Consider the following 219,121-nt stretch of genomic DNA (forward strand, 5'->3'; position numbering starts at 1 on the left):
CTATCCACCCATCAGTTGACTGACACTTAGATTATTCCCAGGCTGTGGCTGTTCTTTTCAGAAAAGACAAAACTACAGTCACAGAAGCCAGATTAATGGTTCTCAGAGGTTAGGGTTTGATGAAGAGGATTGCCTGCAGAAGATTCTTCAGGGTTATTGAACAGATGGTGCTAGTGGTACAGAACCTGCCGGCCAATGCAGGAGATGTAAGAACATAGCTTTGATCTCTGGGTGGGGAAGATCACCCGGAGGAGGAAATGGCAACCCACTGCAGCATTCTTGCCTGGAGAGTCCCATCGACCCAGGAGCCTGGCAGCCTACAGTCCATAGTGTCGCACAGAGGCAGACACGGCTGAATGCACAGCAGTCTATATTTTGACTAGACGACTCTTATGCAACTGTATACATTGGTCAAAAATTCTTGAACTTTGTGCTTAAAAAGTGTGAGCTTATTGTATGTAAGTACCTGAGTAAAATCAGATTTTATTTTTCAGATGTCAAAAATACACTTCTTTGTTTTATTACTTCCATTTAACTTAAAACAATATGTAACGTAAAAGTAATCTATTTTTACGGGAATAACTGTAAATACCAAATATCACATTTAAAAATGAACAAGGCATTTTTCTGTCAACCGTGAGTACTAAACTTTTTATACAAATTTGCTATCAACCCCTTGAATATTGCATTTTGAGTTTTGTTTTTTAATTTCATGTTTGTGAAATACTCCATTAAAATAATTATTTTTAAAGTGATTCTGAAAGAATTTTATTTTATTCTATATATTTTCATAATTAACAAAAGATCTTAGACTTAATTATTCTTGATGGATTTAAAAGATTGATGTCTCATAAGACATTAGTGTAAACCTAAATTTCCTTCTCAATATTAGACTTGGGCTGTATAATTTATCATTTGCATCTTAGCATGAGGATAAGGCCACTTCTCCACAAGAGAATTGACTGTGTAATATTTGCTCATAATTATTTAATTAAAAAATGATGTCTGACATATACAGACTACTATATATAAAATAGATGATTAATAAGGACCTATCATATAAGACAGGGAACTCTACTCCATACTCTGTTACAACCTATATGGGAAAAAAAAAAAAAACTAGAAAAAGTGAATATCTTTAACTGATTCACTTTGCAATGCATCTGATATATTGCACATTATATATCAACTATTCTGCTATAAAATTTGTTTTAAAATATAAAATAAGTCTGAGATTTGTTCAAGATTCTCATATTTGCATGTAATGATCCACATATAATATATATTGTCTCATTTTTAGCTTAGAAAATCATAACTTTTCACTGAAACTGAAAAATTGATTTGGTTCTTGCTGTCCAGGTTACTTCCTTAGACTCAGTCTTCATTATTTTTTCCACATTTGCACCTTGTATGTAATCCTTTTTCCCCTGGTGTTTTACATTGCAGACTTACAAAATATGTCTAGATTTTCCTCTCTAGTACTTATTTATGGTGCCGGACCATAGTCTATTCTCTAGTACCTCAAGTGATGGTGCTTTCACTTAACTTCATCTCCTAGAGGTACATATTTATAAATACATATTTTCTCACTCTGTGTTTTCCAAAAATATTAGCTGTCTTAGTACAATTGAGAAAAGACTAAAAGAAACTGTAATAAATTGTATTTATAACTGGCCTTCTGAAATACTGGGGCATTTGTAAAACAATTCCACTGTTTTACCTCCGAGCCCTGCACACCAGATTCATGCAAAATAAGTTAGACTTCACAGCTCTTTTTAGACTTCCTTAAAAACAAACCTTCAAATATGCTTAGTCAAAGCCATCACAGCTTGGAAATTAATACTCCTTACTCAGTGTAAGCATATTAATTTGGATGACTATGAACAAGTTTAAATCTCCTATTCCCTAGCTTACCTTCAATAACCAGGATTACACTGATAAAAGATATGATGCTTTTCTTATCTTTATAGAAGATTTAACCAAAACCACTAATTATGTATGTGTGTGTGTGTGTGTGTGTGTGTGTTTTACACAAGGGGCTAAATAACTATAAAAAAGAATGAATTTTTGCCATTTTATACAACATGATTGGACTTGGAAGGTATTATTCTTTGTGAAATTTGTCATACAGAAAAATACAAGTACCATATGATATCACTTAGATGTGGAATTAAAAAAAAATTAATTGAAAGAGACACGTGAACCTCAATGTTCATCACAGCACTGTTTATAATAGCCAGACATGGAAGCAACCTATATGCCCATCAGCAGATGAATGGATAAGAAAGCTGTTGTACATATACACAATGGAGTATTACTCAGCCATTAAAAAGAATACATTTGAATCAGTTCTAGTGAGGTGGATGAAACTGGAGCTGATTATACAGAGTGAAGTAAGCCAGAAAGAAAAACACCAATAGAGTATATTAATGCATATATATGGAATTTAGAAAGATGGTAACAATAACCCTGTGTATGAGACAGCAAAAGAGACACTGATGTATAGAACAGTCTTTTGGACTCTGTGGAAGAGGTAGAGGGTGGGATGATTTGGAAGAATGGCATTGAAACATGTATAATACCATATTATGAAATGAACCACCAGTCCAGGTTCAATGCAGGATACAGGATGCTTGGGGCTGGTGTACTGGGATGACCCAGAGGGATGGGATGGGGAGGGAGGTGGGAGGGGGGTTCAGGATGGGGAACACATGTACACCTGTGACGGATTCATGTTGATGTATGGCAAAACCAATACAATGTTGTAAAGTAATTAGCCTCCAATTAAAATAAATACATTTATATTTTTAAAAAAATTTAAAAAAAAAATGAATGAATATAACAAAACAGCAACAGACTCACAGATACAGATAATGAGCAAGTGGTTGCCAGTGGGGAAAAGGAAGCAGGGAAGGACAATAGGTGTATTTGATTAAGAGGTATTATGTATAAAATAAAGAATCTCCAAGGACATACCATAAACACAGGAAGCATAATCAACATTTTACAATAACTCTAAATACAGTATAATCTTTAAAAATTGTGGATCTCTGTGTTATACAACTGAAACTTGTAAATCAACTATATGTCAACTCCAAATTATTTAAAAACAAATTATTTTAAAGATTTGCTAAAACTTTTTAGGTGAAAGTTAATTATGAACAGAGTCTGTAAATTAACACTCATCTTTACAAAGAATGACAATAAATGCAGAAAAATGATAGAACTGATCTTTAAAAATCACCATTTTCTAGACAACAGTGAAATAACTGTTTGCAGCCTTGGGTCACAAATAGATTCTACGATTAGCTGAAAAATTTGGAGAAATAATATCTACAAAAATGTTAATATTTACAGCAAAGATAACTTGTCAACTGTAACAATTTCATTTAAGGGTGAGAAAACCACCAATTTGTTTTCAGCAATTCAATTGTTACCAGCAATTCAGATTTAAATCAATTAGCACCAATGGTGATGGCCATGCTTCTTAGACTAAGAAGGTCACTTAACTTGATGCAGTACAAAGTAAGATATCACCTTAAATATTGTAGCTTGATTGTTTGAATCTATTTTAATAATAACATTTTTATGATATTTAGAAATTTAAAATGTTTATAGTTAACTGATTTAAGCTTAATATGCTGTTTAAAATGTGTGAACATAAAAATCACCTTTCGGACTGCTGGTGAATGTTTCTAAAATGCTCTGTACCAGCAAAATCAGGAAAATGTTACTAGACCTGGATCATTACCAAATTGGTCTCTAAAGCTCCTATTGTGTCACTTTGCGTGTTTATTTTAGAAAATATTTTGAGGTTCAAAGTTGATATAAACTGAAGACAGAAAAATTCAGGATTTCATGTAAATAAAAAGAAGTGAAACACCTTTTACACTGTTGAATCTGTGAATTCAACTCTAGCTATACTAAATTGTTTCTTATATTTCTTGCCAATATTTTTCTATAAAACGTTATTCAGTGTTTAAAGCAGAGTGTCTTTGTGTGTGTGTATATATTTAATGTTGAAGTTTTAATCATATATGCCGTGTTATTGTAGTTACACAATATCATTCTTATTGTTCTTTATTTGAATTATGTGTACTTTGACAAGCATCTTGTAAAATATTATGAGATCCAACCACTCCAGCCTAAAGGAAATCAGTCCTGAATGTTCGTTGGGAGGACTGATGCTGAAGCTGAAACTCCAATATATTGGCCACCTGATGTGAAGAGCTGACTCTTTTGAAAAGACCCTGATGCAGGGTAAGATTGAAGGAGGGAGGAGAAGGGGATGACAGAGGATGAGATGGTTGGATGGCATCACTGACTCAATGGACATGAGTTTGAGTTAGCTCCGGGAGTTGGAGCATGGACAGGGAGGCCTGGAGTGCTGCAGTGCATGGGGTCGCAAAGAGTCGGACACGACTGTGTGACTGAAGTGAACTGAAAATATTATGTATTTCATCATTTTTGGTGTATTCATCTATTGATAGATGAGCAAAAGTAAGATAAACTACATACATTTAATTCCTGACATAAGTATGACATAGTTTGCTTTTATAGGTTTGTTAAATGATATTATCAATATTTTGAATGTTTTCCATTTCTTTCCACACTTTTATCCTATGTCTTCTAAAACAGAGTTTCAGAAACCCTCAGAAGTAATGGAGAAAGCTTTAAGAAAGTTAGGAAACTGATGGATAGAAGGAGGCATGAAAGTGATTGAATCTAATTTCTTGCCGTAAATGTTTCATGAACAGGACACATAACATTTTGATTTGCCAAGTTTAATGAGGTACTTTTAAGAAGTGATTCATTGGACCCATCTCTCAATTACATTGTCCCCATAATATTTAACACAATCTGATTTATGATTCAAGATGTGTTAAAAAATACTTGATAAAAGAAACAGAATTGAATTAATAAGGAAAAATCTGAATACATGTACATATTTCAGTTTTATAACTGCATTTAGTCAAGGATTTATCCACACTGAGGATACACCACCTTTCCTTCCCGACAAGTTGTTCGAAATGTATGTTTTGGTGTCAGTTGACGATAACCATATTGACACATAAATTCAATAGTATCCTCTGTTTTAGAGTAAAGTTTTTTATCGTATTTCCATCTTAACTGTATGTGATGTTTTCTCATTGTTTCTTCTGAAATTAGACAGGCCTCTAAAATTAAAGAAAATAAACATAAACCTTTGAGTAATATGCAAATACACAGATTTTCAGGGTTTCAAGAACTTTGGTCCAAAAATTCTTCCTCAAACCTTTTCCAAACCAATACACTGAAAATGTATAATGTAAGTTTCAACATATTTAAAAAGTTAATGTTATAAGAATGAGATACTTTGTTTAGTATAACCATTAAATGTTATAAGATTCATAATGTCAGTTATCATATGAAGAGCTTTCATAAAGGAGCCATTGTTGCTTGAACATGAAATTTTCTAACTATATTTCTATGTACAGATATTAATCTTTGGTGTTCAAGCATTAACTGGTTGTTATTTAATCCATAAAAACTCTATTATAAACAGTTAAACGTTATACTGTGTACAAGAATTATCCCAGGATCCGAGAAGTTTAAAGCATGTACCTAAGCATTTTGGTGGTTGTGACCACTTTCCATTCTGACATATTACTTTTCTGTTTCCCTGAAGTTCATAGTAGGTCTGACACCGGTACTCAACAATCATTCCTGGAGGATATACTGATTGCAGGAGTGAGGTAATTTCTCCATTGTCTATTGGTGGAGGAGGCCCACATTTTCCTTGAGAGACTAAAAAATAATAGTTTTTGCTTTATTCAAAGACAGCTCCTACAGTTTTAAACAAATAAAATAAAAATGCAACCAAATATGTCATATCAAAACTTAAGATTTCTGATGACAGAAATGATTTATAGAAAGAATTTTAATCAGAAATACACATTTTAAGGCCTTATTTTACCACCATGGAAGCACATATAGTACGTTAACAAATATGTCTGCTTTGCAGTGTCCTGATGTTCAAACATGTTTTTTTTTTTTTTTTTTTTCAGAGTATATGCTGGAAAGATGGATAGCTAAAAAAAAAAAAAAAAAAAAAAACTACTGTGATATACAACATGTTGCAGTGTCTGTGAAAGAAATTTTGGCTTCCATTTTTGGATAAGATGAGGTAAAAAAATGTGTGCTTATAGCATCTGTTAGTATTCCTTCTGCCAAATGAAGGTCCTGAACATAATATAAAAACCAACACAGGAGACTGTGAAACAAGTAGTTAGTCAATCTGCTTAGGGGCCTTTGGATTCAAAGAGTTACACTGAAGAGAGTCCTTGGGGTTTTCATTTTGCCTTCTATGTACTGTGAATGGGCCACTGAGACAGCAACTCAGAAATAATACAAGTTCAGAAAGAAAAAAAGTCTCAGGAAGCAGTTGATCTTTTTAAGAAAAGGCCCAGAAAAGAGTAGCCTAGCAAGATACAGTTTTCACAATATTGAATTAGTCTAGAAATACTACACGAAGTGTGCACACTAAGTTTTTGTGTGCACCAGGACCCAGAGACCCCACAGAGACTAAGCCAGAATTGTGTCTGAGTGTCTCCTGCAGAAGTATGGGTGAGCAGTGCACTGCTACAGGGGCAGGGGCTCTGGGTGCAGTAGACCTGGGTATTGCATTAGCCCTCTTGGAGGAGGCTGCAATTAACTCCACCACAGAGCCACCAGAACCTAACCAGGACTGCAGAAACAGACCCTTAGAGGGCATAAAAAAATCCTTGTGCACAAAAGAACCCAGGAGAAAGAGGCAGGGACTCTACAAGAGACTGACCTAGACTTGCCCGTCAGTGTTTAGGAGTCTTCAGCAGAGACATGGGTTAGAGGTGGCCTGCTGCAGGTTTGGGGGCATTGAGTGTGGCAGTGCATGCATAAGACCTTTTGAAGGAGGTCACCAGTATCTTCCTTATCTCCACCATTGTTTGGCCACAGATCAAAAAACAGGGAGGGAACACGACCCCATCCATCAACAGAAAATTGAACTAAAGATTTACTGAGCATGGCCCCTTCCATTAGACCAAGACCCAGTTTCACCCTGAGACAGTCTCTCTCATAAGGAAGCTTCCATAAACCTCTTATCCTCATCCATCAGAGGGAAGACAGAATGAAAACCACAGTCACAGAAAACTAACCAATCTGATCACATGGACAACAGCCTTGTAGAACTCCATGAAACTCTAAGCCATGCTGTATAGGGCCTTCAAGTTGGATGTGTCATGGCGGAGGATTCTCACAAAATGTGGGCCACTGGAGAAGGGAATGGCAAACCACTTCAGAATTCTTGCCTTGAGATCCCCATGAACAGCATGAAAAGGCAAAAAGATAGAACACTGAAAGATGAACTCCTCAGGTGCGGTGGTGCTCAAAATGCAGGAGATAAGTGGAGAAATAATTCCAGAAAGAATGAAGAGATGAAGAAAAAGCAAAAACAACATCTAATTGTGGATGTGACTGGTGATGGAAGTAAAGTCTAATGCTGTAAGGAGCACTATTGCATAGGGACCTGGAATGTTAGGTCCATGAATCAAGGTAAATTGGAAGTGGTCAAACAGGAGATGGCAAGAATGAACATCGGCATTTTAAAAATCAGCAAACTAAAATGGACTTGAATGGGTGACTTTGACTCAGATGACTGGTATATCTACCAGTGATCTGGTAGAATCTGGTAGAATGTGAGCAAGAATCTCTAAGAAGAAATGGAGTATCCATGATAGTCAACAAAACAGTCTGAAATCAGTGCTTGCATGCAATCTCAAAAATGACAGAATGATTGCTGTTCATTTCCAAGCCAAACAATTAACAAGCACAGTAATCCAGGTCTATGCCCTGAACAGTAATGTTGAAGAAGCTGAAGTGGAATGGTTTTCTGAAGACATACAAGGACTTCTAGAACTAACAAGCAAAACGATGTCATTTTCATTATATTGGACTGGAATGCAAAAGTGGGAGGTCAAGATATCTGGACTAACAGGCAATTTTGGCATTAAGAGTACAAAATGAAGCAGGGAAAAGAGTAGGAGAGTTTTGCCAAGAGAACACACTGGTCATAGCAAACACCCTCTTCCAACAACACAAGTGAAAACTCTACACATGGACATCACCAAATATCCATGGAAAACTCTACACATGGACAATACCAAAATCAGATTGATTATATTCTTTGCAGCCAAAGGTGGAGAAGCTCTATACAGTCAGCAAAAACAAGACTGGGACCTGACTGTGGCTCAGATCATGAACTTCTTGTTGCCAAATTCATACTCAAATTGAAGAAAGATGTGAAAACCACTAGACATTCAGGCATGACCTAAATCAAATCCCTTACAATTAGAGTGGAGGAGACAAATAGATTCAAGGGATTTGATAAGACAGAATTCCTGAACAACAATGGACAGTTGCTCCTGACTTTGTACAGGAGGAAGGGATCAAAATCATCCCCCAAAAAAAGAAACGTAAAAAAGGCAAAATGGTTGCCTCAAGAGGCCTTACAAATAGCTGAGAAAAGAAGAGATGCTAAAGGCAAAGGAGAAAAGGAAAGATAAAATGATTTGAATGCAGTGTTCCAAAGAATAGCAAGGAGAGATAAGAAAGCCTTCCTCAGTGATCAGTGCAAAGAAATAGGGGAAAACAATAGAATGGGAAAGACTGGAGATCTCTTCAAGAAAATTACAGATACCAAGGGCATTTCATGCAACAATGGGCACTATAAAGGACAAAAATGGTATGGACCTAACAGAAGTAGAAGATATTAAGAAGAGGTGGCAAGAATACACAGAACTATATAAAAAAGATCTTCATGACCCAGATAACCACAAAGGTATGATCACTCACCTAGAGCCAGACATCCTAAAATACAAAGTCAAGTAGGCCTTAAGAAGCATCACTGTGAACAAAGCTAGTGGATGTGATGGTATTCCAGTTGAGCTATTTCAAATCCTAAAGATGATGCTCTTTAAGTGCTGCACTCAATATGCCAGAAAATTCAGCAGTGAACAAAGGTCTGAAAAATGTCAATGTTCATTCCAATCCCAAAGAAAGGCAATCTCAAAGAATGTTCCAACTACCGTACAATTGCATTCATCTCACACACTAGTAAAGTAATGCTCAAACTTCTCCAAGCTAGGCTTCAACAGCACGTGACCCATGAAATTCCTGTGTTCAAACTGGATTCAGAAAAGGCAGAGAAACCAGAGATCAAATTGCAAACATCCGTTGGATCATCATAAAAGCAAGAGAGTTCCACAAAAAAATCCACTTCTGTTTTATTGACTACACCAAAATCTTTTGCTGTGTGGATCACAACAAACTGTGGAAATTAAATAGATGGTAACACCTGACCTGCCTCTTGAGAAATCTGTATGCATGTCAAGAAGCCACAGTTAGAATCAGACATGGAAGAAAAACTGGTTCCAAATCAGGAAAGGAGCACATCAAGTCTGTATACTGTCACCTGCTTACTTAACTTCTATGCAGAGTACATCATGCAAAATTCCAAGCTGGATGAAGCACAAGGTGGAATCAGTATTGTCAGGAGAAATATCAACAAGCTCAAATATGCAGATGACACCACCCTTATGGCAGAAAATGAAGAAGAACTAAAGAGCCTCTTAGTGAAAGTGAAAGAGGAGAGTGGAAAAGTTAGCTTAAAAATCAACATTCAGAGAACTAAGGTCATGGCATCTGGTCCCATCACTTCAGAGAAAACAGATGGTGAAGCAATGGAAACTGTGAGAGACTTTATTTTGGGGCTCCAAAATCATTGCAGATGGTGACTGCAGCCATGAAATTAAAAGACACTTGCTCCTTAGAAAAATGTTATGACCTACCTAGACAGCATATCAAAAAGCAGAGACATTACTTTGCCAACAAATTCCACCTAGTGAAAGCTATGATTTTTTCAGTCATCATGTATGGATGTGAGATTTGGACTATAAAGAAAGATGAGGACCAAAAAATTGATGCTTTTGAATTGTGGTTTTGGAGAAGACTCTTGAGAATCCCTTGGACTGCAAGGAGATCAAACCAGTCAATCCTAAAGGAGATCAGTCCTGAATATTTATTGGAAGAACTGATGATGAAGCCGAAGCTCCAATACTTTGGCCAGCAGATGAAAAGAACTGACTCTTTGGAGAAAACCCTGATGCTGGGAAAATTGAAGGTGGAAGGGTAAGGGGATAACAGAGGATGAGGTGGTAGGATGGCATCACTGACTTGATGGATGTGAGGTTAGTTAAGCTTTGGGAGTTGGTGATGGATGGGAAATCCTGGTGTACTGCAGTCCATGGAGTTGCAAAGAGTCAGACATGACTGTGTGACTGAACTGGAATGCTTTAGTCTAGAAACACATGATGGCAGAAACCTCAGCCCAATCCTTTCCATGCCTTGATCTACAGGGTCCAAGTAAGCAGCTCACATTTCCACCCACATAATGAGTGAACTCTTGAGAGTCCCTTGGACTGCAAGGAGGTCCAACCAGTCCATTCCTAAAGGAGATCAGTCCTGGGCGTTCATTGGAAGGACTTATGTTGAAGCTGAAACTCCAATACTTTGGCCACCTCATGTGAAGAGTTGACTCACTGGAAAAGACCCTGATGCTGGGAGAGATTAGGCGCAAGAGGAGAAGGGGACGACAGAGAATGAGATGGCTGGATGGCATCACCAACTCGATGGACATGAGTTTGAGTGAACTCCCCTAATTGGTGATGGACAGGGAGGCCTGGCATGCTGCAATTCGTGAGGTCGCAAAGAGTCAGACACGACTGGGTGACTGAATTGAACTGAACTGAAAGAGTGAACAAGAAACCTCTGCCATTTCTCCTGGTGCCAGAGGAGGCCAGGTGGGAACCTTGGACTTGCAACCTACATGGCAGTAATGAAAGCCCGATTAATGAAGGAGTCCAATAACATCCTTAGTCTCAAGATATAAAAGCTCAAGTGTCTGAATACAGTTGAAAATCATTTATCAGACCAAAGACCAGGTAAACCTCAAAAGAGAAAAAGCAATCAAGAGAAGACAACACTGAGATGACACAGATATTGAAATCATTGGATGATAGTTTTTAAAAATCTAGTCCAATTGGTAGAACTAGAAAATAGATTATTAAAAAACTACATGGATTGACAATATATTGCAGATGGCAGAATGATCAATAAGTTTGAATATTAACTAACCTTGAAAATAAACTGGAAAGAAAATGGACATAGCTTCAAAGACCCGTGGTAAGATAGCAAAGAAGGTTGAACATGAAGTTGAAAAAAAATAATGGCTGACTTCCCTATGCATTCATTTTCTGATGGTCTAAATGGAAAGTAAATCCAAAAGAATGGGCATATGTGTATATGCGTAGCTGATTCACTTTGATGTACAGTGAAACTAACACTATATTGTATAGGAAATACACTCCAAAAAATGTTTTTTTAAATAATGGCTAATAATTTCTCAAATCAGTTATATGACTTAGCAAGTAACCAAAAACAGCAACTACATGCTAAAACTGCTCAGTGAATTCCAAATGGGATGGAGCCAAAGAAGTTAATGTCAAGATACATCATAATCAGTTCCTGTTGTGTTGTTCAGTCGCTTAAGTGTTTCTGACTCTTTGGAACCCCATGGATTGTAGAAAGACTGGCTTCCTGGTCCTTCATTAATTACCGGAGTTTGCTCACAGTCATGTCCATTCTGTCAATCATGCCTTCCTACCATCTCATCGCTGATATCCCTTCTCTTTCTGTACTTAATCTTTTCCAATGAGTCAGCTCTTCTCATTAGGTGGCCAAAATACTGGACTTCAGCTTCAGCATCAGTCCTTCCAATGAATATTCAGGACTGATTTCTTTCAGGATTGACTGGTTTGATCTCCTTGCAGTCTAAGGGACTCTCAAGAGTCTTCTCCAGCACCACAGATCAAAAAATCAATTCTTTGGTACTCAGCCTTCTTTGTGCTCAAACATTCACATCCATACATTACTGCTTGAAAAACCATAACTTTGACAATATGAACCTTTGTTGGTAAAGTGATGTCTCTGCTTCTTACCATGCTGTCAAGGTTTTCATAGCTTTTCTTCCAAGAAGTCTTTTAATTTCACGGCTGCAGTCAGCATCCACAGTGATTGTGAAGCTGAAAAGAATGAAGTCACTGTTTCTATTTCCACCCATTTTTGACATATAGTGATGGAACCCAATACCATGATCTTCATTTTTTGAATGTGGTTTTAAGCTAGCTTTTTCAATCTCCACTTTCAGCAATATCAAGAGGCTCTTTAGTTCCTCTTTGCTTTCTGCCATTAGTGTGATGTAATCTGTGTATCTGAGGTTATTGGTATTTTTCCTGGCAATCTTGATTCCAGCTTGTGCTTCTTCCAGCCTGGTATCTTGTGTGAAGTTAAAGTAGCAGGTGACAATATAGCCTTGACATACTCCTTTCCAAATTTTGAACCAGTTTGTTGTTCCATTCCGGTTCTAACTGTTGCTTCTTGACCTGCATACAGGTTTCTCAGGAGGCAGGTAAGGTGATCAAGTATTCTCATCTCCGTAAGAATTTTCCACAGTTTGTTGTGATCCACACAGTCAAAGACTTTAGTGTAGTCAATGAAGCAGTGTTTCTTCAATTCCTTTGCATTTTCTATGATCCAACAGATGTTGTCAATTTAATTTCTAGCTCTGCTGTCTTTCTAAATTTAGCTTGTACATCTCGAAGTTCTCAATTCACAAGTTGTTGAAATTTAGCTTGAATATTTTGAGTATTACCTTGCTAGCATGTGAAATGAGCCCAATTGTGTTGTGGTAGTACGAACATTCTTTGGCGTTGCCCTTCTAGAGACTGGGATAAAAACTCACCTTTTCCAGTTGTATAGCCACTGCTGAGTTTTCCAGATTTGCTGGCATATTAAATGTAGTACTTTCACAGCATCATCTTTTAGGATTTGAACTAGCTCAGCTGGAATCCCATCATCTCCACTAGCTTTGTTTGTAGTGATGCCCACTTGATTTTACACTCTAGGATTTCTGGCTCCAGGTGACTTGTGGTTATCTGGGTCATTAAGTCCTTTTCTGTACAGTTCTTCTGTATATTCTTGCCACCTCTTCTTAATACCTTCTTCTTCTCTTAGGGGCATACTGTTTCTGCCCTTTACTGTGCCCATGATTACATGAAATGTTCCCTTGCTCTCTCTAATTTTCTTGAAGACATCTCTAGTCTTCCCCATTGTATTGCTTTCCTCTATTTTTTTGCATTGCTCACTTAACAAGGCTTTCATATCTCTCCTTGCTATCCTTTGGATTGTGCATTCAGATGGGTATATTTTCCCTTTTGTCCTTTGCACTTTGCTTCTCTTCTTTATTCATCTCTTTGTAAGGCCTTCTCAGAAAGCCATTTTGCATTGTTGCATTTCTGCTTCTTAGGGATGGTTTTGCTCACTGCCTCCTGTACAAAGTTACAAACCTCCATCCATAGTTCTTCAGGCACTCTCACAGATCTAATCCCTTGAATATTTTTATCCTTTCTGCTATATAATCATAAAAGACCTGAATGGCCTAGTGGTTTTCCCTGCTTTCTTCAATTCAAGTCTGAATTTCGCAATAAGAACCTCATGATCTGAGCCACAGTCAGCTTCCAATCTTGGTGTTGCCAACTGTATAGAGCTTATCTATCTTTGACTGCAAAGAATATAATCATTCTGATTTCGGTACTGAACATCTCGTGATGTCCATATGTAGAATTGGCTCTTGTGTTTTTGAAGAGGGTGTTTGCTATGATCCATGTCTTCTCTTGTCAAAACTCTTTTAGCCTTTCCCCTGCTTCATTTTGTACTCCAAGGCCAAACTTGCCTGTTACTCCAGGTATCTTTTTATTCCTACCTTGCATTCCAGTTCCCTGTATGAAAAGCAGATTGTTCTTTTTATTTTGATGTTTTGATCTAGAATGTAATATAAGTCTTCATAGAACCAGTCAACCATATATTTTGACATTAGTGGGTGGGGCTTAGACTGGGATTACTCTGATTGTAAGTGACTTGCCTTGGAAATGAATGGAGATAATTTTGTCGTTTTGAGAATGCACCCAAGTACTGCATTTCAGACTGTTTTGTTGGCTGTGAGGGCTACTCCATTTCTCCTAAGGAATTCTTTCCCATAGTAGTAGATATAATGGTCATCTGAATTAAATTTGCCCATTCCGGTCCCTTTCAATTCACTGATTCATAAGTCTTGATGTCATAATGAGTAATAAATATATATATATATATAAAATATTTATTATTATATAATATTTATATATTAATATAAATATATAATATTTATCTATAATATATTGTATAATATATATTATATTATATTTTTATATATTATATTATATTTATATATATTATATATTATATATATTTATATATAAATATATATATATTTGTGTGTGTGTCTAGAGCTTTGTAGTATAGTCTGAAGTCAGGGAGTGTCATTCCTCCAGCTCCATTTTTCTTTCTCAAGATTGCTTTGTCTATTCTTGGCCTTTTGTGTCTCCATTCAAATTTTAAGTTTTTTTTTTTTTTTTTCTAGTTCTGTGAAAAATTGCCATTGGTAAATACATACAGATTGCATTGAATCTGTAGACTGCTTTTGGTAGTATAGTCATTTTGACAATATTCATTTTTCTAATCAAAGATAATGGTATATCCTTCTATCTGTTTTTGTCTTCATTTTCTTTCATTAGTATACTACAGTTTCAGATTACAGATCTTCTGTTTCCTTAGGTTTATTCTCCAAAGAAGACATTCCGATGGGCAAAACGTCCATGAAAAGATGTTCATATCACTAATTATTAGAGAGATTCAAATCAAAACTACAGCATGATATCCCTTAACATGAGTCAAAAGAGCTATGCTGGTGAGTATATGGAAAGAAGATAACACTCCTACACTGTTAGTTGATACAGCCACTATGGAGACAAGTATTTACACTCCTTAAAGAAAACTAAAAATAGAGCTACCATATGACCCTGCAATCTTGCCCCAGGCATGGATCTGGTGAAAAACTTGGTCTATGAGGAAACACACACCCTAATGTTCATTGCAGCACTGTTTACAATAGTCATAATATGGAAAACCTAAATGTCCATCAAGAGAGAAATGGGTAAAGAAGATGTGGTACAAATATACAATGGAATATTACTCATCCACTAAAAGAATGAAATAACCAACACAGTATTCTTCACAGAGCTAGAACAAATAATTTCACAATTTGTATGGAAATACAAAAAACCTCGAATAGCCAAAGCGATCTTGAGAAAGAAGAATGGAACTGGAGGAATCAACCTGCCTGACTTCAGGCTCTACTACAAAGCCACAGTTATCAAGACAGTATGGTACTGGCACAAAGACAGAAATATAGATCAATGGAATAAAATAGAAAGCCCAGAGATAAATCCACGTACATATGGACACCTTATCTTTGACAAAGGAGGCAAGAATATACAATGGATTAAAGACAATCTCTTTAACAAGTGGTGCTTGGACAACTGGTCAACCAGTTGTAAAAGAATGAAACTAGACCACTTTCTAACACCATACACAAAAATAAACTCAAAATGGATTAAAGATCTAAACGTAAGACCAGAAACTATAAAAATCCTAGAGGAGAACATAGGCAAAACACTCTCTGACATACATCACAGCAGGATCCTCTATGACCCACCTCCCAGAATATTGGAAATAAAATCAAAAATAAACAAATGGGACCTAATTAACCTTAAAAGCTTCTGCACATCAAAGGAAACTATTAGCAAGGTGAAAAGACAGCCTTCAGAATGGGAGAAAATAATAGCAAATGAAGCAACTGACAAACAACTAATCTCAAAAATATACAAGCAACTCTTACAGCTCAACTCCAGAAAAATAAATGACCCAATCAAAAAATGGGCCAAAGAACTAAATAGACATTTCTCCAAAGAAGACATACAGATGGCTAACAAACACATGAAAAGATGCTCAACATCACTCATTATCAAAGAAATGCAAATCAAAACCACTATGAGGTACCATTTCACGCCAGTCAGAATGGCTGCGATCCAAAAGTCTACAAATAATAAATGCTGGAGAGGGTGTGGAGAAAAGGGAACCCTCTTACACTGTTGGTGGGAATGCAAACTAGTACAGCCACTATGGAGACCAGTGTGGAGATTCCTTAAAACACTGGAAATAGAACTGCCTTATGATCCAGCAATCCCACTGCTGGGCATACACACTGAGGAAACCAGAAGGGAAAGAGGCACATGTACCCCAATGTTCATCGCAGCACTGTTTATAATAGCCAGGACATGGAAGCAACCTAGATGTCCATCAGCAGATGAATGGATAAGAAAGCAGTGGTACATATACACAATGGAGTATTACTCAGCCATTAAAAAGAATACATTTGAATCAGTTCTAATGAGGTGGATGAAACTGGAGCCTATTATACAGAGTGAAGTAAGCCAGAAGGAAAAACATAAATACAGTATACTAACGCATATATATGGAATTTAGAAAGATGGTAACAATAACCCAGTGTACGAGACAGCAAAAGAGACACTGATGTATAGAACAGTCTTATGGACTCTGTGGGAGAGGGAGAGGGTGGGAAGATTTGGGAGAATGGCATTGAAACATGTAAAATATCATGTAAGAAACGAGTTGCCAGTCCAGGTTCGATGCACGATACTGGATGCTTGGGGCTAGTGCACTGGAACGACCCAGAGGGATGGTATGGGGAGGGAGGAGGGAGGAGGGTTCAGGATGGGGAACACATGTATACCTGTGGCAGATTCATTTTGATATTTGGCAAAACTAATACTATTATGTAAAGTTTAAAAATAAAATAAAATTTTAAAAAAAAGAATGAAATAATGTCATTTGCAAAAATATGGATGGACCTAGAGAGTGTTATACTGAGTGAAGTTAGAGAAGGAGAAAAATTGTAAGACATCCCCTATATGAATCTTAAAAGAAATTTTGCAGACAACTTATTTTTGGAAAAGAAACAGACTCACAGACTTAGAGAAGGAATTTATGGTTGCCAGGGGGAATGATGGGAGAAGAGACAGGGAATTTGGGTGGACATGAACACACTGCTATTTTTTAAGTGGATGACAAATAAGGACCTACTGTATAGCACAGGGAACTCTGTGGAGTGTAATGTGGCAGATTTGATAGGAAGGGAGTTTGAGTGAAAATGGTCACATGCATATGTGTGGCTGAGTCCCTTCACTGTTTACCTGAAGTTAGCACAACAGTATTAATCAGCTATATGCCAATACTAAATCAAAAGTTAAACAAGATACATCATGTTCAAATTCCTGAAACTTACAGAAAAAAATCTCATAAGCAGCTTGATAGACATGCAATACTAATTTGGGATAAATATTATGCAATACATATTTGGAAAAAAGGATTCAAGCATCGGTGGAAATCTCATCAATGAGCATAGAGTCAGAGAGAAATGAGAACATTTTCCCAAAGCTGGATGAAAATAATTGTCAACTCCAAATTCTTGTAAACTATCTTGTAAACTATCCTTTTGAATTAAAGAGAGAAAGAAAAAATTTCCCAAACAAAGCAAAACTGATAGAATTTGTCTCCAGCAGAACTATACTTAAGAACTTTTCAAAAGAAAGCAAAATAGAAAAAGAATTGAGATTTTAGAATGGAGTTTTTTCTTCCTTTTTTTTTTAAAGAAAGGGAAAATATAATAAGAATATGATTTCCCTGTTGATTTTATTTTAGTTGTGCAAAATTGTCATCTGATATGGTGCTCAATGTATATAGAGAGGATACTACAGACATTTATGTTAAAAATATGGAGAGAACCAATAAATCTAAATGGAATTAAGCATTCAACAGTTCATCTGAGGTGGTAAAATGTCAGCAACAGTGGGGAGTGGTAAACTACCTCCTGCTGCTGCTAAGTCACTTCAGTCGAATTCGACTCTGTGCGACCCCAAAGATGGCAGCCCACCAGGCTCCCCTGTCCCTGGGATTTTCCAGGCAAGAGTACTGGAGTGGGGTGCCATTGCCTTCTCTGGATAAACTACCTATGTGTATCTTAATACCTAGAGAGACTAAGAAAACCATGCAAAGACATATACTCAAAAACAATGCAGATCCAAGTCAAATTATTTTATAACGTTCAAAAATCCACAAGGAAGTCAAGAAAAGAAAAACTTTGAGAATTGAAGGAAACACACAAAAAACAAATAAGAAAATGGCAGACTGTTCTTAATAAGTCACTCTAAATATAAATGGTCCTAAATACATCAATTAAAAACCTGAAAATGCCAGGGTAGACACCTAAACAAGACTCAGCTGTATGTTGTCTAAAAAAAAAAGTCGCTTTAAACACGAAAACATGTTCAAGTGGAGATTGCAAAAATTACACACCTGGCAAAAGTTAACATGCGTCTGCCTACAATGCAGGACACCCGGGTTCGATCCCTGGGTTGGAAAGATCCCCTGGAGAAGGAAATTGCAACCCACTCCAGTATTCTTGCCTGGAAAATCCCATGGATGGAGGAGCTTGTTTGGCTATTGTCCATGGGGTCGCAAAGAGTCGGACACAACTGAGCGACTTCACTATCACTAATGTACATGGAACAACAGACTAGTTTCAAATAGGAAAAGGCTGTATAGTATCACCCTGCTTATTTAACTTCTATGCAGAGTACATCATGAGAAATGCTGGGCTGGAAGAAGCACAAGCTGGAATCAAGATTGCCGGGAGAAACATCAATCACCTCAGATATGCAGATGACACCACCCTTATGGCAGAAAGTGAAGAGGAACTAAAGAGCCTCTTGATGAAAGTGAAAGAGGAGAGTGAAAAAGTTGGCTTAAAGCTCAACACTCAGAAAACAAAGAAAATGGCATCTGGTCCCATCACTTCATGGGAAATAGATGGGGAAACAGGGGAAACAGTGTCAGACTTTATTTTGGGGGGGGCTCCAAAATCACTGCAGATAGTGACTGCAGCCATGAAATTAAAAGATGCTTACTCCTTGGAAGGAAAGTTATGACCAACCTAGATAGTATATTGAAAAGCAGAGATATTACTTTGCCAACAAAGGTCCATCTAGTCAAGGCTATGGTTTTTCCAGTGGTCATGTATGGATGTGAAAGTTGGACTGTGAAGAAAGCTGAGTGCCAAAGAATTGATGCTTTTGAACTGTGGTGTTGGAGAAGACTCTTGAGAGTCCCTTGGACTGCAAGGAGATCCAGCCAGTCCATCCTAAAGGAGATCAGTCCTGGGTGTTCATTGGAAGGACTGATGCTGAAGCTGAAACTTCAATATTTTGGCCACCTCATGTGAAGAGTTGGCTCATTGGAAAAGACCATGCCTCCTGGGGCATCTCATTAAGAGGATGAGATGGCTGGATGGCATCACTGACTCGATGGACATGAGTTTGAGTGAACTCCGGGAGTTGGTGATGGACAGGGAGGCCTTGTGTGCTGTGATTCATGGGGTCCCAAAGAGTTGGACAGGACTGAGTGACTGAACTGAACTGAACTGAACTGAATGTACTTCTTGGTTTGGATTCCCATCCTGTCTGATCTCTAAACACTGAAGTGTCCCAGTACCAAGTTCAGACTTTTTATTTTTATGTGTACACTCATTTCCTGAATGAGTTCAGCTAGTTATTGTTCAGTCACCAAGTCATGTCTAACACTTTGTGACCCCACGGACTGCTCATGCCAGGTTTCCATGTCCCTGACCTCCTCTGGAGTTGCCTAAGTTCATGTCCATTGAATTGTGATGTCACCCAAACATCTCATCTTCTGTCACCCTCTTCTCTGTCTTCCTTCAACCTTCCAATGAATCAGCTATTCACATCAAGCTTAGCTGAGGATTTTGAACATAACCTTACTAGCATGGGAGATGACTGCATTTGTCTTTTGATCTGAACATTTTTAGTACTGCCCTTCTTGGGAATTGTAAGGATTGACCTTTTCCACTCCTGTGACTACTCCTGGGTTTCCAAAATTTGCTGATGTAATGAGTGTAGTACTTTTGTAGCATCATCCTGTAGGATTTTAAATAGCTCTGCTGGAGCTCAGCTAGTAACCTACCTTTAAATATCACCCATAGGTACAGCTGCCCACATCTATGTCAGATTTTGTGATCAGGCCCCAGCTGCTTATTCCATGTCTCAAAGCGGAATTTCTTGGGCTGTTAAATGTAACTATGGTACCTTTTACACACTTATATTCAGAAAACAACTGACTATCTTAATGTTTTAAGACAGGAAATGTCCCATGATTCCAACTGCTCAAATCTGGTCAACAATGTCATACAATAAACATGTTAGATTACATATTCAGACCACAAAAGAACTGGATTTTCAGCATCATTTTTTTTTTTTTGCAACTAAAAATTATTCCAGAAAGGCTACTTTATCCTAATTTTGATTCAATATATCTTATTATATTCCCTAAATTGGGTGGACAGGGTGAGTAAGATATTCTACCTTTGCACTGAGGTGGTTTTCTCCAAGTTCCATTTAAACATATGACATCTATCTCCCCAAAAAGGTCATAATTCCCAATGCATTCATAACATGCTCTCTCACCACTTTGATATCTAGACTTTTGATTGTGTATAATAGCATTTTCCACTTGAGGTGGATTCACACAGGAAACATCTGAATAGAAAGGGAAAAAAGTCTCTCTTATATAATGATTATCATGAACAGCAAGGAGGAAATAGAATGTCAAATACATTCCATGGTTTTTTCAACAGTTCATCTGTCATGGAAGACTGCTAATTGTCATCAGTTTATATGTAAGGTTAAGGGAAAGGAAATAAAGTGATATTTTTCAGCATGAATTAAACTTCTGTATCTTAAATCTCTCCCCTATACCTCATTAGAAAAGTGATACACAATTTTTAGGGCACTGAAGAAAAAGAGTTTTGCTGGAAATCATGAGAGTTTTACTTCTTCTTTTCCAATCTGGATTCCTTTATTTCCTTTTCTTCTCTGAGTATTGTGGATAAAACTTCCAAAACTGGGGAGGAGCCAAGATGGCGGAGGAGTAGGACGGGGAGAACACTTTCTCCCCTACAAATTCATCAAAAGAGCATTTAAACGTCGAGTAAATTCCACAAAACAACTTCTGAATGCCGGCAGAGGACATCAGGCACCCAGAAAAGCAACCCAACTCTTCGAAAGGAGGTAGGAGAAAATATTAAAAACAAAAAAAAAGAGACAAAAGAGGGAGGGTCGGAGTTCCGTCCCGGGAAGGGAATCTTAAAAAGAGAGAAGTTTCCAAACATCAGGAAACCTTCTCACTGCCGAATCTGTGCCGAGCTTTGGAAGCACAGAGGGCAACATAACAGGGAGAAAAAATAAATAAACAATTTAAAACTCGCAGATTGCGAGCCCTACAGTAACTCCCCCAGCAGAGAAGCAGCGCAGACGCCTGCATCCGCCATTAGCAAACCCGGGCTGGGCAGGGAGGCGCGGCGTGGGCTGCATCGCTGAGAGTAAGAATCTGGCCTGAATACCCTGAGCGCTATCTGAGCGAAATAATTTGGGCTAGCAAACCAGACTGTGGGATACCTACCACGCGAAAAGCCAGCCCTAACCTAAGACCGCCAGGCCCGCGCACGGAACAAAGGACTGAACAGAGATAGCCGGCTGCAGACCTTCCCCCTCCGGTGACAGGCAGCCAGAGCCGGAAGGGGGCAATCGCAGCCCCAGAGAGACATTATCTATAAAATTGTAAGCAGGCTTCTTTGCTAACTAAAACTTCTTGGGGGTCTGGACGGTCAACATCTGCCTGAGAAGGTGCGCCGGTTTTACATCCAGATAACCGAGTGGCGGGGAGGCGATAAGTCACAGCATTGGCGCTCGCCTGGGAAGAGCAAATTGGCGCTCGGACCTGGGAAGAGCACAAAACGCAGGCCCAACTGAGTCTGCGCCTCTGAGGACTACCCGAGTGCCTGAACCTGAGTGGCTTGGACCTGGGAGGTGCATGCAGCCCAGGGCCAGCCTCGGATTGTTCCCGGCGGAACAACCTAGAGTCCGAGCAGTGTGGACAGGGAGGCTACACGCGCCGTGAGCAGGGGCAGACCCAGGGTGGCTGAGGCACTGCGAGCCCACGCCAGTGTTATTTGTTTGCAGCATCCCTCCCTCCCTCCCCACAGCGCGACTGAACAAGTAAGCCTAAAAAAAAAAAAAAAAAGTGTCCTCCACCGTGCCCTTTGAGTCAGGGCGGAAAACAGATACTGAAGAGACTAGCAAACAGAAGAAGATATAACAGAGGGAAACGCCTTGGAAGCTACAGGCAATAGATCAAAACCCTGTGGTTACTACGGACTACATAGGAAGGGGCCTATAGATCTTGAGAAATATAAATCTGACCAAGGAACTAGCCAAAAATGAACTGAACCCACAACACCCAAAAAAAAAAAACAAACAAACAAAAAAGTCCTAGATATATTTTTATTATTTTTACGATCATTCTTTTTTTTTTTTAATTAAAAAAAAAAATTTTTAAGTCCTCTATTGTTCCTTTAATTTTCACTTTTATAACCTATTACTTTGCAAAAAAAAAAAAAAAAAAAAGACCCTATTTTTTTTCTTCTTCAGCAAACTTCATATATATATATTTTATAATTTTTTGACCTTGTTTTTTTTGTTTGTTTGTTTTTGTTTTTTTCTTCTTTTCTTTAACATTGTATTTTTGAAATCCCAAACTCTACTCTAGATTTTTAATTTTCGCTTTTTGGTATATGTTATCAATTTTGTACCTATAGTTTTTTTTTATATAATTTCTGTGACTTTTTTTTTCTTTTTCTTCTTCTCTGTTTCTTTCTCTTCTTCTTTTATATAACATTGTATATCTGAAATTCCAAACTTTACTCTAGATTTTTAATTTATGCTTTTTGGTATTTGATATCAATTTTGTACCTGTATTTTCTTTATAATTTTTGTGACATTGTTCGTATTTGTTTGTTTGTTTTCTCTCTTTATTTTTCTTCTTCTTCTTCTTTTTTTTTTTTTTTAACATTGTATTTTTGAAATTCCAAACTCTACTCTAGATTTTTAATTTTTGCTTTCTGGTATTAGTTATCAATTTTGTACCTGTACTTTCTTTATAATTTTCGCGACCTTGTTTGTTTTCGTTTGTTCGTTCTTTCTCTCTTTCTTTTCCTTCTTCTTTTCTTTAACATCGTATTTTTGAAATTCCAAACTCTACTCTAGATTTTTAATTTTTGCTTTTATGTATTTGTTACCAATTTTGTACCTTTAAGGACCCAATCTTCAGGACCCATTTTTCACTAGGGAGTGAGATTACTGGCTTGACTGCTCTCTCTCCCTTTGGACCCTCCTTTTTCTCCACCAGGTCGCCTGTGTCTCCTCCCTAACCCCTCTCTACTCTACCCAACTCTGTGAATTTCTGTGTGTTCCAGACGGTGGAGAACACTTAGGGAACTGATTACTGGCTGGATCTGTCTCCCTCCTTTTCATTCCCCCCTTTTATCCTTCTGGCCACCTCTGTTACCTTCCTCCTTCTTCTCTTCTCTGTATAACCCCGTGAACATCTCTGAGTGGTCCAGTTGTGGAGTGCACATAAGGAAGTGACTACTGGCTAGCCCACTCTCTCCACTATTGATTCACCTCATCTCATTTGGGTCACCACTAACTCCCTCCTCCCTCTTCTCTTCTCCATGTAACCCCGTGAACCTCTCTGAGTGACCCTCACTGTAGAGAAACTTATCATCTTTAATGTAGATGTTTTATCAATGGTGCTGTATAGAAGGAGAAGTTTTGAAACTACTGTAAAAATAAGACCGATAATCGGAAGCAGGAGACTTAAGTCCAAACCCTGACTCCAGGGAACTCCTGACTCCAAGGAACATTCATTCACAGGAGCTCATCAAATGCCTCCATACCGACACTGAAACCAAGCACCACACAAGGGCCAATAAGTTCCAGGGCAAGACATACCAAGCAAATTCTCCAGCAACAAAGGAACACAGCCCTGAGCTTCAAGATACAGGCTGCCCAAAGTCACCCCAAAACTATAGACATCTCATAACTCATTACTGGACATTTCATTGCACTCCAGAGAGAAGAAATACAGCTCCACCCACCAGAACACCGACACAAGCTTCCCTAACCAGGAAACCTTGACAAGCCACCTGTACAAACCCACACACAGCGAGGAAACACCACAATAAAGAGAACTCCACAAACTGCCAGAATACAGAAAGGACACCCCAAACTCAGCAATTTAAACAAGATGAAGAGACAGAGGAATACTCAGCAGATAAAGGAACAGGATAAATGCCCACCAAACCAAACAAAAGAGGAAGAGATAGGGAATCTACCTGATAAAGAATTCCGAATAATGATAGTGAAATTGATCCAAAATCTTGAAACTAAAATGGAATCACAGATAAATAGCCTGGAGACAAGGATTGAGAAGATGCAAGAAAGGTTTAACAAGGACCTAGAAGAAATAAAAAAGAGTCAATATATAATGAATAATGCAATAAGTGAAATTAAAAACACTCTGGAGGCAACAAATAGTAGAATAACAGAGGCAGAAGACAGGATTAGTGAATTAGAAGATAGAATGGTAGAAATAAATGAATCAGAGAGGATAAAAGAAAAACGAATTAAAAGAAATGAGGACAATCTCAGAGACCTCCAGGACAATATTAAACGCTACAACATTCGAATCATAGGGGTTCCAGAAGAAGAAGACAAAAAGAAAGACCATGAGAAAATACTTGAGGAGATAATAGTGGAAAACTTCCCTAAAATGGGGAAGGAAATAATCACCCAAGTCCAAGAAACCCAGAGAGTACCAAACAGGATAAACCCAAGACGAAACACCCCAAGACACATATTAATCAAATTGACAAAGATCAAACACAAAGAACAAATATTAAAAGCAGCAAGGGAAAAACAACAAATAACACACAAGGGAATTCCCATAAGGATAACAGCTGATCTTTCAATAGAAAAACTCTTCAAGCCAGGAGGGAATGGCAAGACATACTTAAAATGATGAAAGAAAATAACCTACAGCCCAGATTATTGTACCCAGCAAGGATCTCATTCAAGTATGAAGGAGAAATCAAAAGCTTTTCAGACAAGCAAAAGCTGAGAGAATTCTGCACCACCAAACCAGCTCTCCAACAAATACTAAAGGATATTCTCTAGACAGGAAACACAAAAACGGTGTATAAACTCGAACCCAAAACAATAAAGTAAATGGCAACGGGAACATACTTATCAGTAATTACCTTAAACGTAAATGGGTTGAATGCCCCAACCAAAAGACAAAGACTGGCTGAATGGATACAAAAACAAGACCCCTACATATGTTGTCTACAAGAGACCCACCTCAAAACAGGGGACACATACAGACTGAAAGTGAAGGGCTGGAAAAAGATTTTCCATGCAAATAGGGACCAAAAGAAAGCAGGAGTAGCAATACTCATATCAGATAAAATAGACTTTAAAACAAAGGCTGTGAAAAGAGACAAAGAAGGTCACTACATAATGATCAAAGGATCAATCCAAGAAGAAGATATAACAATTATAAATATATATGCACCCAACACGGGAGCACCACAGTACGTAAGACAACTGCTAACAAGTATGAAAGGAGAAATTAACAATAACACAATAATAGTGGGAGACCTTAATACCCCACTTACACCTATGGATAGATCAACTAAACAGAAAATTAACAAGGAAACACAAACTTTAAACGATACAATAGACCAGTTAGACCTAATTGATATCTATAGGTCATTTCATCCCAAAACAATGAATTTCACCTTTTTCTCAAGCGCACATGGAACCTTCTCCAGGATAGATCACATCCTGGGCCATAAAGCTAGCCTTGGTAAATTCAAAAAGATAGAAATCATTCCAAGCATTTTTTCTGACCACAATGCAGTAAGATTAGATCTCAATTACAGGAGAAAAACTATTAAAAATTCCAACATATGGAGGCTGAACAACACGCTGCTGAATAACCAACAAATCACAGAAGAAATCAAAAAAGAAATCAAAATTTGCATAGAAACGAATGAAAATGAAAACACAACAACCCAAAACCTGTGGGACACGGTAAAAGCAGTCCTAAGGGGAAAGTTCATAGCAATACAGGCACACCTCAAGAAACAAGAAAAAAGTCAAATAAATAACCTAACTCTACACCTAAAGCAACTAGAAAAGGAAGAAATGAAGAACCCCAGGGTTAGTAGAAGGAAAGAAATCTTAAAAATTAGAGCAGAAATAAATGCAAAAGAAACAAAAGAGACCATAGCAAAAATCAACAAAACCAAAAGCTGGTTCTTTGAAAGGATAAATAAAATTGACAAACCATTAGCCAGACTCATCAAGAAACAAAGGGAGAAAAATCAAATCAACAAAATTAGAAACGAAAATGGAGAGATCACAACAGACAACACAGAAATACAAAGGATCATAAGAGACTACTATCAACAATTATATGCCAATAAAATGGACAACGTGGAAGAAATGGACAAATTCTTAGAAAAGTACAACTTTCCAAAACTGGACCAGGAAGAAATAGAAAATCTTAACAGACCCATCACAAGCATGGAAATTGAAACTGTAATCAAAAATCTTCCAGCAAACAAAAGCCCCGGTCCAGACGGCTTCACAGCTGAATTCTACCAAAAATTTAGAGAAGAGCTAACACCTATCCTGCTCAAACTCTTCCAGAAAATTGCAGAGGAAGGTAAACTTCCAAACTCATTCTATGAGGCCACCATCACCCTAATACCAAAACCTGACAAAGATCCCACAAAAAAAGAAAACTACAGGCCAATATCACTGATGAACATAGATGCAAAAATCCTTAACAAAATTCTAGCAATCAGAATCCAACAACACATTAAAAAGATCATACACCATGATCAAGTGGGCTTTATCCCAGGGATGCAAGGATTCTTCAATATCCGCAAATCAGTCAATGTAATACACCACATTAACAAATTGAAAAATAAAAACCATATGATTATCTCAATAGATGCAGAGAAAGCCTTTGACAAAATTCAACATCCATTTATGATAAAAACTCTCCAGAAAGCAGGAATAGAAGGAACATACCTCAACATAATAAAAGCTATATATGACAAACCCACTGCAAACATTATCCTCAATGGTGAAAAATTGAAAGCATTTCCTCTAAAGTCAGGAACAAGACAAGGGTGCCCACTTTCACCATTACTATTCAACATAGTTTTGGAAGTTTTGGCCACAGCAATCAGAGCAGAAAAAGAAATCAAAAGAATCCAAATTGGAAAAGAAGAAGTAAAACTCTCACTATTTGCAGATGACATGATCCTCTACATAGAAAACCCTAAAGAGTCCACCAGAAAATTACTAGAAATAATCAATGACTACAGTAAAGTTGCAGGATATAAAATCAACACACAGAAATCCCTTGCATTCCTATACACTAATAATGAGAAAACAGAAAGAGAAATTAAGGAAACAATTCCATTCACCATTGCAACAGAAAGAATAAAATACTTAGGAATATATCTACCTAAAGAAACTAAAGACCTATATATAGAAAACTATAAAACACTGGTGAAAGAAATCAAAGAGGACACTAATAGATGGAGAAATATACCATGTTCATGGATTGGAAGAATCAATATAGTGAAAATGAGTATACTACCCAAAGCAATTTATAGATTCAACGCAATCCCTATCAAGCTACCAACAGTATTCTTCACAGAGCTAGAACAAATAATTTCACAATTTGTATGGAAATACAAAAAACCTCGAATAGCCAAAGCGATCTTGAGAAAGAAGACTGGAACTGGAGGAATCAACCTACCTGACTTCAGGCTCTACTACAAAGCCACAGTTATCAAGACAGTATGGTACTGGCACAAAGACAGAAATATTGATCAATGGAATAAAATAGAAAGCCCAGAGATAAATCCACGCACATATGGACACCTTATCTTCGACAAAGGAGGCAAGAATATACAATGGATTAAAGACAATCTCTTTAACAAGTGGTGCTGGGAAATCTGGTCAACCACTTGTAAAAGAATGAAACTGGACCACTTTCTAACACCATACACAAAAATAAACTCAAAATGGATTAAAGATCTCAACGTAAGACCAGGAACTATAAAACTCCTAGAGGAGAACATAGGCAAAACACTCTCCGACATACATCACAGCAGGATCCTCTATGACCCACCTCCCAGAATATTGGAAATAAAAACAAAAATAAACAAATGGGACCTAATTAACCTTAAAAGCTTCTGCACATCAAAGGAAACTATTAGCAAGGTGAAAAGACAGCCTTCAGAATGGGAGAAAATAATAGCAAATGAAGCAACCGACAAACAACTAATCTCAAAAATATACAAGCAACTCCTACAGCTCAACTCCAGAAAAATAAACGACCCAATCAAAAAATGGGCCAAAGAACTAAATAGACATTTCTCCAAAAAAGACATACAGATGGCTAACAAACACATGAAAAGATGCTCAACATCACTCATTATCAAAGAAATGCAAATCAAAACCACTATGAGGTACCATTTCACACCAGTCAGAATGGCTGCGATCCAAAAGTCTACAAATAATAAGTGCTGGAGAGGGTGTGGAGAAAAGGGAACCCTCTTACACTGTTGGTGGGAATGCAAACTAGTACAGCCACTATGGAGAACAGTGTGGAGATTCCTTAAAAAACTGGAAATAGAACTGCCTTATGATCCAGCAACCCCACTGCTGGGCATACACACTGAGGAAACCAGAAGGGAAAGAGACACGTGTACCCCAATGTTCATCGCAGCACTGTTTATAATAGCCAAGACATGGAAGCAACCTAGATGTCCATCAGCAGATGAATGGATAAGAAAGCAGTGGTACATATACACAATGGAGTATTACTCAGCCATTAAAAAGAATACATTTGAATCAGTTCTAATGAGGTGGATGAAACTGGAGCCTATTATACAGAGTGAAGTAAGCCAGAAGGAAAAACATAAATACAGTATTCTAATGCATATATATGGAATTTAGAAAGATGGTAACAATAACCCTGTGTACGAGACAGCAAAAGAGACACTGATGTATAGAACAGTCTTATGGACTCTGTGGGAGAGGGAGAGGGTGGGAAGATTTGGGAGAATGACATTGTAACATGTAAAATATCATGTAAGAAACGAGTTGCCAGTCCAGGTTCGATCCACGATACTGGATGCTTGGGGCTAGTGCACTGGGACGACCCAGAGGGATGGTATGGGGAGGGAGGAGGGAGGAGGGTTCAGGATGGGGAACACATGTATACCTGTGGTGGATTCATTTTGATATTTGTCAAAACTAATACAATTATGTAAAGTTTAAAAATAAAATAAAATTAAAAAAAAAAAAAAACTTCCAAAACTATGTTGAATAGGAGTGGTGAGCATGAACACCCTTGTCCTGTTCTTCACTTTAGGGGAAATGATTTCAATTTTTTGCCACTGAGGATAATGTTTGCTGTGGGTTTATCATATATGGTTTTTATTAGGTTGAGGTATGTTCCTTCTATGCCTTCTTTCCGTAGGGTTTTTATCATAAATGGATGCTGAGCTTTGTTAAAGGCTTTCTCTGCATCTTTTGAGATAATCATATGGGTTTTTTCCCTCCAATTTGCTAATGTGGTATATGACATTGATTGATTTGTGAATATTGAGGAATCCTTGCATCCCTGAGAAAAAGCCCACTTGATCATGATGTATGATCTTTTTAATATGTTGTTGGATTCTGTTTGCTAGAATTTTGTTAAGGATTTTTGCATCTATGTTCATCAGTGATATTGGCCTTTAGTGTTCTTTTTCTGTGGCATCTTTGTCTGGTTTTGGAATTAGGGTGATGTTGGCCTCACAGAAGGAGTTTGGGAGTTTACCTTCCCTGATATTTTCAGGGAAGGGTTTGAGTAGGATAGGTGTTGAAAATAAAAGTGAAAGTGAAGTTGTTTAGGCGTGTCCGACTCTGTGTGACACCATGGGCTGTAGCTTACCAGGCTTCTCTGACTGTGGGATTTTCCAGGCAAGACTACTGGAGTGGGTTGCCATTTCCTTGTCCAAGGGGTCTTCCCTACCCAGGGATTGAACGCAGGTCTACCACATTGAAGGCAGATGCTTTACCCTCTGACCACCAGGGAAGGATAGGTGTTCACTTCAGTTCAGTCATTCAGTAGTGTCCAACTCTTTGCGAACCCATGAATCGCAGCACGCCAGGCCTCCCTGTCCATCACCAACTCCCGAAGTTCACCCAGACTCACGTCCATCGAGTCAGTGATGCCATCCAGCCATCTCATCCTCTGTCGTCCCCTTCTCCTCCTGCCCCCAATCCCTCCCAGCATCAGAGTCTTTTCCAATGAGTCAACTCTTCGCATGAGGTGGCCAAAGTACTGGAGATTCAGCTTTAGCATCATTTCTTCCAAAGAAATCCCAGGGCTGATCTCCTTTAGAATGGACTGGTTGAATCTCCTTGCAGTACAAGAGACTCTCAAGAGTCTTCTCCAACACTGTAGTTTAAAAGCATCAGTTCTTCAGCGCTCAGCCTTCTTCACAGTCCAACTCTCACATCCATACATGACCACAGGAAAAACCATAGCCTTGACTAGATGAACTTTTGTTGGCAAAGTAATGTCTCTGCTTTTGAATATGCTATCTAGGTTGGTCACAACTTTCCTTTCAAGGAGTAAACGTCTTTTAATTTCATGGCTGCAGTCACCATCTGTAGTGATTTTGGAGCCCAGAAAAATAAAGTCTGACACTGTTTCTACTGTTTCCCCATCTATTTCCCATGAAGTGATGGGACCGGATGCCATGATCTTCGTTTTCTGAATGTTGAGCTTTAAGCCAACTTTTCCCCTCTCCACTTTCACTTTCATCAGGAGGCTTTTTAGTTCCTCTTCACTTTCTGCCATAAGGGTGGTGTCATCTGCATATCTGAGGTTATTGATATTTCTCCTGGGAATCTTTATTCCAGTTTGTGTTTCTTCCAGTCCAGTGTTTCTCATGATGTACTCTGCATAGAAGTTAAATAAGCAGGGTGACAATATACAGCCTTGACATACTCCTTTTCCTATTTGGAACCAGTCTGTTGTTCCATGTCCAGTTCTAACTCTTGCTTCCTGACCTGCATACAAATTTCTCAAGAGGCAGTTCAGGTGGTCTGCTTTTCCCATCTCTTTCAGAATTTTCCACAGTTTATTGTGATCCACATAGTCAAAGGCTTTGGCATAGTCAATAAAGCAGAAATAGATGTTTTTCTGGAACTCTCTTGCTTTTTCCATGATCCAGCGGATGTTGGCAATTTGATCTCTGGTTCCTCTGCCTTTTCTAAAACCAGCTTGAACTTCAGGAAGTTCACGGTTCACATATTGCTGAAGCCTGGCTTGGAGAATTTTGAGCATTACTTTACTAGCGTGTGAGATGAGTGCAATTGTGCGGTAGTTTGAGCATTCTTTGGCATTGCCTTTCTTTGGGATTGGAATGAAAACTGACCTTTTCCAGTCCTGTGGCCACTGATGAGTTTTCCAAATTTGCTGGCATATTGAGTGCAGCACTTTCACAGCATCATCTTTCAGAATTTGAAAGAGCTCAACTGGAATTCCATCACCTCTACTAACTTTGTTTGTAGTGATGCTTTCTAAGGCCCACTTGACTTCACATTCCAGGATGTCTGGCTCTAGGTCAGTGATCACACCATCGTGATTATCTGGGTCGTGAAGATCTTTTTTGTACAGTTCTTCTGTGTATTCTTGCCATCTCTTCTTAATATCTTCTGCTTCTGTTAGGTCCATACCATTTCTGTCCTTTATCAAGCCCATCTTTGCATGAAATGTTCCCTTGGTATCTCTAATTTTCTTGAAGAGATCTCTAGTCTTTCCCATTCTGTTGTTTTCTGTATTTCTTTGCACTGATAGCTGAGGAAGGCTTTCTTATTTTTTCTTGCTATTCTTTGGAACTCCGCATTCAGATGCTTATATCTTTCCTTTGCTCCTTTGCTTTTCGCTTCTCTTTTCACAGCTATTTGTAAGTCCTCCCCAGACAGCCATTTTGCTTTTTTTGCATTTCTTTTCCATGAGGATGGTCTTGATCCCTGTCTCCTGTACAATGTCACGAACCTCAGTCCATAGTTCATAAGGCACTCTATCTATCAGATCTAGGCCCTTCAATCTATTTCTCACTTCCACTGTATAATCATAAGGGATTTGATTTAGGTCATACCTGAATGGTCTAGTGGATATGTGTTAGCTCATCTCTAAATTTTTGATAAATTCATCTATGAAGCTGTCTGGTCCTGGGCTTTTGTTTGTTGGAAAATTTTTTATTCCAGTTTCTATTTCCATGCTTGTGATGGGTCTGTTAAGATTTTCTCTTTCTTCCTGGTTCAATTTTGAAAGGTTATACTTTTCTAAGAATTCATCCATTTCTTCCAAGTTGTCCATTTTATTGGCATATATTTGATGATAGTAGTCTCTTATGATCCTGTGTATTTCTGTGTTGCCTGCTCTGATTTCTCCATTTTCATTTCTAATTTTATTGATTTGATTCTTCTCCCTTTTTTTCTTGATGAGTCTAGCTAATGGTTTGTCTATTTTATTTATCTTCTCAAAGAAGCAGCTTTTAGTTTTGTTGATTTTTGCTATAGTCTTCTTTGTTTCTTCTTCATTTATTTCTGCCCTAATTTTTATGATTTCCTTCCTTATACTAACCCTGGGGTTCTTCTTTTTCTATTTGCTTTAGGTATAAAGTTAGGTTATTTATTTTTCTTTTGTTTCTTGAGGTAATCTTGTAAAGCTATGAACCTTCCTCTTAGTACTCTTTTTACTGATTCCCATATGTCTTTGGTTGCTGTGTTTTCATTTTCATTTGTTTCTATGCATATTTTGATTTCTTTTTTGATTTCTTCCATTAGTTTATTGGTTATTAGGAATAGTGTTACTTAACTTCCAATATGTTTGTATTTTTAATAGTTTCTTTTTCCTGTAGTTGACATCTAATCTTACCACATTGTGATCAGAAAAGTTCTCTGAAAGGATATCAGTTTTTTTTTTTTTGAATTTACCAAGGCTAGATTTATGACCCAGGATGTGATGTATCCTGGAGAATGGCCCTTGTGCACTTGAGAAAGGTGAAATGCACTGTTTGGGGGTGAAATGTCCTATAGATATCATTTAGGTCTAATTGGTTCATTGTATCATTTAAAGATTGTGTTGCCTTGCTAATTTTCTCTTTGGATGACATGTCCATATGTGTGAGTGGGGTATTAAAATCTCCCACTATTATTGTGTTATTGTTCATTTCTCCTTTCATATTGTTAGCATTTGCCTTACATATTGAGATACTCCTATGTTGGGTGCATAACTGTTATATCTTATTTTTGGATTGATACTTTGATCATTAGGTAGTATCTTTCTTTGTCCCTTTTCATGGCCTTTATTTCAAAGTCTATTTTATCTGATATGAGTATTGCTACTCCTGCTTTCTTTTGGTCTCCATTTGCATGAAATATCTTTTTCCAGCCCTTCACTTTCAGTCTGTATGTGTCCCTTGTTTTGAGGTGGGTCTCTTTTAGACAGCATATATAGGGGTCTTGTTTTTGTATCCATTCAGCCAGTCTTTGTCTTTTGGTTGGGGCATTCAACCCATTTACATTTAAGATAATTATTGATAAGTATGATCCCATTGCTGTTTACTTTAGAACAACAACATTATTAATTTTTTTTTCTATTAAATGATAATGTGTCCTGGTATGGACCTCTTCAGGTTCATCTCTCTTTGGGACTGTCTGACTTCTAGACCTGAATGTCTCTTTCCTTCCCCAGGTTAGAAAAGTTTAGCTATTATTTCTTCAAATAAGTCTCTGTCTCTCTCTATTTTAGATCCCTATAATGAGAATGGTACTGATGTTGTCCCAGATGTCTGTTAACCTATCCTCATTTTATAAATAGTTTTAATTTTTTTCTTTCTTTTTCCTATGCTGTTTGGGAAGTTTCCACTACCCTGCCTTCCAGATCTCTGATCCATTCTTCTGAATCCTCTAATCTATTATTGATTTTCTCTACTGTATTTTTTTTTATTTTGTAACTTTACAGTATTGTATTGGTTTTGCCATGTATCCTTCAGCACTGTTTAGTCCTTCTTTATGTTTTCTTATTCTTAAAAATGTGTTTTCATCCATTCTTCTATACAGTCCACTGAACATCTTTATGGTCATTACCTTGAATGCTTTATTGGGTAGATTGCTTATGTTAACTTTATTTAGTGACTTTTCTGAGATTTGTCTTATTTCTTCATTTGGAATGCATTTCTCTGTCTCCTAATTTTACCTAACTCTGTGTTTATTTCTAAGAGTTAAGTATATTCCTGATCTTAGAGAAGTGGTCTTATGCAGAAATCTATGGGGCCCAACAGAATGCTCCCCTCTGTAGGATGTGTGCAGGAGATCTAGATGATATAGGGGTGCCCTTCTGTCGTGCCAATGCCAACTACTCTGGGTGCACTGGTAGACAAGGTTCCCACCTCCTCCCCAGGTGGCTGACAGACTGTGCCTCATGTGGTGGCTGCCAGCCCACTCATATGCAGGATGAAGTATTGATAGAGCTGGCTTCAGGGCCTAAGTGTACTTGAGCTGGTGATATCACACCCAAGAGCAAGGTGAGATACCAGTGTAGCAGCTGTGGAGCCCAGTGGAGTCTGGGGTTGGTGCTGTCATGCTGCTGAGTTGTTAAGCCTCTGGTGCTAGTAAGCTATGTATGTGTGTGTTAGGGAGAACTCAAAAGTTGTACTTGTCTCTCATGATGGCTGGAACCAGTATCTATGATCCCAATTGTCTCCTATCTCTCTAGAAGTTTCACAAAGATAAACAAATTAGTCTAACCCAAGCCTCTTTCCCATTGATGCTTCTTTACTGGGACACAGAGTATATGAGATTTTGTATGCCTTTAAAGAACAGAAGAAACTCTGTTTCCTAAAGACCTCTGGCTTTCTTGTGCACAAGTTACTCTGGACTTCTAAGTCAGAATTTCTGGGGGCTTATTTTTCAGGACCGTGACTCCCAGGCTGGGCAGCCCAGTTGTCCCTTCATTCTTGTCCTTTTGATCATTAGAAATAAAATTTGCATAAACATAAATTTTACCTGTTATTTGCACAGTAGCCCAAGGAGTTTGTCTGTGTTTCACATCAGAAGTGAAAGAGTGTTCATCAGTTCATAAACTGAAACTGAGATTTACTGTTTCAAGGTAAATTGGAAGAGACAGAGAGGACTTCATTTTGCTGATCCATATTTAAAAAAAAAAAAACTTATGCATGCACTACTTACCAGTACAACGTGGGATTGACTGCCATCTCCCATCCTTGCACACAATTTCTTCTGCATCTTGAATTAAATAATTTTCTTTACATAGAATTGATATTTTTTCTCCATCCTGATATTTCACTGTAGTTGTCATATCTCGAGCATTGGGAATCTGAGGTGGAGGTGGGCATGGTTGTATTTGTGCTTCTGAAAATGTTAAAATAAGATTTCTTGATTAAAAAGCATAAGTTCAAATATTAAAGGAAAATTTTTCAATAAACAGAAAGCTCTAATGATATATCATAAATGATCAAATAATATGATACTCTCTAATTATACTCTTAAGCTTGTTTAGCACTTCAGTATATCACATTTGGTTCATTGTTTCATGGTCTTAGTTTCTTCCTTTTATTCTTCCTGTGCTTAATGTTGCATGATTTATGTAAAATAGATTTTATTTTTTTCTCACCTTTAGGATGCCCTAATTGAATTGTTCACTCAGTTATAGGTACCGAGGAAAAACTGTTATCAAGGTCTCTCTCTCTCTCTCTTTTTTTTTTTTTTTAGCAGATATTCATGATTAGATATTTTGGAATTGGAATGAAGCCCTCACAAATTTTTCTACCATGGGAGTTGATTAGCCAGATGAGAAACTACATTTAGTTAATAACCTATTAATTTGATGCTGATTCTTGAACAAGGTAAGAGTTAGATAGGTTCACTGGGATTTAGAGTGTATGTTTACAGGTCAGTACTCTCCTGGAGGTACAATTCACTAGCTTACCTGCACTGTTAAACGATATATACACTGATGAATGCACCTTCTTTAACGGATTAGCAAGCCTGGCTTTTTCTATGTGACCAGAGGGTATAAAAGATCCCTCTGTAAACTGTGTCTGAGTCCATCAAATAAAGATACCTCAAATATCCAATTCATAATCTGAAGACAAAGCCTGTTCTGCTCAACTGAGGGAAGACTACATGAATACACCTGGAAGAATTTGTAGCCCTCTTTGATTCCTAGTCAAGGCTATGGTTTTTCCTGTGGTCATGTATGGATGTGAGAGTCGGACTGTGAAGAAGGCTGAGCACCAAAGAATTGATGCTTTTGAACTGTGGTGTTGGAGAAGACTCTTGAGAGTCTCTTGGACTGCAAGGAGATCCAACCAGTCCATTCTGAAGGAGATCATCCCTGGGATTTCTTTGGAAGGAATGATGCTAATACTGAAACTCTAGTACTTTGGCCACCTCATGAGAAGAGTTGACTCATTGGAAAAGACTCTGATGCTGGGAGGGATTGGGGGCAGGAGGAGAAGGGGACGACAGAGGATGAGATGGCTGGATGGCATCACTGACTCAATGGACGTGAGTCTGGGTGAACTCCAGGAGTTGGTGATGGACAGGGAGGCCTGGCATGCTGCGATTCATGTGGCCACAAAGAGTTGGACATGATTGAGCGACTGAACTGAACTGAACTGATGACTCCTTGGTTTTGCTTTCTCCTGTCATACTTCATTTCTATTTCATTAGAAACACTATGCAAATATAGGCTGGAAACTCATAAATCCTTTCAGGGAGCCAATATTTTGTATTAAATTCAGGGAAATATTTGACTGAAAACACTTTATTCATCATTAGTAATATCATCAGATTTTCTATTTTGATCTAAGTCAATGGGAGTATTTTTTGTGCCATGTTGTGCTTAGTCACTCAGTAATGTCAGACTCTTTGCGACTTTATGGACTATAATCTGCCAGACTCCTCTGCCCATGGGGATTCTGGATTCTCCAGGCAAGAATACTGGAGTGGGTTGCCTTGCCCTCCTCCAGTGGATCTTCCCAACACAGGAATCGAACCGAGGTCTCCTGCAACTCAGGTGGACTCTTTATCATCAGAGCCACCAGGGAAGACTTGGAATAGTTTATGTTTCATCAAAAATATTTCTCTTATTTCTGTTTTAACTATTTTGACATTTTTATCAATGTATATTCAATAATTTATTTTCTTTTATGTCTGATGTTTAAACATTTTTGTCCTAATAATTTTAATTTGTTAAAAGTCATGCAAAAGTTAGTCTATACACATTTCCCCATAAACTGAATATTTTGCAAATCAGCTATTTATACTTTTTATCTTATTATAAAAATTGACATTTTAATTTTAGTTTTTCTTTCCCTCTATGTTCTTTGGATGTATGTTCTTTTCTAGATTCTAGATTGTACTACCTATTACTTAAGTCCCTTTTTTTAGTAAAGCAAGTTTTAATCTATACATATCTTTGTTTTTTGCTGTATACCATAGATTGCAAAGTATATAGTTTTCATTTTACTTAATTTAACATATTTTCTGTAATTAAATAACAGAAAAAAATTGTTTTTAATTTTCCAGTGTTGTGATGTGGGTGAATAAGTTGTTTAGCTAGCTTTCTTTTAATTTACAATTGCTTTTAATTTACAGAGAATAATTTGATGACACATTACATGAAATTGATTAGGAATTCTTTTATCACACGAAAAAAATCAGGTGTTTTAAATTATCTATATTTCAACAAATTAGTGTTTACTTCCAGAGAAGGCATATTATGAAAACTATGAAGACCTATTTTATAAATATTAAAAAAGTAATTCACAAGGACTAAGCCATTATAAATATATAATGTATCTAAAAATATATCAGAATACATGAAGTAAGGATGGGCAGAACTGAAGGAAGAAATAGACAAATCCACACCCCTTGTTAGCAATTCTGAGATGGATTTGCTACTCTGATGGATAAAACAACTAGAAAAAGCTATTTTAAGACATAGATACATTTTAGAACACTATGAACAATGCTAACCTGATCTAGAAACTAGAATATGCATATACTTTATATGAAATGGAAACATCACAAAGATAGACAATATCATGTGCAACAAGAAAGAATAAAATTCAAAAATTAAAAATTTACAGAGTGTGTTCTATGACAAGTGAATTAGATTAGAAATCAATAAGAATAAATTATCCATGTAATCACCAATGATAATCATCAAATTGTGTACAGTAAATATATGCAGCTCTCTAGATAACAATCATACCACAGTATTACTGTTAATGGAGAATGAATTATTTAGAAAAACATAAATATGGGGGAATTAAACAACACATTTCTAAACAACTGTTACATAAAGAAGCCACTAGGAATATTAGAAAATATTTCACATACAGTTAATTGAAAATAAAATTGATACATATTTATACATTTTTGAGGCACAGGTAAAGCAATACTTAGAAGTGAAAAAAGATAGTTTTACAGGTTTAGATTTAAAACGCATGATGGTTTGAATCAATGTTTTCATTTTTTATCTTAAAAAATGAGAGAGTAAAATTAAAATGAAGAGATCAGAAAAAAAAGAAAATTAAGTCCACAAGAGAGAAAAAACTGAGAAAGATTAATTGAAAAGAGAAAACAGAAAATTAAGAAAGTTAAAAATCATGAATATTAACAAGATAAAAAATAGACAAGAGAGGAAATGGAAGAAACTAAGTGTGTTTAAAATGTTAATTTGTATGGGGACGGAGGAGGGAGGAGGGTTCAGGATGGGGAACACAGGTATACCTGTGGCGGATTCATTTCGATATTTGCAAAACTAATACAATATTGTAAAGTTTAAAAATAAAATAAAATTAAAAAAAATAAAATATAAAGAAAAAAAAGAAAATGATAATTTTGAAAAACAAAACTCTATTCACAAAATAAAGGAGGGAAACAACTCTCAATACCAAAAATGAAAGAGGTGAGATTACCAAATATACTATATATTAAAAGAAAAATAGAATGCTAAGTGACTATTAGAAATGAATTTACATCAATCAATTTCATAAGTTAGGTAAAATAGAGATATTTCTTGAAAAATGCAACTTTTACACAGTGATAAGACAATGTAGAAAATGTGAATAGCATACTCCCTATTAAAGAAATTGAATTCTTTATCAAGGGAATTTTTTGAAGTAGCAAACTGGATAACAGATCTCACGTGTGCTTAGTCGTGTCCAACTCTCTGCAACCCTATGGACTGCAGCCTGCCAGGCTTCTCTGTCCATGGGATTCTCCAGGCAAGAATACTGGAGTGGGTAGCCATTCCCTTCTCCAGGAAATCTTCCCTACTCAGGGATTGAACCCATGTCTCCTGAATTGCAGGCAGATTTTTTACTGTCTGAGCCCCCAGGGGAGCCTATTTGTATGTCTGGAAAAACTGAAGCAGAAATAAATAGAGACATACCATGTTTATGAATTCAAAATTCGATATGGTAAAGAAGCCAATTGTCCACAATTTGTTTCTCATTACAAAGTCATCCTGTTCGATATACAATCCAATATTTTATCAAAATTTGTAAGTCTCCCCTGAAATTTCTATGTTCAAAACCAAAATAACTAAAGTAATTTTGAGTGAGAGGAACATACTTGGAGACTATTATCAGACTTTCAGCCTGCTAAAAAGCTAGTTACAAGGTAATTGGCAGCAGTGAAGATAGTTAAGTGACTAAATATGAAGTTCAGAAATAAATCAACACTTTCATAGTTAACTGATTTTTCACTTCAACAGCTTTGCCACACATATTCTTAAAATAATTGACAATCCATCCATAAAACATCAACATCTACTTTATGCAATCCTCAAATGTTAACATGAGACAGGTAACATACTTAACTATACTCACATAAAATTATAAAGTTTCTAGAAGAAACTGTAGAACATATGTACTTCACTACTTGTAAATGTTACTTGTTTCCTAAAGATGCAGGTGTGTAGCAAGCTTTTTTAATTTTATGTTTGCTATTAATTTGTTCTCCAAGCCAGGCTTCAGCAATACATGAACTGTGAACTTCCTGATGTTCAAGCTGGTTTTAGAAAGGGCAGAGGAACCAGAGATCAAATTGCCAACATCTGCTGGATCATGGAAAAAGCAAGAGAGTTCCAGAAAAACATCTATTTCTGCTTTATTGACTATGCCAAAGCCTTTGACTGTGTGGATCACAATAAACTGTGGAAAATTCTGAAAGAGATGGGGATACCAGACCACCTGACCTGCCTCTTGAGAAATTTGTATGCAGGTCAGGAAGCAACAGTTAGAACTGGACATGGAACAACAGACTGGTTCCAAATAGGAAAAGGAGTTCATCAGGCTGTATATTGTCACCCTGTTTATTTAACTTCTATGCAGAGTACATCAAGAGAAACGCTGGACTGGAAGAAACACAAGCTGGAATCAAGATTGCAGGGAGAAATATCAATAACCTCAGATATGCAGGTGACACCACCCTTATGGCAGAAAGTGAAGAGGAACTCAAAAGCCTCTTGATGAAAGTGAAAGTGGAGAGTGGAAAAGTTGGCTTAAGGCTCAACATTCAGAAAACGAAGGTCATGGCATCTGGTCCCACCACTTCATGGGAAATAGATGGGGAAACAGTGGAAACAGTGTCAGACCTTATTTTTCTGGGCTCCAAAATCACTACAGATGGTGACTGCAGCCATGAAATTAAAAGACGCTACTCCTTGGAAGGAAAGTTATGACCAACCTAGATAGCATATTCAAAAGCAGAGGCATTACTTTGCCATCAAAGGTTTGTCTAGTCAAGGCTATGTTTTTTCCTGTGGTCATGTATGGATGTGAGAGTTGGACTGTGAAGAAGGCTGAGCACCAAAGAATTGATGCTTTTAAACTGTGGTGTTGGAGAAGACTTTTGAGAGTCCCTTGGACTGCAAGGACATCCAACCAGTCCATCTGAAGGAGATCATCCCTGGGATTTCTTTGGAAGAAATGATGCTAAAGCTGAAACTCCAGTACTTTGGCCTCCTCATGCAAAGAGTTGACTCATTGGAAAAGACTTTGATGCTGGGAGGGATTGGGGGCAAGAGGAGAAGGGGACGACAGAGGATGAGATGGCTGGATGGCATCACTGACTCGATGGATGTGAGTCTGGGTGAACTCTGGGAGTTGGTGATGGACAGGGAGGCCTGGCGTGCTGCGATTCATGGGGTTGCAAAGAGTTGGACATGATTGAGCGATTGATCTTATCTGATCTGATTAATTTAGAATAATTTATAAACTTGAATTCCTTGAAATTTGTTGGGAATTCTTTCATCATATGAAATATTAAATTGTTTTAATTTAATTATATTTAATAAGCTAATATAGATTTCCAAACAAGGTGCATGACAAAAAGTAAGAAATATTTTATAATTATAGATAAGTTAATTCACAAGGGCCAACAATCATAGATATATAATGTATAATATACAACACTGTGCTTAGCCACTCGGTCATGTCTCACTCTTTGTGATCCCATGGTCTGCAACCTGCCAGGCTCCTCTGTCCTTGGGGCTTCTCCAGGCAAGAATACTGGAGTGGTTTGCCTCCATGGAATCTTCACAACACAGGGATTGAACCCAGGTCCCTCCCTCCGCCCCCCACAAGCAGATTGTAGACTGATCTACCAGGGAAACTCAAGAATCCTGGAGTGGGCAGCCTAACTCTTCTCTAGGGGATATTCCTGATCTAGAAATTGAACTGGGGTCTTCTGCATGGCAGGCACATTCTTTACCAGCTCAACTATCAGGGAAGCCCATAATATACAATGTACATTATGTATCAGCATGGCAGTTATTTAGAAGCTTGTTGTTAATTCCCAAATAGTTATGCTTTTTGAAATAATTTATTCTCCATTAATACAGCTTTATTGTTATATGATTTTTATATAGGGATCTCTATAAAAGGTTGAATTATGAGGTTGAATATTAGACAGTAGATCTCATTTTCTATTGATTTGAAGCTTCTTTCTAGATATTCTAGGCTTGTAGAAATTGGTAAACATATTGAGGATAGGGAGTCAAGATAGGGAGCCAAGATAGGGAGAAGATAGGGAGTCGGAGCAGAGAAACACAGATGTTAAAAGTGGAAAACTGAAATGAACCTATTCAATTGGAATTCATCATGTAAACATGACTCAAGACTTTTCATGATAGTTAAACAGAGAAATAGATGACTAGATAGATACATAAATATATATAGATAGATAGATACATAGATTGATACATATAGATACATTGATAAATACATAATAGTTCAGCATAAGCATAAGTACATTTATGTGTAATACACAAAATCAGAAGCAATGCTTTTTCCTGTAAAAATGAGCACACCTACTGCCCATATGTTAATTTAAAGTTACAAAGTCTCTGAGTGGTTTGCCACATAGCTGACTAAGGTACATTATACAATTAATATTTAGACACAGTATTTTGATTAGCTTCTAAATTACCTTGCAGATGTAAAATATTTGGAATGATAAATAGATAAATTTCCTTGAAGGACACAAAGATACTACTTTTACAAGTTAGAGAGAAATAGAATACATTTTTAAAAACATTATGCACAAGAGATTACCTTCTTTGCAGTCTACTTTAGGATCCCATTTTCCATTTATACAGATTGAGTGTTTGTGTTCTGATTTTCCTTGACATTGGTAACTTTTGTTGGTGCTATGGTCATATTCAATCCTACGTGCTGGTTTTCCCTCAGGTGGAAATAATGTTGACCATTTACACTTCCTAAGTTCATCTGTTGCTATAAAATGAAAACATTCTCTTGAAAAGACTACTTCTAAAGAACCAAATAGCCAATAACAAAAAATAGCTTATTTTGTCAATAAAATAATGATGTTACAATTTCTGCCTACAAATTCCACCAGCCAAGTTTTTGCTGATCAAATTGCATGAGATGAAAAATTATACATGAGCCTGAGTCTTGCATCCAGTTTTTGAAGTTTCAGAGAAAATACCCATCCTAAAGATTTCTGCCTTTTTGACTGGAATACTTTCTGATGATCTACATAGCGAATAGCTATCACATGAATAAATTTGGTCCCAAACTTGAAATCTGTGCAAATGTTCATATAATTTGCTTGTTGACCTTAAGCATCTCTACATTATTTTTAATTCACAATCTTAAAACAATAAAATAAAAACAATTTTCTGTGGACAAAGCATACAAAGTTGCTACTTTATATACATTTTTTTCAAGAAATAATATGAAACATAATAAGAAAACTACATCCAAGTTGTTTTGTATAGAATCTTAACTTTTAAGCAAATCTTTTACCTGACACCAAAAATAAACAAACACTTGAAATAAGAAGATGGGTACTTAAAGTTACAACCTATCTTGTATATAAACTTGGAGTCTTTGAGCCACTATGTTATGTATCAGATCATTATAATGCAATATAGAACCATGATAGCAATTTTTTGCTAGCTCCAGCATAAGTTAAATATGGACTAAAAAAAAAGCTTCATATATATATATATATATATATATATATATATATACCTATTTCATAAATTCAATGAAGGTGGAAGTTCTTTTAGAATTTGACAAAATATCCGTATAGGGCTTTGGCAGTATATGTTAATGATTTGTTAATGATAAAGGTTAAGTAAAATGAATAAAATAAGGAAAAGTCAAGTAGGTAGTCAAAGAAAAGTGATGATTTCAAAATGAAACTCTGAAAAAATAAAATAACAAGCTGAATTGAAAATACACTAAAGGCTTGAGAATTAGACTTGTTTTTAAGTTTTGTTCAGGGTGTTGAGGGACATAAAACCAGTAGTATTCTTCAAGGAATGGTGGACAAAGGAAGATGTATACTCAAAAGGAGAAATAGTGGCTGCGGGTCTCATCCTATGATGGACTGATTTCTGGAAGGAAAGCAGACTTATTTTATTAGGAGAAAATAAGCATAGTAGGAAGAATGACAAGCTAGATTAGACAGAGTTACAAAATAAACCTCGAGAGAAGAAAACTGGAATAAGGTCTATTATAGCAAAGGGGGACTACATTAAACTGAATACAGGTAGAGGATTAACCTTTGCAAGGAAAACTCTGAGGTCAGAAGAGTAATAATTGAAGCAAACATTTTGGCATTAGGTAGAATGAAAAGTCAAATGAGGTGAGGTCATTTGAGGAGATAGAAGAGGACAAAGATGAGGTTTGGTCTTGAAGAACTGGCAATACCTAGGACAGGAATGTCTTCATGAAAATGCAGGGATTAATAAGCAAAAAATTACTATTTAACTAAATAAACTCCCACTGAATGTCTCCCATCTGTCAACTGGTCTTTTGAGTATGGGTCTTTCGACATACTGTCGGCAAAGAAAACAGCTATCGGTCCCTGCCCTCGTTCAGGGCCTGAGCCAAAGCCCTGCCTTCTTCTTGGAATAATTAATGACTAGAAATATCTGAGTCAATAGGCCTGGACATGCAGGGCTCTCTTTGAATGCAGAGCCCAGGAAAACTCCAGGAAAAAGTCTATTGCAAGAGAAAATGAAAGAAGGCAGCTAACATCGATTCTCCTGGTCAGTCATCAAAGACTTGGTCATCCAAAAGTCAGGATGAGTCTCTTACAGGGAAATGTGTCAGGGCAGGTTCCTGGCCCCACCCCAAGTGCCTCCCAGGACAGAGTTACCTACTAACAGGGAGGGCTGGAGCCCACCTTCCCCAGCACAGTAAATTCTCTTTGCAGAATTTGAAACAGATAGAGAAATTATAGTTAGAAGCTTGAGAATGGCAAGATTCCTACAGAAATGTATCAAATGGGTATTTTCCTCAACTATATTTCCTGGTTTCAAATGTTCTAAAAGAAAGAGTATCATATAAAAGCAAAAATGGCATTTCTGCAATGATAGTTGTATTTTCCTGGTAACTAGTACTCCCATTTTAATCACATGAGTATCTATCAGTAAGATTTAGCTTCACACTTGTCAAGATAAACAATGTTAAAATCAGGACAGAAAGATACATAAAATTCTATTGCTAGTTTATATTTTTCCTCTTTAGACACATATTGGACTATAAAAATCAAATGTTTGGGATCATTATAATTTAAGATCTGACATTTTCAAGGATAATTCTAAATTTCAACACAATGGCTGCAAATACTAAAGGTCAATTTGAGATGTGTATTCTGACCAATGCACTGAGGAGGCTGGGTCCACTCTCCACTAATACACGTGATAAATCTGGGTCCAATCATTGTAAATGCTTCTCTGCAACTGAACTCTACTGAGTCTCCATGGTGATAAGGAGGGACAGAAGGCTTGATATCAGCGTGATCAAGGTCAGGTATATCTCCACAGGTACGCTTCTCCTCTGAAAATGCACAAAAATATATTCGTCTTTAAAATATTATTTAAATGTGTATATGAATACAAATAAGAGTAATGATTTACCTTGAAAACATTACTATTTTTAATACATTACCAATACACACAGGTAAAGCTGTCCATTCTCCATCAACACACTGAATTTTATGAGAACCCTTCATCAGAAATCTGGGGTTGCAAGCATATTCCACGACCTCATTGTGTGCATATTCTTCTTTGTGTAATTTTTTCCCTTTCCCATTAAGAAGTTGAGGAGGTGGAGCACACGATTTTACTTTCCTTGCTGTAGAAATATTGCATAAATTATGGTTACATTGTGTCTTATAACTGAAAAATCCAGCTAATGCAGAAATTTATTTCTCTAAATGATCTTTTATTTGTTACATAATTTATTTTAGAATTCTTAAACAATGAAAAAAGAATAGTGTTTACTGATTCTGTTACTCATCTTGTACTAACATATTGAAGTCTATGTATGCTCAGAAAGCATGTTCACTATCCAGACATGCTAAATAAATGTGCAAACCAGTAACTCAATCTGGGTGTATAAATTATAGCAATATTTTATTCCACAGAAACACTATGAAAACTTTTTGAAAAAAAATATCACTTGAGAGAAGGATTTGAACACTTTAACTTTGATTCACATGATTTGATACATGTGACTGAATTGACTTTACGTTACTTGAACACTCTTTAGACATACTTGTGGACACTAGATGTAAAGCCCACCGTATATAAACTCTCTAATATTAATGGTGAAATTGCGGGAAAAAAGGAAAACTTAGAAGAAATCCTGCCAGTGTCAGGTTCCTCATGCATTTCTGTGGATTCTCCACCACATATTTCAAGAAGCACCTGGAGGTTAATTTCTTAAAGAAGGAAAACTGAGGTATCTACTACCCAGCATATGTCCTTGGTGGGTATGCTGCTGCTAAGTCACTTCAGTCATGTCCGACTCTGTGCGACCCCATAGACAGCAGCCCACCAGGCTTTTCTGTCCCCAGGATTATTCAGGCAGAATACTGGAGTGGGTTGCCATTTCCTTCTCCACCTTGGTGGGTATATCTCTGCCTTAATGCATTAGACTATATAGATGCACTGGAAGTGCACAGAAAATTAAGGGAGGGAAATAAAAAGGTTGATATCTGAAATCCCAACTCTTGCTCCAACAACTGTCAGATAAATATTTACCTTTACACGTTGGAAGTTTAGGGGACCATCCAAATTGGTAACACTGAACTGAATCTGCTCCAACCATAATACGGCCTTGACTGCAGGAGAACTTCAGCACATCTCCAACTTTATATGTTTCTTTCCTGGGATAAGCATTTAAGTATGGATCCATTTCGGGAATACTGCATTCTCTTTCTATCAAAAAAGATAAGTAATTGACTGAGAATATTTAACCATTGCAAAATAAATATTATTTGTGTCACATAAAACGAGGTGCTGGATACTGCATACACAGAACACACATTAATGCTCTTCCTTGAAAAACATTATGTTAGGTTTTATACACCCTCTGCATTCATCTGGGATTTTGAGAAATATTAAGGTATTGAGCAGTGACATATATGCCTGATTATTTATTAGTAAAGTCAACTTGTTAATACTGGATCTGATTTTATCACTGACATTTACAAAATATAATGCTACTTTTTTGGTGTCAAAATGTAGAAATATCTTACAGAATTTTAAAAAAAGGCACAATTTTAAAATTGAATACAAATGAAAAAATGATATTATAAAAAACATAACTGGGAAACTAGAACACACAAGAGAGACATTTCTCTTGTATTTGAGTTACAGGCACATTAAAAATCACTTAATTTTATCTACAAGTGTAGAAATCAAACTGAAACATGAAACAAAATGAGTAAACATGTTCAAGGTCACATAGGCATATTCTAGGTGTCTTGACATTCTAGGTATATGACAACACAAACATCTAATCTTATTGTACCTATAAATGAGCTTAACTATTAATATATGTTTAATTATTCTGATTCATTTTAAAAATGTTTAAACTTATCATTGAAAATGTGCAAAATCTATGAAATTTGTAACATTGCTGTGTGGGGATTAGTCGCTCAGTTGTGTCTGACCCTTTGTGACCCCATGGAGTATAGCTGGCCAGGTTCCTCTGTCCATGGAATTCTCTGGGCAAGAATACTAGAGTGGGTAATCATTCCCTTCTCTAGGGGATCTTCCTAACCAAGGGATCAAACCCAGGTCTCCCTCATAGTAGGCAGATTCTTTACCATCTGAGCCATCAGGGATTGCTACATATTATCAAAAATTGCATTATTCTTTATTTGGAATCTTCCTATTGCTAAATCATTTATAAACTTCTCAATTGGAATTTAAGAACTAGAATCTCACCAAAAAGAAGGATCATACTATCTAAAATTTTCAAACATTATCATAAAATTGTATATAAGCTAACTAGTTTTAAAAGTAATGCCCCCTCCCCTCAAAATCAATAACTTTGTTTCTGCTTTTGTTTTAATGTTGAGATTTGTAGCTTAGATGAGAGGTTACTATTGATGAGAACTATTGGGATTCCTTTCCTAAAATTCTATTCCAAACTTCCACATAGCAATACTTCTAATTTATGTGACTTTGTTTACATATTTTATGCTTATCTTATGTAAAATTCCTATTTTATCATACTGTGTTAAATACTGGTTTAACAACAACAAAAAGATCTTGTTATTAGGCTTTTTCCATCTGTTGTCTTCACATAGAGTGACTGTAAGAAAGACATGATCATCTTAAAAGCCTTTCCCTTTACTTAGAATTGTTAGTAGCTCAGTCGTGTCCATCTCTATGTGATCCCTTGGACTGCAGCTCGCCAAAATTCCATGGACTTCTTCAGGCAAAAATATTGCAGTGGGTTGCCATTCCCTTCTCTAAGGGATCTTCCCGACCCAGGGATCCAATCCAGGTCTCCCACAATGCAAGTGGATATTTTACTGTCAGCTGGCTCAGAAATTTTGAAAGTGAAAGTGTAGTCTCTCAGGTATGTCTCTTTTTGACCCCATGGACTAGAGCCCACCAGACTTCTCTTTCTGTGGAATTCTTCAGGAAAGAATACTGCAGAGGGTTGCCATTCCCTTCTCCAAGGGATCTTCCTGACCCAGGGATTGAACTCAAGTCTCCTGCATTGCAGGCAGATTCTTGACCATCTGATCTTTTTAAATAAGCCAATTGCTTTGCTGCCATGGCTGCTGCAAAGGCGTGTGCCTCTGCTGACGAATGGTTTCCAGGTTCTCTTTGCATAGACGTCTTCCTACATAAAGTTGATCTGCAGTCCTTCCTACTTTCTAAGCACTTGGATTCTTTTGTTCTTAGAATACACTTATTGGAACAATATAATAGAAATATTTTTACTTTTTGGTTCATTATTTGCCTTAATTCATCTTTTTTTTTTTTTCTCATACTGGCATGAAAACTCTTGAAAGACATTCCACTGTCCCCCACTGTATTCTTCACAATTACTCTTAGGCCACTTCTGGCACATATTAGGTGCTTGCTGACAGCCTGAAAGTGAAATTACCTGGGCTCTGAAAACTGTTGAACAAGCCTGGCCTGTTCCTCTAACAAGCTTCCCCTGTGTGTCTACCTGAAATCTCTATCCTGAACCTCTTGTTCTCTGTCACAACCAAGCCTTTTCAAAGAGTTATGTCCACATGCTGTATTGCATTTCTTACTAATAATTTATTTAGCAGGTTTTAAGTAGGTCTTTCCCTATCTACTCCATCTGAAACTGTATCTCTCACAATTAATGTTGGCACCACATTTTTAGTCTTTTTTTTTTTTTTGCCCGCCCTGCGCCCGCGCTGCTCGCGCACCCCGCCGCACTGACAGCGGTGCGAGCCCAGCAGCCGCGAGTCCTTCCCCACATTTTTAGTCTTTTAACCTGGCTTATTAACTGAATTAGAAGTATTAATTAGTGTAACTATTCTAATGTAATTAGTTTACAATTTCTTTGACTAAACTGTATGGCAGGTATCATGACAAGTGTATATGAATAATTTATTTTAATAACTAAAAGATCTTTTGAAATATTAGAACATTTATAAATATTAAATCATTTTACAGATTCAGAGGAGTGAACAAAGCTTCAAATACGTTGTTGCCCTTAGATTCATATTTAGCAAATGGTGGAATTGGATATAGAACCATTTCAAGCTGATTCCATAGAAATTACTATTAGTCAATTTATTATCCCTTGTTCTTAAATCATTTTCTTCTTTCCAATCTATGCAACATTTATTCTTACATTTTTCCTCCTTAATTCTCTGGGTCCTTCTTTCTTTCTGTCCACTTCGCCATCTATTCTTCTTCTGTCAGACACCTCAGTGTTGGAAACTTCAGGACTCAGTCTTGAGCTTTCTTCTATTTTCATTCTACATTCTTTTCTAATCTGATGTCATTATTTAGAGAGTGATAATCTCATGTGTATATCTCCTGTTTAAACCTATGCATTCAACACTACAGTTGATGTATCCAATGTTTATGGTCCCCATTGGCCCAACCACAATGTGTTCAGGTCAAAGTTGTGATGCTCTTGCAAGAGTGTTCTTTCTCCTGCCAGTACCATGTATAAAGTCATTTCCATTTGCTTACTTGTGTATGAGAAAATGGTATTCAAAACATGAGTCCCTTCAACTTTTGCTCTTTCTGACAACCAACATTTAGCAACGTTATGTGCATTTATTACCAGGAAAATATATCCCAAATCTATTCTCTGCCCTGAAACACTTCAGCCAAGAATTTATCTAATCCCCACACTTTTTCACCCCACATGGTTTTTTGAATCTTCTCTTGTCCATCATAAGCACAGCATGCAGAAAAATCCACAAACGGCCTTCAAAAATCCAAATAAAATTATATAATTCCTTTTCTTAAAATTCCCTATGGCTTTTCATGAATCATAAAATCAATCAATGTTAATATGCCTTGAAATAACCCAGCTCATCTTTCCTTTGCCTCATATCAGCTTCAGCTCATAAAATCCTCTCTCATTCAGAAGAATCTGCCCACCTTCATATTTTCCAAATATTACTTTGCTGCCAAAGTTTGCACATAACTCTTCCCTTGACTTGGGACACTCAACATCCACTCAGCTTACCAGAGACTGAAGCCCTATTTCTAAACCTGGAAAAAACACATCTCATTGGCAAAATAAAAGAGATCCATGTCATTGCCCTCAGAACTTGTCAAAGTCAGAAAATAAAAAGCACCTGTCAAAACCTGCAGAAGTTAACATTCAAGGTAGGAGGTATAAGCAGAAACTTACGAGCAAATACTTGAACAGGTTGCAAGACCCTGTCATTTTGGTATTGAGTGAGTCGTTGGACTTTAAAACTTCCCCTCCTTCCAGTTTACATTAAAGTAGAAGGAAGCATGATTCCTTAAAGATGATTCTAGATCAGTGTAATTTGGTAAAAATAAAACACTTCTGACAATTACTGTTAAATTTTGCTTATCTTCAAGGAAAGAACATCTGGAAAAGAGCGCTTACCATAGCATGCAGCTTTATCAGACCAGCCGTCTTGACTACATACTATGGAGCCTGTGGTGCGTCCATCTCGGTTCTCATACCCATCAAGACATTCGTAGTCCAGTCTGTCGTTCAGTCTGAACCACGTGCCATCACTTTTGACTCTGGCCTTCTCAAATACTGGCCTGTCACAGGATTCTAAGGGATAATGGGATTGTGATTTCATTTCTAATATTATTTAGTGGGCAATTTGATTGAGTTTCATCTCAAGGGAAAAGGGCTTCACCAATTAGTACGTACTAATCATAAAAAATTAGCCAACCATGCCAGTGATATATCACTGTCCTGAAATAATTACTCAAAGTGAAAACAAGTGTATTTCTATGCAACTTTTTTCTCAACACTTAAGGTTCCTGAATTATTTACTTTATGAACATGTTCCTCAGTTGCTGTACTTATGCATTTTTTCCCAAAGCTAGTATTAAAATAAATGCCAAATTAATTAGCAGTTGTGACATATTTGCCAGGGAAAACTTCATTGAAAAAAAGTAATTTTCAAAAGGCAAGTTATTTTTTTAAAGATGCTATAAAGTTTTTAAAATTCACATGCTGATTTTCCTTTTCCAACTATATTTCTAATGGTTGTATATTCTTTTATACTTATCAAGATTCAATACACACATAATTCTATTATTTATAGCTATTTACAAGAAAATATGTTAACAAACAATCTGTTTTCACTAACACCATAGACTGATGTTAATAGTTTAAATAATTTGCTTCAAATTTCATAATATGTTAAAGCAAAATTATACTAGTAACATATAATAATAGAGACATTTTTCATAAAAAGAGTGTTATAATGGAAAAGTGTCATATATTAAAATAAAATAAGTTTGATATGTGCAACTTTTTTCATTTTGAGGGTGTAGTGCCTGTAGTACTATAGACACTGGAAAAATAAAATGAAAACAGTAGAAAGGGATATTATAAATACCCACTTCACTTAAAGTGAGTATGTAAAATATCACTTCAAAAATATCACTGTGTAGCTTTGGGATGAATAAGACAAACTCATTAATTTTTCTTAGAAAATCTTCATAAACATCTATGTATTGCTACAAGAAAAACCTTCAGCACAGCAGAATTTGGTCCTGTCTAGAAGTGTTTCTCTGTCTCCACTAACTGGATGTTTATGACAATTTCCTAAAAGAGAATTTTTCACAAGGATATCTATCCTAGTGACTCAAACATATGAATTATATATCGTATTATTTGAAGTTTATGCACCATGGCCTCACATCTTTGCTTAAAAACATAACTTTTAGGCTTAGGAGCAGAGACTCTGGCTTAAGAGTCTCCTAAAATAAAAGCAGAGGCAATCAGCATAAAGGTCTCAGCTGAAAATAAATGAATTTATCCCGGAAGAGAGGTAAGGCTCTTAGCAAAATTAGATTTTAGTCACAGGATGTTTTAAAGTGACAAAACGTTGAACTAAAAGGTACAATGATTTTCTACTCCACTGATAATTTTTTAAAAAAGATACATTTTTCAAAGCTTTGTAATTGATCTTTTCAAATACATCCATGGAACCACAAAACCCTTCATATGACCCTACCCCATCAAAAAAAAAAAAAAAAAAAAGAAAGAAAGAAAGAAAGAAAAAGGAAAAAAGAACAAAGTTAAAGAATACTTCTGTATAGTTATCATCAGGATAAACAATACTAAGATAATGAATTACTTACTAATGCATACAGGTTGAGCTGACCATCCATTTTGCAGACATGTAATTAACCCTGATGTCTTACCATCTGCTGTTACATATCCTGGTTTACACTTATATTCTGTTTGTTTATTTAGGGGATACATAAAGGTAGATTCAGACAAAAATCCATTCTCAATCCTTATATTGGATTTTGAACATGTTTCTAAAAGGGAGAAAACATAAAGAAAAGGTAAGCATATATTTGATACACATTTCATAAGGACCAAAATAAGATAATGATACAAAAAAGGGGGGTCATTTATGACTATAAACCAAGAAAACTTCTAATCATTTAAGGTCCTGTGTAAGAGAAAAGAAAAAAAAAAAAACAACTATGAATTTCCAAAGATATTAAACTAAAACACTTGATTTCTATTTTCTAGAACAAAGCAAGATTTAAAATACTCCAAATCCCTTATAGGAAATTATTAGAAATCTGTCTAAAGGATCTGGAATCCCACAGCATGTCAGAAATCTTTTAGCAATGGGTTTCCTTTCCTGGGACTTGTTGAAAGTATTGTCTAGTCTGGATCTCTTACACAACCCAGAACACAGATCAGGTGACGATCACAGAATCTTCCACCATAGTGACCCCAGCCTTTGTCTCTGAGAAGTTGAAATGCTGTCATCAAAACTGAGTGCTTAAAGCCATATCAGTACATGGAGTTCAATGAAGATGACAAAGATCAATACATCCATTCATTTTACTAAGGACAAAATATTGATCCTTCAAACCATGAATAACTAAACTTGGAAAAGTACAATTCTGTCACCTACTAGACATCTTCATAGAATTCAGCTAATTTATTTTAGTACTTGATGGATAAAGAAGAAATCAAAAGAGAAAACTGAATATTTTGAATTGAATGAAAATAAAACCATAATAAGTAAAGTTTTATATGATTTATGGGATGACACAAAAGTGTGCTGAGGGGAATTTTAAAATTACATAGCAATAATAGTAATGATAAAGACTGAAAATCAGTAATTGTTTTTCCATAAAACTAAAAATAGAAAAGCAAACAAGCCCAACACATATAATTTGGAAATACTGCAGTGATATTAGTAAGAGAGTGGAATAGGCCACCTTGATCTCTCCTTCCCTCCACAGACACACTGAATTAACAACTATGTGTATATCAGCTCCTTCGATTCAAAATAGAAACAGTAGATGAGAAGTTCTGCATTCACAGCAAGTGAGAAAATGCCAAAATCCTAAGTGGCAGGGAAAACTAAGACACATTCCTGCAATAAAATCCATGCAGCAGATACATACAATTTGAAGGGAACACTCAATTTCCAGCTTCTCCTGGAGGAGCAAAGAGTTTGATCCACAATCTAGGTCTCTGATTTTGCAAATGCTAGTCCAGTGTCCCACTCCAGCACTCTTGCCTGGCAAATCCCATGGACGGAGGGGCCTGGTAGGCTGCAGTCCATGGGGTCGCTAGAGTTGGACACAACTAAGCGACTTCACTTTCACTCTTCACTTTCATGCATTGGAGAAGGAAATGGCAACCCACTCCAGTGTTCTTGCCTGGAGAATCCCAGGGATGGGGGAGCCTGGTGGGCTGCTGTCTCTGGGGTCGCACAGAGTCGGACACGACTAAAGCGACTTAGCAGCAGCAGCAGTCCAGGGTCCAGCTTCCAATTTACCTGCCTCTGGGAGGCCTAGGATTTCCAATCTCCTGGGATTACAGAAATGAAGTGGCAGTTATGAATCTGTACCAGCACTTTTCACAGGTCTTCCCCTAGCTTAATGAAGAGTAAGCAACTCCCAGTTTCTCCATGGATGGAGTCAGATGGCACATCTGGACCTTCATCTTTTCCAGTTCTGCCTGAGCAATTGGCTTCTAACTAACCTGTCCCTGAGAGCTGATGAAACCCAAAGTTTGCATTTGTGCCTGGGGACTACAGAGAACTAAATCATGGTGCAGAAGGCACAGGGTTTGAACTAGCATGCAGGCATTTGCCACAGCTCCTTTCCCCAAGTCAGTGAGTGCAGAGTGAGTGAGGTGATAAACTCCAATTGCCTGTTCCACCAAGTATTTTGACTTGTAGATCACTGCATACTCTCGACTCCTGGAGGAGGCTGACTACAAACACAGAAGTTTGGATGAGCAGAGAGGTTAAAGAGGTAAGCAAAATTCTGGCCAGGCTGATTGAAAAGGCTGAATTCTGGAAAGGTTCTACTTCTGAGGCCAATCTGTAAAGACTAGGACAAGTGGATGTTTAGTCTAATGCACAGATATCAACACAGAGAATCAAGAAAAATGATCAACTGAGAAGTATGTTCAAATGAGAAGAACAAGATATCCATTGCTTTTTATCCCAGCCCAACAACAGAAATTTGACAACCACCCACAGCAATCCTGACTTGGAGTGAGGTGTGGGCTCTATATCATACACTGAGATCCATGATGGCGGAAGAGTAGGTGCACGTGGAGTACATCTCTCTCCATGGATACATCAGGAATATACCTCCAGACACAGAAGATCTTGCAGAACACCAGCTGAGAACCTGACCACTGGAAAAGAATGTATAGAACCAGGCAACACTCAGCAGGACAAAGGAAGGAGGGCAAAAAAAGAAGAGAGTGAGTAGAAGTGGATCTGCATCCGGGATTGGGAACTGAAGCAGGGACAGAGCTGCACAGGAGGGCAAATATTTGCGACAGAGCTGGAGCACTAAGACTGTTGGAAAGTGAAGCAGCTGACCAGTGAGAGTCTGAATGGAATGAGGATCACACAGACTATCTTTGCCACAGCTGTAGATACACCAGACAGGGATGCAAGTCCCGTAGAAAGGGCTTAAGGTTGGAGCTGGAACATAGAGATTGGAAAGCAATCCCATGGCAAGGTCTACTGTTGACTGAAGGGAGATGGTGTGAAGGAACCTGAGAGAGGAGAGCGCAGTGGGAGTTGCTTATGAAGGAAAGCCAGCTAACCTGGAGGCAGCGTGATACTGCTGAGTAACACACAGAGAATGGAGCCATCTCTATAGCCTTTCTCTGCACATATCAGCACCAGACAGCTGAAACAACACAGAGAGGGTGGCCCTTTAAGGACCTGACGTGCAAAGCAACAAAGAAGGACCCCAGCCAGGGTGATCTTTAAGTCCTGATGTGATGAACAACAGACAATGACCCCAAGTGGGGGGTCTGTAAGCGCCTGAAGGGGTCAAGCAACAGAGAAGGACCAGCCAAAGAGGCTCTCTGATGGCCAGATGCCAGAAGCTAGGAAACGACTCTAATAGGACTATCGCTTTCTGCAGCTGAGACAGTTGGTTTCCCTGCACTCTTGGCACTGACAGGGTTCCCATAATTCAAGCAGCTGTGTCACCTCCATGCTCAATCCTCACTGTGCAGAGCTTTCAGAAGCTAGAAAAAATCCCTAATAGTCACATACCTCCTGTGACAGTAGCCACAGCTATGTATCCGGCGTTGCTATGGTCTCCATTATCCAAGCTCCTGTGTCACTCCCTAGCTCAATCCCACAAGGACAGAGCAACCAGAGGCTACAAAAACCCTAACTGCACCATATTTCCTGCTGTCCTACCCAGTGGCTCCCCTTAATACCTGGTACTTCCAGGGCTCCTGCAATCCAAACAACTGCACCACCTCCACATTCGGTCCTCCCTGGGGCACACCCAAGTCCTCCAGGGGAACCTCAGGAGTAAACTCCTGTGGACGACTCACATGCAAAGGTGGAGATAAAACCACAAGTGAAATCCAGGGGCAGGTGTCTAAGGAATAGAACCAAACATTCCCACCAGTGGTACAAGCTGAAGATTGAATCCACATGATCACCTGGAAGACTTTGTATCTATGGAATATATAAACGACAGTGAGAGTTCCTGCAAAAGAAAACACACTAGCACTGGAAGACATAGACATGAGAGCAAGAACATGAAAGAGTAGGACCAGATTAGAGTCTGGGCTGTGGCCACAACAGGTAAGAGACCAGCCCAGACTGGAGGGCATCCTAGGGAGGTGAGGTGGACTGTGACTCACATTGAGGAAAAGGATGCTGACAGCTGATCCAAGAAAAATATTTATTATTCTTAAATTTTAATTTATTCAGTAGTTGCTACTGGGTTTTTAAATTTTTATTTGTTTTTTTTGCTCTCTGTTGTTGTAGCTGTTGATTTTAATACTACAATTAAATCTATTTACACTTTTGAGAAAAAATTTTAACCACACATTTAATTTCCTTTAAATACTTCTGCCTGAAGCAGGGACAGAGCTGCACAGGAGGGCAAATATTTGCGACAGAGCTGAAGCACTGAGACTGTTGGAAAGTGAAGCAGCTGACCAGTGAGAGTCTGAATGGAATGAGGATCACACAGACTATCTTTGCCACAGCTGTAGATACACCAGACAGGGATGCAAGTCCCCTAGAAAGGGCTTTTGTGGTTTTGAGGGTTGTTTTCCTCTTTAATTTTAAAGCTAATTTTCAAAGCTTTAAAACAATATATATTATCACTATTTTTCCACATATATTCTTTTGCTTGCTTTTCTTATTTTTTTTCCTCTGTTGTTGTTTTTCTTTAATATATGTAAAACTTCCTTATCTACCTCTATTTAAATTTGCTTCTCTAGCTTTTCTTTATTTTTTTCCTTTTCTCGCTTTTCCTCATTATGTTTATTAGTCTGTTTTGCTTTAGTTGTTTTATTCCCCTGTTGACATATGGCTTTGTTTTTGTTTTCCAGTTTATGCTTTTAGTCAGATTTGTTAATAACTAGTTGATATCATTCTTACTTTCCTTTGCTCACTGGATCAATCTCTTCTACTTTTATTTTTTTTTTTTCACTATTTTGGTTTTGTTTATGTGTGTATATGTGTGTGTATGTTTCCCATTTTTTTGTTAGTACTTTCCTGATTTTGTATCTGCCATTTGTCTGAGATTTGTAGTTCGTTTCTTGTTTTAGTGTGTTTGTTTTATCCCCTTTAATGCCATTACAAACCACCTGTGGTATCTCACTTCCCTGGCCAGAGATCAGGCCCAGAGCCTTTGCAGTGGGAGCACTGACAGACTCTAGACTGCCATAAAACTCCTAAGCCCAGGGAGTATTTATTAGTGAGAACTCCCATAAAGGCCTCCGCTTGTCTACACCTGGCATGACCCAACTGCCAGCAGCACCCAGTGTAGGATGCCACACCCAAAAAACAAAAAGATAAAAATACAAACCCAGTCATCAGTAAACAGGATTGCCACCTCATACAGCCCTGCCCATCAGAGGGAAACAAACAAACAAACAAACAAAGAACTTACCTCCTTTCACCAGAGTACAAACAAAAGTCACACCCAAAAGAAGCCTACACAAACCACTGGCACAACCTTACACAGCAAGGGCAGAAACTAAAAGGAAGAAGGAATTCGACCTGAAAGCCTGAGAAAAGGAGACATCAAATGCAATAATGAAAAAAAGAAAAGGTAAAAAAATATTGCTCAAATGAAGGAACAAACTAGAAGCACACAAGACCAAAAAAAAAAAAAAAAACCCTAAGAGGAAATAGTTCAAATACCTGCAAAAAAATTCAGAATAATGATGGTCAAGATGTTCCAAAACCTTGAAAATAGAATGTATAAAATACCAAGAAGCAATCAACAAAATTAACACAATTACCAAGGATATAGAAGAAATAAAGAATAAACAAACAAAGATGAATAACACAATTACTGAAATTAAAAATACTCTAGAAGGAAATGATAATAGATTAACTGAAGCAGAAGAATGGAACAGTGAGCTGGAAGATAGAATGGTTGAAATAGTTGCTGATGAGCAGAGTAAAGGAAAAAGAATGAAAATAATTGAGGAGAGCTTCAGAGACCTCTGGGACAGTATTAAACACACCAACATTTGAGTTATAGAGGTCCCAGAGGAAGAAGAGAAAAAGAAAGGCACTGAGAATTTTTTTGAAGATACTATAATTGAAAACCTTCCCAGCATAGGAAAGGAAATAGTCAATCAAGTTCAAGAAGCACAGAGAGTCCAATACAGGATTAATCCAAGCAGAAACACGTCAAGACACATACTAACCAACAGAGATTAAACACAAGGAAAGAATATTAAAAGCAGCAAGGGAAAAGCAGCAAGTAACACACAAGGGAAAAGCCATTCAATTAACTGCTGATGTTTCAGCAGAAATCCTGCAGGCCAGAAAGGAATGGCAGGATATATTTAAAGTACTGAAAGGGGGAAATCTACAAGCGAGATTGCTTTACCTGGCAAGGATTTCATTCAAAATTGATGGAAAATTAAAACCTTTACAGACAAACAGTAGTTAAGAGAATTTAGCACCACCAAACTAGCTTTACAACATATATTAAAGAGACATATAGGCAATAAGCATAAGACAAAGGAAAGACCTACAAAATAAAACAAAACAATTAAGAAAATGCTAAGTGGGGGCGGTCTTAAGATGGAGGAGAAATAGGACGGGGAGATCACTTTTACCCCACAAATTCATCAAAAGGTCATTTGAATGCTGAGCAACTTCCCCAAAACAACTTCTGAACACTGGCAGAAAGGCACCCAGAAAGGTAGCCCATTCTCTTCCAAAGGAGGTAGGACAAAATATAAAAGCCAAAAAGAGAGACAAAAGAGTTAGGGACAGAGACCCGTCCTGGGGAGGGAGTCGTGAAAGGGGAGAAGTTTCCAAACACTAGGAAACCCTCTTACCAGTGGGTCTGTGGGAAGTTTTGGAATCTCAGAGGGCAACATAAAGTGAAAGAAAGAAAGAAAGAAAGAAAGAAAGTGAAGTCGCTCAGTTGTGTCTGCCTCTTTGCTACCCTATGAATTGTAGCCTACCAGGGTCCTCTGTCCATGGGATTTTCCAGGCAAGAATATTGGAGTGGGTTGTCATTTCCTTCTCCAGGGGATCTTCCTTACCCAGGGATTGAACCCAGGTCTCCCACAGTGCGGCCAGATGCTTTAACCACTGAGCCACCAGGAAGAGGGCAACACAACAGGGAGGGGAAACACACACACACACACACACACACACACACACACACACACACACACACACACACAGAATATGTGCCTTAACCAAAACTCCAAGAGGAGAAATAGCTCAGATGCTCATGTCTGCCACCAGCAAGTGGGGGAGGCACCGTTGCATTGCTTAGGGTTAAGGGCCAGTCCTGAATGCCCTGAGTACAATCTGAGGGAGCTAACGTGAAATAGCAACCCAAACTGTGGGACAGACAGAGAGAGGGAAAAAAAGAGAGAGAGAGAGAAAGAAAAGCTCTAACCTAAGCCACATCCTGGCCCGCTCACAGAACAAAGGATTGAGCGAATGCCAAAGGAGAGCTCCAGGCTGCTGACTGGCTCCTCGCCCCCACCGGAGGCAGAGAGACAGGCAGGCGACAGCCAGAGCTGGAAGGCGAGGGGCAACTTTGGCCCCAGAGATGGCATCCTCCACCAACCTGGGAATAGGCTCCCATTTGCTAACCATGTCTTCCTGGGATATTGGACAGTTGACATCTGCCAGGAGGGTTGCAACCTGAGATCAGCTCCCCAGAGGAGACACACGACACAGCTGAGACGGTGCTCTGGTGGCGCATCCAGTAAACTGAGCGAGTGGGACCAGAGAGGTGATAAGACTCACTGCACAACCGGGATAGTGTGCTTGCCAAGACCTGGTTGCCTGAGCTCCTCGGACCTGGGAAGGGCAAAAAACGCAGGCCCAGCCAAGTCTATGCCTTTGTGGAGAGCCTGAACCTGAGCAGCTTAGACCTGGGAAGTGCATGCAACATAGGGCCCGCTTTGGAAAGTTCCCCTCAAAGCAACCTGGACTCTGAGCAGTGTAGACAGGGAAAGCACAGCCACCATGAGCTAGGTAAACCCAGTGTGGTCCATACACTGTGAGCACTCCCCACACATGCCAGTGATATTTGTTTGCAGTATTCCTCCCTCCCCACAGCACGACTGAACAAGTGAGCCTAAATAAGTGACCACCTTCACTCCCTTGCGTCAGGGTGGAAATTAGACACTGAAGAGACTTGCAAACAGAAGAAGCCAAAACAAACAAGTAACAGGGAACTGCTCTCAAAGTGACAGGCACAACAGATTGAAACCCTGTAGTTAGCATTGACTAAGCACTGGAGGGGGCCTATAGACCTTGAAAAGAAGTATAAGTTGGAACAAGGAACTATCTGAAACTGAACTGACCCCATACTGCCCTCAACTGCTCCAGAGAAATTCCTAGATATATTTTTAATGTTATCATTTGTTTTAAAATTTTTAGTTCTATATTACACCTTTAATTTTCATTTTTATAATGTACTGTTACCTTGCAAAAAAAGACCTTATTTTTTAAAGCAAATTTCACATATGTATTTTTTATAATTTGTGATTGGTTTTGTATTTTTAATGTTGTATTTCTTCAGAGTCTAAATTTTTAATTTGGACTACTACTACTGCTACTCTACTCTAAATTTTTAATCTTTGATTTTTGGTATCTGTTATCAATTGTGTACCTTTAAGAATCTAATCTTCAGTACCCATTTTTACTTAGGGGTATGATTACTGGTTTGATTGCTCTCTTCCCTTTTAACTCTCCGTATTGTCCCCCAGGTCACCTCTATCTCCTCCCTCCCCAGTGCTTCTCTACTTAACTCTGAATCTCTCTGGGTGTTCCAGGCTGTGGAGAACACTTAGGGAACTGATTACTGGCTAGATTGGTCTCTCCCCTTTTGACTGCCCCTCTTCTCCTCGTGGTCACCTCTATCTCTCTTCTCCCTCTTCTCTTCTCTATTTAATTTTGTGAAACTCTCTGGGTGTTCCAGACTGTGGACAGCACATAAGGAATTGATTATTGGCTAGACTGCTCTCTCCCCTTTTGATTCCCCTCTTCACCTATCTTCCTCCTCCCTCTTCTCTTCTCCATGTAACTCTGTGAACCTTTCTGGGTGTCCCCCACTGTGGAGATTCTTTTCACCATTTATCTAGATGTTTTATCAGCAGTGCTGTATGGATGGAGAAATCTTGAGGCTACTGTAAGATTAAGACTAAAAGCCAGAGGTAAGAGGCTTAAATCCAAAACTTGAGAACACCAGAGAACTCCTGATTCCAGGGAACATTAATCGACAAGAGCACATCCAAAACCCTGCATATCTACACTGAAACACAGTTTCACCCAAGAGCCAACAAGTTCCAGAGCAAGACATATCATGCTAATTCTCCAGCAACACAGGAACATAGCCCTGAGCTTCAATATACAGGCTGTCCAAAGGCACACCAAACCCATAGACACCTAAAAACTCACTACGTGGCACTTAACTGCACTCAGAGAGAAGAGATCCAGCTCCACCCACAAGAACATGAACGCAAGCTTCCATAACCAGGAAACCTTGACAAGCCACACATCCAACCACACCTGCAGGGTGCAACCTCCACAATAAAGAGGAATGACAAACTTCCAGCATACAGAAAGGCCACCCCAAAAAGAACAATCTAAACAAAATGAAAAGGCAGAGAAATATTCATCCAGTAAAGGAGCATGATAAATGCCCAAAAAATCATACAAAAGAGGTGGAGATAGGGAGTCTATCTCGAAAAGAATTCAGAATAATGATAGTAAAGATGATCCAAAATCTTGAAAACAAAATGGAGTTACAGATAAATAGACCAGAAACGAGGATTGAGAAGATGCAAGAATGTTTAACAAGGACCTAGAAGAGATAAAAAAGAGTCAGTCAATAATGAATAATGCAATAAATAAGATCAAAAGAACTCTGCAGGGAACCAACAATAGAATAACTGAAGCAGCAGATAAGATAAGTGAGGTGAAAATAAATGGTGGAAATAAATGAAGCCGAGAGGAAAAAAGAAAAAAGAATTAAAAGAAATGAGGACAACATCACAGATCTCTGGGACAATGTTAAACACCCCAACATTTGAATCATAGGAGTCCCAGAAGAAGACAAAAAGGAAGGCCATGAGAAAATACTTGAGGAGATAATACTTGAAAACTTCCCTAAAATATGGAAGGAAATAGCCACCCAAGTCCAAGAAAGCCAGAGGGTCCAAAACAGGATAAACCCAAAGTGAAACACCCCAAGACACATATTAAACAAATTAATGAAGATCAAACACAAAGAGAAAATGTTAAAAGCAACAAGGGAAAACCAACAAATAACACACAGGGGATTCCCATAAGAATAACAGCTGATGTTTCTACAGAAATTCTTCAGGCCAGAAGGGATTGGCAGGACGTACTTAAAGTGATGAAAGAGAAAAACCTACAACCTACATTACTATACCCAGTAAGAATCTCATTCAAATATGCAGAGGAAATGAAAAGCTTTACAGACAAGCAAAAGCTGAGAGAATTCAGCATCACCAAACCAGCTCTTCAACAAATGATAAAGGAACTTCTCTAGACAGGAAACACAGAAAAGGTTTATAAGTAAGAAAGTGTTAGTCACTCAGTCATGCCCTACTCTTTGCGACTCCATGGACGGCAGCCCACCAGGCTCCTCTGTCCATGAAATTTCCCAGGTAAGGATACTGGAGTGGGTTGTCATTTCCTTCTCCAGGGGACCTTCCCAAACCAGGGATCAAACCCAGGTCTCCTGCACTGCAGCCAGATTCTTTCCTGACTAAGCTACAAAGGAAGCTATAAAGGTTTATAAACTTGAATCCCGAACAACAAAATAAATGGCAACCGGATCACACTTAACAATAATTACCTGAAATGGGTTGAATGCCCCAACCAAAAGACAAAGACTGGCTGAATGGATAAAAAAACAAGACCCCTATATATGCTGTTTACAAGGGACCCACCTCAAAACAAGGGACACATACAGACTGAAAGTAGAGTGCTGGAAAAATATATTTCAAGCAAATGCAGACCAAAAAGAGCAGGAGTAGCAATACTCATATCAAATAAGATAGATTTTGAAGTAAAGGCCATGAAAAATGACAAAGAAGGACGTGGTCAAAGGATCAATCCAAGAAGAAGATATAACAATTATAAATATATGTGCACCCAACATAGGCAGACCACAATATGTAAGGCAAATGCTAACAATTGTGAAAGGGGAAATTAACAGTAACACAATAATAGTGGGAGACTTTAATATCCCACTCACACCTATGGTTAGATCAACTAAAGAGAAAATTAGCAAGGAAACACAAATCATAAATGATACAATGGACTAGTTAGACCTATGAACATCTATATGACATTTCACCCCCAAACAATGCATTTCATCTTTTCTCAAGAGCACGTGGAACTTTCTACAGGATAGATCACATACTGGGCCATAAATCTAGCCTTGGTAAATTCAAAAAATTGAAATCATTCCAAGCATCTTTTCTGATCCCAATGCAGTAAGCTTAGATGTCAACTTCAGGGGAAAAAAAAAAAAAAAAAAAACTATTAAAAATATAAATATATGGAGGCTAAACAACATGCTTCTGAATAACCAACAAATCATGGAAGAAGTAAAAAAAGAAGTCAAAATATGCATAGAAATGAATGAAAATGAAAACATGACAACACAAAACCTAAGGGATTCAGTAAAAGCAGTGCTAAGAGGAAGGTTCATAGCATTACAAGCCTACCTCAAGAAACAAGAGAAAAATCCAATGAATAACCTAACTGTATACCTAAAGCAACTAGAAAAAGAAGAAATGAAGAACCCCAGGGTTAGTAGAAGGAAATAACTCATAAAAATTAGGGCAGAAGTAATTAAAAAAGAAACAAAGGAGACTGCAGCAAAAATCAACAAAACTAAAAGCTGGTTCTTTGAGAAGATAAATAAAATAGAAAAACCATTAGCCAGACTCGTCAAGAAACAAAGGGAGGAGAATCAAATCAGTAATATTAGAAGTGAAAATGGAGAAATCACAACAGACAACACAGAAATACTAAGGATCAGAAGAGATTACTATCAGCAACTTTATGACACTAAAATGGACCACTTGAAAGAAATGGATGAATTCTTAAAAAAGTCTAACCTTCCAAAACTGAACCAGGAATGAAGATAAAATCTTAACAGACCCATCACAAGCATGGGAACGAAACTGTAATCAGTAATCTTCCAGTAAACAAAAGACCCAGGACCAGATGGCTTCACAGCCGAATTCTACCAAAAATTTAGAGAAGACCTAACACCTATCCTACTCAAACTCTTCCAGAAAATTGCAGAGGAAGGTAAATTGCCACTCATTCTATGAGGCCACCATCACCCTAATACCAAAACCAGACAAAGATGCCACAAAAAATGAAAACTACAGACCAATATCACTGATGAACATAGATGCAAAAATCCTTAAAAAATTCTAGGAAATAAAATCAAACCACATATTAAAAAAATCATACATCATGACCAAGTGGGCTTTATCCCAGGGATGCAAGGATTCTTCAATTTTCACGAATCAATCAAGGTGATACATCACATTAACAAATTAAAAGATAAAAACCATATGATTATCTCAATATATGCAGAGAAATCTTTGGACAAAATTCAACATCAATTTATGATAAAAAAAAAACCTCCAGAAGCTAGGCATAGAAGGAACATAACTCAGAATAATAAAGGCCATATATGATAAACCCACAGCAAACATTACCCTCAATGGTGAAAATTGAAAGTATTTTCCCTAAAGTCAGGAAGAAGAGAAAGGTGCCCACTCTCATTACTATATTCAACATAATTTTGGAGGTTTTAGCCACAGAAATCAGAAGAGAAAACAGAAATAAATGGAGTCCAGATCGGGAAAAAGTAGTAAAACTCTCAGTGTTTGCAGATGACATGATCCTCTACATAGAAAACCCTAAAGAGTCTACCAGAAAATTACTAGAGCTAGTCAATGAATATAGTAAAGTTGAAGGATATAAAATTAACACACAGAAATCCCTTGCATTCCTATACACTAACGATGAGAAAACAGAAAGTGAAATTAAGGAAACAATTCCATTCACTAGTGCAATGAAAAGAATAAAATAGGAATAAATCTTCCTAAAGAGACAAAAGACCTGTATATAGAAAACTATAAAACATTGATGAAAAACTCAAAGAACACAAATAGATGTAGAAATATACCATGTTCATGGATCAGAAGTATCAATATAATATATTGATATACTACAGTATATCAATATAGTAGTATACAAAATGTAGTATACAAAATGAGTATACTACAAAAAGCAATCTATCAATTCAATGCAATTCCTATCAAGCTACTAATGGCATTTTTCAGAGAACTAGAATAAATAAACTCACAATTTGTATGGAAATACAAAAAAATCTCGAATAGCCAAAGCAATCTCGAGAAATAAGAATGGAACTGGAGGAATCAACCTACCTGGCTTCAGACTATATTACAAAGCTACAGTCAATAAGACAGCATGGTACTGGCACAATGCCAAAAATATAGATCAATGGAACAAGATAGAAAGCCCAGAGATAAACCCACACACCTATGGAAACCTTATCATTCACAAAGGAGGCAAGAATATACAATGGAGAAAAGACAATCTCTTTAACAAGTGGTGCTGGGAAAACTGGTTGACCACTTGTAAAAGAATGAAACCAGAACACTTTCTAACACCATACACAAAAATAAACTCAAAATGGATTAAATATCTAAATGTAAGACCAGAAACTATAAAACTCCTAGAGGAAAACATGGGCAAAACACACTCTGGCATAAATCACAGCAAGATCCCCTATGACTCACCTCCCAGAGTAATGGAAATAGAAGCAAACATAAACAAATGGGACCTAATTAAACTTAAAAGCTTTTGCATAACAAAGGAAACTATGCTGCTTCTACTGTTAAGTCACTTCAGTCGTGTCCGACTCTGTGTGACCCCATAGACGACAGCCCACCAGGCTCCCTTGTCCCTGGGATTCTCCAGGCAAAAACACTGGAATGGGTTGCCATTTCCTTCTCCAATGCACGAAAGTGAAAAGTGAAAAGTGAAAGTGAAGTCGCTCAGTTGTATCTGACTCTTAGCGACCCCATGGACTGCAGCCTACCAGGCTCCTCTGTCCATAGGGTTTTCTAGGCAAGAGTACTGGAGTGGGGTGCCATTGCCTTCTTCAAGGAAACTATAAGTAAGGTGAAAAGACAGCCTTCAGAATGGGGGAACATAATAGCAAACGAAGCAACTGACAAGGAATTATTCTCCAAACTATACAACCAGCTCATGAAGATCAATTTACAGAAAAATAAATGACCCAATCACAAAATGGGCCAAAGAACTAAATAGACATTTCTCCAAAAAGACATACAGATGGCTAAAAAACACATGAAAAGATGTTCAACATTACTCAATATCAGAGAAATGCAAATTAAAATCACAATGAGGTACCATCTCATGCTGGTCAGAAAGGCTGCTATCAAAAAGTCTACAAACAGTAAATGCTGGAGAATATGGAAAAAAAGGAACCTTCTTACACTGTTTGTGGAAATATAAACTAGTACAGCCACTATGGAGAACCATGTAGAGATTCCTTAAAAAACTGGAAATGGAACTGCCATATGATCCAGCAATCCCACTGCTGGTCATACACACTGAAGAATCCAGAATTGAAAAAAACACGTGTACCCCAATGTTCATCATAGCACTATTTGCAATAGCTAAGACATGAAAGCAACATAGATGCCCATTGGCAAATTAATGGATAAGAAAGCTGTGATACGTATACACAATGGAATACTACTCAGCGATTAAAAATGCATTTGAATCAGTTCTAATGAGGTGGATGAAAATAGAGCCTATTATACAGAGTGATGGAGAAGGCAATGACATCCCACTCCAGTTGCCTGGAAAATCCCATGGACGGAGGAGCCTGGTAGGCTTCAGTCCATGGGGTCACTAAGTCGGACACGACTGAGTGACTTCATTTTCACTTTACACTTTCCTGCATTGGAGAAGGAAATGGCAACCCACTCCAGTGTTCTTGCCTGGAGAATCCCAGGGACGGGGGAGCCTGGTGGGCTGCCATCTCTGGGGTCACACAGAGTCGGACATGACTGAAGCAACTTAGCAGCAGCAGCATACAGAGTGAAGTAAGTCAGAAAGAAAACACCAGTACAGTATATTAAGGCATATATATGGAATTTAGAAAGATGTTAATGATGACCCTATATGTGAGACAGTGAAAGAGACAGGATGTAAACAACAGATTTTGAACTCTGTAGGAGAATCAAGGGTGCAATGATTTAAGAGAATAGCATTGAAACATGTATATTATAATATGTGAAAAAGATTGCCAGTCCAGGTTCGATGCATGAGACAAGGGGCTCAGGGCCAGTGCACTGGGCTGACTTTGATGGATTGAATGGGGAGGGAGGTGGGATGGGAGACACATGTACACCCATGGCTGATTCATGTCAACATATGGCAAAAACCACTACAATATTGTCAATTAATTAGCCTCCAATTAAAATAAATTAATTAATTTAAAAAATGCTATAGGAACATACACCATTATATTATATTATAATAGTGAAATGTTAATAGTAATATATAAATAATTACTTTAAATGTAAATGGATTAAACTCTCCAACCAAAAGATAGATTGGGTGAATGGATAGACAACAAGACCCATATATAGGCTGTCTACAAGAGACCCACTTCAGACCTAGAAACACATACAGACTGAAAGTAAAAGGATGGAAAACATATTCCATGCACATGGAAATCAAAAGGAATTGGAGTGGCAATTCTCATTTCTGACAAAATTGACTTTAAAATAAGAAGGGACATTACATAATGATCAAGGGATCAATCCCAAAAGAAGACAAAATTCTAAACATCTATGCACCCAGCACAGAAGCACCTCAGTACATAAGGCAAATACTAACAAACGTAAAAAGGGAAATTGACAGCAACACAATCACGGTAAGGGATGTTAACACCCCAGTTACACCAATGGGCAGATCATCAAAACAGAAAATTAATAAGGACCAAACCCAGGTCTCCCACATTGCAGGCAGACGCTTTAACCTCTGAGCCACCAGGAAAGATCTCAATAAGGAAACACAAACCTTAAATGAATCATTAGACCAAAGGGACTTAATTGATATATTCAGCATTTTCCACACAATTCCAAAAGAACACACTTTCTTCTCAAGTGTGCTTGGAACATTTTCCAGGATAGACTATATTGGGGCCAAAAATCAAACCTCAGTAAATTATTAAAAATTGAAATTCTATGAAGCATTTTTCTATGACCACAATACTATGAGACTAGATATCAATTACAGTAAAAAACACAAACACTTGGAGATTAAACAATATGCTTTTACATAATGAACAGGTAAGTGAAGAAATCAAAAGGGAAATCAAAGAATTCTTGAAACAAATGACAATGAAAACATGACAACTCAAAACCTATGGGATGCAACAAAACAGTTCTAAGAGGGAAGTTTATAGCAAAAAAAAAGAAAAGAAAAACATCAAATAGACAACCTAACTTTACACCTAAAACAACTGGATAAAGAAGGACATAAAAATAAAAAAAACCCAAAGTTAGTAGAAGGAAAGAAATCCTACAGATCAGATCAGAAATAAATGAAGAAGAAGTGAAGGAACATCAGTAAAGATTAATAAAACTGAAAGGTACTTCTTTGAGAAGATAAACAAAATTGTCAATTAGTAAAATCCATCAAGAAAAAATGGGAGAATAATCAAAGCAACAAAATTAGGAATGAGAAAGGAGAGGGTAACAGACAACACAGAAATACAAAGGATCATAAGGGGCTACTATGAGCAAGTATATGCTAATAAAACGGACAACCTGAAAGAAATGGATGTATTCTTAGAAAAGTGCAATCTACCAAGACTGAACCAGGAAGAAATAGAAATTATTAACAAGCCAATTACATGCACTGAAATTGAAAATGTGATTTTAAAAACTCCCAAAAAACTGAAGCACAAGGACAGATAGTTTCACAGGTGAATTCTCTCAAACATTTAGAGAAGAGCTAATGCCTATTCTTATCAAACTCTTTCAAAAACCTGCAGAGGAAGGAACACTTCCAAACTCATTCTACAAAGCCATCATCACCCTAATACCAAAACCAGACAAAGACAACACGAAAAAGAAAAGTACAGGCCAATATCATTGATGAAAATAGATGGAAAAATCCTCAACAAAACTCTAGCAAACAGAATTCAAAAATACATTAAAAAGATAGCACACTATGATCAAGTTGGGTTAATCCCAAGGATGCAAGCATTCTTCAATATACTTGTGTATATCCATCAATGTGATATACCATATTAACAAATTGCAAGATAAAACCATATGGTCATCTCAATAGAGGCAGAAAAAGCTTTTGAAAAATTTCAGTACCCATTTATGATAAATACTCTTCAAAAAATGAGCAAAGAAGTAACCTACCTCAACATAATAAAGGCCATATATGAGAAACCCAGAGCAAACATTATTCTCAAAGGTGAAAAACTGAAAGCATTCCCTGTGAGATGAGGAAAAGAAAAGGGTGCCCACACTCACCACAATTAGTCAACATTGTTTGGAAGCCCTAGCTACAGCAGAGAAGAAAAAGAAATAAAAGGAATCCAGATTGGAAAAGAAGAAGCAAAACTCTCATTGTTTGCAGACAGACGATACTATACATAGAAAACCCTAAAGATATCTTCAGAAAATTACTAGAGGTAATCAGTGAATTTAGCAAACTGACAGCATACAAAATGAATACACAGAAATCACTTGCATTCCTCTCTACTAACAATGAAACATCAGAAAGAGAAATTAAGGTATCTTAATTTACCATTGCACCAAAAAGAATCAAATGCCTAGGGAAAAAACCTAAGGAGACATAAGAGCTGTATACAGAAAAGTACAAGATGTTGAGGAAAGAAATCAAAGACAACATAAATAGATGGAGAGATATTCCATGTTCCTGGGTTAGAAGAATCAACATTATGAAAATGACTATACTACCAAATATAATCTGCAGATTCAATGCAATCTGTATCAAAATGCCAATGTTATTTTTCACAGAACTAGAAGAAAAAGTCACAATTCATATGGAAGCACAAAAGACCTGAATAGCCAAAGCAATCTTGAGAAAGAAAAATAGAACTAGAGGAATCAACCTTCTTGACTTCAGACTGACTACAAAGCTATAGTTATCCAGACAGTATGGTACTGGCAGAACAACAGAAATATAGGCCAATGGAACAAGATAGAAAGCCCAGAGATTAACCCATACACCTATGAAAAACTTATGTTTGACAAAGGAGGCAAGAATATACCATGGGGCAAATAGAGTGCTTTCATAAGTGCTGCTGGGAAAACTTGACAGCTACATGGAAAAGAATGAAATTAGACTACTTTCTAACACCATACACAAAGATAAACTCAAAATGGATGGAAAACACAGGCAGAACACCCTATGTCATAAATCATAGCAAGATCCTCTATGACCCACCTCCTAGAGTAGTGGAATAAAAACAAAGATAATCAAGTGGGACATAGTTAAACTTAAAACCTTCTCCACAGCAAAGGAAACTATGAATAAGGTGAAAAGACAATGCTCAGAAAGAGAAAAAAATAATAGCAAATGAAACAACTGACAAAGGATTAATTTCCAAAAGATATAAGCAGCTCATACAAATCAATACCAGAAAAACAAATAATCCAATCAAAAAATGGGAAAAAGACCTAAACAGACATTTGTCTAAAGACCTAAAATGGTGAATAAACACATAAATATATTTCAATATCACTATTAGAGAAATGCAAATCAAAACTACAATGAGATATCACTTCACACCAGTCAGGATGACCATCGTCAAAAAGTCTACAAACAATAAATGCTGGAGAAGGTGTGGAGAAAAGGGAACACTCTTGCACTGTTAGTGGGAATGTAAATTGATATAGCCACTCTAAAGAACAAAATGGAGAGTACTTACAAAGCCAGGAGTAAAATCACTATATGACCCACCAATCCCACTCCTAGGTATATACCCTGAGGAAACCAAAATTGAAAAAGACACATGTACCCCAATGTTCACTGCAGTTCCATTTACAACATCTAGGACATGGAAGCAACATAGATGTCCACAGATTAATAGATAAAGAAGCTGTGCTACATATATACAGTGGGATATTACTCAGTCATAAAAAGGAATGCACTTGAGTCAGTCCTAAAGAGGTGGATGAACATAGAGCCTAGTATACAGAGTGAAGTAAGTCAGAAAGAGAAAAGCAAATACCGTATACTAACACATATACATGAAATCTAGAAATATTGTACTGATAACCTATTTGCACAGCAGCAATAGAGACACAGACACTGAGAACAGACTTATGGACACGGCTGGCAGGGAGGAAGTAGAGGGTGGGATGTATGGAGAGGGTTAGCATGCAAACTTAAACTACCATATGTAAAATAGACAGTCAATGGGAATTTGCTGTATGACTCAGGGAACTCAAACCAGAGCTCAGTAACAACCTAGAAGGGTGGGATGGGCAGGAAGCTGGGAGGGATATTCATGTGGGAGGGCACATGGGTAAATCTATGGCTGATTCTTGTTGATTTTTGGTAGAACCCAACATAATACTATAAAGTAAGTATACTTCTATTAAAAATAAATAAATATAAAATAAACAACCATCCACCCCTGAAATTCCATATGCCAATGGACCCAGGAGGAGGCTCGCTCATGCATGCATGAGGTAAAAGGCAGACAGATCTCTGTCTTGACTGTGATGCCTACAGTGGCTCATGAACCATCACAATTCCCTCTCAGCTGCACTCCAGGAGTCCTGGAAAGCCTATCTTAAAAATTCATGCATGGAGCTAAGTCCTTCTGTGAAACTCCAGGTATTGACAAGAGGACCTCTGTCTGCTTCATTCACATCCTGTGGCCAGATCCCTGTGGTTACAACTGACTCAGAGGGAAGAGCAACCTTTGACAGACCACCAGTGAGCTTGCACTGAAATTTGGCTTAAATCGGTGGCCCAGAACAGGAACACAAGATTAGTAGCACTGAAACATGGATAATACCATATTTGAAGCAGATCGCCAGTCCACGTTCGATGCATGAGACAGGGTGCTCAGGGCTGGTGCACTGAAATATCCCTGAGGGATGGGATGCGGAGGGAGGTGGTAGGGGGGTTCAGGATGGGGAACACATGTATGCCCATGGCTGATTAATGTCATTGTATGGCAAGAACCACTACAATATTGTAAAGTAATTAGCCTCCATTTAAAATAAAAAAAAATTTAAAGTAAAAAAAAATTAAAAAAAGATGTAGTGCTACTTTGGGGAAAACAAAGGACAGGCTGTCAGTACCATTTCTGGTGCGCTAATTTATCTAGACAAGACATAGAAGCACAGAAATTCTGACAAAACAGGGATGAGAAGTGTCAGCAGGTGCCACTATAGAAGATCTGAAATAGTTGCGGAGTCTCTAGCAGGGTTGAAGGAAGTTGTCTCTCACCCAAAGTAGACTGGAACTTTAATTAGAAAAACAGCACCACAAAACTTCAAGGAACATGAACTCAAAGTATCATGACAGCAACAAAGTATAAAAATCTTCAGTATTCATATCCAGTTGGCGATGTGTGATTTATCCAGTGAAGAATTCAAGATAGCCACTTTAAATAACTTGGTGTGTTATAGAAAATACAGTAAGATACTTGAACAAAAGCAGGAAAACAATAAACAATGGACAAAACAAGCAGTTTAATAAAAATATACAGATCATAAAAAAACAGAAACTCTGGTGCTGAAGGTTCCAGGATGAAATGAAATAATTCATTAAACAGCATCAACCACAGAGTCAAAAAGGTAGAAGAATCTGTCAGATAGATGATATATCAAAGTTATCCTGTCCAGGGAGATTAAAAACAAAATTTAAAACAAAATTAAAAACAAAATAATGTAAAAGAACAAAGAAAGGCTACATGATCTATGCTACATTGAAAACAGAACTGATTTGCAAATTATTGAAGTTCCAGGAGCAGAAAAGGAGGTGAGGCAAAAAATATATTTAAGGAGTAATGTCTGAGAACTCCCCAAATCAAAGATCATATTTGAATATCTAAGTTCAGGAAGCTTACAGGTGACCAAATCAACTTAAAAAATCCTCTACAACACGCATTTATAATAAAGTTGCAAAAATCAAAGAAAAATAGAGAAGCCTTCAAGCAGCATGAAGAAAAAACAAACAAGCTAACAAAACAAAAACTTAGAAATTTACTAAGGAGCCTTCATTTGGATCTTAGCAAATCTCTCAGCAGAAGCCTACTAGGCCAGGAGAAAGTGGGATGATATATTCCAAGTGTTGAAAGAAAAAACTGCCAAAGAAGAATACTTGAAAATATCATTCAGAAAAGAAAAGAATATAAAGATTTCACCAGACCAACAAATATTGAGGAAACAGAACACAATTAGACCTTCCTTGAAGAAGGCATGACAACTCACTCCAATACTCTTGCTTGGAGAACCCCATGTAGGGAGGAGCCTGGCGGGACCAGTCTGCCCACAGGGTCCCAAAGAGTCAGACACAGCTGAGGTAACTGAGTAGGCACACAGAGCTTCATTACTGAAACATTAAAAGGAATTATTGAAGATTAAGTAAAAGAATGCTAATTCATTCCATGAAAATACCTAGTACACTGGTAAACTTAAGTGCACATTCACATTCAGAACACTGCAGTACCTTGATATGGAATGTTAAACACTTAACTATTTAAGAGTTAAAGTACAGGAATATAAAAATTACTATATCTACAATTATTTTTTAATTAAGTACTCACTATAAAAAGAGGTAAATCATGACATCAAAAAGATAAAATGGAGAAGGGTAAAAAGAAGGAGATTTAATATGTGGTTGATGTTCATATATTGTCAGCATAAAATACACTGCTCTCTCTGTAAGGTGTTTTATGTAAATTCTTGCTTTACATAAAGCAAGAATCCATACTAGATTCACAAATGGTAAAAAAAAAAAGTTTATTAAATGCATACTACTATAACAAAAATCATGAATTCAAAGAGGCAAGCCATCAGAGGAAGGAAATAATTAGGAAACTACAAAACATCCTGTAAAATAAAAAAGATAATATTAATACATCCTTATCTATCAATAATTACTCTAAATATAAAGGATTGCATGTTTGCATGCTAAGTCACTACAGTTGTGTCTGACTATTTGAGACTCAATGGACTGTAGCCGTCCAGGCTCCTCTGTCCATGGGATTTCCCAGGCAAGAATACTGGAGTGGGTTGCCATTTCCTTCTCCACTGTTTTCTTCTATCTCAATGAAATTCTTAAGCAATTACTTTGAGTTACTTATCAGACAAATCGTCCATATCTGTTATTTGGGGTCAGTAACTGAAAAAATATTGTGTTTCTTTGTTAACATTTTAGTCCTTTGATGTCTGTGTCCCTTGAAGTCTCAGGTTGCTGTGTTTGCATTTAAAGAAGCAGTCACTCCCTCCAGTTTTTACAGACTGACCTGGGGAGGGAAGTACACTGTCACATTGATAGGGATTTTGAGATTTTTCAGACATTTTTTAAGGAGACACCTGTCCCATGTACTCAATTCCTCCTAGGAGAGAATTCTGAAGCTCATATGCATCTATCAACGCAGCAAAGACAGTCTCTGTGCTGACAGTTTCCTGACTGCTTCCCTGGGGCAATGCCAAATGCTTACATTCCTGTGCTTTCTCACAGACCCATGGGGACAGATTGGCTTCTAGATCTACCACAGGCCATCTGCAAAGGTCTAGATGCAACCATGGGGACTTAGACAGGGAGCTGGACCTGGGGAGGGGATGTGGATGAGATGAGGGTCCCAGGGGTGCGCAGAACCACAAGCACGGTGTCTGCAATGGTTTGGGGCTCCCTGGTGGGATCTCCACATGGTCAGTAGGACCCATGTTCCTTGAAGAATTCTAGCCTTGGATGCTGTGCTCCTGGCCTCTCCCCATCCCAGCCATGCAGGTGACCCCAGTGTCCTGGATAAGGGAAGAGAGAAGTGTGATGGAAGATGAGGACGCCGCCCTTGCTCACACGCTCTTATTTTCCCCACAGGTAAAATCCTGTGCTGAGGGGTCTGTCTTGGCACTAAGCAGGGCCACTTCAGGGGCAGTATGAGGCTATGTCTCTAACCCCCTGTGAGGTGTCCAGCCTTGAATCTTAGTGCCCTAGCAGCATGCTGTCATGTCTCTGCTAGACTCCTGGACCCCACAAAGATACCATCGTTATCCACAAATGATGGTCAAAGTCTGTGTTTATATCAGGAGAGACAGTGAGACTCCTGCCATTTTTCTGACCTCACTCTGTTATTACAGGTTTCTTCTTTTCCTCTTTTCTTGACTACTGTCTATCAATAGGTACATATATTTTGTTATATACTTATCAAGAAGTCTATAGGTACACTCATAGACATTTGTAAACAATAAAATTAAATAGGTCCTTTGGCAAAACAAGAATCTGATATAAACTTTTGAAGTGGATAATACAGCTGAGTCTTAGAAAATTATGAACACATGGGATTTCAGCCCAGTTTACTCACTGACACGGATGCATCTGGGAGGAGGAGACCAGCCACTCTCTGTGCAGGTCATTGTGTTCTGATCATTTTGAAGACTGTAGCCTTCATAGCAGCGAACTCTTACAGTTTCACCCTGTAAATATTTTTCTTCAGGATGTGGGGTATGTCCATTTTCCAAATAATTGAAAATACATTGTCCTTAGGATCATAAAATTAATATGAAAGAAATACAACATAAATTTGGGAAAATAGTACATTAAAGATTAACCTTATAGAATTTACATAAGAATACATTAGTATTAAAATTTAACATGCAACAATAAAAATGGAAGCTAGTACCACATTTCTGAAAAATGAAAAAGATAACATTCCATATTATTTGTCTTTAGTTTTATGAGTAAAATATGTATAAATGATGCACATATTCTTGTAAAGTCTCTGTATCTCTCACAGGATTTACATGAAAAGTTTCTAGTAAAGGGAAGTTCTATTGGATTTTTTGCTCATAGAATTCATCCCTTGGCCTTACTGTTGTTACATAACACTTAACTGTACTCACTTGTCAACTTTGTCTCTTCACTCTTTCAAAGATTATGCATATAAACTTAAAGAGGTTTACTTACTGAGGCATGGTTCTTCTGGAGACCATCCTTCTGCTGTGCAAGTCAGGTGGTCCCAGGAACGTTGTGAAGGAGGCACAAAATAATGATCACAGTTATAGACAAACTGTTGATTTACACGTGCTGGAAAGTATCCTCTGTATGAATAATATAGCCGTCCATGTTTTATTACTGGATAATTACAAGGTTTCCCTTGGAATAACAAAAGTAGAAATAATGTTTTATCTCACTATACAATTTGAATTAATATTTCATCTATGAATTATATCCTTGTTCAGTTAATTACACTCATTGCATTATGGTTTCTAGGAAAAAAAAAAGTTACAGAAAATTCAGATGATTGAAGTATGCAAGGAACTCTTTGCTAATGAAGAGAATGGATGTATGGATAAAAAGGAGCCCAAAGGTAGAGGGATGAATTGGAAGATTGAGCTTGACATGCATACACTATTGTGTAAAAAATAGATAACTAATGAAAAGAACTTATGTTTAAAAATAAAATGACAAGTTTTTTCAAGGTTGTCAACATTTCCATTTCTTTCTGAAAATAATTCTAAATGTATCAGCATTACACTGGAATTTAAAACTGTATTCCACATTTTGTAAAAGGAAAATGTATCTGGTACCCAAGCTGGATTTTTTAAAGCCTTAAACTAACAGTGATGTTAATGATCTTCAATATGTCTATTAAGCTGTAATCACAATACAGTCAACTGAACATATTTAAAATGAGATTTGAACCTGCAAAAATCACCATGTGTAAAAGTATAAAAATAACCATTGTTCTCCAGATTTTCCTCATATTACAAGTAAGACTCTCCTAAACATTCTAGAATTATAATCTAGCTTTTCTGTGACATTTTCTATTCACATTTTCATGAGCATATTCACATGGCCCCATAAACTACATACCTTTTTGCACTGTGAAACTCAGCTGACATAGAAAAGTATTTATTTTGTTTTCCTCTTTTAGGTGAATATCTGATAATTTTTCCACTAATGTATTCTTATGGTTATCTCACAGTGTAGACTATTTTAACCAGTCAATTAGATCAGAATACACACAAGGAAAGTAGATAGTTATATTTAGGAGGAAGGCTGAGTGTTTATATCTGTTTCAACTTACCCTGTCCGTGAGCAGTGTAAAACCACGAGGTGAGAAGGACATTGATTAGCAACAACATGTTAGATATTCACAATGGTACATTCACACAAATACTCCAGTTGCACTGTTTAGGGTTCAAAATCTGTTCCATGTGCAGTTATCAAGTGTGACTGAATTTAAATGCATTACAATGAACCTAGTTAATTAGTGCCATTGTGTACATATCAAAGTTCAAAGTTTCAAGATGTCCCCAACTTGTTTCTGTTGGTAGTTTCACAATAAGTTATTGTATTCATCACCTGACATCTATGTGCACAACTCTCTGTGGCTAATATGGACTGGTTCCAAAGCCATATATCAGATACTAATGTTCAATAATGTATTTCTAGAGAGTAGGTGAAGTTTTCCCCAGCCATTTGGGTCATTCGTATTTTCATGGGCTTAAGGAAGTGAATAGATTTTTTTGTAATTATATTAGATCTTAAAAACAATCACACAAGTTATAGAACAATCACGTTACTTACATGCTATTTATGTGTGAGTTTTATGATTATCAATTTTCCCAATTTTGTTGACATATAATTGACATAAAGCACTGAATAAGTTTCAGGTGTATGGCCTAATGATGTAATTTTAATATATCATAAAATGATTACAACAATAAGGTTTGTGAATATCCTTCATCTCATATAGATATAAAATTAAAGAAAAAAATGTGATGAGAACTCAGGACTTACTCTCCTATTAACTTTCATACATAAGATACAGCAGAATTAAATCATATTAATCATGTTGTACACTACATCCTTAGTATTAACCTATCTCACAGCTGGAAGTAGATACCTTTTGACTGGCTTCATCCAGTTCCCCTATCTCCAGCCCTAGCCTCTGATAACCACAAATCAGATCTCTTTTTCAAAGTATTTTTTTGCTCAATTGGCCTACAACATTGTGTTACTTTCCACTGCACAGTATAGTAATTCCATGTTTCTGTCCATTTCAAAGTAATTGCCACAGTAAGTCTAGTTACCATCTATCAAGATTTTAAAAATTGCAGTTATTGCCTATATGTTCCACTTGAATATTTCATGTTTATGACTCATCTATTTTGCACCTGGAAGTTTATCCCATTATCCTCTCCCTCACCAGAGGATCTAGAGTGCATGTCCACAAAAAGACACATAGAGAGAACTGTTCCTTGAAGCTTTATTCATAAATGGCAAAAATGCACATTGGTCCCATGAACATTCAGAGAATGGATAAAACATTTGTAGCAGTTTCATACAATATATTAATATTCACTAATTTAGAAAACAAAATGAAGTACTGCTATAGACCACAGTTTGGGATAATCTCACAGCTCTCCTAAAGATGAACATTGGTGCATAAAGATGAACAATGCTGCGATGAACATTGGAGTACACGTGTCTCTTTCAATTCTGATTTCCTTGGTGTGTATGCCCAGCAGTGGGATTGCTGGGTCATATAGCAGTTCTAGTTCCAGTTCCAGTATTTTAAGGAATCTCCATACTGTTCTCCATAGTGCTTGTACTAGTTTGCATTCCCACCAAGAGTGTAAGAGGGTTCCTTTTTTTCCACACCCTCTCCAGCATTTATTGCTTGTAGACTTTTGATAGCAGCCATTCTGACTGGCATGAAATGGTACCTCATTGTGGTTTTGATTTGCATTTCTCTGATAATGAGTGATGTTGAGAATCTTTTCATGTGTTTGTTAGCTATCTGTATGTCTTCTTTGGAGAAATGTCTGTTTAGTTCTTTGGTCCATTTTTTGATTGGGTGGTTTATTTTTCTGGAATTGAGCTGCAGGAATTGCTTGTATTTTGGAGATTAATTCTATGTCAGTTGCTTTGTTTGCTATTAGTTTCTCCCATTCTGAAGGCTGTCTTTTCACCTTGCTTAGAGTTTCCTTTCTTGTGCAGAAGCTTTTAAGTTTAATTAGGTCCCATTTGTTTATTTTTGCTTTTATTTACAATATTCTGGGAGGCGGGTCACAGAAAATCCTGCTGTGATTTATGTCAGAGAGTGTTTTGCCCATGTTTTCCTCTAGGAGTGTTATAGTTTCTGGTCTTATATTTATATTTTTAATCCATTTTGAGTTTATTTTTGTGTATGGTGTTAGAAAGTGTTCTAGTTTCAGTGGTTAACTAGTATTCCCATCACCACTTATTAAAGAGATTGTCTTTTCTCCATTGTATATTCTTGCCTCCTTTGTCAAAGATAAGGTGTCCATAGGTGCATGGATTTATCTCTGGGCTTTCTATTTTGTTCCATTGATCTATATTTCTGTCTTTGTGCCAGTACCATACTGTCTTGAACACTGTGGCTTTGTAGTAGAGCCTGAAGTCAGGCAGGTTGATTCCTCCAGTTCCATTCTTCTTTCTCAAGATTGCTTTGGCTATTTGAGGTTTTTTGTATTTCCATACAAATTGTGAAATTATTTGTTCTAGCTCTGTGAAAAATACCATTGTTAGCTTGATAAGGATTGCATTGAATCTATAGATTGCTTTGTGTAGTATATTCATTTTCACTATATTGATTCCTCTGATCCATGAACATGTATATTTTTCCATCTATTAGTGTCCTCTGATTTTTTTTTCACCAGTGTTTTATAGTATTCTCTATATAGGTCTTTTGTTTCTTTAGGTAGATATATTCCTAAGTATTTTATTGTTTCATTGCAATGGTGAATGGAATTGTTTCGTTAATTTCTCTTTCTATTTTCTCATTATTAGTGTACAGGAATGCAAGGGATTTCTGTGTGTTGATTTTATATCCTGCAACTTTACCATATTCATTGATTAGCTCTAGTAATTTTTTGGTGGAGTTTTTAGGGTTTTCTGTGTAGAGGATCATGTCATCTGCAAACAGTGAGAGTTTTACTTCTTCTTTTCCAATTTGGATTCCTTTTATTTCTTTTTCTGCTCTGATTGCTGTGGCCAAAACTATGTTGAATAGTAGTAGTGAGAATGGGCACTCTTGTCTTGTTCCTGACTTTAGGGGAAATGCTTTCAATTTTTCACCATTGAAGATAATCTTTGCTGAGGGTTTGTCATATATAGCTTTTATTATGTTGAGCTGTGTTCCTTCTATTCCTGCTTTCTGGAGGGTTTTTATCATGAATAGATTTGAATTCTGTCAAAGGCTTTCTCTGCATCTATTAGATAATCATATGAGTTTTATTTTTCAATTTGTTAATGTGGTGTATTACATTCATTGATTTGTGGATATTGAAGAATCCTTGCATCCCTGGGATAAAGCCCACTTGGTCGTCTTTTTAATATGTTGTTGGATTCTGATTGCTAGAATTTTGTTAAGGATTTTTGCATCTATGTTTATCAGTGATATTGGCCTGTAGTTTTCTTTTTTTGTAGCATCTTTGTCAGGTTTTGGTATTAGGGTGATGGTGGCCTCATAGAATGAGTTTGGAAGTTTATCTTCCTCTGCAATTTTCTGGAAGAGTTTGTGTAGGATAGGTGTTAGCTCTTCTCTAAATTTTTGGTAGAATTCAGATGTGAATCTGTCTGGACCTGGGCTTTTGTTTGTTGGAAGATTTCTGATTACAGTTTCAACTTCCATGCTTGTGATGTGTCTGTTAGATTTTCTATTTCTTCCTGGTTCCGTTTTGGAAAGTTGTACTTTTCTAAGAATTTGTCCATTTCTTCCACGTTGTCCATTTTATTGGCATATAATTGCTGATAGTAGTCTCTTATGATCCTTTGTATTTCTGTGTTGTCTTTTGTGATCTCCCCATTTGCATTTCTAATTTTGTTGATTTGATTTTTCTCCCTTTGTTTCTTGATGAGTCTGGCTAATGGATTGTCAATTTAATTTATCCTCTCAAAGAACCAGCTTTTGGCTTTGTTGATTTTTGCTATGGTCTCTTTTGTTTCTTTTGCATTTATTTCTGCCCTAATTTTTAAGATTTCTTTCCTTCTACTAACCCTGGGGTTCTTAATTTCTTCCTTTTCTAGCTACTTTAGGTGTAGAGTTAGGTTATTTATTTGATATTCTTCTTGTTTCTTGAGGTATGCCTGTAGTGCTATGAACCTTCCCCTTAGGACTGCTTTTACAGTGTTCCACAGGTTTTGGGTTGTTGTGTTTTCATTTTCATTCGTTTCTATGCATACTTTGATTTCTTTTTTGATTTCTTCTGTGATTTGTTGGTTATCCAGAAGTGTGTTGTTCAGCTTCCATATGTTGGAATTTTTAATAGCTTTTCTCCTATAATTGAGATCTAATCTTACTGCATTGTGGTCAGAAAAGATGAGTGGGATGATTTCAATTTTTTTGAATTTACCAAGGCTAGATTTATGGCCCAGGGTGTGATCTATCCTGGAGAAGGTTCCATGTGTGCTTGAGAAAAAGGTGAAATTCATTGTTTTGGGGTGAAATGTCTTATAGATATTAATTAGGTCTAACTGGTCTATTGTATCATTTAAAGTTTGTGTTTCCTTGTTAATTTTCTGTTTAGTTGATCTATCCATAGGTGTGAGTGGGGTATTAAAGTCTCCCACTATTATTGTGTTATTGTTAGTTTCCCCTTTTATATTTGATAGCATTTGTCTTACATATTGTGGTGCTCCTATGTTGGGTGCATATATATTTATAATTGTTATATCTCCTTCTTGGATTGATCCTTTGATCATTATATAATGTCCTTTTTTGTCTCTTTTCACAGCCTTTGATTTAAAGTCTGTTTTATCTGATATGAGTATTGCTACTCCTGCTTTCTTTTGGTCTCTATTTGCATGGAATATATTTTTCCAGCCCTTCACTTTCAGTCTGTATGTGTCCCTTGTTTTGAGGTGGGTCTCTTGTAGACAACATACCTACATAGGGGTCTTGTTTTTGTATCCATTCAGCCTGTCTTTATCTTTTGGTTGGGCATTCAACTAATTTACATATAAGGTAATTGTTGATAAATATGATCCTGTTGCCATTACTTTATTATTTTGTGTTCGAGTTTAATACACCCTTTCTGTGTTTGCTGTCTAGAGAAGATCCTTTAGCATTTGTTGGAGAGCTGATTTGGTGGTGCTGAATTCTCTCAGCTTTTGCTTGTCTGTAAAGCTTTTGATTTCTCCTTCATATTTGAATGAGATCCTTGCTGGGTACAGTAATCTGAGCTGTAGGTTATTTTCTTTCATCACTTTAAGTATGTCCTGCATTTCCTCCCAGCCTGAAGGGTTTCTATTGAAAGATCAGCTGTTATCCTGATGGGAATCCCCTTGTGTGTTATTTTGTGTGTTATTTTCCTTGCTACTTTTAATATTTGTTCTTTGTGTTTGATCTTTGTTAATTTGATTAATATGTGTCTTGGGGTGTTTTGCCTTGGGTTTATCCTGTTTGGGACTCTCTGGGTTTCTTGGACTTGGTGATTATTTCTTTCCCCATTTTAATGAAGTTTTCAACTGTTATCTCCTCTAGTATTTTCTCATGGTCTTTCTTTTTGTCTTCTTCTTCTGGGACTCCTATGATTCAAATGTTGGGGCATTTAACATTGTCCAAGAGGTCTCTGAGATTGTCCTCATTTTTTTTTTAAATTCATTTTTCTTTTTTCCTCTCTATTTTATTTATTTCTACCATTCTATCTTCTACCTCACTTATTCTATCTTCTGCTTCTCTTATTCTATTGTTGGTTCCCTCCAGAGTGTTTTTGATCTCATTTATTGCATTATTTATTATATGTTGACTCTTTTTTATTTCTTCTAGATCCTTGTTAAACCTTTCTTGCATCTTCTCAATCCTTGTCTCCAAGCTATTTATCTGTAATTCCATTTTGTTTTCAAGATTTTGGATCATTTTCACTATCATTTATTTGGAATTTTTTTATCAGGTAGATTCCCTATCTTTTCCTCTTTTTTTTTGGTTTGGTGGGCATATTTCCTGTTCCTTTACCTGCTGGGTATTTCTCTGCCACTTCATCTTGTTTATATTGCTGTGTTCAGGGTGGCCTTTCTGTATTCTAGCAGTTTGTGAAGTTCTCTTTATTGTGGAGTTTCCTCGCTGTGGGTGGGGTTGGATTGGTGGCTTGTCAAGGTTTCCTGGTTAGGGAAGCTTGTGTTGGTTTTCTGGTGGGTGGACCTGGACTTCTTCTCTCTGGAGTGCAATGAAGTGTCCAGTAGTGGGTTATGAGATGTCAGTGCATTTGGAGTGACTTTGGGCAGCCTGTATATTGAAGCTCAGGGCTATGTTCCTGTGTTGCTAGAGAATTTGCATGGTATGTCTTGCTCTGGAACTTGTTGACCCTTGGGTGGTGCTTGGTTTCAGTGTAGCTATGGAGGCATTTGATGAGCTCCTATTGATTAATGTTCCCTGGAGTCCCTGGTATTCTCAGGATTTGGACTTAAGCCTTCTGCCTCTGGTTTTCAGTCTTATTCTTACAGTAGCCTCAAGACTTCTCCATCTATACAGTGCCAATGATAAAACATCTAGGTTAATGACGAAAAGTTTATCCACAGTGAGGGACACATGTCACTTCCAGGGAAGTTCACTGGGATGACACAGATGGATGGGATAGGGAGGGAGGGGGGAGAGGGGTTCAGGTTGGGGAACACATGTACACCCATGATGGATTCATGTCAAAGTATGACAAAACCACTACAATATTGTAAAGTAATTAGCCTCCAGTTAAAATAAATAAATTTATGTTAAAAAAATAAAAGGTGATTAAGGAAAAAAAAATAAATAAAATGAAGATTCCTTTGTTCTCTTTCTATAGACTGCATTCCAAACTTACTGAGTCACTTTATTTATATATGGTGACATTATTACCTCTTTTAATTTAGTCACAACTCCACACAGGTGTCTTGTACTTTAAAAAATGGAATGATTTTTCTTTAAAACCATAAGGGCCAAGAGGAAAATGTAGTTAGAAATTTACAAGTTTATTTATAAAAATCAAGCTAGAAAGCACAATGAAGCAATCCTCAGTGCAGTAGTCACCTTTAGAGTCTGTTGAAATTATAAATTCGTTTTTCTAAACCTGATTATATATCTGCCTTTTTTTCAGCCAGCAATGAAACAGTCCATGTCACTTACCTTTTGCGGTTAACCTAAACTTCATTTCCAAATGGCCAGAAATTAGAGGGATCTCACACTTAGTAGGTTTCTGCTGTCTTCTATTAACCTTTATTGGAAAATGGAATAGTGGAAAGGAGAATCCTCAGAGAATCTTCTGTATCCAAATATAGTTTCCTATCCACATCATGTAGCAATAGACAGTGACCATTTGGTGGCTGACTTCAATGTCCCCAGCCTGTGTTCATATCTGTCTTTGTGCCTGATAGTTTAATGACATAAAAGGCCTAAATTACAAATAGTTATATTTTCCAGGAAAGGGAAATATCCATTTTCTGGTGAAAAGCCCTTATGCTGTTAAGTCACTTCAGTCGTGTCCGACTCTGTGCAACCCTATAGACAGCAGCCCATTAAGCTCCTCTGTCCCTGGGATTCTCCAGGCAAGAATACTGGAGTGGGTTGCCATTTCCTTCTCCGATGCATGAAAGTAAAAAGTGAAAGTGAAGTCGTTCTGTCGTGTCCGACTCTTAGCGACCCCATGGACTGCAGCTTACCAGGCTCCTCTGTCCATGGATTTTCCAGGCAAGAGTACTGGAGTGGGGTGCCACTGCCTTCTCCAAAAAGCCCTTCTATTATGACCTAAACCTTGCACTTTGGCAGAGTAAGAAATTGTAAGCCTGGAAAAAGAATGTTATTAGTGATTGAACATCTTAACAAATGCAGACAAACTAATAATCAATACAACCTGGTTAAAATACTTGGTTAAAAAATTGATTAATACTTGTTTAATACTTGGTTTAAAAAAATATAAGAAATCAAATTTTTGCAAAGACAAATAGAAAATTTATTTGTGCAAGCAAATTATAATGATTGATACAATACACTGCCAATATGTTACCATCTGAAAAAAACTTGCAACAATTTTCGTGTTTGTGATATTGTGATTTTCAATAAAATAGACATAGTTGGTCTTTGTCCCCATTTTGGGAATAGAACTCTAGAAACTTTTGAAATTTCCTATATGTCTTTTGTTATGTTAATACAGTGACTTTTGGAAATCCTTTAAGGATGGAAGCTAGTTGCCCAGGGAACCAACCATGTGATTAGATGGTTGAAACAACAATCCTACCCTCCTGATGTCCAGTGAAGGGCAAGGAAATGGAGGTTCCATCAGTTAGCAATGGTGAATGAATAAATACTTTATGCCCATGTAGTGGTGCCTGAGTTCTGATAATCTCCAGCACTGATAGCTTCGAGGAACTGGGAGAGTGAACCCTGGAAGAGCATGGAAGCCCTGCACATAGTAGGTTCCTGCTGTCTTCTATTAACTTCTATCAAACCTTGCCTTAGGCCTCCCTTCCATCTGGCTGGTCATGAGTTAATCTATTTAGTTTCTGTTGAGTTCCATGGGCCACACTAGCAAAGTAACTGAACCTGAAGACAAAGTTGTATATATAGCTTTTATTATGTTGAGGTATGTTCCTTCTATTCCTGCTTTCTGGAAAGTTTTTATCATAAATGGATGTTGAATTTTATCAAAGGCTTTCTCTGCATCTATTGAGATAATCATATGGCTTTTATTTTTCAATTTGTTAGTGTGGTGTATTACATTGATTGATTTGCAGATATTGAAGAATGAAGTGGGAGGGGGGTTCAGGATGGGGAACATGTGTACACCCATGGCGGATGCATGTTGATGTATGGCAAAACCAATACAATATTGTAAAGTAAAAAAAAAAAAAATAATAATAATAATAAAATAAAAACAAAAAGAGTCTACCTTGACACTAAAAAAAAAAAAAAAAGTTGTAGCTACCTCCAATATTAATGATTAGACCAGAAGTGCAGGGTCACATGGATTTGTCATCAGCTTCTGAAGTGGGGAGGGCAGCATGTTTGTGGGACTGAGCTCTTAACCTCTGGGATCTGAAGCTGTTTCAGGTAGATGGTATTAGTGTGTACTAAATTGTAGGATACTCAGTTTGTGTTGGAGAATTGCTTGGAGGTATGGAAAAAAAACCCATATACATCATCATAGAAAAGATCATCAAACTACTTGAATAGCATATTTCAGTTGAGATAACAAATAGACTTGTCCTCAGTGGGAATAAACTTACAGTTAGGTGCAGTAACTGAAAATGTTCAATTTTACAAACTCATCTTTGCACAGTTTCAATTAAGCTTCTTGTCTTCCCTCCCACTGTTTCCTTCATATGTTGTTGTTGTTGTTGTTCAGTCAACTCAGTCTTGCAGCATACCAGGCCTCGCTGTCCTTCCTGTATACCATTTACTAACCTAACACCTGTAGCTTGGTCATAACTTTCTTTCCAATGGGTAAGCGTGTTATAATTTCATGGAGCTGCAGTCACCTAGACAGTGTACTGAAAGAGACATCACATGCCTGACAAAGCCCCATTCAGTCAAAGCTATGTTTTTTTCCAGTAGTCATGTATGGATCTGAGAGTTGCACCATAAAGAAAGTTGAGCACTGAGGAAATGATGCTTTTGAATTGCAGTGCTGAAGAAGACTCTTGAAAGTCTTTGAAGTGTAAGATCAAACCAGTCAATCCTAAAGGAAATCAATCCTGAATATTCACTGGAAGGACTGATGCCAAAGCTGAAGCTCCAGTACTCTGGCCACCTGATGCAAAGAGCTGACTCATTGGAAAAGACCCTGATGCTGAGAAAGATTGAAGGCAAAAGGAGAAGGGGATGGCAGAGGACAAGATGGGTTAGATAGCATCATTGGCTCAATGGACAGGAAAGACTTCAGGTGACAATAGAGGACAGAGGAGCCTGGCGTCCTACAGTCCATGGGGGTCACAGAGTCAGACACTGGTTAGTGATTGATCAACAGCAAACCTGACACCTGACCTTGTATGAGTAACTGAACTGTGTCACTTCTTAATGTTTTAGGAGAGAAATTTCTGCTCCTATTCTTTTTTAAAAAATATTTATTTGTTTTAATTGATTCATGATAGCGTTACAGTATTGGTTTCAATCTGTCATACATCAACATGAGTTAACCAGAGGTGTACATACGAATCTCCCTACCACCTCTCACCCATTCCCACCCCATCTAGGTTATTACAGAACCCTGGTTGAGTTCCCTGAGTGATACAACAAATTCCCATTGGCTATTGTTTACATATATTGGTGTATATGCATCCATGCTGCTGTCTCCATTCATCTCACCCTCTCCCTCTTCTCCCCCACCCTTGTCCATAAGACTGTTCTCTATGTCTGCATCGCCACTGCTGCTCTGTGAACAGGTTCATCAGTACCATGCTTCTGCTGCTGCTAAGTCGTTTCAGTCGTGTCTGACTCTGTGCGACCCCATAGATGTCAGCCCACCAGGCTCCTCCGTCCCTGGTATTCTCCAGGCAAGAATACTAGAGTAGGTTGCCATTTCCTTCTCCAATGTATCAAAGTGAAAAGTGAAAGTGAAGTCGCTCAGTCGTGTCTGACTCTTCACGACTCCATGGACTACAGCCTACCAGGCTCCTCCGTCCATGGGATTTTCCAGGCAAGAGTGCTGGAGTTGGGTGCCATTGCTTCTCAGATCATGCTTCTAGATTCCTTATAAGTACAATAATATATGATATATGTTTTTTTCTCTTTCTGATGTACTTCACTCTGTATAATAAGCTCTAGGTTCATCCACCTCATCAGAACTGACTTAAATGCATTCCTGTTTATGACTGAGTAGTTTTCCATTTTATATATGTACCATAGCTTCTTTGTCTATTAAACTAGGTTTTTTGCATGCATTGGCTATTGTAAATAGTGCTACAATGAATACTAGGGTACAGGTGTCTTTTTCAGTTTTGAGTTCTTCAGGGTATATGCCTAGAAGTGGTGTTGCTAGGTCATAGGGTGGTTTTATTCTTAATGTTCTTTTAAGGAATGTCCATACTATCTTCCATAGTGGCTGTATCAATTTACATTCCCACCAGAAGTGCAGAAGGGTTCCCTTTCTCCAGACCCTCTTCAACACTTGTTGTCTGTGAATTTTTTGATTATGTCCATTTGGTCTGGTGTGAGGTGACATCTCATAGTAGTTTTGATTAGCATGTCTCTAAAGTGATGTTGTGCATCTCTTCATGGGTTTATTAGCCATCTGTAGGTCTTCTTTGGAGAAATGTCTGTTTAGGTCTTTTGCCCACTTTCTGATGGGCTTGTTTGTTTTTCTAGTATTGAGTTGTATGAGCTGCTTGCATATTTTGAAAATTATTACTTTATCAATTGTTTCATTTGCTATTGTTTTGTTGCATCCTGAGGATTGTCTTTTCACTTTGTTTATAGTTTCCTTTGCTGTGAAAAAGCTTATAAGTTTAATTAGATCACACATTTATTTTTTGTTTTATTTCATTTATTTTAGATGGTGAGTCATAAAAGATCATGCTATGGTTTATGCCATACAGTGTTCTGCCTATCTGTTCTTCTAAGGATTTTATAGTGTCTGATTTAGTTTTTAATCCATTTTGTGTTTACCTTCAGGTATGGTGTTATGAAGTGTTCTAAATTCATTCCTCTGCACATAGTTATCCAGTTCTTCCAGCATCAGTTATTGGAGAGACCACATTTTTGCCATTGTATATTCTTGCCTCCTTTTTCAGAGATAAGGTGCCCATGGATGTGTGGGTTTATCTCTCAGCTTTATATCTTGTTCCATTGGTCTATACTTCTGTTTTTGTGCCATGATCTCTGGATGACTATAGCTTTGTAATATAGTCTCAAATCAGGTGAGTTGATTCCTCCAGCTCTATTCTTCTTTCTTAAAATTACTTTGGCTATTTGGGGTCTTCTGTGTCTCCATAGAATTTGTGAATTTTTTTGTTCTAGATATGTGAAAAATGCCATTGGTAATTTGATATTGCTTTCTATCTTTAGATTGTTTTTGGTAGTGCAGTCGTTTTCACCATATTGACTCTTCCAATCCAGGAGCATGGAATATCCCTCCATCTCTTTATGTCATCTTTCATTTCTTTCATCCGTGTCTCATAATTTTCTGTATATAGTTCTTTTCTCTCCATAGTTAGGCTTATTCCTAGGTATATTATTCATTTTGTTGCAATGGTAAATGGGACTGATACCTTAATTTCTTTTTCTGATTTTTCTTTGTTATTCTATAGGTATACTAGTGATTTCTGTGTATTAACTTTATAATCTGTGACTTTACTAAATTCACTGATAATTTCTAGTAATTTTTTTAAATTTTATTTTATTTTATTTTTTTAAATTTTATTTTATTTTTAAACTTTACAATATTGTATTAGTTTTGCCAAATATCGAAATGAATCCACCACAGGTATAACTGTGTTCCCCATCCTGAACCCTCCTCCCTCCTCCCTCCCCATACCCTCCCTCTGGGTCGTCCCAGTGCACCAGCCCCAAGCATCCAGTATTGTGCATTGAACCTGGACTGGCGACTCTTTTCATACATGATATTATACATGGTTCAATGCCATTCTCCCAAATCTCCCCACCCTATCCCTCTCCCACAGAGTCCATAAGACTGATCTATGGTATCTTTATGCTTTTCTACGTAGAGTATCATGTCATCTGCAAATAGTGAGAGTTTTACTTCTTCCTTTCCAATCTGGATTTCTTTTATTTCTATCTCTTCTCTGATTGCTGTAGCTAGGATTTCCAAAGCTATTTTAAATATTAGTTGCATGACTGGGCACCCTGTTCTTGTTTCTGAGCTTAGAGGTAATGCTCTAAGTTTCTCACCATTGAGAATATTTGCTGTGGGTTTGTTGTATATGCCCTTTATCATGTTAAGGTAGCTTCCTGCTATACCTATCTTTTTGGAGAGGTTTTTTTAAATCATAAATTGGTGCTGAATTTTGTTGAAAGCTTTTTCTGCATCTATTGAAATTATCATCTTGTTTTAGCTTTCAATTTGTTAACATGGTGAATTATATTAATTGACTTGAGCATATCCAAGAATCCTTGAACCCTGGAAGAAACTCACCTGACATGGTGTATGATGTTTTTATTGTGTTCTTGAATTCTGTTTGTTATACTTTTTTGGAGGATTTTTGCACCTATATTCATCACTGATATTGGCCTTTATCTTTTTTTGTAATATCATTGTCTGATTTTGGCATCAGTGTGATTGTGGCCTTGTAGAATGCATTTGGAAGTGTTTTCCTCTGCAAATTTTAAGAAGTGTTTTAGAAGTATAGGTATTAGCTCTTGTCTAACTTACATGCAGAGCACATCATGAGAAATGCTGGGCTGAAAGAAGCACAAGCTGGAATCAAGATTGCCGGGAGAAATATCAATCACCTCAGATATGCAGATGACACCATCCTTGTGGCAGAAAGTGAAGAGGAACTAAAAAGCCTCTTGATGAAAGTGAAAGTGAAGAGTGAAAAAGTTGCCTTAAAGCTCAACATTCAGAAAACGAAGATCATGGCATTCAGTCCCATAACTTCATGAGAAATAGATGGGGAAACAGTGGAAATAGTTTTATTTTTCTGGGCTCCAAAATGACTGCAGCCATGAAACTAAAAGACGCTTACTTCTTGGAAGGAAAGTTATGACCAACCTAGATAGCATGTTCAAAAGCAGAGACATTACTTTGCCAACGAAGGTCTGTCTAGTCAAGGCTATTGTTTTTCCTGTGGTCATGTATGGATGTGAGAGTTGGACTGTGAAGAAGGCTGAGCGCCGAAGAATTGATGCTTTTGAACTGTGGTGTTGGAGAAGACTCTTGAGAGTCCCTTGGACTGCAAGGACATCCAAGCAGTTCATTCTGAAGGAGATCAGCCCTGGGATTTCTTTGGAAGGAATGATGCTAAAGCTGAAACTCCAGTACTTTGGTCACCTCATACGAAGAGTTGACTCATTGGCAAAGACTCTGATGCTGGGAGGGATTGGGGGCAAGAGGAGAAGGGGACAGCAGAGGATGAGACGGCTGGATGGCATCACTGACTCGATGGACGTGAGTCTGAGTGAACTCCGGGAGTTGGTGATGGACAGAGAGGCCTGGCATGATTGGATTCATAGGGTCGCAAAAAGTTGGACACGACTGAGCGACTGAACTGAACTGAACTGAACTGAAAGTCTCTTAAATTTTACTTTTCTGTAAAGCTTTTGATTTCTCCATCAATTTTGAATGAGATCCTTACTAGATAGAATAGGCTTGATTGTAGATTTTTTTTTTCTGTTAGTATTTTAAATATTTCCTGACATTACCTTCTGACTTGCAGAGTTTCTGCTGAAAGATCTGCTGTTACTTGTATGGGCTTTCCCTTGTATGTTATTTGTTTCTTTGCCCTTGATGCCTTTAATATTCTGTCTTTATCTTTGTGCTTTTGATCTTTGTGTTTAGTATCTGTTAGCTCGATTAGTATTTGTCTCAACATCTTTCTCCTGGGGTTTATCCTATATTAGACTCTGTGTTTCTTGGACTTGATTGACTTTTTCCTCTCCCATATTGAGGAAGTTTTCAACTATAATCTCCTCAAAAATATTCTCAGTGCCTTTATTTTTCCGTTCTTCTTCTGAGGTCCCTATAACTCAAGCATTGGTGAGTTTAATACTGTCATAGGTGTCTTCTCATTCTTTTTTCTTTATTTTTCTCTTCAGCAGTTATTTCTGCCATTCTGTCTTCTAGCTCACTCATCTGTTCTTCTGCCTCAGTTACTCTACTATTGGTTCCTTCTAGAGTATTTTTAATTCAGTATTGTGTCATTCATTTCTCTTTGTTATTTATTCTTTATTTCTTCTATGTACTTGGATTGCATTAATTGTGTTGTTTCTGGCATATTCTACATCCTATTTTTGAGGCTTTGGAACATCTTTACTATCATTATTCTGAATTATTTTTCAGGTAGTTTGCTGATTTCCTCCTTGTTTATTTGGTCTTGTGCGTTTCTACCTTGTTTCTTCATTTGTCCTATATTTCTGTGTCTTTTCTGTTTTTTTTTTTTTTTTTCTCTAACGTACTGCATTTGAAGTCTCCTTTCCCAGACTTTAGGGATGTATCCCTTCTTCCTTTTGGTTTTTGCTCTCAGTGGGAAAGGTTGTTTCAGTGGTTTGTGTTGATTTCTTGTTGGCGTAACTTAAGCCTGCATTGTAGAGGAGGAAGTGAGTTGTTTTACTGTTTATGTTTTTTTTCCTGATGGAGAAGGCTGTGTGAGGCAGTATAATTTGGAGTGTCTGTGGGAATCTTGTGGCTGATATTGTTTTTGTGCTTTTGTCTTGCCACTTGACTGGGTAAGATATCCTGTAGAGTATGCTGTTGGCAGCCCAGTGATACCAGACTCTGTTTACAGTTCTAGGCCTTCGTAGATTTTATCAGTAATTAATTTCCATGGGTGTGTGTGTGTGCAGTTAGGAGTTCTCTAGCAGTCTTGGATCTTGGACTCAGTGCTCCCACCTCAGTGGTTCAGTCTCAGGCACAATTTCCAATCCTGAAATTCTGCATCTCTTCTTTTCACTTTTTATGTCTTATCTTTTGTCCCACCTCATTCCAGTGAGCTTAACTTGCCACCCTGGAGGCCTGGGGTCTTCTGCTGTCTCTTAGAGGCTGCTTTGTAAGCGTTGTTCAATATCTTGATGAGTTTTTGGTGTATTTGTGGGGAAGCTGGACACCTCCCTGTTTTACTCCTCCACCATTTTTTTCTGCTTCTTTCATGTATTGCTGTGTTATATAAAATTGTGTAGAATTCTATATAAAATATCCTATGCATTTAAGAAGTAGCATAACATTTTTGAAAATGGCACAGTATTAAGAGACAGACTAATAAGAATTTAAGTTTTGTCATAACAATGGGATAGATGTGAGGTCTTCAGTGATATACTATGAGTTGTGTGGCTTCCATCTCATCTGTGAAATATCTACAAACATATACTCAGTATATGAGCTTCCTTTCTGTGGTCTTCCCTAATAGCTCATTAGTAAAGAATCTGCTTGCAATTCAGGAGATCCAGGTTTAGCTCGTGTGTTGTGAAGATGTCCTGAAGAAGGAAATGACAACCCACTCCAGTACTCTTGCCTGGAGAATCCCATGGACAGAAGAGCTTGGCATTCTACAGTCCATAGAGTCACAAGAATCAGACATGGCTTAGCAATTAAACCACCACCATACCCAGTAATAAGGCCTTTCGTGAAGATTGCACATATTAATTATACAATATTTTGAAATGTAGTATAGATAAGCATAAGATCAGATCAGATCAGATCAGATCATTCGCTGAGTGGTGTCTGACTCTTTGCGACCCCATGAATCACAGCACGCCAGACCTCCCTGTCCATCACCAACTCCTGGAGTTCACTCAGACTCACGTCCGCCGAGTCAGTGATGTCATCCAGCCATCTCATTCTCTGTCATCCCTTCTCCTCTTGCCCCCAATCCCTCCCAGCATCAGAGTTTATCCAGTGAGTCAACACTTCGCATGAGGTGGCCAAAGTACTGGAGTTTCAGCTTTAGCATCATTCCTTCCAAAGAAATCCCAGGGCTGATCTCCTTCAGATGGACTGGTTGGATCTCCTTGCAGTCCAAGGGATTCCCAAGAGTCTTCTCCAACACCACAGTTCAAAAGCATCAATTCTTTGGTGCTCAGCCTTCTTCACAGTCCAACTCTCACATCCATACATGACCACAGGAAAAACCATAGCCTTGACTAGACGAGCCTTTTTTGGCAAAGTAATGTCTCTGCTTTTGAATATGCTACCTAGGTTGGTCATAACTTTCCTTCCAAAGAGTAAGCGTCTTTTAGTTTCATGGCTGCAGTCACCATCTGCAGTGATTTTGGAGCCCAGAAAAATAAAGTCTGACACTGTTTCCACTGTTTCCCCATCTATTTCCCATGAAGAGATGGGACCAGATGTCATGATCTTCATTTTCTGAATGCTGAGATTTAAGCCAACTTTTTCAGTCTCCACTTTCACTTTCATCAAGAGGCTTTTGAGTTCCTCTTCACTTTCTGCCATAAGGGTGGTGTCATCTGCATATCTGAGGTTATTGATATTTCTCCCTGTAATTTTGATTCCAGCTTGTGCTTCTTCCAGTCCAGCGTTTGTCATGATGTACTCTGCATATAAGTTAAATAAGCAGGGTGACAATATACAGCCTTGACTTACTCCTTTTCCTATCTGGAACCAGTCTGTTGTTCCATGTCTAGTTCTAACTGTTGCTTCCTGACCTACATTCAGATTTCTCAAGAAGCAGATCAGGTGGTCTGGTATTCCCATCTCTTTCAGAATTTTCCACAGTTTATTGTGATCCACACAGTCAAAGGCTTTGGCATAGTCAATAAAGCAGAAATAGATGTTTTTCTGGAACTCTCTTGCTTTTTCCATGATCCAGCGGATGTTGGCAATTTCATCTCTGGTTCCTCTGCCTTTTCTAAAACCAATGCCAAAATCAGATTGATTGTATTCTTTGCAGCCAAAGATGGAGAAGCTCTATATAGTCAGCAAAAACAAGACCAGGAGCTGACTGTGGCTCAGACCATGAACTCCTTATTGCCAAATTCAGACTTAAATTGAAGAAAGTAGGGGAAACCACTAGACCATTCAGGTATAACCTAAATCAAATCCCTTATGATTATACAGTGGAAGTGAGAAATAGATTTAAGGGTCTAGATCTGATTGACAGATTGCCTGATGAACTATGGAATGAGGTTGGTGACATTGTACAGGAGACAGGGATCAAGACCATCCCCATGGAAAAGAAATGCAAAAAAGCAAAATGGCTGTCTGGGGAGGCCTGACAAATAGCTCTGAAAAGAAGAGAAGTGAAAAGCAAAGGGGAAAAGGAAAGATATAAGCATCTGAATGCAGTGTTCCAAAGAATAACAATAAGAAATAAGAAAGCCTTCTTCAGCAATCAATGCAAAGAAATAGAGGAAAACAACAGAATGGGAAAGGCTAGAGATCTCTTCAAGAAAATCAGAGATACCAAAGGAACATTTCATGCAAAGATGGGCTTGATAAAGGACAGAAATTGTATGGACCTAACAGAAGCAGACAATATTAAGAAGAGATGGCAAGAATACACAGAAGAACTGTACAGAAAAGATCTTCACGACCCAGATAATCACGATGGTGTGATCACTGACCTAGAGACAGACATCCTGGAATTTGAAGTCAAGTGGGCCTTAGAGAGGATCACTATGAACAAAGCTAGTGGAGGTAATAGAATTCCAGTTGAGCTATTCCAATCCTGAAAGATGATGCTGTGAAAGTGCTGCACTCAGTATGCCAGCAAATTTGGAAAACTCAGCAGTGGCCACAGGACTGGAAAAGGTCAGTTTTCATTCCAATCCCAAAGAAAGACAATGTCAAAGAATGCTCAAACTACCGCACAATTACAGTCATCTCACATGCTAGTAAAGTAATGCTCAAAATTCTCCAAGCCAGGCTTCAGCAATATGTGAACCGTGGACTTCCTGATGTTCAAGCTGGTTTTAGATAAGTTTCGGTTGTTACTAAAACTTAGTTTTTCTTAATTTGATATCTTCTTAGGCAATTATCTTACCACTAAACATTCTTGGTTATAAAAACTTCAAGGGAGGCTAGAAACGTCATCCTTACTAGCAAGTCATATCTCCAATTACAAACTGCGATTTCCTAACACTAAAATAAAGAAGAATATAGTGGGGAATGGATTATGAAATCACACACATAATTCTACAAATTACTTCATTAGAAAACGAACTCTGTGTTTTAAAGCAGTTTTGGGTTCATAGCAAATGTGAGCAGAAAATACAAAGTTCCCAAACTCCCCACCATACACACACACACACACACACACACACACACATCAGACTCAGATCTGTTTTAAGGATCTGGCTCATGTAATTGTGAAGACTGGTAGGTCTGAAACCTGCAGGGTAGGTGGCAGCCTGGAAAATTCAGAAAGGGTGTGTGTTGCAGTTTTTCCTTTGGAAACCTTGAGAGGCAGCGTTCCTTTATCCTGGAAGGAGCTCAGTGTTTTCTCTTAAAACTTTCAACAGAATGGATGAAGTACACCCATGTTATGAATGGTAATTTACTTTATTCAAAGTCTGATTAAATGTTAATCATATCTTTAAGATGCCTTCAGAGAAACAGCCAAACTTATTTGACCAAGCTACTGAGTACTATAACCAGGCCAAGTTGATACAAAATTACCACCTACAAAATATCCAAGGTGAACTTGGATATTTAGTTCAGGAGATTTCCAACACAATTATGAAAGATTCATCTAATTTCTTCTCTCTGCTTCCATAAAATACATGAAATGAGTTGTAAATGGAAGAATGAATCATCAGTCATTAAGAAGTCATTAAGAAGGAGATAATTTGAAATTTCTCAGTGGAGCTAGTGGTAAAGAACCTGCATGAGAGTCCAGGAGACTTAAAAGATGGGCATTTGATTCCTGGGTTGAGAAAATCACCTGGGGAAGGAAACCACAACCCACTCCAGTATTGTAGCTTAGAGAAGTCAATGGACAGAGGGCTTGGTCAGGCTACAGTCCGTGGGGTCACAGAGAGGCGGACACAACTGAAGTACTTAGCATGGCACAGCACAAGACAGAAATAGATGCTGTTATCTGAGGATGATCTGTGTTTTATCCACATGGCTGAGAACTTATACATATTAAAGCACAAGAGACTGACAAGGTGTTTGAGAACTTTGTACTAGCAGAAATGCGTTCAGCATGGACTGAAAGGGACAGGCATCATACACATAAAGGAAGAATGCCTCCAAAGATAGAACTCTGATAACAGGGCTTCTTTCAGCTGAGAAAGTAGGCTCACTTCTCTGGTGGGTTGAAAAGTTGGGGCTGTCCTCCATGGTTTTTTTTTTTTTTTTCCATAGGGAAGTGCTCTCTCAATTGGAATCTAATGAGATTTCTCCTCATGGGTTTTGAGTTTAAGACTTGAGACTCATTTTTCTTTCTCTTTCTCCATTTTTGAATGGTAACGTCTATTCTATGTATGTATTAATGTTGTACTTTGGAAGCACATTCCTTGTTTTCTGGTTCATAGGGTCACACACAAATAGGAATTTTGCCCAAGGATGGACAAGAAACTGCATCTCATCCATAACTTATTTACAAGACACAATAAAATTTGGGCCTTAGAGTGGATGCTGAAAAGGGTGAAACTTTGGGAGATGTTGGGATTGGGTGAATATATTTGACACTTGAGAAACACAGGAAGCTGAGAGGCTGCAATGTGCACTGTTATGTGTCAAACAGTGTCCTCAAAAGAGTTTTTCGAATCCATGCAGCCAAGACCTAAAAGTCTTACTTTATTTGGAATTAGGTGTCTAACAGATGTAATCAAGTTAAGATGTGATCATTTTGGTGGGCTTCAATGAAATATGATTGATGTCTTTTAAGAAGAAAAAAATACAAGTAAAGACAAATACACCTAGAGAAAATATTCTGTGACCAGAGAAGCAGCAGTTAGACTACTGCAGCTGCAAGCCAGAAACCAACAAGGACTGATGGCCACTCCCAGAAGCTACAAAGAAGCAAAGAATATTGTACTCATTCTCAGAGAGAACATGGAATTAAGAAGAACAGATCAAAACAAAAGGAAGCAAGTGCTATTGTTAGTGTTCCAGGGGCCCCAATTCCATGTATAAGTGTTCCGTGCCAAAGACCTCCTCTAATCCTAATCACCATCCAAAGGTTCTACCTAAATTCTATCACTTAAGAAAGTTTGATTTCAAAATGCAGATTCTGGAGGACTCACTCCATCTTCTTTCCAAAGATAATAGCTCTTCAAAAAAAAGTTAACTGCAGTTCTCTATATGTGTATTGATATATTTACTGTGCTGTCGTGTGTTACCTGAATTCAAGTCATGAATCGGTTAGATTTGTACTTAATGAAGATTTCAAATGTATATCTGAAGATTATACATTTGGAGATTTCAAATGATGATATACTAATATTGGAAACTGAAGAAAAATCTCAGTAATTTAACTTCTAGTACTGAAACATATGACTCTCAGAGTTGGCTGATAAGAACAAACGTCTATCCACCTACCAATTGAGTGCTACTTAGATTATTCCCAGGTTGTGGCTGTTCTTTTCAGAAAAGGCAAAAGTACAGTCACAGAAGCCACATTAATGGTTCTCAGAGGTTAGGATTTGATGAAGAGGATTGCCTGCATAAGATTCTTCGGGGTTATTGAACAGATGGTGCTAGTGGTATAGAACCTGCCGGCCAGTGCAAGAGATGTAAGAGCATAGGTTTGATCTCTGGGTGGGGAAGATCACCCAGAGGCGGAAATGGCAACCCACTGCAGTATTCTTGCCTGGAGAGTCCCATCGACCCAGGAACCTGGCAGCCTACACTCCATAGGGTCCCACAGAGTCAGACACAGCTGAATGAACAGCAGCCTATATTTTGACTAGATGACTCTTATGCACCTGTATTAATTGGTCAAAATTTCTTGAACTGTGTGCTTAAAGAGTGTAAGCTTATTGTATGTAAGTACCTGAGTAAAATCAGATTTTATTTTTCAATTTTTTTCTTTTGATGGCATAATTTATTTATTTTTAAATTAATTATTATTATTTTTTTTTTTACTTTACCAAATTGTATTTGTTTTGCCATACATCAACATGCATCTGCCACGGGTGTACACATGTTCCCCATCCTGAACCCCCCTCCCACCTCCCTCCCCATACCATCCCTCTGGGACATCCCAGTACACCATTCCCAAGCTTTCTGTATCCTGCATTGAACCTGAACTGGCGATTCATTTATCTGATATTATACATGTTTTAATGCCATTCTCCCAAATCATCCCCACCCTCCCTCTCCCACAGAGTCCAAAAGATTGTTCTATACATCTGTGCCTCTTTTGCTGTCTCGCATACAATGTTGTTGTTACCATCTTTATAAATTCCATTTATATATATATATATATATATATATATATATATATATAGATATAGATATAGATATAGATATAGATATAGATATAGATATAGATATACGTTAGTATACTGTATTGATGTTTTTCTTTCTGGCTTACTTCACTCTGTATAATAGGCTCCAGTTTCATCCACCTCATTAGAACTGATTTAAATGTATTCTTTTTAATGGCTGAGTAATACTCCATTGTGTATATGTACCACAGCTTTCTCATCCATTCATCTGATGATGGACATCTAGGTTGCTTCCATGTCCTGGCTATTATAAACAGTGCTGCGAGACAGCAAAAGAGACACTGATGTATGGAACAGTCTTTTGGACTCTGTGGAAGAGGGAGAGGGTGGGATGACTTGGGAGAATGGTACTGCAACATGTATAATATCATATATGAAACGAGTTGCCATTCCAGGTTCGATGCATGAGACTGGATGCTTGGGGCTGGTGCACTGGGACGACCCAGAGGGATAGTACGGGGAGGGAGGAGGGAGGAGGGTTCAGGATAGGGAACACGTGTATACCTGTGGCAGATTCATTTTGATATATGGCAAAACCAATACAATATTGTAAAGCTAAAAAATAAAATTAAATAATAAAAAAATAAATATAAAGACTTTAAAATGATCAAGACATTTTTCTGTCAACTTGTGTACTACACTTTTTATACAAATTTGATATCAATCCCTTGAACATTGTATTGTGAGTTTTGTTTTTTAATTTCATGTTTGTGAATTCCTCCATTAAAAATAATTACTTTTAAGAGTGATTCTGAAACCATTTTATTTTATTCAATATATTTTCATAATTAATAAAAGATTTTAATATTAATTATCCTTGATGGATTTAAAAGATTGAATTCTCATAAGGGATTAGTGTAAACCTAAATTTCCTTCTTGATATTAGACTTGGGCTGTATAATTTATCATTTGCATCTTACTATATGGATAAGGCCACTTCTCCCCAAGATAATTGACTGTGTGTAGGATCTGTTGATAATTCTTTAATTAAAAAAGAGTTTGACAACTATATATATATATATATGTAGTAGTCAAACAAGAAGTTTGACTACTATATGTAAAATAGATGATTGTTAAGGACATACCATAGAGAAGGCAATGGCACCCCACTCCAGTACTCTTGCCTGGAAAATCCCGTGGACTGAGGAACCTGGTAGGCTGCAGTCCATGGGGTCGCTGAGAGTCGGACACGACTGAGCGACTTACCTTTCACTTTTCACTTTCATGCATTGGAGAAGGAAATGGCAACCCACTCCAGTATTCTTGCCTGGAGAATCCCAGGGACAGGGGAACCTGGTGGGCTGCCGTCTATGGGGTCACACAGAGTCGGACACGACTGAAGTGACAGCAGCAGCAGCAGCAAGGACATACCATATAAGGCAGGGAACTTTATTCCATACTCTGTTACAGCCTATATGAGAAAAGAATCTAAAAAATGTGTATATCTTTAACTGAGTCACTTTGCAATGCATCTGATATTACACATTATAAATCAACTGTGCTCCAATAAAATTGGTTTTTAAAATTAAAAAAAAAGTCTGAGATATGTTCACAATACTCACATTTGCATGTAATGATCCACATAGTTTAGTTTAGAAAATCATAATCTTTATGATTATGATCATAAAGAAAATCACAACCTTTCACTGAAACTGAAAAAATAATTTGTGTTCTTACTGTCCAGGTTACTTCCTTAGACTCACTCTTTATTATTTTTTTCCAGACTTGCATCTTGTATGTAATCCTTTTTCCCCTTGTGTTTCACATTGCAGACTTACAAAATATGTCTAGATTCTCCTCTCTAGTACTTACTTAAGGTGCCAGATCATAGTCTATTTTCTACTACCTCAAGTGATGATCCTTTCATTTAATTTCATCTCCTAGAGGTACATATTTATAAATATATATGTATTTTAACCCTGTGTTTTCCAAAAATATTGGATATCTTAGTACAATTAAGAAGAAACTAAAAAAATTGTAACAAATTTTATTTATAACTGGCCTTCTGAAATACTGGGATAACTGTAAAACAATTCCACTGTTTTACATCCCACCCCTGCACACCAGAATTATACAAAATAAACTAGGCTTCACAGCTCTTTTTCAATTTCCTTAAAAACAAAACCTTCAAATATGCTTAGCCAAAGGCCATTACAGCTTGAAAATTAATACTTCTTATGCAGTGTAAGCATATAAATTTGGATGAATATGACTCAAATTTAAATCTCCTATACCCTCAGTTCAGTTCAGTAGCTCAGTCGTGTCCGACTTTTTGCAACCCCATGAATCACAGCACACCAGGCCTCGCTGTCCATCAGTATCTCCTGGAGTTCACTGAGACTCACCTCCATCAAGTCAGTGATGCCATCCAGCCATCTCATCCTCTGTTTTCCCCTTCTCCTCCTGCCCCCAATCCCTCCCAGCATCAGAGTCTTTGCCAATGAGTCAACTCTTCGCATGAGGTGGCCAAAGTACTGGAGTTTCAGCTTTAGCATCATTCCTTCCAAAGAACACCCAGGGCTGATCTCCTTCAGATGGACTGGTTGGATCTCCTTGCAGTCCAAGGGATTCCCAAGAGTCTTCTCCAACACCACAGTTCAAAAGCATCAATTCTTCGGTGCTCAGCCTTCTTCACAGTCCAACTCTCACATCCATACATGACCACAGGAAAAACCATAGCCTTGACTAGACGGACCTTTGTTGGCAAAGTAATGTCTCTGCTTTTGAATATGCTACCTAGGTTGGTCATAACTTTCCTTCCAAGGAGTAAGCGTCTTTTAATTTCATGGCTGCAGTCACCATCTGCAGTGATTTTGGAGCCCCCAAAATAAAGTCTGACACTGTTTCCACTGTTTGTCCATCTATTTCCCATGAAGTGATGGGACCAGATGCCATGATCTTAGTTTTCTGAATGTTGAAATTTAAGCCAACTTTTTCACTCTCCTCTTTCACTTTCATCAAGAGACTTTTTAGTTCCTCTTCACTTTCTGCCATAAGGGAGGTGTCATCTGCATATCTGAAGTGATTGATATTTCTCCAGGCAATCTTGATTCCAGATTGTGCTCCTTCCAGCCCAGCGTTTCTCATGATGTACTCTGCATAAAAGTTAAATAAGCAGGGTGACAATATACAGCCTTGATGTACTCTTTTCCTATTTGGAACCAGTCTTTTGTTCCATGTCCAGTTAATAACCAAGATTACACTGATAAAAGATATGATGCTTTTCTTATCTTTATAGTAGATTTAACCAAAACCACTAATTATGTGTGTGTATGTATGTATGTATGTATGTGTATATATATATATATATATATATATATATATATATATATATATGTATTTACACAAGGGGCCAAGTAACTATAAAAAAGAATGAATTTTTGCCATTTTACACAACATGAATGGACTTGGAAGGTATTATTCTCTGTGAAATTTGTCATACAGAGAAATACAAGTACCATATGATATCACTTATATGTGGAATTAAAAAAAAATTAAAAATGAATGAATATAACAAAACAGCAACAGATTCAAAGATACAGATAATGAGCAAGTGTTTGCCATTGGAGACAGGGAAGCAGGGAGGGACAAGATAGGTGTATTTGATTAAGAGGTATTAAGTATAAAATAAAGAATCCCCAAGGACATACCATACAACACAGGAAGCATAACCAACATTTTACAATAACTCTAAATATAGTATAATCTTTAAAAATTATGGATCTCTGTGTTATACTCCTGAAACTTGTAAATCAACTATATGTCAACTACAAATTATTTAAAAACAAATTATTTTAAAGATTTGCTAAAACTTTTTAGGTGAAAGTTGATTATGAACAGAGTCTGTAAATTAACAGTCATCTTTACACAAAATGACTGTAAATTCAAAAAAAATGATAGAACTGATCTTTAAAAATCACCATTTTCTAGACAACAGTGAAATAACTGTTTGCAGCCTCGAGTCATAAATAGATTTTACAACCATTAGTTGAAAACTTTGGAGAAATAATATCTACAAAAATGTTAACATTTACAGCAAAGATAACTTGTCAACTGTAACCATTTCATTTCAGGGTGAGAAAACCAGCTGTTACTAGCAATTCAGATTTCGATCAATTAGCACCAATGGTGATGGCCATGATTCTTAGACTAAGAAGGTCACTTGACTTCATGCAGTACAAAGTAATAAGATATCACCTTAAATATTTTGGCTTCATTAATTATATCTGTTTTAATAATAAAATTTTTATAATATTTAGAAATTTAAAATGTTTATAGTTAACTGATTTAAGCTTAATATGCTGTTTAAAATGTATGAACATAAAAATCATTTTCAGACTGGAGGTGAATGTTTCTAAAATGCTCTGTACCAGCAAAATCAGGAAAACATTACTAGACCCGGAGTTCATTACCAAATTGATCTCTGAAGCTCCTCTTGTGTCACTTTGCATATTTATTTTAGAAAATATTTTGAGGTTCAATATTGATATACACTGAAGACAGAAAAATTCAAGAATTCATGTAAGTAAAAAGAAGTGAAACAACTTTTACACCTATTATCTGTGAATTCAACTCTAGATATACTAAATAGTTTCTTACGTTTCTTGCCAATATTTTTCTGTAAAAAGTTATTCAGTGTTTAAAGCAGAGTGTCTTTATGTATGTGTGTATATTTAATGTTGAATTTTTTAATCACTTATATGCTGTGCTATAGTAGTAATGCAATGTGATTCTCATTGTTCTTTATTTGAATTATTATATGTACTTTGATAAGCATATTGTAAAATATTAAGAAATCCAACCAGTCCAGCCTAAAGGAAATCTGTCCTGAAACTCCAATATATTGGCCACCTATGTGAAGAGCTGACTCCTTTGAAAAGACCTTGATGCAGGGAAGGAGGTTGGAAAGATTGAAGGAGGGAGGAGAAGGGGACGACAGAAGATGAGATGGTTGGATAGCATCACTGATGCAATGGACATGAGTTTGAGTAAACTCCGGGAGTTGCTGATGGACAGGGAGGCCTGGAGTGCTGCAGTGCATGGGGTTGCAGAGTTGGACATGACCGAGTGACTGAACAAAATATTATCTTTCTCATCATTTAAGGTTTATTCATCTATTGATAGATGAGCAAAAGTAAGATAAACTACTTATATTTAATTGCTGACATAAGTATGACATAGTTTGCTTTTATATGTTTGTTAAGTGATATTATCAATATTTTGATTTTTTTTCCATTTCTTTCCACACTTTTATCCCATGTCTTCTAAAACAGAGTTTCAGAAACCCTCAGAAGTAATGGAGAAAGCTTTAAGAAGGTTAGGAAACTGATGGATGGAAGGAGGCATGGAAGTGATTGAATCTAATTTCTTGCTATAAATGTTTCATGAACAGGACACATAACATTTTGATTTGCCAAGTTTAATGAGATACTTTTAAGAAGTGATTCATTGGGCCCATCTCTCAGTTACATTGTCCCCATAATATTTAACACAAATCTGATTTATGATTCAAGATGAGTTAAAAAATACTTTATAAAAGAAACAGAATTGAATTAATAAGGAAAAATCTGAATACATGTACATATTTCAGTTTTACAACTGCATTTGGTCAAGGTTTTATCCACATCGAGGATACACCACCTTTCCTTCCTGACAAGTTGTTTGAAATGCATGATGTGGTGTCAGTCGATGATAACCATACTGACACATAAATTCAATATTATCCTCTGTCTTAGAGTAAAGTTTTGTATCGTGTTTCCATTTTAACTGTATGTGATTTTTTTTTCATTATTTCTTCTGAAATTACACATGCCTCTAAAGTTAAAGAAAATAAACATAAACCTGTGAGTAATATGCAAATACATTCAACAGAATTTCAGGGTTTCAAGAACTTTGGTCCAAAAATTCTTCCACAAACTTTTTCCAAACCAATACACTGAAAATGTATAATGTAAATTTCATCATTTTGAAAAAATTAATGTTATAAGAATGAGATACTTTGTTTAGTGTAATCATTAAATGTTATAAGATTCATAATGTCATTTATCGTATGAAGAGCTTTCATAAAGGAGCCGTTGTTGCTTGAACATGACATTTTCTAACTTTATTTCTATATACAGATATTAATCCTTGGCGTGCAAGCATTACCTGGTTGTTATTTAATTCAGAAAACCTCTATCATAGACAGTTAAACATTATGCTGTGTACAAGGATTATCCCAGGATCCAAGAGAAGTTTAAAGCATTTACCTAAGCATTTTGGTGGTTGTGACCACTCTCCATTCTGACATACTATGTTTCTGTTTCCCCAAAGCACATAGTAGGCCTGACAGTGGTACTCAATACTCATTCCTGGAGGATATGCCGATTGCAAGAGTGAGGTAATATCTCCATTGTCTATTGGTGGAGGAGGCCCACATTTTCCTTGAGAGAGTAAAAAATAATGGTGTTTGCTTTATTGAAAGACAACTCCTACAGTTTTAAACAAATAAAAGGAAAATCAGCCAGATATGTCATATCAAAACTTATAATTTTGAAAGACAGAAATGATTTATAGAAGGAATTTTAATCACTTAATCAGAAATACACATTTTAAGACCTTATTTTACCACTATGGAAGCACATATTGCACTTTAACAAATATGTCTGCTTTGCAGTGTCCTGATGTTCAAACATGTTTTCTTTCAGAGTATATGCTGGAAAGATGGATAGCTAAGATTAAAAAACAAAAAAACAACCTTTTACCCTTTTATACAACATGCTGCAGTGTCTGAAAGCAAATTTTGCTTCCATTTCTGGACAAGATGAGTTAAAAATATTTTTGCTTATAGCATCTGCTAAGTATTCCTTGTGCTAAATAAAGGTCCTGAACATATTATAAAAACCAACACTGTGAAACAAGTAGTAAGTCAGTCTGCTTAGGGACCTTGGGATTCAAAGAGTTACACTGAAGAGAGTCTTCGGGGTTTTCATTTTGCCTACTATGTACCCTGAATGGGCCACTGAGACAGCAACCCAGAAATAATACAAATTCAGAAAGAAAAAATGTCTCATGAAGCAGTTGATCTCTTTAAGAAAAGGCCCAGAAAAGAGTAGCCTAGCAAGATACAAACAGTTTTCACAATACTGACTTAATCTAGAAATACTAAACTAAATGTGCACACCAAGTCCTTGTGTGCACCAAGACCCAGAGACCCCACAGGGACTAAGCCCGAATTGTGTCTGAGTGTCTCTGGCAGAAGTATGGGTGAGCAGTGCACTGCTACAGGGGCAGGGGCTCTGGGTGCAGTAGACCTGGGTATTGCATAAGCCCTCTTGGAGGAGGCTACAATTAACCCCACCACAGAGCCGCCAGAACTTACACAGCACTGCAGAAACAGACTCTCAGAGGGCACAAACAAAACCTTGTGCACAAAAGAACCCAGGAGAAAAAAGCAGTGACCCCACAAGAGACAGACCCAGACTTGTCTGTCAGTGTCCAGGAGTCTTCAGCAGAGGCATGGGTTAGCGGTGGCCTGCTGCAGGTTTGGAGGCATTGAGTGCGGCAGTGCATGCATAAGACCTTTTGAAGGAGGTCACCAGTATCTTCCTTATTTCCTTGGTTTTTTTGGCCAAAGTAAAAAAAAAGGGCAGGAACACAACCCCGCCCATGAAGAGAAAATTGAACTAAAGATTTACTGAGCATGTCGCCTTCCATCAGACCAAGACCCAGTTTAACCCTTAGTCAGTCTCTCTCATCAGGAAGCTTCCATAAGCCTCTTATCCTCATCCATCAGAAAGAAGACTGAGTGAAAACCACAATCACGGAAAACTAACCAATCTTATCACATGGACAACAGGCTTGTAGTACTCCATGAAACTCTGAACGTGACGTATAGGGCCTTCAAGTTGGATGGGTCATGGCAGAGGATTCTGACAAAATGTGGTCCACTGGAGCGGCAGAGCAGAGCGGAGCTGCGAGGTGCCAGCGCAGAGCAGACGGGTCCGCGGGCGCAAGGCGGAGCGTGGGTGGCCAGGAAAGCTCTAGGGCAGACGGCGGCGGCGCGAGCGCTCTGTCCGGTTTAAAAAAAAAAAAAAGAAAAAAAAAATGTGGTCCACTGGAGAAGGGAATGGCAAACCACTTCAGTATACTTACCTTGAGAACCCCATGAACAGTATGAAAAGGCAAAAGGATAAGACACTAAAAGATGAACTCAGGTGGGGAGGTGCCCAATATGTGGAAGATCAGTGGAGAAATAATTCCAGAAAGAATGAAGAGATGAAGAAAAATAACAACATCCAATTGTGGGTGTTACTGGTGATGGATGTAAAGTCTGATGCTGTAAAGAGCACTATTGCATAGGGACCTAGAATGTTAGGTCCATGAATCAAGGCAAATTGGAAGTGGTCAAACAGGAGATGGCAAGAATGAACATCAGCATTTTAAAAATCAGCAAACTTAAATGTACTTGAATTGCTGAATTTGACTCAGATGACCAGTATATCTACTACTGTGAGCAAGAATCCCTAAGAAGAATTGGAGTAGTCATGATAGTCAAGAAAACAGTCTGAAATGCAGTGCTTGCATGCAATCTCAAAAATGAAAGAATGATTGCTGTTCATTTCCAAGCCAAACCATTGACAAGCACAGTAATCCAGGTGTATGTCCTCAACAGTAATGCTGAAGAAGCTGAAGTGGAATAGTTTTCTGAAGACATACAAGGACTTCTGGAACTAACAAGCAAAAAGATGTCCTTTTCATTATAGGGGACTGGAATGCAAAAGTGGGAGGTCCAGAGATATCTGGACTAACAGGCAAGTTTGGTGTTAGAGTACAAAATGAAGCACGGCAAACAGTAACAGAATTTTGCCAAGAGAACACACTGGTCATAGCAAAAACCCTCTTCCAACAGCACAAGTGAAAACTCTACACATGGACATCACCAAATGGTCAATACCAAAATCAGATTGAAAATATCCTTTGCAGCCAAAGATGGAGAAGCTCTATACAGTCAGCAAAAACAAAACTGGGAGCTAACTGTGGCTCAGATCATGAACTCTATGTTGCCAAATTCATACTTAAATTGAAAAAAGACGTGAAAACCACTAGACCATTCAGGCATGACCTAAATCAAATCCCTTACAATTACAGTGGAAGAGACAAATAGATTCAAGGGAATATATAAGACAGAATGCCTGTACAACTATGAAGAGTGGTTCCTGACTTTGTACAGGAGGAAGGGATCAAAATCATCTCCTGTGAAAAAAAAAAAAAAACATAAAAAGGCAAAATGGTTGCCTCAAGAGGTCTTACAAATATCTGAGAAAAGAACAGATGTCAAAGGCAAAGGAGAAAAGGAAAGATAAAACTATTTGAATTCAGTATTCCAAAGAATAGCAAGGAGAAATGGGAAAGCTTTCCTCAGTGATCAGTGCAAAGAAATAGAGGAAGACAATAGAATGGGAAAGGCTGGAGATCTCTTCAAGAAAATTATAGATACCAAGGATATTTCATGCAACGATGGGCACTAGAAAGGACAAAAATGGTATGGACCTAGTGGAAGTAGAAGATATTAAGAAGAGGTGGCAAGAATACACAGAAGAACTATACAAAAAAGAGCTTCATGACCCAGATAACCACAAAGGTGTGATCACTCACCTAGAGCCAGACATCTTAAAATACAAAGTCAAGTAGGCCTTAAAAAGCATGACTGTGAACAAAGCTAGTGAAGGTGATGGTATTTCAGTTGAGCTATTTCAAATCCTAAAAGATGATGCTCTTTAAGTGCTGCACTCAATATGCCAGAAAATTCAGCAGGGAACAAAGGTCTGCAAAATGTCAATGTTCATTCCAATCCCAAAGAAAGGCAATCCCAAAGAATGTTCCAACTACTGTACAATTGCATTCATCTCACACGCTGGTAAAGTAATGCTCAAACTTCTCCACGCTAGGCTTCAACAGCATGTGACCCATGAAATTCCTGATGTTCAAACTGGTTCAGAAAAGGCAGAGAAACCAGAGATGAAATTGCCAACATCCACTGGATCATCAGAAAAGCAAGAGAGTTCCAAAAAAAAAAAAAAAATCCGCTTCTGTTTTGACTACACCAAAGCCTTTGACTGTGTGGATCACAACGTACTGTGGAAATTAAATAGATGGTAACACCTGACCTGCCTCTTGAGAAATCTGTATGCAGGTAAAGAAGCCACAGTTAGAATCAGACATAGAAGAAAAACTGGTCCCAAATCAGGAAAGGAATACATCAAATATGTATACTGTCACCTGCTTACTTAACTTATATGCAGAGTACATCATGCAAAATTCCAAGCTGGATGAACCACAAGCTGGAATCAATATTGTCAGGAGAAATATCAACAACCTCAGAAATGCAGATGGCATCACCCTTATGGCAGAAAGTGAAGAAGAACTAAAGAGTCTCCTAATGAAAGTGAAAGAGGAGAGTGGAAAAGTTAGCTTAAAAATCAACATTCATAGAACTAAGGACATGGCATCCGGTCCCATCACGTCAGAGCAAACAGGTGGTGAAACAATGGAAACAGTGACAGACTTTATTTTGGGGCTCCAAAATCACTGCATATGGTAGACACTTGCTCCTTAGAAAAAAGGTATGACCTACCTAGACAGCATATCAAAAAGCAGAGAAATTACTTTGCCAACAAAATTCCACCTAGTGAAAGCTAAGATTTTTTCAGTCATCATGTATGCATATGACAGTTGGATTTTCAAGAAAGCTGAGCACCGAAAAATTGATGCTTTTGAACTGTGGTGTTGGAGAAGAAACTTGAGAGTCCCTTGGAATGCAAGGAGATCAAACCAGTCAATCCTAAAGGAAATAAGTCCCAAATATTCATTGGAAGGACTGATGATGAAGCTGAAGCTCCAATACTTTGGCCAGCAGATGAAAAGAACTGACTCTTTGGAGAAAACCCTGATGCTGGGAAAGATTGAAGGTGGAAAGATAAGGGGATAACAGAGGATGAGATGGTAGGATGGCATCACTGACTTGATGGACATGAGGTTAGTTATGCTCTGGGAGTTGGTGATGGATGGGAAAGCCTGGTGTGCTGCAGTCCATGGAGTTTCAAAGAGTCAGACACGACTAAGCAACTGAACTGGACTGATTTAGTCTAGAAACACACAATGGCAGAAACCTCAGACCAGTCCTTTCCATGCCTTGATCTACAGGGTCCAAGTAAGCAGCCTACATTTCCACTCACATAATGAGTGAACTCTTGAGACTCCCTTGGACTGCAAGGAGGTCCAACCAGTCCATCCTAAAGGAGATCAGTTCTGGGTGTTCATTGGAAGGACTGATGTTGAAGCTGAAACTCCAATACTTTGGCCACCTCATGTGAAGAGCTGACTCATTGGGAAAGACCCTGAGCTGGGAGGGACTAGGAGCAGGAGGAGAAGTGGACGACAGAGAATGAGATGGCTGAATGGCATCACTGAGTCAATGGACATGAGTTTGAGTGAACTCCAGAAGTTGGTGAAGGACAGGGAGGCCTGGTGTGCTGCAATTCATGGGGTCGCAAAGAGTTGGACATGACTGAGTGACTGAACTGAACTGAACTGAAGGAATGAACAAGAAACTTCTACCCTTTCTCCTGGTGTCAGAGGAGGCCAGGTGGGAACCTTGGGCTTGGACCCTACATGGCGGTAATGGAGGCCTGATTAATGAAGAAGTCCAATAATATCCTTAGTCTCAAGATATAAAAGCTCAAGTGTCTGAATACAGTTGGAAATCATTTATCAGACCAAAGACCAGGTAAACCTCAAAAGAGAAAAAGGAATCAACAGAAGACAACACTGAGATGACACAGATATTGAAATCATTGGATGATGGTTTTTAAAAATCTAGTCCAATTGGTAGAACTAAAAATAGATTATTAGAAAACCACATGGTTCGACAATATATTGCAGATGGCAGAAGGATCAATATGCTTGAATATTAATTAACTTGGAAAATAGACTGAGAGAAAATGGACACAGTTTCAAGGACCTGTGGGAAGATAGCAAAGAAGGTTGAACATGAAGTTGAAAATAAAGAATAAGAGATAAAAAATAATAATAATAATAATGGCTGATTTCCCTATGCCATCATTTTCTGATGGCTTAAATGTAAAGGAAATCCAAAAGAATGGGGATATATGTATATGTTTAGCTGATTCACTTTGATGTACAGTGAAACTAACACTATATTATATAGGAAATACACTCCAAAAATTTTTTTTTAAATAATGGCTGATAATTTCTCAAATAGGGCATATGACTTAGTGACTAACCAAAAACAACAACTACATACTAAAACTGCTCAGTGAAATCCAAATGAGATAGAGCCAAATAACTTAATGTCAAGATACATCATAATCAGTTCCTATTGTGTTGTTCAGTCGCTCAATTGTTTTTGACTCTTTGCAACCCCATGGATTGTAGAAATCCCAGCTTCCCTGTCCTTCATTAACTCCCGGAGTTTGCTCCAAGTCGTGTCCATTCTGTCGATCATGCCATCCAACCATCTCATTGCTGATGTCCCTTCTCTTCCTGCGCTTAATCTTTTCCAATATCAGGTTCTTTTTCCAATGAGTCAGCTCTTCTCATCAGGTGGCCAAAATACTGGAACTTCAGCTTCAGCATCAGTCCTTCCAATGAATATTCAGGACTGATTTCTTTTAGGATTGACTGGCTTGATCTCCTTGAAGGATAAGGGACTCACAAGAGTCTTCTCCAGCACCACAGATCAAAAAATCAGTTCTTTGGTACTCAGCCTTCATTGTGGTCAAACATTCACATCCATACATTACTGCTTGAAAAACCATAACTTTGACAACATGAACGTTTGTTGGTAAAGTGATGTCTCTGCTTCTTAACATGCTGTCAAGGTTTTCACAGCTTTTCTTCCAAGCAGTCTTTTAATTTCATGGCTGCAGTCAGCATCCACAGTGACTGTGAAGCTGAAAAGAATGAAGTCTGTCACTGTTTCCATTTTCCCCCATTTTTGACATACAGTGATGGAACCTGATACTATGATCTTTGTTTTTTGAATGTGGTTTTAAGCTGCTTTTTCAATCTCCTCGTTCACCATTATCAAGAGGCTCTTTAGTTCCTCTTTGCTTTCTGCCATTAGTGTGATGTCATCTGTGTATCTGAGGTTATCGGTATTTTTCCTGGCAATCTTGATTCCAGCTTGTGCTTCTTCCAGCCTGGTATTTTGTATGATGTTAAATTAGCAGGGTGACAATATATAGCCTTGACATACTCCTTTCCCAATTTTGAACCAGTTTGTTGTTCCATTCCAGTTTTTATTGTTGCTTCTTGACCTGCATACAGGTTTCTCAGGAGGCAGGTAAGGTGGTCAAGTATTCCCATCTCTGTAAGAATTTTCCACAGTTTGCTGTGATCCACACAATCAAAGAGTTTAGTGTAGTCAATGAAGCAGAGTGTTTCTTCAATTCCTTTGCTTTTTCTATGATCCAACGGATGTTGTCAATTTAATATCTAGTTCTGCCGTCTTTCGAAATATAGCTTGTACATCTCGAAGTTCTCAGTTCACATGTTTTTGAAATTCAGCTGAAAGGATTTTGAGTATTACCTTGCTAGCATGTGAAATGAATCCAGTTGTGTTGTGCTAGTATGACTATTTTTTGGCATTTCCCTTCTAGATACTGGGATAAAAACTCACCTTTTCCAGTTCTATGGCCACTGCTGAGTTTTCCAAATTTCCAAATTTTATTTCCAAATAAAATTTCCATATTAAGTGCAGTACTTCCACAGAATCATCTTTAGCATTTGAACTAGCTCAGCTGGAATCCCATCACCTCCACAACTTTGTTTGTAGTGATGCCCACTTGACTTCACACTCCAGGATTTCTGGCTCCAGGTGAGTGACAACACCATCATGGTTATCTGGGTCATTAAGTCCTTTTCTGTACAGTTCTTCTGTATATTCTTGCCACCTCTTCTTAATACCTTCTGCTTCTCTTAGGGGCATACTGTTTCTGCCCTTTACTGTGCCCATCACTACATGAAATGTTCCCTTGCTCCCTCTAATTTTCTTGAAGTCATCTCTAGTCTTCCCCATTGTATTGCTTTCCTCTATTATTTTGCATTGGTCACCTAACAAGGCTTTCTTATCCCTCCTTGCTATTTTTTGGATTCTGCATTCAGATGGGTATATTTTCCCTTTTGTCCTTTGCACTTTGCATCTCTTCTTTTTTCACCTCTTTGCAGGCCTTCTCAGAAAGCCATTTTGCATTGTTGCATTTCTGCTTCTTGGAGATGGTTTTGCTCACTGCATCCTGTACAAAGTTACAAACTTCCATCCACAGTTCTTCAGGCACTCTCTCAGATCTAATCCCTTGAATCTTTTTATGTCTTCTGCTATATAATCATAAACGAACTGAATGGCCTAGTGATTTTCCCTGCTTTCTTCAAGTCTGAATTTCACAAAAAGGACCTCATGATCTGAGCCACACTCAGCTTCCAGTCTTAGTTTTGCCAACTGTATAGAGCTTCTCTATCTTTGACTGCAAATAATATAATCATTCTGATTTTGGTGCTGACCATCTCATGATGTCCATGTGTAGAAATGTCTCTTGTGTTTTTGAAGAGGGTATTTCCTATGACCCATATCTTCTCTTGTCAAGACTCTTTTAGCCTTTCCCCTGCTTCATTTCATACTCCAAGGCCAAACTTGCCTGTTACTCCAGGTATCCATTTATTCCTACCTTTGCATTCCAGTTCCCTGTATGAAAAGCAGATTTTTTTGTTTTGATGTTTTGACCTAGAATGTAATATAAGTCTTCATAGAACCAGTCAACTTCATATACTTTGACATTAGTGGGTGGGCATAGACTTGGATTATTGTGATTTTAAGTGACTTGCCTTGGAAATGAATGGAGATAAGTTTGTCATTTTTGAAAATGAACCCAAGTACTCCATTTCAGACTCCTCTGTTGGCTGTGTGGGCTACTCCATTTCTCCTAAGGAATTCTTGCCCATAGTTCTAACAGTTAGAACCAGAATGGAACAACAACTGGTTCAAAATTGGGAAAGGAATATGTTAAGGCTGTATATTGTCACCCTACTAATTTAACATCATACAAAATTCCAGACTGGAATTATATTTGAATTTGAATTAAATTTGCCCATTCCTGTCCATTTCAATTAACTGATTCATAAGTCCTGATGTCATAATGAGTACCCTATTTTTTTTTTTTTTTTTATGTCTAGAGCTTTGTAGTATAGTCTGAAGCCAGGGAGTGTCATTCCTCCAGCTCCATTTTTCTTTCTCAAGATTGCTTTGTCTATTTTTGGCCTTTTGTGTCTCCATTCAAATTGTAAGTTTCTTTTTTTTTTTTTCTAGTTCTGTGACAAATTGCCATTGATAATTACGTACAGATTGCATTGAATCTGTAGATTGTTTTTGATATTACAGTCATTTTGACAATATTGATTTTCTAATCAAAGATAATGGTATATCCTTCCATCTGTTTTTGTCTTCAATTTCTTTCATTAGTGTACTACAGTTTCAGATTACAGATCTTCTGTCTCCTTAGGTTTATTCTCCAAAGAAGACACGCAGATGGGCAAGACACCCATGAAAAGATGCTCATATCACTAATTATTAGAGAGATTCAAATCAAAACTACAGCATGATATTCCTTAACATGAGTCAAAAGAACTATGCTGGCGAGTATGTGGAGAGAAGGTAACCCTCCTACACTGTTAGTTGATACAGCCACTATGGAGACAAGTATTTACACTCCTTTGAAACTAAAAACAGAGCTACCATATAACCCTGCAATCTTGTCCCAGGCATGGATCTGGTGAAAAACTTGGTCTAAGAGGAAACACACACCCTAATGTTCATTGCAGCCCTGTTTACAATAGTCATGATATGGAATCAACCTAAATGTCCATCAACAGAGAAATGGGTAAAGAAGATGTGGTACATATGTACAATGGAATATTACTCATCCACTAAAAGAATGAAATAATGTCATTTGCAAAAATATGGATGGACCTAGAGAGTGTTATACTGAGTGAAGTTAGACAGAGAAGGAGAAAAATTCTAAGACGTCCCCTATATATGGAATCTTAAAAGAAATTTTGCAAACAGACTTATCTGTGGAAAAGAAACAGACTCACAGACTTAGAGAAGGAATTTATGGTTGCCAGGGGGAATGATGGAAGAAGAGACAGGGAATTTGGGTGGACATGAACACACTGCTATTTTTTAAGTGGATGACAAATAAGGACCTACTGTATAGCACAGGGAACTCTGTGGAGTGTAATGTGGCAGATTTGATAGGAAGGGAGTTTGAGTGAGAATGGTCACATGCATATGTGTGGCTGAGTCCCTTCGCTATTTACCTGAAGTTAGCACAACAGTGTTAATCGGCTATATGCCAATACTAAATCAAAAGTTAAACAAGATACATCATGTTCAAGTTCCTGAAACTTAGAGAAAAAAAAATCTCATAAACAGCTAGATAGATATGCAATACTTATTAGGGATAAATATTATGCAATACATATTTGGAAAAAAGGATTCAAGCATTGGTGGAAATCTCATCGATGAGCATAGAGCCAGAAAGAAGTGAGAACATTTTTCCAAAGCTGGATGAAAATAATTGTCAACTCCAAATTCTTGTAAACTATCCTTTTGAATTAAAGGGAGAAAGAAAGAATTTCCCGAACAAAGCAAAACTGAGAGAATTTGTCTCCAGCAGAACTATGCTTAAGAACTTTTCAAAAGCAAAATAGAAAAAGAATTGAGATTTTAGAATGGAGTTTTAGTTTTTTTTTTTTTTTTTTAAAGAAAGGGTAAATATAATAAGAGTGTGATTTCCCTGTTGATTTAATTACAGTTGTGCAAAATTGTCATCTGATATGGTGCTCAATGTATATAGAGAGGATACTACAGACATTTATATTAAAAATATGGAGAGAACCAATAAATCTAAATGGAAGTAAGCATTCCACATTTCATCTGAGGTGGTAAAATGTCAGCAACAGTAGGGAGTGAATAACTACCTGCTGCTGCTGCTAAGTCACTTCAGTCGTATCCAACTCTGTGTGACCCCATAGATGGCAGCCCACAAGGCTCCCCTGTCCCTGGGATTTTCCAGGCCAAGAGTACTGGAGTGGGGTGCCATTGCCTTCTCTGTATAAACCACCTAAGTGTATCTTAATACCTAGAGAGACAAAGAAAACCGTGCAAAGACGTATACTCAAAAACAATGTAGATCCAAGTCAAATTATTTTATAATGTTCAAAAATCCACAAGGAAGTCAAGAAAAGAAAAACGTTGAGAAATGACGGAAACAAACACAGAACAAATAAGAAAATGGCAGACTGTCCTTAATAGTTAATAAGTCACTCTAAATATAAATGGTCTTAAACACATCAATTAAAAACCTGAAAATGCCAGGGTAGACACCTAAACAAGACTCGACTGTATGTTGTATATAAAAAAAAAAAAGTCGCTTCAAACATGAAAACATGTTCAAGTGGAGATTGCAAAAATTACACACCAGGCAAAAGTTAACTAGAAAAATTAGAAGTGGCCAATGTACATGGAACAACAGATTGGTTCCAAATAGGAAAAGGAGTACATCAAGGTTGGATATTGTCACCCTGCTTATTTAACTTATATGCAGAGCACGTCATGAGAAATGCTGGGCTGGAAGAAGCACAAGCTGGAATCAAGATTGCCTGGAGAAATATCAATCACCTCAGATATGCAGATGACACCTCCCTTGTGGCAGAAAGTGAAGAGGAACTAAAAAGCCCCTAGATGAAAGTGAAAGAGGAGAGTGAAAAAGTTGGCTTAAAGCTCAACATTCAGAAAACTAAGATCATGGCATCTGGTCGCATCACTTCATGGCAAATAGATGGGGAAACAGTGGAAACAGTGTCAGACTTTATTTTTTTGGGCTCCAAAATAACTGCAGTTGGTGACTGCAGCCGTGAAATTAAAAGACGTTTGCTCCTTGGAAGGAAAGTTGTGACCAACCTAGATAGTATATTGAAAAGCAGAGACATTACTTTGCCAACAAAGGTCCATCTAGTCAAGGCTATGGTTTTTCCAGTGGTCATGTATGGATGTGAGAGTGGGACTGTGAAGAAGGCTGAGTGCTGAAGAATTGATGCTTTGGAAGTGCATTGTTGGAGAAGACTCCTGAGAGTCCCTTGGACTGCAACGAATTCCAACCAGTCCATCCTAAAGGAGATCAGTCCTGGGTGTTCATTGGAAGGACTGATGCTGAAGCTGAAATTCCAATATTTTGGCCACCTCATGTGAAGGGTTGACTCATTGGAAAAGGCCCTGATGCTGGGAGGGGTTGGGGGCAGGAGAAGGGAACGACAGAGGATGAGATGGCTGGATGGCATCACTGACTCGATGGACATGAGTTTGAGTGAACTCTGGGAGTTGGTGATGGACAGGGAGGCCTGGCGTGCTGTGATTCATGGGATCACAGAGTTGGACACGACTGAGTGACTGAACTGAACTGAACTGAATGTACTTCTTGGTTTGGATTCCCATCCTATATGATCTCTAAACACTGAAGTGTCCCAGTACCAAGTTCAGACTCTTTATTTTTATGTGTACACTCATTTTCTGAATGAGTTCAGCTAGTTATTCCTCAGTCATCAAGTCGTGTCTAACACTTTGTGACCACACAGACTGCTCATGCCAGGTTTCCAGGTCCCTGACATCTCCCAGAGTTCCCTAAGTTCATGTCCATTGAATCGGTGATGTCACCCAAACATCTCATCTTCTGTCACCCTCTTCTCTGTCTGCCTTCAACCTTCAGATGAATCAGCTATTCACATCAAGCTTAGCTTGAGGATCTTGAACATAACCTTACTAGCATGGGAGATGACTGCAATTGTCTGGTGATTTGCACATTTTTTAGTACTGCACTTCTTGGGAATTGGTGAGGTTTGACCTTTTCCACTCCTGTGACTACTGCTGGGTTTCCAAATTTGCTGACGTAATGAGTGTAGCACTTTTGTAGCATCATCCTGTAGGATTTTAAATAGCTCTGCTGGAACTCAGCTAGTAATCTACCTTTAAATATCATCCATAGGTACAGCTGCCCACATCTATGTCAGATTTTGTGATCAGGCCCCAGCTGCTTATTCCATGTCTCAAAGCGGAATTTATTGGGCTGTTACATGTAACTATGGTATATTTTACACACTTACCTTCAGAAAACAACTGACTATCTCAATGTTTTAAGACAGGAAATGTCCCATGATTCCAACTGCTCAAATCTGGTCAACACTGTCATACAATAAACATGTTAGATTACATATTCAGACCACAAAAGAACTGGATTTTCAGCACCATTTTTTTGCAACTAAAAATTATTCCAGAAAGGCTACTTCATCCTAATTTTGATTCAATATATTTTGTTCTTATTATATTATCTAAATTGTGTGGACAGGGTGAGTAAGATACTCTACCTTTGCACTGAGATGGTTTTGTCCAAGTTCCATTTAAACATACGACATCTATCTCCCCCAAAAGTCATAATTCCCAGTGCATTCCAAACGTGCTCTCTCACCACTTTGATATATAGACTTCTGATTTTGTATAACAGCATTTTCCACTTGAGGTGGATTCACACAGGAAATATCTGAATAGAAAGGTAAAAAAAGTATCTCTAGTATAATGATTATCATGAACAGCAAGGAGGAAATAGAATGTCAAATATATTCCATGGTCCTTTCAATTCAACAGTTAATCTGTCATGAAAGACATAATCTGTCATCAGTTTATATATGTATAAATATATAAACTGCAGCTGGAGTGCCAGGGGTCTTGAGGGGGTTTGGCGAACCCTCCAGCTGGAACCTTCTGGAACTCTCTCTTGAGGCAATCGTCTCGAACATGTGGAATAGTGGGTTTGAAAGCTATAGCACCTGCTCTTTTGGGGGATCCGGTGGCTACACACAGTCCCCTGGGGGCTTTGGATCTCCAACAGCTTCCCAGGCCAAAAAGAAATCCAGACCTCGAGCTCAGCACATTGTACCCTGTACCATATCTCAGCTGCTTTCTGCTGCTCTGGTTGATGAAGTATTCAGAATTGGAAATGTTGAGATTTCACAGGTCAGTATTGTGGGGATTATCAGAAATGCAGAGAAGGGTGCAACCAACATTGTTTACAAGATAGATGACATGACAGCTGCACCCACTGATATTCGCCAGTGGGTTGACACAGATGATGCCAGCGGTGAAAACACTGTGGTCCCTCCAGAAACATATGTGAAAGTCATCTGAGATCTTTCCAGAACAAGAAAAGCCTGGCAGCCTTTAAGATCATGCCCCTGGAGGATATGAATGAGTTCACCACACATATTCTGGAAGTAGTCAATGCACACATGATGCTGAGCAAGTCGAACAGTCAGCCTTCAGCAGGGAGAGCACCTATCAGCAATCCAGGAATGGGTGAAGCTGGGAACTTCAGTGGGAATAACTTCATACCAGCAAATGGCCTCATGTACCAGGTGCTGAATTTGATCAAGTCTTGCCCAAGAACTGAAGGGTTGAACTTTCAGGATCTCAAGAACTGACTCCAGCACATGTCCGTAGCCTCAATCAAGCTAGTTGTGGATTTTCTAAGGAACGAGGAACACATCTATTCCACCGTGGATGATGATCATTTTAAATCCACAGACGTAGAATAACTGGATCTAATTGGGTCCACAAGATATTTTCCAGTTGGACCTTTTTTTGCAGCCTCTTGTCTCCAGCTGTGCATATAATTGGCGAGTTAACTTCTAGGAAGTAAACTTAGTCTATAAAAGATCTCAACTGACATCCTTTTGAAACTTACTACCACTCTTCTGTGTTTTTGATGGACTTCCCTGGTAGCTCAGACAGTGAAGCGTCTGCCTACAATGCGGAGGACCCGGGCTGGATCCCTGGGTCAGGAAGATCCCCTGGAGGAGGAAACGGCAACCCACTCCAGTATTCATGCCTGGAAAACCCCATGGACCGAGGAGCCTGGTGTGCTACAATCCATGGGGTTGCAAAGAGTCAGACACGACTGACAGACTTCTGTGTGTGTGTTTGTGTGTGTGTGTATGTAAGGGAAAGGAAATAAAGCAATATTTTTCAGCATGAATTAAACTTCTGTATCTTAAATATCTCCCCTATACTACACTAGAAAAGTGATACTCAATTTTTAGGTCACTGAAGAAAAAGAGTTTTCCTGGAAATCTTTTTGAGGTTAGTAAAATAAAAATTATAAAGTATATAAATTCAAAATGAATTTTAAACCATAAGCAAAACATAATAAAAATATCATTTGACATCAAGATTTGGTTTATATATATCCTGTTTATGAGATATAACTTTAGGGCCTTTCAGAAAATAAACACAGTAGGTTCTTCTTTAGAGCCTTAATCAATAATTAACACACTTTGAAGAATACTATAGTTGCAAGGAAAAGATGATTAAATATTTGAACAGAAGATCTGGAAAAATAATAGAAAAATAAAGTGTAAATTTACAAAACTATACTTTAATGATATTTTGGGGCAAATGCTAAGGACATCACCATCAATGATGAGCATTCCTCAGTGTGATTCAGGGGATGCAGAGGCTGTAACTACAAGAGGCTGTAGCCATGGGTCCTAAACTGAAATATACACAGAATTCCTTGGGAATCATCAAGACATTGTCAGAGTTGCAGCCCCAGAGGTTTTGATTCAACAAGTCTGAGTAAGCCTGTGAATCTGCTTCCATATCTAACAGTTTACAGAATGTGCTGAGAATGCTCTGCCAGGACTGTGCTTTGAGAACTATTGGGCTGCAAAACCAAACACTGGGAACACAAGTCCATTCCTTTTTATGTTCAGGCACAAACTGCTTTTGACCTGGCCTAACAGTAATCTATGTCCATTTAATGATAGTGGAGGCAATTTTCTACATTATATTATTTCAGATACTTATATAAATTTAAAAATTTACCAAAGTACCTCTGCATACTGGCCTTCCTATCCATTTGGTCTTAATACACTGTATAGTATTAGATCCATCCAACTGATAATATGATAGACACTTAAAAGCCACTTGTTCTCCTGACCCATAGAAATCCTTCTCCTGATCTATGAGTACAGCATCCTCAAAGATGGGAAAGTTAACACAATTTGTGCCTGAAAGAGAAAAGATTATGCATTTGTTCAGTACATCTTTAAAGATGCATAACGACCACTGATTATATTCCAGAGAATAAATAGCTACATATCAAATTCTACAGCATTTCTCTTATACCTTGAGACAAATGTCAGAAATATTGATTTAGTCACATTGACTGTCTCTCTATTATCAAAAATACAACATGGGAATGGTGACATTCTAAGAGGTAGAGCTGCATACTTCTCAAATTTAAGTTATCTTCTCCCATGACAGCCCACCTAAATTATGAATGTTTCTATTTTTGCTTTTATCAAAATATGTTACCTTGCATTATGTTAAGTGCCTTAGAAAATTGCATATTACAAAGAAATGATTGGCAAATTAACAGCAAATTAAGTAGTGTTAAGAGCAGAGTTCAACCATGGTACAGGAACAGAGACCAGAAATCTGAGATGTATATCAGAGGATGTTCAAACTCAAACTGCACCCAAGATGATGTGAAACAGATAGTTTAGTGTTATCAAATCACCAACCTCCATTGGATCACAGAAAAGGCAAGGAAATTCCAGAAAAACATCTACTTCTTCTTCATTGACTACGCTAAAGCCCTTGATTGTGTGGATCACAACAAACTGTGGAAAATTCTTGAAGAGATGGGAATACCAGACCACCTTGCCTTCCTCCTGAGAAAACTATGCAGGTGAAGAAGTAACAGTTAGATCTGTACATGGACAATTGACTGGCTGAAAATTGGGAAAAGAGTATTTCAAGGGTGTATATTGTCATCCTGCCTATTTAACTTATATGCAGAGTACATCATGCAAAATGCCTGGTGGAATGAAGCATCAAGATTGCCAGGAGAAATACCAATAACCTCAGCTATGCCTCAGATGACACCACCTTAATGGCAGAAAGTAAAGAAGAACTAAAGGGCCTCTTGGTGAAGGTGGAATAAGAGACTGAAAAAGCTGACTTAAAACTCAACATTCAAAAAATGGAGATCATGTCATCTAGTCCCAACACTTTATGGAAAATAATGCAGAAAAAATGGAAACAGTGACAGAATTTGTTTTCTTGGGCTCTAAAATCACTGTGAATGGTCACTGCAGCCATGAAACTAAAAGACACTTGCTCCTTGGAAGAGAAGCTATGACAAACCTCGACAGCATATTAAAAAGGAGAGACATCACTTTACCTACAAAGGTCCACCTAGCCAAAGCTATGACTTCCAGTAGTCATGTATGATTTGAAAGTTGGACAATAAAGAAGAGTCAGGCTGAGTGCCAAATAATTGATACTTTTGAACTATGGTACTGGAGAAGACTATTGAGAGTACCTTGGACTGCAAGATCAAAGCAGTCAATCCTAAAAGAAATTGACCCTGAATATTCATTCGAAGGACTGATACTGAAGCTGAAGCTCCAATACTTTGTTTACCTGATACAAAGAGCTGGCTTATTGGAAAAGACCCTGATGCTGGGAAAGATTGAGGGAAGGAGGAGAAGGGGACAGCAAACAATGAGATGGTTGAACGTCATCACCAATTCAATGGACATTAGTTTAAGCAAACACCAGGAGACAGTGAAGGACAGGGATGCCTGGCTTGCTACAGTCCATAGGGTCACAAAGAGTCATAAATGACTGAATGATGGAACTACAACAGCAAATCAAACTTTTATTATTTCTAGGGTTATTAATTCTCTACCAGAATTCAGAACTTTTCATAGATATCTTGTTATATTCTAGAATTACTGCTTAATTTCATATTTGGGCCATTTATGCTTTGAATTAAAAGATATTTGTCAGCTTTAGAATAAAAGGAAAAACATTATACTTATGCAATCTTGTGGACGAGATCATTCCCCTCCTAAACATCTTATAGGTGCAGGTCCATCAGTTCCAAACCCTTCATCACAGTTGTAAGTAACTTCTTCTCCATATTGGTAACTTTCTTGTGAGATACAACACCATTCTGAATATAAGGTGGAAGTCCACAAGGAAGTCCTGGGAAGAAATGAAAGAATGATTTCATGTTTTGCTAACTTTGAAATTTAGTTTGATGTACTGGTCAACATACTTGGTAGTTTTACTTGAAAATAATAAATCATTATACAGGAACTTCTATGACATGGGAGGAAAGTGCACAAATTTTTCTTAAAATTACCATTCTGGTGTGTGTCCACTTGAGCAAGAACTTGAAACTGAAATTACCAATATGTGAAAGAAACCATCAGTGCTTCTCTAACCAATCATGAGTAATAAAAGAAAAACACATTGAGACTCCACACATAATCTTAGGAAAAGTACTATATATTGCAAGAAATTAAAAGAGACATTTTAAGGAAGACATATGACATTTTTTGGAAACTTAAATAGATAGAAATATAAAAAGGTTTACTAATATAAATAGTTGTTTAATTTTATTGCACATCCAGTGTTAATACAAAATAATTGCCAGGTTGAAAAGTGATTCTCTATAGAACTAATGAAATTATTAATAACAAAAATGATTAATTTTATATGTCAACTTTGATTTAATGTATAAATATATAGCTCTATACAGTCAGCAAAAACAGGACCAGGAGCTGACTGTGGCTCAGACCATGAACTCCTTATTGCCAAATTCAGACTTAAATTAAAGAAAGTAGGGAAAACCACTAGACCATTCAGGTATGACCTAAATCAAATACCTTATGATTATACAGTGGAAGTGAGAAATGGATTTAAGGGCCTAGATCTGATAGATAGAGTGCCTGATGAGCTATGGAATGAGTTTCGTGACATTATACAGGAGACAGGGATCAAGAACATCCCCATGGAAAAGAAATGCAAAAAAGCAAAATGGCTGTCTGGAAAGGCCTTATAAATAGCTGTGAAAAGAAGAGAAGCGAAAAGCAAAGGAAAGATATAAACATCTGAATGCAGAGTTCCAAAGAATAGCAAGAAGAGATAAGAAAGCCTTCTTCAGCGATCAATGCAAAGAAAAAGAGGAAAACAACAGAAGGGGAAAGACTAGAGATCGCTTCAAGAAAATTTCATGCAAAGATGGGCTCAATAAAGGACAGAAATGGTATGGACCTAACAGAAGCAGACAATATTAAGAAGAGATGGCAAGAATACACAGAAGAACTGTACAAAAAAAATCTTCATGAGCCAGATAATCACGATGGTGTGATCACTGACCTAGAGCCAGACATCCTGGAATGTGACGTCAAGTGGGCCTTAGAAAGCATCACTATGAACAAAGCTAGTGGAGGTGGTAGAATTCCAGTTGAGCTATTCCAAATCCTGAAAGATGATTCTGTGAAAATGCTGCACTCAATATGCCAGCAAATTTGGAAAACTCAGCAGTGGCCACAGGACTGGAAAAGGTCAGTTTTCATTCCAATCCCAAAGAAAGGCAATGCCAAAGAATGCTCAAACTACCGCACAATTGCACTCATCTCACACACTAGTAAAGTAATGCTCAAAATTCTCCAAGCCAGGCTTCAGCAATATGTGAACCGTGAACTTCCTGATGTTCAAGCTGGTTTTAGAAAAGGCAGAGGAACCAGAGATCAAATTGCCAACATCCACTGGATCATGGAAAAAGCAAGAGAGTTCCAGAAAAACATCTATTTCTGCTTTATTGACTATGCCAAAGTCTTTGACTGTGTGGATCACAATAAACTGTGGAAAATTCTGAAAGAGATGGGAATACCAGACCACCTGATCTGCCTCTTGAGAAATCTGTATGCAGGTCAGGAAGCAACAGTTAGAACTGGACGTGGAACAATAGACTGGTTCCAAATAGGATAAGGAGTACGTCAAGCTGTATATTGTCACCCTGCTTATTTAACTTATATGCAGAGTACATCATGAGAAATGCTGAACTGGAAGAAACACAAGCTGGAATCAAGATTGCCGGGAGAAATATCAATAACCTCATATATGCAGATGACACCACCCTCATGGCAGAAAGTGAAGAGGAAATCAAAAGCCTCTTGATGAAAGTGAAAGTGCAGAGTGAAAAAGTTGGCTTAAAGCTCAACATTCAGAAAACGAAGATCATGGAATCCAGTCCCATCACTTCATGACAAATAGATGGGGAAACAGTGGAAACAGGGTCAGACTTTATTTTTTTGGGCTCCAAAGTCACTGCAGATGGTGACTGCAGCCATGAAATTAAAAGACGCTTACTCCGGGGAGGAGCCAAGATGGCGGAGGAGTAGGACGGGGAGAACAGTTTCTCCCCCACAAATTCATCAAAAGAGCATTTAAACGTCGAGTAAATTCCACAAAACAACTTCTGAATGCCGGCAGAGGACATCAGGCACCCAGAAAAGCAATCCAACTCTTCGAAAGGAGGTAGGAAAAAATATAAAAGACAAAAAAAGAGACAAAAGAGGGAGGGACGGAGTTCCGTCCCGGGAAGGGAGTCTTAAAAAGAGAGAAGTTTCCAAACACCAGGAAACCTTGTCACTGCCAAATCTGTGCCGAGCTTTGGAAGCACAGAGGGCAACATAACAGGAAGAAAAAAATAAATAAACAATTAAAACTCGAAGATTGCGAGTCCTAGGGTAACTCCCTCAGCGGAGAAGCAGCGCAGACGCCTGCACGCGCCATTAGCAAGCGGGGGCTGGGTAGGGAGGCGCAGCGCGGGCTGCACCGCTTAGAGTAAGAATCTGGCCTGAATACCCTGAGCACTATCTGAGCGAAATAATTTGGGCTAGCAAACCAGACTGTGGGATATCTACCACGTGAAAAGCCAGCCCTAACCTAAGACCGCCAGGCCCGCGCACGGAACAAAGAATTGAACAGAGATAGCCGGCTGCAGACCTTCCCCCTCCGGTGACAGGCAGCCAGAGCCAGAAGGGGGCAATCGCAGCCCCAGAGAGACATTATCTATAAAACTGTAAGCAGGCTTCTTTGCTAACTAAACTTTTTGGGGGTCTGGACAGTTAACATCTGCCTGAGAAGGTGCGCCGGTTTTACACTTTTACACCCAGATAACCGAGTGGCGGGGAGGCGATAAGTCGCAGCATTGGCGCTCGCCAAACACCTCATCACTTGAGCTGCTCGGACCTGGGAAGAGCACAAAACTCAGGCCCAACTGAGTCTGCGCCTCTAAGGACTGCCCGAGTGCCTGAACCTGAGCGGCTTGGACCTGGGAGGTACATGCAACCCAGGGCCAGCCTCGGATTGTTCCCAGCAGAACAACCTAGAGCCCGAGCAGTGTGGGCAGGGAGGCTACACGCGCCGTGAGCGGGGGCAGACCCAGTGTGGCTGAGGCACTGCGAGCGCACGCCAGTGTTATTTGTTTGCAGCATCCCTCCCTCCCTCCCCACAGCGCGACTGAACAAAGAGAAGAAATACAGCTCCACCCATCAGAACACCGACACAAGCTTCCCTAACCAGGAAACCTTGACAAGCCACCTGTACAAACCCACACACAGCGAGGAAAAGCCACAATAAAGAGAACTCCACAAACTGCCAGAATACAGAAAGGACACCCCAAACTCAGCAATTTAAACAAGATGAAGAGACAGAGGAATAGCCAGCAGATAAAGGATCAGGATAAATGCCCAACAAACCAAACAAAAGAGGAAGAGATAGGGAATCTACCTGATAAAGAATTCCGAATAATGATAGTGAAATTGATCCAAAATCTTGAAATTAAAATGGAATCACAGATAAATAGCTTGGAGACAAGGATTGAGAAGATGCAAGAAAGGTTTAACAAGGACCTAGAAGAAATAAAAAAGAGTCAATATATAATGAATAATGCAATAAATGAAATTAAAAACACTCTGGAGGCAACAAATAGTAGAATAACAGAGGCAGAAGATAGGATTAGCGAATTAGAAGATAGAATGGTAGAAATAAATGAATCAGAGAGAATAAAAGAAAAACGAATTAAAAGAAATGAGGACAATCTCAGAGACCTCCAGGACAATATTAAATGCAACAACATTCGAATCATAGGGGTTCCAGAAGAAGAAGACAAAAAGAAAGACCATGAGAAAATACTTGAGGAGATAATAGTTGAAAACTTCCCTAAACTGGGGAAGGAAATAATCACCCAAGTCCAAGAAACCCAGAGAATCCCAAACAGGATAAACCCAAGGTGAAACACCCCAAGACACATATTAATCAAATTAACAAAGATCAAACACAAAGAACAAATATTAAAAGCAGCAAGGGAAAAACAACAAATAACACACAAGGGAATTCCCATAAGGATAACAGCTGATCTTTCAATAGAAACTCTTCAAGCCAGGAGGGAATGGCAAGACATACTTAAAATGATGAAAGAAAATAACCTACAGCCCAGATTATTGTACCCAGCAAGAATTTCATTCAAGTATGAAGGAGAAATCAAAAGCTTCTCAGACAAGCAAAAGCTGAGAGAATTCTGCATCACCAAACCAACTCTCCAACAAATACTAAAGGATATTCTCTAGACAGGAAACACAAAAATGGTGTATAAATTCGAACCCCAAACAATAAAGTAAATGGCAACGGGATCATACTTATCAGTAATTACCTTAAACGTAAATGGGTTGAATGCCCCAACCAAAAGACAAAGACTGGCTGAATGGATACAAAAACAAGACCCCTACATATGTTGTCTACAGGAGACCCACCTCAAAACAGGGGACACATACAGACTGAAAGTGAAGGGCTGGAAAAAGATTTTCCATGCAAATAGGGACCAAAAGAAAGCAGGAGTAGCAATACTCATATCAGATGAAATAGACTTTAAAACAAAGGCTGTGAAAAGAGACAAAGAAGGTCACTACATAATGATCAAAGGATCAATCCAAGAAGAAGATATAACAATTATAAATATATATGCAGCCAACACGGGAGCGCCACAGTATGTAAGACAAATGCTAACAAGTATGAAAGGAGAAATTAACAATAACACAATAATAGTGGGAGACTTTAATACCCCACTCACACCTATGGATAGATCAACAAAACAGAAAATTAACAAGGAAACACAAACTTTAAATGATACAATAGACCAGTTAGACCTAATTGATATCTATAGGACATTTCATCCCAAAACAATGAATTTCACCTTTTTCTCAAGCGCACATGGAACCTTCTCCAGGATAGATCACATCCTGGGCCATAAAGCTAGCCTTGGTAAATTCAAAAAATAGAAATCATTCCAAGCATCTTTTCTGACCACAATGCAGTAAGATTAGATCTCAATTACAGGAGAAAAACTATTAAAAATTCCAACATATGGAGGATGAACAACACCCTGCTGAATAACCAACAAATCACAGAAGAAATCAAAAAAGAAACCAAAATTTGCATAGAAACGAATGAAAATGAAAACACAACAACCCAAAACCTGTGGGACACAGTAAAAGCAGTCCTAAGGGGAAAGTTCATAGCAATACAGGCACACCTCAAGAAACAAGAAAAAAGTCAAATAAATAACCTAACTCTACACCTAAAGCAACTAGAAAAGGAAGAAATGAAGAACCCCAGGGTGAGTAGAAGGAAAGAAATCTTAAAAATTAGGGCAGAAATAAATGCAAAAGAAACAAAAGAGACCATAGCAAAAATCAACAAAGCCAAAAGCTGGTTCTTTGAAAGGATAAATAAAATTGATAAACCATTAGCCAGACTCATCAAGAAACAAAGGGAGAAAAATCAAATCAATAAAATTAGAAACGAAAATGGAGAGATCACAACAGACAACACAGAAATACAAAGGATCATAAGAGACTATTATCAACAATTATATGCCAATAAAATGGACAACGAGGAAGAAATGGACAAATTCTTAGAAAAGTACAACTTTCCAAAACTCGACCAGGAAGAAATAGAAAACCTTAACAGACCCATCACAAGCACGGAAATTGAAACTGTAATCAAAAATCTTCCAGCAAACAAAAGCCCAGGTCCAGACGGCTTCACAGCTGAATTCTACCAAAAATTTAGAGAAGAGCTAACACCTATCCTGCTCAAACTCTTCCAGAAAATTGCAGAGGAAGGTAAACTTCCAAACTCATTCTATGAGGCCACCATCACCCTAATACCAAAACCTGACAAAGATCCCACAAAAAAAGAAAACTACAGGCCAATATCACTGATGAATATAGATGCAAAAATCCTAAACAAAATTCTAGCAATCAGAATCCAACAACACATTAAAAAGATCATACACCATGACCAAGTGGGCTTTATCCCAGGGATGCAAGGATTCTTCAATATCCACAAATCAATCAATGTAATACAGCACATTAACAAATTGAAAAATAAAAACCATATGATTATCTCAATAGATGCAGAGAAAGCCTTTGACAAAATTCAACACCCATTTATGATAAAAACTCTCCAGAAAGCAGGAATAGAAGGAACATACCTCAACATAATAAAAGCTATATATGACAAACCCACAGCAAACATTATCCTCAATGGTGAAAAATTGAAAGCATTTCCTCTAAAGTCAGGAAGAAGACAAGGGTGCCCACTTTCACCATTACTATTCAACATAGTTTTGGAAGTTTTGGCCACAGCAATCAGAGCAGAAAAAGAAATAAAAGGAATCCAAATTGGAAAAGAAGAAGTAAAACTCTCACTATTTGCAGATGACATGATCCTCTACCTAGAAAACCCTAAAGACTCCACCAGAAAATTACTAGAACTAATCAATGATTATAGTAAATTTGCAGGATATAAAATCAACACACAGAAATCCCTTGCATTCCTATACACTAATAATGAGAAAACAGAAAGAGAAATTAAGGAAACAATTCCATTCACCATTGCCACGAAAAGAATAAAATACTTAGGAATATATCTACCTAAAGAAACTAAAGACCTATATATAGAAAACTATAAAACACTGGTGAAAGAAATCAAAGAGGACACTAATAGATGGAGAAATATACCATGTTCATGGATTGGAAGAATCAATATAGTGAAAATGAGTATACTACCCAAAGCAATTTATCGATTCAATGCAATCTCTATCAAGCTACCAACAGTATTCTTCACAGAGCTAGAACAAATAATTTCACAATTTGTATGGAAATACAAAAAACCTCGAATAGCCAAAGCGATCTTGAGAAAGAAAAATGGAACTGGAGGAATCAACCTACCTGACTTCAGGCTCTACTACAAAGCCACAGTTATCAAGACAGTATGGTACTGCCACAAAGACAGAAATATAGATCAATGGAACAAAATAGAAAGCCCAGAGATAAATCCACGCACATATGGACACCTTATCTTTGACAAAGGAGGCAAGAATATACAATGGATTAAAGACAATCTCTTTAACAAGTGGTGCTGGGAAATCTGGTTAACCACTTGTGAAAGAATGAAACTAGAACACTTTCTAACACCATATACAAAAATAAACTCAAAATGGATTAAAGATCTCAACGTAAGACCAGAAACTATAAAACTCCTAGAGGAGAACATAGGCAAAACACTCTCTGACATACATCACAGCAGGATCCTCTATGACCCACCTCCCAGAATATTGGAAATAAAAGCAAAAATAAACAAATGGGACCTAATTAAACTTAAAAGCTTCTGCACATCAAAGGAAACTATTAGCAAGGTGAAAAGACAGCCTTCAGAATGGGAGAAAATAATAGCAAATGAAGCAACTGACAAACAACTAATCTCAAAAATATACAAGCAACTCCTACAGCTCAACTCCAGAAAAATAAATGACCCAATCAAAAAATGGGCCAAAGAACTAAATAGACATTTCTCCAAAGAAGACATACAGATGGCTAACAAACACATGAAAAGATGCTCAACATCACTCATTATCAAAGAAATGCAAATCAAAACCACTATGAGGTTCCATTTCACGCCAGTCAGAATGGCTGTGATCCAAAAGTCTACAAGCAATAAATGCTGGAGAGGGTGTGGAGAAAAGGGAACCCTCTTACACTGTTGGTGGGAATGCAAACTAGTACAGCCACTATGGAGAACAGTGTGGAGATTCCTTAAAAAACTGGAAATAGAACTGCCTTATGATCCAGCAATCCCACTGCTGGGCATACACACTGAGGAAACCAGAAGGGAAAGAGACACGTGTACCCCAATGTTCATCGCAGCACTGTTTATAATAGCCAGGACATGGAAGCAACCTAGATGTCCATCAGCAGATGAATGGATAAGAAAGCAGTGGTACATATACACAATGGAGTATTACTCAGCCATTAAAAAGAATACATTTGAATCAGTTCTAATGAGGTGGATGAAACTGGAGCCTATTATACAGAGTGAAGTAAGCCAGAAGGAAAAACACCAATACAGTATACTAACGCATATATATGGAATTTAGAAAGATGGTAACGATAACCCTGTATACGAGACAGCAAAAGAGACACTGATGTATAGAAGAGGCTTATGGGCTCTGTGGGAGAGGGAGAGGGTGGGAAGATTTGGGAGAATGGCATTGAAACATGTGAAATGTCATGTATGAAACGAGATGCCAGTCCAGGTTCAATGCACGATGCTGGATGCTTGGGGCTGGTGCACTGGGACGACCCAGAGGGATGGTATGGGGAGGGAGGAGGGAGGAGGGTTCAGGATGGGGAACACATGAGAAATAAAGGAATAAAAAATTTAAAAAAGAAAAAAAAAAAAAAGACGCTTACTCCTTGGAAGGAAAGTTATGACCAACCTAGGTAGCATATTCAAAAGCAGAGATATTACTTTGCCAACACAGGTTCGTCTAGTCAAGGCTATGGTTTTTCCTGTGGTCATGTATGGATGTGAGAGTTGGACTGTGAAGAAGGCTGAGCACTGAAGAATTGATGCTTTTGAACTGTGGTGTTGGAGAAGACTCTTGAGAGTCCCTTGGACTGCAAGGAATTCCAACCAGTCCATTCTAAAGGAGATCAGCCCTGGGATTTCTTTGGAGGGAATGATGCTAAAGCTGAAACTCCAGTACTTTGGCCACCTCATGGGAAGAGTTGACTCCTTGGAAAAGACTCTGATGCTGGGAGGGATTGGGAGCAAGAGGAGAAGGGGACAACAGAGGATGAGATGACTGGATGGCATCACTGACTCGATGGACATGAGTCTGAGTGAACTCTGGGAGTTGGTGATGGACAGGGAGGCCTGGCGTTCTGCAGTTCATGGGGTTGCAAAGAGTTGGACACGACTGAGTGACTGATCTGATCTGATCAGATATACATTTTATTTTAATACATAAATGATGTATAAATAGATAAGTTACTTGATGTATTTAGAAATCTAAAGGATCAAGTCTCATGACTTTGATGACAATTGATTAGTTTTAATGAATGATACTGAAAATAGATTTTGGTTTGCCTAGTGTCCTCCACTACACACTGAGGTGGAGAGCTCCACTTTCCCATTTGGCATATTATCACATTATTTTCAGATATCTCGAAGCCTTCTTCACATATATAACTTAACTTCGTCCCATGTGCATACAGCCTTTGTTCGTGTATTTCTCTCCTTTCTTTTGCAGAGCTAGATGAGTTAATTGTTCCATGGTGTATTTGAGGTGGTTGAGAACCTCCAATTTTTTCTATATGAAGTACAGAGATCAAAGAGTAAAGTACAAATATAATCTTTATTTTTTATATTTAAATTTATTTATTTTAATTAGAGGCTAATTACTTTACAATATTGTATTGGTTTTGCCATACATCAACATGAATCTGCCACGAGTGTACACGTGTTCCCAATCCTGAACCCCCCTCCCACCTCCCTCCCCAAAATATAATCTTTAAATTAAAAAAATTTTTTTGAAAATCTTTTAAATATAATCAAATATTACTTTGGATTTTAAAATAAGAAAAAAAAAAAAAGAAAAGAATACTCAGAACAATTTACAGAATTTAAAAACTGACAGATATTTGAAACTTGCAAGCTATTTGTCTACATAAACATTATGCTGCTACTACTTGTTCAATATGCCCCTTCATCCTTTTTTAAATGAATTTTTTATTGAAATGTTGGATGTATAACAGTATGTTAGCTCCATATGGGCTACAAAATGATTTTACTTTTACATACATTATAAAATGACTAGCAGTATGTCTAGTAAAAATAGTTCCTAACAAATTTATTACAATATTATTGACCATATTTTGTATGCTGTATATTATATCCCCCTGGCCTCCTTATTACATAACTGGAGTTTGTACTCCAAAATCCCCGGTAACTACTTTGCCAACCCCCTCCTCCTTTCTTGCAAGAACCACTAATTTTCTGTATCTGTATGAGCCTGTTTTCCTTTTATTTTGTTTTGTTTTTAGATTCCACAAATAAGTGAAATCACATGGCATTTGTCTTTTTCTATCTGACCTATATCTCTTAGAGTAAATACATCCTAGACACATCCATGTTGTTGCAAATGGAAACGTTTCATACTTCATGGCTCGGTCATAGTTCATATCATGTGTATGTATAAAACACCTTCTTTATCTACTTATATATCAGTTGATTCTTTATGTGGCTTCCAAGTCTTGGTTATTGTGTGTAATGCTGCAGTGAACATTGGAGTGCATAATCTTTTTAGATTAGTGTTTTTGGTTCCTATGAATAAATATCCAGTAGTGGATTAACTGGATCATATGAGAGTCTTATTTTTAATTTTTAAAGGAAATTACACATTCTTTTCCATAGCAACTCTGCCAGTTTACAATCCCACCAACAGTGCACAAAGATTCCCTTTCCTCCACATCTGTGATAACACTTGATATTGTCCTTTTCATGGTAGCCATTATGACAGGTGTGAAGGGACATCACACTATGGTTGCAGTATGTTTTTCCTGGATACAGTAGTCTTGGCGGCAAGTTCTTTCCTTTCATTACTTTGTATATGTTGTGCCAATCCATTGTGACCTAAAAAATATTCTTCAGAAGCTGTTGATACTTGTTAGGGTCTCCTTGTAGGTAACTACTGCCTTTTCTCTTGAAGGAGAAGAGAGTAACAGAGGATGATATGGTTGGGTGACATCACCATTTCAATGGACATGAACTTGGGCAAACTCAAGGAGATGGTGAGAGACAGGAAAGCCTGGCATGGGGTCGCAAAGAGTTGGACACGACTTGGCAACTGAACAATTTTCTTTTACTTAATTTTTTATTTTAATTGAGGGCTAATTATTTTACAATATTGTGGTGGCTTTTGCCATACATTGACATGAATCAGCCACAGGTATACCCCCATCCCGAACCCCCCTCCCACCTCCCTCCCTATTCCACCCCTCTGGGTTGTCCCAGTGCACCAGCTTTGAGTACCCTGTTTCATGCATCGAACTTGGACTGGTGATCTATTTCACAAATGGTAATATACATGTTTCAATGCTATTCTCTCAAATCATCCCCCCTTGCATTCTCCCACAGAGTCAAAAAGTCTGTTCTTTACATCTGTGTCTCTTTTGCTGTCTTGCGTATAGGGTCATCATGACCATCTTTCTAAATTCCATATATATGCATTAATATACTGTATTGGTGTTTTTCTTTCTGACTTATATCACTCTATAATGGGCTCCAGTTTCATACACCTCATTAGAACTGATTCCAATGCAATCTTTTTAATAGCTGTTATATTCCTGTTGTGCATATGTATCAGAACTTTCTTATCCATTCGTCTGCTGATGGACATCTAGGTTGGTTCCATGTCTTAGCTATTGTAAACAGTGTTACGATGAACACTGGGGTACATGTGTCTCTTTTAATTCTGTTTTCTTCAACGGGTATGCCTAGCAGTGGGATTGCTGGGTCATATGGCAGATCTGTTTTCAGTTTTTTTTAAGGAATCTCCACATTGTTACCCATAGTGGTTGTAGTAGTTTGCATTCCCACCAACAGTGTAAGAGGGTTCCCTTTTCTCCACACCTTCTCCTGCATTAGACTTTTAGATAGCAGGCATTCTGACTGGCAGGAGATGGTACCTCACTGTGGTTTTGATTTGCATTTCTCTGACAATGAGTGATGCTGAGCATTTTTCCATGTGTTTGTTAGCCATCTGTATGTCTTCTTTGGAGAAATTTCTGCTTAGTGCTTTGGCCCATTTTTGGATTGGGTCGTTTGTTTTTCTGGTATTGAGCTGCATGAGTTGTTTATATGATTTTGAGATTAGTTCTTTGTCAGTCGCTTTGTTTGCTATTATTTTCTCCCACTCTGAAGGCAGTCTTTTCACCTTGCTTAGAGTTTTCTTCATTGTGCAAAAGCTGTTAAGTTTAATTAGGTCTCATTTGTTTATTTTTGCTTTTATATCCATTACTCTGTGAGGTGAGTCATAGAGGATCTTGCTGTGATTTATGTCAAGAGTGTTTTGCCTATGTTTTCCTTGAAGAGTTTTATAGTTTCTGATCTTACGTTTAGATTTAAATCCATTTTGAGTTTACTTTTATGTATGGTGTTGGAAGGTGTTCTAGTTTCCTTATTTTACAGATGGTTGACTACTTTTCCCAGCACCATTTGTTAAAGAGATTGTGTTTACTCCATTGTATATTTTTGCTTCCTTTGTCAAAAGATAAGGTGTCCACAGGTTTATGGATTTATCTCTGGGATTTCTATTTTGTTCCATTGATCTGTATTTCTGGCTTTGTACCAGTACAATACTACCTTGATGACTGCAGCTTTGTAGTATAGTCTGAAGTCAGGCAGGTTGATTCCTCCAGTGCCATTCTTATTTCTCAAGATTGCTTTGGCTATTAGAGGTTTTTTGTATTTACATAAAATTGTGAAATTATTTGTTCTAGTTCTGTGAAAAAATGTCATTGCACTGAATCTATAGATTGCTTTGAGTAGTATATTCATTTTCAGTATATTGATTCTTCTGATCCATCAACACAGTATGTTTCTCCATCTTTTTGTGTCATTTTTGATTTCCTTCATCAGTGTTTTATAGCTTTCCATGTATAGGTCTTTTGTTTCTTTAGGTAGATTTATTCCTAAGTATTTTATTCATTTCATCACAGTGATGAATGTGATTCTTTCCATAAATTCTGTTTTCTCATTGTTAGTGAATAGGAATACAAGGGATTTCTGTGTATTAATTTTATATCCTGCAAACTTACTATATTCATTGATTAGCTCTAGTAATTTTCTCATGGTGTCTTTAGGGTTTTCTATGTAGAGAATCATGTCATCTGCAAACCATAAGAGTTTTACTTCTTCTTTTCCAATCTGGATTCCTTTATTTCCTTTTCTTCTCTGAGTGTTGTGGATAAAACTTCCAAAACTATGTTAAATAGTAGTGATGAGCATGAGCACCCTTGTCCTGTTCCTCACTTTAGGGGAAATGATGTCAATTTTTTGCCACTGAGGATAGTGTTTGCTGTGGGTTTATCATATATGGCTCTTATTATGTTGAGGTATGTTCCTTCTATGCCTTCCTTCTGTAGTTTATTATTATTATTATTATAAATGGATGTTGAGTTTTATTAAAGGCTTTCTCTGCATCTTTTGAGATAATCATATGGGTTTTTTCCCTTCAATTTGTTAATGTAGTGTATAACATTGATTGATTTGTAAATATTGAGGAATCCTTGCATCCTTGAGATAAAGCCCACTTGGTCATGATGTGTGATCTTTTTATTATGTTGTTGGATTCTGCTTGTTAGAATTTTGTTAAGGATTTTTGCATCTATGTTCATCAGTGATATTGGCCTTTAGTGTTCTTTTTCTGTGGCATCTTTGGTTTTGGAATTAGGGTGATGTTGGCCTCATAGAATGAGTTTGGGACTTTACCTTCCTCTGATACTTTCTGGAAGGGTTTGAGTAGGTAGGTGTTGAAAAGAAAAGTGAAAGTGAAGTTGTTCAGTCGTGTCCGACTCTTTGCGACCCCATGGACTGTAGCCTACCAGGCTTCTCCGTCTGTGGGATTTTCTAGACAAGAGTATTGGAGTGGGTTGCCGTTTCCTTCTCCAAGGGATCTTCCCTACCCAGGGATTGAACGTGGGTCTACCACATTCAGGCAGATGCTTTACCCTCTGAGCCACCAGGGAAGGATAGGTGTTAGCTTGTCTCTAAATTTTTGATAAATTCACCTATGAAGCCATTTGGTTCTGGGCATTTGTTTGTTGGAAACTGATTCCAGTTTCTATTTCCATGCTTGTGATGGGCCTATTAAGATTTTCTCTTTCTCCCTGGTTCAGTTCAGGAAGGTTATACTTTTCTTGGAATTCGTCCATTTCTTCCAAGTTATCCATTTTATTGGTACATAGTTGCTGATAGTAGTCTCTTATGATCCTTTGTATTTTTGTGTTGTCTGTTGTGATTTCTCCATTTTCATTTCTAATTTTACTGATTTGATTCTTCCCCCTTTTTTTTCTTTATGAGTCTGGCTAATGGTTTGTCTATTTTATTTATCTTCTCAAAGAAGCAGCTTTTAGTTTTGTTGATTTTTGCTATAGTCTCCTTTGTTTCTCTTTCATTTATTTCTGCCCTAATTTTTATGATTTCCTTCCTTATACTAACCATGGGGTTCTTCTTTTTCTAGTTGTTATAGGTGTACATTTAGCTTATTTTATTTTTCTCTTGTTTCTTGAGATAAGCTTGTAAAGCTATGAACCTCCCTCTTAGCACTCTTTTTACTGATTCCCATATGTTTTCAGTTGTGTATTCACTTTCATTTGTTTCTATGCATATTTTGATTTCCTTTTTGATTTCTTCCATTATTTGTTGGTTATTAAGGATCGTGTTACTTAACCTCCATGTGCTTGTATTTTTAATAGTTTCTTTTTCCTACAGTTGACATCTAATCTTACCACACTGTGATCAGAAAATATCTTTGAAAGGATTTCAATTTTTTTTCTTTGTATTTCCAAGACTAGATTTGTAGCCCAGGATGTGATCTATCCTGGAGAATGGTCCTTGTGCACTTGAGAAAAAGGTGAAATGCACTGTTTGGGGGTGAAATGTCCTATAGATATCAATTAAGTCTGACTAGTCCATTGTATCATTTAAAGTTTGTGTTTCCTTGCTAATTTTCTCTTTGGTTGACATTTCCATATGTGTGAGTGGGGTATTAAAATCTCTCACTATTATTGTGTTACTGTTCATTTCTCCTTTCATACTTGTTAGAATTTGCCATATGTATTGAGCTGCTCCTATGTTGGGTGCATATATATTTATAATTGTTATATCATCTTTTTGGATTGATCCTTTGATCATTAGGTAGTGTCTTTCTTTGTCCCTTTTCATGGCCTTTATTTCAAAGTCTATTTTATCTGATATGAGTATTGGACTCCTGCTTTCTTTTGGTCTCCATTTGCATGAAATATCTTTTTCCAGCCCTTCACTTTCAGTCTGTATGTGTCCCCTGTTTTGAGGTGGGTCTCTTTTAGACAGCATATATAGGGGTCTTGTTTTTGTATCCATTCAGCCAGTCTTTGTCTTTTGGTTGGGGCATTCAACCCACTTACATTTAAGGTAATTTTTTTTTTTTAACAATTAAAATGTGTGTTTTTATTTCATATATATTACACTCAATAAACATTTCTTTTTTTTTTTCTTCACATACTTTCCATTCATACTTTATTATTTTTTTTCTTTAATAGAAAATTATTTAATTAGTATACATGTGTTCCCCATCCTGAACCCTCCTCCCTCCTCCCTCCCCACACCATCCCTCTGGGTCGTCCCAGTGCACCAGCCCCAAGCATCCAGCATCGTGCATTGAACCTGGACTGGCATCTCGTTTCATACATGACGTTTCACATGTTTCAATACCATTCTCCCAAATCTTCCCACCCTCTCCCTCTCCCACAGAGTCCATAAGACTGTTCTATACATCAGTGTCTCTTTTGCTGTCTCGTATACAGGGTTATCGTTACCATCTTTCTAAATTCCATAAATATGCGTTAGTATACTGTATTGGTGTTTTTCCTTCTGGCTTACTTCACTCTGTATAATAGGCTCCAGTTTCATCCACCTCATTAGAACTGATTCAAATGTATTCTTTTTAATGGCTGAGTAATACTCCATTGTGTATATGTACCACTGCTTTCTCATCCATTCATCTGCTGATGGACATCTAGGTTGCTTCCATGTCCTGGCTATTATAAACAGTGCTGCGATGAACATTGGGGTACACGTGTCTCTTTCCCTTCTGGTTTCCTCAGTGTGTATGCCCAGCAGTGGGATTGCTGGATCATAAGGCAGTTCTATTTCCAGTTTTTTAAGGAATCTCCACACCGTTCTCCATAGTGGCTGTACTAGTTTGCATTCCCACCAACAGTGTATGATCCCATTGTCATTTACTTTGGAACAACAACATTATTATTATTTTTTCTATTAAATGATAATGTGTCCTGGTATGGACCTCTTCAGGTTCATCTCTCTTTGGGACTGTCTGACTTCTAGACCTGAATGTCTCTTCCCTTCCCCAGGTTAGAAAAGTTTAACTATTATTTCTTTGAATAAGCCTGTCTCTCTCTATTTTATAACCCCATAATGAGAATGGCACTGATGTTGTCCCAGATGTATGTTAACCTGTCCTCATTTTTTAATCGTTTCTTCTTTTTCTTATGCTATTTGGGAAGTTTCCTCTACCCTGTCTCCCAGATCTCTGATCCATTTTTCTGAATACTCTAATCTACTATTGACTTTCTCTAGTGTATTTTTTATTTCAGCTGTTGTATCCTTCAGCACTGCTTAGTCCTCTTTATATTTTCTTATTCTTAAAATTCTGTTTTTATCCATTCTTCTCTATAGTCTACTGAACATCTTTATGGTCATTACCTTGAATGCTTTATTCGGTAGATTGCTTATCTTAACTTTGTTTAGTGATTTTCTGAGATTTTGTCTTATTCCTTCATTTGGAATGTATTTCTCTGTCTCCTGATTTTACCTAACTCTGTGTTTATTTCTAAGAGTTAGGTGTATTCCTGATCTTAGAGAAGTGGTTTTATGCAGAAGCCTATGGGGCCCAACAAAATGGTCCCCTCTGTAGGATCTGTGCAGCAGATCTAGATGATATAGGGGTGCCCTTCTGTTGTGTCAATGCCAACTACTCCGGGTGCACTGGTAGGCAAGGATCCCACCTCCTCCCCAGGTGGCTGACAGACTGTGCCTCATGTGGTGGCTGCCAGCCCACTTATAGGCAGGATGAAGTGTTGATGGAACTGGCTTCAGGGCCTAAAAGTACTTGAGCTGGTGATATCACACCCAAGAGCAGGGTGAGATTCAGTGTAGCAGCTGTGGAGCCCAGTGGAGTCTGGGATTGGTGCTGTCATGCCGGTGAGTTGTTAAGCCTCTGGTGCTAGTAAGCTATGTATATGTGTGTTAGGGAGAACTCTAAAGTGATACTTGTCTCTCATGATGGCTGGCACCAGTATCTATGATCCCAATTGTCTCCTATCTCTCTAGAAGTTTCCCAAAGATAAGCAAATTAGTCTAACCCAAGCTTCTTTCCCATTGATACCTCTTCACTGGGACACACAGCATGTGAGATTTTGTATGCCTTTAAAGATCAGAAGCTCTATTTCCTAAAGCCCTCTGGCTTTCTTGTGCACAAGTTACTCTGGACTTCTAAGTCAGAATTTCTGGGGGCTTATTTTTCAGGACCATGACTCCTAGGTTGGGCAGCCCAGTTGTCCTTTTTGATCATTAGGAATAAAATTTGCATAAACATAAAATTTACCTGTTATTTGCACAGTAGCCCAAGGAGTTTGCGTTTCACAACAGAAGTGAAAGAGTGTTCATCAGTTCATAAACTGAAACTGTGATTTATTGTTTTAAGATAAATTGGAAAAAAAAAAAAAGATAAATTGGAAGAGACAGAGAGGACTTCATCTTACTGATCCATACAAAGATTGTGTGCATGCTCAGTCACTTAGTCATGTCCAACTCTTTGTGACCCAGTAAACTCTAGCCCACCAGGTTCCTCTCTCCATGAAATTTCCCAGGCAAGAACACTGGAGTGGGTTGCCACCCTCCTCCCAAGGGGATCTTCCCCATCCAGGGATCCAACCTGTGTCTTCTATATCTCTTGCATTTCAAGAGGTTTAGTTACCCTTGAGCCACTATGGAAGGATACAAAGTTTAGAGTATTAATCTTCTTTAAAGAATATTTTAAACAAACTTATGCTTGCACTACTTACCAGTGCAATGTGGGATTGACTGCCATCTCCCATCCTTGCACACAATTTCTTCTGCATCTTGAATTAAATAATTTTCTTTACATAGAATTGATATTTTTCTCCATCCTGATATTTCACTGTAGTTGTCATATCTCGAGCATTGGCTGGGCATGGTTGTATTTGTGCTTCTGAAAATATTAAAATTAGATTTCTTGATTAAAAAGCATAAGTTTAAATATTAAAGGAAATTTTTTCAATAAACAGAAAGCTCTAATGATATATCATAAATGATCAAATAATAATGATACTCTGTAATTATACTGTTAAGCTTGTTTAGCACTTCAGTATATCACATTTGGTTCATAGTCTTGTGGTCTTTCTTGTAGTTTCTTCCTTTTATTCTTCCTGTGCTCAATCTTGCATGATTTATCTAAAATGGATTTTATTTTTTTCTAACCTTTAGGATGCCCTAATTGAATTGCTCACTCAGTTATAGGTACTGAGGTAAAGCTGTTATCAGGGTCTTCTTCTTTTTTTTTTTTTTTTTAGCAGATATTCATGATCAGATTTATTGGAATTGGATTGAAGCCCACACAAATTTTTGTACCATGGGAGTTGATTAGCCAGACGATAAACTACATTTAGTTATGCTATGCTATGCGAAGTCAAAAAGTCGTGTCCGACTCTGTGTGACCCCATAGACGGTAGCCTACCAGGCTCCCCCATCCCTGGGATTCTCCAGGCAAGAACACTGGAGTGGGTTGCCATTTCCTTCTCCAGTGCATGAAAGTGAAAAGTCAAAGTGAAGTCGCTTAGTCATGTCCGACTCTTAGTGACCCCATGGACTGCAGCCTCCCAGGCTCCTCCATCCATGGGATTTTCCAGGCAAGAGTACTGGAGTGGGGTGCCATTGCCTTCTCCGACATTTGGTTAATAACCTATTAATTTGATGCTGATTCTTGAACAAGGTAAGAGTTAGATAGGTTCACTGGGATATAGAGTGTATTGTTTACAGGTCAGTACTCTCCTGGAGGTACAATTCACTAGCTTGCCTGCACTGTTAAAAAGATATATACACTAATGAATGCACCTTTAACAGATTAGAAAACCTGGATTTTTGTATGTGACCAGAGGGTATAGAAGATCCCTCTGTAAACTGTGTCTGAGTCCATCAAATAGGGATACCTCAAATATCCAATTCATAATCTGAAGACAAAGCCTGTTCTGCTCAACTGAGGGAAGACTGCGTGAATACACCTGGAAGAATTTGGAGCCTTTTATGACTCCTTGGTTTTGTTTTATCCTGTCATACTTCATTTCTATTTCATTAGAAACACTATGCAAGTATAAGCTGGAAACACATAAATCCTTTCAGGGAGCCAACATTTTGTATTAAATTCAGGGAAATATTTGACTGAATACACTTTATTCATCATTAGTAATATCAGATTTTCTATTCTGATCTAAGTCAATAGGAGTATTTTGTGTGCTGTTTTGTGCTTAGTCACTCAGTCATGTCAGACTCTCTGTGGTCCCATGGAGTATAATCTGCCAGGCTCCTCTGTCAATGGGGATTCTGGACTCTCCAGGCAAGAATGCTGGAGTGGGTTGCCTTGCCCTCCTGCAGTGGACCTTCCCAACACAGGAATCAAACCGAGGTCTCCTGCAACTCAGGTGGACTCTTTACCATCAGAACCACCAGGAAAGACTTGGAATAGTTTATGTTTCATCAAAAATATTTCTCTTATTTCTGTCTTAACTATTTTGACATTTTTATCAACGTATATTCAAGAATTTATTTTCTTTTGTCTGATGTTTAAATATTTTTGTTCTAATAATCTTAATTTGTTAAAAGTCTTGCAAAAGTTAGTCTATATACTACATTTCCCCATAAACTGAATATTTTGCAAATCATCTATTTATACTTTTTAGCTTATTATAAAAATTGACATTTTAATTTTAGTTTTTCTTTCCTTCTATGTTCTTTGGATGTACTGTTCTTTTCTAGATGCTAGATTGTACTACCTATTACTTAAGTCCCTTTTTTTTTGTAAAGCAAGTTTTCATCTATACATATATTTGTTTTTTACTGTTTACAATAGATTCCAAAGTATACAGTTTTCATTTTACTTACTTTAACATACTTCCTGTCAGTAAATCACGGATATATTTTTTGTTTTGTTTTAATTTTCCAGTTTTGTGATATGGGTGAATAAGTTGTTTGGCTAGCTTTTCTTTAGTTTACAATTTCTTTTGATTTATAGAGCATTATTTGAGGACACATTACATGAAATTGATTAGGAATTCTTTTATCACATGAAAATAATCAGGTGTTTTAAATTAATTATCTATATTTCAATAAATTAATGTGGACTTCCAGAGAAGGCATATAATTAAAATTATGAAGACCTATTTTATAAATATTAAAAAGGTAATTCACAAGGACTAAGCCATTACAAATATATAATCTACCTAAGAATATATCGGAATACATGAAGCAAAGACCGGCAGAACTGAAAGAAGAAATAGACAAATCCACACCCCTTGTTGGCAATCCTGAGAGCCTTCCTACTCTGATGGATAGAACAAATAGAAAAAGCTATTTTAAGACATAGGTATATTTTTAGAACACTATGAACAATGTTAACCTGGTATAGAAACTAGAATATGCATACAGTTTATATAAAAAGGAAACATCACAAAAATAGACAATATACTGCACAACAAAGAAAGAATAAAATTCAAAATATTAAAAATTTACAGAGTGTGTTCTATGACAAGGGAATTAGATTAGAAATCAATAAGAATAAATTATCTATGCAATCACCAGTGATAATCATCAAATTGTGTACAGTAAATATATGCAGCTCTCTAGATAAAAATCATACCACAGTATTACTGTTATGGAGAATGAATCATTTAGAAAATCATAAATATGTGAGAATTAAACAACACATTTCTAAATAATGTTACATCAAAGAAGCCACTAGGAATATTAGAAAATATTTCACATACAGTTAATTGAAAATAAAATTGATACATATGTATAAATTTTTGAGGCATAGGTAAAGCAATGCTTAGAAGTCAAAAAATGTAGTTTTACACAGGTAAACCTGCCTCTTGAGAAACCTGTATGCAGGTCAAGAAACAACAGTTAGAACTGAACATGGAACAACAGACTGGTTCCAAATAGGAAAAGGAGTACGTCAAGCTGTATATTGTCACCCTGCTTATTTAACTTATATGCAGAGTACATCATGAGAAATGCTGAGCTGGAAGAAGCACAAGCTGGAATCAAGATTGCCAGGAGAAATATCAATCACCTCAGATATGCAGATGACACCACCCTTATGGCAGAAAGTGAAGAGGAACTAAAAAGCCTCTTGATGAAAGTGAAAGTGGAGGGTGAAAAACTTGGCTTAAAGCTCAACATTCAGAAAACGAAGATCATGGCATCCGGTCCCATCACTTCATGGGAAATAGATGGGGAAACAGTGGAAACAGTGTCAGACTTTATTTTGGGGGGCTCCAAAATCACTGCAGATGGTGACTGCAGCCATGAAATTAAAAGATGCTTACTCCTTGGAAGAAAAGTTATGACCACCCTAGATAGCATATTCAAAAGCAGAGACATTACTTTGCCAGCAAAGGTGCATTTAGTCAAGGCTATGTTTCTTCCAGTGGTCATGTATGGATGTGAGAGTTGGACTGTGAAGAAGGCTGAGCGCCGAAGAATTGATGCTTTTGAACTGTGGTGTTGGAGAAGACTCTTGAGAGTCCTTTGGACTGAAAGCAGATCCAACCAGTCCATTCTGAAGGAGATGAGCCCGGGGTGTTCTTTGGAAGGGATGATGCTAAAGCTGAAACTCCAATACTTTGGCCACCTCATGCGAAGAGTTGACTCATTGGAAAAGACTCTGATGCTGGGAGGGATTGGGGACAGGAGGAAAAGGGGACGACAGAGGATGAGATGGCTGGATGGCATCACCGACTCAGTGGACGAGAATTTGAGTGAACTCCAGGAGATGGTAATGGACAGGGAGGCCTGGCGTGCTGCAGTTCATGGGGTCGCAAAGAGTAGGACATGACTGAGCGACTGAACTGAACTGACACAGGTAAAGCAATACTTAGAAGAAAAAAAAAGGTAGTTTTACAGGTTTAGATTTTAAAAGCAGGATGGTTTTATTCAATGTTTTCACGTTCATCTTAAAAAATGAGTGAGCAAAATTAAAATGAAGCGATCAGGAAAAAGGAAAATTAAGTCCACAAGAGAGAAAAAATTGAGAAAGATTAATAGAAAAGAGAAAACAGAAAATTAAGAAAGTTAAAAATCATGAATATTAACAAGATAAAAACTAGACAAGAGAGGAAATGGAAGAAACTGTGTTAAAAATGTTAATTTGAAAATGATAATTTTGAAAAATAAAACTCTATTCACAAAATAAAGGAGGGAAACAACTCTCAATACCAAAAATGAAAGAGGTGATATTACCAAGTATACTATATGATTAATGTTAAGTGACTCTTAGGAATGGTTTTACATCAATTTCATAAGTTAGGTAAAATAGAGATATTTCTTGAAAAATGCAAGTCACACAGTGATAAGACAATGTAGTAAATGTGAATAGCATACTCCCTATTAAAGAAATTGAATTCTTCATCAGGGGAATTTTTCGAAGAAGAAAACTGCATATCAGGTCTCTCGTGTGCTCAGTCGTGTCCAACTCTCTGCAACCCTATGGACTGCAGCCTGCCAGGCTTCTCTGTCCATGGGATTCTCCAGGCAAGAATACTGGAGTGGGTAGCCATTCCCTTCTCCAGGATATCTTCCCTACTCAGGGATTGAACCTGGGTCTCCTGAATTGCAGGCAGATTTTTGACTGTCTGAGCCCCCAGGGGAGTCTATTTGTACGTCAGGAAATATTGAAGCAGAAATAAATAGAGGCATACCATATTTATGAATTCAAAATTCAATATGGTAAAGAAGTCAATTCTCCACAATTCATTTCTTATTACAAAGTCATCCCGTTCGATATACAACCCAATATTTCATCAAAATTTGTAAGTTTCTCCTGAAATTTCTATGTTCAAAACAAAAATAACTAAAGTAATTTTGAGTGAGAGGAACATACTTGGAGACTATTATCAGCCTTTCAGCCTGCTAAAAAGCTAGTTACAAAGGTAATTTGGCAGCAGTGAAGATAGTTAAGTGACTAAATAGAAAGTTCAGAAATAAATCAACACTTTCATAATTAACTGATTTTTCACTTCAATGGCTTTTCCACACATATTCTTAAAATAATTGACAATCCATCCATAAAAAATCAACTCCTACTTTATGCAATCCTCAAATGTTAACATGAGACAGATAACATACTTAAATATATTCACATAAAATTATAGTTTCTAGGAGAAACTGTAGAACATATGTATTTCACTACCTGTAAATGTTACTTGTTTCCTTAAAGATGTAGTTGTGTAGCAAGCTTTTTTAAAATTATATTTGCTATTAATTTAGAATAATTTATAAACATGAATTCCTTGAAATTTGTTGGGAATTCTTTCATCATATGAAATAATAAATTGTTGTAATTTAACTATATTTAATGAGCTAATATAGATTTCCAGACAAGATGCATGACAAAAATTAAGAAATATTTTATAATTATAAAAAAGTTAAATCACAAGGACCAAGCAATCATAAATATATAATGATTAGTATAAAACACTAGCCACTAGCTTAGCCACTCAGTCATGTCCCACTCTTTGTGATCCCATCGTCTGCAACCTGCCAGGCTCCTCTGTCCTTTGGGCTTCTCCAGGCAAGAATACTGGAGTGGGTTGCCTCCATTGGATCCTCACAACACAGGGATTGAACTCAGGTCCCCCCCACTGCAAGCAGATTGTAGACTGATCTACCAGGGAAACTCAAGAATCCTAGAGTGGGCAGCCTAACTCCTCTCTAGGGGATATTCCTGATCTCGAAATTGAACTTGGGTCTCCTGCATGGCAGGCAGATTCTTTACCAGCTCAACTACCAGGGAAGCCCATAATATACAATGTACATTATATATCGGCATGGCAGTTATTTAGAAGCTTGTTGTTTAATTCCCAAATAGTTACGCTTTTCTAAATAATTTATTCTCCATTGATATAGCTTTATTGTTGTATGATTTTTATATAGGGATTTCTATAAAAGGATGAATTATGAGGTTGAATATTAGACAGTAGATCTGGTTTTCTATTGATTTGAAGCTTCTTTCTAGATATTCTAGGCTTGTAGAAATTGGTGAAAATATTGCAGATAGGGAGTCAAAATGTCATAGTGTCGGAGAAGAGAAACACAGATATGAAAAGTGGAAAATTGAAATGAATCTATTCTATTGGAATTCATCATGTAAACATGACTCAAGATTTTTCAAGATAGTTAAACAAATAGACAAATTGATGACTATATATATATATATAAATAGATCATAGATTGATACATGCAGATACATTGATAAATACATAATAGTTCAGCATAAGCATAAGTACATTTATGTGTAATACACAAAATCAGAAGCAGTGATTTTCCAGTAGAAATGAGCACACCTAATGCCCAGATGTTAATTTAATGTCACAAAGTCTCTGGGTGGTTTCTCACATAGCTGACTAAGGCACATTATACAATTAATATTTAGACACAGTATTTTGATTAGCTTCTAAATTACCTTGCAGATGGAAAATATTTGGAATGATGAATAGATAAATTTCCTTGAAGGACACAAAGATACTACTTTTACAAGTTAGAGAGAAATACAATACATTTTTTTTTTTAAAACATTATGGACAAGAGATTACCTTCTTTGCAGGCTACTTTAGGATCCCATTCTCCATTTATACAGATTGAGTGTTTGCGTTCTGATTTTCCTCGACATTGGTAACTTTTGTTGGTGCTATGGTCATATTCAATCGTATGTGCTCGTTTTCCCTCAGGTGGAAATAATTTTGACCCTTTACACTTCTTAAGTTCATCTGCTGCTATAAAATGAAAACAGGAGCCAAGATGGCGGAGGAGTAGGACGGGGAGAACACTTTCTCCCACACAAATTCATCAAAAGAGCATTTAAACATCGAGTAAATTCCACAAAACAACTTATTAACCTTAAAAGCTTCTGCACATCAAAGGAAACTATTAGCAGGGTGAAAAGACAGCCTTCAGAATGGGAGAAAATAATAGCAAATGAAGCAACAGACAAACAACTAATCTCAAAAATATACAAGCAACTCCTACAGCTCAACTCCAGAAAAATAAACGACCCAATCAAAAAATGGGCCAAAGAACTAAATAGACATTTCTCCAAAGAAGACATACAGATGGCTAACAAACACATGAAAAGATGCTCAACATCACTCATTATCAGAGAAATGCAAATCAAAACCACTATGAGGTACCATTTCACACCAGTCAGAATGGCTGCGATCCAAAAGTCTACAAATAATAAATGCTGGAGAGGGTGTGGAGAAAAGGGAACCCTCTTACACTGTTGGTGGGAATGCAAACTAGTACAGCCACTATGGAGAACAGTGTGGAGATTCCTTAAAAAACTGGAAATAGAACTGCCTTATGATCCAGCAACCCCACTGCTGGGCATACACACTGAGGAAACCAGAAGGGAAAGAGACATGTGTACCCCAATGTTCATCGCAGCACTGTTTATAATAGCCAGGACATGGAAGCAACCTAGATGTCCATCAGCAGATGAATGGATAAGAAAGCAGTGGTACATATACACAATGGAGTACTACTCAGCCATTAAAAAGAATACATTTGAATCAGTTCTAATGAGGTGGATGAAACTGGAGCCTATTATACAGAGTGAAGTAAGCCAGAAGGAAAAACATAAATACAGTATACTAATGCATGTATATGGAATTTAGAAAGATGGTAACAATAACCTGGTGTACGAGACAGCAAAAGAGACACTGATGTATAGAACAGTCTTATGGACTCTGTGGGAGAGGGAGAGGGTGGGAAGATTTGGCAAAGTGACATTGAAACATGTAGAATATCATGTAAGAAACGAGTTGCCAGTCCAGGTTCGATGCGCGATACTGGATGCTTGGGGCTGGTGCACTGGGACGACCCAGAGGGATGCTGTGGGGAGGGAGGAGGGAGGAGGGTTCAGGATGGGGAACACATGTATGCCTGTGGCGGATTCATTTTGATATTTGGCAAAACTAATACAATTATGTAAAGTTTAAAAATAAAATAAAATTTAAAAGAAAAAAAATAAAATAAAATGAAAACATTCTCTTGAAAAGACCAATTCTAAAGAACCAAATAGCTAATAACAAAAAATTGCTATGGAGTCAATAAAATAATGATGTTAGAATTTTTGCCTACAAATTCCACCAGCCAAGTTCTTGCTGATCAAATTGCATGAGATGAAAAATTATACATGAGCCTGAGTCTTGCATCCAGTTTTTGAAATTTCAGAGAAAATACCCATCCTAAAGATTTCTGCCTTTTTGACTGAAATACTTTTTGATGATCTACATAGTAAATAGCTATCACATGAATAAATTTGGTCCCAAACTTGAAATCTGTGCAAATGTTCATATAATTTGCTTGTTGACCTTAAGCATCTCTGCATTATTTTTAATTCACAATCTTAAAACAATAAAATAAAAACAATTTTCTGTGGACAAAGCATACCAAGTTGCTACTTTATATATGTTTTTTCAAGAAATGTAATGAAACATAATAAGAAAACTACGCCAAGGGGTTTTGTATAGAATCTTAACTTTTAAGCAAATCTTTTACCTGACACCGAAAATAAACAAATACTTGAAATGAGAATATGAGTACTTAAAGTTACAACCTATCTTGTATATACACTTAGAGTCTTTGAGCCACTATGTTATGTATCAGATCATTATATAATGCAATATAAAGCCATGATAACAATTTTTTCTAGCTCCAGGATAAGTTAAATATGGACTAAAAAAGCTATATGTATATATTTCATAAATTCAATGCAGGTAGAAGTTCTTTTTGAATTTGACAAAATATCCATATAGGTCTTTGGCAGTATATGTTAATGATTTGTTAATCATAAAGCTTAAGTGAAATGAATAAAATAAGGAAAAGTCAAGTAGATAGTCAAAGAAAAGTGATGATTTCAAAATGAAACTCTGAAAAAATAAAATAACAAGCTGAACTGAATGACATTAAAACATGTATAATATCATATAAGAAACAAATCGCCAGTCTAGGTTCAATGCAGAATATAGGAAGCCTGGGGCTGGTGCACTGGGATGACCCAGAGGAATGGTATGGGGAGGGAGGTGGGAGTGGGGTTCAGGATGGAGAACATGTGTACACCCGTGGTGGATACATGTTGATGTATGGCAAAACCAATACAATATTGTAAAGTAAAATAATAATAATAATAAAATAAATAAAGTTACTCTAATTTAAAAAAAAAAAAAAAAAACACTAAAGGCTTGAGAATTAGCACTGTTTTTAAGTTTTGTTCAGGGTGTTGAGGGACATAAAACCAGTAGTATTCTTCAAGGAATGGTGGCTATAGGAAGATGTATACTCAAAAGTAGAAATAGTGGCTGCGGGCCTCATCCTATGATGGACTGGTTTCTGGAAGGAAAGCAGACTTATTTTATTAGGAGAAAATAAGCAAGTAGGAAGAATGACAAGCTAGATTAGACAGAGTTACAAAATAAACCTTGAGAGAAGAAAACTGGAATAAGGTCTATTATAGCAAAGGGGGACTACATTAAACTGAATACAGGTGGAGGATTAACCTTAGCAAGGAAAACTCTGAGGTCAGAAGAGTAATAATTGAAGCAAACATTTTGGCATACCTAGGACAGGAATCTGTTCATAAAAATATGGGGATTAATAAGTTAAAAAAAATTACTATATAACTAAATAAACTCCTACTGAATGTCTCCCATCTGTCAACTGGTCTTTTGAAATGGGTCTTTCGACATACTGTCAGCAAAGAAAACAGCTATCAGTCCCTGCCTTCACTCAGGGGCTAAGCCTAAGCCCTACCTTCTTCTTGGAATAATTAATGGCTAAACATATAATGATTTAATAGGCCTGAACATCCAGGACTCTCTTTGAATGCAGAGCCCAGGAAAACTCCAGGAAAAAGTCTATTCCAAGAGAAAATGAAAGAAGGCAGCTAACATTGATTCTCTTGGTTAGTAATCAAAGACTTGGTCATCCAAAAGTCAGGATGAGTCTCTTACAGGGAAAAGTGTCAGGGCAGGTTCCTGGCCCCACCCCAAGTGCCTCCCATGACAGAGTTACCTACTAACAGGGAGGGCTTGAGCCCACCCTCCCCAACACAGTAAATTCTCTTTGCAGAATTTGAAACAGGTAGAGAAATTATCATTGTTAGAAGCTTGAGAGAGGCAAGACTCCTACCCAAATGTATCAAATGGGTATTTTCCTCAACTATAATTCCTGGTTTCAAATGTTCTAAAAGAAAGAGTATCATATAAAAGCAAAAACGGCATTTCTGCAATGATAGTTGTATTTTTCAGGTAACTAGTACTCCCATTTTAATCACGTGAGTATCTATCAGTAAGATTTGGCTTCACACTTGTCATCCCCTGGTGGCTCAGAGGTTAAAGTGTCTGCCTACAATGCTGGAGACGTGGGTTCTATCCCTGGGTTGGGAAGATCCCCTGGAGAAGGAAATGGCAACCCAGTCCAGTATTCTTGCCTGGAGAATCCCATGGACAGAAGAGCCTGGTGGGCTACAGTCCACGGGGTCACAAAGAGTCAGGCAAGACTGAGCGACCTTACTTGTCAAGATAAACAATGTTAATATTAGGACAGAAAGATGCATAAAATTCTATTGCTAGTTTATATTTTTCCTCTTTAGACACATATTGGACTATAAAAATCAAATGTTTGGGATCATTATAATTTAAGATCTGACATTTTTCAAGGATAACTCTAAATTTCAACAGTATGGCTGCAAATACTAAAGGTCAATTTGAGATGTGTATTCTGACCAATGCACTGAGGAGGCTGGGTCCACTCTCCACTAATACACGTGATAAATCTGGGTCCAATGATTGTAAATGCTTCTCTGCAACTGAACTCTACTGAGTCTCCATGGTGATAGGGAGGGACAAAAGGCTTGATATCGCCGTGATCAAGGTCAGGTATATCTCCACATGTACGCTCCTCCTCTGAAAATGCACAAAAACATGTTCTTCTTTAAAATATTATTTAAATGTGTATATGAATACAAATAAGAGTAATGATTTACCTTGAAATATTGCTATTTTTAAATATATTACCAATACACACAGGTAAAGCTGTCCATTCTCCATCAACACACTGAATTTTATGAGAACCCTTCATCAGAAATCTGGGGTTGCAAGCATATTCCATGACCTCATTGTGTGCATATTCTTCTTTGTGCATTTCTTTTCCTTTCCCATTGAGAAGTTGAGGAGGATGAGCACATGATTTTACTTTCCCTACTGTAGAAATATTGCATAAATTATGGTTACATTGTCTGTCTTATAACTGAAAAATCCAGCTAATGCAGAAACTTATTTCACTGAATGATCTTTTATTTGTTATATAATTTATTTTAGCATTCTTAAACAATGAAAAAAGAATAGTGTTTACAGCAGACTCGTGTTTACTAATTCTGTTACTCTTCTTGAACTAGCATATTGCAGTCTATGTATGCTCATAAAGCATGTTCATAATCCAGACATGCTAAATAAATATGCAAACCAGATACTCAATCTGGGTGTATAAATTATAGCAATACTTTTATTCCACAGAAACACTATGAAAACTTTTTGAAAAAATATCATTTGAGAAAATCATTTGAACAGTTTAACTTTGATTCATATGATTTGATATGTGTGACTGAATTATACATGTGACTTTAAGTTACTTGAACACTGAATACATGTGACTTTAAGTTACTGAATACATGTGACTTTAAGTTACTTGAACACTCTTTAGACATACTTGTGGACACTAGATGTAAAGTCTACAGTATATAAACTATCCAATATTAATGGTGGAATTGCAGGAAAAGGAAAACTAAGAAGAAATCCTGCCAGTGTCAGGTTCCTCATGCATTTCTGTGGATTCTCCACTACATATTTCAAGAAGCACCTGGAGGTTAATTTCTTAAAGAAGGAAAACTGAGGTATCTACTACCCAGCACATATCCTTGGTGGGTATGCTGCTGCTAAGTCGCTTCAGTCACGTCCGACTCTGTGCAACCCCATAGACAGCAGCCCACCCGGCTTCTCTGTCCCAAGGATTATCCAGGCAAGAATACTGAAGTGGGTTGCCATTTCCTTCTCCACCTGGGTGGGTATATCTCTGCCTTAATGCATTAGATTACAGATGCACTGGAAGTGGACAGAAAATTAAGGGAGGGAAATAAAAAGGTTGGTATCTGAAATCCCAACACCTGCTCCAGTAACTGTCAGATAAATATTTACCTTTACACGTTGGAAGTTTAGGGGACCATCCAAAGTGGTAGCACTGAACTGAATCTGCTCCAAGCATAATATGGCCCTGACTGCAGGAGAATTTCAGCACATCTCCAACTTTAAATGTTTCTTTCCTGGGATAAACATTTCAGTATGTATCCATTTCAGGAATACTGCATTCTCTTTCTATCAAAAAAGATAAATAATTGAGTGAGAATATTTAACCATTGCAAAATAAATATTATTTGTGTCATATAAAATGAGGTGCTGGGTACTGCATACACAGAGGACACACATTAATGCACATTAATGCTCTTCCTTGAAAAACATTACATGTTAGGTTTTATACCCCCTCTGCACTCATCTGGGATTTTGAGAAATATTAAGGTATTGAGCAGCAACATATATACCTGATAATTTATTTGTAAAGTCAACTTGTTAATACTGGATCTGATTTTATCACTGACATTTACAAAATATAATGCTACTATTGGGTCTCAAAATGTATAACTATTCTCTCAGAATAAAAAAAAAAAGACACAATTTTAAAATTGAATACAAATGAAAAAATGGTATTATAAAAAATGTAACTGGAAAACTAGAACACACAAGAGAGACATTTCTCTTGTATTTGAGTTACAGGTACATTAAAAATCACTTCAATTTATCCTCAAGTGTAGTAATCAAACAAAAACATGAAACAAAATGAGTAAACAAGTTCAAGGTCACATAGGCATATTCTAGGTGTCTTGATTATGTATATGACAACACAAACATTTAATCTTATTGTATGTATAAATGATATTAACTATTAATATATGTTTAATTATTCTGATTCACTTTAAAAATGTGTAAACTTATCATTGAAAATATGTAAAATCTATGAAATTTCTGACATTGCTGTGTGTGGATTAGTCACTCAGTTGTGTCTGACCCTATGTGACCCCATGGAGTATAGCTGGCCATGATCCTCTGTCCTTGGAATTCTCAGGCAAGAATACTGAAGGGAGTAATTCATTCCTTTCTCTAGGGGATCTTCCTAATCCAGGGATCAAACCCAGGTCTCTTGCACTGCAGGCAGTTTCTTTACATCTGAGCCCCCACAGATTGCTACATATTATAGAAAAATTGCATTATTCTTATTTGAATCTTCCTATTTGTCAATATGCATCACTATGAACAAAAAGCATCACTATGAACAAAGCTAGTGGAGGTAATAGAATTCCAGTTGAATCCTGAAAGATGATGCTGTGAAAGTGCTGCACTCAATATGTCAGTAAATTTGGAAAACTCAGCAGTGGCCACAGGACTGGAAAAGGTCAGTTTTCATTCCAATCCCAAAGAAAGGCAATGCCAAAGAATACTCAAACTACCGCACAATTGCACTCATTTCACACGCTAGTAAAGTAATACTCAAAATTTTCCAAGCCAGGCTTCAGCAATATGTGAACCGCAAGCTGGTTTTAGAAAAGGCAGAGGAACCAGAGATCAAATTGCCAACATCCGCTGGATCATGGAAAAAGCAAGAGAGTTCCAGAAAAACATCTATTTCTGCTTTATTGACTATGCCAAAGTCTTTGACTGTGTGGATCACAATAAACTGTGGAAAATTCTGTAAGAGATGGGAATACCAGACCACCTGATCTGCCTCTTGAGAAATTTGTATGCAGGTCAGGAAGCAACAGTTAGAACTGGACATGGAACCACAGTCTGGTTCCAAATAGGAAAAGGAGTATGTCAAGGCTGTATATTGTCACCCTGCTTATTTAACTTATATGCAGAGTACATCATGAGAAATGCTAGGCTGGAAGAAACACAAGCTGGAATCAAGATTGCCGGGAGAAATATCAATAACCTCAGATATGCAGATGACACCACCCTGATGGAAGAAAGTGAAGAGAAACTAAAAAGCTTCTTGATGAAAGTGAAAGTGGAAAGTGAAAAACTTGGCTTAAATCTCAACATTCAGAAAACGAAGATCATAGCATCTGGTCCCATCACTTCATGGGAAATAGATGGGAAAACAGTGGAAACAGTGTCAGACTTCATTTTTTTGGGCTCCAAAATCACTGCAGATGGTGACTGCAGCCATGAAATTAAAAGACGCTTACTCCTTGGAAGGAAAGTTATGACCAACCTAGATAGCGTATTCAAAAGCAGAGACATTACTTTGCCAACAAAGGTTTGTCTAGTCAAGGCTATGGTTTTTCCTGTGGTCATGGTATGGATGTGAGAGTTGGACTGTGAAGAAGGCTGAGCACCGAAGAATTGATGCTTTTGAACTGTGGTGTTGGAGAAGACTCTTGAGAGTCTCTTGGACTGCAAGGAGATCCAACCAGTCCATTCTGAAGGATATCAGCCCTGGGTGTTCTTTGGAAGGAATGATGCTAAAGCTGAAACTCCAGTACTTTGGCCACCTCATGCGAAGAGGTGATTCATTGGAAAAGACTCTGATGCTGGGAGGGATTGGGGGCAGGAGGAGAAGGGCATGACAGAGGATGAGAAGGCTGGATATCATCACTGACTCAATGGACGTGAGTCTGGGTGAACTCTGGGAGTTGGTGATGGACAGGGAGGCCTGGCGTGCTGCGATTCATGGGGTTGCAAAGAGTTGGACACGACTGAGCAACTGAACTGAACTGATTGCTCAATAATTTATAAACTTCACAATTGGAATTTAAGTATTAGAATCTCACCCAAAAGAAAGACTATCTAATAGTCTTCAAACATTATCACACAATTATATATAAGCTAACTAGTTTTAAAAGTAATACTCCCTCCCCCCAAAATCAATAAATTTGTTTCTACTTTTGCTTTAATGTTGAGTTTTATAGCTTAGCTGTGAGGTTACTGTTGATGAGAATCATTGAGATTGCTTTCCTAAAGTTCTATTCCAAACCTCCACATAGTAATACTTCTAATGGTATATGACTTTGTTTACATATTTTGTGCTTAAAACATAAAATTCCTATTTTATCCTACTGTGTAAAATGGTGCTTTAACAAAAAAAGATCTTGACATTAGGCTGTTTTCTAACTGCTGTCTTCACAAAGAGTGACTGTAAGAATGACATGATCATCTTAAAAGCCTTTCCCTTTACTTAGAATTGTTAGCAGCTCAGTTGTGTCTATCTCTTTGCGATCCCATAGACTGCAGCTCACCAAAATTCCATGGAATTCTTCAGGCAAGACTATTGCAGTAGTTAGCCTTTCCTTTCTCTAGGGGATCTTCCCTACCCAGGGATCCAATCCAGGTCTCCTGCAATGCAGGTAGATGTATTACTGTCAGGTGGCTCAGAAATTTTGAAAGTGAAAGTGTAGTCTCTCAGCCATGTCTGATTCTTTTTGATCCCATGGACTATAGCCCACCATACTCCTCTGTCTCTGGAATTCTCCAGGCAAGAATACTGCAGTGGGATGCCATTCCCTTCTTCAAGAGATCTTCCAGACCCATTGATCAAACCAAGTGTCCTGCATTGCAGGCGGCTTCTTTACCATCCAGTCTTTTCTAAAATAAGCCAATTTCTTCACTGCCTCAGCTGCTGCAAAGGCATGTGTCTCTGCTGACGAATGGTTTCCAGGCTTTCTTTGTATAGACATCTTCCTACATAAACTTGACCCACAGTCCCTCCTAGTTTCTAAGCACCTGGATTCTTTTGTTCTTAAAACACACTTAGTGGAACAATATAATAGAAATATTTTTACTTTTTGGTTCATTATTTATTTTAATTCATCTTTTTTTTTTTTTTTCATACTGGCATGAAAGCTCTTGAAAGGCATACCACTGACCCCCACTGTATCTTTCACAATTTTCTCCTAGCCTACTTCTGGCACATATTAGGTGCTTGCCTACAGCCTTAAAAGTGAAATTACCTGGGTTCTGGACACTGTTGAACAAGCCTGGCCCATTTCTATAACAAGCTCCCCCTGTGTATCTATCTGAAATCTCTGTGCTCAATCTTTTCTGTGCTGCCCAGTGTTCCTTCTCCTCCTTCCCCCATGCACCATTCAGTCTCACATGACTTTGTCTCCTTCCTGAAATGAGAACAGGAACCATCAGCATCTACTTCTCTTCAGGATTGTATTTACACACCCATTTTCATTCCTTCTCCTGACAGGAAGTTGCAACGAATCCAGTTGTCACCAAGTCCAGGACTCTCTCAAAATTGCTGGTTCCTCTCTCACCTCCTTCACAGGGAGCCTGTGGTCAGTCTTTGCCTGCTTCCCTCTCTGGTTCATCCTCTTCAACGTTCATTACACTCTCATCTTTCCCATTAAAACAATACATAATCCACCGAGCAATATATCCTGAACCTCTTGTTCTCTGCCACAACGAAGCCTTTTGAAAGAGTTGTGTCCTCATGCTGTATTGCATTTCTTACTAATAATTTATTTAGCAGGCCGTAAGTAGATTTTTCCCTATTACTCCCAATCTGTCTCTGTGACAATTATTGTTGGCCTCCATGTAGCCAAATCCACCACATTTTAAGTCTTAACCTGACTTATTGACTGAATTAGAAATATTCATTAGTGTAACTATTCTAATGTAATTAGATTACAATTTCCTTGAATAAACTGTATGGTAGACATTATGACAAGAAGCTTACATGAATAATTTATTTTAATAACTAAAAAATCTTTTGAAATATTAGAACATTTGTAAATATTAAATCATTGTACAGATTCAGAGGAGTGAATGAACTTCAAATAGGTCGTTGCTCTTAGATATATAGTTAGATAATGGTGGAATTGGATATAGAACCATTTCAGGCTGATTCTACAGGAATTACCGCTAGTCAATTTATTACTCCTTGTTATTATATTATTTTCTTCTGTCCACAACTATGAAACATTCATTTTTTTCCCCTAAATTCTCTGGGTCCTCCTTTATTTTTATCACTTTGCCATCTATTCTTCTTCCGTCAGACACCTCAGTGTTGGAATCTTCAGGACTCAGTCTTGAACGCTTTTCTGTTTTCATTCTACATTATTTTCCAATCTGATGTCATCATTTACAGAGTGATAATCTCAAATGTACATCTCCTGGCTAAACCCATGCATTCAACACTGTAGTTGACATATCCAATGTTTATGGTCCATGGGCACACAACCACAGTATGTCAGCAGGACAAAGGAAGGATGGCAAAAAAAAAAAGGAGAGTGAGTAGAACTGAATCTGTACCCGGGGTTGGGGAACTGAAGCAGGGACAGTGCTGCATGGGAGAGCAAATGTTTGTGACAGAGGTGAAGCATTGAGGCTGTTGGAGAGTGAAGCAGCTGATCTGTGAGAGTCTGAATGGAATGAGGATCACACAGACAATCCTTGCCACAGCCATACATACCCCATACAGGGATTCAAGTCCCCTAGAAAGTGCTGTAGCTTGGAGCTGGAACATAGAGATTGGAAAACAATCCCAGGGCAAGGTCTGCTGTTGACTGAAGGGAGATGGTGTGAGGGAACCTAATGGAGAATTGCAGTGGAAAATGCTTATGAAGGAAAGCCAGCTAACCTGGAGGCAGGGTGACACTGCTGAGTCACACACAGATAATAGAGCGATCTCTGCAGCCTCTCTCTCTGAACATAGCACCAGACAGCTGAAACAACCCAGGGACGGTGGCCCTATAAGGACCTGATGTGCAAAGCAACACAGAAGGACCCCAGCCAGGGTGATCTTTAAGTCCCTGATGAGATAAACAACAGACAATGACCCCAAGTGGAGGGCCCTGTAAGCACCTAAAGGGGCCAAGCAACAGAGAAGGACCAGCCAAAGAGGCCCTCTGATGGCCAGATGCCAGAAGCTAGGAAAAGACTCTTTTAGAGCCATAGCTCCTGCAGCTGAGTCAGTTGGTTTCCCTGCACGCTTGGCACTGCCAGGGTTCCCATAATTCAAGCAGCTGTGTCACCTCCATGCTCAACCCTCACTGGAGAGAGCTGTCAGAAGCTAGAAAAATCCCTAATAGTCACATACCTCCTGTGACAATAGCCACAGCTATGTATCCAGCGTTGCCATGTTTCCCATTATCCAAGCTCCTGTGTCAAACCTTAGCTCAATCCCCACAAGGACAGAGCAACCAGAGGCTACAAAAAACCCTAAGGGCCTCATATTTCCTGCTGTCCTAGCCAGTGGCTCCCCTTAGTACCTGGTACTGACAGGGCTCCTGCAATCCAAGCAACTGCACCACCTCCACATTCAGTCCTCCCTGGGGCACACCCAAGTCCTCCAGGGGAGCCTCAGGAGCAAACTCCTGTGGACGACTCACATGCAAAAGTGGAGATAAAACCACAAGTGAAATCCAGGGGCAGGCGGCTAAGGAAGAGAACCAAAACATCCCCACCAGTGGTACAAGCTGAAGATTGAATCCACATGATCAAGGAGGCAGACTTTGTATTTATGGAATATATAAATGATTATTAGAGTTCCTGAAAAGGAAAAAACACTAGCACTGGCAGATGTGGACATCAGAGCAAGAACTTGCAAGAGTAAGACCAGATTAGAGTCTGAGCTGCCCCCACAATAGGTCCAGAGATGAGCCCAGAACCGGAGGGCATCCTAGGAGGGTGAGGTGGACTGTGACTCACATTGAGGAAAAGGATGCTGACAGCTGATCCAAGAAAAATATCTATTATTCTTATATTTTAACTTATTCAGTAGTTGTTACTTGATTTTTACCTTTTTTTCCCCTCTCTGTTATTCTAGTTGTTGATTTTAATGCTACTATTAAAACTATTTATGCTTTTGAGAAAGTTTTTAAATCACATTTTTAATTCCCTTTAAATACTTAGTCCACATTGGTTTTTGTTGTTTTATGGACTTTTTCCTGTTTTTAATTTTCGAAGTTTTTAAAAAAAATATTAGTATTTTCCACATATATTCTTTTGTTTGCTTTTCTTATTCTTTTCCTGTTGTAAGTTATTCTTTAATATATATAAACTTATTTATCTACCTCTATTGAAATTTTCTTTTCTAGCCTTTCTTTTTTTTTCCTTTTCTCACTATGTTTATTAATCTGTTTTGCTTTAGTTGCTTTATTCCCCAGTTGTCACATGGCTTTGGTTTAGTTTTCCAGTTTATGGTTTTAGTCAGTTTTGTTAATAACTAGTTCATATAATTTTTGCTTTCATTTGCTCACTGGATCAATCTCTTCTACTTTCTTCTTCTTCTTTTTTTTCTTTCTTTTACATTGTTTTTTTTTTTTTTTCCTGTGTGTGCATGCATGTGTATGTATCCTATTATTTTTGTAAGTACTTGCCTTATTTTTTATTTGCCATTTGTCTGGGGTTTGCATTTTGTTTCTTGTTTTAGTGTGCTTGTTTTAATCCCCGTTAATGCTGTTACAAACCACCTGTGGTATCTCACTTCCCTGGCCAGAGATCAGGCCCAGAGCCTTTGAAGTGGGAGTGCTGACAAGACTCTAGACTGCCATAAAACTCCTAAGCCCAGGGAGTATTTATTAGTGAGAACTCCCATAAAGGCTTCCACCTGTATACACCTGGCATCACCCAACTGCCAGCAGCACCCAGTGTAGGATGCCTCACCCAAAAAACAAACAAAATAAAAACACAAAGCCAGTCATCAGCAAAAAAGATTGCCACTCCACAAAGTCCTGCCGATTAGAGGGGAAAAAAAAAAAAACCCAAAAAAACTTACCTCCTTTCACCAGAGTACAAACAAAAGTCACCCCCAAAAGAAGCCTAAACAAACCAGTGGCACAACCTTACACACCAAGGGCAGAAGCCAAAAGGAAGAAGGAATTCGACCTGAAAGCCTGAGAAAAGGAGACATCAAATGCAATAATGAGAAACAAACAAAAAAAAAGACAGAAAAGTATTGCTTAAAAGAAGAAACAAACTAGAAGCACAAAAGATCAAAAAAAAAAAAAAAAAAAAAAAGAAGAAAAAAAAAAGGTGGGGGGTAATAGACAAAATACCTGAAAAAGAATTCAAAGTAATGATAGGAAAGATGTTCCAAAACCTTGAAAAGAGAATGGATAAAATGGCAGGAAGCAATCAACAAATTAACACAATAACCAAGGATATATAAGAAATAAAGAATAAATCAACAAGGATGAATAACACCATTATGGAAATCAAAAGTTCTCTAGAAAGAAACAATAATAGATTAATTGAAACAAAAAAATGAAACAGTAAGCTGGAAGATTAAATGGTGGAAGTAGTTACTGATGAGCAGAATAAAGGAAAAAGAATGAAAAGAATTGAGGAGAGCTTTGGAGACCTCTGGGACAGTATTTAACTCACCAACATTTGAGTTATAATGGTCCTAGAGGAAGAAGAGAAAAAGAAAGTCACTGAGAACATTTTTGAATATATTATAGTTGAAAACTTTTCCAGCATGGGAAAGGAAATAGTCAATCAAGTTCAAGAAGCACAGAGAGTCCAATACAGGATAAACCCAAGGAGAAACACATCGAGACACATACCAATCAACAGAGATTAAACACAAAGAAAGAATATTAAAAGCAGTAAGGGAAAAGCAACAAGTAACACACAAGGGAAAACCCATTCAATTAACAGCTGATCTTTCAGCAGAAACTCTGCAGGCCGGAAAGGAGTGGCAGGATATATTTAAAGTATTGAAAGGGAAAAATCTACAAGCAAGATTACTCTACCTGGCAAGGATTTTATTCAACATTGATGGAAAAGTTAAAATCTTTACAGACAAGCAGAAGTTATGAGAATTTAGCACCACCACACCAGCTTTACAACAAATATTAAAGAGACTTATAAACATAAGACAAAGGAAAGACCTACAAGAAACACAAAATAATTAAGAAAATACTAATTGGAACATATAGGATAATATTATAATAGGAAAATGCTAATACTGTAAATAATTACTTTAAATGTAAATGGATTAAACTCTCCAACCAAAGATACAGATTAGCTGAATGGATACAAAAACAAGACCCATATATATGCTGTCTACACAAGACCCACTTCAGACTTAGAGAAACATACAGACCGAAATTAAAAGGATGGAAAAATATATTCCATGAACATGGAAATCAAAAGGAAGTTGAAGTGGCAATTCTCATTTCTGACAAAACAGATTTAAAATAAAGAATATTATATGAAATAAAGAAGGGACATTATATAATGATCAAGAGATCAATCCAAGAAGAAGACATAATTCTATACATTTATGCACCCAACATAGAAGCATCTCAATGCATAAGGCAATAACTAACACACATAAAAGGGGAAACTGACAGCGATAAAATAATGGTAAGGGATGTTAACACACAATAGTTGTAAGGGGTGTTAACAATGGACAGATCATCAAAACAGAAAATTAATAAGGAAACATGAACCATAAATGAAACATTAGACCAAACGGACCTAATTAATATCTTCAGAACTTTCCACCCAAATGCATAAGAATACACCTTCTTCTCAAGTATGCATGGGACATTTTCCAAGATAGACCGTACCTTGGGTCACAAATCAAACTTCAGTACATTTTAAAAAATTGAAATCATATGAAGCATCTTTTCTGACCACAATACTATGAGAATAGATATCAAATAGATGGGAAATGGTAAAAACACAAACACTTGGAGATTAAACAATATGCTTTTACATAACAGACTGGTTCCTGAATGAATCAAAAGGGAAATCAGAAAATTCTTGAAGCAAATGACAATGAAAACACAACAACTCAAAATCTATGGGATGCAGCAAAACAGTTCTAAAAGGGAAGTTTATAGGAAGAAACAAGGAAAACATCAAAGAGAAAACCTAATTTACACCCAAAGCAACTCGATAAAGAAGGGCAAAAAACAAATCCAAAGTTAGTAGAAGGAAAGAAATTCTAAAGATCAGAGCAGAAATAAATGAAAAAGAAAGGAAGGAACAATAGTAAAGACTAATAAAACTAAAAGCTGCTTCTTTGAGAAGATAAACAAAATTGACAAACGATTAGGCAAACACATCAAGAAAAAATGGGAGAAGAATCAAATCAACAATATTAAGAATGAGAAATGGGAGGTTACAACAGAAATACAGGAATACAAATGATCATAAGAAGGTATTATGAACAACTATATGCCAATAAAATGGACAACCCGAAAGAAATGGATATATTCTGAGAAAAGTTCAATCTTCCAAGACTGAACCAGGAAGAAATAGAAATTATGAACAAGCCAATTACATGCACTGAAATTGAAAATGTGATTTAAAAAAAGCTCTCAAAAACTTAAAGCACAGGGCCTGATGGTTTCACAGGTGAGTTCTCTCAAACATTTAGAGAAGAGCTAATAATATTCCTATAAAGCTCTTTCAAAAAAACTGCAGAGAAATGAGCACTACCAAACTCATTCTACAAGGCCATCATCACCCTTATACCAAAACCAGACAAAGACAACACAAGAAGAAAACCACAGGCCAATATCACTGATGAAAATAGATGGAAAAATCCTCAACAGAACACTAGCAAACAGAATTCAAAAATACATTAAAAAGATAGTACACCATGATATGGAGAAGGCACTGGCCCCCACTCCAATACTCTTGCTTGGAAAATCCCATGGATGGAGGAGCCTGGTGGGCTTCAGTCCATGGGGTCGCTAAGAGTTGGACACGACTGAGTCACTTTCACTTTTCACTTTCATGCATTGGAGAAGGACATGGCAACCCACTTCAGTGTTCTTGCCTGGAGAACCCCAGGGATGAGGGAGCCTGGTGGGCTGCAATCCAAGGGGTCCAATAGAGTCAGACACGACTGAAGTGACTTAGCAGCAGCACAGGACACCATGATGGCAACCATCAACTTGCGTTTATCCCAGGGATGCAAGCATTCTTCAGTATACACAAATCCATCAATGTGATATACAATATTAAAAAATTGCAAGATAAATTCATATGGTAATCAAAATAAATACAGAAAAAGTTTCTGAAAAATTTCAACACCCATTTATGATAAATATTCTTCAAAAAATGAACAAAGAGGGAAACTATCTCAACATTTTAAAGGCCATATATGAGAAACCCAGAGCAGACATTATTCTCGATGATGAAAAACTGAAAGCGTACCCTCTAGGATCAGGTAAAGACAAGGGAGCCCACTGTCACCACTGTTAGTCAGCATTGTTTGGAAGCCTTAGCTACAGCAGAGGAGAAAAAGAAATAAAAGGAATCCAGATTGGAAAAGAAGAAGCAAAACTCTCATTGTTTGCACACAGATGATATTACACCTAGAAAACCCAAAAGATACTATCAGAAAATTCCAAGAGGTAATCAGTGAATTTAGCAAAGTGACAAGATACAAAATGAATACACAAAAATCACTTGAATCCCTATGTACTAACAATGAAACATCAGAAAGAGAAATTAAGGTATCAATCCTATTTACCATTGCAACAAAAAGAATAAAATGCCTAGGAATAAACCTACTTAAGGAGAAGTAAGAGCTGTATACAGAAAAGTATAAGACGCTGAGGAAAGAAATCAAAGACAACATAAACAGATGGAGAGTTATTCCATTATCTGGGGTTGGAAGAATCAACATTGTGAAAATGACTATGCTACCAAATATAATCTACAGATTCAATGTCATCTGTATCAAATTACCAATGGTGTTTTTCACAGAACTAGAACAAAAAGTCCCACAATTCATAGGGAAACATAAAAGACCTGAATAGCCAAAGCAATCTTGAGAAAGAAAAATAGAGCTAGAGGAATCAACCTTCCTGACTTTGAACTGACTACAAAGCTATAGTCATCCAGACAGTATGGTACTGGCAGAAAAATGGAAATATAGACCAATGGAACAAGACAGAAAGCCCAGAAATAAACCCACACACCTATGGATAGCTAATGTTTGAAAATAAGTAAGAATATACAATGAGGCAAAGAGAGTCTCTTCTATAAGTGCTGCGGGGAAAACTTGACAACTACATGGAAAAAAAATGAAATTAGACTACTTCCTAACACCATACAAGAAGATAAACTCAAAATGGATGGAAAACACAGGCAGAACACCTTATGTCATAAATCACAGCAAGATCCTCTATCACCCACCTCCTATAATAGTCGGGAAAAAAAAAAAAGATAATCAAGTGGGACATAATTAAACTTAAAAGCTTATCCAAAGCAAAGGAAATTATTAATAAGGTGAAAAGACAATGCTCAGAATGGGAAAAAATAACAGCAAATGAAACAACTGACAAAGGATTAATTTCCAAAAGATGCAAGCAGCTCATACAAATCAATGCCAAAAAAATAAAAGCAAACAACCCAATCAAAAAGTGGGAAAAAGACCTAAACTGACATATGTCCAAAGACCTACGGTGGCTAGTAAACACATGAATAGATGCTCAACATCACTCATTATTAGAGAAATGCAAATCAAAACTACAATGAGATATCACTTCATACCAATCAGAATGGCCATCATCAAAAAGTCTACAAACAATAAATGCTGGAGAACATGTGGAGAAAGGGCACCCACTTGCATTGTTGGTGGGAATGTAAATTGATACAGCCACTATACAGAACAGTATGGAGAGTACTTACAAAACAAGGAATAAAACCACTGTATGACCCACCAATCCCACTCCTAGGTATATACCCTGAGGAAAACAAGATGGAAAAAGACACATGTAACCCAATGTTCACTGCAGTTCCATTTACAACAGCTAGGACATGGAAGCAACATAGATGTCCATTGACAGATGAATAGATAAAGAAGCTGTGCTACGTATATACAATGGATTATTACTCAGTCATAAAAAGGAATGCACTTGAGTCAGTCCTAAAGAGGTGGATGAACATAGAGCCTAGTATACAGAGTGAAGTAAGTCTGAAAGAGAAAAGTAAACGCCGTATACTAACACATATATATGAAATCTAGAAATATTGTACTGATAAACCTATTTGCACAGCAGCAATAGAGACACAGACACTGAGAACAGACTTATGGACATGGCTGGCAGGGAGGAAGTAGAGGGTGGGATGTATGGAGAGGGTTAGCATTGAGATTTACACTACCATATGTAAAATAGACAGTCAATGGGGATTTGCTGTATGACTCAGGGAACTCAAACCAGAGCTCAGTAACAATCTAGAAGGGTGGGATGGGCAGAGAGCTGGGAGGGATTTTCATGTGAGAGGGGACATGGGTAAATCTGTGGCTGATTCTTGTTGATTTTTGGTAGAACCCAACTGTAAATCCTGTAAATCCTTCAATTAAAAATAAATAAATATAAAATAACCACCCACCCCTGAAATTCCGCATGCCAATGGACCCAGGAGGAGGCTCACTCATGCATGCATGAGGTAAAAGGCAGACAGATCTCTGTCTTGACTGTGATGCCTACAGTGGCTCATGAACCATCGCAATTCCCTCTCAGCTGCACTCCAGGAGTCCTGGAAAGCCTATCATAAAAATTCTTGCGTGGAGCTAAGTCCTTCTGTGAAACACCAGGTATTGACAAGAGGACCTCTGTCTGCTTCATTCACACACCCTTCCACCCTGTGGCCAGATCCCTGTGGTTACAACTGACTCAGAGGGAAGAGCAACCTTTGACAGACCACCAGTGAGCTTGCACAGAACTTTGGCTTAAATCTGTGACCCAGTACAGGAACACAAGATTAAGATTTAGTGCTACTTTGGGGGAAACAAACGACTGGCTGTCAGTACAAATTCTGGTGCACTAATGTATCTAGACAAGACATGAAGCACAGAAATTCTGACAAAACAGGGATGAGAATTGTCAGCAGGTGCCACTATAGAAGATCTGAGATAGCTGCAGAGTCTCTAGCCAGGTTGAAGGAAGTTATTTCTAACCCAAAGGAGACTGGTACTTGAATTAGAAAAACAGCACCACAAAACTTCAAAGAACATGAACCCAAAGTATCATGATACCAACATACTATAAACATCTTCAGTATTGACATCTGAATATTGGAGATCTGTGATTTATCCAAGGAAGAATTTGAAGTACCTATTTTAAATAACTCAGTGTGCTACAGAAAATGCAGTAAGAGAGTTGAACAAAAGCAGGAAAACATTAAACAAATGAACAATAAAAAATGGACAAAAAAACAGTTTAATAAAATGTACAAATCATAAAAAACCCAGAAACTCTGGTGCTGAAGATTCCAAAATGAAATGAAAAAATTCATTAAAGAGTATTATCCACAGAGTGAAAAGAGCAGAAGAATCTGTGAGATAGATGACATATCAGTTATCCTGTCAAAGGACATTAAAATCAAAACAAAAAAAAACATTATAACAAAACAATGAAAAAGAACAAAGAAAGGCTACATGATCTATGCCACATTGTCAATAGAACCAATTTGCAAATTATTGAAGTGCCAGGAGGAGAAAAGGAGATGAGGCAGAAAGCATATTTAAGGAGTAATGTCTGAGAACTTCCCAAATCAAGGATGATATTTGAATATCTAAGTTCAGGAAGCTTACAGGTGACCAAATCAAATCAACTTAAAAAATCCTCTATAACACATATTATAATAAAGTTGCAAAAATCAAAGAAAAAATGAGAAGCCTTCAAGCAGCATGAGGAAAAAACAAACAAGCTAACAAAACAAAAACTTGTAATTTACTACTTCAGTTCAGTTCAGTCACTCAGTAGTGTCTGCTTTGTGACCCCATGAACCACAGCACGCCAGGCCTCCCTGTCCATCACCAACTCCCACAGTTCACTCAAACCCATGTCCATTGAGTCGGTGATGCCACCCAACCATCTCATCCTCTATCGTCCCCTTCTCCTCCTGCCCTCAGTCTTTCACAGCATCAGGGTTTTTTCAAATGAGTCAGCTCTTCGCATCAGGTGGCCAAAGTTTTGAAGTTTAAGTTTCAACATCAGTCCTTCCAATGAACACCCAAGACTGATCTCCTTAAGGATGGAGTGGTTGGATATCCTTGCAGTCCAAGGGACTCTCAAAAGTCTTCTTCAACACAACAGTTCAAAAGCATCAATTGTTCAGTGCTCAGCTTTCTTTATAGTACAACTCTTACATCCATACATGACCACTGGAAAAACCATAGCCTTGACTAGACAGACTTTTGTTGACAAAGTAATGTGTCTGCTTTTTAATATTCTGTCTAGGTTGGTCATACTTTAATTCTAAGGAGTAAACATATTTTAATATCATGGCTGCAATCACCATCTGCAGTGATCTTGGAGCCCCCCAAAATAAAGTCAGCCACTGTTTCCACTGTTCCCCATCTATTTGCCATGAAGTGATGGGACCAGATGCCATGATCTTCATTTTCTGAATGTTGAGCTTTAAGCCAACTTTTTCACTCTCCTCTTTCACTTTCATCAAGAGGCTATTTGGTTCTTCTTCACTTTCTGCTGTAAGGGTGGTGGCATCTGCATATCTGAGGTTATTGATATTTCTCCTGACAATCTTGATTCCAGCTTGTGCTTCCTGCAGCCCAGGATTTCTCATGATGTACTCTGCATATAAGTTAAATAAACAGGGTGACAATATACAACCTTGATGTACTCCTTTCCCTAATTGGAACCAGTCTGTTGCTCCATGTCCAGTTCTAACTGTGCTTCCTGACCTGGAATTTACGAAGGAGCCCTCATTTGGATCTAAGAATATTTCTCAGCAGAAACCTAGTAGGCCAGGAGAAAGTGGGATGATATATTCCAAGTGTTGAAAGACAAAACTGCCGAAAAGAATATTTGAAAACATCATCCAGAAAAGAAAACAATATAAATACTTCACCTGACCAAACAATACTGAGAAAATTGAGCACAGCTAGACCTTCCTTGAGGAAGGCATGGCAACCCACTCCAGTATTCTTGCCTGGAGAAGCCCATGGACAGAGAACCTGTCTGGCTGCCGCCCATAGGGTCACAAAGAGTCAGACACAACTGAGGTAACTGAGCAGGCACACAGACCTTCCTTGCTGAAACACTAAAAGGAATTATTCAAGCTAAAGTAGAATAATGCCAATTAATTCCTTGAAAATACATAGTACACTGGTAAATTGAAGTGCATATTCACATTCAGAACACTATAGTACTTTGATATGGAATGTAAAACACTTAACTATTTAAGAGTTAAAGTGCAAGAATATAGAAGTAACTATAGCTACAATTATTTTTTAATTAAGGACACACTATAAAAAGAGGCAAATCATGACATCAAAAAGATAAAATGGAGAAGGGAAAAAGGAAGGAGATTTAATATATGGTTGACGTTCATATATTATCAGCATAAAACACACTGCTCTATCTGAAAGATGTTTTACGTAAATCTCTTGGTATATAAAGCAGGAATCCATACTAGATTCACAAATGGTAAAGAGAAGTTTATTAAACGCATACTACTATAACAAAAGTTATAGTAGTATTGTTACACTACTATAACAAAAGTCATGTATTCACAAAGGCAAGCAGTCAGAGGAAAGGAATTGGGGAACTCTAAAACATCCTGTTACAAAAGATAGTATTATCTTATCCTTATCTATCAATAATTACACTTAATATAAAGGAATGCGAGAGTGCATGCTAAGTAGCTACTGTTGTGTCTGACTCATTGAGACGCAATGGACTGTAGCCCACCAGGCTCCTCTGTCCACGGGATTTCCCAGGAAAGAATACTGGAGTGGGTTGCCATTTCCTTCTCCACTGTTTTCTTCTATCTCAATGAAGTTCTTAAGCTATTACTGTGAATTACTTATCAGACAAATCATCCATATCCGTTATTTGGGGACAGTAACTGAAAAACTATTGTGTTTCTCTGTTAAAATTTTAGTCCTTTGATGTCTGTGTCCCTTGAAGTCTCAGGTTGCTGTGTTTGCATTTAAAGAAACAGTTGCTCCCTCCTCTCTTTTGACTTGGGGAGGGAAGTACACTGTCACCCTGATAGGGATTTTGAGACTTTTTCAGACCTTTTTAAAGAGACACCTGTCCCATCTACTCAGTTCCTCCTAGGACAGAATTCTGGAGCTCGTATGCTTCTACCAACACAGCAAAGACAGTCTCTGTGCTGACAGTTTCCTGACTGCTTCCCTGGGGCAGTGCCAAATGCTCACATTCATGTGCTTTCTCACAGTCCCATCGGGACAGGTTAGCTTCTAGATGTACCACAGGCCATCTGCAAAGGTTTAGATGTCACTGTGGGGACCTACACAGGAGGCTGGCCCTGGGGAGGGGGATGTTGATGAGATGAGGGGCCCAGGGGTGAGCAGGACCACAAGCATGTGTCTGCAATGGTTTGGGGCTCCCTGGTGGGGTCTCCACGTGGTCAGTAGGACCCATGTCCCTTGAAGAATTCTAGCCCTGGATGCTGTGCTCCTGGCCTCTCCCTAACCCCCAGCCATGCAGGTGACCTCAGTGTCCTGGATAAGGGAAGAGAGAAGTGCGCTGGAAGATGAGGATGCCACTCTTGCTCACACACTCTTATTTTCCCCACAGGTAAAATCCTGTGCTGAGGGGTCTGTCTTGGCACTAAGCAGGGGCACTGCAGGGGCAAAATGAGACTACTGCTCTAACCCTCAGTGATGCATCCAGTCTTGAATCTTCATGCTCTAGCAGCATGCTGTCATTTCTCTGCTAGACTCCTGGACCCCCACAGAGATTCTCTTATCCACCAATGATGGTCAAAGTCTGTTTTATATCAGGAGAGATAGTGAGACTCCTGCCATCTTTCTGACCTCACTTTGTTTTTACAGGTTTCTTCTTTGTGGATCTTTTCCTATTTTGTTGAGTGATGTCTATCAATAGGTACATTTTTATATACTTATCAAAAAAAGATTGGGAACACGTGTAAACCCATGGTAGATTCATGTTGATGTATGGCAAAACCAATACAATATTGTAAAGTAATTAGCCTCTAATTAAAATAAATAAATTTAAATTAAAAAAAAGAAGTCTATAGGTACACTCATAGACACTTGTAAAAAATAAAATTAAATAGGTCTTTTGGCAAAACAAGAGGTTGATATAAACTTTTGGAGTGGATAATACAGCTGAGTCTTAGAAAATTATGAACTACTGGGATCTCAGCCCAGTTTACTCACTGACACGGATGCATCTGGGAGGAGGAGACCAGCCACTCTGTGCAGATCATTGTGTTCTGATTATTTTGAAGACTGTAGCCATGATAGCACCAAACCCTTACTGTTTCACCCTGTAAAATTTTTTTTTCGCTACTTGGGGTATATCCATTTTCCAAATTATTGAAAATACATTCTCCTAAGGATCATAAAAATAATATGATAGAAAAAAAAACCCAAAAATTTGTTAAAATAGAACCTTAAAGATTAACCTTATAGAATTTAAATGTGAATGCACAAATATTTAAATGTAATATGTAACAATAAAAATAAAAGCTACTACCACCTTTGTTACAAATGAAAATCAACATTCCATATTATTTTTCTTTAATTTATTATTAAAGTATGTATAAATGATGCAGATATTCTTATAAAGTCTCTATCTCACAGGATTTACATGAAGAGCCTCTAGTAAAGGGAAGATCTATTTGGATGTTTTTTTCATAGAACTCATCCCTTGGCCTTACTTTTGTTACACAACACTTAACTCTACTCACTTGTATACTTTTATCTCTTCACTCTTTCAAAGACGTATGCATATAAGCTTAAATAGGTTTACTTACTGAGGCATGGTTCTTCTGGAGACCATCCTTCTGCTGCGCAAGTCAGGTAATCCCAGGAATATTGTGAAGGAGGCACAAAATACTGATCACAATTATAGAGAAACTGTTGATTTACACGTGCTGGAAAGTATCTTCTGTATGAATGATATAGCTGTCCATGTTTTATTACTGGATAATTACATTGTTTCCCTTGGAATAAAAACAGTAGAAATAATGGTTTGCCTCATTATACAATCAAATTAGAAATTAACATTACCTCTATGAATTACATTCTTGTTCAGTTAATTACACTCACTACATTATGGTTTCTAGGAAAAGAAAAGTTATAGAAAACTCAGATGATTGAAGTATGTAAAGAGGTCCTTGATACTGAAGGTCAAATTATGTCTTGTGAGTCATATCATATAAAATTTGTATGTGGATTCTCTTGGTAGAAAACTATAGAGACTTATTAAATGAATTCTCCTTAAGTGCAGAAGTCCTAACCATGGTTGACTAAATTAGCATCTTAGTCAAGAGATGAAAGTACAGATTTTATCTTGTAGCTCATGTAGAAAGAAAACAGTGTTTTTTTTTTTTTTTCCAATTAACATTCATTACCTTAATTTTCTGTTTATTGGAAAAGTGATATATTTATATATAGAAAACCACAATAATTTTCATGGATCTAATCACACAGGAAAGTAACATTATTGTTTATCACTCAAACTAGATACTAGGCATCTTTTCCCTTGCTTGTCTAATAGGAGAAATAAACAATCAATGATTCTTAACTTCCAAATGGTTAAGATTAATGGAAACCCTTGTATGCTTGTGTCTAATTTTAATTGGAGAATGATGCAATTTTCAGTATTTCTTACAAATATTTTAAATGAGATATAACATAATTACAATTTATTTTTAATATATTTTGAGTAATTTTCGCATATATGCTTACTAAGTGAATTATAAACTTTGAATCTTTGCATATCTTAATCCCTTTTAGAAAGACTTGTCAATTATACAATCTCATGGCCTATAGTCTGCATCTCTTATCACTAATAGATTTCCCACACTTTTTTGAATTTCTCTACATTTTTTAGTTTGAAATTCTTATTTAGTTTTATTCCTCTTAAGTAACAGTCTAGGTTTCTTCCCACTACTTTTTGGAGATTAGAATAATTTCTCTTCATCCTTGAATTTTACAAATTTCACCATGTATGTCAAGATATGTGTATTTAACAATAATACCATGTTGGGTAAGCTTGAGTGTTTGTATTTGCAGGAGTCAAGTGAAAAGAACTCAACTAACTTTGTTATTACATTGTAGAGAGATTTCAGTCCTGATTATCTGAGTTCAGATCTAGTATATTTATTCACCTCATTTTGATGCTTCATAGAACATGAATTAGTAAAATAATCCACTGAGACTCACTTTCAAAAGGTACACAAAGAGGGCATAATTAAAAGTAAACATCATTACTATCACTGGCCTGAGCTATTTTCCTCCTCTCTTTTATTTGGTCACATGTGAATCTGTATTTGTCTCTCTAACCAGATCATTTATTGAAGCACATACAGTAGTCCACTATGGTCAGAGTGGCACTGACTTTGTCAAGACTCAGAACAACCTCATTCTCCTCTTACACTTCTGCCAATACAAGTTCTGGTCTCATGAGCAGGCTTGGCTATCCATCATAGTATTGGATCAGATTGATCTCAAAATTGATGAAAAGTATTCACTAAGTTTTAAAAGTGTTTCTAGTCATTCTGCATTTGTGCTGCTTATTCCTATGATCCAGGCCCAGGATCTTATAATTATCACAGCTAAATATCACGTTATTGAGTCCAACCTCACACATGGGCGTCTTTCTGAGTGATGAACCTGTCACTTTCATTACCTCAGTATCATTCCAGGCACATCTCCTCTGCTCCGTTAAACTGGTTGTTGATACAAAACAGCAATGGAGCAGGCCTGAGAACAAAATCCTGCATCTGATAATCAGCTTATTTAATGAAATTATGAATATCTGATAAACTATTTAACTGGCCAATTTCCTCATCTTGTCTACAAGAACTTTACAGTCCCTTGTGGGATAACTTTGCTGTGATATGAATACATTTGAGTTGATCTGCCATTTTCATAGGCTTCCCCTATGGCTCAGTGGGTAAAGAATCCACCTGTAATGCAGAAGACAAGGGAGATGTAGGTTTGATCTCTGGGTCAATCATATTCCCTTGCAGAAGGAAGTGGCAACGCATGCCAGTAATCTTGCCAGGAGAATTCCATGGATAGAGGAGCCTGGAGGACTATAGTCCAAAGGGTCGAAAAGAGTTGGAAATGATTGAGGGACTAGGCACACAGCATCATTTTCATAAATCCATCTTAAACAAGTTTAAATATCTTTAGTATAATTCTTATGTAGATTGAAATCTGTTTAGTACTGCTAACACCTTCATTTTAAAAGAAATTATGCTTCAAAAAATCATATTAGATTTATGCTTATAATTACTGTTAAGGTCATTGACCTGTTTTATAAAGTTACAGTTTTCTTTCATGGAATAACCACTTTGAGTGTGCCAAAATTTTCTGATGTACTGTTAGAAAAAAGTGTATTGTTACTATAGAGGCAGGAAAGAAGTTGAGGAGTAAAGAAAGCATCCCCAGAAAATACTCTGTTCAGTTGACCTGACGTTTTTCCATATGTGATGGTTTTAGGAAAGTCCACAATGCCTTCCACACTCCTCTCTCCAAATATTAGAGCGTAAGTCTTCTCTACTGAGCATGCAGGACTCAGTGACCATTTCTCATGATTACACATGACTGACGGGACAGTGTGACAAACTCATACCTGGTGTGGAGGCTTCCTCCTCCCTGTCTGTGGTCACTGGCCCTGATGAAAGCTAGCTATCTCTCAAGCAACCTTCACAGATGACCACGTGGTCAGGTGCTGAGGTCTCCTCCAAAAGCCAAGACAGTGAGCCAACCTGGAAGCAAAGCCTCCAGCCCAGCTGAGCGTCCAGGTGACAGTGGCCCAGGCCATTACCCAGTTGCCCCCCAAACAAAGTGACACATAACTAGCCAGAGAAGCCCTTTCCTGATTGTTGACCCACAGGAGCTCTAAAAATATGGAGGTGTGTTAAGTCAATGTGTTTTCTGGAAAATTTGTTAATTAGTACTATGAATCTAATAGAATGGCCATCCCAGTTGGTGCTAGTGGTAAAGAAGGAACCCCCTGCCAATGTAGGAGACATAGTATAGGCAGATTCAATCCTTGGGTTTGGATGATCCCCTGGAGGTGGGCATGGCAACCCACTCCAGTATTCTTGCCTGGAAAATCCCATGGACAGAGAAGTCTGGTGTGCTACAGTCAATGGGGAGGCAAAGAGTCAGACATGACTGAAGTGACTTAGCATGCAGACACGCAGGCATCTACAACAATAGGTGTTAGGTGATGTGAGTTTTATTAATGGTTTGAATCTGATATTACAATTATTCTGCATGCTAAAAAATTCATAAGTGCACCCATAAATTATGAAAAAAAACTCGCTTAAATATTCAAACATTTAGCTTTAAGACCACTTTTGGAAAGAGTTCAGTTGTTAATGAGAAGAAGTGTTGCACTGGAATATCTGGTGAAGATTTGTCAAAGTTTCACATTTCTCTTTCATATTGTGTACTCTTTCTCCTCTTGTTTGGAAATATGCCTGTAGTCTTATTCTAGTTGATTAATAAACCATCACTCATATACCTGAGAATCAGGAGAAACAACTCATGTCTGCCTGCTCCTCAGCAAGAATAATGATGATGCAGCCTTTCTTATAAGTGATCTGGGGCATGAGCTGCTTTTAATTGTAACACTAAGGAATAGACAGGAAGCTTTATTGTGCTGTAAATGTTGTTCACGAAGAAAATTGCCAAATGGACTAAAATAACATGCAACAAATAATGAGATGAATAATGCAGAGTGATGCATATTCTATTCACACCTTGAATTTCATGAGGTATCATAAAACTCATTAGAGTTTTCATTTACAAAACCTTGAAGACAAATGCATTATTAAAGAAAATGAAAGACAAAAACGTCATGATGAAGAACATATAAGTTTTATATTTTGAAGTAAAATCTTTGTTTTTAATATAATTTAATTACTTATATTAATACATTTATATAATTAGATTTTTGTTTCTCAATTTTTATTGGAGTTGCTTTAAAGGTTAGGTTCTGCTTTACACCAAAACGAATCTGTTATATGAATATATATATCCCCTTTTCTTGGATTTCCTTCCCATTTAGGTCACCAGAGAGCATTGAGTGGAGCTGCCTATTATACACAGTAAGTTCTCACTAGTTATCTATTTTATCCACAACAGCCAGGACATGGAATCAACCTAAATGTCCATCAACAGAAGAATAGATGCAGAAGAAGTAGTACATATATACAATGAAATATTACTCAGCCATAAAAAGCAAGGAAATTGTGCAATTTGCAGAGACATGGATAGAACTAGAAACTGTCATATAGAATGAAGAAAGTCAGAAAGAGAAAAATAAATATTGTATAATATTGCTTATATACGGAATCTAGAAAAATGCTACAGATGAACTTTTTTGAAAAGCAAAAATAGAACTACAGGCATAGAGAATGGATGTATGGATACAAGGGGACCCAAGAGTAGAGGGATGAATTGGGAGATTGAGCCTGACATATATACATTATTGTGTAAAAAATAGATAACTAATGAAAAGAACTTATAAGTTTAAAAATAAAAGTGACTTATGTATAGAAAAGTGACAAGTTTTTTATTTTTATTTTTTTAAGGCTGTCAACATTTACATTTCTCTCTAAAAATAATTCTAAATGTATTGGCACTACACTGGAAATTAAGACTGTATTCCACGTTTTGTAGAAGGAAAATGTATCTGGTACCTAAGCTCGTTTTTGCACTGGGATGACCCGGAGGGATGGTGGGAGGGGGGTTCAGGATGGAGAACACGTGTACGCCCCTGGCAGTTCATGTTGATGTGTGGCAGAACCAATACAATATTGTAAAGTAATTAGCCTCCAATTAAAATAAATAAATTATAATAAAAAAATAAAAACTAACAATGATGTTGCTGCTGCTGCTGCTGCTGCTAAGTCGCTTCAGTTGTGTCCGACTCTGTGAGACCCCATAGACGGCAGCCCACCAGGCTCCCCAGTCCCTGGGATTCTCCAGGCAAGAACACTGGAGTGGGCTGCCATTTCCTTCTCCAATGCATGAATGTGAAAAGTCAAAGTGAAGTCGCTCCGTCGTGTCTGACCCTTAGCGACCCCATGGACTGCAGACTACCAGGCTCCTCCATCCATGGGATTTTCCAGGCAAGAGTACTGGAGTGGGGTGCCATTGCCTTCTCCGAACAGTGATGTTAATGACTTTTAATTGATTTATTAAGCTATAATCACAATACAGTCAACTGAACATATTTAAAATGAGATTCGAACCTGCAAAAATCACCATATGTAAAAGTACAAAAATAACCATTGTTCTTCAGAACTTTCTCATATTACAAGTAAGACTCTCCTAAAACATTCTGGAATTATAATATACTTTTCTGTGACACATTTTCTATTCACATTTTCATGAGCATATTCACATGACCCCATAAACTACATGGAGTACCTTTTTGCGCTGTGGGACTCAGCTGACATAGAAAAGTATTCATTTTGTTTTCCCCTTTTAGGTGAATATCTCATCATTTTTCCATTAAGGTATTATGGTTATCTCACAGTGCAGACTATTTTAACCAGTTTATTCAATCAAAAATACACACAAAGGAAAGTAGATAGTTATATTTAGGAGGAAGGCTGAGTGTTCACATCTGTTTCAACTTACCCTGTCCATGAGCAGTGTAAAACCACAAGGTGAGAAGGACATTGATTAACAACAACATGTTAGATTTTCCCAATGGTACATTCACACAAATACTCCAGTTGCACTGTTTAGGGTTCAAAAATCTGCTTCATTTGCAGTTACCTAGTGTGACTGAATTTATGCATTACAATGAAGCTAGTTAATAAGTGCCATTTAGTAAATACCAAAGTTCAAAGTTTTGAAATGTCCCTAACTTGTTTCTGTTGGTAGTTTCACAATAAGTTATTGTATTCATCACCTGATATCTATGTGCACAACTTTCTGTGGCTAATATGGACTGGCTCCAAAGCCATATATCAGATACTAACTTTCAATAATAAATTTCAAGCGAGTAGGTGAAGTTTTTCCCAGCCATTTGGGTTGTCTGTATTTTCATGGACTTAGGAAAGTGAATAGATTAAAAAAAAATATATATATATATATATATATAGTAGATATTAAAAACAATCATATAAATTATAGCACAATCCCTTCATTTACATGCTATTTATGTGTGGGTTTTATGATTATCAATTTTTCCAATTTTGTTAACATATAATTGACATAAAGCATTGCATAATTTTCAGGTGTATGGCCTAATGATGTCATTTACATATATCCTGAAATGATTACAACAATAAGGTTTGTGAATATCCATCATCTCATATAGATATAAAATTAAAGAAAAAAAGAATTTGTGATGAGAACTCAGGACTTACTGTCCTATTAACTTTTATACTTAAGATACAGCAGAATTAGTCATATTAATCATGTTGTACACTACATCCTTAGTACTAATCTATCTCACAGCAGGAAGTTGGTACCTTTTGACTGGCTTCATCCAGTTCCCCTCTCTCCAGCCCTAGTCTATGGTAACCACAAATGAGATCTCTTTTTCAAAGTATTTGTTTGTTCTTTTAAGTACAGTTGGCCTACAACATTGTGTTAATTTGTGTTACACAGTGTAGTGATTCCATGTTTCTGTCCATTTCAAAATAATCACCACAGTAAGTCTAGTTAAAATCTAGCAAGATTTTAAAAATTGCATAATTATTGACTATATGCTCCACACTGAATATTTCATGTTTATGATTCATCTATTTTGCACCTGGAACTTTATCCCCTTAACCTCTCCCTCACCAGAGGATCTGGAGTGCATCCCCTTAAAAAGACACATACAGAATTGTTCATTGCAGCTTTATTCATAAATGGCAAAAATGCAAATGGTTCCCATGAACATTCAGAAAATGGATAAAACATTTGTAGCATTTTCATGCAACCGATTAATATTCACTAATTTAGAAAACAAAATGAAGTACTGCTATAGACAGCAGTTTGGGATAATCTCACAGCTCTTGTAAATGGAAAAAGTCAAGCACACTCACTAAGTACATATCTTATAATTTCACTGGTAGCCATTTCAAAAGGTGGAAAACCTCATCATGAAGGCAGTGAAAACGAGGTAAGGTGTGGTACAGAATGGGAAGAGACACAAGGAAACCTGATGATGTGCTGGACATTTGCTCAATTTAGTCCTGGGTAATAGTTACACAGGCATACATGTGTGTTAAAAAATTATCAATCAGATTAAGATTAACTTTAGATGTTTAGCTATTTATATGTTTAACTTTGCTTTAAAAAGTTACCATTTTCAGAATAAAATGTAAAGTTAAAAGTTATTGTTTTTCTTCAAAAGTTCATTTCTCATTGAACCCAAAACTTCACTCCAAAAAGAAATAGTGTAGTTATGGAAGATGGAGAGACTTCAAAAGGGATGAAGGAACATTTAGGATGATGAAAATATTCTATATCTTGATTATAGAGTAGTTGTATAGATGTATTGGGTAGGAAATGGAAACCTACTCCACTATTCTTGCCTGGGAAATCTCATGGACAGAGGAGCTTGGCAGGCTACAGTCCATGGGATTGCAAGAGTTGGACACAGCCTGTCAACTAAACCAAGACATAACTATGTATATTTTATGAGACTCATCATATTGCATATTTAGAATAGACAGGTTAAAAGTGTCTTCTCTGTAAAGGTAATGGGAAGTTCCTCAGAGCTCTAGTTGACTAAAAGGAAGGGGAAAATAGAAGGCCTTTAGAATTCTCCAAAGAAGCTAAAAGACCAAGGCAATAATAGAAGAGCATTTTCATAAAAGTTAAGAAAAGAAAATGAAAACCAGGAGTTTTATATCCATACAACCAGACAGCCAAGTATTAAACTACAGAAAATACTTTTAAATGTGCAAGAACTAATAGGACACTATTGATATACAGATGCACACATTCCGTGGCAATAGCTAAATGCTTAGTCACCCAGTTGTGTCTGACTTTTGCTATCCTTTGGATTTTAGCCCGCCAGTCTCCTCTGTCCATGAGATTTTCCAGGCAAGAATAAGGGTGAGGATTTCCATTTCATCCTCCACAGAATCTTCACAATCCAGGAATCAAACTAGTGTTTCCTGTGTCTCCTGCATTGCAGGCAAATTCTTTAAATGTTGAGCCATCAAGGAACTGCCTCCATGCATGTAAGGGGCACCTTAAATGTGGACTCTACCTTATTCCACCTGAATGAAGAGTTCAAACGAATAGAAAGAAGAGATAAGAAAGCATCCTTAAGTGAACAATGCAAAGAAATAGAGGAAAGCAATAGAATGGTAAAGACTAAAGATCTTTTCAAGAAAATTAGAGATAAAAAAGGAACTTTTCATGCAAAGATGTGCACTGAAGGATATAAACAGTTGGACCTAATAGAAGCAGAAGATATTAAGAAGAGGTGGCAGGACCCAGATAACCATGATGGTGTAATCGCCCACCTAGAGCCAGAAGTCCTGGAGTGTGAAGCCAAGTGGGCCTTAGGAAGCATTACTGTAAACAAAGCTAGTGGAGGTGATGGAGTTCCAGCTGTGCTATTTCAAATCCTAAAAGATAATGCCAATAAAGTGCTGCACAATAAGCCAGCTAATTTGGAAAACTCAGCAGAGGCCCCAGGACTGGAAAAGGTCAGTTTTCTTTCTAATCTCAAAGAAGGACAATGCCATAGAATGTTCAAACTATCACATAATTATGTTCATTTCACATATTGGCAATATAATGCTCAAAATATTTCAAGCTAAGCTTCAATAGTATGTGAACTGAACTGAGACTTCCAGATCTATAAGCCGGATTTAGAAAAGGCAGAAGAACTAGAGATCAAATTGCCAGCATCTGTTAGATCATAGATAAAGCAAGGGAATTCCAGAAAAACATATACTTCTGCTTCACTGACTACACTTAAGCCTTTGACTTTGTGGATCACAACAAAATGTGAAAAACTCAAGAGACGGGCATTCTAGACCACCTTGGAAACCTGTACGCAGGCCAAGAAGCAATAGTTAGAACCAGAAATAGAACAATGAGCCAGTTCCAAATTGGGATAGGAGTACATCAAGGTTGTATATTGTCACCCTGTTATTTAACTTTATGTAGAGTACATCATGGTTTCAGTGTGTTTGCCCTCTGATGCCCTCTTGCAACACCTACCATCTTACTTGGGTTTCTAGAAAACTAGCCAATCTAATGACACTAGGACAACAGCCTTGTCTAACTTAATGAAACTAAGTCATGCCCATGGGGCAACCCAAGATGGGCAGGTCTTGGTGGAGAGATCTGACAGAATGTGGTCCACTGGAGAAGGGAATGGCAAACCACTTCAGTATTCTTGCCTTGAGAACCCCATGAACCGTATGAAAAGGCAAAATGATAGGATACTGAAAGAGAAACTCCCCAGGTCAGTAGGTGCCCAATATGCTACTGGAGATCAGTGAAGAAATAACTCCAGAAAGAATGAAGGGATGGAGCCAAAGCAAAAACAATACCCAGCTGTGGATGTGACTGGTGATAGAAGCAAGGTCCGATGCTGTAAAGAGCAATATTGCATAGGAACCTGGAATGTCAGGTCCATGAATCAAAGCAAATTGGAATTGATCAAACAAGAGATGGCAAGAGTGAATGTTGACATTCTAGGAATCAGTGAACTCAAATGGACTGGAATGGGTGAATTTAACTCAGATGACCATTATATCTACTACTGTGGGCACGAATCCCTCAGAAGAAATGGAGTAGCCATCACTGTCAACAAAAGAGTCCGAAATGCAGTACTTGTATGCAATCTCAAAAACGACAGAATGATCTCTGTTTGTTTCCAAGGCAAACCATTCAATACCACAGTAATCCAAGTCTATGCTCCAACGAGTAATGCTGAAGAAGCTGAAGTTGAACCGTTCTATGAAGACCTACAAGACCTTTTAGAACTAATACCCATAAAAGATATCCTTTTCATTATAGAGGACTGGGATGCAAAAGTGGGAAGTCAAGAAACACCTGGAGTAGCAGGCAAATTTGGCCTTGGAATATGAAATGAAGCAGGGCAAAGACTAATAGAGTTTTCTCAAGAAAATGCACTGGTCATAGCAAGCACTCTCTTGCAGCAACACAAGAGAAGACTCTACACATGAACATCACCAGAAGGTCAACACCAAAATCAGATGGATTATGTTCTTTGCAGCCAAAGATGGAGAAGCTCTATACAGTCAGCAAAAACAAGACCAGGAGCTGACTGTGGCTCAGACCACGAACTCCTTATTGCCAAATTCAGACTTATGTTGAAGAAAGTAGGGAAAATCACTAGACCATTCAGGTATGACCTAAAGCAAATCCCTTACAGTGGGATCCCTACAGTGGAAGTGAGAAATAGATTTAAGGGCCTAGATCTGATAGATAGAGTGCGTGATGAACTATGGAATGAGGTTCGTGGCATTGTACAGGAGACAGGGATCAAGACCATCCCCATGGAAAAGAATGCAAAAAAGCAAAATGGCTGTCTTGGGAGGCCATACAAATAGCTGTGAAAAGAAGAGAAGTGAAAAACAAAGGAGAAAAGGAAAGATATAACCATCTGAATGCAGAGTTCCAAGGAATAGCAAGAAGAGATAAGAAAGCCTTCTTCAGCGATCAATGCAAAGAAATAGAGGAAAACAACAGAATGGGAAAAACTAGAGATCTCTTCAAGAAAATTAGAGATACCAAAGGAACATTTCATGCAAAGATGGGCTTGATAAAGGACAGAAATGGTATGGACTTAACAGAAGCAGAAGGATCTTCATGACCCAGATAATCATGATGGTGTGATCACTGACCCAGAGCCAGACATACTGGAATGTGAAGTCAAGTGGGCCTTAGAAAGCATCACTATGAACAAAGCTAGTGGAGGTGATGGAATTCCAGTTGAGCTATTCCAAATTCTGAAAGATGATGCTGTGAAAGTGCTGCACTTAATATGGCAGCAAATTTGGAAAACTCAGCAGTGGCCACAGAACTGGAAAAGGTCAGTTTTCATTCCAATCCCAAAGAAAGACAATGCCAAAGAATGCTCAAACTACCACACAATTGCACTCATCTCACACGCTAGTAATGTAATGCTCAAAATTCTCCAAGCCAGGCTTCAGCAATATGTGAACCATGAACTTCCTGATGTTCAAGCTGGTTTTAGAAAAGGCAGAGGAACCAGAGATCAAATTGCCAACATCTGCTGGATCATCGAAAAAGCAAGAGAATTCCAGGAATAACATCTATTTTTGCTTTATTGACTATGCCAAAGCCTTTGACTGTGTGGATCACAATAAACTGCAGAAAATCCTGAAAGAGATGGGAATACAGACCACCTGATCTGCCTCTTGAGAAATTTGTATGCAGGTCAGGAAGCAACAGTTAGAACTGGACATGGAACAACAGACTGGTTCCAAATAGGAAAAGGAGTACGTCAAGGCTGTATATTGTCACCCTGCTTATTTAACTTATATGCAGAGTACATCATGAGAAACTCTGGACTGGAAGAAACACAACCTGGAATCAAGATTGCCGGGAGAAATATCAATCACCTCAGATATGCAGATGACACCACCCTTATGGCAGAAAGTGAAGAGGAACTAAAAAGCCTCTTGATGAAAGTGAAAGTAGACAGTGAAAAAGTTGGTTTAAAGCTCAGCGTTCAGTAAACGAAGATCATGGCATCCGGTCCCATCACGTCATGGGAAACAGATGGGGAAACAGTGGAAACAGTGTGAGACTTTATTTTTCTGGGCTCCAAAATCACTGCAGATGGTGACTGCAGCCATGAAATTAAAGGACGCTTACTCCTTGGAAGGAAAATTATGACCAACCTAGATAGCATATTCAAAAGCAGAGACATTACTTTGCCAGCAAAGGTCCGTCTAGTCAAGGCTATGGTTTTTCCTGTGGTCATGTATGGATGTGAGAGTTGGACTGTGAAGAAGGCTGAGGGCTGAAGAATTGATGCCTTTGAACTGTGGTGTTGGAGAAGACTCTTGAGAGTCCCTTGGACTGCAAGGAGATCCAACCAGTCCATTCTGAGGGAGATCAGCCCTGGGATTTCTTTGGAAGGAATGATGCTAATGCTGAAACTCCAGTACTTTGGCCACCTCATGCGAAGAGTTGACTGATTGGAAAAGACTCTGATGCTGGAAGGGATTGGGGGCAAGAGGAGAAGGGGACGACAGAGGATGAGATGGCTGGATGGCATCACTGACTCGATGGACGTGAGTCTGGGTGAACGCTGGGAGTTGGTGATGGACAGGGAGGCCTAGTGTGCTATTATTCATGGGGTTGCAAAGAGCTGGACACAACTGAGCAACTGATCTGATCTGATCTGATCTGGAGTACATCATGTGAAATGCTGAGATGGATGACTCACAATCTGAAATCAAGATTGCCAGATAAATATTAACAACCTCAGATATGCCGATATCACCAGCTCTTTGCAGAGATCCAAGATGAACTGAAGAATCTCTTGATGAAGGTGAAAGAATTGAGTGAAAAGGCTGGCTTAAACCTGAACATGAAAAAGCTAAGATTATGGCTTCAAGTCCCAACACTTCGTGGGAAATAGATGGGAAGCAATGGAGATAGAGGTAGACTTCATTTTTGAGGACTCAAAAGTCACTGACAAGAGTTACTGTAGCCTCAAAATTGAAAAAAAAAAAAAAAAGCCTGCTCCTTGAAGGAAAGCTATGAAAAGACGGAAGGTATGGGGAGGGAGGTGCGAGGGGGGTTCAGGATGGGGAACACGTGTACACCCATGGCAGATGCATGTTAATGTATGGTAAAACCAATGCAATATTATAAAGTAAATAAATAATAAATAAAAAATAATTATAAATAAAAAGCATCACTTTGCCAAAAAAGGCCTGTATAGTCAAGCTATGGTTTTTCCAGTAACCATGTACGGATGTGAGAGTTTGATCATAAAGGAGGCTGTGTGCCAAAGAATTGATGCTTTCAAACAGTGGTGTTCTCCAGAGAGTCCCTTGGAGAGCAATGAAATGAAACCAGTCAATCCTAAAGGAAATTCACCCTGTATATCCATTGGAAGGACTGATGTTGAAGCTGAGGCTCCAATATTTTGGCCACCTGTTGTGAAGAGCTAACTCATTGGAAAAGACCCTGATGTTGGGAAATATTGAGGGCAGGAGGAGAAGGGGTTGACAGAGAATAAGATGAATGGATGTCATCATTGATCCAATGGGTATGAGTTTGAGCAGACTCCTAGAGATAGTGAGAGACAAGAAAGCCTGGTGAGGTGCTGTCCAAGGGGTTGCAAATAATGGGACACAAGTGACTGAACAGCAAAATGAAGATTATTCCACCAGATGGCACTGTTCAGTCTCTAAAGAATGCTTTTTTTGTTTCTTTGTTTGTTTTTATAATTATTTTGTGGGCAAGGTAGGAAGGGGCCTTGAAGATTCTGAGACTCTTTTTGCTTTAATATATATTTCAAAAGATGACATGGGAAATAGGCAATATCATGATGTTAAACATTTTGTATATTTTTTTCCAGAGCTGAGACTGAAATAAGAACTGGGGCATTGATAGACTTATATTTGTAAGAATTAAATATTCTGCAAAGTAGAAAATATGCAGCCAAATCATGGCAGTAGAAGGAAGAGATGAAGGGAATATAAACACTGACCACTGAGAAGTAGGTGAGTGTTCAAACATCCCACTTACAACTGGCAGTAAGATGTCAAATAGTTGAGTATAATGAAAATAAGCATGGTGTTCTATGAAATGTACTATACAGGTTTAGACATATAGAAAAGACACAAAACTTTCTCATATAATAAACTAAATGTAAAAGCACAAAAGGAGAGGAGTGTATATATTTCAACATAAGATGCTATAGCAAAGTTTCTACCAAACATGAGTCATATCTATAAGCATGTACAGTGTGAAATTATCATTAAAGAAAGGGTCTTTCAACTGACTTAACCTTATTCTGTCTGTATACAAGGAGCACACCTAATCAGAGTGACCAGGGAAACTAAACCTGATTTATGCACTGCAATTGGCAGGCTTGGAGGAAAAAGAGACAGGGAGAGATGTGGAGAGCCAGACAGAGTATTATGCGGTTAGAATTTAGATTTAACAAGAATTTTTTGGGCTCCAAAATCACTGCAGATGGTGATTGCAGCCATGAAATTAAAAGACACTTAGTCCTTGCAAAGAGAGTTATGCCCAACCTAGATAGCATATTGAAAAGCAGAAAGCAGAGTTGTTACTCTGACAACAAAGGTCCATCTAGTCAGGCTATGGTTTTTCCAGTGGTCATGTATGGAAGTGAGAGTTGGACTGTGAAGAAAGCTGAGAGCCGAAGAAGTGATGCTTGTGAACTGTGGTGTTGGAGAAGACTCTTGTGAGTCCCTTGGACTGCAAGCAGATCCAACCAGTCCATTCTAAAGGAGATCAGTTCTGGGTGTTCATTGGAAGGACTGATGCTGAAGCTGAAACTCCAGTACTTTGGCCACCTCATGCGAAGAGTTGACTCATTGGAAAAGACTCTGATGCTGGGAGGAATTGGGGGCAGAAGGAGAAGGGGACAACAGAGGATGAGATGGCTGGATGGCATCACCAACTCGATGGACATGAGTTTGAGTGAACTCCCGGAGTTGGTGGTGGAGAGGGAGGCCTTGAGTACTGTGATTCATGAGGTCTCAAAGAGTCGGACATGACTGAGTGACTGAACTGAACTGAACTGAACTGAAAGGAACAAATGGGTCAGCAGGTAAAGAATTGGCCTGTAATGAAGGAGACATAGGAGATGCAGGTTGGATCCCTGGCTCGGGAAGATCCCCTGGAGGAGGGCATGGCAATCCACTGCAGTACTCTTGCCTGAAGAATTCCATGGACAGAGGAGACTGGCGGGCTACTGTCCATGAGGTTGCAAGGAGTCTGAGAGGACTGAGCGAATAATCTCACGACCAAGCACACAGAGGAACAAAGGACATTGCACAATGCAAAATGTCCAAATTACAATAAAAACTTACCCAGTTGGGAAACGTGTGCTAGATCCAGAAACATGAGGTTCTACTGCTCCTGGATGCACCTTCAGCTTGGAACCACTCCTCTGTTGTTGGAGATATGGTTTTGCAGTTAGTTCTGGATCTAGAGAAGAAGAAGAACAGGCTAGCAGGAATCTAACAGGATTTTCCCTCTGGATCACCAGATCTCCATGTGGAGATCTCTCACCAGATCTCTGTCTCTAACCACTGTGGGCAACTGCCTCACTGGTAGAGCTGGATAAATCTTCTTGTTTCTGATTTCCCACTCCAATCTATGGGCAAAACTCAGGGAAAACCTGCAAACCAAAAGAGGTTGAATCATATTTTATATGCACTAACCTCTAAGACGGCATAGAAGTGTGTAAAGGTGGATTTGGTGCTTGCAACACCAGTAAATAATCAGTGTAGTTCACCATTGTCCACCACAATAACAACAATGATGCTTCTACATAACAATATTAAATCTGTCTCCTAAAATGAAGATTTCTTTGTTCTCTTTCTATAGACTGAAGTCAAATCTTCCAAGAGTCACCTTATTTATATATGCTGACATTATTACCTTCTTTAATTTAGTCACAACTCCACACAGGTGTCTTGTATTTTGAAAAAGGGAATTATTTTTCTTTAAAACCATAAGGGCAAAGAGGTAAATGTAGTTAAAAATTTACAAGTATATTTATCAGAATCAAACTAGAAAGCACAATGAAGCAATCCTCAAAGCAGATTCAAAAGTAGGAAAAAAAAAAAAAAAAGAAAGAAAGAAAAAAAAAGTAGACTCTGTTGAAATTACAAATTCATTTTTCTACACCTGATAATATATCTGCCTTGTCTTCAGCCAGCAATGAAAAAGTCCATGTCCCTTTCCTTGTGGGGTTAACCTAAACTTCATTTCCAAGTGGTCAGATTCTAGAGGGATCTCACACTTAATTGGTTCCTGCTGTCTTCTATTAACCTTTATAGGAACATAGAAAAGTGCAAACGAGAAGCCTCAGAGAATATCCTTATCCAAATATAATTTCCTGTCCACATCATGTAGCAATAGACAATGACCGTTTGGTGGCTGAGTTCAATGTCCCCAGCCTGTGTTCATATCAATCTCTGTGCCTGAGAGTTCAATGACATAAGAGGCTTAAGATAACAGATAGTTACTTTCCACTTCCAGGAAAGGGAAATATCCATTTTTCTGGTGAAAAGACCTTATACTATGACTTTACACTTTGGCAAAATAAGAAACTGTAAGCCTGGGAAAAGAATGTTATTAGTGATTGTACATCTTAACAAATGCAGACAAAATTATAATCAACACAATCTAATGCTAATACTTGGTTAAAAAAAATACAAGAAATCAAGTTCTTGCAAAGACAAATAGAAATTTTTTTTCAATCAATTTATAGCCATTGATATGATACAGTGCCAATATGTTACCATCCCATCAAACTTGTAACAATGTTAGGGTTTTTGATGTTGTGATTTTCAATAAAAACAAAAAAATATAGTTGGTCTTTGTCCCCCTTTTGGGCACAGAACTCTAAAAACTCTTGGAATTCCCTATATGTCTTTTGTTATGTTAATACAGTGACTTCTGGAAATCTTCCTAATGATGGAGGCTAGTTGCCCGGGGAACCAACCATATGACTAGACGGTTGAAGCAAAAATCCTACCCTCCTGCTGTCCAGCGAAGGGCAAGGGACTACAGGTTTCATCAGTTAGCAATGAGGTGAATAAATAAATAATTTATGCCCATGTAGTGATGCCTTGGTTCTGAGAACCTCCAGGACTCATAGCTTAGAGGAACTGGGAGTGTGGAGCCCTGAAAGAGCATGGAAGCTCTGCACTTAGTAGGTTCCTTCTGTCTTCTATTAACTTCTACCACACTTTGCCCTGGGCCTCCCTTCCATCTGGCTGGTCATGAGTTAATTTATTTAGTTTCTTTTGGGTTCCAGGAGCCACATTAGCAAGTAACTGAACCTGAAGACAAAGTTGTTGCTACCTCCAATCTTAATGATTAGACCAGAAGGGCAGGGTCCCATGGATTTGTGATAGGCTTCTGAAGTGGGGAGGGTGGCATGTTTGTGGGAATGAGCCCTTAACCTCTGGGATCTGAAGCTGTTCCAGGTAGATGGTATTAGTATGTACTAAATTGTAGGATGCCCAGCTTGTGTTGGCAAATTGCTTTTAATATGGAAAAAAAAATACGCATCATGATAGAAAAGATCATCAAACTACTTGAATAGCATATTTCAGTTGGGATAACAAATAGACTTGTCCTTACTGGGAATAAACTTACAGCTAAGTGTGGTAACTGAAAATGTTCAATTTCACAATTGTGAAATTGAATTGCAAATTGTGAATTTTGCACAGTTTCAATTAAGCTTCTTGTTTTTCCTCCCACTGTTTCCTTCATATGTGGTTGTGGTTGTTGTTGTTATTCAGTCACTCAGTCGTGTCCGACTCTTTGCAACCCTATGGACTGCAGCATACCAGGTTTCCCTGTCCTTTCTAAGTACCATTTACTAACTTGACACCTGTCTAGGTTTGTCGTAACTCTCTTTAAAGGAGCAAGCATGTTTTAATTTCATGGCTGCAGTCATCGAGACAGTGTACTGAAAGCAGAGACATGAGATTCCTGACAAAGGCCCATTCAGTCAAAGCTATGGTTTTTCCAGTAGTCATGTATGGATCTGAGAGTTGCACCATAAAGAAAGTTGAGCACTGAGGAAATGATGCTTTTGAATTGCAGTGCTGAAGAAGACTCTTGAGAGTCTTTGAAGTGTAAGATCAAACCAGTCAGTCCTAAAGGAAATCAATCTTGAATATTCATTGGAAGGAGTGATGCTGAAGCTCCAATACTCTGGCCACCTGATGCAAAGAGCTGACTCATTGGAAAAGACCCTGATGCTGAGAAAGATTTAAGGCAAAAGAAGGGGGTAGCAGAGGATGAGATGGGTTAGATAGCATCATTAGTTCAATGGACAGGAAAGACTTTAGGAGACAGTAGAGGACCAGGAGCTTGGCATGCTAGTCCATGGGGTCACAGAGTCAGACACTGGTTAGTGATTGATCAACAGCAAACCTGACACCTGACCTTCAGTATGAGTAACCGAACTGTGCCACTTCTTAAAGTTTTATTGGAGAACTTCCTATTTCTTTTCTTTTTAAAAAACATTTATTTGTTTTAATGATTCATGATTGCATTACAATATTGGTTTGAATCTGTCATACATCAACATGAATTAACCATAGTTATACATATATCCCCTCCCTCGTGAGTCTCCCTCCCACCTCTCATCCATTCCCACCCCATCGAGGTTATTCCAGAGCCCTGGTTTGGGTTCCCTGAGTCATACAGCAAATTCCCATTGGTATCTGTTTACATATGTTAGTGTATATGCATCCATGCTGCTCTCTCCATTCATCTCACCCTCTCCCTCTTCTCCCCCACCCTTGTCCATAAGCCTGTTCTCTGTGTCTGTGTCTCCACTGTTGCTCTATGAACAGGTTCATCAGTACCATGCTTATAAATACATTAATATACGGTATAGGTTTTTCTCTTTCTGACTTACTTCACTCTGTATAATAGGCTCTAGGTTCATCGACCTCAAAAGAACTGCTCAAATGCACCCCTTTATATGACTGAGTAGTATTCCATTGTATATATGTACCATAGCTTCTTTGTCTATTAAACTGTCAACGGATATCTAGTTTGTTTGCATGCATGTCTATCATATATAGTGCTACAATAAACAGTACAGGTGTCTTTTTTAGTTTTGATTTCTTCAAGGTATATGCCTAGTAGTGGTATTGCTAGGTCATAGGGTGGTTTTATTCCTAGATAGTAAGGAATGTCCATACTATCTTCCATAGTGGCTGTGTCAATTTACATTCCCACCAGAAGTGCAGAAAGGTTCCCTTTCTCCAGACTCTCTTCAACACTTCTTCTTTATGAATTTTTTTGATTATGGCCATTTGGTCTGGTGTGAGGTGATATCTCATAGTAGCTTCGATTAACATGTCTCTAATAATTAGTGCTGTTCATGGATTTATTAGCCATCTGTAGGTCTTCTTTGGAGAAATGTCTGTTTAGATCTTTTGCCCACTTTCTGATGGGCTTGTTTGTTTTTCTGGTATTGAGTTGTATGAGCTGCTTGCATATTTTGGAAATTAATAATTCATAAACTGTTTCCTTTGCTATTACTTTGTTCCATCCTGAGGGTTGTCTTTTCAGTTTGTTTATAGATTCCTTTGCTGTGAAAAATCTTATAAGTTAATTAGGTCCTACTTATTTATTTTTGGTTTTATTTCCATTATTTTAGGAGGTAAGTCATGAAAGATCATGCTGTGATTTATGTCATACACTATTCTGCCTATGTGTTCTTCTAAGAGTTTTATAGTGTCTGGCCTTAAATCGAAAACATTTAGTTTTTATCCATTTTGTGTTTATCTTTGTGTATAGTGTTATGAAATCTTTTAATTTCATTCTTCTGTACATAGTTGTCCTGTTCTTCCAGCATCAGTTATTGGAGAGACTATATTTTCCCCATTGTGTATTCTTGCCCCCTTTTTCAGAGATAAGGTGCCCATGGATGTCCAGGTTTCTCTCTCGGCTTTCTATCTTGTTCCATTGGTCTATACTTCTGTTTTTGTGCTGGTGCCATGCTCTCTGGATGACTATAGCTTTGTACTATAGTCTGAAATCACACAAATTGATTCCTCCAGCTCTATTCTCCATTCTTTTTTTTAAAATTTATTTATTTTAATTGGAGGCTAATTACTTTACAATATTGTAGTGGTTTTTGTTATACATTGACATGAATGAGCCATGGGTTTACATGTGTTCTCCATCCTGAACCTCCCTCCCACCTCCCACCCCATCCCATCCCTCTGTGTCATCCCAGTGCACAAGCCCTGAACACCCTGTCTCATGCATCAAACCTAGACTGATGACCTGTTTCACCTATGATAATATACATGTTTCAATATATTCTCTCAGATCATCCCACCCTCACATTCTCCTACAGACTCCAAAAGACTGTTCTATACATCTGTGTCTCTTTTACTGTCTTGCATATGGGATTATCATTAAGATGTTCCTAAATTCCATATATATGGGGTAGTATACTGTATTGGTGTTTTTCTTTCTGACTTACTTCACTGTGTATAATAGGCACCAGTTTCATCCACCTCATTAGAACTGATTCAAATGCATTATTTTTAATAGCTGAGTAATATTCCATTGTGTATATGTACCACAAATTTCTCATCCATTCATCTGCCGATGGGCATCTTGGTTGCTTCCATGACCTGGCTATTATAAACAGCACTGTGATGAACATTGGGGTACACATGTCTCTTTCAGTTCTGCTTTCCTCAGTGTGTATGCCCAGCAGTGGGATTGCTGGGTCATATGGCAGATCTATTTTCAGTTTTTTTAAGGAATCTCCACACTGTGGAGATTCCTTAGTGGCTCCATAGTGGCTGTACTAGTTTGCATTTCCACCAACAATGCAAAAGGGTTCCGTTTTCTGCACAGCCTCTCCAACACTTATTGCTTGTAGACTTTTGGATAACAGCCATTCAGACCTGTGTGAGATGGTGCCTCATTGTAGTTTTGATTTGCATTTCTCTGATAATGTCTATTCTTCTTTCTTAAAATTACTTTGACTTTTGGGGGTCTTCTGTGTCTCCATACAAATTGTATATTTTTTTGTTCTAGTACTGTGAAAAATGCCACAGGTAATTTGATATTGCTTTCAATCTCTAGATTGCTTTTGGTAATGCAGTCATTTTCACCATATTGATTCTTTCAACCCAGGAGCATGGAATATCCCTCCATCTCTGTATTTCGTCTTTCATCCATGTCTCTTGATTTTCTGTATATAATTCTTTTCTCTCCATAGGTAGGCTTATTCCAAGGTATTTTATTCATTTTGTTGCAATGGTAAATGCGATTGATATCTTAATTTCTCTTTCTGATTTTTCTTTGTTATTCTATAGGTATAGAAGTGATTTTTGTGTATTGATTTTATAATCTGTGACTTTACTAAATTTACTGATAATTTCTAACAATTTTCCGATAGTACCTTTATGGTTTTCTATGTACAGTATGATGTCGTCTGCAAATAGTGAGAGTTTTACTTCTTCCTTTCCAATCTGGATTTCTTTTATTTCTTTTTTCCCTCTGATTGCTGTAGCTAGAAATTCCAAACTATATTAAGTATTAGTGGCATGAGTAGGTGCCCTTTTCTTGTTCCTGATCTTATAGGGAATGCTTTCAGTGTCTCACCATTGAGAATGTTTACTGTGTGATTGTTGTATATGCCCTTTAATCATAAATGGGTGCTGAATTTTGTTGAAAGCTTTTTCTGCATCTATTGAGAATATCATATGGTTTTAGCTTTCAATTTGTTAAAATGGTGTATCATATTAATTGACTTGCATATATCCAAGAATACTTGCACCCTGGAATAAACTCAACTTGATCATGGTGTATGATGTTTTTATTGCATTCTTGAATTCTGTTTGCTCTATTTTGAGGAGGATTTTTGTACCTATGTTCATCAGTGATATTGACCTGTAATTTGTGTGTGTGTGTGTGTGTGTGTGTGTGTGTGTGTGTGTGTGTGTGATATCAGTGTCTGGTTTTGCCATCAGTGTGATTGTGGCCTCATAGAATGACACAATAGAAGAATATAGAGGGATGTTTTCCTCTGCAAGTTTTAGAAAGAGTTTGGAAGGATAGGTGTTAGCTCTCGTCTTAAAGTTTTATGGAATTCACCTGTGAAGCCATCTGGCCTCAGGCTTTTTTCTTGGGAGAGATTTTTTATCACAGTTTCGACTTCATGTTCCTAATTCTCTTGTTCATAATTTCTATTTCTTCCTGGTTCAGTCTTGAATTGAAGGGGGTACAACTTTTCTAAAAATCTGTTCATTTTCTCTAGGTTGTCTATTTTCTTAGCATCAGTGCATTTCAGTCGTTCAGTCGTGTCCAACTCTTTGCAACCCCATGAATCGCAGCACACCAGGCCTCCCTGTCCATCACCAACTCCCGGAGTTCACTCAGACTCCTGTCCATCAAGTCAGTGATGCCATCCAGCCATCACATCCTCTGTCGTCCCCTTCTCCTCCTCCCCCCAATCCCTTCGATCATCAGAGTCCTTTCCAAGGAGTCAACTCTTCGCATGAGGTGGTCAAAGTACTGGAGTTTCAGCTTTAGCATCATTCCTTCCAAAGAAATCCCAGGGCTGATCTCCTTCAGAATGGACTGGTTGGATCTCCTTGCAGTCCAAGGGACTCTCAAGAGTCTTCTCCAACACCACAGTTCATCAAGTCTTCTGCTCTCAGCCTTCTTCACAGTCCAACTCTCACATCCATACATGACCACAGGAAAAACCATAGCCTTGACTAGACAAACTTTTGTTGGTAAAGTAATGTCTCTGCTTTTGAATGTGCTATCTAGGTTGGTGATAACTTTCCTTCCAAGGAGTAAGCGTCTTTTAATGTCATGGCTGCAGTCACCATCTGCAGTGATTTTGGAGCCCAGAAAAATAAAGTCTGACACTGTTTCCACTGTTTCCCCATCTATTTCCCATGAAGTGATGGGACCAGATGCCATGATCTCTTTTTCTGAATGTTGAGCTTTAAGCTAACTTTTTCCCTCTCCACTTTCACTTTCATCAAGAGGCTTTTGAGTTCCTCTTCACTTTCTGCCATAAGAGTGGTGTCATCTGTATATCTGAGGTTATTGATATTTCTACCGGCAATCTTGTTTCCAGCTTGTGTTTCTTCCAGTCCAGCATTTCTCATGATGTACTCTGCATATAAGTTAAATAAGCAGGGTGATACAGTTGCTCATATTAGTCTCTTTTGATCTTTTTTATTTCTGCATTTTATGTTGTGACTGATCCTTTCTCTCTTTTTTCTTTTTTTTATTTTCTTTTTTTAACTTTACAGTATTGTATCTCATTCCTCATTCCTTTGATTTGATTTTCACCATTTTTTCCTACATGAGCCTGGCTAATGGTTTGTCAATGTTCTTTATCTTCTCAAAGAATCAGCTTTTAGTTATCAATCTTTACTATTATTTCCTTCACTTCTTTTTCTTTTTATAATATAAATTCATATATTTTAATTGGAGGCTAATTACCCTACAATATTGTAGTGGTTTTGCCATACATTGACATGGACCCGCCATGGGTATACATCTGTTCCCCATCCTGAACCCCCCTCCCACCTCTCTCCCCATCCCATTCCTCTGGGTCATCCCATTGCACCAGCCCCGAGTGCCCTGTCTCATGCATTGAAACTGGATTGGCGATTCATTTCACATATGATAATATACATGTTTCAATGCCATTCTCCCAAATCATCCCACCCTGGCCCTCTCCCACAGAGTCCAAAAGACTGTTTTAACATCTGTGTCTCTTTTGCTGTCTTACATATAGGGTTATTGTCTCCAGCTTTCTAAATTTCATATATATGCGTTAGTACACTGTATTGGTATTGTTCTTTCTGGCTTACTTCACTCTGAATAATAGGCTTCAGTTTCATCCACCTCATTAGAACTGATTAAAATGTATTCTTTTTAATGGCTGAGATATATTCCATTGTGTATATGTACCACAACTCTCTTATCCATTTGTCTGCTGATGCACATCTAGGTTGCTTAGCCTCCATATGTTTGTATTTTTAATAGTTTTTTTTTTCCCCCTGTTGCTGCTAAGTCTCTTCAGTCGTGTCCGACTATGGGTGACCCCATAGACAGCAGCCCATTAGGCTCCTCTGTCCCTGGGATTCTCCAGGCAAAAGTACTGGAGTGGGTTGCCATTTCCGTATCCAATGCATGCAAGTAAAAAGTGAAAGTGAAGTGGCTCAGTCATGTCCGACTCTTAGCAACCCCATGGACTGCAGCCTACTAGGCTCCTCCATCCATGGATTTTCCAGGCAAGAGTACTGGAGTGGGGTGCCATTGCCTTCTCTGAAGGCAATGTATTTTTAATTTTTTTTTTCCCTCTGTAGTTGACATCTAATCTTACTGCATTGTGGTCAGAAAAGATGCTTGGTATGATTTCATTTTTTTTGAATTTACCAGGGCCAGATTTATGACCCAGGATGTGATATATCCTGCAAAAGATTTCATGTGAATTGAGAAAAAGGTGAAATTCATTGTTTTGGGGTGAAATGTGCTATAGATATCTATTAGGTCTAACTGGTCTATTGTATCATTTAGAACTGTGTGTTTCCTTGTTAATTTTCTGTTTAGTTGATCTATCCATAGGTGTGAGTGGGGTGTTAAAGTCTCCCACTATTATTGTGTTATTGTTAATTTTCCCTTTCATACTTGTTAGCATTTCCTTACATATTGCGATGCTTCTATGTTGGGTGCATATATATTTATAATTGTTATATCTTCTTCTTGGACTGATCCTTTGATTATTATGTAGTGTCCTTCTTTGTCTCTTTTCACAGCCTTTACATTAAAGTCTATTTTATCTGATATGAGCATTGCTACTCCTCCTTTTTTTGGTCTCCATTTGCATGAAATATTTTTCCCTGTCCTTCACTTTCAGTATGTATGTTTCCTTGTTTTGAAATGAGTATCTTGAAGACAGCATATATAGGGGTCTTTTTTTTATCCATTCGACCAGTCTTTGTCTTTTGGTTGGGGCATTCAACCCATTCAGATTTAAGGTAATTATTGATAAGTATGATCCCATTGCCATTCACTTTATTTATTTATTTTTTTAAATTTTATTTTATTTTTAAACTTTACATAATTGTATTAGTTTTGCCAAATATCAAAATGAATCCATCATAGGTACACGTGTGCTCCCCATCCTGAACCCTCCTCCCTCCTCCCTCCCCATACCATCCCTCTGGGTCGTCCCAGTGCACTTTATTGTTTTGGATTCGAGTTTATAAACCCTTTCTGTATTTTCCTGTCTAGAGAAGATCCTTTAGCACTTGTTGGAGAGCTGGTTTGGTGGTACTGAATTCTCTCAGCTTTTACTTGTCTGTAAAGCTTTTGATTTCTCCTTCATCTTTGAATGAGATCCTTGCTGGGTAGGGAGAGGACAATGGCACCCCACTCCAGTACTCTTGCCTGGAAAATCCCATGGATGGAGGAGCTTGGTGGGCTGCAGTCTATGTGGTCGCTAGGAGTTGGACACGACTGAAGCGACTTAGCAGCAGCAGCAGCAGCTTGCTGGGTACACTAATCTGGGTTGTAGGTTTTTCTCTTTCATCACTTTAAGTATGTCCTGCCATTTTTTTCTGGCCTAAAATTTCCTATTGAAAGATCAGCTGTTATCCATATGGGAATCCATTTGTGTGTTATTTTTTGTTTTTCCCTTGTTGCTTTTAATATTTGTTCTTTGTGTTTGATCTTTGTTACTTTGATTAATATGTGTCTTGGGGTGTTTCGCCTTGGGTTTATCCTGTTTGGACTCTTTGGGTTTCTTGAACTGGGTGATTATTTCCTTCCCCGTTTTAGGGAAGTGTTCAACTATTATCTCCTCAAGTATTTTCTCATGGTCTTTCTTTTTGTATTCTTCTTCTGGGATGCCTATGATTCGATTGTTGAGTGTTTAACATTGTCCCAGAGGTCTCTGAGGTTGTCCTCATTTATTTTAATTCTTTTTTCTTTTTTCCTCTCTGATTCACTTATTTCTATCATTCTATCTTCTACCTCACTAATGCTATCTTCTGCCTCTGCTGTTATACTGTTGGTACCCTCCAGAGTGTTTGTGATCTCATTTATTGCATTATTCATTATGTATTGACTCTTTTATTTCTTTGAGGTCTTTATTTATTGCATCTTCTCCATCCTTGTCTCCAGTCTATTTATCTGTAACTCCATTTTGTTTTCAGGATTTTGGATCATTTTCACTATCATTATTCTGAATTCTTTCTCAGGTAGATTCCCTATCACTTCCTCTTTTGCTTGGTTTGGTGGGCATTTATCCTGTTCTTTTAACTTCTGAGTATTTCTCTGCCTTTTCATCTTGTTTATATTGCTGTGTTTGGGGTGGCCTTTCCATACTCTGGCAGTTTGTGGTTCCTCTTTATTGTGGAGGTTCCTCATTGTGGGTGGAGTTGGTCAGGTGGCTGGTCAAGGTTTCCTGGTTAGGGAAACTTGTGTCAGTGTTCTGGTGGGTGGAGCTGGATTTCTTCTCTCTGGAGTGCAATGAAGTGTCTAGTAGTGAGTATTGAGATGTCAGTGGGTTTCATGTGACATTGGGCAGCCTGCATTTTGAAGCTCAGGGCTATGTTCTTGTGTTGCTGGAGAATTTGCATGGTATGTCTTGCTTTGGTTCTTGTTGGCTCTTGGGTAGTGCTTGGTTTCATTGTAGGTATGGAGGCTTTTGATGCGCTCTTATCAATTAATGTTCCCTGGAGTCAGGAGTTCTCTGGTGTTCTCAGGATTTGGACTTAAGCCTCCTGCCTCTGGGTTTTAGTCTTATTCGTACAGTAGCCTCAAGACTTCTCCATCTATACAGCACCAATGATAATACTCTAGGTTAATGATGAAACGTTTCTCCACTGTGAGGGACACCCAGAGAGGTTCACAGTTACATGGAGAAGAGAAGAGGGAGGAGGGAAATAGAGGTGACGAGGAGAAGAGGGCGAATCAAAAGGGGAGAGAGCAAGCTAGTCAGGAATCACTTCCCTATGTGCTCTCTATAGTCTGGACCACTCGGAGATGTTCACAGAGTTACACAGTGAAGACAAAAGGGAGGAAGGAGTCCGATGTGGCCAGGAGGAGAAAATGGGGAATCAAAAGGAGATAGACAGATCCAGCCAGTAATTAGTTCCCTAAGTGTTCTCCACAGCCTAGAACACACAAAGAGATTCACAGAGTTGGGTAGAGAAGAGAAGGGGGAGAGAGAAGATAGAGGCAACCTGGTGGAGAAAAAGGAGAGTCCAGAGGGGGAGAGAGCAGTCAAGCCAGTAATCTGGCTCCCAAGTAAAAATGGGTACTGAAGATTGGGTTGTTAAAGGTACAAAAATGATAACAAATACCAAAAAGCAAAGATTAAAAATCTAGAGTAGAGGTTAGATTCTCAAAGATATGATATTAAAAAAACAAACCAAAGTCACAAAATTATAAAACATATATATGAAGTTTGCTTTAAAATATGGTCTTTTTTTTGCAAGGTTATAAAAATAGTAGGTTATAAAAATGAAAATTAAAGGAATAATAGAAGACTTTAAAATTAAAAAATTATAATAGGAAAAATATCTCTAGGAATTTCTCTAGAGCTGTTGTCGACAGTGTGAGGTCAATTCATTTTCAGATAATTCCTTGATCTGGCTTGTACTTCTTCTCAAGATCTATAGGCCCCTTCCTATGTAGTCAGTGCTACCTACAGGGTTTTAATCTGTTGCACCTGTCACTTCCAAAGCAGTTCCCTCTGTTTATTATAGCTTCTTCTGTTTCTGGTGTCTTCAGCGTCTAATTTCTGCCCTGACACAGGGGTGGTGCGATGGTAGTCAGTTTTCCAGGATCACTTGTTCAGTCGTGCTGTCAGGAGGGAGCAACACTGCAAATAAATATCACTGGCGTGTGTGGGAAGTGCTCCCAGGGTTTCAGCCACCCTGGGATTGCCCCCGCTCACTGTGTGTGTGCTTTCATTCTACACTTCTCAGGCTCTATGTTGCTCTGCCAGGAACTACCCGAGGCGGGCCCTGGGTTGCATACACTTCCCAAGTCTAAGTTGCTCAGGTTCAGGTTCTTGGATACTCCACAAAGGCACAGCCTTGGTTGGACCTGTGTTTGGTGCCCTTCCCAGGTCCGAGCAGCTCAGGTGACCAGGTGTTTGGCGAGCGCAGTCACCTCCAGGTAGGGGGTGCGTCTTATCGCCTCCCCCATCCCAGCTGCTCGGTTTGCGGAGTGTACAATGGACTCTCCTTCTCAGATGTGCTGGCTGTCTCTTCTGGGGAGCTGATCTCTGGCTGCAACCCTCCCGGTAGATGTTGACCCTCCAGAATCCCAAGTAGTCTTGGTTAGCAACAAAGCCTGCTTGCAGTTTGGTATATGATGCCTCTCTGGGGCCGCGATTGCCCCCTTCTGGCTCTGGCTGCCCCAGCCTGCCTATCTCTGGCTGGGGATGGGCTGGTCCACAGTCAGCCAACTCTGCCCAGTCCTTTGTTCTGTAAGCCGGCAGAGTTTTAGATTAGGGCTTTTCAGAGGATAGTTCTCGCTCTCTCTCTCTCTCTTTTTTCCTGTCTCTCTCTGGCTATCCCACAGTCTGTGTTGCTATCTCACCTTAGTTCCCTAAGATTGCTCTCAGGGCATTCAGGCCCAGGCCTTATCCTAAGCAATGCAGCCTGCCCCTCCCTGTCCAGCCCCTGCCTGCTAGTGGCAGAATCCAGCCTCTGGGCTGCTTCTCTACTGGGAGGTGCCATTGGCATGTAATCTGTGGGTTTTACTTATTTATTTATTTTTCCTCCTGGTTATGTTGCCCTCTGAGATTCCAAGACTCAGTACAGACCCCAGACCTGCCAGTGGGAGTGTTTCCTGGTGTTTGGAAACCTCTCTTTTTTAAGATTCCCTTCCTGGGACAGATCTCAGTCCCTACCTCTTTTGCCTCTCTTTTTATCTTTTATATTTTCTCCTACCTCCTTTTGAAGACAATGGGCTGCCTTTCTGGGTGTCTGATGTCCTCTGCCAGCATTCAGAAATTGTTTTGTGGAATTTGCTCAGTGGGTCTTTGGTTCATTTTCTGATGCCTCTATAGCCATAAAATGATGTCAAAACTTTAAAGTGTATTATATCTGAAATGAGAATTGCCACTCTGGCTTCTTTCAATTTTTTTTGCATGGGTATCACTTTCCATCCTTTTGCTTGAAATCTGTATGTGTCTCAAGGTCTGAAATGGGTCTCCTGTAGGCAGAAAATATATGGGTCTTATTTTTGTATTCATTCATCCAGTCTATATCTTTTGGTTGGAGAATTGAGTTCATTTACATTTAAAGTAATTATTGATACATATGTTTCTACTGATGTTTTCTTAAATTTTTTGTAGGTATTTCCTTTCCCTTTTGTTTATGACTTATATAAGTCCCTTTACTATTTGTTGTGGAGAAGGCAATGGCAACCCACTCCAGTATTCTTGCCTGGAAAATCCCATGGATGGAGGAGCCTTGTAGACTGTAGTCCATGGGGTTGCTAAGAGTCAGACACAACTGAGCGACTTCCCTTTCACTTTTCACTTTGATGCATTGGAGAAGGAAATGGCAACCCACTCCAGTGTTCTTGCCTGGAGAATCCCAGGGATGGGGGAGCCTGGTGGGCTGCTGTCTATGGGATCGCATAGAGTCGGACACGACTGAAGCGACTTAGCAGCAGCAGCAGCAGTATTTGTTGTAATGCTGGATTGGTGGTCCTATATTCTCTTGAATTTTGCTTTTCTGTAAAGCTTTTGATTTCTCCATCAGTTTTGAATGAGATCCTTACTAGATAGAGTAGACTTGATGGTAGATTTTTTTTTTTTTTCCCTTTCATTATTTTAAATATATCCTGACATTACCTTCTGGCTTGCAGAAAGATCTGCTGTTATTTGTATGGGTTTTCCATTGTATGTTACTTGTTTCTTTTCCCTTGATGCTTTTAATATTGTGTTTTATACTTAGTGCTTTTAATCTTTGTGTTTAATATCTGTTAGCTTGATTAGTATGTGTCTCAACATCTTTCTCCTGGGGTTTAGCCTGTATTAGACTCTGTGCTTCTTTTACTTGATTGACTATTTCCTTTCCCATGTTGAGGAAGTTTTCAACTATAATCTCCTCAAAAATGTTCTCAATGCTTTCTTTTTCTGTTCTTCTTCTGAGGCCCCTATAACTCAAACACTGGTGAGTTTAATACTTTTATAGGTTTATTCTCATTTTTTCCCTTTATTTTTCTCTTCAGCAGTTATTTCTGCCATTCTGTCTTCTAGGTCACTTATCTGTTCTTCTGCCTCAGTTACTCTACTATTGGTTCCTTCTAGAGTATTTTCAATTTCAGTAATGTGTTATTCATCTCTCTTCATTGCTTGTTCTTTATTTATTCTTTATTTCTTCTATGTCCTTGGTAATTGTATTAGTTGTGTTAATTGTTTCTTGCATATTCTACATCCTACTTTTGAGGCTTTGGAACATCTTTACTGTCATTATTATGAATTATTTTTCAGGTAGTTTCCTTATTTCCTCCTTGTTTATTTGGTCTTGTGAGTTTCTACCTTGTTTCTTCATTTGTCCTATATTTCTGTGTCTTTTCTTTTTCTTTTTTTTCCTAACTTACTCCATTTGAAGTCTCCTTTCCCAGACTTTAGGGACGTATCCCTTCTTCCTTTTGGTTTTTGCTCTCAGTGGGAAAGGTTGTTTCAGTGGTTGTGTTGATTTCTTGTTAGGGGTGACCTGAGCCTCCGTTGTAGTGGAGGAGGTGAGTTTTGTTTTTTTGTTTTTTTTTGTTTTGTTTTTGTTTTTTTTTAAATTTCTTTTTCCTGAAGGGCAAGGCTGTGTGAGGTGGTATATTTTGGAGTGTCTGTCGAAATCCTGTCTGCTGATGATTGTTATTGTGCTTTTGTCTTGCCAGTTGATTGGGTAAGCTGTCCTGCAGTGTATATGCAGCTCGGTGATACCAGGCTCTGTGTACAATTCTAGGCCTTAATTTCTGTGGGGGAGGGGGAGTGATTACGAGTTCTCTAGCAGTCTCAGATCTTGGACTCAATGCTCCCACCTCAGTGGTTCAGTCTCAGGCACAATCTCCCATCCTGAAATTCTCCATCTCTTCTTTCCACTTTTAATGTCTATCTTTTCTCCTACCTCCTTCCAGTGAGCTTATCTTACCCTGCTGGAGGCCTGGGGTCTTTTGCTGTCTCCTAGAGGCTGTTTTGTAAGAGTTATTCAGTATCTCGATGAGTTTTTGGTGTATTTGTGGGGAAGATGGTGATCTCCCCATCTTACTCCGCTGCCATTTTTTCTGCTTCCATTCATGTATTGCTGTATTATATAATATTGTTTAGAATTCTATATAAAATATCCTGTGCATTTAAGAAGTCATATAACATTTTTGCTAATGGCACAGTATTTAGAGACAGACTAGCAAGAATTTAAGTTTTGGCATAACAATGGGATAGATGTGAGGTCTTTGGTGATATACTATGAGCTGTGTGGATTTCATCTCATCTGTGAAATATCTACAATCATATATTCCATATATGAGCTTCCCTTTCTATGGTCTTCCCTCATACATTACTCAGGAAAGAATCCACCTACAATGCAGGAGAACTGGGTTCAATTCCTGGATTGGGAAGATCTCCTGGAGAAGGAAATGGCAACCCACTCTAGTATTCTTTTTTTTTTTCTTTCCCACTCTAGTGTTCTTTACTGGTGAATCCCATGGACAGAGGAGCTTGGCATTGTACAGTTCATAGAGTTGCAAGAGTCAGACATGACTTAGCAATTAAACCACTACCATACCCATATTAAGGACATTTGTGAAGATCACACATATTAATTATACAATATCTTGAAATGCAGTATATGATAAGTATTCAGTTGTTACTAAAACTTAGTTTTTCTTAATTTGATATCTTCTTAGGCAATAATCTTACCACTAAGCATTCCAGGGTCTACAAACTTCAAGGGAAATTAGAACTTAATCCTTACTAGGAAGTCATATCTCCAGATATATATTGTGATTTTCTAACACTAAAATAAAGAAGAATATAGTGGAGAATGTATTAGGAAATCACACACGTAATTCTACAAATTACTTCATTAGAAAATGAACTCTTATTTAAGCAGTTTTAGGTTCACAGCAAATTTGAGCAGAAAATACAGAGTTCTCAAACTCCCCCCCGCCCACACACACACACACAGATTGAGGTTTGTTTTAAGGAACTGGCTCATGTGATTGTGAAGACTGGTAGACCTGAAACCTGCAGGGTAGGTGGCAGCCTGGAAAATCCAGGAAGGGTGTGTGTTGCAGTTTTAACTTTGGAAGCCTAGAAAGGCAGAGTTCCTTTTTCCTTGAAGGAGCTCAGTGTTTTCTCTTTAAACTGTCAACAGAATGGATGAAGTACACCCATGTTATGAAAGGTAATTTATTCAAAGTCTGTGATTAAATGTTAATCATATCTTTAAGATGCCTTCAGAGAAACAGACAAACTGGTTTGACCAAGCTACTGAGTACTATAACTGGCCAAGTTGATACAAAATTAACCACCATACAAAATATCCAAGGTGAACTTGGATATTTAGTTCAGGAGATGCCAAACCAATTGTGGAAAATTCATCTAATTTCTTCTTGCTGCTTACAGTGAAATATATGGGATAAGTTGTAAGTTGAAGAATGAATTATCAGCCATTAAGGAGTCAGTAGGGGATAATTTGAAATTTCCCAGCCTACCCCAGAGTGTACTCACTAATCAAGTCAGTAGTGAGGAGAAACCATCCTTTGCTTAAAAGTTTAAGCATGTGACTTGTTGTTGTTCAGTTGCTTAGTCAGGTCAGACTCTTTGTGACCCCATGGACTGTAGCATGCCAGGCTTCCCTGTCCTTCACTATTTTCCGGAGTTTGCTCAAACTCATGCCCACTAAGTCAGAGATGTCATCCAACCATCTCGTCCTTTGTCATCCACTTCTCCTCCTGCTTTCAATCTTTCCCAGCATCAGGGTCTTTTCTAACGAGTCAGTTCTTTGCATCAGGTGGTCAAAACATTGGAACTTCAACATCAGTACTCCCAATGAATATTCGGGATTGATTTCTTTTCAGATTTATTGGCTTGATCTCCTGGCTGGCCAAGGAACTCTCAAAAGTCTTCTCCAGCAAACTGTTCAAAGGCATCCATTCGTCAGCACTCAGCCTTTCTTATTGTCCACCTCTCACATCTGCACATGCCACTGGGAAGAAACATAGTGTTGACTATACAGACTTTTGTCAGCAAAGTCATGTCTCTGCTTTTTAATATGCTGTCTAGGTTTGTTATTTTTATTCCAAGGAACAAGCATCTTTTAACTTAATGTGAAATTAAATAGCTTGCTTTCAAAGAGCAAGTGTCTTTTAATGCGACTTAAAATCCAATCATCTCAGCCCAGATGGCGTTCAATTCAGTCACTCAGGTGTGTCTGACTCATTGCATCCCCATGGACTTCAGCATGCCAGGTGAAGCCAGTGGTAAAGAACCTGCATTACAATGCAGTAGACTTAAAAGATGGGCGTTTGTTTCCTGGGTTGGGAAAATCCCTGGGGAAGGAAATCGCAATCCATTCCAGTATTGTTTAGAGACTCCCATATACAGAGGACCCGGTCAGGCTACAATCCCTGGGCTCACAGAGAGTCGGACATGACTGAAGCGATTTAGCCCGAAATAGAGATGCTGTTATCCAGGGGCAATCTGTGTTTTATCCACATAGCTGAGAACTTCTACCTGAAGTTCACAAGAGACTGACAAGGTTTTTGAGAACTTTATACTAGCAGAAATGAGTTCAGCTTGGACTAAAAGGGACAGGCATCAAACACATAAAGGAGAAAGCCTCAAAAGATAGACCCTGCTCAAAGTGGCATGGAATAACAGGGCCTGTCCCAGCTAAGAAGTAGGCTAGCCTCTCTGGTGGGTTGAAAATTTGGGGCTTTCCCCCATGGGCATTTTTTTTTTTTTTTTCCATAAAGAAGTGTTCTCTCTATTGGGATCTAATGAGATTTCTCGTCACGGTTTGGAGTTTAAGACTTCTCTGTCTCCATTTTGAATGGTAATATCTATCCTAGGTATGTATTAACACTGCACTTTGAAAGCATATTGCTTGTTTTCTGGTTCATAGGGGCACATATGAATAGGAATTTTGCCCAAGGGTGGATGAAAAAAAGCCTCATCCATAACTTATTCAGAAGATATTTAAGTAAAATTTGGAACTTAAAGTTGATGCTGAAAAGGGTGAAAACCTTGGGAGATGTTGGGATTGGGTGAATATATTTGACACTTGGGAAACAGAGGAAGCTGAGAGGCTGCAATATGCACTGTTATGTGTCGAACAGTATCCTCAAAAGAGTTTTTAGAATCCTTACACCCAAGACTTAAAAGTCTTACTTTATTTGGAATTAGGTATCTAACAGATGTAATCAAGTTAAGATGCAACCATTTTGGTGGGCTTCAATAAAATATCACTGATGTCTTTAAGAAAAAAAAAAAATACAAGTAAAGACAAAGACACACAGAGAAAATATTTTGTGGCCAGAGAAGCAGCAGTTAGATAAATGCAGCTCCAAGCCAAAAACCAGCGAGGACTGAAGGCCACTCCCAGAAGCTACAAAAGTAAAGCATATTCTACTGATTCTCAGAGACAGCATGGAATAAAGAAGAACAAATAGAAGCAAAAGGAAGCAAGTGCTATTGTTAGTGTTCCAGGGGCCCCAATCTCATGTATAAGGGCTTCACACCAAGGACCTCCTTTAATCTTATTCACCATCCAAAAGTCTTACCTCAATTCTATCACTTTAGAAGGTTTGATTTCAAAATGCAGATTCTGGAGGACTCACTCCATCTTTATCCAAAGTTAATAGCTTTTCAAGAAAGAGTTAACTGTAATTATCTTTCATGTGTGTTGATATATTTACTGTGCTGTCATGTGTTAGCTGAATTCAGGTCATGAATCGGTTAGATTTGTACTTAATGAAGATTTCAAATGTATATTTGAAGATTATACATTTGAAGATTTCAAATGATGATATACTAATATTGGAAATTGAAGAATACGTTTCAATAATTTTACCTCTAGTAGTGAAACATATGACTCACAGAGTTGGCTGATAAGAACAAAAGTCTATCCACCCACCAGTTGAGTGACATTTAGATTATTCCCAGGTTGTGGCTGTTCTTTTCAGAAAAGACAAAACTACAGTCACAGATGCCACATTAATGGTTCTCAGAGGTTAGGGTTTGATGAAGATTGCCTGCAGAAGATTTTTCTGGGGTTATTGAACAGATGGTGCTAGTGGTACAGAACCTGGCGGCCAATGCAGGAGATGTAAGAGCATAGGCTTGATCTCTGGGTGGGGAAGATCACCCAGAAGAGGGAATGGCAACCCACTGCAGTATTCTTGCCTGGAGAGTCCCATTGACCCAGGAGCCTGGCAGCCTACAGTCCATAGGGTCACACAGAGGCAGACACAGCTGAATGCACAGCAGCCTATATTTTGACTAGACGACTCTTATGCACCTGTATTCATTGGTCAAAATTTCTTGAACTGTGTGCTTAAAGAGTGTAAGCTTATTGTATGTAAGTACCTGAGTAAAATCAGATTTTATTTTTCAGATGTCAAAAATACACTTCTTTGTTTTATTACTTTCATTTAACTTAAAACAATATGTAACTCTAAAAGTAATCCACTTTTAAGGGAATAACTGCAAATACCAAATCAGTTCAGTTTCTCAGTTGTGTCCGACTCTTTGCGACCCCATGAATCGCAGCACGCCAGGCCTCCCTGTCCATCACCAACTAACGGAGTTCACTCAGACTCAACGTCCATCGAGTCAGTGATGCCATCCAGCCATCTCATCCTCTGTCTACCCCTTCTCCTCTTGCCCCCAATTTCTCCCAGCATCAGAGTCTTTTCCAATGAGTGAACTCTTCGCATGAGGTGGCCAAAGTATTGGACTTTCAGCTTTAGCATCATTCCTTCCAAAGAAATCCTAGGGCTGATCTCCTTCAGAATGGACTGGTTGGATCTCCTTGCAGTCCAAGGGACTCTCAAGAGTCTTCTCCAACATCACAGTTCAAAAGCATCAATTCTTCAGTGCTCAGCCTTCTTCACAGTCCAACTCTCACATCCATACATGACCACAGGAAAAACCATAGCCTTGATAGACGGATCTTTGTTGGTAAAGTAATGTCACTGCTTTTCAATATGCTATCTAGGTTGGTGATAACTTTCCAAGGAGTAAGCGTCTTTTAATTTCATGGCCACAGTCACCATCTGCAGTGATTTTGGAGCCCCGAAAAATAAAGTCTGACATTGTTTCCACTGTTTCCCCATCTATTTCCCATGAAGTTATGGGACCAGATGCCGAGATCTTCATTTTCTGAATGCTGTGCTTTAAGCCATCCTTTTCACTCTCCTCTTTCACTTCCATCAAGAGGCTTTTTAGTTCCTCTTCACTTTCTGCCATAAGGGTGGTGTCATCTGCATATCTGAGGTGACTGATATTTCTCCCGACAGTCTTGATTCCAGCTTGTGCTTCATCCAGCCCAGCATTTCTCATGATGTACTCTGCATATAAGTTAAATAAGCAGGGTGACAATATACAGCCTTGACGTACTCCTTTTCCTATTTGGAACCAGTCTGTTGTTCCATGTACAGTTCTAATAATTGCTTCCTGAACAGCATACAAATGTCTCAGGAAGCAGGTCAGGTGCTCTGGTATTCCCATCTCTATCAGAATTTTCCACAGTTTATTGTGATCCACACAGTCAAAGGCTTTGGCATAGTCAACAAAGCAGAAATAGATGTTTTTCTGGAACTCTCTTGCTTTTTCAATGATCCAGCAGATGTTGGCAATTTGAACTTTGGTTCCTCTGCCTTTTCTAAAACCAGCTTGAACATGTGGAATTTCATGGTTCATGTATTGCTGAAGCCTGACTTGGAGAATTTTGAGCATTACTTTACTAGCGTGTGAGATGAGTGCAATTGTGCAGTCATTAGAGCATTCTTTGGCATTGCCTTTCTTTGGGAATGGAATGAAAACTGACCTTTTCCAGTCCTGTGGCCACTGATGAGTTTTCCAAATTTGCTGGCATATTGAGTGCAGCACTTTCACAGCATCATCTTTCAGGATCTGAAATAGCTCAACTGGAATTCCATCACCTCCACTAGCTTTGTTCATAGTCATGCTTTCTAAGGCCCACTTGACTTCACATTCCAGGATGTCTGGCTCTAGGTGAGTGATCACACCACCGTGATTATCTTGGTCATGAAGATCTTTTTTGTACATTTTTTCTGTGTATTCCTGACACCTCTTCTTAAAATTTTCTGCTTCTGTTAGGTCCATACAATTTCTGTCCTTTATCTAGCCCATCTTTGCATGAAATGTTCCCTTGGTATCTCTAATTTTCTTGAAGAGATCTCTAGTCTTTCCCATTCTGTTGTTTTCCTCTATTTCTTTGCATTGATCACTGAGGAAGGCTTTCTTATCTCTTCTTTTTATTCTTTGGAACTCTGCATTCAGATGGTTATATCTTTCCTTTTCTCCTTTGCTTTTTGCTTCTCTTCTTTTCACAGCTATTTGTAAGGCCTCCCCAGACAGCCATTTCACTTTTTTTGCGTTTCTTTTCCATGAGGATTGTCTTGATCCCTGTCTCCTGTACATGTCACAAACCTCCGTCCATAGTTCATCAGGCACTCTGTCTATCAGATCTAGGCCCTTAAATCTATTTCTCACTTCCACTGTATAATCATAAGGGATTTGATTTAGGTCATACCTGAATGGTCTAGTGGTTTTCCCTACTTTCTTCAATTTCAGTCTGAATTTGGCAAGAAGGAGTTCATGATCTGAGCTACAGCCAGCTCCTGGTCTTGTTTTTGCTGACTGTATAGAGCTTCTCCATCTTTGGCTGCAAAGAATAAAATCAATCTGATTTCAGTGTTGACCATCTGGTGATATCCATGTGCAGAGTCTTCTCTTGTGTTGTTGGAAGAGGGTTTTTGCTATGACCCGTGCATTTTCTTGGCAAAACTCTGTTATTCTTTCCCTGCTTCAATCTGTATTCCAAGGCCAAATTTGCCTGTTACTGCAGGTGTTTCCTGACTTCCTACTTTTGCATTCCAGTCCCCTATAATGAAAAGGACATTTTTTTGGGGGTGTTAGTTCTTAGTCAAAAGCTATCACAGTTTGAAAATTAATACTCCTTATTCAGTATAAGCATATAAATTTGGATGAACATGACTCAAATTTAAATCTTCTATCCCCTAGCTTACCTTCAATAACCAGGATTACACTGATAAAAGATATGATGCTTTTCTTATCTTTATAGTATATTTACGCTTCAGTCATGTCCAACTCTGTGCGATCCCATAGACGGCAACCCACCAGGCTCCCCCATCCCTGGGATTCCAGGCAAGAACACTGTAGTGGGTTGCCATTTCTTTCTCCAGTGCATGAAAGTGAAAAGTGAAAATGAAGTTGCTCAGTCGTGTCCGACTCCCAGAGACCCCATGGACTTCATCCCACCAGGTTCCTCCGTCCATGGTATTTGCCAGGCAAGAGTACTGGAGTTGTTGCCATTGCCTTCTCCTGTGTGTATGTGTGTGTGTGTATATACATATATATACATATATATATATATATACACATATATATATACATGTATATATATGTATACACACACACATATATATATATATATATTTGCACAATGGGGCAAGTAACTATAAAATGAATGAATTTTTGCCATTTTAAACAACATAAATGGATTTGGAAGGTATTATTCTTTGTGAAATTTGTCATACAGAAATATACAAGTACCGTATGATATCACTTATATGTGGAATCTGAAAAAATAAGATGAATGAGTATAACAAAACAGCAATAGACTCATAGATACAGATAACAAACAAGTAGTTTCCAGTGAGGAGAGGGAAGTGGGAATGGACAAGATAGGCATATTTGGTTAAGAGGTATTAAGTATTATGTTTAAAATAAAGAATCTCCAAGGACATACCATACAACACAGGGAGTATAACCAATATTTTACAGTAACTCTAATGCAGTATAATCTTTAAAAATAGTGGATCTCTATGTTTACACAACTGAAACTGTTGTAAATCAAATATAGGACAATTAGAAATTATTTAAAAACAAATTATTTTAAAACTCTTTAGGTGAAAGTTGATTATGAAGAGAGTCTGTAAATTAACACTCATCTTTACACAGAATGACAATAAATGCATAAAAATGATAAAACTGAATCTTTAAAAATCACCATTTTCTAGACAATAGTGAAATAACTGCTAGCAGCCTCGGGTCATAAATAGACTCTTCAATCATTAGTTGAAAATTTTGGAGAAACAATATCTACAAAAATGTTAACATTTATAGAAAAGATAACTTGTCAACTGTAACAATTTCATTTAAGGGTGAGAAAACAAGCTGTTACTAGCAATTGAGATTTAAATCAATTAGCACCAATGGTTATGGCCATGCTTCTTAGACTAATAAGGTCACTTAACTTGATGCAGTATAAAGTAATAAGATACCACCTTAAATATTTTGGCTTCATTAATTGTATCTCTGTTTTAATAATAAATTTTTTATGATATTCAGAAATTTAAAATGTTTATAGTTAACGGATTTAAGCTTAATATACTGTTTATAATGACATTTCTTCAAAGAAGATATACTGATGGCTAACAAACACATGAAAAGATGCTCAACATCGCTCACTATCAGAGAGATGCAAATCAAAACCACAATGAGGTACCATTTCACACCAGTCAGAATGGCTGCGATCCAAAAGTCTACAAGCAATAAATGCTGGAGAGGGTGTGGACTGTTGGTGAGGATGCAAACTAGTATAGCCACTATGGAGAACAGTGTGGAGATTTCTTAAAAAACTGGAAATTGAACTGCTTTCTGACCCAGCAATCCCACTGCTGGGCATACACACCAAGGAAACCAGAACTGAAAGAGACACATGTACCCCAATGTTCATTGCAGCACTGATTATAATAGCCAGGACATGGAAGCAACCTAGATGTCCATCAGCAGATGAATGGATAAGAAAACTGTGGTACATACACACAATGGAGTATTACTCAGCCATTAAAAAGAATACATTTGAATCAGTTCAATGAAGTGGATGAAACTGGAGCCAATTATACAGAGTGAAGTAAGCCAGAAAGAAAAACACCAATAAAGTATACTAATGCATATATATGGAATTTAGAAAGATGGTAATGATAACCCTGTATGTGAGACAGCAAAAAATATACAGATGTATAGAACAATCTTTTGGACTCTGTGGGAGAAGGAGAGGGTGGGTGATTTGGGAAAATGGCATTGAAACATGTATAATATCATATAAGAAACAAATCACCAGTCAAGGTTCTATGCAGGATACAGGATGCTTGGGGCTGGTGCATTGGGATGACCCAGAGGGATGGTGTGGGGAGGGAAGTGGGAAGCGGGTTCAGGATTGGGAACATGTGTACACCCGTGGTGGATTCATGTTTATGTATGGCAAAACCAATACAATATTGTAAAGTAATTAACCTCCAATTAAAATAAATAAATTAAAAAATGTATGAACATAAAAAATAACCTTTCAGACTGGTGGTGAATGTTTCTAAAATACTCTGTAACAGCAAAATCAGAAAAAAGTTACTAGACCTAGAGATCATTACCAAATTGAATTCTAAAGCTCATGTTGTGTCACTTTGCTTATTTATTTATTTTAGAAAATATTTTGTGGTTCAAAGCTGTTATACTTAAAGATAGAAAAATTCAAGAATTCATGTAAGTAAAAAGAAGTTAAAGACCTTTTACACCTATTATCTGTGAATTCAACTCTAGCTATACTAAATATTTTCTTACACTTCTTGCCAATATTTTTCTGTAAAAAGGTATTCAGTGTTTAATGCAGAGTGCCTTTATGTGTGTGTGTTTATATTTAATGTTGAATTTTTTAATCACTTATATGCCACGTTATAATAGTTATGCACTGTGAATCTCATTGCTCTTTACTTGAATGATTATGTGTACTTTGATAAACGTCTTGCAAAATATTATGAGATCCAACCAGTCCATCCTAAATGAAATCAGTCCTGAATATTTATTGGGAGGACTGATACTGCAGCTGAAACTCCAATACATTGGCCACTTGATATGAAGAGCTGACTTATTTGAAAATACCCTGATGCTGGGAAAGACTGAGGGCAGGAGGAGAAGGGGACGACAGAGGATGAGATGGTTGGATGGCATCACTGACTCAATGGACATGAGTTTGAGTAAACTCTGGGAGTTGCTGAAGGACAGGGAGGCCTGGAGTCCTGCAGTTCAGGAGGTCACAAAGAGTTGGACATGACAACGACTGAACTGAACTGAAAATATTATGTAGTTCGTCATGTTTGGTTTATTCATCTATTGATAGATGAGAAAAAGTAAGATAAACTACTTATATTTAATTGCTGACATAAGTATGACATAGTTTGCTTTAATATGTTTATTAAGTGATACTATCAATATTTTGAATCGTTTCCATTTCTTTCCATACCTTTTCCCCCATGTATTCCAAAAGAGAATTTCAGAAAGTCTCAGAGGTAATGGAGAAACCTTTAAGAAGGTTAGGACACTGATGGATGGAAGTAGGCATGGAAGTGATTGAATCTAATTTCTTGCTGTAAATGTTTCAAGAACAGGACATGTAACATTTTGGTATTCCAAGTTTAATGAGGTACTTTTAAAAAGTGATTCATTGGTCTCCCATCTCTCAGTTACATTTCCCCCATAATATTTAGTGCAAATCTGATTTATGATTCAAGATGAATTAAAAAAATACTTGATAAAATCAACAGAATTGAATTAATAAGGAAAAATCTGAATACATGTACACATTTTAATTTTACAACTGCATTTAACCAATGTTTTATCCACATTGAGGATACACCACCTTTCCTTCCTGACAAGTTGTTCAAAATGTATGCTCTGGTATCACTGGATGATAACCACGTTGACACATAAATTCAATATTATCCTCTGTTTTAGAGTAAAGTTTTGTATCGTGTCTCCATCTTAACTGTATGTGATGTTTTCTCATTTTTTCTTCTGAAATTACACATGTCTCTAAAGTTAAAGAAAACAAACATAAACCTTTGAGTAATATGCAAATACTTTCTATAGAATTTCAGGGTTTCAAGAACTTTGGTCCAAAAATTCTTCCTCAAACATTTCCCAAACCAATACACTGAAAATGTATAATATAGATTTCATTATATTAAAAAAGTTATTATAAGAATGAGATACATTGTTTAGTGTAATCATTAAATGTTATAATGAAAGATCCACAATGTCAGTTATCATATGAAGAGCTTTCATAAAGGAACCGAACATGAAATTTTCTAACTTTATTTCTATATACAGATATTAATACTTGGTGGTCAAGCATGAAAAAGAATGGTTGTTATTTAATCCATAAAAATTCTATTATTAACAGTTAGACATTATGCTGTGCACAAGGATTATCCCAGGATCCAAGAGAAGTTTAAAGCATTTACCTAAGCATTTTGGTGGTTCTGACCACTCTCCATTCTGACATACTACGTTTCTGTCTCCCCGAAGTTCATAGTAGGCCTGACACTGGTACTCAACAATCATTCCTGGAGGATTTACAGATTGCAGGAGTGAGGTAATGTCTCCGTTGTCTATTGGTGGAGGAGGCCCACATTTTCCTTGAGAGCCAAAAAATAATGGCGTTTGCTTTATTCCAAGACCACAGCTACAATTTTAAACGAATAAAATTAAAATGCAGCCAAAACCATAATATAAAAACGTGATTTCTGATGACAGAAATGATTTATAGAAGGAATTTTAATCACTTAATCAGAAATGCACATTTTAATACCTTATTTTTTGCCCCCATGGAAGCACATATATTACATTAACAAATACGTATGCTTTGCTGTGTCCTGATTTTAAAACATGTTTTCTTTCAGAACATATATTGGAAAGATGGATAGCTAAGACAAAAAAAATTTTACCCTTTTATACAACATGTTGCAGTGTCTGTGAAAGCAAATTTTAGCTTCTATTTCTGGACAAGATGAGGTAAAATATTTGTGCTTATAGCATCTGCTAAGTATTCCTTCTGCCAAATAAAGGTCCTGAGCATATTATAAAAACCAGCACAGAAGACTGTGAAACAAGTAGAGAAGTCAATCTGCTCAGGGACCTTGGGATTCAAAGAGTTACACTGAAGAGAGTCCTTGGGTTTTTCATTTTGCCTTCTATGTATACTGAATGGGTCCCTGAGACTGAAACCTAGAAATAATACAAGTTCAGAAAGAAAAAAAGTCTCATGAAGCAGTTGATCTCTTTAAGAAAAGGCTCATAAAAGAGTAGCCTAGCAAGACACAAACAGTTTTCACAATACTGTCTTAGTCTAGAAAACACCTTGTATGCACCAGACCCAGAGACCCACAGAGACTAAGCCAGAATTGTGTCTGAGTGTCTCCTGCAGAAGTACAGGTGAACAATGGGCTGCTACAGGGGCAGGGGCTCTGGGTGCAGTAGACTTGGGTATGGCATAAGCCTTCTTGGAGGTTGCAATTAACCCCACTGTAAAGCCACTGGAAATTACACAGGACTGTTGAAACAGATTCTTGCTGCTGCTGCTGCTGCTAAGTCGCTTCAGTCATGTCCAACTCTGTGCAACCCCAGAGATGGCCTCCTACCAGGCTCCTCTGTCCCTGGGACAGATTCTTAGAGGGTACAAAAAAAACAAAAAACAAAAAACAAAACCTTGTGCACAACAGGACCAAGGAGAAAGAAGCAGTGATCCCACAAGAGACTGACCCAGACTTGCCCGTCAGTGTCCAAGAGTCTTCAGTAGAGGCATGGGTTGGTGGTGGCCTGCTGCAGGTTTGGGGGCACTGAGTGTAGCAGTGCATGCATAAGACCTTTTGAAGGAGGTCACCATTATCTTCCTTATCTCCACCATATTTGGCCACAGGTCAAAAAAACAGCAAGGGAACACAGCCCCACCCATCAATAGAAAATTGGACTAAAGATTTACCGAGCATGGCCCCTTCCATCAGACCAAGACTCAGTTTCCCCTAAGTCAGTCACTCCCAATAGGAAGCTTCCATAAGCCTCTTATCGTTTTCCATCAGAGGGAAGACAGAATGAAAACCACAGTCACAGAAAACTAACTAATCTGATCACATTGACCACAGCCTTGTATAACTCCGTGAAAATCCCAGCCATGCTGTATAGGGCCACTCAAGACATGGCAAAGAGTTCTGACAAAACGTGGTCCACTGGAGAAGGGAATGGCATATCACTTCAGTATTTTTGCCTTGAGAACCCCAAGCACAGTATGAAATGCCAAAAAGATAGGACACTGAAAGATGAACTCCCCAGGTCAGTAGGTGCCCAATATGCTACTGGAGATCAGTGGAGAAATAATTCCAGAATGAAGAGACGGAAAAAAAGCAAAAACAACATCCAATTGTGGATGTCACTGGTGATGGAAGTAAAGTCTGATGCTGTAAAGAGCACTATGACATAGGGACCTGGAATGTTAGGTCCATGAATCAAGGAAAATTGGAAGTGGTCAAACAGAAGATGGCAAGAATGAACATCAGCATTTTAAAAATTAGTTAACTAAAATGGACTGGAATGGGTGAATTTGACTCAGATGACCATTACATCTACTACTGTGAGCAAGAATCCCTTAGAAGAAATGAAGTAGCCATGATAGTCAACAAAACAGTCTGAAATGCAGTGCTTGGATGTAATGTCAAAAATGACAGAATGATCTCTGTTCATTTCCAAGGCAAACCACTCAATATCAGAGTAATCTAGGTCTATGCCTTGAACAGTAATGCTGAAGAAGCTGAAGTTGAACAGTTCTATAAAGACCTACAAGAACTTCTAGAACTGACACCCAAAAGGGTGTCCTTTTCATTATAGGGGACTGGAATGCAAAAGTGGAAGTCAAGAGATACGTGGAGTAACAGGTAAATTTGGGGTTAGAGTACAAAATGAAGCAGGGCAAAGGGTAACAGAGTTTTGCCAAGAGAACACACTGGGCATAGTAAACACCCTCTTCCAAAACACAAGCAAAGACTCTACACATGGACATCACCAGATGGTCAATACCGAAATCAGATTGATTATATTCTTTGCAGCCACAGATGGGGAAGCTCTATACAGTCAGCAAAAGCACAACTGGGAGCTGACTGTGGCTCAAATCATGATCTCCTTGTTGCCAAATCATACTTAAATTGAAGAAAGAAGTGAAAATCACTAGATCATTCAGGCATGACCTAAATCAAATCCCTTACAATTATAGAGTGCAAGTGACAATTAGATTCAAGAGATTAGATCTGATAAGACAGAATGCCTGAACAACTATGGAAAGAACTTCCTGACTTTGTACAGGAGGCAGGGATCAAAACCATCCCAATAAAAACAAGTGAAAAGGGCAAAATAGTTGTCTCAGGGGGCCTTACAAATTGCTGAGAATAGAAGAGACAAGAAGGCAAAGGAGAAAATGAAAGATAAAATCATTTGAATGCAGAGTTCCAAAGAATAGCAAGGAGAGATAAGAAATCCTTCCTCAGTGATCAATGCAAAGAAATAGAGGAAAACAATAGAATGGGAAAGACTACAGATCTCTTCAAGAAAATTAGAGATACCAAGGAAACATTTCATGCAAAGATGAGCACAATAAAAGACAAAAATGGTATGGACCTAATGGAAGTAGGAGATATTAAGAATAGGTGGTA

The 219,121-nt window shown here is 37.8% G+C and overlaps 2 protein-coding genes and 1 pseudogene across 3 annotated transcripts; 1 reads left to right on the forward strand and 2 right to left on the reverse strand.

The window, feature by feature from the left end:
- Positions 1 to 4,768: 4,768 nt before the first annotated feature.
- On the reverse strand, positions 4,769 to 179,366 carry LOC139176527 (complement factor H-like). 2 transcript variants are annotated; one of them, XM_070768850.1, is made up of 12 exons: positions 179,225 to 179,366; positions 76,995 to 77,183; positions 76,393 to 76,569; positions 52,840 to 53,022; positions 51,116 to 51,292; positions 46,777 to 46,953; positions 45,680 to 45,865; positions 45,389 to 45,568; positions 42,809 to 42,988; positions 35,406 to 35,588; positions 5,605 to 5,787; positions 4,769 to 5,177 (listed from the first exon to the last, which is right to left on the reverse strand). In XM_070768850.1, the coding sequence occupies exons 1-12, from the start codon at positions 179,280 to 179,282 to the stop codon at positions 4,981 to 4,983; spliced, it is 2,070 nt and encodes a 689-aa protein (XP_070624951.1). In that variant the 5' UTR covers positions 179,283 to 179,366; the 3' UTR covers positions 4,769 to 4,980. The 2 variants fall into 2 exon arrangements, with proteins under 2 accessions (XP_070624951.1, XP_070624952.1); XM_070768851.1 differs by lacking the exon at positions 179,225 to 179,366 and adding an exon at positions 78,118 to 78,270.
- Positions 105,457 to 189,339, reverse strand: LOC139176529 (complement factor H-like). The gene is made up of 13 exons (XM_070768853.1): positions 189,200 to 189,339; positions 188,626 to 188,743; positions 173,368 to 173,556; positions 172,769 to 172,943; positions 154,756 to 154,932; positions 153,580 to 153,765; positions 153,289 to 153,468; positions 149,098 to 149,277; positions 142,276 to 142,442; positions 124,044 to 124,213; positions 122,050 to 122,226; positions 119,530 to 119,702; positions 105,457 to 108,103 (listed from the first exon to the last, which is right to left on the reverse strand). The coding sequence occupies exons 5-9, from the start codon at positions 154,820 to 154,822 to the stop codon at positions 142,339 to 142,341; spliced, it is 717 nt and encodes a 238-aa protein (XP_070624954.1). The 5' UTR covers positions 154,823 to 154,932; positions 172,769 to 172,943; positions 173,368 to 173,556; positions 188,626 to 188,743; positions 189,200 to 189,339; the 3' UTR covers positions 105,457 to 108,103; positions 119,530 to 119,702; positions 122,050 to 122,226; positions 124,044 to 124,213; positions 142,276 to 142,338.
- On the forward strand, positions 119,957 to 120,753 carry LOC109566187 (replication protein A 32 kDa subunit pseudogene; annotated as a pseudogene).
- Positions 189,340 to 219,121: the final 29,782 nt, after the last annotated feature.

Source organism: Bos indicus, chromosome 16, assembly GCF_029378745.1.
Source record: "Bos indicus isolate NIAB-ARS_2022 breed Sahiwal x Tharparkar chromosome 16, NIAB-ARS_B.indTharparkar_mat_pri_1.0, whole genome shotgun sequence".
NCBI classification, from domain to species: Eukaryota; Metazoa; Chordata; class Mammalia; order Artiodactyla; family Bovidae; genus Bos; species Bos indicus.

Bases quoted from the DNA above. Each gene is read 5' to 3' on its own strand.
- LOC139176529 (XM_070768853.1), bottom strand. From the start codon at position 154,822: ATGCTTGGAGCAGATTCAGTTCAGTGCTACCACTTTGGATGGTCCCCT. The intron at 153,469-153,579 runs GTAATATATTTA...GTGCATTTTCAG, and splicing joins AGCTTTACCTGTGTGTATTG to AGGAGGAGCGTACATGTGGA. The intron at 142,443-149,097 runs GTAATCTCTTGT...TAATATTTTCAG, and splicing joins TAAAGTAGCCTGCAAAGAAG to AAGCACAAATACAACCATGC.
- LOC139176527 (XM_070768850.1), bottom strand. From the start codon at position 179,282: ATGTTGTTGTTAATCAATGTCCTTCTCACCTTGTGGTTTTACACTGCT. The intron at 77,184-179,224 runs GTAAGTTGAAAC...TGTTATTCCAAG, and splicing joins TTACACTGCTCATGGACAGG to GGAAACCTTGTAATTATCCA. The intron at 35,589-42,808 runs GTAATCTCTTGT...TAACATTTTCAG, and splicing joins TAAAGTAGACTGCAAAGAAG to AAGCACAAATACAACCATGC.